General features: G+C 38.8%; 55 protein-coding genes across 59 annotated transcripts; 29 read left to right on the forward strand and 26 right to left on the reverse strand.

Moving 5' to 3' along the window:
• Positions 1 to 3,176: 3,176 nt before the first annotated feature.
• LOC134659216 (chorion class CA protein ERA.1-like) lies at positions 3,177 to 3,778 on the reverse strand. The gene is made up of 2 exons (XM_063514843.1): positions 3,670 to 3,778; positions 3,177 to 3,478 (listed from the first exon to the last, which is right to left on the reverse strand). The coding sequence occupies exons 1-2, from the start codon at positions 3,718 to 3,720 to the stop codon at positions 3,230 to 3,232; spliced, it is 300 nt and encodes a 99-aa protein (XP_063370913.1). The 5' UTR covers positions 3,721 to 3,778; the 3' UTR covers positions 3,177 to 3,229.
• Positions 3,779 to 4,017: 239 nt separating this feature from the next.
• Positions 4,018 to 5,452, forward strand: LOC134659302 (chorion class high-cysteine HCB protein 13-like). Its single transcript, XM_063514955.1, has 2 exons — positions 4,018 to 4,095; positions 5,153 to 5,452. The coding sequence occupies exons 1-2, from the start codon at positions 4,048 to 4,050 to the stop codon at positions 5,450 to 5,452; spliced, it is 348 nt and encodes a 115-aa protein (XP_063371025.1). The 5' UTR covers positions 4,018 to 4,047.
• Positions 5,453 to 12,484: 7,032 nt separating this feature from the next.
• Positions 12,485 to 13,498, forward strand: LOC134659122 (chorion class CB protein PC404-like). The gene is made up of 2 exons (XM_063514733.1): positions 12,485 to 12,560; positions 13,104 to 13,498. The coding sequence occupies exons 1-2, from the start codon at positions 12,510 to 12,512 to the stop codon at positions 13,470 to 13,472; spliced, it is 420 nt and encodes a 139-aa protein (XP_063370803.1). The 5' UTR covers positions 12,485 to 12,509; the 3' UTR covers positions 13,473 to 13,498.
• Positions 13,499 to 28,329: 14,831 nt separating this feature from the next.
• On the reverse strand, positions 28,330 to 29,505 carry LOC134659020 (chorion class CB protein M5H4-like). Its single transcript, XM_063514627.1, has 2 exons — positions 29,458 to 29,505; positions 28,330 to 28,626 (listed from the first exon to the last, which is right to left on the reverse strand). The coding sequence occupies exons 1-2, from the start codon at positions 29,503 to 29,505 to the stop codon at positions 28,330 to 28,332; spliced, it is 345 nt and encodes a 114-aa protein (XP_063370697.1).
• An 842-nt stretch (positions 29,506 to 30,347) lies between these two features.
• On the forward strand, positions 30,348 to 36,070 carry LOC134659021 (uncharacterized). Its single transcript, XM_063514628.1, has 4 exons — positions 30,348 to 30,476; positions 31,074 to 31,686; positions 31,996 to 33,758; positions 35,849 to 36,070. The coding sequence occupies exons 1-4, from the start codon at positions 30,348 to 30,350 to the stop codon at positions 36,068 to 36,070; spliced, it is 2,727 nt and encodes a 908-aa protein (XP_063370698.1).
• Positions 36,071 to 39,737: 3,667 nt separating this feature from the next.
• LOC134659209 (chorion class high-cysteine HCB protein 13-like) lies at positions 39,738 to 40,786 on the reverse strand. Its single transcript, XM_063514838.1, has 2 exons — positions 40,704 to 40,786; positions 39,738 to 40,082 (listed from the first exon to the last, which is right to left on the reverse strand). Exons 1-2 carry the CDS (start codon positions 40,749 to 40,751, stop codon positions 39,783 to 39,785), a joined length of 348 nt encoding a protein of 115 aa, XP_063370908.1. The 5' UTR covers positions 40,752 to 40,786; the 3' UTR covers positions 39,738 to 39,782.
• Positions 40,787 to 41,035: 249 nt separating this feature from the next.
• LOC134659266 (chorion class CA protein ERA.1-like) lies at positions 41,036 to 41,970 on the forward strand. Its single transcript, XM_063514914.1, has 2 exons — positions 41,036 to 41,122; positions 41,692 to 41,970. Exons 1-2 carry the CDS (start codon positions 41,072 to 41,074, stop codon positions 41,938 to 41,940), a joined length of 300 nt encoding a protein of 99 aa, XP_063370984.1. The 5' UTR covers positions 41,036 to 41,071; the 3' UTR covers positions 41,941 to 41,970.
• A 4,826-nt stretch (positions 41,971 to 46,796) lies between these two features.
• On the reverse strand, positions 46,797 to 47,676 carry LOC134659261 (chorion class high-cysteine HCB protein 13-like). Its single transcript, XM_063514908.1, has 2 exons — positions 47,601 to 47,676; positions 46,797 to 47,104 (listed from the first exon to the last, which is right to left on the reverse strand). The coding sequence occupies exons 1-2, from the start codon at positions 47,646 to 47,648 to the stop codon at positions 46,805 to 46,807; spliced, it is 348 nt and encodes a 115-aa protein (XP_063370978.1). The 5' UTR covers positions 47,649 to 47,676; the 3' UTR covers positions 46,797 to 46,804.
• A 260-nt stretch (positions 47,677 to 47,936) lies between these two features.
• LOC134659267 (chorion class CA protein ERA.1-like) lies at positions 47,937 to 48,923 on the forward strand. The gene is made up of 2 exons (XM_063514915.1): positions 47,937 to 48,030; positions 48,645 to 48,923. Exons 1-2 carry the CDS (start codon positions 47,980 to 47,982, stop codon positions 48,891 to 48,893), a joined length of 300 nt encoding a protein of 99 aa, XP_063370985.1. The 5' UTR covers positions 47,937 to 47,979; the 3' UTR covers positions 48,894 to 48,923.
• A 4,674-nt stretch (positions 48,924 to 53,597) lies between these two features.
• On the reverse strand, positions 53,598 to 54,630 carry LOC134659259 (chorion class high-cysteine HCB protein 13-like). Its single transcript, XM_063514906.1, has 2 exons — positions 54,535 to 54,630; positions 53,598 to 53,912 (listed from the first exon to the last, which is right to left on the reverse strand). The coding sequence occupies exons 1-2, from the start codon at positions 54,580 to 54,582 to the stop codon at positions 53,613 to 53,615; spliced, it is 348 nt and encodes a 115-aa protein (XP_063370976.1). The 5' UTR covers positions 54,583 to 54,630; the 3' UTR covers positions 53,598 to 53,612.
• Positions 54,631 to 54,877: 247 nt separating this feature from the next.
• LOC134659269 (chorion class CA protein ERA.1-like) lies at positions 54,878 to 55,852 on the forward strand. Its single transcript, XM_063514917.1, has 2 exons — positions 54,878 to 54,954; positions 55,594 to 55,852. Exons 1-2 carry the CDS (start codon positions 54,904 to 54,906, stop codon positions 55,840 to 55,842), a joined length of 300 nt encoding a protein of 99 aa, XP_063370987.1. The 5' UTR covers positions 54,878 to 54,903; the 3' UTR covers positions 55,843 to 55,852.
• A 4,309-nt stretch (positions 55,853 to 60,161) lies between these two features.
• LOC134659022 (chorion class high-cysteine HCB protein 13-like) lies at positions 60,162 to 61,159 on the reverse strand. Its single transcript, XM_063514629.1, has 2 exons — positions 61,083 to 61,159; positions 60,162 to 60,461 (listed from the first exon to the last, which is right to left on the reverse strand). Exons 1-2 carry the CDS (start codon positions 61,128 to 61,130, stop codon positions 60,162 to 60,164), a joined length of 348 nt encoding a protein of 115 aa, XP_063370699.1. The 5' UTR covers positions 61,131 to 61,159.
• Positions 61,160 to 61,393: 234 nt separating this feature from the next.
• LOC134659265 (chorion class CA protein ERA.1-like) lies at positions 61,394 to 62,417 on the forward strand. The gene is made up of 2 exons (XM_063514913.1): positions 61,394 to 61,502; positions 62,142 to 62,417. Exons 1-2 carry the CDS (start codon positions 61,452 to 61,454, stop codon positions 62,388 to 62,390), a joined length of 300 nt encoding a protein of 99 aa, XP_063370983.1. The 5' UTR covers positions 61,394 to 61,451; the 3' UTR covers positions 62,391 to 62,417.
• A 2,491-nt stretch (positions 62,418 to 64,908) lies between these two features.
• LOC134659260 (chorion class high-cysteine HCB protein 13-like) lies at positions 64,909 to 65,975 on the reverse strand. Its single transcript, XM_063514907.1, has 2 exons — positions 65,906 to 65,975; positions 64,909 to 65,288 (listed from the first exon to the last, which is right to left on the reverse strand). Exons 1-2 carry the CDS (start codon positions 65,951 to 65,953, stop codon positions 64,989 to 64,991), a joined length of 348 nt encoding a protein of 115 aa, XP_063370977.1. The 5' UTR covers positions 65,954 to 65,975; the 3' UTR covers positions 64,909 to 64,988.
• A 162-nt stretch (positions 65,976 to 66,137) lies between these two features.
• LOC134659264 (chorion class CA protein ERA.1-like) lies at positions 66,138 to 67,223 on the forward strand. Its single transcript, XM_063514912.1, has 2 exons — positions 66,138 to 66,325; positions 66,965 to 67,223. Exons 1-2 carry the CDS (start codon positions 66,275 to 66,277, stop codon positions 67,211 to 67,213), a joined length of 300 nt encoding a protein of 99 aa, XP_063370982.1. The 5' UTR covers positions 66,138 to 66,274; the 3' UTR covers positions 67,214 to 67,223.
• A 4,843-nt stretch (positions 67,224 to 72,066) lies between these two features.
• Positions 72,067 to 82,847, reverse strand: LOC134659258 (chorion class high-cysteine HCB protein 13-like). 3 transcript variants are annotated; one of them, XM_063514905.1, is made up of 2 exons: positions 82,777 to 82,835; positions 72,067 to 72,433 (listed from the first exon to the last, which is right to left on the reverse strand). In XM_063514905.1, the coding sequence occupies exons 1-2, from the start codon at positions 82,822 to 82,824 to the stop codon at positions 72,134 to 72,136; spliced, it is 348 nt and encodes a 115-aa protein (XP_063370975.1). In that variant the 5' UTR covers positions 82,825 to 82,835; the 3' UTR covers positions 72,067 to 72,133. The 3 variants fall into 3 exon arrangements, with proteins under 3 accessions (XP_063370975.1, XP_063370974.1, XP_063370972.1); XM_063514904.1 differs by lacking the exon at positions 82,777 to 82,835 and adding an exon at positions 73,057 to 73,145; XM_063514902.1 differs by lacking the exon at positions 72,067 to 72,433 and adding an exon at positions 81,955 to 82,258 and having other exon boundaries at positions 82,777 to 82,847.
• LOC134659268 (chorion class CA protein ERA.1-like) lies at positions 73,389 to 74,376 on the forward strand. The gene is made up of 2 exons (XM_063514916.1): positions 73,389 to 73,476; positions 74,116 to 74,376. The coding sequence occupies exons 1-2, from the start codon at positions 73,426 to 73,428 to the stop codon at positions 74,362 to 74,364; spliced, it is 300 nt and encodes a 99-aa protein (XP_063370986.1). The 5' UTR covers positions 73,389 to 73,425; the 3' UTR covers positions 74,365 to 74,376.
• A 197-nt stretch (positions 82,848 to 83,044) lies between the features above and the next one.
• LOC134659271 (chorion class high-cysteine HCA protein 12-like) lies at positions 83,045 to 84,345 on the forward strand. The gene is made up of 2 exons (XM_063514922.1): positions 83,045 to 83,200; positions 84,067 to 84,345. Exons 1-2 carry the CDS (start codon positions 83,150 to 83,152, stop codon positions 84,289 to 84,291), a joined length of 276 nt encoding a protein of 91 aa, XP_063370992.1. The 5' UTR covers positions 83,045 to 83,149; the 3' UTR covers positions 84,292 to 84,345.
• A 1,774-nt stretch (positions 84,346 to 86,119) lies between these two features.
• Positions 86,120 to 86,481, reverse strand: LOC134659023 (chorion class CB protein M5H4-like; the record flags this gene model as incomplete). Its single annotated transcript, XM_063514631.1, has 1 exon — positions 86,120 to 86,481. A coding segment is annotated over one exon (357 nt), but the record flags the coding sequence as incomplete, so codon positions are not given.
• An 873-nt stretch (positions 86,482 to 87,354) lies between these two features.
• Positions 87,355 to 89,209, forward strand: LOC134659253 (chorion class A protein Ld19-like). The gene is made up of 2 exons (XM_063514897.1): positions 87,355 to 87,459; positions 88,839 to 89,209. The coding sequence occupies exons 1-2, from the start codon at positions 87,412 to 87,414 to the stop codon at positions 89,178 to 89,180; spliced, it is 390 nt and encodes a 129-aa protein (XP_063370967.1). The 5' UTR covers positions 87,355 to 87,411; the 3' UTR covers positions 89,181 to 89,209.
• Positions 89,210 to 91,872: 2,663 nt separating this feature from the next.
• Positions 91,873 to 92,903, reverse strand: LOC134659024 (chorion class CB protein M5H4-like). Its single transcript, XM_063514632.1, has 2 exons — positions 92,853 to 92,903; positions 91,873 to 92,302 (listed from the first exon to the last, which is right to left on the reverse strand). The coding sequence occupies exons 1-2, from the start codon at positions 92,901 to 92,903 to the stop codon at positions 91,880 to 91,882; spliced, it is 474 nt and encodes a 157-aa protein (XP_063370702.1). The 3' UTR covers positions 91,873 to 91,879.
• Positions 92,904 to 93,116: 213 nt separating this feature from the next.
• LOC134659025 (paraneoplastic antigen Ma6E-like) lies at positions 93,117 to 96,564 on the forward strand. Its single transcript, XM_063514633.1, has 4 exons — positions 93,117 to 93,256; positions 93,772 to 94,099; positions 94,916 to 95,094; positions 96,265 to 96,564. Exons 1-4 carry the CDS (start codon positions 93,206 to 93,208, stop codon positions 96,514 to 96,516), a joined length of 810 nt encoding a protein of 269 aa, XP_063370703.1. The 5' UTR covers positions 93,117 to 93,205; the 3' UTR covers positions 96,517 to 96,564.
• LOC134659254 (chorion class CB protein M5H4-like) lies at positions 94,827 to 95,556 on the reverse strand. Its single transcript, XM_063514898.1, has 2 exons — positions 95,401 to 95,556; positions 94,827 to 95,220 (listed from the first exon to the last, which is right to left on the reverse strand). The coding sequence occupies exons 1-2, from the start codon at positions 95,446 to 95,448 to the stop codon at positions 94,894 to 94,896; spliced, it is 375 nt and encodes a 124-aa protein (XP_063370968.1). The 5' UTR covers positions 95,449 to 95,556; the 3' UTR covers positions 94,827 to 94,893.
• Positions 96,565 to 99,206: 2,642 nt separating the features above from the next.
• LOC134659027 (chorion class CA protein ERA.1-like) lies at positions 99,207 to 100,342 on the reverse strand. Its single transcript, XM_063514635.1, has 2 exons — positions 100,206 to 100,342; positions 99,207 to 99,506 (listed from the first exon to the last, which is right to left on the reverse strand). The coding sequence occupies exons 1-2, from the start codon at positions 100,254 to 100,256 to the stop codon at positions 99,207 to 99,209; spliced, it is 351 nt and encodes a 116-aa protein (XP_063370705.1). The 5' UTR covers positions 100,257 to 100,342.
• A 137-nt stretch (positions 100,343 to 100,479) lies between these two features.
• LOC134659115 (chorion class CB protein M5H4-like) lies at positions 100,480 to 101,517 on the forward strand. Its single transcript, XM_063514726.1, has 2 exons — positions 100,480 to 100,607; positions 101,113 to 101,517. Exons 1-2 carry the CDS (start codon positions 100,560 to 100,562, stop codon positions 101,494 to 101,496), a joined length of 432 nt encoding a protein of 143 aa, XP_063370796.1. The 5' UTR covers positions 100,480 to 100,559; the 3' UTR covers positions 101,497 to 101,517.
• Positions 101,518 to 106,693: 5,176 nt separating this feature from the next.
• LOC134659028 (chorion class CB protein M5H4-like) lies at positions 106,694 to 108,145 on the reverse strand. Its single transcript, XM_063514636.1, has 2 exons — positions 108,005 to 108,145; positions 106,694 to 107,038 (listed from the first exon to the last, which is right to left on the reverse strand). Exons 1-2 carry the CDS (start codon positions 108,050 to 108,052, stop codon positions 106,694 to 106,696), a joined length of 393 nt encoding a protein of 130 aa, XP_063370706.1. The 5' UTR covers positions 108,053 to 108,145.
• Positions 108,146 to 108,355: 210 nt separating this feature from the next.
• On the forward strand, positions 108,356 to 109,464 carry LOC134659029 (chorion class A protein Ld2/Ld41-like). Its single transcript, XM_063514637.1, has 2 exons — positions 108,356 to 108,406; positions 109,174 to 109,464. The coding sequence occupies exons 1-2, from the start codon at positions 108,356 to 108,358 to the stop codon at positions 109,462 to 109,464; spliced, it is 342 nt and encodes a 113-aa protein (XP_063370707.1).
• Positions 109,465 to 112,881: 3,417 nt separating this feature from the next.
• LOC134659031 (uncharacterized) lies at positions 112,882 to 113,750 on the forward strand. Its single transcript, XM_063514638.1, has 2 exons — positions 112,882 to 113,501; positions 113,654 to 113,750. The coding sequence occupies exons 1-2, from the start codon at positions 112,882 to 112,884 to the stop codon at positions 113,748 to 113,750; spliced, it is 717 nt and encodes a 238-aa protein (XP_063370708.1).
• A 468-nt stretch (positions 113,751 to 114,218) lies between these two features.
• On the reverse strand, positions 114,219 to 115,164 carry LOC134659222 (chorion class CB protein M5H4-like). Its single transcript, XM_063514850.1, has 2 exons — positions 115,027 to 115,164; positions 114,219 to 114,578 (listed from the first exon to the last, which is right to left on the reverse strand). Exons 1-2 carry the CDS (start codon positions 115,072 to 115,074, stop codon positions 114,219 to 114,221), a joined length of 408 nt encoding a protein of 135 aa, XP_063370920.1. The 5' UTR covers positions 115,075 to 115,164.
• A 131-nt stretch (positions 115,165 to 115,295) lies between these two features.
• LOC134659263 (chorion class CA protein ERA.1-like) lies at positions 115,296 to 116,408 on the forward strand. Its single transcript, XM_063514910.1, has 2 exons — positions 115,296 to 115,453; positions 116,068 to 116,408. Exons 1-2 carry the CDS (start codon positions 115,403 to 115,405, stop codon positions 116,335 to 116,337), a joined length of 321 nt encoding a protein of 106 aa, XP_063370980.1. The 5' UTR covers positions 115,296 to 115,402; the 3' UTR covers positions 116,338 to 116,408.
• A 1,310-nt stretch (positions 116,409 to 117,718) lies between these two features.
• LOC134659255 (chorion class CA protein ERA.1-like) lies at positions 117,719 to 131,573 on the reverse strand. Its single transcript, XM_063514899.1, has 3 exons — positions 131,563 to 131,573; positions 118,170 to 118,226; positions 117,719 to 118,044 (listed from the first exon to the last, which is right to left on the reverse strand). The coding sequence occupies exons 2-3, from the start codon at positions 118,218 to 118,220 to the stop codon at positions 117,730 to 117,732; spliced, it is 366 nt and encodes a 121-aa protein (XP_063370969.1). The 5' UTR covers positions 118,221 to 118,226; positions 131,563 to 131,573; the 3' UTR covers positions 117,719 to 117,729.
• LOC134659288 (chorion class CB protein M5H4-like) lies at positions 118,563 to 119,217 on the forward strand. The gene is made up of 2 exons (XM_063514941.1): positions 118,563 to 118,626; positions 118,849 to 119,217. The coding sequence occupies exons 1-2, from the start codon at positions 118,579 to 118,581 to the stop codon at positions 119,200 to 119,202; spliced, it is 402 nt and encodes a 133-aa protein (XP_063371011.1). The 5' UTR covers positions 118,563 to 118,578; the 3' UTR covers positions 119,203 to 119,217.
• LOC134659032 (chorion class high-cysteine HCA protein 12-like) lies at positions 119,391 to 120,704 on the reverse strand. The gene is made up of 3 exons (XM_063514639.1): positions 120,252 to 120,704; positions 119,774 to 119,820; positions 119,391 to 119,682 (listed from the first exon to the last, which is right to left on the reverse strand). The coding sequence occupies exons 1-3, from the start codon at positions 120,300 to 120,302 to the stop codon at positions 119,391 to 119,393; spliced, it is 390 nt and encodes a 129-aa protein (XP_063370709.1). The 5' UTR covers positions 120,303 to 120,704.
• Positions 120,620 to 122,031, forward strand: LOC134659033 (chorion class high-cysteine HCB protein 12-like). The gene is made up of 2 exons (XM_063514640.1): positions 120,620 to 120,667; positions 121,711 to 122,031. The coding sequence occupies exons 1-2, from the start codon at positions 120,620 to 120,622 to the stop codon at positions 122,014 to 122,016; spliced, it is 354 nt and encodes a 117-aa protein (XP_063370710.1). The 3' UTR covers positions 122,017 to 122,031.
• On the reverse strand, positions 126,796 to 127,760 carry LOC134659218 (chorion class CB protein M5H4-like). The gene is made up of 2 exons (XM_063514845.1): positions 127,698 to 127,760; positions 126,796 to 127,177 (listed from the first exon to the last, which is right to left on the reverse strand). Exons 1-2 carry the CDS (start codon positions 127,740 to 127,742, stop codon positions 126,833 to 126,835), a joined length of 390 nt encoding a protein of 129 aa, XP_063370915.1. The 5' UTR covers positions 127,743 to 127,760; the 3' UTR covers positions 126,796 to 126,832.
• Positions 128,087 to 128,833, forward strand: LOC134659256 (chorion class CA protein ERA.1-like). The gene is made up of 2 exons (XM_063514900.1): positions 128,087 to 128,183; positions 128,510 to 128,833. Exons 1-2 carry the CDS (start codon positions 128,133 to 128,135, stop codon positions 128,822 to 128,824), a joined length of 366 nt encoding a protein of 121 aa, XP_063370970.1. The 5' UTR covers positions 128,087 to 128,132; the 3' UTR covers positions 128,825 to 128,833.
• On the reverse strand, positions 130,784 to 137,782 carry LOC134659270 (chorion class high-cysteine HCA protein 12-like). 3 transcript variants are annotated; one of them, XM_063514921.1, is made up of 2 exons: positions 137,701 to 137,770; positions 130,784 to 131,062 (listed from the first exon to the last, which is right to left on the reverse strand). In XM_063514921.1, exons 1-2 carry the CDS (start codon positions 137,749 to 137,751, stop codon positions 130,820 to 130,822), a joined length of 294 nt encoding a protein of 97 aa, XP_063370991.1. In that variant the 5' UTR covers positions 137,752 to 137,770; the 3' UTR covers positions 130,784 to 130,819. The 3 variants fall into 3 exon arrangements, with proteins under 3 accessions (XP_063370991.1, XP_063370988.1, XP_063370990.1); XM_063514918.1 differs by lacking the exon at positions 137,701 to 137,770 and adding an exon at positions 131,745 to 132,143; XM_063514920.1 differs by lacking the exon at positions 130,784 to 131,062 and adding an exon at positions 136,768 to 137,048 and having other exon boundaries at positions 137,701 to 137,782.
• Positions 132,151 to 132,999, forward strand: LOC134658966 (chorion class high-cysteine HCB protein 12-like). The gene is made up of 2 exons (XM_063514572.1): positions 132,151 to 132,198; positions 132,686 to 132,999. The coding sequence occupies exons 1-2, from the start codon at positions 132,151 to 132,153 to the stop codon at positions 132,989 to 132,991; spliced, it is 354 nt and encodes a 117-aa protein (XP_063370642.1). The 3' UTR covers positions 132,992 to 132,999.
• Positions 137,783 to 138,088: 306 nt separating the features above from the next.
• Positions 138,089 to 139,114, forward strand: LOC134659303 (chorion class high-cysteine HCB protein 12-like). Its single transcript, XM_063514956.1, has 2 exons — positions 138,089 to 138,152; positions 138,801 to 139,114. The coding sequence occupies exons 1-2, from the start codon at positions 138,105 to 138,107 to the stop codon at positions 139,104 to 139,106; spliced, it is 354 nt and encodes a 117-aa protein (XP_063371026.1). The 5' UTR covers positions 138,089 to 138,104; the 3' UTR covers positions 139,107 to 139,114.
• Positions 139,115 to 141,589: 2,475 nt separating this feature from the next.
• LOC134659304 (chorion class high-cysteine HCA protein 12-like) lies at positions 141,590 to 142,574 on the reverse strand. Its single transcript, XM_063514958.1, has 2 exons — positions 142,493 to 142,574; positions 141,590 to 141,840 (listed from the first exon to the last, which is right to left on the reverse strand). Exons 1-2 carry the CDS (start codon positions 142,541 to 142,543, stop codon positions 141,598 to 141,600), a joined length of 294 nt encoding a protein of 97 aa, XP_063371028.1. The 5' UTR covers positions 142,544 to 142,574; the 3' UTR covers positions 141,590 to 141,597.
• Positions 142,575 to 142,896: 322 nt separating this feature from the next.
• On the forward strand, positions 142,897 to 143,910 carry LOC134659034 (chorion class high-cysteine HCB protein 12-like). Its single transcript, XM_063514642.1, has 2 exons — positions 142,897 to 142,944; positions 143,597 to 143,910. The coding sequence occupies exons 1-2, from the start codon at positions 142,897 to 142,899 to the stop codon at positions 143,900 to 143,902; spliced, it is 354 nt and encodes a 117-aa protein (XP_063370712.1). The 3' UTR covers positions 143,903 to 143,910.
• Positions 143,911 to 147,086: 3,176 nt separating this feature from the next.
• Positions 147,087 to 148,063, reverse strand: LOC134659035 (chorion class high-cysteine HCA protein 12-like). Its single transcript, XM_063514643.1, has 2 exons — positions 147,982 to 148,063; positions 147,087 to 147,329 (listed from the first exon to the last, which is right to left on the reverse strand). Exons 1-2 carry the CDS (start codon positions 148,030 to 148,032, stop codon positions 147,087 to 147,089), a joined length of 294 nt encoding a protein of 97 aa, XP_063370713.1. The 5' UTR covers positions 148,033 to 148,063.
• A 137-nt stretch (positions 148,064 to 148,200) lies between these two features.
• Positions 148,201 to 149,248, forward strand: LOC134659036 (chorion class high-cysteine HCB protein 12-like). The gene is made up of 3 exons (XM_063514644.1): positions 148,201 to 148,218; positions 148,335 to 148,436; positions 148,943 to 149,248. The coding sequence occupies exons 1-3, from the start codon at positions 148,201 to 148,203 to the stop codon at positions 149,246 to 149,248; spliced, it is 426 nt and encodes a 141-aa protein (XP_063370714.1).
• An 831-nt stretch (positions 149,249 to 150,079) lies between these two features.
• On the forward strand, positions 150,080 to 154,030 carry LOC134659037 (uncharacterized). Its single transcript, XM_063514645.1, has 5 exons — positions 150,080 to 150,554; positions 151,335 to 151,712; positions 152,238 to 152,447; positions 152,865 to 153,114; positions 153,832 to 154,030. Exons 1-5 carry the CDS (start codon positions 150,080 to 150,082, stop codon positions 154,028 to 154,030), a joined length of 1,512 nt encoding a protein of 503 aa, XP_063370715.1.
• A 4,583-nt stretch (positions 154,031 to 158,613) lies between these two features.
• LOC134659291 (chorion class high-cysteine HCA protein 12-like) lies at positions 158,614 to 159,287 on the reverse strand. Its single transcript, XM_063514944.1, has 2 exons — positions 159,210 to 159,287; positions 158,614 to 158,883 (listed from the first exon to the last, which is right to left on the reverse strand). The coding sequence occupies exons 1-2, from the start codon at positions 159,258 to 159,260 to the stop codon at positions 158,656 to 158,658; spliced, it is 279 nt and encodes a 92-aa protein (XP_063371014.1). The 5' UTR covers positions 159,261 to 159,287; the 3' UTR covers positions 158,614 to 158,655.
• Positions 159,288 to 170,033: 10,746 nt separating this feature from the next.
• Positions 170,034 to 188,495, forward strand: LOC134659038 (chorion class high-cysteine HCA protein 12-like). The gene is made up of 3 exons (XM_063514646.1): positions 170,034 to 170,044; positions 186,791 to 186,845; positions 188,265 to 188,495. Exons 2-3 carry the CDS (start codon positions 186,795 to 186,797, stop codon positions 188,493 to 188,495), a joined length of 282 nt encoding a protein of 93 aa, XP_063370716.1. The 5' UTR covers positions 170,034 to 170,044; positions 186,791 to 186,794.
• On the reverse strand, positions 176,640 to 177,324 carry LOC134659220 (chorion class high-cysteine HCA protein 12-like). Its single transcript, XM_063514848.1, has 2 exons — positions 177,248 to 177,324; positions 176,640 to 176,909 (listed from the first exon to the last, which is right to left on the reverse strand). The coding sequence occupies exons 1-2, from the start codon at positions 177,296 to 177,298 to the stop codon at positions 176,682 to 176,684; spliced, it is 279 nt and encodes a 92-aa protein (XP_063370918.1). The 5' UTR covers positions 177,299 to 177,324; the 3' UTR covers positions 176,640 to 176,681.
• Positions 180,086 to 180,764, reverse strand: LOC134659306 (chorion class high-cysteine HCA protein 12-like). Its single transcript, XM_063514959.1, has 2 exons — positions 180,697 to 180,764; positions 180,086 to 180,355 (listed from the first exon to the last, which is right to left on the reverse strand). The coding sequence occupies exons 1-2, from the start codon at positions 180,745 to 180,747 to the stop codon at positions 180,128 to 180,130; spliced, it is 279 nt and encodes a 92-aa protein (XP_063371029.1). The 5' UTR covers positions 180,748 to 180,764; the 3' UTR covers positions 180,086 to 180,127.
• A 1,658-nt stretch (positions 188,496 to 190,153) lies between the features above and the next one.
• Positions 190,154 to 191,059, reverse strand: LOC134659039 (chorion class high-cysteine HCB protein 13-like). Its single transcript, XM_063514647.1, has 2 exons — positions 191,012 to 191,059; positions 190,154 to 190,477 (listed from the first exon to the last, which is right to left on the reverse strand). The coding sequence occupies exons 1-2, from the start codon at positions 191,057 to 191,059 to the stop codon at positions 190,154 to 190,156; spliced, it is 372 nt and encodes a 123-aa protein (XP_063370717.1).
• A 314-nt stretch (positions 191,060 to 191,373) lies between these two features.
• On the forward strand, positions 191,374 to 191,891 carry LOC134659040 (chorion class high-cysteine HCA protein 12-like). Its single transcript, XM_063514648.1, has 2 exons — positions 191,374 to 191,440; positions 191,661 to 191,891. Exons 1-2 carry the CDS (start codon positions 191,390 to 191,392, stop codon positions 191,889 to 191,891), a joined length of 282 nt encoding a protein of 93 aa, XP_063370718.1. The 5' UTR covers positions 191,374 to 191,389.
• A 1,658-nt stretch (positions 191,892 to 193,549) lies between these two features.
• Positions 193,550 to 194,455, reverse strand: LOC134659042 (chorion class high-cysteine HCB protein 13-like). Its single transcript, XM_063514649.1, has 2 exons — positions 194,408 to 194,455; positions 193,550 to 193,873 (listed from the first exon to the last, which is right to left on the reverse strand). The coding sequence occupies exons 1-2, from the start codon at positions 194,453 to 194,455 to the stop codon at positions 193,550 to 193,552; spliced, it is 372 nt and encodes a 123-aa protein (XP_063370719.1).
• Positions 194,456 to 194,754: 299 nt separating this feature from the next.
• On the forward strand, positions 194,755 to 195,686 carry LOC134659043 (chorion class high-cysteine HCA protein 12-like). The gene is made up of 2 exons (XM_063514650.1): positions 194,755 to 194,836; positions 195,456 to 195,686. Exons 1-2 carry the CDS (start codon positions 194,786 to 194,788, stop codon positions 195,684 to 195,686), a joined length of 282 nt encoding a protein of 93 aa, XP_063370720.1. The 5' UTR covers positions 194,755 to 194,785.
• Positions 195,687 to 197,350: 1,664 nt separating this feature from the next.
• On the reverse strand, positions 197,351 to 199,693 carry LOC134659044 (chorion class high-cysteine HCB protein 13-like). Its single transcript, XM_063514651.1, has 2 exons — positions 199,646 to 199,693; positions 197,351 to 197,674 (listed from the first exon to the last, which is right to left on the reverse strand). Exons 1-2 carry the CDS (start codon positions 199,691 to 199,693, stop codon positions 197,351 to 197,353), a joined length of 372 nt encoding a protein of 123 aa, XP_063370721.1.
• A 299-nt stretch (positions 199,694 to 199,992) lies between these two features.
• On the forward strand, positions 199,993 to 200,558 carry LOC134659307 (chorion class high-cysteine HCA protein 12-like). The gene is made up of 2 exons (XM_063514960.1): positions 199,993 to 200,074; positions 200,294 to 200,558. Exons 1-2 carry the CDS (start codon positions 200,024 to 200,026, stop codon positions 200,522 to 200,524), a joined length of 282 nt encoding a protein of 93 aa, XP_063371030.1. The 5' UTR covers positions 199,993 to 200,023; the 3' UTR covers positions 200,525 to 200,558.
• Positions 200,559 to 201,673: 1,115 nt separating this feature from the next.
• Positions 201,674 to 202,513, forward strand: LOC134659045 (uncharacterized). The gene has a single exon (XM_063514653.1). The coding sequence runs from the start codon at positions 201,674 to 201,676 to the stop codon at positions 202,511 to 202,513; it is 840 nt and encodes a 279-aa protein (XP_063370723.1).
• The last annotated feature ends 17,768 nt before the right edge of the window (positions 202,514 to 220,281 follow it).

Raw genomic sequence — 220,281 nt, forward strand, 5'->3', positions numbered from 1 at the left:
TCCAGATTCGTGTTAAGGGGCCTCTTGGACCCTCAGATATCGATTTTTATCAAGACCGGGTCGAAAACAAAGAAAATCAAGATGGTGGCCGTTTCGTCCTCACTTGATATCCGCGTTAAGGGGCCTCTCGGGTCCTCAAATATCGTTTTTCTGAAACTGAAAAAAAAATTGGAATTTTTCAATTTATCATTTCTATAGATAGATAAACACAAACACATCGAGGAAGTACAAGTATCATATATTATAATCCAAAACTAGGCGTCAGTAAATATTCGAAATTGGAATGTTCTACATCGTGCTATCGAAATTTATCCTGTCGCGTATATACGAGGGGTATTCAAAATATTCTCGGTATGAGAATGAAAACAAACAAGTACGAAAAGTTTGATATTTTTATTTTTCAATATACTCCCCCCCTATGTTCATACACTTAAAAGATCGATCAATTATTTTTTTTAATCCCTCGTAAAAATATTTTTTATCTTTCGTGTAAAAATGCTCCTCCACTGCCGCCTTCAATGCTTCATCGTCAGAAAATTTATTTCCACGCAGATCCTTTTTAAGATTGGGGAGCAAAAAGAAGTCGCTGGGGGCTAAGTCCGGACTATACGGTGGGTGAGTAACAGTTTTAAACCCACGTTCAACAATAGCTGCCTTGGCAATATGAGCAGTATGGACGGGGGCGTTGTCATGCAGAAGCAGAATACCTTTGGTTAACTTTCCTCGCCTCTTTTCTTTAATTACATCCTTTAATTGACGTAGAATGTTAGCGTAGTACTGTCCTGTGATATTTACACCTTTTTCTTTATAATCGATTAGTAATACTCCTTCACAATCCCAAAATATCGTGGCCATGACCTTGCCAGCTGAAGGGATGACCTTCAATTTCTTGGGATGAGCTGAACCCTTAATGTGCCACTGCATGGACTCTTGTTTACTCTCTGGGTCATAATGATGAACCCAGGTTTCATCTCCAGTAACTATTCTTTGCAGCACCTCATCAGGATTTTCACGGCACAGGTCAATAAAATCGGAACAACAAGCTACACGCATGTCTTTTTGAAGCCGAGTCAGCATTCGCGGAACCCATCTTGCACTTACTTTTGACATATTAAGATGGTCATGTATAATATCATGTACGGTACCAATAGAGAGATTGGTTACTTGTGCTATAGATTTTACCTTCACTCGACCATCTTCCAATCCACAATCCACAATCGTTTTTCCACTTTATCAATATTTTCTTGTGAAGTAGCTACTACAGGCCGGCCAGGTCTAGGGTCATCTTCAATACTCTCCCTTCCGCGTTTAAACTCGCTTGACCACTTTTGAATGGTAGATAAAGAAGGAGCAGACTCACGGTAAACACAATCCATTTCCTCTTTTATGGTTTTTGATTTTTACCCTGTTTTGTCAAGAATTTTATCACGCATCGATGTTCTAATTTAGTTAACATTGTCAATTCGCACAGGATGTTCATGTTTGTTCAGCAATTGCAGAAAAACAAAAGACTATCTCGGTTCGAATTATACTTTTTTTTAATGTCAATGAATAAACCTTAGCGGCCAGTAACGAAAGAAATTTTAGAAGAGGTCGTAAGATATCAATACCGAGAATATTTTGAACGCCCCTCGTATACCTCCGAGTGGGTGCGTATCATAATGAATACGCACTTTTGGTATAATTTCAGTTTACAAACGTTCAAAACGTATACTAATCTTATGTATAATGCACTAAATCTATATTTTCAATTAGTATAACATAAAAATAATATAACATACAATATACATATCGCTGTTTGGTATAACATACAAATAAACGAATAACATTTAATGTAACTTTCATTACGCATAAAAATTAAAATAAAATAACATCTCATACAGTGTGTGGCCTATAACGCGGGAGAATAATTAAAACGTAGGTTCTACTACTCAAACAATAAAACTTTTGTTCGACAACTTTTTGAAATTATGTAGTCTTAAAATTGTCCCTTTTTCAAACAAACTAAATAATATTTTCAATGTACTTTAAATTCCGTCTAATTGACATCGCCCGTCAGTCTTGTCACCGTACAGGCATAATCAATTTCGTGATACATTGCGTGTTCGATTAAATTTTAAAGTGTTTTAAAATACAAACCACAAGTTATTTTTAAAAGTTGCTGAACAAACATTGTCTAGTTTGAGGAGTAGAATCTACGTTTTAATTATTCTCCCGCGTTATAGGCCACACACTGTATAAGTACCTACCTACGCTTTTTCCCCGAGGTTTTCACGGAGGTCACACTAAATCAATAGGTAGGTTAGGTTCGTTAGGTAGCTTCAGATGCCCGAAGGGCAAACAGCCCAGAAATAGGAGCCCCGCGAAGAAAGTATACGTTCTATTACTTACCCTCTTACATACAGGGCGCCTGCGGCGCTCTTCACACTTAAAGGTCGGGCGAAGCCCGACATTCAGCGCGCTTCGCGCGCTCTTACATACAGGGCGCCCGCGGCGCCCTTCACACTTAAGACACTTCACACTTACTTAAAGATGTATAAGGTCTCCAAGTGTCCAAAACTAAAATCAAATTAAACAATATAATCAAGCGAGAACATGATTGTCTCATGTGTCAATTCTACTGGACACTAGCATATTTAGTTTACAATGAAAATACATAGTTATTTTCGATACAAGTGCGAAAAAGAGGAAATTCGAAACGAGTGGCGATAAATTAAAACACGAAGGATCATTTACAGTACATATGGGGCTACTTTTCCGCATTAGTGCGTAAAATAGCACTTTTCGTACGTATGTCGAAACTTTAAAGTATGTCGAAACTCCCTTCGGTCGTGTTTTAATTTATCGCCACTCGTTTCGAACTTCCTCTTTTTCGCACTTGTATCGAAAATAACTATTACAGTGTAGTACGCCTAGCGCTTAATGTGTGACTTAAATTTGGTAAGTGTTAAATTCGCTATGTCAGTAGGGACTTTGTTATAATAACGTGTACAGTTCCCGACGAAAGACGTACTAACCTTACGGAGGCGGTGGGCGGGCACAGCAAGTTTATGTTTGTTTCTATTACTTTAAGTACCTATTACGAGTTAAGACGTGCAAATTTATTTGACTATTGAAAAATATAGTTGGAACATATAGGTATACCTACCTTTAAGCAAAACGTAAAAAGAAAATCATATTTTTTAACAAATCTTTATTTAATTAGGATTTTTTGACTAAAGTAAGCAGATCATTGGCATCCGCATCCGCACTGTCCCTTGATGGACACGGAGCCGCAGGCGGGCACGCATCCGCCGAAGTCGACGGAGCCGAGCACGGGCACGGAGCCGACCACGCAGGTGTTGCCGCACGCGTCGATGTTGCCGGACACGCCCACCTGGCCGGTGCCGGTGCCGCCGTAAGAGCCGCAGCTCTGTGAGCTCAGTCCGGACGAACCATATGAGTATTGGTTACAACCGCAAGTCTGGCTCAGAACCATCTGTGAAAAAAAAAAAAAAAACAAATAAATAAACAAAAATATTAAATAAAACCCTGCGTAAATAATCTACGTTTTGGATTAAAATATCTAAGAGCCACAAAAAGAAACCTCACGTAGGCATGTCTAAAACGATGACAATCAGAACAAATAAATGCATAGGCGGTATAATTAAAATAATTAGATTTATTTACCTGAAGCAGGCAAGCCTGGATGAAGATAGCGAGGACTACGAAGCGAGACATTTTAGAAAGAATTAATATTCTTTAAACAAAGAACTTAGAATGATGTCTCTATATTTTGAAGGCCCATTTATACTGACATTCAATTCGGAATTAAGAAATTAGGTCAGCGATAAAGCCGGACTGACTCGCTCTCTTACTAAATATACTTTATAGTTCTCAGTGTCAAAATATCGTTGCTTAAATATTTGCGATAAAATATAATTTAGTAACATATTTATTAATTTTTTTCTTAGTGAGGCAAGAAGGATAAAATTGTAGTATAAAATGAGGTTTATTTAAACTAATTATACATTCTTGGTTTGTGAACAGACTTAGAAAGAACCAAAAATGGTTTTCAAAGCTACCGTTATCTGCGCTTTCGCCTTCTTGGTACAGGTATGTATAAATTATACAACGGGACTTAATCGCGTATCTAAGTTTTAAGATTTACCTCCGACGTTTCGAGGATGGCGTTGTCCCCGTGGTCTCGGAGAAGACTGGCTTAAGTAGACATCAGCATCGTCTAACCGCGCGAGTTTTTCGAACTACCCGCACTTGGTCTTGTTTATCCGCTTGAACGTTTTGCGCACTAGGGATGTCACTCTGTCGACACACAACACTAACGATATTCGATTTATCGACTGTCGATATTCGTTTACGCTTACATTTACTAATGACTGGATTCCATGTGGATGAGATCTTGAAACCCTCGTCCCGATTGAAATTACTATGTTTTTTGATTTCAATGGCTTCCCGTACTTTCCTGCTGTAGAAATGACGATCCGTGGACAGGATTTTAGGGTTATGCAGCTCAATCCAGTGGTTTGGTCCTGACTCCAGTAAATGCTCAGCCACGGCAGACTTGTTCACCTGACGATTTTAGTAGTTCGAAAAACTCGCGCGGTTAGACGATGCTGATGTCTACTTAAGCCAGTCTTCTCCGAGACCACGGGGACAACACCGTCCTCGAAACGTCGGAGGTAAATCTTAAAACTTAGATACGCGATTAAGTCCCGTTTAATAATGTGTAAAAATCGTGAAAGTTTAAATCAGTGTTAGGTATGTATAAGTTTCGATTTAAGTAAATCTAATCCGCGTTGTATTTAGCAATTATTCGTTTTAATCCAGAAAGTTCTGGATTAAAACGAAAGAAGATATCTTTGTCAATGTATAATTGCTAGCCGTTTGAAAATATAAAAATATGTAGTTGTAGGTACTTAATTACGTACAACAATTTATGTACCTAATTAAGTTCTGACGTTCTTGGCTAAGACGAAAGAATCAAAATGCGCTTCTGAATAGCCAGGGTAACTTAACTTTTGTCAAGGTCACACAGGAAAATAAGTGTAAACCAGCAAAAAAACTACATTTCCGAGAAGTTTAATTCGCTTAGGTAATGATCACAATGAGGTATATTCTGACTTTGTACTTATACAACTCTTGTTTGTTTCAGACTATTGCTGGACAGAACTACGGTTGCAGCTGCCAATCGATCAGCATCCCAAGCAGCGGCGGTGCCCTGAACATCCAGGCTATCGGCCCCGTCGTGCCGTCCGGCATCGCCGTCGCCACGGACCTGGACCTGTCCGGGGACCTGGACCTGTCCGGCGCGCTGCCGTACCTGAGCGCGGTGGAGTTCGAGGGCAAGTTCGACACCAGCGGCTCGACGTCGGTGTGCTACGGCTGCGGGGACTGCGTCGCCATCACGCAGGAGATCGGTGGCTCCAGCGGATGCGGATGCGGCAGACGCTAACTGTCTATGGCCTTGGCGGCAGCTGCGGATATGGCAGATGCAGTCGCTAAGTTTACCGACAGAAGAATAAGTTTTTACGATTTTATACAGAATAAAAGCTAGATTTTATACATATATTTGTTTTGCCTGTTATCAAAAGGATAAGACCATCTATAACCTTTCCAAAAAATCCGACTAAGTGCGTGTCGGACCACGCAAAATGGACCGTTTTGTACGTGCTAAGTACAAGTAGTATGATGTCATGTATATAAATATGTATATCACTACATAATCTTTAATCTTTATCTTTATTCACTTAAAACCTAACACAGTACAGAAAGTCGATAGGGTAAAGGCACCAGTAGTCAGCCTTATAACGACTTTTTTAAGTTTGAACGTTCGGCATTTTTACAGGATTAGTCGGATACTTAAACAAATGACATGGTTAGATCAATTGTTTATCATAGTTTTAAAACAAAATATTTAAAAAAATAACAATCCTCTTTATAATATCTCTAATTAAGTTTAAACAAAAAGTGGCACTTTTCTCCAGTAGTCAGCCTCCAAAATCCAGTAAGCAGCCTCTGTGTACCCAGTACTCAGCCTATATAAACTACTCATAATAATTAGATCAAAATCACTAATATTTATATCAAAATCAACGATATTATAATATTTATTTTTCTTTATAATTTTTGTTATTGTTATTGTAGTTAGTTGTAGTTTTTAATTTTAGTTTATAATTTTTTGTATATATCAAAATCAACGATGTTATTGTAATATCTATTTTTATCACTATTTTAGTTATTGTAGTTAGTTGTAGTTTTTCATTTTAGTTTATATTTTTTTTGCATATACATATGTATTACTTACCTACTTGTTTACTTATTTAATAAAAATAAATCTTATAAGTACATACAATTCTTATGAAACGAAATTTGTTGGCCATAGGTACTTAATTAACTAACACTATTCTTGCAAACTAAGAATCGCAATATTTATTTTCTAATAATGAATCCGTCAAAAATTAATGAGGTAAATCAGGTAATATATAATTATGTTCCTAGTAGGTATTCGGTAAAAAATAATTAATCTAGTCTATGCAGATCTAATTACCATTAATAAACAAAGTCATATACCGACCAGGAAAAAGCAAAATGATAGTTATGTATAGTTAACGTCAAAAATACGTATACACTTTTGAACCTTATTTCAATGAGATAAGGTTTAGAAATGTGGACATATGTTTGGCGGCGACGTACCAAGCAAGGTCAATGGCCGAGTACTGGATCCGCGAATCCCAGTGCTCAGCCGCATTAAAACGTTATTTCAAATGCGGCTGACTACTGGGTTTTACTTTAAATTGACTAGGGCATGCCTAACTAAATTTGAAAATGTAAATTTAACGATCCTAACGGTCGCATTGGCTCGAAAATAATAAAATAAATGAATAACCCAAAGGTCAGCCGTGGAGGGCTGGGCACTGGATTCTTTGGAAAAAAGTGTTATCCAGTAGCCAGCCTACTCAATTTATAAGTGAAATATTGATATTTTCATTCAAATATAATGCAATTTAATAGATAAATTAATAAATAAACCAATCATTAACAAAAACAATAACTTTTAACATTAAAACATAGTTTTTCTTGCCTGTTAAGAGAACACCACGTGCAGTAAAAAATATGGCGGACATGACACTATTGCACTCGTCGACAAACAGCACCTGTATGAACGAGTATATTTCTTCCCCCCGTTCCCTCACCGCACCTATCGTGTGACGTATTAACCAATAAGGAATCAAAGCTCCTATTTGAGTACTCGCGATTTGTTTAAACGAATATACCAGATATTTATGACCAATAAACGGCTCAAAAGGCTGACCACTGGTACCTGGCTGGCCACTGGTGCCGTTACCTATTATGCTAGATACAGAAAGCTTATAATTAGGTTTGTGACAGTTTCACCAGAGTCGAGCCTTTGTCTCCCGAACTAGGTCAGAGCCTGTGACTCGGGAGTCAGCGAGACATACCGTGAGCACTTGAGTATTGTTGTTAAAAAATCTGTATAAACTTCGACGAAATGGAACGAGATAATGAGAGATATGTGTCAAATTTTATATCCATACTGCCAATAAGTAACGCCTACTATTAAATAAAGAATTATAATTGATCAATCTTAGACTAGGTACTTATTTAGTATAAACTAGCTATGGGCGCCGCGCCGGCGGCGCCGCGCCGTCAGACCGCGGCGCGCCGCCGCCGCCGCCTGACCAAAGCCCGGCGTGACGCCGTGCACTCCAGCGCCAACTAGCGGGAGTTACGGGTCGTTATCGGAGCGCATCAGACTTTAATATAATATCTAGTTACGGTAGATATGTGGACACAATTCGACAAATAGCGCATTATTAATATTTCAATTCATAAATTAGACTAGCGCGTTAAAAAACGAGTTTAACTTTGCCTCCAGGTCCTTCAAAAGAGTTGCCAAAGCATAGTCGGTGCACATTGGTAGGATTTGCGAGAAGTTACAGCACTTTCCTTCGGGAACTCGTGCGTTCGGGTCTCTTGTCAAAGCAATCCTGCACGCCATATTTTCCGTCTCTGCATTTGGGAAATGATTCATCGGTCGGACAAGCCGATATTATGGGTAAGCCCTTTGCGTCCAACTCGACACTGGATGACGGGAGAGCCGCGCCGCTAATATATCGCAATGGGAGAGCTGTATGGCGGATGTCCGGTTCAACTAATTAAAGCTCAGTGCGTAAAGCACTTCTTTACTTCGACGACATCTCGAGTGAAGTTCGGTTCCGCGGCCTTTTAGAGGGTCTGGCCAAATTAGTCTCAAAAATGCATCGGTGTGCTCAACAGATCGAGATAGTATTTCACACTGGCCCACCTCCTACAGCTTTATAAGGCCCCGTGCCTTGCCCAGTTGCCCACACATGGAATACTGTTCTCATCAGTGGGCAGGGGCACCCCAGCACCAGCTTCTCCCTCTGGGCTGCATTCAACAATGATTAACGAATTGGCAGTTGCCATCGTAATAATTCAGATGGGCTTGACTCCTTGGCGCTGCGTACAGATGTAGACTCGCTTTGCATTTTCCATAGCATGTACCTACTTGTACAACGGGGAGTGCTCCGAGGAATTTGTTTTCCTGCCGCTTCTTTCCGCAATCGCCCTTCGCGACAAGATTTCTATCTTCACCACTTAGATGGTTGGCAGTTCTTGTGCGTTTCTCCAGAAATTTCCTGCCTCACACAGCTAAACTGTGAAATGTGGATTGTGGAGTAAGCCTGCGGTATTTCCGGACTGATACGACCTTCAAGAAAAGAGCGTATTATTAAAGGCCGGCAACTCACTTACGCGCGACGGTAATCGCTTACCGTTAAAAGCGGTTTAGACTCTCGCGCGAGCCACGAGACGAGCCGCGAGCCGAGCCACGAGACGAGCCGCGAGCCGAGCCACGAGACGAGCCGCGAGCCGAGCCACGAGACGAGAGTGTAAGCGCTGGGCTCGTGGCTCGTCTCGCGGCTCGGCTCGCGCTCGCCTGGCTCGCGTGGAGGAGCGGTTTTTTGGGCACGAGCCAAAGGGGTTCGCGTGGCACGCGCGCTTGCGTTCACACTCGCGCTCGGCTTGTCATTCGGTTATAAACCTTATGCCGTGCTGTTAGTGTTTTATATATATTAGCTCGACGAGCTTACGAGCCACGGGACGAGCCACAAGCCGAGCCACGAGGCGAGAGTGTAATCAGTAGCACGACGGGCTTACGTGCTCGAGGCGAGCCACGAGACGCGCCGCGAGCCGAGCCGCGAGCCGAGAATCTAAACCGGCTATTAGGTGTTACGTCTGCCCGTGTACCTCGTATATCATAAAAAAAAACAATGACTTTAAGGAGCCATAGGTATCCAAGGTCATCAAAATCCATGGCCACGCCGCCGGCGTCACGCCGCCGCCGGCCTCTATTTGCCGGCGCGCCGCCGCCGCGAGTTTAGGGGTCGGCGCCCATCTCTAGTATAAACTGAGAAGTGTAGGCGCTTTTTTAGCGGCTAATATTTTCTCGTTTACAGAGTTAGGATTAGAAGGGTCTTTTATATGTAAGTGGGTAATCAAAAATAATAATTAATACTACTTCTACGTTGGGGTAGGTTATGCCGTAAGTTGCACTATAACTTTTTTATGCCTTATCCCGTATACGTCCCAGACAATTTGGTCTGTTATTACTTAACTATTTTATTAATTATTAATTCAGTAGCTTATTTTTGATAAGTACGAATTAGAAGACCGAAGTGATGCCATAAGGGTAACATTCCATTTCTGATCACAGCTGCACTACTGGTACTGAACGCGTCGCTGTTACTGTCAATTTCCATAGTAAAATGAACAGTAGTGCAGCTGCGGTTGGAAATAAAGGCATAATTGTGTTCCGTGAACAAAGTGTTGTACGGAACACTAAAAATATATTGCGCCGCGAGAAACATGCTACGAAAGATAAACATATTATGATTATGACCATTGCGAGGGTTTAATACCTTTTATCTCAATCAGGTACTTTGAAAATATACTTAGGTAAGTATGTTTAAAATGTTGCTCATCAGATCCCTCGACTATAAAACTAGTTACTAATATTAATACTAGAATATCTGGGAGACCGAGCTTTGCTCGGTAAACATATAAAAACTCATAAATGAGCGTTTTCCCAGAGATAAGACCTAGCTAGATCGATTTTTTGCCCCCGAAAACCCCCATATACCAAATTTCATCGAAATCGTTAGAGCCGTTTCCGAGATCGCATGAAGGGTTCCGTATTTAGGGGATTTTGACGTATTAAAAAAAAACTACTTACTAGATCTCGTTCAAACCAATTTTCGGTGAAAGTTTGCATGGTAATGTACATCATATATTTTTTTTAGTTTTATCATTCTCTTATTTTAGAAGGGGGGGGGACACATTTTACCACTTTGGAAGTGTCTCTCGCGCAAACTATTCAGTTTAGAAAAAAATGATATTAGAAACCTCAATATCATTTTTGAAGATCTAGATAGATACCCCACACGTATGGGTTTGATGAAAAAAAAATTTTTGAGTTTCTGTTCTAAGTATGGGGAACCCCCAAAATTTATTGTTTTTTTTCTATTTTTGTGTGAGAATCTTAATGCGGTTCACAGAATACATCTACTTACCAAGTTTCAACAGTATAGTTCTTGTAGTTTCGGAAAAAAGTGGCTGTGACATACAGACGCACAGACGGACAGACAGACAGATAGACATGACGAATCCATAAGGGTTCCGTTTTTTGCCATTTGGGTACGGAACCCTAAAAATTACAATAAATTAATTTAAAATAAGTCATATTTTTCGTTTTTAATCGAGAGATCTTAGACCTTTTAAGGTTTTGGTTGGAGTAAAAAGGATGACCGGGCCAGCTTCCAGAGCTTCGTTTTCTATGGAAAGCATCACGTGATCATCGGTCATCAGTCATAGAAAAGTAAGCGCCGGAAGCTCCGGGCCGGACACGGCCCGGTCTAACGTGAGTCATCCTATAGTCTCGCAAATATGGTCTAGTTTCTATGTGAATTTTCCGTTGAATGTGAAGTTGATTAAAACGTGACAAAATTTCAATATTAAAAAGCTATAATTTTACTTTAGCCCCTTCTTAAAGATCACTTGTATAGTAGTCAGTTTGCATTGCTAGCATTTACGAGTACTTAGTCAGTCTTTTTCGATGTGTGTGAAATGCAATCCCACGTTAGACACGTACGGAAGATAAGTACCTATTTATTAGAGGTTGTAATGAACTTGACATAATGAAATACATAACATTATCAGTTTTAACCTTGATATATTGTCTTCGTAACAAGTACGTACAAATATTTAAGCTAGGTATATTTAACTCGTAATTTCAAGCGCAAATTTTTTTTTCTTTAAAATAGTTTTGTAAAAAAACAAGAAAATTGTTTTTTTTATTATAATTGTTACGTGTAGGTATGTTAGTCTGTAAGGTGTGTATCTATGTGCCTTGGTTCCCTAACTACTTAATTTATTTATGAAAATTTGAATTACCATTTGTAAGATCTACCATACAAGTACAAAAAAAATGTCTGGGTCATTATTTTTGCCCTGCTTTAGGTGACTAAGCAAACAATATCTGCTTATATATTAGTACCTATTAACTTTCTGATGACACAGTTGCCTGCTTATCGTCATATTTACTCGATGTTTAAAAAAATGCGAGATACGTATAAATAATTATTACTCAAATATAAAATCTAAAATCACAATAAGGCCTATTTGTTCAAGATATTATTGCAGACAACTGTACCTACTAATGGTTACTATTTAAGTGTTGGTTTGGATGGAGGGAAAAAGACATGTTTAAATTTCAAAGATTATTTGTCAGCTTCAAAAGACAAAACAATACGCCCTATTTCTAACGATAATTAGTGTACTTACATGTACACTGTTAATATGAATAAATTTATAAATTACATTCTTAACACTATTTTCAAAATAATTATGCACTAGCGACGCGCCCTTGCTTCGCGCGGGTACTTCAGCCAATTTACACAAAACCTTTACAAATTATACACCTAAACCTTCCTCAAGAATAACTATTTAATAGGTGAAAACGGCATGAAAATCCGTTTAGTAGTTTTTGAGTTTATCGCGAACATACAGACAGACGCGTCAGGGGACTTTGTTTTATAATATGTATTGATATTTTCTAGGCACGTAAATTTCGGCCATAGTTGTGTAAACTATAGTTACCTGAATTTATTGCATCTAAATGTAGGTATGTACTATGTACTCGTACTTAATCAATGATATATACCTACTCATCATACCCTTGTTATTCAGTCAACCATTAGCAAAGAAATAATGTCCATAATTTTATTATATCTTTTTATTTTGAACATTTTATACATGATGAAACGAATGCCGTTTGGAAAATTTTATCGCATTCGGTTGCCTCAGTCGCATTGTAATTGCGATAACATTTGAGCAACGCAAACTACATATAAATGGGTTTAAATATTTAAATATTAGTCAGCATTTAGCTATAGCTGCTGAAATTTAAAATGCTCGGAAAAATCGGTCTCGTTTTGTGCCTTCAGGCTGCTTTATTGCAGGTAATTATTAAATTACTACTTTGTGCCCTTTGAATATGTAACTATTTTCTAATCAAATATCTAATCCGCTTCACAATTCAAAACATTTCTGTAAACGTTTTGGTTTTTTAAATGCAATTGATTTTTATAAAGTCTCTTGAGCCAAGATGTAACCTTCCGAATAGTCTTGTGTTGCAGTATTGACGATATCACTACATAGTATAAAACAAAGTCGCTTCCCGCTGTCTGTCTGTCTGTATGTATGCTTAGATCTTTAAAACTACGCAACGGATTTTGATGCGTTTTTTTTTAATCGATAGAGTGATTCAAGAGGAAGTTTTATGTATAATTTGTTAATCCGTGCGAAGCCGGAGCGACCCGCTAGTACTTAATAAAGTCAAATAGCCTGAAAATAATGTATAAATTCCGCGTTGAATTTACACAAAAACCTACAGTCCGTGGGGGCCTGGAGGATGTTGCGTAAGTTAAGGATGTTGCGTTGCGTTGGCCGAGCTTCGGAGCTCACGTACCAAATGTTGTTCTAATAATCTTTACCTATTCTAGTCCATCTCCGCCCAAAAGTGCGGCTGCTCCTGCGACGATTTCGACGGTTTCTCCAAAACCGCGACCTACTCCACCGGAGGGCCCGTGACCGTCACCTGCTCCGGACCTCTCTCCAGCAACGGAGTGTCTCTTCTCTCCGAACTGTCCATGGAAGGGTCTCTGGACGTGAAAGGCTCCATGCCTTTCCTGAGCGCTGTCGCATTAGAAGGCACCATCGGAACCACTGGCTGCGGAACTGTGGCTTACGGATGTGGAGACGGCAACATCGTGATCGTTCAGGAGAATGGGAACCCGAGTGGCAGCAATGCTGCCTCGAAGAACGGCTTGTCTCTGGCTAATCTTGCCCAGTGTGGATGCAGATACCGATGATTTTAAAGTTTTTTTTTATAAAGATAAACAATAAAAAAATAATAAAGATATATTTGGCACAGCTTTATAAGTATGTTTTATTGAAAATAATGCGTGCTTTAATATTTGTGCCGTTTTCAAGTTACATAACTTACTGTAGGTCACTAATGAAGCACTACTGCGATAAGGATGCAATTTGAAATCGCTCTTATCTTTTGAGCGATAATGTCACATTTATTAATTTGTGTATCAAATGCAAAGGAGCATGTTTTGAAGGATGATTTGTAAAAAAATATAAATAAGATTTTTTTTTGTCTAAATATTTTTGAGCATAGGCCTTTGTGCTGATGAAAGTCACATCCAGAAATTAGGCTCTAGTATCCGTCACGATTGTACAAAAGATGATTCACGCTAGAACGGTCCGGGTCCGGGCCGAAGGGTCCGATACTTCTTTTTAGGGTTCCGTAGCCAAATGGCAAAAAACGGAACCCTTATAGATTCGTCATGTCTGTCTGTCTGTCTGTCCGTCTGTCTGTCCGTCCGTATGTCACAGCCACTTTTCTCCGAAACTATAAGAACTATACTGTTGAAACTTGGTAAGTAGATGTATTCTGTGAACCGCATTAAGATTTGCACACAAAAATAGAAAAAAAACAATAAATTTTTGGGGTTCCCCATACTTCGAACTGAAACTCAAAAAATTTTTTTTCATCAAACCCATACGTGTGGGGTGTCTATGGATAGGTCTTCAAAAATGATATTGAGGTTTCTAATATCATTTTTTTCTAAACTGAATAGTTTGCGCGAGAGACACTTCCAAAGTGGTAAAATGTGTGTCCCCCCCCCCTGTAACTTCTAAAATAAGAGAATGATAAAACTAAAAAAAATATATGATGTACATTACCATGTAAACTTCCACCGAAAATTGGTTTGAACGAGATCTAGTAAGTAGTTTTTTTTTAATACGTCATAAATCGCCTAAATACGGAACCCTTCATGGGCGAGTCCGACTCGCACTTGGCCGCTTTTTATAGAAAGCATTAGTGCTTTGGTGTAATACTGTTAACCTGTGTGTAGTTTATAAATAAAATAAAACAAAAAATAAATTATAATACCTAATAAAATCAAAGTCTATTACGAGATCATCGATCACCCATCATAGAAAACGAAGTGTCGGAGGGCTCGGCACGGACCCGAGCCTTTCTAGGTCCTTTCCTCATCCTTTACGTCTTTAGGTAATCTGCGTATGTATAATAGCATTAAGCAAGTATTACCTGCGTAGGTACAGTCGCCATCAGATATATCGGAGCGGCCAAGGAGCTCACAGATATCTGAACACGCCTCTGTTGTAAAGGCATTACACAGTGCGTGCTCAGATATTTATGCGCCCTGGTGCTTCGTCAGCGTCACGCGTGGGCGGAAGGGCTGCTCCAATAGATTCACCCCGCCACAGTAGGGTATTTGACTATTTTTAAAATAATAGTTATTTTCGATACTAGTGCGAAAAAGAGGAAATTCGAAATGAGTGGCGATAAATTAAAACACGACCGAAGGGAGTGTTTTAAATCGACACGAGTTGCGAATTACCTATTCGCACGTGTATCGAACAACGTTTTACAGTACATATGGCCCTTTAAACTTTTGACATCGCACGAAAAGTGCTAGTTTACGCACTAGTGCGGAAAAGTAGCCCCATGTGTACTGTAAATTATTTTACAGTACATATGGCCCTATTTTCACACACTAGTGCGTAAAATAGCACTTTTCGTGCGATGTCAAAAGTTTAAAGGGCCATATGTACTGTAAAACGTTGTTCGACACACGTGCGAAAAGGTAATTCGCAACTCGTGTCGATTTAAAACACTCCCTTCGGTCGTGTTTTAATTTATCGCCACTCGTTTCGAATTTCCTCTTTTTCGCACTTGTATCGAAAATAACTATTACACCATGCATGAAATAAAGCACCAGAAGATTAATACAGAAACGAAGACATCAGTTATTTTTAGACACAATTTGTATTTTAAAACTCGTATAAAACTCTAAAGAGTAGGTAATTTGATTGTGACGTCACATGCTAGTGTTTCATATAAATTTCATAGTAGAAAAATCGTTTTGACAGCTCGAAAAAAGAAACTGATTTGACTAGTAGTCAAATACCCTGTTGCGCCCCGGCCCCCTCACCTCTCACCATACCGTCCATATTGTAAATTTTCACCCTTGAATACACCCTTTTCAACAAAGAGTTTTTTTTTAAATGGACTTGTGGTAACAAAGAGTTATTTGCGCCCATTTTGTTAATGGGCAGTAAGTTTACTGAAGGACAAAATGAAAGGGAAGTAATTAAATTATAACTAATATTTTTTTTGTTTATAAAATCAGCTGCCAGCCTATTATGGATAGCTTTATCCATCTTTATCCACGTGATAAAATAACTGTCACTGTTTAACACCGTGGGAAAGAAAGTGACGGACACCGTTTTATCACGCTGTCACGTAGACAAGAACGACCATCATATCCGTACTGATCAGCAAAGGGGGTAGGTAGGTTAGGTTGGTTAGACATTTTCTGATAAACTGATTTTTCAGCTAACCAATTTCCAGGTAGGTAAATTGTAATCCAAAATGAAATAATCCGCTTACCCGCTGATTGTGGGTGCATTACATTTTTTATAATTACTTTTTATATATTATAGTTTGATATATCGTTATTTCGAATAACGTAATGAATGGCATACTACCGTAATACCTAATTAACGTTACACATAATGTTATTATTGGTATAATGGTCATAAGGTATATTTACACTTCGTCTAATATACATTGCCATAATTAGTACATACTCTAAAGCATATTATTTATTATAACAAGTGATATCGCATAATTATTTGTGTGGCATAATAGTTGCATGACATAAATGGGTTAGGTTAGGTTGGAACTGCGACTCCACACAAACGAATAACTACCTAGCAAAAGGAGGGTTAGGTTAGGTTAGAACTTTGACCCTCCGTAGAATGAAATACCTAGCAAAAAAGTGGTTTAGGTTAGGTCTGAACTGCGGCCCCCGCAGAATCGAAAACCAAGAAAAAATTGGTTAGGTTAGGTTAGACCTGCGACCCCCTAGAATAAAGTATGTAGCAAAAGATACTAGGATAGCATAAAAGACGTAACTAGAAATTCAATATTTTATTAAAAAATAATGCAGATATGAAAAATATGTAAATTTATATGTTACTATTAAATGAAATATGACAATTTTTTTTATAAAATATATGTATTTATACTTGATAAAATTGTATAAAGTATTACGTTATACAAAATCATAATATAACAAATGTCAGTATAGGACATGTGTATATATTATTTAAAATTATATTACAATAGGCATTATATCAATGACAGTTTAGATGAAATCACAATATAACAAAGGAAATGTATAATAAAAATTACATTATAACATACAATAATATATCAAATGGCGTTATAACAAATGTATGATAGTTCTTTTATAATTATATTAATCTGTCAGCTCCCAGCGGCTCATATTTGAGCCAGAACGCTTATGGGTGACGTCATATCGTGGGAAACGACAGGTTGCATTACACACCCGCTGATTGTTTAACAAAAATTGATTAATGGTGGATCGCTTACTAAATCAATTTAGAGCAGCTCAGTATGACATTAATTGCGAACTAGTTTAGGAATACTTGCTATTGCTAAACGTAAGTTGCTGATCAAGTATACATTTTGGCTGACCAAATATATATTTTTGATCATCAAAATAAGAATATTTTGGAGATCGTTAAATGACAACCAATAATTAACACACGGTGTAGTGGGTGCTTTGAAATTGTGATGTCTACCCCAACCTTCTTCATTAGACTTCGTCGGATATTTGTACAAATCTCTGTTTTGACAACTGAAGTCCCAGTTCAGTTAGCCGCCACCACGACTAGTGAAACCTGCCCTAGTAGCACGGTCGCATTTTTATCGTTTATCACCATGCCTGTCACGTTCTAACAAGTATGTAAGTGCGAAAGTGACTGGCATAGTGATAGTCGATAAAAATGGAACCGTGCTGAGCCCGCTGTGTCGAAACGTCGGAAATAAAGGTAACAAAATGAATTCGCGATAGACCCGGTTATAAATATGATGTAATGTTGATGTGATGTATTTTTTGTACAAGTGGTAAGTATTTACTTAGTAGATTTTGACGACGTTTCTCATCAAGGCAAAGGTGAAAGATATGAAATAACAGGAAATGCCAAAAACATCCGTTCAATAAAGTGATATGTATAAGTACTACTTGATACGTAATGACCTAATTTCACATATTTATTAAAAAGCAAATGATAAATACAAAAATCCAGATTGGTACCTACCTGAACTAGATAATAAGTAGGCAAAGTGAAAGTCATATTTGCTGGCACCTAGGATTTATAACATTGGATTTCTGTGTCTTGCATAGATACCTACTGATAGGCTCTGCCACGAAAATATTGCTAAAAATTCTCATTAGGAAACCCTTTACTCGAACGTGATCGACATTCACTCGATTCTTTTTGTAAAAACTAATTGTGAAAGTAGTGATGAAAGAATTTTCGTATTATCGTGACCCATTTCCACATTTTCACCACAACTTTTACTATAAAAGTGGAGGTGAATTTATATTTCATCATAGACATTTCTTTTGTCGATAGCTTACAGTACAAGATGTCTCGCTTTTTTGTTCTCGCTCTGTGTGCGCAGGCGCTTCTGATCCAGGTAAGAAATTTACTTCATTCAGTTGTGGCGTCATAGCCATGCCATGATAGTCTAACAGATGGCGCTAGCATTTACCGCTACACCATGCTGGCAGTAAAATAAGAAATAACTTAATGAGAAAAACATTCCGGCAACGTTTTCATGCCGGCTAAACATGTTTTTTAGCCGAAACCGAAACCGAAAACGAAGGTTCGGATTAGGCTCTAGTTTCGGCTGAAACCAAAACTTTAGTAGGTCTGTTAAGATCGTTGAAAAAACCGCTTTTATACAACATACTAGCTGAGGTACCCAGCTTCGCTCAGAGAGTTGACATGTGATTGTGTGGTAGTTGTAAATAATAATATAAAATCAAATGGCCCCCAACATTCCAGCATATTCCACAACATTCGAGTTCCATAATGATCTGGGGAATATGTGGCAATTTTATTTTTCTGCCGCTTATTATAATTCCGCATGTTTAATTTTAATAAGGTTTCATTGAAATGGAATAAGATCTATCAAATGACACGAATTTCACCGAAATCGGTTAATGGACTGAAGAGTAATTACTAAATGAACACTGCAAATAGGGGTCATTTTAGCTCCTATTGCGTCGTTTCTAGCGTAGAATCAGCGCCATCTATGGCGGCACATGCAGTTCCAAGTAATGGCTACTTTCTTCTATACACTGATGTTAAACTATACATATAGGTATTATATAGTTACAGAGATATAAGCCACCGCGCCATAACACTTTTCGTTACACTTGGTTTTTGGTCCGACACCTCTACTACGGGTTTTTAAAGACGTTCACCTAACGTTTCACGTCAAAACACATTATACACATTTTTTTTAGGTAGGTATATATTTCACGATCTATTCTGAACTTTCGTCAATTAAGTTAAGGTTCAATATTCAATAACAATACGACTGCTTCTGGGTCTGGGCGAAACTTTCAGCCCTTATAATTTCAAAAGCACACGCTTCAGGTAAAAACGGGAAACTTCTTCATGGACGGGAGATAGACGGCTACCCCGCAATATAACTTCCTTGATCGTATCGGGGCTCATTTCTGAGTTTTAGCGGCACGCACATGCTTTTTGCGGATTGCAAGTCGCACGCTCTTACCGCTAGGCCACCAGCGCTTCTGCTTTTATTATATAATCTTCTTCTTCCTCGCGTTGTCCCGGCATTTTGCCACGGCTCATGGGAGCCTGGGGTCCGCTTGGCAACTAATCCCAGTAATTGGCGTGGGCACTAGTTTTTACGAAAGCGACTGCGATCTGACCTTCCAACCCAGAGGGTAAACTAGGCCCTTATTGGGATTAGTCCGGTTTCCTCACGATGTTTTCCTTCACCGAAAAGCGACTGGTAAATATCAAATGATATTTCGTACATAAGTTCCGAAAAACTCATTGATACGAGCCGGGGTTTGAACCCGCGACCTCCGGATTGCAAGTCGCACGCTCTTACCGCTAGGCCACCAGCGCTTCTGCTTTTATTATATAATATTGATTATTAATAATTATTATTAAATTGCGTCCGACCGTCCAGTGGCGCCCTCGTTAGGGGAATTGTGTTTTCATATAATAATACAGTACTTACATTAATATTGTTGTCCTACTTGTTCCTCAACTTATGGTCGTTGTCACATAGTGAAGTTTCAGTTATTCATAGTACGAAGTACCATCTTGTAAGTTTCGGCCCGGCCGAATGGTTCGGCCGTTTTTTTGGCCGAAACCGAAACTAGGGCCGAAACATGAATTTTTGGCGGAAACTGGCCGAAACCGAAACTGAAACCGAATCTTGGGTCGGACACTACCGACTGTACACACCCGTCGATCTCTTGCTGAGAGAGTGATATTCTCGGCAATAAATCGGAGAAAGGCGAGATGAGACGAGGAAGAACGAGATGAGAAAAGAGCGAGAGAGGATGGATTAGAATTCGTTCTCGGCTTTTCTCTATAGTCTCTCGGAAAATGTGTACAGACGACATTAGATTTAACGAGAGACAATTTTATACGATTTATAACAAGATTATTTATTCCAACAGACTGTGCTCAGCCAAATCTCCTACGGCAAATCCGGGGTCACTTATGAAACTGGCAAGATTGTATCCAGTGGTTCTGGCTACGCATCCGCGTCGTACGGCGGTGCGGGCACCGGGACGGTCGGCGTGTCCGGCGACATCGGCGCGAGCGGCAAGACCGCCGTCGTTGGCTCCGTGCCCGTGCTCGGCTCCGTCGACTTCGGTGGCAAGGTCGCCGCGTCCGGCTCCGTGTCCATCTCCGGACAGTGCGGATGCGGTTGCAAAGCTTAACGAGATTGTCTTATCTCGTAACTGAAGTTTGGATGTTATAAGTTTGGATGGAAAGTTGTCTCGTATATTCGAAAGAACTGCCATAGGGCAAATTTATTTCAACTGATGCAATATTTGCTTGAGTACTTATAAATATAAATATAAATCGAGCTTTACATCTTGTCTTTTATTAAATTATTTTAAAAGAATTACCTACTTTCTATGTAAAATGAGTAGGAAATCCCCATCGTATTCAACTGAAGTTACAACTCTTACAATTGTAAATAAATGAGAAGGATATATAATTACCTATAGGTACACAATACATGGAAAAACTTGATATCTTTCTGGGTAACAGCAAAAAATCCTACATTAATGTAGGTTATTTCTAATAACAATTGAAGGGATGTTTACAAAAACAACATAACTGACTACACTGGTTGACACCTGAAACGATTAACAATGTTCTTAAAAAAGTGTCAACCGCTCTAAGCAGTTATGTTGTTTTTGTAAACATCCCTTCAATTAAGTGTCATATGGACACATGTATACTCATTAGTAGCGAGTCACTACGCATAAGAACCGTAAATATCATTGGAATAGAATTAAGGTCAATGTGGCGAGATATAAAATTGATTGCAGGGAAGACCGCCGACATGGGACAAGAACGTATTTGTATGGGTACCTACGTACCACGGCGTCGTTCGGACACAATCTGAAAGGAATACTCGTAGTTTCGCTCCATCTGCCCTAAGACCGACCTTCTGTAAGTGGAGTATGTGAATACACGCAAGATATAAGGCACGAAAGAGCTTGTAGACGGTATTTGCCACATTTACCTTAACTTGGAATTGATTGATTGATTATTTATTCGTAAAACATAATATTTTACATGTCAAATAAGGTACATAAACAATTTATACACTAGATCTTAGGTAGATAAGTATTTAACACGTACATAGGTACTAATTTACTTCTGCATGCATTGCATTATTTTCTAAGTAGGTTTGACAATAAGAATTCTTTGCGTCAGAATACCGCTTACAATGATATGTATGGTGGGTTACCGTTAAGAGGGATAACTTTAGACATCTTTTTTGACTAGTTAACCTAGCTGGTTGAAAATTTTACCCTAAGACTGGTTAATCCTGATTCAAAGATTGTAAAAAGTATGCTAAGACTGTCAGTTATGTTATATAATTGGGGAATGTTACACCTCTTGTCCTCAGTTACCCCACTTGATGCTAGCATATGTGCACGTGTCGATTAAAAAAATTACAATAAAATCTGGCGCCAGGGCTGTTGTATTATATTACTCCATTTTCGACAGTTGCATCATTTAAGAGTAAAACAATATATATAATCTTGGTGTTTTTAACGCAACCATTTAATGAAGAAACGACGTGTTGACACTAAATACCATTTGAGTAATTACTTAGAGTATATTTGTGTGATATTGCTAACCTATTTTCATAACTGTGTTGGTATATAAGAGTTTCCGAAATTTACCCTAATCATTCTTAATATTTTTCGGTAGTGTTATTGAGATTATAGTACGAAACATTATAATGTTTCAGTTCGCTGTCTTAATTTTGTGCTTTCAGGCTTGTCTGATTCAGGTAAGTTCTGTAAATGTGCCCACTTTGTAAAAAAATATAGGATTAGAAAATTGCAAATCGTACAAGTACATCGACAAACGTACTACGACAAAAGTACGTACATAGAAAAAGTGTATCGGGATGACCGAAGCTAAGTACGAAAACTCACGTGACCTATTTCCGTAGGTACATTATAGTTATTACTTATATAAGATAAGTGTCTTATTGACTTCAATCTTAGGTACTTGGTATAAAACCTAATTAACGTGTATACGTATATAAATATATATATACACCTGTAGATATAGATAACTGAAATAAATACTAACAAATAACTATGTCTTTAAAAATTAAAACGATTCTATAAAGAATCCTTACATATACTTAAGTAATTTAAGAACAATGTGTTTCATTTGCATATACTACATGTTTACACTTTCTGCAACTAACATCGGAATGCGGTTTTTTGTCAAGCTACCCATGTGTACGGGTAACATTTAACTTAACTAATAAATATAAATGATGTTGTTTAATGATTGTTTACATATTGAAAACAGAGGATGGCGAATCCTGTTTCCACCGTGATACAGTTTAATACTAGTACGGGGAACAGACGTAGCTTACTTCATTCATAAAACGTTATAAGTAAATATATTATTTTTATAGTAATATTACCTAAACAGTGCAGTTAACCGACCAATTGTACACCTTATTCTAACGACTTAGGGACTGGGATTGGTCACTTAACTGTGCCGTGCCTACATGGTAACTATGACATTATTTCTTGTACTTAGTGACTAAGGTTACTAATCCAAACTATAATTATAGTTCTGAATATAAATGTAAGCAACTATGTGTCCTTTATTATTGAATAAAGATATTTGTATTTGTATTTGTATAGGTTTCAATTTGGCGTTAGACCCCCTAGACGTTATAACATTTTTTTACAGACTGCCATGAGCAAATTGTGCGGACGCAACCAGAACGGCGGTACCGGCACCGGACAGGTCGGCGTGTCCGGCAACGTCGACGCGTGCGGCACCAACTGCGTCGCCGGCTCCGTGCCCGTGCTCGGCTCCGTCTGCTTCGGCGGCTGCGTGCCCGCCAGAGGCTCCGTGTCCATCTTCGGACAATGCAGTTGCGGTGAGCTGTTTAGTAATACCTATAGTCTATATCATACACAGATTTAAGACCCATTGTCTATTTCCCAGTTCAGCTGGGTTCGGGCTTAAAGATGACTCATGCTTAGGGTTTGCACGACGCATCCAAAATGTATGGGAAGATCCGCGGATCCGGATCCAGATCCGGATAATTTCATACATTCCGGATCCGGATTGCAAACCCTACTCACGCTAGACCGGGCCGCGTCCGGGTTGAGGCGTCCGATAAGTATGTCATTTTCTATGATGGCTGATCGGTGATCACGTGGTGCTTTCCATAGAAAACGAAGCGCTGGAAGCTCCGGGCCCGGCGCGGTCTAGCGTGAGTCATCCTTTATGTTATCGTTATACTTTCTGTGTGGAAAGAGAAGAGTCGTGGAATGTATGGGATCCAATACATTCCACGACTCTTCTCTTTCCGAACACTCTATAACGGCCAAAACGCTGCTCAAATTACGCTGCCGTACCGTAACCTACGCTGCACGGTGACATGACGTAAGTCACGTTTTATAACGACGTGTGGTCGCGTCTATAAAAACGCTATATAATCACTTCTTGATATTTACACACAGCGTATTTCAAAGCAGCGTAGTTACCGATCCTAAATTGAAACTATAATTCTAAATTGTGAAATTTCTCGACAGACAGACTGCCAACTTGAGCAGATATTATCATACATTCCGTCAGGCAGCGGCATCGGCGCAGTAGCAGCAGTACAACAGGTATAACACATCAAATCAGGCCTTTATCGCCCTCTGTTGAGCATAGGCCTCTCTTCCAGTACGCTACTTGTCCCGGTCCTGAGCTAATCTCATCCAGAAGTGACCCGCAATCTTCCTAATGTCGTCCACCCAACGAGCCAGGTGCCAGGCGCTTCTTTCATCTGAAAGCAGCCACCATTCTGTTAACATTTAGTCCACCTGCCTTCACTCTGCCTAGCAACATATCCCGCCCAACTCTATTTTAGTACAGCAGGTCTAACATCTTCTAATTGCATTATTTGTAATCCACATTTCTTCTCCGCTCCACTGGATTATAACCAAATGCTATTGGTTTAAGGATGACTCACGTAAGACCGGGCCGTGTCCGGGCCGAAGTTTCCAGAGCTTTGTTTTCTATGGAAAGCATCACGTAATCACCGGTCATCTGTCATAGAAAAGTAAGCGCCGGAAGCTCCGGCCCGGTCACGGCCCGGTCTACCGTGAGTCATCCTTTATTCATCTCCGTTCATCTCTGCCTCAATGGAAAGGTAGTCCTATGGATAATGATTATTATCAGCTTCTCTCACCTTACAATGATGAATTATTATGCATATCATATCTTATCATTTATTCAGTAATAGTCAAAGATCAAAACTATTTTCTTTATATTTCTATTTTGTTTTGACAGTCTGCACCATTCAGCCAGAGTTCCAGCATCAGCAAGACTTCACCCAGTTTCAACCAAAAGGCCAGGCTCAGCCAGAGCGCACCTATCAGACAAAGCTTAAGCGCGCCCAGAGCAAGCATCAGCCAAAATACTCCAAGTAGCCCAACTACCAGTAGTGGGACTGCCAATAAGCTAAGATCCCGCTTGAGTAAGCCTAGTATCAGCTTGAACAGTGGATCGTACGGCGGTACCGGCACCGGACAGTCGGACGTGTCTGGTGACATCGACGCGTGCGGTGCTACTTCCGTGGAAGGCACCGTGCCCGTACTCGGCTCCGTGGATTTCAGTGGCTGTTCACCTATTAGTGGTACTGTTACTATTAATGGACAGTGCGAGTGTGAGTGTGATTGAGGTGCGATAGAACTAAATATGAATATATGTACATTAAAATACGTATTTTGTTTTAGTGCAAATATTTTTTCCTTGATACCTAGCTGGTACACCGAAAAAAATATAAGTAATACAAATGACAAACACCGCAAGAAGTGCATCTGTAGTTGATATCCGACCTTACCGAACGTTACGTACTTGAGGGGTAAATGCTGAACCTCATCACCAACACATGTTTAAAATTAAGATTTATTGTTGGTCAAACCAAATTTGTCTGTAAATAAGAACAAAAAACTGTACTCATCCTTTTCTTCTGGGTGCTAGTACTAGTGTAAGACAAAGATAGTATGATTCTCTCTACGTTTGAAATGAGACAGTCCTTTGACAAACTATTGTGACTCCTTTTAATTTCTGGCCCAATCAAATTAGATTTTTTTGGAAGAATTAATTCCCAGCAAGCTGGAAATCGTTTTAATAGCTTCATTTGGTCCAGCGGAGACCGGGGCAAGATGAACCTCGGGACAGGACGGGAATTTGTGTTCAGTCGAAGGCCTGTCCGTTTCTTAAGGTCAAGGTCGCCATACATTTACTATGGCGTACTTGATCTTAGCAAAACGGACGGCATTCATAATTTCTAGAATAAGAATAAGAATAAGAATAAGAAACCATTTATTGCAACACAAAAAGCATACAGGTTACAAAACATAAGGATTGAAAAAATAAGAATAATTGTGCGGCAAAAGGAACGGGCTCAGCATACGCTGCGTCAGTCATTTCATTACAAATTGCCTGCGCAGCGCTGATTTTCAGTCCGTCCCCTTCACTGAACCACATTGACATTTATGCGGGTTAAAAAAAAAAAATCTAAACAAAAAACCACTACAAAGATCTCTAGTTAAAGTAGGTAATTTCTCCATACAATCGTAGCTCACTGTACTTGGGATTCACAGACGCGCAATAAATTGCAAATCAGTAGTGAGTAGAGCGTGAAAGCGCAGATTAAAAGTATTAATTTTAATAATATAATTGAATACTTACCCAGTGCACCCCAGTGTATCATGAAATCCATTAATGGCGTGTACGGACGGATGTAGGTACCTACACTTAAGGGGATCCCCCACGCCAATGACCTTCGATCTGAATCCCTTCGTTTACTAATGTTTTTTGTAGCTTCTCATATTAAGCAACGGCATTAAGCAATATAGTTTCCCATAAGTATTTACTTCAAAGTTCATAGTCTTCCAGATATTTGGCATCAAAGTTGAACAATTTTTGGCCAAAAAACTGGTTTTCTGGTCATAACTTTTGTGTTAATTAGTTTAAAATTAAAATTATCGACACGTTTTTCGGGATGTCAAAGACGAACCCAAATATGTAGATTTCGTATATCTAAGATCCTTCACAGCAAACTAGATACGAAACAAGTGTTATTTTAACAATGTTTAAAAAAATCATAAAAAAATAAACATTAATTTCTTTCAAAATCCGGTCGACAAAAATCGAGATAAAATATTTAAGAACTGATAGCCGTTTCCGTTTGTCTTATAATTCTATCTGTGGTGCAAAAGTAGGAGATACGATTCAAAACTTGTCAAAAACCGATGAAAACCGCAGATAGCCCCTTAAGGCGGATAGAAGGTTTTTTATATTTTGCCAATAAAAATTTAAACATTAAATAAGTACCATTTATACCTGAAGTGAGAAAAAAATATTATGCAAAATGAGTACCTAATGGATACAATTTTTCATGAGAACATTTTCGATAAAGTTCCCATTCAGATTAGGGATTATTAGTATTATTACCCAATGTTTTTAACTGTCGATGACTAAGATAAGATAAGATAATTTATTGACCATGTAATATACATTACATTTAGCACGTCATACATTACAGTTTATTCAAAAATTATATTAATAATATTTCAGACACTTCTTTTTCAAAATTAATTCACTAAACTCTTTTATAGAGTACACAGGGTTTTTTTCCAATAATTTCTTTCTTGGAGTCCTTCTCTGGTAAACTAGTTATATCTGTAGGTAGCATGTTGTATAGATAAATTTTAATAGACTTTCCTTGCTTGTATAATCTCTTTGTTCTCGATTTAGGCATACATAACTGTTCTTTATTCCTCGTATTATATCTATGAATATCTTTCTTTTGTTTAAAATTACTCTTATCTTTGTGTATTTCTAGAAGACTGTTGTATATAAAAAGTGAGATAACGGTCAGTATCCGGTCTTTTGCAAAATATATTTTAGCAGATTGACGCTTACGTAAGTTATTTAATATTCTGATTGATCGCTTTTGTAATTTTAATACTTTCTCAATATCTCCTCCATTTCCCCATATACTAATCGCATAATTTATGTTTGCTTGAATATATGCGTGATATACAGATAATAATGACTGTTTATTTAGTAATGGTTTAAGTTTCAACAGTGCATAATTTCCTTTAGAAATCTTCTTGCAAATCTTGTCGATGTGGTGGACTGTTTCATTTAACATTTACGCCAAATAGCAGGAGAGTAGGCTGCGATGGTATGGCCACGTAAAGAGGAGACCACTAGGCTACGTTGGAAATTTACCACTACGACTTTCCATCCCCGGTAAAAGAGGCAGAGGTAAACCGAAAACAAGAAGGAAGGACGTAGTGCTAAAAGATATGATTGAGTGCAAAGTATCTGAAAGCGACTTCGAGAATAGGGCGAAGTGGAAGCGAATGACATGGACAGCTGACTCCATCACCATGTGGGATAAGTATATAGCTTAAAAGAGAGAGAGAGAAAACATAAAAACACATGGTGCTAATTTACCACCCTAGTGCGGTAACCAGCACTATACGTGCGTATGTCGAAAATTTAAAGGGCCATGTGTACTGTAAAATATTGTACAATACACGTGCGAAAAGTTCTTAATCGTTCGTCTTGTTTTAATTTATCGACACTCGTTGCGATAAATTGAAACACGATCGAAGGGAGCTAGTGTTTTAATCGACACGAGTACTACTTTTTGTTCCTACTTTTCACACTTGTATCGTAATGTACTATTACGACACTCATTGGCGCCTATTTAAAGTGTCATAGAAATCGAAAGTAAACTGTAATAAGGTTTACAAAAACGTGCAGAAAAAAAATGCTGAGACGTTTTATGCAACTTTGCAATTTTTTGATTATTTTTTTGCGCACGTCAAAATATTGCAGAGCAAAGCATCTACAATTACATTAGCTAAATAACGACTAGGTATTATGTTAATTAATAAAATATTTGCTAAGCAATAAGAACTTTATTACAAATTCAATGTTTAAAATGGGGTTTTAGACTTTTTAATAGCGTTTGCCGCATCCGCATCCGCTGGAGCCGCCGATCTCCTGCGTGATGGCGATGCAGTCCCCGCAGCCGTAGCACACCGGAGCCGAGCCGCTGGTGTCGAACTTGCCCTCGAACGCCACCGCGCTCAGGTACGGCAGCGCGCCGGACAGGTCCAGGTCGCCGGACAGGCCCAGGTCCGTAGCGACGGCGATGCCGGACGGCACGACGGGGCCGATAGCCTGTATGTTCAGGGCGCCGCCGCTGCTGGGGATGCTGATCGATTGGCAACCGCACTTCTGTCCAGCAATACTCTAAAACAAACAAGAGTTATACATATAAATACAAAGTTATGTACCTCATTCAGCGCAGTGCAAATAAATTGAATGCTCATAAAAAACATATTTCACTGGGTTAGCAGTTTTCATAGGGGTTATTTCAGGGTCATATTTTACAGGTCTGGCTAATCAAGAATCTAATTAATTTATCTGATATAAATAATAAGTACCTACACATTTTTTTTTATTTTTAGAAATGTATCTGTCTAAAACGCATTTAAATATTATACTTAATACAAATCAAGTCAGATTCGATTCGCTACTATACAACCCATTGAATCTATCTAGGTACAATATTAAACCAAACAAATGGCTCGGAATTATATGATTTTTCTCTACTAGAAGTAAATATTCGAATTAATTATTTATTTTATTTTTATTAAATTATACAACGGGACTTAATCGCGTATCTAAGTTTTAAGATTTACCTCCGACGTTTCGAGGACGGCGTTGTCCCCGTGGTCTCGGAGAAGACTGGCTTAAGTTGAGTTGTATAATTTAATAATGTGTAAAAATCGTGAAAGTTTAAATCAGTGTTATTTTATTTTTATTACATACGTACATGGAAAACCAACAGCTATAAACATGTTTAAGAGCTACAATAGATTTACAGAGCCTATTAAAAAACATATCAGCCAGCCTATTATGGATAGCTTTATCCATCTTTATCCACGTGATAAAATAACTGTCACTGTTTAACACCGTGGGAAAGAAAGTGACGGACACCGTTTTATCACGCTGTCACGTAGACAAGAACGACCATCATATCCGTACAGATTACGTAAGAGGAACTTAATATGGACATACCTGTACCAAAAAGGCAAAAGCGCAAATGATGACAACTTTGAAAACCATTTTTACTTCTTCCTAAGTCTGTTCACAAACCAAGAATGAATAATTAGGTTAAAGCCTCCGTATTTTATACTACAATTGTATCCTTCTTGCTTCACTAAGAAAACGATTAATTATGTTACCAAATTGTATTTTATCGCAAATATTTCAGTAACAATATTTTGACACTCAGAATCATTAAGTACCTATATTTAATAAGTAAGTCAGTTCAGTGTTATCGCTGACCTATTTCTTCATTACGCATATGAAGTCAGTATAAAAGAGGCTTCAAAATACAGGGACATCATTCTAAGTTCTTTGTTTAAAGAAGTACACTTACTGAAATGTCTCGTGTCCAAACTAGTCTTAAGTAGTTAAGTAATTATGCTATAGGTGCGAGTGCATACCTAGTTATAGATCAATATGTATACAGTCCACATCGATATTTTGTTAGTATAGAATAAATGCTCATTGAGAGAACACGTTTGAGTTTTAAATTTCCCGGCTCCTCCAATAATCAACCTTGCCGCCTGGACATATGGTCCAAATCGAGCCGGATACTTGGGTCACACCTGTGGCCGGGCGGCGGCAGCTATGAGATAAGGATGAGCCGGACGAGTGTTTACTGCAAGTTTTAAGTGCAATTATAATTACGCGTAATAACATCGAGTGTGAACATTTACAAACTTTGGTGTCTATAAGTGATTTTTGAGACTTTTTCGCTAAAGTTTATTACGCTTAACATTATGAGTGAGTTATAATATCGAACTGAGCAATATAAACCGAGTTTTTGAGACATTTTCATCTGAGTGCTAGGTTATCTACCTACTTATATCTACGAACATTTTGTGAGTTGTCGAGTCATCATGTCTACATTAAAAGAGCTTATTGAATATCAAGAGGAGTTAATCAACAATTTGAAGAAATCTGAGAAGAACTATAAGAAATCGCCTAAAGAGAGAATTAAGCAGCCGTATTTAGAAACTAGACTTGAAGTACTTGAGTTACAATTTAAGGAGTTTCAAATCGGACATAAGGCGATTATTTCCAAAGCGTCAGGAGACAGAACGGAGGAATATTTTACGCAAGAGAAGTATGAGGAGTTTGAGGAGTTGTATGTACAATACAAAACGATTTTACGTGAAGCTTTGAAAACGTTTTTGCAACCAAGTGCACAATCATTACCGCAAATTCGTGACATGGCCGTTACCAGTGAAAATGGGAATTGTGACGTAAAATTACCACGCATTATTTTGCCGACTTTTAGTGGTAAATATGAAGAATGGCAAACGTTTTATGATATGTTTTCCTCGTTAATCCACACAAATAAGAATATTACGGCGGTTCAAAAAATGCATTATTTGAAAAGCAATTTATCTGGAGAGGCGCTGAGTTTACTTAGTAATTTTTCGACTACCGATGCAAATTATGATGACGCTTGGAAACAATTAGTTCGACGTTACGATAACAAGAGATATAACTGTAATGCGGTTATGAGGAGCTTATTTTCGACCAAGAAAATACACAACGAGTCTGCTAACGCTGTGAGGCATTTATTGGACACTACATCAACATGTTTGAAGTCGTTGCAGAATATGGGCATTAGTACAAGTACGTGGGACGCAATTATCGTGTACTTGGTGATTACAAAATTGGACGCTGAGTCTGTTAAACAGTGGGAGCAGCATTTGAATATGCTAGGCGACGACTTACCTACCTGGGAGCAGTTGCGCGAGTTTTTGGAGTACAGATTCAGGGCATTGGAGATGATTGACACCAACACGTCCCGCCCAGCACCACCAACTAAGCCTGCAGCTAAGGTTAGAACATTTCACACTGCTATCGAGAATAAAGTCAAGACGAGTGACATCGAGTGTGCTATGTGCCATGAGACCCACCACGTTTATCACTGCAAGCAGTTTGGTTCTATGACGCCCAAGGAACGTCAAGATTTTGTGCAAAACAATAAACTGTGTTTTAACTGCCTGATGCCCACACACTCTGTAATGAAGTGTCGTCAGACGTCGAGTTGCCGTAAATGCGGAAGGAGACATCACACTCTCCTTCACTTCGAGAGAGATACCAACCAGGAGACGAGAGCCACGAGCGAGGTTGCTGCGTCATCGGCGTCACCGAGTGTACCACTACCAGAGAAACCGAGCACATCACGAGGTGACACAAACATTACCACAGCGTTTTCGAGAGGTGAGGCGCTTCAACCTAACCGAGTGCTACTCGCGACGGCTAGAGTTAAGGTATTTAATTCCACTGGTTGTAAAGAAACTATTAGAGCTTTAATTGATCCAGGAAGTATGATTTCCTTTATTACTGAGTCAACTGTTCAATTACTTGGTCTCAAACGTAGACCTATAAGTACTTCGGTGTCAATGCTAGAGGGGTGTAGTTTGAATACCAAACACATGGTTTCATTTCACGTGGTTTCACGCCATGACCCAACGAGTTCAGTCGAAGTCTGTGCTTACGTATTACATTCTTTAACTGCTTTGCTTCCAGCTACCAAGCTTAACGTGTCTAAGTGGAAAGAGATTGAAGACTTACCTTTAGCGGATCCTGCGTACTCAACGCCAGGTAAGGTGGAGATCCTTCTAGGTGCCGAGGTGTATGCAGAAATAATACTCGAGGGGTTAATCAAGAAGCATTCAGAGACGGGCAAAGGAACCATGATAGCTCAAAATACTATGCTCGGATGGATTGTGTCTGGCCGAGCAGTGAGAGGATCTGAGACTGAGGTGAGTGCTAGATTTACAAGTTTGCATGTTCATATACAGGAAGATGACTTATTAAAAAAGTTTTGGGAGATGGAGAACGAGCCTAATATGATTAAAAAAGACATGACTAAGTGTGAGCAACAATGTGAGGAGTTTTTTAACTCAACGACTGTGAGAGATGACGATGGCAGGCTTGTAGTAAGACTACCATTTGCAACTGAGGACCCTAAGTGTCAATATGGCAATTCTAAGGAAATTGCTATCAAGAGATTAGAGATTTTAGAGAGAAAATTACTGAGAGAACCTAAACTTAGAGAAGAGTATAACAAGGTCATGGAAGAATACCTAAGTCTTAATCACATGAGAGCAGTAAGTGAGAGAGAGCTAGACAATCCTAAGGCAGTGTATCTTCCTTTTCACGCTGTGATTAGGGAGGACAAGGAGACGACAAAATTTAGAATTGTATATAATGCTTCGAGTAAGGGAGACAACAACGTCTCCTTAAACGACGATCTCCTTGTCGGCCCTAAATTACAACAAGATTTGAGACACATTTTAATGAGAGCTAGGAGTCACAAGATCTGCCTTGTCGCAGATATCATTAAGATGTATAGGATGATTCGTGTAGCTGAGGAAGACACGGATTTCCAGAGAATCGTTTGGCGATTTAAGTCAGACGGATCAGAACCAATACAACACTACAAGCTTTTGAGATTGACATTCGGGACTGCTTGCGCGCCTTATTTGGCCGTTAAGTCATTACAAAAGCTTGCAGAGTTAGAAGAGAGTAAGTATCCATTAGCGGCGAGAATAACAAGACAAGACTTTTACATGGACGACTTAATTACTGGAGCTGAAACTGAGGATGAGGCACTAAAAATATTTGACGAGATGACTGAGTTGATGAGATCAGGTGGTTTCGAACTTCAGAAATGGAATACTAACTCTAAACCTGTACTGGAGAAAATTGTAGGTAGTAAAGAGTTATCAGATCAGACAGTGCAACTAAAACTAAATAATACAATGAAAGTTCTTGGAGTAAGTTGGAACAGAGATACAGATAATTTTGAATATACACTAAATTTATCCAAAGTTCAAGAACCTATCACTAAAAGAAAAGTGTTATCTGATGTAGCTAGGTTATATGATCCACTGGGGTGGATTGCTCCAGTCGTGGTTGTTGCCAAAATCTTCATCCAGAAGTTGTGGAAGTCGGGTTTAGAATGGGATTGCCCATTGACAGAAGAGTTGGTAAGTGAGTGGCTATCGTTCAGAGAGGCATTGGTAGATCTTAAGCAGCTGGCGATACCACGATGGCTAAACGCCACACCGAGCTCAAAGATCGAACTGCACGTTTTTGCAGACGCTTCAAAGTCAGCGTTTGCAGCAGCGGTCTACATGAGAGTGACTGATGAGATACATGGTGTACATGTACACCTGATAACTGCTAAGACAAAAGTAGCCCCGACAGAGAGAGAAATTTCCATTCCGAGACTTGAGCTGTGTGCTGCGGCCTTAGCAGCTAAACTTATATTTGAAGTTTCACAGGTAATGGACGTACCAAAAGAGAACCTACACGGTTGGACAGACAGTACAATAGTGCTTGCATGGCTCAAAGGAGGTTCAGCTCGTTGGAGTACGTTTGTGAGTAACAGAGTGTCTACGATATTGAATATACTTGAGTTTGAGCAATGGTGTCATGTACCTACTGAGTTTAATGCTGCTGACTGTGCGTCTCGCGGTTTACAACCAAGAGATTTACTAGATCATTCATTGTGGTGGAATGGTCCGCAATGGCTTGCCCAACCTGACTTTGAGATAAACGACATCATCATAGAAGACACACATGAAGAGGAAAGAGTCGCATCTTTAACTGTTGTGTCCCATGTTGATGAAGAACCCCCAATTTGGTCGAGGTTTTCTTCATTATCGAGACTGTTAAAAGTTATTTCGTATTGTAGAAGAGTATTAAATCTAAAATTGCCAAAAAATGAGAGAGTTAAATTACCTAAATATGTAACTTCTGAGGAAATGAATAAAACTTTGCTTTCGTGTATTAATCAAGTTCAAGAGAAGGAGTTTTCACATGAGATAAAACAGTTAAAGAGTCGAGGAGTTGTGCCTAAAAAGAGTTGCCTACGCACTCTTTGTCCTTTTTTGGATGAAAAGGGGACATTAAGAGTTAGCGGTAGAATAGAACAATCTGATGCAAGTTACGATACGAGACATCCGGTGATTATGCCTGGTAAAAATCAATTTACCGCGCTTCTAATTATTGATGCTCATCATCGTACTTTGCATGGCGGTCCTCAAATAATGTTAAACTTTTTAAGATCCAAATATTGGATATTGCAAGCGAAGGATCGTACTAAGAAGGTTTATAGAGAATGCGTCACGTGTTTGAGATATTCGAGCAAGAAGTCTATTCCTTTAATGGGACTTCTACCTGAAGCGAGAATGAAACCCAGTAAGCCTTTCAAATCTACGGGGGTAGATTACTGTGGTCCTATAAATATAAGGTTTTCACCAGGTAGAGGAGCTAAGTCTTTTAAAGGCTATATATGCCTGTTCGTGTGTATGGTTACCCGGGCAATACATCTCGAGGCAGTTACGGATTTGACAGCCAAGGGTTTCATTGCTGCATTCAGGCGTTTTACTGCTAGGAGAGGTTACTGTCAAGACTTGTATAGTGACAACGGCACTAATTTTATTGGTGCTGACAGAGAGATGAGAGACATGTTTAACACTGCTAAATCATCATTACCTGATGAAATAGCAGCCATACTTACCTTACAGCATACGACATGGCACTTCATCCCTCCGCACGCTCCCAATTTCGGCGGTCTTTGGGAAGCTGGGGTTCGTAGTACAAAAGGGCATTTAAGGAAGGTAATAGGGAGTAGCACACTTACCTATGAGGAATTAGCGACGGTCCTGGCGCAAGTGGAATCATGTTTGAATTCTCGGCCTTTATCAGTATTGAGCGATGATCCAAACGACCCTCTACCCTTGACACCTGGTCACTTTTTGGTAGGTGAACCATTGATAAATATAGCTGACGAATATAATCCTGAGTGTAATGTAGTTGGTTTAGATCGATGGCGCTTAACGCAAAAAATTGTATCTGATTTTTGGAAACGGTGGTATAAAGAATACTTAGTAACCCTTAGTCAAAGATATAAATGGAATTCTAATGTTACTACCGAACCTGAGCTTAATGATGTTGTTATTTTAAGAGAAGACAATGTACCTCCTGCTAAATGGATTCTAGGTAAGATTATTCAAAAACATACTGGGCCTGACAATATAACAAGAGTTGTTACTGTAAAATGTAAATCAGGAATATTGAAGCGTCCAGTTAGCAAATTATGTGTAATAACTAAGTAATGTTATACATAACTTATACTTGTACATATTAGTTTACGTGCCGACTGTGTTATGTTTAACATATTTAATGTAGTTATTGTAGAGCTTTTGCCGTGTAAATAAAGAACTATGTTCTTGGTGGGCGGGATGTCCAAACTAGTCTTAAGTAGTTAAGTAATTATGCTATAGGTGCGAGTGCATACCTAGTTATAGATCAATATGTATACAGTCCACATCGATATTTTGTTAGTATAGAATAAATGCTCATTGAGAGAACACGTTTGAGTTTTAAATTTCCCGGCTCCTCCAATAATCAACCTTGCCGCCTGGACACCGGCACCGGCCAGGTGGGCGTGTCCGGCAACATCGACGCGTGCGGCAACACCTGCGTGGTCGGCTCCGTGCCCGTGCTCGGCTCCGTCGACTTTGGCGGATGCGTGCCCGCCTGCGGCTCCGTGTCCATCTCCGGACAGTGCGGATGCGGATGCCAGTGATTTTTTCTAACTTGACTCAAGAAATTTGTAATAAAAAATATATTAAATAATTTGTTTTATTGCTATAGTTTATTAGACAAAAGAGATTAAAATAAAATATAATTATATTTCCCAATATCAAGAGGAAAATTCATTCTAAAATGATGATTCTTTGAAGTGAATTGAATTGACGACCGGTCTGGCTGGCCTAGTGGGTAGTGACCCTGCCTGCGAAGCCGATGGTCCTGGGTTCAAATCCCGGTAAGGGCATTTATTTGTGTGATGAGCACTAATATTTGTTCCGGAGTCATGGATGTTTTCTATCTATATAAGTATGTATTTATCTATATAAGTATGTATATCGTCGCGTAGCACCCATAGTACTAGCTTTGCTTAGTTTGGGGCTAGGTTGATCTGTGTAAGATGTCCCCCAATATTTATATATTCATTTATTATTTATTTTCTATGACGGCTGATCGGCGACACCTAGTGCTTTCCATAGAAAACGAAGCGCCGGAAACTCCGGCCCGGCTCCGGCCTGGTCTAGTGTGAGTCATCCTTAAATATTAACCATGTGCCAAACACGAACGCGTAATAGAAGCAAACACAATTATCTATCTACTGGAATTTCATCTTGATCATCATATCAGCATAAATATTGAATAATTTTTCCTTGTTGCCACCCCGCTGGGTAATTGTCCAATTGACGAACATACGACCCTTTTGAAAGGGGAATGCGGATAATAGAGGCAGGTTCGGAATAGAAATGTTTTCCACGTGATACACACCCTGAAACAATTGAGGGAAATTTATTACTTATAAAATTGATCACGTAAATACACGTTCAGTAAAATGTGACTAATTTGCTCCTCACTGAGTAAATAATTGAGGTTTTGCCTGTGCAATTGCAGACGAAGTTATCATGACGAATAACTACCGGAGATATATCCTGAAGGACGGTACGGTCAACATTTGTCGGGCATGCCGCCGAACCGGAGAGTCACTCAGACACTCAGTGGTTGGATCAAGGGTCAGATGCAGAAGGCGGTAATTTTGGACACGGCGGGTATAGTACGTCGGTTCCTCACTCTGCGGCCCTGACCACCGACAGCTTGGGCCCTGCCCCGCTGCCGGCGGCATTTTAGGTTAGGTTTTTTATAATGTGTGTATTTTTATATGGTTTTGTATATTTTTGCAATGTTTTGTGTTATGGTATTGTACTTTTATACTCACATTGTAAAACCCTAACCTAAGACCCAAATTAAATAAAGAGAATAATAATAAAAGCAATCACCTTTGGAAACGGACATTTTCTATAAGCATCGTCAAGTTTTTCCTTAACAAAGACGCCGAGAGCATCGTTCAATATAAAATCGCAAACATTATAATGCCCCTCCACAAAACTGCGGCGATACTCGTTGCTTAGGAACTCATAGAGATACCAGTTTACCTGTAAAATACAATTACCTACAGTATGTCAGAGGGAGACTTACAAAAATACGTATTGCATTAAAATTTTGCATGCGTGCTTTTGGCATTTAAGCCCGCCTTTTGTACGATAAGTTTAACTTTGGTGCAATAAAGATTAAATAAATAAATATGTAGTTAGGTAAGGACCTGTAATTAGCCTTCCTTTAACTATCGGAATCCTCAGAACTAGCAGTATGCAATCTACAGTATGTAGATTAGACCTTATAATCATGTTATCATTAAAAAATAAATAAAGAAAAATCTTATGCAAATTGCAAATCGGTAGCTCTTTTGATTCTCTATGGTTATAAATCATACCTATCTAAATACTTTCTTTCTTTAAATACTTTCTGATGGAAGAACAAGTTGAGAAACTTACGGTAACATTTTTTCCAAGTGGTTCTAAGATCTCAAAGTGCGCACTGAGATAATGAGTCGGGTCCCGGCGGTTCATTCGTCGCGCACTCACTTTCATGTCCGCTATATACTTGGGGTTGCAGTAAGTTAGTTCGATATGTTCAAAATCGGCAGAGTAAACCTTAAACACCATTTTTAATTATTAGTAATATTTTGGCACTGTAGTCCTGGTAACCGTAAGACTTACTATTTACGAACGGAAGTCACGGAAGTAGGCTAAAATCTCGGTTCTTTTTTGGAATATCATATTATCATGTGTATAGTTTGTAAAGCGATGTGTTTGCATGAAAAAGTTATCAAATCTTGTGAAAGGTGGCTCGTGTCCCGCTTTACGATGTACCTATACAAATTCCTTGGCAGGAATGCGCCACAACAGTGGCCTGGAATATATGGACTACCTGTCTCTTTAAATTAATACAATTAGAAAAAGATGGGTACTCAAACTCGCACATGAGATACTGTCGAGATGACTTCCTATCGTGTCTTGTGCGATAGAATAGTCTTGTGGTTTTGGCTATACGCTCAACGTTTCGCAGTAAAACATGTGAAAGCCAAGTTTTCGCGCCCTGTTTCACACCTCTTAGGTATTTCGTCGTTCTTCCATCTAATTGCCTCTACATCGCTCAAATATTTAAGCGATAGAGATGCAGATAAAGAAATTTCGCTTTTCGCAGCAGGCCCTCGTAACTCTTACCCGTTTCTTAGCAGCCAAAATGGCCGCCGCAAAGCACATCGCGAGAAGCAGGGTGGAGCCGTAACGTATCGTCCGATATGTCATGATGTTGTTTATATTTTAAAATTTCCGCGATGACTAAAAAGCAAACGCCCTTCAAGTAATAACCTATCATTGTTTAACATTACAATCTCTAAATTATTAATATAAATGCGAACCAGTAGTGCATGCTGTGATGCTAACGAAAACTTCAACTGGACAGTGCGTATTCAATCAGACATGCTAGAGGATTCCGTACAAAAAAGGTAGGTCTCAAAGCATCATAGTTTTTACAAAAAGTGCTTAAGATTTAATTTTTGGCACAAGCTTTTATCGCTGTCTGTACTTTTCTTTCAACAGGCAACATCTCTGGTGTTGCAGGCGTTCATAGGTTACGAAGGCTGCTTACCATCAGGCGGGCCGTAAGCATGTTTGCCAATGACGTAGTATATAAAAAAAATCGAATGCTAAGAAACGGACAGACAAATATGACAAATAAAAAGGCACCCCGTTTTTGCCATTTCGGCCACGGAACTCTGATCCTATGCATCCATTACCTATAATGACATAAACGGAATAAATGCATAAATATAATGTTTTTCCTACCCAGTGTTCCGTGACTAAATTTGCAAAACACACAAAACAGTCTGGCCACCCGTAATTTTAATATACCTATTTAATTAGAAAACTTATAATATAAACGGTTTCCTTGATTAAAATACATATGTGAAATAAATAAATATTTGGGGATAATCTTGCACAGACGATCGACCTTGTACTATGACTACATTCGGTTCTAAGCGATGACAGAACTAGATAGGTATTTAATTAGATAAATACATACGTAGATACTTAGAATACATTCATAAGTCAGAAACAAATATCCGTGATAAACACACAAATAAATGTTTTTACCGGGATTCGAACACGAGGTTCCAGCTTCATAGGCAAGTTTATTACCGACTGGGCTAGGTGATCGTTTATTATATTATTTTAAAATGACTTCGTGAAAAACAAAAACCTACCACCTAAATATACAGGCACGAAAGTGTGGATTAAGAACACAATTTATAAGCAACGAGAAATGCATTTTATATTTGCATGTTTATACAGTATTTTATACAATAATGAGGCTTAGCGTTTGCCGCATCCGCATCCGCTGGAGCCGCCGATCTGCTGCGTGATGGCGACGCAGTCCCCGCAGCCGTAGCACACCGGCGCCGAGCCGCTGGTGTCGAACTTGCCCTCGAACGCCACCGCGCTCAGGTACGGCAGCGCGCCGGACAGGTCCAGGTCGCCGGACAGGTCCAGGTCCGTGGCGACGGCGATGCCGGACGGCACGATGGGGCTGATAGCCTGTATGTTCAGGTCGCCGCCGCTGCTGGGGATGCTGATCGATTGGCAGCTGCAACCGCACTTCTGTCCAGCAATACTCTAAAACAAACAAGAGTTATACGTATAAGTACAAAGTCATGTACCTCATTCTGATCATAAAGTAAGCGAATTAGACTTAGAAACAGCAATACTCTGAAAATATAATGGCTTTAGTCAAATAAACATATACCATACCATTACCATACAATTGGTTTCCTTATTCTAACATATTGCAGATAAGTTGAACGCTCATGAAAATTTGAATTTACTGGTTTAGCATTTTACAGGTTTGGCTAATCAAGAGCGAATTTAGATTAATTCATCTCGTATAAATAATAGGTACCTATACAGTTTTTTATGTTTTAGAAATGTATCTGTCTATTAAAATGCACGTAAATTTATATAGATTAAGTTAGTTTCGTAACTATACAAACCTGAAACCATTGTAGGTATGTTTTTTTAAAGTGAATCTTTTATTTTATCGCCCCAATTTTTTTTGACCTTCCTATTAGCAAGTCGCATAACATAATTAGAGCATTAGTAAAATTCTACTTTATTTCTAGTGCTTAGAGTTCATAATCTTTAAAATAAGCATCAATCGGACTAAGGTATAAATATTCGAATTACACAAAAAATATAAATCAGATTATTATACGTAGGAGGAACTTGATATGTACATACCTGTACCAAAAAGGCAAAAGCGCAAATGATGGTAACTTTGAAAACCATTTTTGCTTCTTCCTAAGTCTGTTCACAAACCAAGAATGAATAATTAGGTTAAAGCCCCGTATTTAATACTACAATTTTATCCTTCTAACTTCACTAAGAAAACAATTAATTATGTTACCAAATTGTATTTTATCACAAATATTTCAGTAACGATATTTTGACACTGAGATTCATTAAGTATATTTAGTAAGCAAGTCAGTTCTGTGTTATCGCTGACCTATTTCTTCATTACGCACATGAAGTCAGTATAAAAGAGTCTTCAAAATACAGGGACATCATTCTAAGTTCTTTGTTTAAAGAATATTAGTATTTTTACTGAAATGTCTCGCTTCGTAGTCCTCGCTATCTTCGTTCAGGCGTGCCTGCTCCAGGTAAACTAATCTGTACAGTTTACATAAGTGTTATATTTTATATTATAAGGTAAACGCAATAGTGCTCGACGCGGTCCCAGTACATGTCATCTTGGAAATTAAGTCATTGTCAATAGAGGTGACACTATTGGACATTAGCATGTCGAGCACTTGTACGTTTACCTTATGTACCTGACCAATGGTTTTCCATTAAAAAAGCAACATGTGAGGTTTTGAACCTGTTTAGTGACAAGGGTGCGTAGCCCACATGCCAATCGTTTACGCTCCCTCACTAATAGGGAAGAGTGTTAGAGACACATAAAGCGTTTCGTCATCGTAGCGCAAGCGATGAATTGACCCCTTGGCTATTAGTCATCCTGGTATTTTTGAGGATCGTAAGCTTTTCATCCGATCCTTTTGTTGCATATTATAACCGTTAGAACAATTTCTATACCATCAATAAGCATTTAATAATTATTTTGACTCGGGATCGTCATTGTTTTACGTTTGCTGTTAAATATTACATTCCCAAAAATAATTTATTTACGTTAACTTAACTTCATATTAATGGCCTTGTTTATTTATCACAGATGGTTCTAAGCCAGACTTGCGGTTGCAACCAGTACTCATATGGTTCGTCCGGACTGAGCTCACAGAGCTGCGGCTCGTACGGCGGCACCGGCACCGGCCAGGTGGGCGTGTCCGGCAACATCGACGCGTACGGCAACACCTGCGTGGTCGGCTCCGTGCCCGTGCTCGGCTCCGTCGACTTCGGCGGATGCGTGCCCGCCTGCGGCTCCGTGTCCATCTCCGGACAGTGCGGATGCGGATGCCAGTGATTTTTTCTAACTTGACTCAAGAAATTTGTAATAAAAAATATATTAAATAATTTGTTTTATTGCTATAGTTTAGTTAGACAAAAGAGATTAAAATAAAATATAATTATATTTCCCAATATCAAGAGGAAAATTCATTCTAAAATGATGATTCTTTGAAGTGAATTGAATTGACGACTGGTCTGGCCTAGTGGTTAGTGACCCTGCCTGCGAAGCCGATGGTCCTGGGTTCAAATCCCGGTAAGGGCATTTATTTGTGTGATGAGCACTAATATTTGTTCCGGAGTCATGGATGTTTTGTATCTATATAAGTATGTATTTATCTATATAAGTATGTATATCGTCGCGTAGCACCCATAGCTTTGCTTAGTTTGGGGCTAGGTTGATCTGTGTAAGATGTCCCCCAATATTTATATTGTAGTATCCTGAAGGGACCAGGGAGCAGATATAGGGATATAGAATAATAGGCACCTTACTATTCGAGAGTTTATTCCGGACTGTCACGAGTACCTGGATGACACACGTCAATGGTTAACTCTATATCTACCTACATACATCACACTTCTCCGCACTTAATTAATACTAAGTATTAGGATCATAACTTGTACCATAAAAACTTAATCCTACTTAAATTACAACAAGGAAAACGTGGGTTGTAAATCAGGTAGTTGCCTTCTACAGATTACATAACCATAGGTACGTATACGAGTACACAATGTTAACGGGAGAACCCGTTAGTCTAACAATAATGAATCGTTAATTTTTAATTATGGATCTTTTGTTCAAGAAGTACGATTCATAATGGATTGATTATTCGTAGACCTAACCTTACCAATAAATGCTACGTATTATGCGAGTTCTATTCTAATTTATTAATAACAATACTTTCTATCGGAATATCACCTAAGATAACATAACTAAGTAATCTAAGTATATTTATTTAAATCACATTACTCAGCTCAATTCCGTTAAGTATATAATACTATACGTAAATGCTTTACACTTAAGCAATGGGAATCTATTACTATTAAACATTTATATTTATAACTACATTTATAAGTACCTACTCGTGCTTATACTTTATATGACGGCTTTTTCAATCTACATTGTCTAAGGGGCCGCGACCGAGCCGGTGCGAGGGGGGTCGTTGGCTGATCCACTTGCTCATCCCCACTCCCCGTATCCCTTCCGGGCGTGGAATAGCATTCTATGCCCTCTTCCTCCCCTTCCGCCATACTGAGCGCCGGCGAGGCATCGAACATCGGCGTCGAAGGTCCCGCCGTCGCGCTCCTGAGCCCACTGGTACTCGCTCGCGGCGTTGTAGGCTCAACGCCGCGATGAGCCTACAACATATGTTTGTTGTATATGTTTGTTGTTGGGGTTATTTATTATTTATTTTCTATGACGGCTGATCGGCGACACCTATGCTTTCCATAGAAAACGAAGCGCCGGAAGCTCCGGCCCGGCTCCGGCCTGGTCTAGTGTGAGTCATCCTTAAATATTAACCATGTGCCAAACACGAACGCGTAATAGAAGCAAACACAATTATCTATCTACTGGAATTTCATCTTGATCATCATATCAGCATAAATATTGAATAATTTTTCCTTGTTGCCACCCCGCTGGGTAATTGTCCAATTGACGAACATACGACCCTTTTGAAAGGGGAATGCGGATAATAGAGGCAGGTTCGGAATAGAAATATTTTCCACGTGATACACACCCTGAAACAATTGAGGGAAATTTATCACTTATAAAATTGATGACGTAAATACACGTACAGTAAAATGTGACTAATTTGCTCCTCACTGAGTAAATAATTGAGGTTTTGCCTGTGCAATTGCAGACGAAGTTATCATGACGAATAACTACCGGAGATATATCCTGAAGGACGGTACGGTCAACATTTGTCGGGCATGCCGCCGCCCCGGAGAGTCACTCAGACACTCAGTGGTTGGATCAAGGGTCAGATGCAGAAGGCGGTAATTTTGGACATGGCGGGTATAGTACGTCGGTTCCTCACTCTGCGGCCCTGACCACCGGCAGCTTGGGCCCAGCCCCGCTGCCGGCGGCATTTTAGGTTAGGTTTTTTATAATGTGTGTATTTTTATATGGTTTTGTATATTTTTGCAATGTTTTGTGTTTTGGTATTGTACTTTTATACTCACATTGTAAAACCCTAACCTAAGACCCAAATGAAATAAAGAGAATAATAATAAAAGCAATCACCTTTGGAAACGGACATTTTCTATAAGCATCGTCAAGTTTTTCCTTAACAAAGACGCCGAGAGCATCGTTCAATATAAAATCGCAAACATTATAATGCCCCTCCACAAAACTGCGGCGATACTCGTTGCTTAGGAACTCATAGAGATACCAGTTTACCTGTAAAATACAATTACCTACAGTATGTCAGAGGGAGACTTACAAAAATACGTATTGCATTAAAATTTTGCATGCGTGCTTTTGGCATTTAAGCCCGCCTTTTGTACGATAAGTTTAACTTTGGTGCAATAAAGATTAAATAAATAAATATGTAGTTAGGTAAGGACCTGTAATTAGCCTTCCTTTAACTATCGGAATCCTCAGAACTAGCAGTATGCAATCTACAGTATGTAGATTAGACCTTATAATCATGTTATCATTAAAAAATAAATAAAGAAAAATCTTATGCACATTGCAAATCGGTAGCTCTTTTGATTCTCTATGGTTATAAATCATACCTATCTAAATACTTTCTTTCTTTAAATACTTTCTGATGGAAGAACAAGTTGAGAAACTTACGGTGACATTTTTTCCAAGTGGTTCTAAGATCTCAAAGTGCGCACTGAGATAATGAGTCGGGTCCCGGCGGTTCATTCGTCGCGCACTCACTTTCATGTCCGCTATATACTTGGGGTTGCAGTAAGTTAGTTCGATATGTTCAAAATCGGCAGAGTAAACCTTAAACACCATTTTTAATTATTAGTAATATTTTGGCACTGTAGTCCTGGTAACCATAAGACTTACTATTTACGAACGGAAGTCACGGAAGTAGGCTAAAATCTCGGTTCTTTTTTGGAATATCATATTATCATGTGTATAGTTTGTAAAGCGATGTGTTAGCATGAAAAAGTTATCAAATCTTGTGAAAGGTGGCTCGTGTCCCGCTTTACGATATACTTATACAAATTCCTTGGCAGGAATGCGCCACAACAGTGGCCTGGAATATATGGACTACCTGTCTCTTTAAATTAATACAATTAGAAAAAGATGGGTACTCAAACTCGCACATGAGATACTGTCGAGATGACTTCCTATCGTGTCTTGTGAGATAGAATGGTCTTGTGGCTTTGGCTATACGCTCAACGTTTCGCAGTAAAACATGTGAAAGCCAAGTTTTCGCGCCCTGTTTCACACCTCTTAGGTATTTCGTCGTTCTTCCATCTAATTGCCTCTACATCGCTCAAATATTTAAGCGATAGAGATGCAGATAAAGAAATTTCGCTTTTCGCAGCAGGCCCTCGTAACTCTTACCCGTTTCTTAGCAGCCAAAATGGCCGCCGCAAAGCACATCGCGAGAAGCAACGTGGAGCCGTAACGTATCGTCCGATATGTCATGATGTTGTTTATATTTTAAAATTTCCGCGATGACTAAAAAGCAAACGCCCTTCAAGTAATAACCTATCAATGTTTAACATTACAATCTCTAAATTATTAATAAAAATGCGAACCAGTAGTGCATGCTGTGATGCTAACAAAAACTTCAACTGGACAGTGCGTATTGAATCACACATGATAGAAGATTCCGTACAAAAAAGGTAGGTCTCAAAGCAACATAGTTTTTACAAAAAGTGCTTAAGATTAAATTTTTGGCACAAGCTTTTATCGTTGTCTGTATTTTTCTTTCAACAGGCAACATCTCTGGTGTTGCAGGCGTTCATAGGCTACGAAGACTGCTTACCATCAGGCGAGCCGTAAGCATGTTTGCCACTGACGTAGTATATAAAAAAATCGAATGCTAAGAAACGGACAGACAAATATGACAAATAAAAAGGCACCCCGCTTTAGCCATTTCGGCCACGGAACTCTGATCCTATGCATCGATTACTTATCATGACATTCATGACATAAATGGAATAAATGCATAAACATAATGTTTATTCTACCCAGTGTTCTGTGACTAAATTTGCAAAACGCACAAAACAGTCTGGCCACCCATAGTTTTAATATACTTAATTAGCAAACATATAAACGTTATTCTTGTTAAAAAATACATGTTATCTTATACCTTTAAACGAGCAGTTCTTGTTTATTTATTTATATATATATAGATATATATATATATATATCGCGGATCTCGAAATTTGGTATATGGGGGTTTTCGGAGGCGAAAAATCGATCTACCCTAGGTCTTATCTCTGGGAAAACGCGCATTTTCGGGTTTTTATATGATTTCCGAGCAAAGCTCGGCCACCCAGATATTAATTATATAAAATAAACAAATATTTGGGGATAATCTTGCACAGATCGACCTCGTACTATGTGTACATTGGATTCTAGGCGATGATATAAACTAGATACTTAATTAGATAAATACATACCTACTTAGATACTTAGAATACATCCATGGCTCAGAAACAAATTTCCGGGATAAACATACAAACGAGATTCTAACACGAGATTCCAGCTTCATAGGCAGGTTTATTACCGACTGGGCTAGGTGATCGTTTATTATATTCTTGTAAAATTACTTCGAAAAACACAAAAACCTACCACCTAAACACACAGGCTGCGAAAGTGTGAATTAAGAATACAGTGTATAAGCAACGAGAAATGCATTTTATATGTATTTGCATGTTTATACAGTTTTATACAATAATGAGGCTTAGCGTTTGCCGCATCCGCATCCGCTGGAGCCGCCGATCTGCTGCGTGATGGCGACGCAGTCCCCGCAGCCGTAGCACACCGGCGCCGAGCCGCTGGTGTCGAACTTGCCCTCGAACGCCACCGCGCTCAGGTACGGCAGCGCGCCGGACAGGTCCAGGTCGCCGGACAGGTCCAGGTCCGTGGCGACGGCGATGCCGGACGGCACGACGGGGCCGATAGCCTGGATGTTCAGGTCGCCGCCGCTGCTGGGAATGCTGATCGATTGGCAGCTGCAACCGCACTTCTGTCCAGCAATACTCTAAAACAAACAAAGTTAAACGTATAAGTACAAAGTCATGTACCTCATTCTGATCATAAAGTAAGCGAATTAGACGTAGAAACAGCAATACTCCGAAAATATAATGGCCTTAGTCAAAGAAACATATACCATACAATTTGTTTCCCCATTTGGACATAGTGCAAATAAATTAAACGCTCATAAAAATCATATTTTACTGGGTTAGCAGTTTACAGGAATTAAGGAGGTTTATCAAGAATTAATTTATGTAGTACATATAAATAATAGGTAGGTACCTACACATTTTTTTATTTTTAGAAACGTATCTGTCTAAAACGCATTTAAATACATATACTTAATACAAATCAAATTATATATTCGAATTACTTATTTATTTTATTTTTATTACATACATGGAAAACCAACAGATATAAACATGTTTAAGAGCTACAATAGATTTACAGAGCCAATGACAAAACATATCAGATTACGTAGGAGAAACTTGATATGTACATACCTGTACCAAAAAGGCAAAAGCGCAAATGATGGCAACTTTGAAAACCATTTTTGCTCCTTTCTAAGTCTGTTCACAAACCAAGAATGAATAATTACTATAATTAGGTTAAAGCCTCCGTATTTTATAGTACAATTGTATCCTTCTTGCTTCACTAAGAAAACAATTATTTATGTTACTAAATTGTATTTTATCGCTAATATTTCAGTAACGATATTTTGACACTGAGAATCATTAAGTATATTTAATAAGTAAGTCAGTTCAGTGTTATCGCTGACCTATTTCTTCATTACGCATATGAAGTCAGTATAAAAGTGGCTTCAAAATACAGGGACATCATTCTAAGTTCTTTTGTTTAAAGAATATTAGTATTCTTATTAAAATGTCTCGCTTCGTAGTCCTCGCTATCTTCGTCCAGGCTTGCCTGCTCCAGGTAAAGAAATCTGTACATTGTACAGTACATCGGAGCGGCCGAGGTGTTCACAATATCTGAACACGCACTCTAACGCCCTGACAATAGGAGACAATTATATTTGTGAGCGCTTTAGCCGCTCCGATATATCTGATGACGACTGTATACATAAGTGTTTTATTTTATTTTATACCTGACCAATGATTTTCCATAAAAAAGTACCATGATGTTTTGAACTTGATGTTTAGTGACAAGGGCTCGTAGCCCACATGCGAATCGTTTACGCTCCCTCACTAATAGGGAAGAGTTTTAAAGAGGCAAATAAAGCGTTTCGTTATCGTAGCGCAAGCGATTAATTGTCACCTTGGCTAGGCATCCTGGTATTTTTGAGGATCGTAAGCTTTCATCTGATCCTTTTGTATACTGTAACCGTTGGAACAATTTTTATACTAATCAATAAACATTTATAATATCGTATTAATTACCTCAAGATACTAGGCCTCTAATTATTTTGACTCAGGACCGTCATTGTTTTATGTTACATTTTGCTTGCTGTAATTGCTGTTAAATATTACATTCCCAAAAATAATTTATTTACATAACTCCATATGAATGGCCTTGTTTCTTTATCACAGATGGTTCAGAGCCAGACTTGCGGTTGCAACCAGTACTCATATGGTTCGTCCGGACTGAGCTCACAGAGCTGCGGGTCGTACGGCGGCACCGGCACCGGCCAGGTGGGCGTGTCCGGCAACATCGACGCGTGCGGCAACACATGCGTGGTCGGCTCCGTGCCCGTGCTCGGCTCCGTCGACTTCGGCGGATGCGTGCCCGCCTGCGGCTCCGTGTCCATCTCCGGACAGTGCGGATGCGGATGCCAGTGATTTTTTCTAACTTGACTCAAGAAATTTGTAATAAAAAATATATTAAATAATTTGTTTTATTGCTATAGTTTAGTTAGACAAAAGAGATTAAAATAAAATATAATTATATTTCCCAATAACAAGAGGAAAATTCATTCTAAAATTATGATTCTTTGAAGTGAATTGAATTGACGACCGGTCTGGCCTAGTGGGTAGTGACCCTGCCTGCGAAGCCGATGGTCCTGGGTTCAAATCCCGGTAAGGGCATTTATTTGTGTGATGAGCACTAATATTTGTTCCGGAGTCATGGATGTTTTCTATGTATATAAGTATGTATTTATCTATATAAGTATGTATATCGTCGCGTAGCACCCATAGTACTAGCTTTGCTTAGTTTGGGGCTAGGTTGATCTGTGTAAGATGTTCCCCAATATTTATTTATTTATTTATTATTTATTTTCTATGACGGCTGATCGGCGACACCTAGTGCTTTCCATAGAAAACGAAGCGCTGGAAGCTCCGGCCCGGCTCCGGCCTGGTCTAGTGTGAGTCATCCTTAAATGTTAACCATGTGCCAAACACGAACGCGTAATAGAAGCAAACACAATTATCTATCTACTGGAATTTCATCTTGATCATCATATCAGCATAAATATTGAATAATTTTTCCTTGTTGCCACCCCGCTGGGTAATTGTCCAATTGAAGAACATACGACCCTTTTGAAAGGGGAATGTGGATAATAGAGGCAGGTTCGGAATAGAAATATTTTCCACGTGATACACACCCTGAAACAATTGTGGGAAATTTATCACTTATAAAATTGATCACGTAAATACACGTGCAGTAAAATGTGACTAATTTGCTCCTCACTGAGTAAATAATTGAGGTTTTGCCTGTGCAATTGCAGACGAAGTTATCATGACGAATAACTACCGGAGATTTATCCTGAAGGACGGTACGGGTCAACATTTGTCGGGCATGCCGCCGTCCCGGAGAGTCACTCAGACATATTATCTCCGGTTGTTCTCATCTTGCTAACGGCGAGTACTTGCACAGATATAATCTCGTAGCCAGAATTATTCACCAGCAGCTTGCTCTCCTATACGGCCTTGTGGACCGCGAAGTGCCGTACTACAAGTACTCACCTGCGCCAGTTCTCGAAAATGGTTTCTATTGGGATCGATCTATCATCACTGACAGGACTATTGTAGCCAATAAGCCTGACATCGTTCTGATAGATCGATCGCACCGCCGGGCCGTGCTCGTCGACGTGACCATCCCCCATGATGAGAATCTCGTGAAGACCGAGAGGGCCAAATCCAGCAAGTACCTAGACTTAGCTCACGACGAGATAACCGCCATGTGGGATGTTGACTCGACGATCATTGTTCCTATAATCGTATCAGCGAACGGTCTCATAGCGAAGAGTTTCGACCAACATCTAGAGAGACTCTCGTTAGGTGGTTGGATCAAGGGTCAGATGCAGAAGGCGGTAATTTTGGACACGGCGGGTATAGTACGTCGGTTCCTCACACTGCGGCCCTGACCATCGGCAGCTTGGGCCCTGCTCCGCTGCCGGCGGCATTCTAGGTTAGGTTTTTTATAATGTGTGTATTTTTACATGGTTTTGTATATTTTTGCAATGTTTTGTAAGTGTTTTGGTATTGTACTTTTATACTCACATTGTAAAACCCTAACCTAAGACCCAAATGAAATAAAGAGAATAATAATAAAAGCAATCATCTTTGGAAACGGACATTTTGTATAAGCATCGTCAAGTTTTTCCTTAACAAAGACGCCGAGAGCATCGTTCAATATAAAATCGCAAACATTATAATGCCCCTCCACAAAACTGCGGCGATACTCGTTGCTTAGGAACTCATAGAGATACCAGTTTACCTGTAAAATACAATTACCTACAGTATGTCAGAGGGAGCCTTACAAAAATACGTATTGCATTAAAATTTTGCATGCGTGCTTTTGGCATTTAAGCCCGCCTTTTGTACGATAAGTTTAATTTTGGTGCAATAAAGATTAAATAGTTAGGTAAGGACCTGTAATTAGCCTTCCTTTAACTATCGGAATCCTCAGAACTAGCAGTATGCAATCTACAGTATGTAGATTAGACCTTATAATCATGTTATCATTAAAAATTAATAAAGAAAAATCTTATGCAAATTGCAAATCGGTAGCTCTTTTGATTCTCTATGGTTATAAATCATACCTATCTAAATACTTTCTTTCTTTAAATACTTTCTGATGGAAGAACAAGTTGAGAAACTTACGGTAACATTTTTTCCAAGTGGTTCTAAGATCTCAAAGTGCGCACTGAGATAATGAGTCGGGTCCCGGCGGTTCATTCGTCGCGCACTCACTTTCATGTCCGCTATATACTTGGGGTTGCAGTAAGTTAGTTCGATATGTTCAAAATCGGCAGAGTAAACCTTAAACAACATTTTTAATTATTAGTAATATTTTGGCACTGTAGTCCTGGTAACCGTACGACTTACTATTTACGAACGGAAGTCACGGAAGTAGGCTAAAATCCCGGTTCTTTTTTGGAATATCATATTATCATGTGTATTGTGTGTAAAGCGATGTGTTAGCATGAAAAAGTTATCAAATCTTGTGAAAGGTGGCTCGTGTCCCGCTTTACGATGTACCTATACAAATTCCTTGGCAGGAATGCGCCACAACAGTGGCCTGGAATATGTCTCTTTAAATTAATACAATTATAAAAAGATGGGTACTCAAACTCGCACATGAGATACTGTCGAGATGACTTCCTATCGTGTCTTGTGCGATAGAATAGTCTTGTGGCTTTGGCTATACGCTCAACGTTTCGCAGTAAAACATGTGAAAGCCAAGTTTTCGCGCCCTGTTTCACACCTCTTAGGTATTTCGTCGTTCTTCCATCTAATTGCCTCTACATCGCTCAAATATTTAAGCGATAGAGATGCAGATAAAGAAATTTCGCTTTTCGCAGCAGGCCCTCGTAACTCTTACCCGTTTCTTAGCAGCCAAAATGGCCGCCGCAAAGCACATCGCGAGAAGCAGGGTGGAGCCGTAACGTATCGTCCGATATGTCATGATGTTGTTTATATTTTAAAATTTCCGCGATGACTAAAAAGCAAACGCCCTTCAAGTAATAACCTATCATTGTTTAACATTACAATCTCTAAATTATTAATATAAATGCGAACCAGTAGTGCATGCTGTGATGCTAACGAAAACTTCAACTGGACAGTGCGTATTCAATCAGACATGCTAGAGGATTCCGTACAAAAAAGGTAGGTCTCAAAGCATCATAGTTTTTACAAAAAGTGCTTAAGATTTAATTTTTGGCACAAGCTTTTATCGCTGTCTGTACTTTTCTTTCAACAGGCAACATCTCTGGTGTTGCAGGCATTCATAGGTTACGAAGGCTGCTTACCATCAGGCGGGCCGTAAGCATGTTTGCCACTGACGTAGTATATAAAAAAAATCGAAGGCTAAGAAACGGACAGACAAATATGACAAATAAAAAGCGGCCAAGTGCGAGTCGGACTCGCCCATGTAGGGTTCCGTATTTAGGCGATTTATGACGTATTAAAAAAAAACTACTTACTAGATCTCGTTCAAACCAATTTTCGGTGGAAGTTTACATGGTAATGTACATCATATATTTTTTTTAGTTTTATCATTCTCTTATTTTAGAAGTTACAGGGGGGGGGGGGGGACACATTTTACCACTTTGGAAGTGTCTCTCGCGCAAACTATTCAGTTTAGAAAAAAATGATATTAGAAACCTCAATATCATTTTTGAAGACCTATCCATAGATACCCCACACGTATGGGTTTGACGAAAAAAAAATTTTTGAGTTTCAGTTCGAAGTATGGGGAACCCCAAAAATTTATTGTTTTTTTTCTATTTTTGTGTGAAAATCTTAATGCGGTTCAAAGAATACATCTACTTACCAAGTTTCAACAGTATAGTTCTTATAGTTTCGGAGAAAAGTGGCTGTGACATACGGACGGACAGACAGACGGACAGACGGACAGACAGACAGACATGACGAATCTATAAGGGTTCCGTTTTTTGCCATTTGGCTACGGAACCCTAAAAAGGCCCGCTTTAGCCATTTCGGCCACTGAACTCTGATCCTATGCAACCATTACCTATAATGACATAAACGGAATAAATGCATAAATATAATGTTTTTCCTACCCAGTGTTCCGTGACTAAATTTGCAAAACACACAAAACAGTCTGGCCACCCGTAGTTTTAATATACCTATTTAATTAGAAAACTTATAATATAAACGGTTTCCTTGATTAAAATACATATGTGAAATAAATAAATATTTGGGGATAATCTTGCACAGATGATCGACCTTGTACTATGACTACATTCGGTTCTAGGCGATGATAGAACTAGATAGGTATTTAATTAGATAAATACATACGTAGATACTTAGAATACATTCATAAGTCAGAAATAAATATCCGTGATAAACACACAAATAAATGTTCTTACCGGGATTCGAACACGAGGTTCCAGCTTCATAGGCAAGTTTATTACCGACTGGGCTAGGTGATCGTTTATTATATTATTTTAAAATGACTTCGTGAAAAACAAAAACCTACCTACTACCTAAATATACAGGCACGAAAGTGTGGATTAAGAACACAATTTATAAGCAACGAGAAATGCATTTTATATTTGCATGTTTATACAGTATTTTATACAATAATGAGGTTTAGCGTTTGCCGCATCCGCATCCGCTGGAGCCGCCGATCTGCTGCGTGATGGCGACGCAGTCCCCGCAGCCGTAGCACACCGGAGCCGAGCCGCTGCTGTCGAACTTGCCCTCGAACGCCACCGCGGTCAGGTACGGCAGCGCGCCGGACAGGTCCAGGTCGCCGGACAGGTCCAGGTCCGTGGCGACGGCGATGCCGGACGGCACGATGGGGCCGATAGCCTGTATGTTCAGGTCGCCGCCGCTGCTGGGGATGCTGATCGATTGGCAGCTGCAACCGCACTTCTGTCCAGCAATACTCTAAAACAAACAAGAGTTATACGTATAAGTACAAAGTCATGTACCTCATTCTGATCATAAAGTAAGCGAATTAGACTTAGAAACAGCAATACTCTGAAAATATAATGGCTTTAGTCAAATAAACATATACCATACCATTACCACACAATTTGTTTCCTTATTCTAACATATTGCAGATAAATTGAACGCTCATGAAAATTTGAATTTACTGGTTTAGCATTTTACAGGTTTGGCTAATCAAGAGCGAATCTAGATTAATTCATCTCGTATAAATAATAGGTACCTATACAGTTTTTTATGTTTTAGAAATGTATCTGTCTATTAAAGTGCACGTAAATTTATATAGATTAAGTTAGTTTCGTAACTATACAAACCTGAAACCATTGTAGGTATGTTTTTTTTTAATTGAATCTTTTATTTTATCGCCCCAATTTTTTTTGACCTGCCTATTAGCAAGTCGCGTAACATAATTACAGCATTAGTAAAATTCTACTTTATTTCTAGTGCTTAGAGTTCATAATCTTTAAAATAAGCATCAATCGGACTAAGGTATAAATATTCGAATTACACAAAAAATATAAATCAGATTATTATACGTAGGAGGAACTTGATATGTACATACCTGTACCAAAAAGGCAAAAGCGCAAATGATGGCAACTTTGAAAACCATTTTTGCTTCTTCCTAAGTCTGTTCACAAACCAAGAATGAATAATTAGGTTAAAGCCCCCGTATTTTATACTACAATTTTATCCTTCTTACTTCACTAAGAAAACAATTAATTATGTTACCAAATTGTATTTTATCACAAATATTTCAGTAACGATATTTTGACACTGAGATTCATTAAGTATATTTAGTAAGCAAGTCAGTTCTGTGTTATCGCTGACCTATTTCTTCATTACGCACATGAAGTCAGTATAAAAGAGTCTTCAAAATACAGGGACATCATTCTAAGTTCTTTGTTTAACGAATATTAGTATTTTTACTGAAATGTCTCGCTTCGTAGTCCTCGCTATCTTCGTTCAGGCGTGCCTGCTCCAGGTAAACAAATCTGTACAGTTTACATAAGTGTTTTATTTTATATTATAAAGTAAACGTAATAGTGCTCGACGAGGTCCCAGTACATGTCATCTTGGAAATTATGTCATTGTCCATAGAGGTGACAGCAGGGTGTCAGCTATTGGACATTAGCATGTCGAGCACTTGTACGTTTACCTTAGGTACCTGACCAATGGTTTTCCATTAAAAAAGCAACATGTGAGGTTTTGAACCTGTTTAGTAACAAGGGTGCGTAGCCCACATGCCAATCGTTTACGCTCCCTCACTAATAGGGAAGAGTGTTAGAGACACATAAAGCGTTTCGTCATCGTAGCGCAAGCGATGAATTGACCCCTTGGCTATTAGGCCTCCTGGTATTTTTGAGGATCGTAAGCTTTTCATCTGATCCTTTTGTTGCATATTATAACCGTTAGAACAATTTTTATACCATCAATAAGCATTTAATAATATCGTATTAACTCAGAATAATAGCTCAAGATACTAAGCCTCTAATTATTTTGACTCGGGGCCGTCATTATTTTACGTTACATTTTGTATGTTTGCTGTTAAATATTACATTCCTAAAAATAATTTATTTACGTAACTTAATTTCATATTAATGGCCTTGTTTATTTATCACAGATGGCTCTGAGCCAAACTTGCGGTTGCAACCAGTACTCATATGGTTCGTCCGGACTGAGCTCACAGAGCTGCGGCTCGTACGGCGGCACCGGCACCGGCCAGGTGGGCGTGTCCGGCAACATCGACGCGTGCGGCAACACCTGCGTGGTCGGCTCCGTGCCCGTGCTCGGCTCCGTCGACTTCGGCGGATGCGTGCCGGCCTGCGGCTCCGTGTCCATCCAGGGACAGTGCGGATGCGGATGTCAGTGATTTTTCAAATTTGACTTAAGGAATTTGTAATAAAAAATATATTAAATAATTTGTTTTATTGCTATAGTTTAGACAAAAAAGAGTAAAATAAAATATAATTATATCTCCAAATATCAAGAGGAAAATTGATTCTAAAAGTGAATTTGAAGTGAATTTATGACAACGTTAAGTAAATGATGACTCACACTAGGCTAGCCCGGCCGGGCCCGTGCCGAAGCATCCAACATGTCATTTTCTCTGACGGCTTATCGGCGACACGTAGTGCTTTCCATTAAAAACGAATCGCCGAAAGCTCCGGCCCGGCCCCGGCCTGGTCTAGTGTGAGTCATCCTTAAAGGTTCACCGTGTGCCAAACACGAACGTGCACTAGAAGCAAACACAATTATCTATCTACTGGAATTTCATCTTGATCATCATATCTGCATGTACATTGAATAATTTTTCCTTGTTGCCACCTCGCTGGGTAATTGTATAATTGACGAACATACGACCCTTTTTAAAGGGGAACGCGGATAAAAGAAGTAGGTTCGGAATAGAAACATTTTCCACGTGATACACAGCCTGAAACAAATGAGGGAAATTTATCACTTATAGTTATAAATGTATCACTTAATTATACATGTACAAGTAATATGTAACCTACCTTGCTCCCCACTGGGTAATATTGCCAATAATTACTTATATCTACCGGGATATTTATATTTATTTTTTATTTAGAAATTTAAATCAGGCAACAAGGCCCATATTACAAATACCTTACAGACTAACATACATATGGACCGTGATTACCTTTTGTATTGTTTTCGAGCTCCCGATATTTCGAGGCAGTTACATGCATCTTTTGCACGGCAAAGTAATCACGGTTCATATCCCGGTCGATATAGTCTAGTGAAACTAACCGTGAATCGTTCAAAACTGTTATTGGCAATAATGATTTCTAATAATAAGTATAAGCACTCATCTTTGGAAACGGACATGTTCTAAAAGCAGCGTCAATTTTTTCTTTAAAAAAGGCGCCGAGAACATCATTAAATAAAAAATCGCAAAGATTATAATGCCCCTCCACAAAACTGCGGCGGTACTCGTTGCTTAGGAACTCATAGAGATACCAGTTTACCTGTAAAATACAAATACAGTCTATCAGATACTTACAAAAAAGCCCGGCCAAGTGCGAGTCGGACTCGCGTTCCAAGGGTTCCGTACATAAGTCCGACTCACGCTTGACTGCACATTTCTATAGCACAATCTATAGGTAAATAACTATTTTGTGTATTTTTTTCAAACTTTTAGACCCAGTAGCTTCGGTGATAAAGGCGGAAGGGCGGGGGGGGGAAATGGTCGGACAAACAGACAGACAGACAGACAGACGCACGAGTGATCCTATAAGGGTTCCGTTTTTTTTCCTTTTGAGGTACGGAACCCTAAAAATACGTTTTGCAAAACGTTTAACGTATGAAACCGTTTATCCTATCTGGGGCCTAACCATGATGTCTTATTGCGAATATAGCGATTCTGTTTAGGACCTAAACTGAATTGCTAAGGAACGGAGTTATGCAGCTTATGTAGCTCCATCCTTTAGCAATTCAGTTTAGGTCCAAACAGAATCGCAATAAGACATAGGCCCCTGATAGGATAAACGTATGGTTTTCATCGAATAATTACCATAGCATGGGTCACCGATTAGTTTCTTCAGGGGTGCGCTTTTTAAAATAATATGACCATCGCGATCCGTTTCTAATTGAGTTAATAAACTCAATTAATAATATTTTTTTCTTTGTTTAATAAAACAAATGAAAAAATAATGTAGGTCGGCGGTCCGGATCTAGATGTACTAGTGCTATACATGCTAACGCCCAATAGATGACACCCTGCTGTCACCTCTATTGACAATTACTTAAGTTTCAAGACGACATGTACTGGGACCGCGGCGAGCACCAGTACGTTTACCTTACTTTCTGATGGGGGAAAAAGTTGAGAAACTTACGGTAACATTATTTCCAAGAGGTTCTAAGATCTCAAAGTGCACACTGAGATAGTGTGTCGGGTCCCGGCGGTTGTGTCGTCGCGCACTCACATTCATGTCCGCTATATACTTGGGGTTGTAGTAAGTTAGTTCGATATGTTCAAAATCGGCAGAGTAAACCTTAAACATAATTTTTTATAGTTAATATATATATTGAATAGAATTGAATAATTAGTATAATATTATTAAGGCACTGTAGTGCTGGTAACCATACCTACCACTACTGTTACGAACCGGAAGTAGGCTAAAACCCCGGTTATTTTTTGGAATTTCATATTAAGATGTGTATTGTGTGTAAAGCGATGTGTTAGCATGAAAAAGTTATCAAATCTTGTGAAAGGTGGCTCGTGTCCCGCTTTACGGTGTACTTATACAAATTCCTTGGCAGGAATTCGCCACAACAATGGCCTGGAATATATGTCTACCTGTCCCTTTTACAGTTAAAAATAAATTTTTGGCAACAATTTCATTTTTGGTACAAGCTTTTATCGCTGACTGTACTTTTCGAGACAATTCTAAAAACCCCTAACACAATTAGGTTGCGTTGTTTCATCACAGAGTTCCTATGGCCACCTCCTGTCTCCATCATCAGATCTGCTCAATTGTACCATAATATTCCATTGTCACCCGACTTACATGTGTATGCAAAATTTTAGTCAATCGGAAACCGGGAAGTGGATCAAATTTAACTTGCAAGATTTGATTACAGACCGACAACGGGACAGGTGAAACTAAATAAAAGCTTGTAAAAGATGGGTACACAAACTTGCACATGAGATACTGTCGAGTTTATTTTTATATCGTGTCTTGTGCGACATAATCGTCTTATTGTTATACGCTCAACGTTTCGCACTAAAACAAGTGAAAGCCAAGTTTTCGCGCCCTGCTGCACACCTCTCAGGTATTTCGTTCGTCCAACTAATTGCCTCTACATCGCTAAAATATTTAAGCGATAGAGATGTAGATAAAGAAATTTCGCTTTTCGCAGTAGGTTCAGAGAACTATCCCGTTTCTTAGCTGCCAAAATGGCCGCCGTAAAGCACGCCGCGAGAAGCAGGGTGGAGCCGTAACGTATCGTCCGATATGTCATGATGTTGATTATATTATAAATTTTTCGCGACGACTAAAAAGCAAACGTACTTCAAGTAATAACCTGCCATTGTTGAACATTACAATCTCTAAATTAGTAATATAAATGCGAACCAGTAGTGCATGCTAACAAAAACTTCAACTGGATAGTGCGTATTGAATCACACAGAGGATTCCGTACATTAACACAGTAGAAAAAAAGGTAGGTCTCAAAGCAACATAGTTTTTACAAAAAGTGCTGTTTAAAATTAAATTTTTGGCACAAGCTTTTATCGCTGTCTGTACTTTTCTTTCAACAGGAAACATCTCTGGTGTTGCAGGCGTTCATAGGTTACGAATGCTGCTTACCATCAGGCGGGTCGTAAGCTAGTTTGCCATCGACGTAGTATAAAAAAAATCTAATGTTAAGAAACGGACGGACAAATATGACAAATAAGAAGGCGCCGCGTTTTTGCCATTTCGGCCACGGAACTCTGATCCTATGCATCCATTACATATAATGACATAAACGGAATAAATGCATAAACGTAATGTTTATTCTACCCAGTGTGCCGTGACTAAATTTTCAAAACACACAAAACAGTCTGGCCACCCGTAGTTTTAATATACTTAATTAGCAAACTTATAAACGTTATTCTTGTTTATTTATTTATTTATATATATATATCGCGAATCTCGAAATTTGGTATATGGGGGTTTTCGGAGGCGAAAAATCGATCTAGCCTTGGTCTTATCTCTGGGAAAACGCGCATTTTCGGGTTTTTATATGCTTTCCGAGCAAAGTTCGGCCACCCAGATATTAATTATATAAAATAAACAAATATTTGGGGATAATCTTGCACAGATCGACCTCGTACTATGTGTACATTGGATTCTAGGCGATGATATAAACTAGATACTTAATTAGATAAGTACATACCTACTTAGATACTCAGAATACATCCATGGCTCAGAAACAAATTTCCGCGATAAACATACAAACGAGATTCTAACACGAGATTCCAGCTACATAGGCAGGTTTATTACCGACTGGGCTAGGTGATCGTTTATTATATTCTTGTAAAATTACTTCGAAAAACACAAAAACCTACCATCTAAACACACAGGCTGCGAAAGTGTGGATTAAGAATACAATTTATAAGCAACGAGAAATGCATTTTATATGTATTTGCATGTTTATACAGTATTTTTATACTAATAATGAGGCTTAGCGTTTGCCGCGTCCGCATCCGCTGGAGCCGCCGATCTGCTGCGTGATGGCGACGCAGTCCCCGCAGCCGTAGCACACCGGCGCCGAGCCGCTGGTGTCGAACTTGCCCTCGAACGCCACCGCGGTCAGGTACGGCAGCTCGCCGGACAGGTCCAGGTCGCCGGACAAGTCCAGGTCCGTGGCGACGGCGATGCCGGACGGCACGATGGGGCCGATAGCCTGTATGTTCAGGTCGCCGCCACTGCTGGGGATGCTGATCGATTGGCAGCTGCAGCCGCACTTCTGTCCAGCAATACTCTTAAACAAACAAGAGTTATACGTATAAGTACAAAGTCATGTACCTCATTCTGATCATAAAGTAAGCGAATTAGACTTAGAAACAGCAATACATTGAAAATATAATGGCTTTAGTCAAATAAACATATACCATACCATTACCATACAATTTGTTTCCCTATTCTAACATATTTCAAATAAATTGAACGCTCATGAAAATTTGATTTTACTGGTTTAGCATTTTACAGGTTTGGCTAATCAAGAGCGAATCTAGATTAATTCATCTGGTATAAATAATAGGTACCTATACAGTTTTTTATGTTTTAGAAATGTATCTGTCTATTAAAATGCACGTAAATTTATACAGATTAAGTTAGTTTCGTAACTATACAAACCTGAAACCATTGTAGGTATGTTTTTTAAAAGTGAATCTTTTATTTTATCGCCCCAATTTTTTTTGACCTGCCTATTAGCAAGTCGCATAACATAATTACAGCATTAGTAAAATTCTACTTTATTTCTAGTGCTTAGAGTTCATAAACTTTAAAATAAGCATCAATCGGACTAAGGTATAAATATTCGAATTACATAAAAAATATAAATCAGATTATTATACGTAGGAGGAACTTGATATGTACATACCTGTACCAAAAAGGCAAAAGCGCAAATGATGGCAACTTTGAAAACCATTTTTGCTTCTTCCTAAGTCTGTTCACAAACCAAGAATGAATAATTAGGTTAAAGCCTCCGTATTTTATACTACAATGTTATCCTTCTTACTTCACTAAGAAAACTATTAATTATGTTACCAAATTATATTTTATCACAAATATTTCAGTAACGATATTTTGACACTGAGATTCATTAAGTATATTTAGTAAGCAAGCCAGTTCTGTGTTATCGCTGACCTATTTCTTCATTATGTACATGAAGTCAGTATAAAAGAGTCTTCAAAATAGAGGGACATCATTCTAAGTTCTTTGTTTAAAGAATATTAGTATTTTTACTGAAATGTCTCGCTTCGTAGTCCTCGCTATCTTCGTTCAGGCGTGCCTGCTCCAGGTAAACAAATCTGTACTGTTTACATAAGTGTTTTATTTTATATTATAAGGTAAACGTAATAGTGCTCGACGCGGTCCCAGTACATGTCATCTTGGAAATTAAGTCATTGTCAATAGAGGTGACAGCAGGGTGTCAGCTATTGGACATTAGCATGTCGAGCACTTGTACGTTTACCTTAGGTACCTGACCAATGGTTTTCCATTAAAAAAGCAACATGTGAGGTTTTAAACCTATTTAGTGACAAGGGTGCGTAGCCCACATGCCAATCGTTTACGCTCCCTCACTAATAGGGAAGAGTGTTAGAGACACATAAAGCGTTTCGTCATCGTAGCGCAAGCGATGAATTGACCCCTTGGCTATTAGGCATCCTGGTATTATTGAGGATCGTAAGCTTTTCATCTGATCCTTTTGTTGCATATTATAACCGTTAGAACAATTTTTATACCATCAATAAGCATTTAATAATATCGTATTAACTCAGAATAATAGCTCAAGATACTAAGCCTCTAATTATTTTGACTCGGGACCGTCATTATTTTACGTTACATTTTGTTTGCTGTAATTGGTGTTAAATATTACATTCCCAAAAATAATTTATTTACATAACTCCATATTAATGGCCTTGTTTCTTTATCACAGATGGTTCTGAGCCAGACTTGCGGTTGCAACCAGTACTCATACGGTTCGTCCGGACTGAGCTCACAGAGCTGTGGCTCGTACGGCGGCACCGGCACCGGCCAGGTGGGCGTGTCCGGCAACATCGACGCGTGCGGCAACACCTGCGTCGTCGGCTCCGTGCCCGTGCTCGGCTCCGTCGACTTCGGCGGATGCGTGCCCGCCTGCGGCTCCGTGTCCATCTCCGGACAGTGCGGGTGCGGATGCCAGTGATTTTTTCTAACTTGACTCAAGAAATTTGTAATAAAAAATATATTAAATAATTTGTTTTATTGCTATAGTTTAGTTAGACAAAAGAGATTAAAATAAAATATGATTATATTTCCCAATATCAAGAGGAAAATTCATTCTAAAATGATGATTCTTTGAAGTGAATTGAATTGACGATCGGTCTGGCCTAGTGGGTAGTGACCCTGCCTGCGAAGCCGATGGTCCTGGGTTCAAATCCCGGTAAGGGCATTTATTTGTGTGATGAGCACTAATATTTGTTCCGGAGTCATGGATGTTTTCTATGTATATAAGTATGTATTTATCTATATAAGTATGTATATCGTCGCGTAGCACCCATAGTACTAGCTTTGCTTAGTTTGGGGCTAGGTTGATCTGTGTAAGATGTCCCCCAATATTTATTTAATTATTTATTTTCTATGACGGCTGATCGGCGACATCTAGTGCTTTCCATAGAAAACGAAGCGCCGGAAGCTCCGGCCCGGCTCCGGCCTGGTCTAGTGTGAGTCATCCTTAAATGTTAACCATGTGCCAAACACGAACGCGTAATAGAAGCAAACACAATTATCTATCTACTGGAATTTCATCTTGATCATCATATCAGCATAAATATTGAATAATTTTTCCTTGTTGCCACCCCGCTGGGTAATTGTCCAATTGACGAACATACGACCCTTTTGAAAGGGGAATGCGGATAATAGAGGCAGGTTCGGAATAGAAATATTTTCCACGTGATACACACCCTGAAACAATTGAGGGAAATTTATCACTTATAAAATTGATCACGTAAATACACGTATAGTAAAATGTGACTAATTTGCTCCTCACTGAGTAAATAATTGAGGTTTTGCCTGTGCAATTGCAGACGAAGTTATCATGACGAATAACTACTGGAGATATATCCTGAAGGACGGTATGGTCAACATTTGTCGGGCATGCCGCCGCCCCGGAGAGTCACTCAGACACTCAGTGGTTGGATCAAGGGTCAGATGCAGAAGGCGGTAATTTTGGACACGGCGGGTATAGTACGTCGGTTTCTCACTCTGCGGCCCTGACCACCGGCAGCTTGGGCCCTGCCTCGCTGCCGGCGGCATTTTAGGTCAGGTTTTTTATAATGTGTGTATTTTTATATGGTTTTGTATATTTTTGCAATATTTTGTAAGTGTTTTGGTATTGTACTTTTATACTCACATTGTAAAACCCTAATCTAAGACGCAAATGAAGTAAAGAGAATAATAATAAAAGCAACCACCTTTGGAAACGGACATTTTCTATAAGCATCGTCAAGTTTCGAGTCAAGTCAAGGTATTTCGTCGTTCTTCCATCTAATTGCCTCTACATCGCTCAAATATTTAAGCGATAGAGATGCAGATATAGAAATTTCGCTTTCCGCAGCAGGCCCTCGTAACTCTTACCCGTTTCTTAGCAGCCAAAATGGCCGCCGCAAAGCACGCCGCGAGAAGCAGGGTGGAGCCGTAACGTATCGTCCGATATGTCATGATGTTGTTTATATTTTAAAATTTCCGCGATGACTAAAAAGCAAACGCCCTTCAAGTAATAACCTATCATTGTTTAACATTACAATCTCTAAATTATTAATATAAATGCGAACCAGTAGTGCATGCTAACAAAAACTTCAACCGGATAGTGCGTATTGAATCACACATGATAGAGGATTCCGTACATTAACACAGTAGAAAAAAAGGTAGGTCTCAAAGCAACATAGTTTTTACAAAAAGTGCTGTTTAAAATTAAATTTTTGGCATAAGCTTTTATCGCTGTCTGTACTTTTTTTTCAACAGGCAACATCTCTGGTGTTGCAGGTGTTCATAGGTTACGAAGGCTGCTTACCATCAGGCGGGCCGTAAGCTTGTTTGCCATCGACGTAGGATAAAAAAAATCTTATGTTAAGAAACGGACGGACAAATATGACAAATAAGAAGGCGCCCCGTTTTTGCCATTTCGGCCACGGAACTCTGATCCTATGCATCCATTACATATAATGACATAAACGGAATAAATGCATAAACGTAATGTTTATTCTACCCAGTGTGCCGTGACTAAATTTGCAAAACACACAAAACAGTCTGGCCACCCGTAGTTTTAATATACTTAATTAGAATAATTAGCAAACTTATAATATAAAAGTTTTACTTGTTTAAAAATACATATGTATATAAAATAAATAAATATTTGGGGATATTCTTGCACAGACGATCGACCTTGTACTATAACTACATTCGGTTCTAGGCGATGATATAACTAGATAGGTATTTAATTAGATAAATACATACTTAGATACAGAATACATTCATAACTCAGAAACAAATATACGTGTAAAGTACACAAATAAATGTTCTTGCCGGAATTCGAACACGAGGTTCCATCTTCATAGGCAGGTTTATTACCGACTGGACAAGGTGATCGTTTATTATATTCTTTTAAAATTACTTCGAGAAATACAAAAACCTACCACCTTAATATACAGGCTGCGAAAGTGTGGATTAAGAATACAATTTATAAGCAATGAGAAATGCATTTTATATTTGCATGTTTATACAGTATTTTATTCAATAATGAGGCTTAGCGTTTGCCGCATCCGCATCCGCTGGAGCCGCCGATCTGCTGCGTGATGGCGACGCAGTCCCCGCAGCCGTAGCACACCGGCGCCGAGCCGCTGGTGTCGAACTTGCCCTCGAACGCCACCGCGGTCAGGTACGGCAGCTCGCCGGACAGGTCCAGGTCGCCGGACAAGTCCAGGTCCGTGGCGACGGCGATGCCGGACGGCACGATGGGGCCGATAGCCTGTATGTTCAGGTCGCCGCCGCTGCTGGGGATGCTGATCGATTGGCAGCTGCAGCCGCACTTCTGTCCAGCAATACTCTAAAACAAACAAGAGTTATACGTATAAGTACAAAGTCATGTACCTCATTCTGATCATAAAGTAAGCGAATTAGACTTAGAAACAGCAATATATTGAAAATATAATGGCTTTAGTCAAATAAACATATACCATACCATTACCATACAATTTGTTTCCCTATTCTAACATATTGCAAATAAATTTAACGCTCATGAAAATTTGATTTTACTGGTTTAGCATTTTACAGGTTTGGCTAATCAAGAGCGAATCTAGATTAATTCATCTCGTATAAATAATAGGTACCTATACAGTTTTTTATGTTTTAGAAATGTATCTGTCTATTAAAATGCACGTAAATTTATGTAGATTAAGTTAGTTTCGTAACTATACAAACCTGAAACCATTGTAGGTATGTTTTTTTAAAGTGAATCTTTTATTTTATCGCCCCAATTTTTTTTGACCTGCCTATTAGTCGCATAACATAATTACAGCATTAGTAAAATTCTACTTTATTTCTAGTGCTTAGAGTTCATAATCTTTAAAATAAGCATCAATCGGACTGAGGTATAAATATTCGAATTAAATAAAAAATATAAATCAGATTATTATACGTAGGAGGAACTTGATATGTACATACCTGTACTAAAAAGGCAAAAGCGCAAATGATGGCAACTTTGAAAACCATTTTTGCTTCTTCCTAAGTCTGTTCACAAACCAAGAATGAATAATTAGGTTAAAGCCTCCGTATTTTATACTACAATGTTATCCTTCTTACTTCACAAAGAAAACAATTAATTATGTTACCAAATTGTATTTTATCACGAATATTTCAGTAACGATATTCTGACACTTAGATTCATTAAGTATATTTAGTAAGCAAGTCAGTTCTGTGTTATCGCTGACCTATTTCTTCATTAAGCACATGAAGTCAGTATAAAAGAGTCTTCAAAATACAGGGACATCATTCTAAGTTCTTTGTTTAAAGAATATTAGTATTTTTACTGAAATGTCTCGCTTCGTAGTCCTCGCTATCTTCGTTCAGGCGTGCCTGCTCCAGGTAAACAAATCTGTACAATTTACATAAGTGTTATATTTTATATTATAAGGTAAACGCAATAGTGCTCGACGCGGTCCCAGTACATGTCATCTTGGAAATTAAGTCATTGTCAATAGAGGTGACAGCAGGGTGTCAGCTATTGGACATTAGCATGTCGAGCACTTGTACGTTTACCTTAGGTACCTGACCAATGGTTTTCCATTAAAAAAGCAACATGTGAGGTTTTCAACCTGTTTAGTGACAAGGGTGCGTAGCCCACATGCCAATCGTTTACGCTCCCTCACTAATAGGGAAGAGTGTTAGAGACACATAAAGCGTTTCGTCATCGTAGCGCAAGCGATGAATTGACCCCTTGGCTATTAGGCCTCCTGGTATTTTTAAGGATCGTAAGCTTTTCATCTGATCCTTTTGTTGCATATTATAACCGTTAGAACAATTTTTATACCATCAATAAGCATTTCATAATATCGTATTAATTCAGAATAATAGCTCAAGATACTAAGACTCTAATTATTTTGACTCGAGACCGTCATTATTTTACGTTACATGTTGTATGTTTGCTGTTAAATATTACATTCCCAAAAATAATTTATTTACGTAACTTAACTTCATATTAATGGCCTTGTTTATTTATCACAGATGGTTCTGAGCCAGACTTGCGGTTGCAACCAGTACTCATATGGTTCGTCCGGACTGAGCTCACAGAGCTGCGGCTCGTACGGCGGCACCGGCACCGGCCAGGTGGGCGTGTCCGGCAACATCGACGCGTGCGGCAACACCTGCGTCGTCGGCTCCGTGCCCGTGCTCGGCTCCGTCGACTTCGGCGGATGCGTGCCGGCCTGCGGCTCCGTGTCCATCCAGGGACAGTGCGGATGCGGATGTCAGTGATTTTTCAAATTTGACTTAAGGAATTTGTAATAAAAAATATATGAAATAATTAGTTTTAATGCTATAGTTTAGACAAAAAAGATTAAAATAAAATATAATTATATCTCCAAATATCAAGAGAAAAATTGATTCTAAAAGTGAATTTGAAGTGAATTTATGACAACGCTAAGTAAAGGATGACTCACACTAGGCTAGCCCGGCCGGGCCCGTGCCGAAGCATCCAACATGTCATTTTCTCTGACGGCTGATCGGCGACACGTAGTGCTTTCCATTGAAAACGAAGCGCCGAAAGCTCCGGCCCGGCCCCGGCCTGGTCTAGTGTGAGTCATCCTTAAAAGTTAACCATGAGCCAAACACGAACGTGCACTAGAAGCAAACAGAATTATCTATCTACTGGTATTTCATCTTGATCATCATATCTGCATGTACATTGAATAATCTTTCCTTGATGCCACCTCGCTGGGTAATTGTATAATTGACGAACATACGACCCTTTTGAAAGGGGAACGCGGATAAAAGAGGTAGGTTCGGAATAGAAATATTTTCCAAGTGATACACAGCCTGAAACAAATGAGGGAAATTTATCACTTATAGTTATAAATTTATCACGTTATACATGTACAGTAATATGTAACCTACCTTGCTCCCCACTGGGTAATATTGCCAATAATTACTTATATCGAACGGGATATTTATTTTTATTTATTTATTTAGAAATTTAAATCAGGTCCATATTACAAATACTTACAGACTAACATACATATGAATCGTGATTACCTTTTGTATTGTTTTCTTTTGTATTGTTTGAGCTCCCGATATTTCGAAGCAGTTACATGCATGATGCATCTTGTTCACAGCAAGGTAATCACGATTCATATTCCGGTCGATATAGTCTAGTGAAACTAACCGTGAATCATTCAAAACTGTTATTGCCAATAATGATTTCTAATAATAAGTATAAGCACTCACCTTTGGAAACGGACATTTTCTATAACCATGGTCAAGTTTTTCCTTAACAAAGGCGCCGAGAACATCGTTAAGTAAAAAATCGCAAAGATTATAATGCCCCTCCACAAAACTGCGAAGATACTCGTTGCTTAGGAACTCATAGAGATACCAGTTTACCTGTAAAATACAATTACATTCTGTCAGAGGGAGACTTACAAAAATACGTTTTGCATTAAAACTTTGCATGCGTGCTTTTGGCATTTAAGCCCGCCTTTTGTACGATAAGTTTAGTTTTGGTGCAATAAAGATTAAATAAATAAATATGTATGTAGTTAAGGACTTGGTTAATTGACGCACAAGTGTGCCCCCTATATTTCCATTTCTCGGAATCCTCGGAACTCGCAGTATGCAATCTACAGTAAGTAGATTAGACTTAGTAGTCAAATTATCATTAAAAAATAAATAGAGAAAAATCTTACGCAAATTGCAAATCGGTAGCTCTTTTGATCCTTCGATGAAAACCATACGTTTATCCTATCTGATAGGAGAAAAAAATTAAATACTTTCTGATGGAAGAAAAATTTGAGAAACTTACGGTAACATTATTTCCAAGAGGTTCTAAGATCTCAAAGTGCGCACTGAGATAGTGTGTCGGGTCCCGGCGGTTGTGTCGTCGCGCACTCACATTCATGTCCGCTATAAACCTGGGGTTGTAGTAAGTTAGTTCGATATGTTCAAAATCGGCAGAGTAAACCTTAAACATAATTTTTAATATTTAATAAATATATTGAATTGAATAGAATAATTAGTATCTTAATATTATGGCACTGTAGTGCTGGTAACCATACCTACCACTTACTGTTACGAACCGGAAGTAGGCTAAAACCCCGGTTAAGATGTGTATTGTGTGTAAAGCGATGTGTTAGCATGAAAAAGTTATCAAATCTTGTGAAAAGTGGCTCGTGTCCCGCTTTACGGTGTATACAAATTCCTTGGTAGGAATTCGCCACAACAGTGGCCTGGAATATATGTCTACCTGTCCCTTTAAATCACCTAATACAGTTAGAAATAAGTTTTTGGCAACAATTTCATTTTTGGTACAAGCTTTTATCGCTGACTGTACTTTTCTTACGACGACAACTAATACTCATCGAGACAATTCTAAAAACCCCTAACACAATTAGGTTGCGTTGCGTTGTTTCATCACAGAGTTCCTATGGCCACCTCCTGTCTCCATCATCAGATCTGCTCAATTGTACCATAATATTCCATTGTCACCCGACTTACATGTGTATGCAAAATTTCAGCTCAATCGGAAACCGGGAAGTGGATCAAATTTAACTTGCAAGATTTGATTACAGACCGACAACGGGACAGGTGAAACTAAATAAAAGCTTGTAAAAGATGGGTACACAAACTTGCACATGAGATACTGCCGAGATTATTTTTATATCGTGTCTTGTGCGACAGAATCGTCTTATTGTTATACGCTCAACGTTTCGCACTAAAACAAGTGAAAGCCGAAATCGCGCCCTGCTGCACACCTCTCAGGTATTTTGTTCGTCCAACTAATTGCCTCTACATCGCTAAAATATTTAAGCGATAGAGATGTAGATAAAGAAATTTCGCTTTTCGCAGTAGGTTCAGAGAACTATCTTACCCGTTTCTTAGCAGCCAAAATGGCCGCCGTAAAGCACGCCGCGAGAAGCAGGGTGGAGCCGTAACATATCGTCCGATATGTCATGATGTTGTTTATATTATAAATTTTTCGCGACGACGAAAAAGCAAACGCCCTTCAAGTAATAACCTACCATTGTTGAACATTACAATCTCTAAATTAGTAATATAAATGCGAACCAGTAGTGCATGCTAACAAAAACTTCAACCGAATAGTGCGTATTGAATCACACATGATAGAGGATTCCGTACATTAACACAGTAGAAAAAAAGGTAGGTCTCAAAGCAACATAGTTTTTACAAAAAGTGCTGTTTAAAATTAAATTTTTGGCACAAGCTTTTATCGCTGTCTGTACTTTTCTTTCAACAGGCAACATCTCTGGTGTTGCAGGCGTTCATAGGTTACGAAGGCTGCTTACCATCAGGCGGGCCGTAAGCTTGTTTGCCATCGACGTAGGATAAAAAAAATCTTATGTTAAGAAACGGACGGACAAATATGACAAATAAGAAGGCGCCCCGTTTTTGCCATTTCGGCCACGGAACTCTGATCCTATGCATCCATTACATATAATGACATAAACGGAATAAATGCATAAACGTAATGTTTATTCTACCCAGTGTGCCGTGACTAAATTTGCAAAACACACAAAACAGTCTGGCCACCCGTAGTTTTAATATACTTAATTAGAATAATTAGCAAACTTTGTGACGGTAACTAAGATGGCGGCTTTGAAAATTAAAACATCACCATTAGCCAACACAAATTTATTTAAAAAGTCTCAAGGTCTGAGGTCTTTACGCCCGTATGGTTCGCTTCCGCGGATCGCTGGTACTCCCCTGGCCCTGGCGCTGGTGGTCGGCGCTGACGAAAGGTGGTGGAGGCCCCGGAAACCGAGCTTCACGTCTTCACAGGGGGTAGCCGGCCGGCGAGTAGGGTGTGGCACCTCGTCCTGGGCGCATGGGGGTGAGCCGTCGTGTGCTACTGGGGACGCAGGTCTTGCAACACGACGCCAAAGGTTTCAATCTAATAAACGCACCCTGTGGATAAACGACCCGCATTAGATTGGGCTCCTCCGTACTTGATTGCCGTTGATGATGAGCACCGGGGAATAAGCAAAGCAAGGGGAAACCGCATATAGTTGGTGTAGGTGCTCAAAATCAGAACGGAGTTACAGAAGAAAGAATAAAATACAATAAGAGAGAAAATGTTCCATTACAATATTCTAAAAGTGGGTAGCCGTAAGTAGCATGACGCGGCAGAAGGCTGATGCAATACCTAGCTCGCATTGCGGCACTCTAAACACGAACAAGCATTTAACACTGTAAGCTTAACACACTATTCGATATCGCTAAATACTAAAATGCCTTATAGCTAAAAGCGTTAACGTTTTAAAATGCATTCTTCAAAACTTACCCGTATATGGGGCGCGAACACACTTAATTTAATGTAAGAACATCTCAAAGACAACTAAATATGTAGTTGTGAGACAATACAAAAATCAATCTTTAAATATGGTCGGACGCGACCGGCGCGTGCGTCCCGACACGGAAATAATGTCCGTGCGGGCGCAGCGCGCGTCCGACCTCAATCGTCTCCGCAGGGGGAATGTTGAGACCCGGCGGGCGCTCTGGTTATAAACTCCTATGCAGAAAAAACTGGTCCTGTGAACCAGTCAAGACGTTAAGGCGACGCCTCGCACTAATACCGTTAAGGCGATGCATTACATTCAATATTTTATCAATGTATATTATATTTATAATTATTACCTAAGTTTTTAGTTTTTAAAGCTAAGTTAATATCGTTAATTTACTTAATTATATTGTTTATGTAACACTACGTTACAACTTATAATATAAAAGTTTTACTTGTTTAAAAATACATATGTATATAAAATAAATAAATATTTGGGGATATTCTTGCACAGACGATCGACCTTGTACTATAACTACATTCGGTTCTAGGCGATGATATAACTAGATAGGTATTTAATTAGATAAATACATACTTAGATACAGAATACATTCATAACTCAGAAACAAATATACGTGTAAAGCACACAAATAAATGTTCTTGCCGGAATTCGAACACGAGGTTCCATCTTCATAGGCAGGTTTATTACCGACTGGACAAGGTGATCGTTTATTATATTCTTTTAAAATTACTTCGAGAAATACAAAAACCTACCACCTTAATATACAGGCTGCTAAAGTGTGGATTAAGAATACAATTTATAAGCAATGAGAAATGCATTTTATATTTGCATGTTTATACAGTATTTTATACAATAATGAGGCTTAGCGTTTGCCGCATCCGCATCCGCTGGAGCCGCCGATCTGCTGCGTGATGGCGACGCAGTCCCCGCAGCCGTAGCACACCGGCGCCGAGCCGCTGGTGTCGAACTTGCCCTCGAACGCCACCGCGGTCAGGTACGGCAGCTCGCCGGACAGGTCCAGGTCGCCGGACAAGTCCAGGTCCGTGGCGACGGCGATGCCGGACGGCACGACGGGGCCGATAGCCTGTATGTTCAGGTCGCCGCCGCTGCTGGGGATGCTGATCGATTGGCAGCTGCAGCCGCACTTCTGTCCAGCAATACTCTAAAACAAACAAGAGTTATACGTATAAGTACAAAGTCATGTACCTCATTCTGATCATAAAGTAAGCGAATTAGACTTAGAAACAGCAATATATTGAAAATATAATGGCTTTAGTCAAATAAACATATACCATACCATTACCATACAATTTGTTTCCCTATTCTAACATATTGCAAATAAATTTAACGCTCATGAAAATTTGATTTTACTGGTTTAGCATTTTACAGGTTTGGCTAATCAAGAGCGAATCTAGATTAATTCATCTCGTATAAATAATAGGTACCTATACAGTTTTTTATGTTTTAGAAATGTATCTGTCTATTAAAATGCACTTAAATTTATGTAGATTAAGTTAGTTTCGTAACTATACAAACCTGAAACCATTGTAGGTATGTTTTTTTAAAGTGAATCTTTTATTTTATCGCCCCAACTTTTTTTGACCTGACCTGTATAGCAAATCGCATAACATAATTACAGCATTAGTAAAATTCTACTTTATTTCTAGTGCTTAGAGTTCATAGTCTTTAAAATAAGCATCAATCGGACTGAGGTATAAATATTCGGATTAAATAAAAAATATAAATCAGATTATTATACGTAGGAGGAACTTGATATGTACATACCTGTACTAAAAAGGCAAAAGCGCAAATGATGGCAACTTTGAAAACCATTTTTGCTTCTTCCTAAGTCTGTTCACAAACCAAGAATGAATAATTAGGTTAAAGCCTCCGTATTTTATACTACAATTGTATCCTTCTTACTTCACAAAGAAAACAATTAATTATGTTACCAAATTGTATTTTATCACGAATATTTCAGTAACGATATTTTGACACTGAGATTCATTAAGTATATTTAGTCAGCAAGTCAGTTCTGTGTTATCGCTGACCTATTTCTTCATTACGCACATGAAGTCAGTATAAAAGAGTCTTCAAAATACAGGGACATCATTCTAAGTTCTTTGTTTAAAGAATATTAGTATTTTTACTGAAATGTCTCGCTTCGTAGTCCTCGCTATCTTCGTTCAGGCGTGCCTGCTCCAGGTAAACAAATCTGTACAGTTTACATAAGTGTTATATTTTATATTATAAGGTAAACGCAATAGTGCTCGACGCGGTCCCAGTACATGTCATCTTGGAAATTAAGTCATTGTCAATAGAGGTGACAGCAGGGTGTCAGCTATTGGACATTAGCATGTCGAGCACTTGTACGTTTACCTTAGGTACCTGACCAATGGTTTTCCATTAAAAAAGCAACATGTGAGGTTTTCAACCTGTTTAGTGACAAGGGTGCGTAGCCCACATGCCAATCGTTTACGCTCCCTCACTAATAGGGAAGAGTGTTAGAGACACATAAAGCGTTTCGTCATCGTAGCGCAAGCGATGAATTGACCCCTTGGCTATTAGGCCTCCTGATATTTTTGAGGATCGTAAGCTTTTCATCTGATCCTTTTGTTGCATATTATAACCGTTAGAACAATTTTTATACCATCAATAAGCATTTAATAATATCGTATTAACTCAGAATAATAGCTCAAGATACTAAGCCTCTAATTATTTTGACTCGGGACCGTCATTATTTTACGTTACATTTTGTATGTTTGCTGTTAAATATTACATTCCTAAAAATAATTTATTTACGTAAATTAATTTCATATTAATGGCCTTGTTTATTTATCACAGATGGCTCTGAGCCAGACTTGCGGTTGCAACCAGTACTCATATGGTTCGTCCGGACTGAGCTCACAGAGCTGCGGCTCGTACGGCGGCACCGGCACCGGCCAGGTGGGCGTGTCCGGCAACATCGACGCGTGCGGCAACACCTGCGTGGTCGGCTCCGTGCCCGTGCTCGGCTCCGTCGACTTCGGCGGATGCGTGCCCGCCTGCGGCTCCGTGTCCATCCAGGGACAGTGCGGATGCGGATGTCAGTGATTTTTCTAATTTGACTTAAGGAATTTGTAATAAAAAATATATTAAATAATTTGTTTTATTGCTATAGTTTAGACAAAAAAGATTAAAATAAAATCATGGACCTAGAATATTACGGACGGACTGTCACCTAAGACAAACTGTGACACTGCAATGGCGGACGGTTTGAATGTGTGCGTGTAGACGAGTGTTACCATGTAACACAAATTCTCCCCTAATGGTGAAACAATTATTTTTAACATCGTCCTTGTTTTCAAATAAAAAAATTAGGACAGTTTTACGTTAGACAATAAAATAGGTGTGTACGTATCTGATTTTATAGGTCTTGAAAATGCGCAATATTGCACAATTACTTTGTGCAAACATTATTTTCAATACCTAATGATATTTAGCATCGTAATGAAATCAGTTCGTCATGTTTTTTTTAATTTATACATTTAACTTGAAACATATCTGGTTTTCAACAAAAAAATTATAATACATAACAAACAAACGTTAAGTATCGCTCCTTAGTATCGGGAAATTACCATACCGACCTAGTTTGAAATGCATAATCAATAATTTAACCATTTACCTAAATGATCTCTTAATACATAATGATTTAATAAGAAGGGTATCAATTACCCTACTTTCGGGAAATTACCCTATTCATGTTACTGGTCACACTCCTGTTTTGCAGTTTGATAATTTATAAACAACAAATTATAGTGATTTTACGTACTAATTGATAAACTTAAGTATGAAAAGTTATTCCGTAACTTTTTTTCTTTCGATCGGTACAATTCTAGCAGGATTTAGCTACGCATGCCGGCATATTTTATATCTTTCTTCGACATGTTTACTTCAATGACGTTTCGATTCGTCTGACGGCAAACTGGTGGATGTGGGCTGTCAATGTGTGTGTGTCACGCGTAAATACTTAGAAACTGGTGGATGTTGGAATCACAGTTGTGTTGTAAGCGAAACTCTGTCCGTAATATTATAGGTTCATGAATAAAATATAATTATATCTCCAAATATCAAGAGGAAAATTCATTCTAAAAGTGAATTTGAAGTGAATTTATGACAACGCTAAGTTAAAGTAAAGGATGACTCACACTAGGCTAGCTCGGCCGGGCCCGTGCCGAAGCATCCAACATGTCATTTTCTCTGACGGCTGATCGGCGACACGTAGTGCTTTCCATTGAAAACGAAGCGCCGAAAGCTCCGGCCCGGCCCCGGCCTGGTCTATTGTGAGACATCCTTAAAAGTTAACCGTGAGCCAAACACGAACGTGCACTAGAAGCAAACAGAATTATCTATCTACTGGAATTTCATCTTGATCATCATATCTGCATGTACATTGAATAATCTTTCCTTGATGCCACCTCGCTGGGTAATTGTATAATTGACGAACATACGACCCTTTTGAAAGGGGAACGCGGATAAAAGAGGTAGGTTCGGAATAGAAATATTTTCCAAGTGATACACAGCCTGAAACAAATGAGGGAAATTTATCACTTATAGTTATAAATTTATCACGTAATTATACATGTACTTACAGTAATATGTAACCTACCTTGCTCCCCACTGGGTAATATTGCCAATAATTACTTATATCGACCGGGATATTTATTTTTATTTATTTATTTAGAAATTTAAATCAGGTCCATATTACAAATACTTACAGACTAACATACATATGAATCGTGATTACCTTTTGTATTGTTTTCTTTTGTATTGTTTGAGCTCCCGATATTTCGAAGCAGTTACATGCATCTTGTTCACAGCAAGGTAATCACGGTTCATATTCCGGTCGATATAGTCTAGTGAAACTAACCGTGAATCATTCAAAACTGTTATTGCCAATAATGATTTCTAATAATAAGTATAAGCACTCACCTTTGGAAACGGACATTTTCTATAAGCATGGTCAAGTTTTTCCTTAACAAAGGCGCCGAGAACATCGTTAAATAAAAAATCGCAAAGATTATAATGCCCCTCCACAAAACTGCGACGATACTCGTTGCTTAGGAACTCATAGAGATACCAGTTTACCTGTAAAATACAATTACAGTCTGTCAGAGGGAGACTTACAAAAATACGTTTTGCATTAAAACTTTGCATGCGTGCTTTTGGCATTTAAGCCCGCCTTTTGTACGATAAGTTTAATTTTGGTGCAATAATGATTAAATAAATAAATATGTATGTAGTTAAGGACTTGGTTAATTGACGCACAAGTGTGCCCCCTATATTTCCATTTCTCGGAATCCTCGGAACTCGCAGTATGCAATCTACAGTAAGTAGATTAGACTTAGTAGTCAAATTATCATTAAAAAGTAAATAGAGAAAAATCTTACGCAAATTGCAAATCGGTAGCTCTTTTGATCCTTCGATGAAAACCATACGTTTATCCTATCTGATAGGAGAAAAAAATTAAATACTTTCTGATGGAAGAAAAATTTGAGAAACTTACGGTAACATTATTTCCAAGAGGTTCTAAGATCTCAAAGTGCGCACTGAGATAGTGTGTCGGGTCCCGGCGGTTGTGTCGTCGCGCACTCACATTCATGTACGCTATATACTTGGGGTTGTAGTAAGTTAGTTCGATATGTTCAAAATCGGCAGAGTAAACCTTAAACATAATTTTTAATAATTAATAAATATCTTGAATTGAATTGAATAATTAGTATAATATTATGGCACTGTAGTGCTGGTAACCATACCTACCACTTACTGTTACGAACCGGAAGTAGGCTAAAACCCCGGTTAAGATGTGTATTGTGTGTAAAGCGATGTGTTAGCATGAAAAAGTTATCAAATCTTGTGAAAAGTGGCTCGTGTCCCGCTTTACGGTGTATGGGCATTTCTATTTAAAGTTGTACCATGACTCACTTGACGAGTTGAAAATATAATTTGGGTTATTTGGTACTTTTTCATGTAATTATATGAGTAAATATATTCTAGTTTACCAAACACTAAAGAGAATCGTCATATTTTTAGGATAAATCAGTTAAAATTAATATTTAATAGGATGAGGGAGGTTTTTTGCGGTCCGTTTGGTTACAAATAGTTTTTGATGTAGTAAGTAAACGACATACTTGAAGCAAATATTTTTATGTTCAAAGCTTAGAACTGTTAATAAACAAACTAAAAACAATCATTATTGACCGATTTAGAACAAACATTTTTCATAAAAGGGAACTTTAGGTGGTTTGGTTACGAGGTGACCCCAAATCGTACCTTATTTTTAGGTTTATTAAATAGTTATTGGTATTACTGCCATGTGACGAATAACAATCATTAGAATTAACAAAACATGTGATTATTGTCAAAAAAAATAAATATTTTAGCTTTTAAACATTAAATAAACAATAAAGTCCGTCAACCAAATCTTGTCAGTAGTAAAAGGCGGCAAATTTGAAAAATCGCGGGTTAGCAACACTGTGTTCGAATAATTCCAAAATGCGTGTCATCTGTGTTTTATCTGTGGAATGTGGATCGTGAAATTCGTGAACGACAGCCGTCACCTTATTTGTTTTCATTTGGTTTTCATTCTGAATCGTTTCTGTTTCAAGAGATATTTCTGCTGTCACCATTAAATACTAATACATTAAATGAGAATAAGCAAAGCTAAGGGGCCTACAATGTACAATCATGCTCGTTGATGGTAAACATTACTAAAAATTGAGGTTATGACAAGTACATGGAAGAACTCTTTCGAACTTTTAAGATTATGTTCAGTTTTTTTGTTTTAGGGTTAAAAGGCATAAATAAAATTAAAACGTATGCCTAAATCTATCCAACAAGACCATAAATTGTGTCCTGGAAACCGTCCATAGGCCCACATGTCTAATATTTTCAGCAATCAGTTGTGACTATTTACAAAGATGCAATAGAATACTACAGAGTATTATGCTTGGTTGAAGTGACCCGGTAACATTGGTAACTTCATTATATTTTTTCAAATAATGACCTGAATTATAGTGTAAGCTAAAGTGACCCTTATCTTATTTACCTTTAAATTAAATAAACACCCAAATATCAGTTGTTTTATTTTCAATATGTAATCCTATTTTACAATATATACCAATCAAAAAAATTACACAGGTATGTCATATTCATCCAGAAGAGTACACTAATTTACATTAACAAGTGGCATATTATATTGTAATTAATTGTTTTTAATTTCTTTTAGTAATACACTGTATATATCTTGTTTGTAAATAAATGATTTTTCCATTTGATAAGTAAATAAAGTTTAATAACAAATATATGCACTATCTAATTATCTGCATTTTGATATGATTTTATTTTAGTAAACTTAGAAGACATAGATAGGGAACAAAGAGAATATAAGCACTACGATAGGGAGTTGTTTTTGATATCTTCAAATTTGTTCATCATTTTGATTAACATTGTTTTAACATCGCTTTTAATTTGTCCGTCCGTTTCAAATTTTTTCAATAAACCGCGAGTGACAATTTGAATTGGCGTACGCAGGGCGCGCTCAGCGGAAAAAAAAATTCCTTTGGTTCGACGTACATTGCTGCTTTTCTTAGCGCAATACTGCTCTTTGAGTGTTGCCCTACTTTAGTTTGCTTTACATTGCTACTGACAAGATTTGGTTGACGGACTATAATAAATACTTTTGAAAACAAGGGGACATTTCCAAATGGACACCCATGTAACTTAATGGACAAAGTAAAGACGAGATCACAATTATCAAAAATTTACACAAATACTCAGTGAATGATAAAAGGACTACAATATATGTACTAAAATCAGTAGATAGAGTTTTAAACATAATAAAACTCAATATTACTTCATAAAATATTACTTATTAATTGCACATGAATTAAATAAGTACAGACAAAGTCACGGTAAAAACTACATATACTCAATGTGCGTGCGACTTTACCGTGTCCGTTTGGTTACATTTTTCTAGTCCGGCTATATGTTACGCTTCAAATTGTTACCAAACGGACGTAACGATTTGTCTGGGCCAGAATTAAACATATTCAAAATAATACAAAACTAACCACAATATTCAACTTATTTACTTGAAAAATAACTGTATGAGACATAGTTTTATTTATTATAAACAGTATTTCAGTTACTTAAGGTTTAAGCTGCATAAACTGTTGAACAAAACGGACAAAACATTGAGTAAAATTACATGTCAACACCAGCAGGCCACGATGGTCGCGATTTTGACCGTTTAAAATCAAATTGAACGTTTAAATAAGCTTTATCTATGGTCACAGGTTTGCCAGGATAAAATAAAACCTAAAATGTTGGTAAAAAATATTTCGCTACTTGGCGAAAACTGCGTAACCAACCCGGACTATGTCCGATTCGCTGTTTTGGGAGGACAACGGTTTTATCGAATTTAGACCCTATTATTGATGTTTTTAAAGCTGTTTTTCATCAATTACACATTTTTCAACATTTAAACTATGCCAGGAATGCATTACTTGGTGTTGCCTTCATAGAAAAAATATGTGTAAAAGTCCATCAAAAGTTGAAGTCGCTGAAGGGGACAGTACTACGGGGTGATTTTATCATATCTAAAAACCTGATTTTAAGTAAGAAAAAAGTAATTTATTGAGCATTAAACTTAATAAATGATGTGTCCATATAATATATTTCAACAAAAAACATCATTTACCCAGTTAAAAAATTCGTCTTAAGAGTAAATCGCAAAAAATGTAAGGGGACATGCGAAAAAGTCGAGGGTACAACTTTAAATAGAAATGCCCGTATACAAATTCCTTGGTAGGAATTCGCCACAACAGTGGCCTGGAATATATGTCTACCTGTCCCTTTAAATCACCTAATACAGTTAGAAATAAGTTTTAGGCAACAATTTCATTTTTGGTACAAGCTTTTATCGCTGACTGTACTTTTCTTACGACGACAACTAATACTCATCGAGACAATTCTAAAAACCCCTAACACAATTAGGTTGCGTTGCGTTGTTTCATCACAGAGTTCCTATGGCCACCTCCTGTCTCCGTCATCAGATCTGCTCAATTGTACCATATTATTCCATTGTCACCCGACTTACATGTGTATGCAAAATTTCAGCTCAATCGGAAACCGGGAAGTGGATCAAATTTAACTTGCAAGATTTGATTACAGACCGACAACGGGACAGGTGAAACTAAATAAAAGCTTGTAAAAGATGGGTACTCAAACTCGCACATGAGATACTGTCGAGATGATTTTTATATCGTGTCTTGTGCGACAGAATCGACTTATTGTTATACGCTCAACGTTTCGCACCAAAACAAGTGAAAGCCAAGTTTTCGCGCCCTGCTGCACACCTCTCAGGTATTTCGTTCGTCCAACTAATTGCCTCTACATCGCTAAAATATTTAAGCGATAGAGATGTAGATAAAGAAATTTCGCTTTTCGCAGTAGGTTCAGAGAACTATCTTACCCGTTTCTTAGCAGCCAAAATGGCCGCCGTAAAGCACGCCGCGAGAAGCAGGGTGGAGCCGTAACATATCGTCCGATATGTCATGATGTTGTTTATATTATAAATTTTTCGCGACGAAAAAAGCAAACGCCCTTCAAGTAATAACCTACCATTGTTGAACATTACAATCTCTAAATTAGTAATATAAATCCGAGCCAGTAGTGCATGCTAACTAAGACTTAAACTCGACAGTGTGTGTTGAATCACGCATGATAGAGGATTCCGTACATTAATACAGTAGGAAAAAAGGTAGGTCTCAAATCAACATAGTGTTTACAAAGAGCGTTGTATCTAAAATTTCTTTTTGGGCACAAGCTTTTATCGCTGTCTGTACTTTTCTTTCAACAGGCAACACCTATGGTGTTGCAGGCGTCCATGCTACGGAGGCTGCTTACCATTAGGCGGGCCGCAAGCTTGTTTGCCACCGACATAGTAGGTATATAAATAAATAAAGTTAAGAAACGGACAAATAATATGACATAAAAAGGCTCCCCGTTTTTGCCATTTCGGCCACGGCACTCTGATCCTATACGTATGCATCCATTACCTATAATGACATAAACGGAATAAATGCATAAACGTAATGTTTATTCTACCCAGTGTGCCGTGACTAAATTTGCCAAACAGTCTGGCCACCCGTAGTTTTAATATACTTAATTAGAATAATTAGCAAACTTATAATATAAACGTTTTCCTTGTTTAAAAATACATATGTATATAAAATAAATAAATATTTGGGGATATTCTTGCACAGACGATTGACCTTGTACTATAACTACATTCGGTTCCAGGCGATGATATAACTAGATAGGTATTTAATTAAATAAATACATACTTAGATACAGAATGCATCCATAACTCAGAAACAAATATACGTGTTAAGCACACAAATAAATGTTCTTACCGGGATTCGAACACGAGGTTCCATCATCATAGGCAGGTTTATTATACCGACTGGGCAAGGTGATCGTTTATTATATTCTTTTAAAATTACTTCGAGAAAGACAAAAACCTACCACCTAAATATACAGGCTGCGAAAGTGTGGATTTAAAATACAATTTATAAGCAACGAGAAATGCATTTTATATTTGCATGTTTATAGAGTAGGTGTTTTACACAATAATGAGGCTTTAGCGTTTGCCGCATCCGCATCCGCTGGAGCCGCCGATCTGCTGCGTGATGGCGACGCAGTCCCCGCAGCCGTAGCACACCGGCGCCGAGCCGCTGGTGTCGAACTTGCCCTCGAACGCCACCGCGCTCAGGTACGGCAGCGCGCCGGACAGGTCCAGGTCGCCGGACAGGTCCAGGTCCGTGGCGACGGCGATGCCGGACGGCACGATGGGGCTGATAGCCTGTATGTTCAGGTCGCCGCCGCTGCTGGGGATGCTGATGGACTGGCATTGGCAACCACAGCTTCTCTGAGCGGCAATGCTCTACAAACAACGTACTTAGTAGTGATATAGATTGACTCGTGAAAGAGCTCAAGAGGCTTTGTAAAAAATATTAAATTTAGATTTTTTATTTTAACCCTACTAGTACCTGTATCAAAAAATTAATAAATGAAAACAATGAATTATCGGGAAAGGACATAGCATAGGATACTTTTTTCTCACCGAAATTATTGTCATATTAAGCAGACGAGATTGCGGACAAATGCTAATTGTTTATATTTTTAATAAACTTAACTTCTCATGTTAAATCTTTTACTATCTTATTCAAAAGATTGTTGAAATATTCAAGCCTTGATTAGTCTTGAGGAACAGACAATTCATAACAATAAAATTTATAAAATAATTATCTTCGTGGTTGACTGGTAGAAAATGCCTCAAGGCATTAAGTCCGCCCTTTGTACTTTTTACTTGTTCTTGTGTAATAGTTTAAAATAAATAAATATTTTCGCTATTCCTTCCAAAATGGAATAGTAAAAGTCTAATTAACAAAAAAAACATACCTGGACCAAAAAGGCAAAAGCGCAGATGACAACAACCTTAGATGCCATTTTCTAAGTTTCTGGTTTCTTTCACAAACGTAGAATGATTATTCAGGTTAAAGTTCTCATATTTTATAGTGTTCTGTTTTTTATTACTTAACTTAAAAAAACTATTAAGTATGTTACAAATTGTTTTTTATCTCACATATTTAGGTAACGATGTTATGAAACTAAGAACCAATTAAGTAATTTTGTAAGAGAGTATACAGTTATTTCCGCGTTATCGCTGACCTATTTCTACATTTCGTACTTAATGGCAGTATAAAAGGATTTTCCATTTGTAGGGAATTCATTCTAATATCTTTGTTTAAAGAATATTAGTGTTTCTTGTAAAATGTCTCGCTTCGTAGTCCTCGCTATCTTCGTCCAGGCTTGCCTGCTCCAGGTAAACATTTTTTTTTAATTTAGGTGTTATTATAACAAATATACGTATAGTTAATCAAAATAATGACAAATTTTGACGACCGGTCTGGCCTAGTGGGTAGTGACCCTGCCTGTGAAACCGATGGTCCTGGGTTCGAATCCCGGTAAGGGCATTTATTTGTGTGATGAGCACAGATATTTGTTCCTGAGTCATGGGTGTTTTCTATGTATATAAGTATGTGTTTAGACAGATATATAAGTAAGTATATCGTCGCCTAGCACCCATAGTAAGTACAAGCTTTGCTTAGTTTGGGGCTAGGTTGATCTGTGTAAGATGTCCCCTAATAAAAAATAAACTATTTTGGACGTTTAGAGCATTCCAATAGTATACTTTGAAAATCTATAAGCTGGTACTTATGCTACTAGCTATGTATAAGATTTGAGTTCAAAATAAAATTCGGGTAATTAGTGTTTTTTTTCGGGGTTTTTAACGATATTAAGCATTTGTTTAAAGTGGTTGCAATGACATAAAGTCTTCGATCTCTTAAAGTTACATTCGGATGACCCTGCAGCAGTATTACTGTTGCGGCATTGCTGCAGGTGTAAATGTAGTGGCTGTGTTTATTTTCTTGATAAAATATGTACGCTCGCTGCTGCATTACTGCCGTTTTTAGAACAAGCCGTCACTCATTTTATCAAGGAAATTGACAATGCTGAAAAAGTAATGCTGCTGCGATCCCAATGTCACCTGTATGTATGATTCCAAAGGAAGAGGATCAAATTATGACCTGTTTTATTGCAGATATGTGATTTTACGATCTAAGGTCGAAAAATACGATAAATAGCGTGAATAATTTTTAATATTTTATTAATTATTTTTTCTACCAGATGGTTCTGAGCCAGAACTGCGGCTGCAACCAAATCTCGTACGGCTGCAACCAATACGGCGGCACCGGTACCGGCCAGGTGGGCGTGTCCGGCAACATCGACGCGTGCGGCAACACATGCGTGGTCGGCTCCGTGCCCGTGCTCGGCTCCGTCGACTTCGGCGGATGCGTGCCCGCCCGCGGCTCCCTGTCCATCTGCGGACAGTGCGGATGCGGATGCAATTAAATCAGGATGCTGTTATAGTGGAATTGTCTTTTTTTATTAAACGGCTCATTACTTTTTAAATGTTTGTTTTGTAATCATTGTTCCTTGAGAAGCCAAATAGTCAAGTGACTTGAACCTGAATTTTAAAATTCTTGTCTAATACATATGTATAAGTGTATATTAATCGATACACTTATATCGTTGTCCCTTAATGTAACTATTTTTAGAGGTTACTCCAAATATATTTAACCATTTTTTTCCATCACTACCATAAACTCTAGGTCAAAAACATCTTTGTAAAAAACTATTCGCCATCAAAAACTCAAACCTTAACAAAATACCAATTAACCACCTTTAGTACAGTCAGCAGCAGAAGTTGCTTAGCGAGGGCGAGTTTTTAAAAATTACCTTGACATGCTCTTATTCTCATAACAATAAAGTTGCGTCAAGATAATTTTGAACACCTTGCCCGCTTAGCAACGACTGTACCTACGAGAAATAAAATGATATGCGTCTACATAAAACGTGCTTAGCACAGTAAACAATGTGACGTCGATGACCCAGAAACACGTAATATGTGACTTTTATACTTTAACAACGACATTGAGTCATCAAAATGTACAATTAGTGCAATTAATGATAAACAGTAAATACTATTGCAACATAGTTTACTATACTGGTTCAACCAAATCTTGTCAGTAGTAAAAGGCGGCAAATTTGAAAAATCGCGGGTTAGCAACACTGTGTTCGAATAATTCCAAAATCGCGTGTCATCTGTGTGTTATCTGTGGAATGTAGATCGTGAATGACAGCCATCATCTTATTGTTTACATTCTGAATCGTTTCTATTTCAAGAGAAATTTCTGCTGTCACCATTAAATACGAAGATTATGCATGACCTAAAGCAAAGCTAAGGTGCCTACAATGTACAATCATACTCGTTGACGGTAAACATTACTAAAATTTGAGGTTATGATAATTCACTCGAACTGACGTATGAAGGGCGGAAAAATAAACACATTTGGTTCGATGTACATTGCTGCTTTTCTTAGCGCAATTCTGCTCTTTGAGTGTTACATGGTGTTACCCTACTTTAATTTGCAGTACATTGCTACTGACAAGATTTGCTTGACGCACTATACCTTCGGCCCGTGAGTTCGGCTGCGTGAAAGCGTGATAATAATGATGATTGATATAAACTACCCATGTCCTTCCACGGGTCTCGATCTTCTCGAATATATCTTCATGCCAAACTTCATCAAAATCGGTTCGGTGGTTTAACAGTGAAGATGTAACGGACAGACAGACAGACTTACATTCGCATTTATAATAAAATAGAATTTATGTTTCTTTAAATTTTCGGGCTAACAATAATAATAAGATTTAGTCATTATGAATGGGTGCATGAACACAGGGGTTTAGTACTAGGGTCCAGGAAATAAAAATAATCCGTTTCAATTTAGGTAAGGATTTATTTAAAAAATCCGTCCATAATTTTTTTAAATAACATTTTTGAATGATTCACGCGGTTAGTTTCACTAGACTTATATGGACCGGGATACACAACTTTGTGACCCGACCGCTATCTTCAGTTACCCGTAAACAAGATGCATGTAACTACGTTGAAATATCGGGAGCTCGAAAACAATATAAAAGGTAGGTAATCACGGTTCATATCCCGGTCGATATAAAGGATAGCTCACGTTAGACCGAGTCGTGTCCAGGCCGGAGCTTCCGGCGCTTCGTTTTCTATGGCAAGGACCACGTGATCACCGATTAGCCGTCATAGAAAATGACATGTCGGACGCCTCGGCACGGTCTAGCGTGAGTCATCCTTAAGTCTCGTATATTTTTTTAGTATTTGCATCCACATCCACCAAGACTGGACAGACTGTAGGAGCCAGAGCCAACATTGCCTCCGATCTGTTCAGTGATGGCAACGCAATCGCCACAGCCGTACGCCACAGGCGCGGCGCCACTGGTGTCGAACTTGCCCTCGAACGCCACCGCGCTCAGGTACGGCACTTCGCCGGATAGCACCAAGTCTCCGGCCAGACCCAGCTCCGTGGCTACAGCGATGCCGGTGGGCGCGATCGGCCCGATGCTAGAAATAGCCAAAGACCCTCCGTTGTTGGGGATTTCAATGGACACGCAGTTGCTCGAATAGCTCTTCGGTGCAATAGCAATCGGCTTGTAAGATATCTCTTCAATTTCGCAGCTTGATGATTTCGGGAGGTAATAGGGCCCAGCTAGGGACTGTGAACAAAAAAATACTGTCAAATCATAAAATAAAATTAAAACTACGAATTCTAAAATATTTCTTCCATATTTCAGGTAAGGTAAATGTGGCTAATTCCGTCATAGGGTCTATTCCGTCCACGAGCGTAGGTATATGATTAAATCGTAGGAAAAAAGCATCTGCTTTTGATTGCTGAAACTAAAAGCAACCGCTGCTTTGTCGATGAAATTATCAATTTTGTTCGTTGTTCGAGAAAAACGCTAGTAAACGGAATAGTCCCTATGACGGGATTATCCACGTTGACCTTACCTTATAATTCATGAAAGGAAGCTTCAAAGCACTGTATTAATCCGCGATTTCCTTAGGTACATTTTAAACCACAAATAAAGACGTTTTACGGTAATTGTCAGAAAATGTAAATAAAAACTAAGACTTTTAATTTTACTCTTTCATTTTCCAGATCTCTTTGACCATCAAGATATAGGTAATATAGGTATTATTGAAAATAGAATTCACCATACCTGCTGAACCAAAACTGCAAATGCACAGAAAAAAACACCCTTGAACGCCATTTTAATGCTAGGTACTTCTTACAGTTAGAATGTAGGTACTATGACTAAGGGATTCTGGCCTCTGGTTTTATTTAACCCTTGTTTTCTATTGCTCAACTAGAAATATACATGCAAACGCTATATTTTTGTGAAAAGTTATTAGCTAATTATGTTTTGGCACATGCTTTATCACCTTTCACTGGAAGGAAAAAGCAACATGGTTGTTATCAATCAACACAATTTCTTCAAGCTAATTTCCTAATATAGTACGAAACGGTTAGTATAAATATGGTTCATATGTTGGTAGAATCATTACATTTCTTTTAACAAGGAAAAATAACGCATTACACCATGTCTCGCTTCGCCATCCTCGCCTTCGCCCAGGCTTGCCTCATTCAGGTAAAAACTCAAAAAGTCTTACATACCTACAACACTATTAACTAACGTGATGGGCACCTTTGCGCCGGGGGTAGCGCGGAGAGGCCTCTTTCAGTAGTTTTTATATTCCTTGTTTTATTTTAGATATATTTAGGGCATGGTCTAATAAAACATGGTCTTCTCTTCCCAGAGTGTCACTTGCCTACGTCACAATAACATTGCCACTTTATTTCAACATAACATGTTACATGGGTACATTATATCTATGGTTAATAAGTTAATTTATTTCTTTATAATTTAATAATTTTCATTTATATGTATTTTATCTTAAATTTTACAATAACACGTCATTTTTAATTATTTGTTAGCAATATCTTCCGATTCACGAAAGAAATTTCAGACGTTCGGGTAATTCTGTTTACACTACTGGCAACACAGGATAGCGCTGTCACATTTGACAATCCGCCATTTTGTCCCTGACCGACCGTCCTTGTCGAACGCGTGTTAATTGTTATTTCCTTCTCGCTCAGTGTCAGCAGTCGCAGTGTTTTCCAAACTTTTCACGTCGTAAGCTTCGTAATTAATGTTTTGTTACGAAAATGGTTGGCTGCTCTATTCGGAACTGTAAGAGTAGGAGTGAAAAGTGCAATATAGATTTGTTTTATTTTACTATGTTTCTACATGAATAACTTAAAATTAATGCCGTTAAAATAATTTTCACTGTTGGTTAAAATTCTCCCACATTTTAAAGTTTGAGAACCTGTAAACAGCATGATGACGTAGGCAAGTGCCAGTTAGGTCATTCGCGAATCTCGGAATAGAGTACCAGGCGGAGTATATTATTATACCATGATTTAGGGTTGTTAGTTTTAATTTAGAATTATTAACATGTTTACACAAGATTTTTGTTGTACCTTTGTGATTTCTTTTGGTTTCATAGCAGCTTAGATAAAGAAATAAGTAAAAGCTATTTTAAGGGTGATGATCTGATCATCAATAAAGGTGAAGGTACATAGGCTCGTAACACCCAGGCCAATTTTTTCGTTATTGAATTTTTGGAACTTGCTTTTATTTATGTAAGGACCACTTGCGCCATCCAGGGTTAGCCACTAACCAGGAGTTAACCGTTGACACAGGTAAGAATGTACTGGTAACTCCGGGTTTAACTGGTTAACCCTAAATGGCGCAAGTGGCCCTAAGAATTCAAAACTTAAATTGAATTTCTACTTGTACAAGTACTTGTACGCTAGGACTGCCAAGACATACAAGGCCAGATTTTCCTTGAAATAAAATTATTGATCACATTTTCTGTAAACCCACAAATAATCTCGTATTGCAACATGAGAAGTCAACCGCATACAAAATGCAACAAACAAAATAATACTTTTTCTCCTTTACAGATGGCTCTGAGCCAACAGTTTGGTTGTAATCAAATCTCTTACGGATCTCCTGACCTCATCGAACAAATAAGCTTGAGTGCACCCAGCAGTGCCAGCGTTAGCTACAGTGCACCTAGCATCAGCGTGAGCGCACCTAGCTACTCGCAAAGCTACAGCGCGTCGTACGGCGGCGCGGGCACCGGGCAAGTCGGCGTGTCCGGCGACATCGGCGCGAGCGGCCAGACCGTCGTCGTCGGCTCCGTGCCCGTGCTCGGCTCCGTCGAGTTCAGCGGTAAAGTGCCAGCGTCCGGTTCCGTGTCTATTTCCGGACAGTGTGGGTGCGGGTGCAAAGCTTATGAGTAGATCTTTATTACAATAAAAAATTGATATCAGTGACATGTTTGTTTATTCCTAGAATTATCCTCACCAAAACATCCTCTAGTCGCCCAGACATATAAACTTGCCAAGACAAATGCATTTTTCAAAATAAATATTCAAATTAGAATGGAACAGGAGAGCTTTTTATAGGCCTCTGGGCGACTAAAACATATTTATTAGTACCCAGTCATTTTGTGGCCTTTGGTTAGGAGGTACTTTTTGATGGACCAGGCCGACATTTTACTAAACTGTTTTCTTTTTCATTTTACCTATAAATATGTATTACTTTATTAATTAAACTAATAAATAAAAGTGAGGCCTAAAACCAGTAAGCAAACGATTCTCCCGAGGTCTCCGGCTTAAAAGTTTTACTTTCTAAATACATCTTTAATTTTACAGACGAATTTCGAAAAATAATGATTTAGATTTAGATTTAGATATTTATTCTCATAATATGGAATTACATTATAAATTATGCTAAACTAATCTACATGAATTTATATTATGATCGTCATTAACATTAACATGATATTATTTATTAGATACAAATTAAAAATGTCTTAAAAATAATCAATCTTCTGTGAACTATTTTATCAATTCATGTCAAAACAAAATACGGGAATAACTAAGTACGAGTATATCTTAATGATCGTCATGTTCTAAATACAATAAATACTAGGTATACATTACGTTGAATATCAATAAATGAGAACATATCAAATTTACACGATTCAATTTACAATTTCAAATGACTACCCGTTCTACCCTACTCTAACCTAAGGTTAAAAATGCACTGCGATTAATATCTTCCGGTTTTAGTCTAATTTCTTGCGATTTCAGTGTTGTAAGTTCTTACACTTATGAAGCAAGGTCACGTTACACACTTTGCGGTTCTGAAACCGAGAGAAATTAATCACAGGGCGTTCAAAGCCTTAGACGGGTAATCACTACAGACGAGAAGAATTTCATCACATAACTAATTTTGATATAATCAATTGTGTTTATATTATTCAAATATTAATATTACACCTATTAGTTGGCAACAAATTAAGGGTATTTCTATCCTCCTGAGTCCCTTCAAAATTCGATTTGAATTAAATCCTTTATAAAGGCCTCAGGGACTCAGGAGGCTATGGAAATTCACAATAACGTCTCAAACAAAATAGTATTTAAATTATTTTGCTGTATTTTTCATATTCGAAAAAATTAAAAAGAAATTGTATCAAAGCAGAACAAGAAGTAGTAACCCGTTTATCCCTACCCGCGTTGCCCTAGAGCATGTATATTAGTCAAACTTTAACAAAATTAAACAAGATCGTAAACAGCAATGCCCGCCGGCATTGCCAAGCTGACAATTGCTATCGCTTTGACAACGAAACGCTTTGTGTCTCTCTATCACTCTTCCATATTAGTGCGACAGTGACAGTTGCGTTTCGATCGCTACGGATCGAAAGCGATTGACATGTTGGTTACGCGGCCTGAAACGTTATGGTCTTTTGGGGTTTAAATAGAGTTAGACCAAGAAAAGTCTGCAGCGATTTTGATAGCCCACGCAGTGCAAGTGTTATTTACACGTCATAAATTCATAGAAGTTTGACGTTTAAAATGACACTAGCACTGCGTGGGCTAGCAAAATCGCTGCAGACTTTTCTCGGTCTGACTCTAGTACCAATATAATATCATAATTGGTAACTATTAATCAACATTAATTACCTATGGGTTTCAAATTATACTATGAAAAATTTATTTTCAGAAGCTAGTTGAAACTAAAGTTAAAATGCCAAAAGTATGGCTAACCAAGACGCAAAATTTCCGGATAATTTTACATGATGATAAGAAGATTAATTGCATTTGACTATGCTTGCAAGTTATATGTAATATTTTTTGTCATAGGTAATTGAAATTATATTAGTTGCATGCCGTGCAAATTAATTTGGTATTATGCTGTATCTGTCTAATGAGTCTGATGACAAAGCGTCTCATAAAGTAGAACTGTTATTAAATGTAATGAAGATTACTTAGGTACCTACCTAATTGTACCTATTGTAATTTTACAAACAAGTTTAAGTTGGAAATGGTAATATGATATCTACGTACAACTTGACATTCTTTAAATAAATGCAAATGGAGATAGAATTATAGTAAACCTAATAGATAATTAACTAAAAAAATTTTACAGTGTTACTGAATATGTACCTACATAACTTTCACCAAACTTTATGACAGTTTCTTGGCGAACCTGTAGCACATGACATCCTTCCTTATTATCTATTGTGTAAGGTGTAGGTGTAGGTACGGTCGAAAATTTTATTTTATTACTCATTTCGTACTTTGTCACAGGGACAATATGAAAGTCGCTAGAGATCTCATACTATTATATTGTCACTGTGACAAGGGACAAAATGGGTCCCAAATTAAAATTATGACTGTACAGTCGACGTCAAGATGTGTTCGCATTTTTCTCCTTATTACACAGGAGTAAGGTGCAAAAGTGTACCTAAACATATATTTGACATCGACTGTACAAACAGCAACAACTAGCTGACCAGTTGGTAGAATCTCAATGCAACAATGATAAGACTATAAACCTGGTGCCTTACATAGTGCTTAATATTCTAAGGAAAAATGATCACAAGAAATTCACATAAATATCAATTTATTAACACGTTCTATACAATGTTTTTTTAGTATTTGTCATAACCGCAGCTGATAATCTTGGACGAGCCAGAGTTGAGGTTAGCGTTGACGCCGCTCGGGTTGCCGAGCTCCTGCGTGATGGCGACACAGTCCCCACAGCCGTACGCCACCGGCACGGCGCCGCTGGTGTCGAAGTTGCCCTCGAACGCCACCGCGCTTAGGTACGGCAGCTCGCCGGAGAGCACCAGGTCTCCGGCGAGGCCCAGGTCCGTGGCGACGGCGATGCCGGAGGGTGCGATGGCACCGATGCTGGTAATAGCCAGGGCCCCTCCATTGTTCGGGATATCGATAGACACGCAGTTGCTTGAGTAACTTTTGATGGGCTTATAAGATATCTCTTCGATTTCATCAATATCTTTGACAATCACTTGACCACTAGATTTTGGTCGGTAATACGGCCCAGCTAGAGACTGAAACGGAATATTTTCTTTAGTAAAAGGCATGACTGTTTAAATAACTTAACAACTTTTATATCGTAACCCATTCCATAGCCCAAAGTCTTTTAAACTACTAAAACACGTAACGTGGGAAACCTTGAGTAGTTTGTCTAATTAACTAGAGTCAAACCAAGCTAACTATGAACTAACTTGGCATGACCAGTAAAAACATAACATTCTTGTAAACATGTCAAGAAGTTAATAGAAGCACTTCCACACTTGTTGCAAAAACTTAGCAAAATTAGCTTGAAAACTTAAAAAAACTCTACTGAAACTATAAACATACAATAAAGAGTTCTATTACTGTTTTTCTTGAAATGATAAAATATATTTAACTAGCCGATTGCCTGACGTCACTTCACATTAGATTGAAATACCAAAGGATGACTCACGCTAGAACGGTCCAGTACGGGTGATCATTTCATGTTTTCTATAGAAAATGTAAGTGTCGGACGCCTCGGCCCGGACCCAAACCGTTCTAGGGTGAGTCATCCTTAATGTTGTGTAGTAAATTTTATAATACCTGCTGAACCAAAACTGCAAACACGCAGAAAGCCACAGCCTTGAATGCCATTTTTAATGATACTTGTATGTACGAGTAAGTAACTATGATTTTGGGATACTGCCACCTAGTTTTATTTAACTCTTGTTATCTATTGCTTCCTTTTTTGCGCCATATTTTTGTAAAAAGTTATTAAGTAATTTCATTTTGTCACGTGCATATCAACTTTCACCGTAACATCAACAAGACTTGTTATCACTGACTACTGACCTAATTTCCTCATGTTATGTGAAATGGTTAGTATAAAAGTAAAAGAAAAGTTGGCTATAACATTACATTTCTTTTGACAAGGAAAAGTAACACAATATCACAAAATGTCTCCCTTTGCCGTCCTCGTCCTGTGTGCCCAGGCTTGTTTGATACAGGTAAAATAACTCTATAATTCATCTACAAACACAACTTGTATAAGTAAATTTTTTAACACAGTGCTTTTATTTTCGTTTATAGGTGCATAGGTACCTAATACCTAATCGGTAACTTCATTTCATTTTCTTGGCAGCGCCGTTGAGTTAAAATAACGCCTGCTATAATATTATATAAATTCGAAAGTAACTTGGTATCTCTGTCTGCCTGTTACATCTTCACGTTTAAATCGCTAAACCGATTTAGATGTTATGGAGACATGACATAAGATTTTTTTGCGGAAATCAGAATAAATCGCGGGCTCTGGCTTCTGCCAGTATAGTAGCATAATCCTACTGATATTTAAAAAAAATAGGCTAATTGCAGAAAATACTCGGGTCGGGTCGATCTAGGTCGGGGCGATTCGCGCAATCTTTCGATAGACGCCTGGGGTGCCCACACAGTACAGAATCAGGCAAAGCACTACATTCGGAGCGCTCTTAGCAATAAAGCAATAATACCTTTTCTCCTTTTACAGGCGGTTTTCAGCCAACAGTTTGGTTGTAATCAAATCTCCTATGGATCCCCCGACCTCATCGAGCTCGGTGGCAACGAGAAAATAAGCCTAAGCGGACCCATTAGCTACAGTGCACCTAGCGTCAGCCTGAGCGCTCCCGGCTACGCATCCGCGTCGTACGGCGGCGCGGGCACCGGGCAGGTCGGCGTGTCCGGCGACATCGGCGCGAGCGGCCAGACCGTCGTCGTCGGCTCCGTGCCCGTGCTCGGCTCCGTCGAGTTCAGCGGTAAAGTGCCGGCGTCCGGTTCCGTGTCTATTTCCGGACAGTGCGGATGCGGGTGCAAAGCTTAAGGTCTAATGTTTATCACAATAAAATTAATTAAAATTAATATGTTTATTTTTAGAATCTTTTCTCATTCGTTATTGTAACGAACCAGGTAACCATAAGGGTATTTAAGCTAATTTTACAGTTTAACTCGCGTATTTTATTTAAGTCACTCGCGCGACATATATCGGAGAGCTTGAGTCGCCATTTTCAAACATTATTAATAATTAGGTTTCATTTATTAGCTTAATTTTAGTATGACTCACAACATTTTATATCCGAAGAATGCACATTTTTATAGTATCTACTATGAATAACTCGTTCATGTCCTTTCCTGTAGACATCGCAAAGTTAAGGGAATCAAATTTTTTTGGGCTGCATCACCGCTTATTGAGACTCAAATAAGAAAAACGGGATATACCTATATCTACCAGAGTCGTTAACTTTTGTTGTTTTATTGTGTAGAAGTGACCTATTATATTTTTTGAACGTATTTCAATTGTGCCATTTTGCTGCTCTCTGCTTATATAGAATCTTTTGGTTCGCATTAGATAGAAAATAACACTTATGATTTACATAGTAGGAATTTAGTTCTGTAGATACCTAGAACTTTACAACAAATATTTACGTAGGTATGCAAGACTTAAGAATAATAAACAGTGAGGAGAAACAGTCGTCACATCACATATTGAACTAAATACAATGTCAACTTAGAGATACATTTTATGGTGGCTACTTTGAATCATAAGTATTTTTTATACAAAAATATTTTATTTAATATACAAAAGTTTAGTATAAGTACAAAAGTGGATTAGTAATTAACGTCCACCACAACCACAGCCATAGTAGCCAGAGCTGGAACCGCTGCTGGAGCCACCGATCTGCTGGGTGATGGCGACGCAGTCCCCGCATCCGTACGACACAGGCGCCGTACCGCTGGTGTCGAACTTGCCCTCGAACGCCACTGCGCTCAGGTACGGCAGCGCGCCGGACAGGTCCAGGTCGCCGGACAGGCCGAGGTCAGTGGCGACGGCGATGCCGGACGGCGCGATGGGACCGATGCTGGTCACGGACAGGGCTCCGCCATTGTTTGACACCTCGATGGATTGACAGCTGCAGCCGCAGCTCCTCTGAGCAGCGATGCTCTAAAAGACAAAAATAATAATTGATTATTAAATCGTTGACAGAAAGCTACTTTTACTATAACGACCTACTTATTGTAATTTTGCGAAATCAAAGAGAAAATTTTCTACTAATTGTCTGTGCACTAAACCTATTATATTATTTATACAATAATCGTAATAAAATTGTAAATAAATAGTTACCTGGACCAAGACAGCGAATGCGCATAGGACAACAGATTTGAATGCCATTTTTGATATATTCCACTGGTTTTCCAACAGAGAATGAATTATCAGCCTCAGCCGCCGTATTTTATACACCCTTCTACAACGCTTGCTTCATGATAAGAGAAACCAATATACATTTAATTATAACTTTTGAGTAAGACAATTATTGCATATTTTGACGAACGTGACGTGGCGCTAACGATATTATAAAATCAATTATGTATTTTGAAAGACACAAGAAGCGCATTGCATATCACTGACCTATTTCTAAATGCCCTTATAACTGCTACTATAAAAGTGAAACAAGATTTTTCCAATCATTCTGGTGTCTTTGCCCAAAGAATATTTATAAAATGTCTCGTATCGCAGTTCTCGTCCTCTGCATTCAGGTGGTCTTAATTCAGGTAAGATCATTCTTATTACATTTTTATGGTTTAGTAATTAACAAAGGAACCGTTACCTACAATTTTTCCTAATGATCGTAACTATTAACTCGATAGCCAATATTTTGTGATAGGAGGAGGAGGAGGATAGCAATAACTTGATGTACCTATACTTAATTACCGTTAAAATTTATTAAGGTGCTTTTGCTGTTTATTTACAAATTTTTTTTGCTCATATGGATAGAAATATATGTACCAAAAAAAATTACAAGTGTATGAAACTATGTATCTACTAGAGATAGGTTTCCCTTTAAATTGTTTCAATAGTTCTCGAGTTACAAGCGATTAATGTGTTTTTACCTACAACAAATCCTGACTAACTGTATGGCGCACGCAGTTTTGCACCAAACGTCTTACCTAAATAACTACTAACATATTTTGTATTTGATTTTTACAGACCGTTCTGAGCCAGCAGTTATGTGGTTGTAACCAATACTCATACGGTTCGTCCGGACTGAGCTCACAGAGCTGCGGCTCGTACGGCGGCACCGGCACCGGCCAGGTGGGCGTGTCCGGCAACATCGACGCGTGCGGCAACACATGCGTCGTCGGCTCCGTGCCCGTGCTCGGCTCCGTCGACTTCGGCGGCTGCGTGCCCGCCTGCGGCTCCGTGTCCATCCAGGGACAGTGCGGATGCGGTTGCAATTAATTTGGTTGTTGAATAATAAGGATATGCATTAAAATACGTTTTATTGAAGTTTGGTTCTCACTTGCCATATATGCATTTTTACTGAATAGAAAATAATAATTATCGATATGTAATAAATATACATATTGCTAAGTCAGGTTAGATATAAAAGCCAATTCCGCAGTTACAGTAGCGAGTACACACAGATGTGAGATTTTATTTATAAACACGTTCTCTGACAATACCTAAACTATTGCTATAGTTTAGGTATCGTCCTATATAACCTACGATCATGCCAACTGATGTAGAACATTAACATTTTTCGGTACGGCCAGTACGAGAATTCGCGTAAAAAAAATGTTTCTTTGTCTGTAAACATTAGATAGGATGTCTAGTCTAAACATACCGTTTTTTACATACGGGATGTTATTTTTTATTTTTTATTCTCCATTCAAAATAAAAATCGACATCTGATCAGCCAAAATATGAAACAAGTATATTTATCCGCGATTTTAGGGTTGGTCCCTATAATAAAAGTTTCTGAGTAATATTCACATCACAAAATATATATGACGGAAGATTTTTTTTAAATATGTATATCGCCGTCTAAGTAGTCTAATATCCACAACACACACACGTCTTATTATATAGGTCGATTAGTGTAGTGTAAGATTAGGGGGTCACCAATGGCGGATCGCGGTCCGCATCCGGACCGCCGACCTACTTTTTTTTTGCTTATTTACTCAAGGATAAACGGACCGCAATGGTCATTTTATTTTAAGAACCGGACCCCTGAAAAAACTAATTGGTGACCCTTTGTGTACGCAGTTGGTTTTTCTTCCCTATAACCGTGTTCCGGTCGCGGGCTCCTTGAAAGTAATACGGCGCGATTCGGAAAATGAATAAGAGATACAAAACGTACCATTGCCCCGGCTGAATATTGGAGCGGCATTAATAATAGCGTAAGCCCCAGCCGCCATAAGGTACCTTTTGCCGTGGAACGTCACATATCTTTACTATTTCATATCTAGTGTACGATACATACCGCACGATACAACCGTTCTGACATACGAAGGTTTAAATATGTGGTCATTCAAATTGAAGGACTTCTAAATTCAAGACCCTTAGCGGCTTTGCCTACAACTAATCCAAGTGAAATGCCTTATTTAAGCCCAGGCCATTTTTTGACTGGTGACTCATTGCTTTCATTCCCAGAGAGTGATTGCACTCATGTACCAACTAATCGTTTAAAATTCTGGCAACAATGCACTCAAATGGTGCAAAGCTTCTGGAAGCAATGGCACAAACAATATCTTGTACAGTTACAAAATCGTCCAAAATGGCGTACTGAAAGTAATAATATAAAAATTGGTGCGCTAGTGCTTTTCAGGGATGATAACATTGCACCCTTGAGGTGGCCGATGGCCAGGGTTGTTGATACTTTCCCTGGTCCGGATGGAAAGGTGAGAGCGCTTTCCATCAGAACCAGTAAAGGTTCTCTAATCAAAACCAGTATTCATAAGATATCTGTACTTCCAATTGAGACTGATTAAATCTATAGAATAATAAAAATTCAAATTTTAAACATGTAGTTAACAAAGGGATTATAGTCAGGCCTCGATTGTCAGTCTATAATATAGCTTAGTTTTAATGTAAAAATAGAAGTTATGCATACCTAACCATAGATAAAACCTAGAGCTTGTATAGGTGCTTAGCTCCTGCCTGTAATTGGATGTAAAGCATTTAAAAGGTTAGGGTTGTCAATAAGGGCAACAATTTATTAGTATAAGTTTTTTAATTCTTTTTAATGTAATCTTTTGCTGCGCTGGCAGTATGTACGATACATACCGTACATGTAGGTAGAGTAACAAAATTCTCAAGTTTTAGTTTAACGGTAACCGTTGGCTTTGGAAGTGGAAATATAGTCGTAATTTTAAATTTATGTTTGGCGTTTCCTTAAATGACCTGCGCCTAACATCTAGTGAGTCATTTATTCATTTCCCGAATCGCGCCGATAGTGTCGTTATACAAAATCGTCTTAAAATATATTTTTTATAATGTACCTACCTAAACACGGTAGTACTATTAGTTATTCTGTGCCTAAACGTACTGGTGCTCGACGCGGTCCCAGTATATGTCATCTTGAAACTTAAGTCATTGTCAATAGAGATAACAGCAGGGTGTCATCTATTGGGCATTAGCATGTCGAGCACTAGTACTACGTTTACCTTAAATAGGCAACGACGCTATTTAAAAGATTCTGATTTTTGTATAATGCCACTATGACTCTTAGCCATAGCGATATGTTGTAGTTATTATTATGAGATATATGTACATCGTATTGCTGTAAGTTTAGAATCAGCTGATATACATACATATTAGGTAAGGTAAACGTACTAGTGCTCGACATGCTAATGCCCAATAGATGACACCCTGCTCCCACCTCTATTGACAATGACTTAAGTTTAAAGATGACATGTACTGGTACCGCGTCGAGCACCAGTACTTTTACCTTATATTAATATTATGTGCAAGTTAAATATTCTTAAAGAAATAAAAAATGCATAACTGCTGCACAATTTTATTACAAAGAAATGCCATTTATTTACGTATCAGATGGCATACACCATGATAGAATTTATGGAATTAAAATTTTCTGTCAATTCAATCAATTATATATGTCCCTCTGCTATAATTTTCCAAGCGATGGACTAAGCTTTGCAACCGCACCCGCACTGTCCCTTGATGGACACGGAGCCGCAGGCGGGCACGCATCCGCCGAAGTCGACGGAGCCGAGCACGGGCACGGAGCCGACGACGCAGGTGGTGCCGCTCACGCCGATGTCGCCGGACACGCCGACTTGCCCGGTGCCCGAGCCGCCGTACGATGCGGTAGAGCCGTAGCTGGACTCGCTCTTGCTGGACGAGCTCGAGCTGATCCCGCTGAGAACCACTCCGGACTTGCCGTAAGAGATTTGGTTGCAACCGTACTGTTTCTGGCTAAGCACAGCCTGTCAAAGAAAAAGAAAATTAGGTAGTAAATATTTTGTTTTTTCTTGTTCTTGATGACATTCGACAATACTTAGGTTGGCCCTAGCTATGTATACATGGACATTTATTTTTATTGTGACATTGTTTTATTTATTAATTTTATTTTTTCTGTTAAGTCGAGTTAAAAAGTAAATAATATCGTCACTTTTAGTGAAAGCCTTTATTTTATCCTTTTGTGTAAAATACTGTCGGCGCGATTCGGGAAATGAAATAAACATTCACTAGATATGAAATAGTAATGGAACGTCACATATCGTTACTATTTCATATCTAGTGAATGTCTAATTCATTTTCTGAATCGTGCCGTGTGTCTTTTTCTTTAAGAAATAAATGTATCTAATCTAATTTAATCTAAGTAGTATACCTACTTAGAGAGGTTTTCATTAGATTACATTATATTTTAAATATCTGGGAGACCGAGCTTTGCTCGGAAAACATATAAAATCTCGAAAATTAGCGTTTTCCCAGAGATAAAACCTAGCTAGATCGAGTTTTCGCCCCCTATATACCAAATTTCATCGAAATCGTTAGAGCCGTTTCCGAGATCCCCGAAATATATATATATATATATATATATAAATAAATAAATATGCAAGAATTGCTCGTTTAAAGGTATTAGATTTAGTAAACAATATAATATATAGTTATTTTTTATTTACCTGGACCAGGAAAGCCATGGCGCACAACACAACGACTGCGAATCGGGACATTTTGAATGTTCTTTCTTCGGTAATGGAAGTTAGAATGATTATTCTAGTTTCATTGACACATTTATACTATTTACTATCGCAGGAGAAATGTGGAAATGGGTCAAAGATAATGAACATGGGGTTATAGTCTTGGGAAACACCTGGTACGCTCTAATCAGGGTCACGTATTTATCGGCGCAAATGGTTTTTGCTTAGTTATTTGCGTTATTATGAAGCAAGGTCTTAGGAGGGATATAAAAGCTGATGACAGGTCCTGACATTTATTCTGTTTGCTAACGAGACAGACTAACGAATACACCTAAAATGATTTCCAAGGCCGTCATCATCTGCACCCTAGCCTTCATTGGACAGGTATATACCTATGTTATTGCATTATTGTATAAATTTGAAAATTAACCTAATTTTAAGACCATTCTAGAATAAAATTTCGGTGGAATTCGTTTACATATTTTCATATAAATGTACATGCATTTTACAAAAGTACAATCTCCAAATAGAGATAAAAGGTTAAAAAGTTTACTTCAGCTAAATAAGAATGTTGTTTGAACTTATAAAACATATTGCATGTTAAAAAAAGATCACTCAAAACCTAATAATTATAACGGCCACAACTATTATAGAGTGTACTGACAAAACCATTCTAAATATTATGGAGTTATGGGAGTCATGTCTGTCATAAAAAAATCTGGCTAATGAAAGAGAGAATGGTATAACTTGGTGTTTTCGTAATTCCTATCGATGTGAATTCATCAGGTTTAAATATATTATCAAGGTAAGCAATATTTGGAAGTACGAATCATACACATACTTTTAGACAGTTAGTAAATGATTTCCCAATGTTTTTTTTTAATTACAGGCTATCAGCGGGCCGAGCTCCTACAAAGCTATCTCCCCCAAGCTAGCAAGCTCTTCTAGCTACTCTTCCGGCAGCTGCCAGTCCATCGCCATCTCCAACAGCGGTGGTGACCTGCTCATCACCGCTCTCGGCCCCATCTCGCCGTCCGGCATCGCCGTCGCCACCGAGCTGGGCCTGGCGGGAGACTTGGAGCTCTCCGGCGAGGTGCCGTACCTGACCGCGGTGGAGTTCAAGGGCCAGTTCGACACCAGCGGCTCGGCGGGAGTCTCGTACGGCTGCGGAGACTGCGTCGCCATCACCCAGGAGCTCGGCAACCCGAGCGGCGCCAACGCCAACATCAACTCTGGCTCCAAAATCGTCAGCTGCGGTTGTTCCAAGTACTAATAAAACATTTTTTTTTTTACATTTCATACGAATAAATGATTTGTATTAAAAATATATACAGACTACTTATTATCCTAATATTTAGTAGGTACAAAGCTTAATACAGCTCGACTGATGTATTTACAGATGCGATTTATATGTAGTCTTCTAAAATCAAAAATACCTTAATTTAATTAAATAAATATCAATATCATATCACTAGGTAGGAGTGAAGGAGGTGGAGGGTTGTTTAATGACATCTACCACGCACGAAGCCACGGGCAGAGGCTATAGTCAACAATAACTCGGGTTTCATTGATAATACAATTTATTTATACTTGTCTTGTTTCTATTCCGTTCCGGCGACCAAGAACGTAAAACCATTTTAGAAATATTAGATCTAAGAAATGTTAGTTTAATTACGCGATGAAGTCTCATTTCGTTTAAAGTAACATGTGATAATCGATGCTAAAATAATGGTTTTGGTAATGTTTTATTTAATTTCATCCGTATCCGCATCCGCACTGTCCGGAGATGGACACTAATGATCCGCAGGCGGGCATGCAGCCGCATACAGAGGGGCTACCGCGAAAACCGAATTTCGCAAATTGCGGGGATCTTTCTCTTTTACTCCAATGACTGCGTAATTAGAGTGACCGAAAAAAATGCCCACAATTTGCGAAATTCTATTTTCGCGGTAGCCCCTCAGGACGGGTCAACTTGGGCTAATAGTCCACTGACGACTACAATTTAATGGTCGCCAAATATTAAAAATAATGAAATTTAAAAAGGGTCTATTTGTTCACCTGAAGCAGGCAAGCCTGGATACACATAGCACTAGCTAGTACTAACTCAGAATTTTCCCCGATGGAAACACACATAACGAAAGTCGACTTTATATTGGCCAAGAGCAATAAAAACAATACATCATTCTCGTCTGACCACAGGCTAATAAGACTCACGTATTACATGAAGGCAACTACAACGAAAAGTCGATCACATATTATGGGGTCAGATATAAACATTTCACCCCGCTAGAGTCTGAAATTCTGAATCCCTTAAAAATATGATGGAAGACCAAATAAAAAATATAGAGTCGAATAATAGTTGTCAATTAACATACAAAAACACCGTCCAAGCTATAAAAAACTGCGTGGAAAATCTACCAAACAGAGAAAAGGACATCAAGACAACTTATATTACTGAAGAAATAGAGTCGCTAATAATCAAGAGAAATGAATTGAAAAATACTACTTGCAGAACCCCTGACCTGAGCAACGAAAATAACTCAAAAGTCTTTTCAAGAAAATAAAAAGGAAAATAAACCAAAATAGGTAAAATATGAAAACAGCATCTCTTGAAAAAGAACTGGAAATTAGAAGCTCTACAAAGCGCACAGAAAAATATTTGGAAATCGGAAAGAATGGATACAAACTGTTAACACGCAAGATGGAAGAGAAACAACAAACAGAATTGACATATTAAAAGCAGCTATTAACTTTTATACGAAACTATACTCTACTAATGAAATAAACCAGTTAAGCTCTATATACCCTGAAACAGAGGTGCCACCCTTATTAAACTGCGAAGTACAATATGCCATTTCAAAAATGTTAAAGATAAAAGTCCAGGTGAAGACAAGATAACAAATGACGCTATCATTGCCATGAGAGAGCCATTATCGAAACATTTAAGCCAAATATACGACCAAATCATACAACGAGGAGAAATCCCGGACGATTAGAAATGCTCTCTCATAACCCTAATACCGTAAAATGGGGTGAGTAGGGACAAAACTGACATTCAAACCTCGATAGCATTTTATTTTTACATTGCAAACTGAATTGTGTATATAATAAGTGTTCCGGACGTTTGTATTTTAGTTTTCATTTTATTTTAGGTAGTTGCATTTCATAACTTTGACGATAAACAGGAAATCCCACCTCATTCCGTAGTCCCTCGTAATTGGGGTGAGATGGAATTTCATGCAAAGGTGATTTTGGAAGATTGTTGGATCGTTTTTTTTTATTATGAGTATTACTATAGCTCCATTTTAAATTGGAATACATTATTTTTGTAGCAGTAGCCTTAAAATTCCATCTCACCCCCCTTTCATCCCTTCTTTCCCCATTCATAACCCAACTCTCCCCGCGAACCCTACTTACCCCATTTTACGGTATACAAAAAAAGGAGACCCGAAATTAATAGACCGTCCTTTTTTACCGGTCCGACACTTTTTTGGGGGTATCATGGCCATCCTAGATATCCTTCTTACGTAGATTAGCTCACTCGCAGATTTTTTTCGAAAGATAACGTGTTGTAGACGGATCACTCGTAATAGAGAGTTTCGTGCATTCGTACAATATGAAAAAGCCTACCTGATTAAAACCATACATTCAAAACGCATTTAACGACAGATTAAATAAATATAATGGGACAATCTTACACAAATCTACCTAGCCCCACAGTAAGGCTTGACATAGAAAACATCCATAACTCAGGAACTTTGAGTATATAGCCTATGGAGATGTGATAACGTAAAATCTTCGAACAAATTTTTTCGCCACTTTAAGCGGGGGGCGAGGTAAACACCTACAGCACACCACCAAAAGATAAGTAACTCAACAGACACAGATTTTGCTGTTGCGACAAACGCACACTACAAAAAAATTCAACACATCAAAAATTACACGCACACAGACAGAATTTTCACATAACTATGCAGCATACATACGAACATGATAGTGATGGGTCACATCTGAAGAATGAGTCAAATCAGTTTGATGAATGAACTGAATTGTCTTATATAATTATTTATTATAAAATTGTAAAAATGAAAATTCTGTACATTGAAGATATTAGGTAGTCAATAAAATGATTGTTTGTATGTATGGCTGTCTGTATTTATGTGTCTTTGTGTCTTAGCCAGCACGCACAGCTAAACTGTGGAATGAACTGTCGCCCGCGGGTTTTCCGGGCTGATACATAGGTAAAGATATCGTCCCATAGAAAATTTGAATTTCGCGCCTTTTTTTACTGACATTATTTGCTTGATCATCTATATTAAACAAACTGCCGTGATTGAATGAATGAATGATTCATTCAATCATTCAAATGTTGAGTCGCTTTTTTAACTTTGTCACATCCCTTAAGACCGATTCGTCCCCGTACCACTGTATTCATGTTTACATTTTTCTGTCGTTTATGTATCGCAACGGTTATTTCTTTAAATGGAGATTGTGCTTCAATATACGAGGGGTGTTCAAAATATTCTCGGTATGAGAATGAAAACAAACAAGTACGAAAAGTTTGATATTTTTATTTTTCAATATACTCCCCCCCTATGTTCATACACTTAAAAGATCGATCAATTATTTTTTTTAATCCCTCGTAAAAATATTTTTTATCTTTCGTGTAAAAATGCTCCTCCACTGCCGCCTTCAATGCTTCATCGTCAGAAAATTTATTTCCACGCAGATCCTTTTTAAGATTGGGGAGCAAAAAGAAGTCGCTGAGGGCTAAGTCCGGACTATACGGTGGGTGAGTAACAGTTTTAAACCCACATTCAACAATAGCTGCCTTGGCAATATGAGCAGTATGGACGGGGGCGTTGTCATGCAGAAGCAGAATACCTTTGGTTAACTTTCCTCGCCTTTTTTCTTTAATTACATCCTTTAATTGACGTAGAATGTTAGCGTAGTACTGTCCTGTGATATTTACACCTTTTTCTTTATAATCGATTAGTAATACTCCTTCACAATCCCAAAATATCGTGGCCATGACCTTGCCAGCTGAAGGGATGACCTTGAAATTCTTGGGATGAGCTGAACCCTTAATGTGCCACTGCATGGACTCTTGTTTACTCTCTGGGTCATAATGATGAACCCAGGTTTCATCTCCAGTAACTATTCTTTGCAGCACCTCATCAGGATTTTCACCGCACAGGTCAATAAAATCGGAACAACAAGCTACACGCATGTCTTTTTGAAGCCGAGTCAGCATTCGCGTAACCCATCTTGCACTTACTTTTGACATATTAAGATGGTCATGTATAATATCATGTACGGTACCAATAGAGAGATTGGTTACTTGTGCTATAGATTTTACCTTCACTCGACCATCTTCCAATATAAGTTTTTCCACTTTATCAATATTTTCTTGTGAAGTAGCTACTACAGGCCGGCCAGGTCTAGGGTCATCTTCAATACTCTCCCTTCCGCGTTTAAACTCGCTTGACCACTTTTGAATGGTAGATAAAGAAGGAGCAGACTCACGGTAAACACAATCCATTTCCTCTTTTATGGTTTTTTGATTTTTACCCTGTTTTGTCAAGAATTTTATCACGCATCGATGTTCTAATTTAGTTAACATTGTCAATTCACACATGATGTTCATGTTTGTTCAGCAATTGCAGAAAAACAAAAGACCATCTCGGTTCGAATTATACTTTTTTTTAATGTCAATGAATAAACCTTAGCGGCCAGTAACGAAAGAAATTTTAGAAGAGGTCGTAAGATATCAATACCGAGAATATTTTGAACGCCCCTCGTACGTTTAATAGTTAGTATAAATAATTATTTATGATAGGAAACGCGATCTTGTTGCGAATTTGAGCTATCAGATCGCCTTTTACATGATAATACTGCACAAGTCACCATTTTTTAAGAGAAACGTCTCGCGACACGGAACGATGCAAAATGGCGGTGAAGCGACTTCAAGTAGTTTTATATAACGTGTTTGAACAGTTGACCAATGTACTTTGCCGGAGGGGGTCGCCCGTGTATCACATCTCCATAGGCTATATACTCAAAGCTCAGGAACAAAGAAAATAATTGCCCTTACCAGGATTAGAACCCAGGACCACATGCTTTGTAGGCAGAATCACTATCGACAGGGTCATATTTTTCATTTACTTATAGCTGGTCAAGCAAATCCTGTCAGTAAAAAAGGCGCGATTTAAAATTTTCTATGGGACGATATCCCTTCGCGCCTTCATTTTTCAAATTTGCCGCCTTTTTCTACTGACAAGATCTGCTTGACCAGCTAGGTATATATATTTTTGTTATAGTTAAAACTTTGGTTTGGTTATGGTCAACTAAAAAAATACAGCATATCGACCACTCAATGTTAAAATAATGAAAGAATTCATTACGCGAGCAAATTTTTATTCGTATCAAATAGATGTAGAATTTTATAAAATTGATAGCCACAACCGCAGCTAATAATTTTTGAAGGACCCAGACTTGTGGTTTCCGAGCTCCTGGGTGATGGCGACGCAGTCTCCGCAGCCGTACGAGACTCCCGCCGAGCCGCTGGTGTCGAACTGGCCCTTGAACTCCACCGCGGTCAGGTACGGCACCTCGCCGGAGAGCTCCAAGTCTCCCGCCAGGCCCAGCTCGGTGGCGACGGCGATGCCGGACGGCGAGATGGGGCCGAGAGCGGTGATGAGCAGGTCACCACCGCTGTTGGAGATGGCGATGGACTTGCAGCTGCCGGAAGAGTAGGTAGAAGAGCTTACTAGCTTGGGGGAGATAGCTTTGTAGGAGCTCGGCCCGCTGATAGCCTGTAATTAAATTTGACATTGGGAAACTATTTTTGCTAATAGTTTAAACTTTAAAGTATGAGATACTAGTACCAGGCGTGTCTCACTCCGCGATTTCGTCGCTTTGATACAGGTAACTAAAAGTACATCCGTTCGGCCCCAATTTTGGGGAAAGCCATAAGCCGCGCGTGGCGCTGTCGCCACCTAGCGGCCATATCTGTGCTAATCGTAACAGACGCGTTTTGTTAGAGAGTGAGTCTTCTGTACTTAGTACTATTATTTATTCTGTGCTAGTACTTCCAAGTATCTATTAGGCACCCTGACTGTTTTCTGTAACAGGTTTTAAATTAGATAGACATTAATAATTAAAAATAGATTATAATTTGCTTGATGCTTAATTTGAATTTGTTGTAATGGAAATAATGTATTGACATGTAAAATACTTTTATTTTATCAATAAAAGTTTGATTGATTGATTGATTGATTGACAGGCACTAAGAGAATGTTTACGTCGATGGAAATAATGGGGAACCTACTTTGTACACCCTTGAGTCTTGAGTGTTCGTTTCCATTATATGAGTTATAAGTGAGAGTTTTGTGTAGATGAGAGCATCATCAATTTTTAATAAGCAGAAACATCTGCGAACGATGCTATTAAGCTTAGAATAAATTTAAAAGTGGAAAAATTAATGTTTTGGGGTGAGACTTGAACTCACGGCCTCTGGATCGATACTCCAGCGCTCTGCCATCTGAGCAACCAAGACCTCATCCATAGCCAGCAAATCTTTCCACCATATTATGGGTCAAGTCTCACCCAAGACAGTAATTTTTCCACTTTTAAATTTATTCTAAGCTTAGCATTATCATTGTTGAACATGCAACATGTTTTATTACCAACTTTTGGTGAATTAGGGTAAATTCTAATTCCAGTATGGTATTTGAAATCAGAAATAGTTAAAATTATAAATTTAAAATGTAATAACATACCTGTCCTATGAAGGCGAGAGTGCAGATGATGACGGCCTTGGAAACCATTTTAGGTGTATTCGTTAGTCTGTCTCGTTAGCAAACAGAATAAATGTCAGGACCTGTCATCAGCTTTTATATCCCTCATAAGACCTTGCTTCATAATAACGCAAATAACTAGGCAAAAACCATTTGCGCCGATAAATACGTGACCCTGATTAGAGCGTACCAGGTGTTTCCCAAGACTAGAACCCCATGTGCATTATCTTTGACCCATTTCCACATTTCTCCTGCGATAGTAAATGGTATAAATGTGTCAATGAAACTAGAATAATCATTCTAACTTCCATTACTGAAGAAAGAACATTCAAAATGTCCCGCTTCGCAGTCGTTGTGTTGTGCGCCATGGCTTTCCTGATCCAGGTAAATATAGTAACATGTAATTTCTCGTTTCCTAAAATAAACATAGTACTTGTGAACTTGGTTAATAGAAATCTGCCTCTAAGTAATTAAAAATATTGATTACTTAGAGGCATACCCTAGACTTAGACTATCCTCTTATGCTAAAATATAAGTGAATCCACGTATACAGAATGTGTAATGAAGTAACTAAGACACGATCGAGTGATCATATTTTTATGTTACCAAAAATATTTTATAAATATTATGTGTGAAAGTATGGAAATATGTTTGGAAAATTGCTCAATCGCGTAAAAACGTCGAGTTTGGTAGAAAGATAGGTAAAAGTTAGAAAGCTTATTTGTAAGCTGCCTGGCTGTCCCGCTCCAGGTTAAATAAAACTGCAGTAAAAAAATTTTGTTTACTAACTTAAAAAAATCCGTGGTATTTCATGTCAGCAAGAAAACGGTAATAGCAAATATTTTACCTACCATGCATTTACTCGTAAATGCAAATAAGCAGTCATTCATATATGTTACGTTGCGTAACTTTCGTCTTACATGTTTAAATATTTTAATTTATTTATTTGAGATTATCATGCAAAAAGATGAAAGATGTTTTTAAATCCTGGAAATTCTATAGTTATCCTCTAGCTAGAGTAGCTCTAGATGCGTGAAATGGGGGATTTAAAGTTGGCACGGGAGCTCTAAAGGGTGTAGGGTAATTTATAAGACTATTGCGCGGGTAAAAAGGAGGGAAGTATTATAATCAAGTTTTTTTTTCTTTGACAGGCTGTGCTTAGCCAGCAGCACGGCGATTGCAACCAAATTTCTTACGGCAAGTCCGGAGTGGTTCTCAGCGGGATCAGCTCAAGCAAGAGCGGGTCCAGCTACGGCTCCTCCGTGTCGTACGGCGGTACCGGCACCGGGCAGGTCGGCGTGTCCGGCGACATCGGCGCGTGCGGCACCACCTGCGTCGTCGGCTCCGTGCCCGTGCTCGGCTCCATCAAGTTCGGCGGCAAGGTACCCGCGTCCGGCGCCGTGTCCATCAAGGGACAGTGCGAGTGCGGTTGCAAAGCTTAATTCTCGCTAAAAATTACGCAGGCAAATAAAATGTAACCAAATGGCATTTTTTTTTTCATAATAAAAGCTTGAAGCAGTTATACGTTTTTCTTCCCTTTAGACCATTCTAACCTTGGCTCGTACATACCTAAGTACAAAATGCACCTAGGACACAGTATTGAAAACATGTAATGATAGAATAGACGATTATTAGGTACACATTTAAATAGACGATTGAAAGTTATAAAATTATGTAATAAAAAAGATTGCAAGGCTGTCCTTTTTACCTGATCTCAAGTTGCAAATTAGGCTAATTTTAATTATTTATGTAGGTAAATAAGACATCGTTACAATTATAAAAATCAATAATAACCTGTAGAAAAATGGCAGAGAGACAAGAGCCCAATCTGCCGTAAGGACCGATGCCACTCCGCTCTTAATGCCACATTGTACACTCTACTTCAGGAGGATGGTGAATGGTGATACATTCTCAGAGACACTGAACGAGAAAATGAAAATAACCATCACGACGTGATTCAAACCTGAAGCACGACGGATAATAAATTGCACGTCTATCGGTCGAATCTTAGACAAACACTCTAGGGAAAAATCCAAGTCTGTCCAGTGAACGAGAATACGAGGAGTATACTTACCTACATAAAATAAAAAATCAATTTTCACCTATCAGTTTCTAATGCCATTGCCATTTGAATCAATAACTATAGAGAAATAAGTAAGCATAGAGTGCTCACTGCATACATCAGTTTTGTTAGGTAGGCTACGATTTCACACTAAATATTGCCTAATGAAAAGTCTGTCAAGTGTCTCAACTGAAATAAATTTTAAGTGAAAAAAAAAGTTTAGGCATTGTTAAGTAATTAGCACGAACGGTAATTAATTCAATACAATCGGAGTCGTTACTAAAATATCATTCAAGTTTTAGATGGCAACAAACTAGCTTTTGTAGCAACAATATCCGTATTAATTTGGTCAATAAAGTCTATACGATTTTAGTAGATTTCTGTACTATAATGGATTAGGGTTCTGTCAAGTTCTGTCCAAATAAAAGCTAATCCAGTTCAGTTCGCATCTGAACCTTATCAGTATAGGCTTTGTAAATTCGCGTCCGGGGCCCGGGCCAAAGCTTCCTGCCAAACCTTCATCCGACACTTCGTTTCCTGTGCAGGGTGAGCTGGCCACGTGATGCTTTCTATAGATCTGAAGCGTCGGACGCATCGGCCCGGACCCGGACCGTTCTCCGTGATCACGGAAACAATATAATGTCGTCCTCAAACTCAAACGAATTAGATATATGTATATGCGATCCCGCATTCATCACTACATAGTCACTTTAACAGATAAAAGCATGCGATAGCATACTTTTGCAGTTAAAAGCATGCGATAGCATACTCTAGCAGATAAAACCATGCGATGGCATCCTTAAGCAGATAAAAGCATGCGATAGCACCCTTTAACAGCTGAAAATATGTAACAGCATACTTTAACTTGCGATGCGTATAGTGTGTCCAAAATCATCCAGCTAACTGCGATTCGATGCTGATAGATGTGACTTCACCCATAGTCGACATCTAGCGTCAAGTAGCGGATTTATCAGTACCGCTACTTGAAACTAGATGTCACGAGTGTCGCGACTGACAAAAAGTGTGCTCAACAATAACGTTTTTATTATTTGAGTCTAAAATTAGGCAAAAAATGTATTCCAACTGTAGCAGTGCAGCACAGAAATGTTTTTTTAGTATCTTAACTTTTGCAATGTCTACAGGAAAGACGCGATTGACTTGAGTTCTAAACGAACCAACTTTAAAAATCATAAAAAATACAACCACATTAGGAATCTAATATTAAAGTCAACCTTAGGTATACATTAGCAACAAAAAAACCGACCAAGTGCGAGTCGGACTCGCGCACGGAGGGTTCCGCACCATCAACAAAAAATAGAGCAAAACAAGCAAAAAAAGAAAACAAACAAAAAAACGGTCACCCATCCAAGTACTGACCCCGCCCGACGTTGCTTAACTTCGGTCAAAAATCACGTTTGTTGTATGGGAGCCCCACTTAAATCTTTATTTTATTCTGTTTTTAGTATTTGTTGTTATAGCGGCAACAGAAATACATCATCTGTGAAAATTTCAACTGTTTAGCTATCACGGTTCGTGAGATACAGCCGTGTGACAGACGGACGGACGGACGGATGGACGGAAGGACGGACGGACGGACGGATGGACAGCGGAGTCTTAGTAATAGGGTCCCGTTTTTACCCTTTGGGTACGGAACCCTAAAAATGTCGAATTAGAAACCACTTCCTTATTGATGATTCGGTTAAGTTGTGTTCTAATGTATGGGGAAGACAAACAAATTATAGCCAGCCTTTTACAGCCTACATTTAGTATGATACTTTTAGGTATGGTGCTTTACGCACACTAGCATCCCAACCCCTCCCCCTGCCGCAACGCCCCGTTTTAGTATGAAATATGTCCCGGATGACAGTTTATTTTTATTTTTGGGGAAAGTATATAACATTAGGCAAAAAGTGTAATTGAAAGAAATAATTCTTATTAAATTCTTGACAAAAAAGGTTATATTCATTTTTTTGATATGATGTACCATATTCATGTTATAGCTAGATGAACTTCAATAAAATTTTACCGTTGAACAAGCTGGTTCTCCGCATACGATTTCTGTCAGTACTATCACGTACTATGTTACATTGAACTTCAACAAGTTAATACATGAATATGGTGAGTCTTACTAAAAAGTGGCATACCTATAACCTTTTTTGTTTGAAATTTATTAAGGATTACGTATTTCTTACCTTCACACTTTTTTCTTAACTCTGTAGAAGTGGAAGGTAAACGTGCCTTTAAAATACTTCTATTAATAAAATTAGGAAGGAGAAAGAGCGAAAGCAAAACTAGCGGATAAAATATTTTATATTGACAGCAAGAATAACAACCATGCGTCTCTAGGGACTCAATGCGCCTGCGGGCGGCGAGTGCAATACATGGCTTGCAGCGCTGCAGCCGAGGGCCGATCGTTAGACCGTCCATACGGCGTGCAGCGCTTACAGCTGAATTTACAAAATTTGTTAGTAATAAATATGTACAATCATCATCATCACCACATCACCCCCCTCCAGAGACCGTCAAGGGCGATAGAAAAAATAAATAACTAAAAATAACTTAATAATAATATTACCTCATAGGCCCCTTGCCAGTATCTCAAGGATTTAAATATTGCCTCACAGCCGTCGATCGATATACACGTTGGCCTGAGGTGGTACCGCTTCAAGAGATCACAGCAGAAGCCGTAGCCAGAGGACTTCTACATGGCTGGATATCACGGTTCGGCTGCCCTAACGACATAGTAACTGATCGTGGCAGACAGTTCGAGAGCTGCCTCTTCAAGCATCTGTCTGAGATGGCCGGCTTCCAGCATCGTCGTACAACGGCCTACCACCCGGCCTGTAATCGCCTCGTGGAGCGCTTTCATAGACAGTTGAAAGCTGCCATTACCTGTCACGCAACTAGCAACTGGGTAGACACACTACCCTTGGTTCTACTCGGTATACGTAGTGCGTACAAGGAGGATCTCAACGCTTCGACTGCTGAGCTCGTATACGGAGAGCCGCTGAGGTTGCCGGGAGAGCTATTACTCGCCAAGCCGCCCGATGACACCATTGATGTGACTGATTATGTAGCACGCCTGCGTAAGTTTGCCCATGATCTCACTCCAGTGCCAGCGTCGCGCCATACAAGCAATAGACGAGTGTTTATATATAAGGACCTCAAAACTGCCAGTCACGTGCTGCTCAGAGATGATGCGTGTCATCCACCGCTGCAGCCAGCGTACACTGGTCCGTACGAAGTGCTCGAAAAAAGTGATAAAGTGTTTAAGTTGCGTGTGAACGGCAAAAGTGTAACAGTGTCCATAGATCGCATTAAACCTGCTTACATACTGGCCGACGAGCCGATTGTACCTGTTACTGTCCCACCCGTTCAACCTTCTCCAGAGACTGAAAACACGGTAAAAAAGACAAGGTCAGGACGTACAGTTCGTGTCCCAGAATATTATTATTAAGTTATTTTTAGTTATTTATTTTTTCTATCGCCCTTGACGGTCTCTGGAGGGGGGTGATGTGGTGATGATGATGATTGTACATATTTATTACTAACAAATTTTGTAAATTCAGCTGTAAGCGCTGCGCGCCGTATGGACGGTCTAACGATCGGCCCTCGGCTGCAGCGCTGCAAGCCATGTATTGCACTCGCCGCCCGCAGGCGCATTGAGTCCCTAGAGACGCATGGTTGTTATTCTTGCTGTCAATATAAAATATTTTATCCGCTAGTTTTGCTTTCGCTCTTTCTCCTTCCTAATTTTATTAATAGAAGTATTTTAAAGGCACGTTTACCTTCCACTTCTACACTTCTTCTATAACCTAATACTTTTCTCAACAATTAAAAAAAACCGTCAACCGGGACATGTTTCATTCTAAAAGGGGGGGTTGCGGCAGGGGTAGGGGTTGGGACTCTAGTGTGCGTAGAGCACCATACCCAAAGGTATCATACTACATTCATAAAAGGCTGGCTATAATTTGTTTTTCAAAAAACACAATTTAACCGATAATTAATAAAATGTCCTATATAAAGGTAAGGTACATGAAGTAATTTCCATAACACCTACTTAAAACAACGAAAGAAATAATTTGTTACATACAAAATCTTTATTTATAAAAAACTATGTGTACTAACTAAATCTCACTTTCTGCCACAACCGCAGACGCTGACGATTTTGTTGCCTGAGTTGATGTTGGCGTTGACGCCGCTCGGGTTGCCGAGCTCCTGGGTGATGGCGACGCAGTCTCCGCAGCCGTACGAGACCCCCGTCGAGCCGCTGGTGTCGAAGTGGCCTTGGAACTCCACCGCGGTCAGGTACGGCAGCTCGCCGGAGAGCTCCAAGTCTCCCGCCAGGCCCAGCTCGGTGGCGACGGCGATGCCGGACGGCGAGATGGGGCCGAGAGCGGTGATGAGCAGGTCACCACCGCTGTTGGAAATGACGATGGACTTGCAGTCACTAGATGAACCAAGAGCTCTGTAGCAGTTCTGGCCGCTGATAGCCTGAAATCATATTAATTTATTTAATTTTTTTCTCAAACAATTTTTTGACTTTCGAGCACTCATAATCGAAGGTGATTCGAAATTAATTGGACAAGGTTAACCACGACTTTTTTGCACGATCATAATCACATCATACTCTTTACATTATAAAGGCTGAAATTATCAGGAGTATGGAACGGATTTGCTGGTGCTTGTCGCTAAGCACGAGCCGGCAGTTCACCCTCACAACATCCTGAGGAACATCCTGAGGATGTTCTTCAGGACCACTGGCACTTTCAACCTCACTCTACGCCACGTTGTGGCGGCAAATAAATGTATTTTCTTTCTTTTTTACTATCTCTCCGACCGGGTGGTCCACGGTCCCGGACCCACGACCACTCCAACAACCACCCACACTGGCATCAGCCCGTATCCGCAACCACAGGAACTACTCTGTTCAAGTACATACCTGAATCATAAAGGCGAAAGTGCAGATGACAACAACCTTGGAAACCATTTTTGTTTTAGTAGTTCGTCCTTTTCTTGTCAGGAAATAACTATAAATATTCAGTACACCAGCATCAACTTTTATACCTTGCTTATAAGCTCTTGCTTAACAACGACTGATACGCGAATAACTAGGTGAAACCATTGAACGCGATAACTACATATACGTGACATTTTATAGGGCAAATCATTTACCTATTTAGAAAGACTAAGTAGAAACACATTTCCGTTATCTATGACCCATTTCCACATTTCCTTTGCAATATTATAAGTATAAAAGTGGTTCCTAAACTGGAATTACCATTCTGGTTTCTATTACAGAAGAAAATACATTTAAAATGTCCCGCTTTGCTGTTCTCTTATTGTGCGTTCAGGCTTTCCTGATTCAGGTGAGTACATGTACAGTGTTTTTTGTTATTTTACGTCTAATGGTCATACATCAGTTGTTATTTGAAGCTTATTACTATATGATTTTTTACTTCAAGCAGCGACTGGCCGTTTCTGTCTGTACTCGTAAACAAATAAATAAATACCTAATAACAATACTAAATTACTAAAATAGCAAATAAATAATGTAAACAAATAGATAAGTAGTAATCTGTGGACTACGCATAAACAAAATGCCGACCTACGCTAATATTGATGTGACAGTGATGTGTATTGTAATATTCAAAACTACCTATTTGCTTTTTAATTTTATTCTCAGTTCAGCATAATAGGTATGTAGGCATAGGTAGGTATCAGGTCTAAACACTGCCCTTCTAGGCATAAAAATAAACATAAGTACCTACTTATATATTTCGCAAGAATATGGTATACAACTATTCAACTAAACAGGATTTTTGTTAAATGCGACCTACTTACAGTTTGATATGCGTAGTAGGCAGAATAACTTTATAGCGATTAATCAAAAACATCCTCACCCTTTAACCCCAAAAGAAAATATAGGCGAGTGAAGTTATATTTTACAATAAATTATCTTAAACACGTTTTTTCTTTACAGGCTGCTTTTAGCCAGCAGCAGTGCGGTTGCAATCAAAACTACGGCCAGTACAGTTCCACCGTGAGCGCACCCATCAGCTACGCCACGTCCGCGTCGTACGGCGGTACCGGCACCGGGCAGGTCGGCGTGTCCGGCGACATCGGCGCGAGCGGCACCACCTGTGTCGTCGGCTCCGTGCCCGTGCTCGGCTCCGTCGACTTCGGTGGCAAGGTGGCTGCGGCCGGCTCCGTGTCCATCTCCGGACAGTGCGGGTGCGGTTGCAAGGCTTAATTATTTTTTAGCAAGGAAGAACTGATGAAGTCGCAAGGAGGTTTTTTATAATAAATAGTATGAAATAAATTTACTTCGTTTTTTAAATAATTCGATAAAACTTTTCTACCATTTAATTGTCACGCAAACTAATACATATTTATTTATTTAGGGTGACTGTTATAGTTATTGGCCACTCTATAGTGGTCACTCTTAATAATAAGACTTATTTTTATATTTACTCACATTTATAGACGGGTCTAACGCGAAATTATTTTTATATTAGTTAAGAGTGGCCAATTACATGGAAGGGTCAAAAATTATAGCAGTGACCGGTCACCCTACTTACTACCTATATAAAAATCCAAAATAACCTCGGTCACTTAATTGCCATGGCATAGGTACCTATTCGCAAGTAGGCACGCGTGTAGCCAATACTTTTAAATCCAGTAGAATCCTTTCGCATTTAAAAATAATAATGATATATTATGACCATCACTTATGGCTCCTCTACACGATGGGCCAACGCCGGCCACTCCAAGGGACGCAGCCATGCGGTAGAATGAGATAGCAATATCACTTGCTCCCTCTAACGCATAAATGCGTCCCTTGGAGTGGCCGACGTTGGTCCATCGTGTAGAGGAGCCATTACAATATAGTCTTCATGTATTATTTGTGTTTCCATATACATTTGTTCTGAGGATGTGCAATAATGAGGATTTGTATTTTATTGTATTGTATAGTATCACTTGTGGCCCTCAGTTTGAAAAAGAAAATATTACCTAATACCTACTTACATTATAATGCATCAAATGCTTTCAGGGAAAACTGCCTAGCTTAATTTTTTTTTTAAGTCAGCTTAAGGTAGGTAATCAAAGTTCACCGTTTACCATATTCCTAGCTAAATAATTCCGGAGAAGGAAGACTGCATGTCATACTTATACTTTACTAGTAACAAAGTAGGTAGATTTTTTTTTATATAAATTAGTTCAAAATTAGCTCGTTATGATTGTTTTTTTGTTAGGTCTTCGCCGTTCTGATTGTGATTGAAGATGGATGACTGATGCAGCATTACTGCTGTAGTATTTCACCAATGGGAAACGGGCGATAAACTTAAGTAAACGGGCAGTATACTTGACAAAATGAGTAGCGGTTTGAACGATTTATCGAAAATTTATATAATATAACAAATCACTTAATAACATGCCGAACGACCACCATACAACAAATTGATGCAAAGCAATTTGACCCATATTGATCTATGTTAACACACGTCAGATACTGAGTAGCTACCACCCAAATTGAGTTAGTGTTATTGTTACACGTGTGATACTAGGGCGCTGCACAGGTCAAATAAAAGACAATATTTAATATAAATACTTAAATTATAATTTATCATTAAATAACTAGGTACTACGCATTGCAACCGCATCCGCACTGTCCTGATATGGAGACAGAGCCGGACGCAGCCACGGTTCCATTGAAGTCGACGGAGCCGAGCACGGGCACGGAGCCGACGACGACGGTCTGGCCGCTCGCGTCGATGTCGCCGGACACGCCGACCTGCCCGGTGCCCACGCCGCCGTACGACGCGCACGGCGGGCTCGGGACGGGGGACGGCGCGGGCGCGCTTTGACTAATTTGACTGGCACTGTTGAGACCGCCGATTCCGCTCGATCCGGACCCGTAGGGCATTTGTGGAAATCCTAAGGACTGACTCATCACGGACTGCAATAAAAAAAAAGAAAATTAGCTTTCCACTAAGATTTCCCGGCCAAAGTAATATTTATATAACAACCTGAATAATTACGAGTAGATAATAACGAGTAGGTACCTATCTATTTATCGATTACCTGAATCAAGCAACCCTGCAGGCAAAGGGCGAATACTACGAAGGGAGACATGTTAATATATAATGTTGTTCTTCATCAACCAAACAAAGCATTTATACTTGACATGGCGATAAATATTACATAAAAACTGTGCGTGTTGAAAATATTACTTAAATATGCACAATAACTCATTAAACTCCTATCGCATTGGGAAAAACGTAGTTATCGATTATTATTAGGACAATCAAAACGAATTAAGTTACCACATATATATTTTTGCTTGTATTGCTATCTATTATTGTCGTTTATCATTATCAATGTTAACGAAATTTATCATGATTATTCAATAGGCTGGAAATTTGTATAAAAAGTAACCGAGTAAATCATAAATTAATTAATTGACTGTTGTCAACCAAGGAACTAATTTACAATGGCTTCCAAATACATCACATTCTGCGCAACTGTATATTTCATTCAGGTAATTAGATACCTACATATCTGATTTTATAATATTTATTTTTAGTTCGTAGGTACGTGCTATTACTTAAATCTTTGTAAGGTTTATCTGAGTGAGACATAATACAACGTGTAGTATTTATTATAAACTTGCTTACTTTACGATATTTTATGCCAATCAACTTAAGTAGGTAAAGTTTATAAAACGAACTCTTTTTCCTATTTTGTTTCCGCTTTTTTACAGTCTATAGCCGGACAAAGTATCTACACACCTAACTGCGACTGTCGCTCTATCACGATATCCGACAACGGTGGCTCACTGGCGATTACTAGCACCGGCCCCATCGCGCCCTCCGGCATCGCCGTTGCCACGGACTTAAGCCTCGCTGGGGACCTGGACCTGTCCGGCGCGCTGCCGTACCTGAGCGCGGTGGCGTTCGAAGGCCAGTTCAACACCAACGGCACGGCTCCGGTGTCATACGGGTGCGGGGACTGCGTCGCCATCACGCAGGAGATCGGGAACCCGAGTGCCGTAAACGCTGGCCTCTCGTCGGGATATAGCACTAGTGCTATCAATAGCTGTAGTAGACGTTCTTAAGATAAAATCCCAGTTTAATTTTAATAATAAATATTTTGAATTATAATATAGTTTTTCTTATTTGTCACATAAATTTTACAAACCCTATCCTAATCACCACAAAATAATATTACAATTTAAGAAACAAAACACAGTTTGGTCAAGCGTTTATTGTATGATTGAAGTGTAGGTCATCACGGTAGAACTATTTACTTGCATCCGCATCCGCAGCATTTTCCGCAGATGGAGACGGAGCCGCAGGCGGGCGCGCAGCCGTCGAAGCAGACGGAGCCGAGCACGGGCACGGAGCCCTCGACGCAGGTTTTGCCGCACGCGTCGATGTTGCCGGCCGCGCCCACCTGTCCGCAGCCCTCCCCGCCGTACGAGCCGCAGCTACTGCCGGAGCTGTAGGAGTTTTTACCCGAACCGCAGCACTTCTGGGTCAACACGGACTGAAAATAATAATTATTTATGTTAAAAATCTGTGATAGAATCCGAGCACTGTACTATTATTACTCGTAGGTACATTTGATATATCCGATAAGCATCATAAAGTCAGCATAAACTAAGCGTGTCGTAAAATATGTAGAACTAGAAGTATCTAATGCTGGAACCGCAGCAGCGCTGGCTCATCACTGACTGAATGGAAAAGAAACTGTTAGTCAAGGCAATAAAATATGTACAGGTTGATTCGTAAGAGCTGGCGCGAAATATGTTTAAGCTACTTATCTATAGCGCAAGTATTTAGAGTTTTATGGGACTCTTCGATATAACAAAGGTTACTAGGTCAATGTGAATGTGAACGAAAGGTAGGTATCACAAATCATGACCTGGTTAAAAAGCTGCGGTAGGTGATTATCGAGCTTTTGTACAAAATATACAAGTACCGCCAACGACCCCTTGTGGAGGAATCATCTCGGCTCCGCATTTCTTTGTAAAAAAAGTTTTTATTTCAAATTATGCGGACCGCCACCATCTTGTTGCAAAATAATGATCTTTTACCTAGGTTGCAGGCAATAGTCAGTTTAAAACTCTAAGACAGAAAAAGATAGTAAAGTAGTGGAACTTACCTGGATCAGGCAGATCTGGATGCAGAGGACCAACACGGTGTAAGGAGACATGGTTGACGTTGTTTATTCGAAGGTCGAAAAAACTATGTTAAATACTCTTGAAGATCAGCTTTTATAATAAACCAATTTAAAACAATGATAAGAAGAACAATAGCATTTCAAAATACGAAACACGTGGCCGATTTATGTTATCAAGTAAGTCTGGACTAATTTTAGAACACTTGAATATAGGTAGACAAACGTGCCTATTAAAGTTAATATATGTTATCTTATGTTAATGTCGAAAGACTCGCAAGAACTATAAAAAGTCCTACAATTCTTACTGAAAAGCATACTTTAGTAAGACGCTTACTACAGAAACCATTAAAATGGCATTCAAGGCTATCCTTCTCTGCGCTTCTCTCCTGCTGGTCCAGGTAAATAATTAGTTATTTTTCTTTGATTTTCTTAAACGCTATTCATTGATGCTAAATATACTGCAATATTCTTGTAATATTCATTGATGCTAAATACTTTGTCATGGGATTCTGTCTTTAGCAATATACCTAAAAAAATATAATACTTTTAAAAAATTATACACAAAAGACACTCCTTACTAAATCTGTTAATAATTATAATTTATTCAGCAAATTTCGTTAATATACTTTATGTACCTACCTTACTAAATGTTCTTTAAAGCGCTTGCAATTGCATTTCTAAGAAACGATATTGTGGTACATTCAACTTGAAGGAATATTAACTTTGAGATATAGCCTCGTTGTTAAACAAGCGACCTTGGTTTCACTGATACATGCTGATACTGACTGATAGCCTAATTTAACACAGGCTAAATATAAACTTTACATATAAGGTAAACTTACTAGTACTCGACATGCTAGTGCCCAATAGATGACACCCTGCTGTCACCTCTATTAAAAATGACTTAAGTTTCAAGGTGACATGCACTGTGACCGCGTCTAGCACCAGTACGTTTACCTTACTCCTTAAAAAACCTGTAACACTTTATTGTTCAAAAATCAAAACAGGAAAAATAACATTCGTCATTAGTACAAAGGCGAACTTATCCCTTACTTATCCTATTGTTGTTATTGTGTTTCATACCATCTCTGGCCAGAGATGCGGCTGCTCATGTGGCGGCTACAAGAGTTCTTTCATGACTCCTTTCATTTATTTATTTAATCATTCAATACTATTTCCTCTGTCTCCTCTGCCTCACTAAATGATGTCTATGATACCTACCTTCAATATCTAACTAATACTGCCAATACTGTCAAATACTGTCAATGAACACTCTGTGTCCAGGCGAACTTTATACATTACCTACTTTTCTGGATCCGCTTAAAATTGTTGAGTATTTAAATAATTTCCTTATTATAAGTTGCTAGCATTTCCATACTCTTAATTTAAATGCTTTTGTTTTATAGTGGAAATAGATATCTAATATTGATTTCTGTTTCAGTCTATCGCCGGCCAGAAGTGTGGCTGTTCCTGCAACTCCGTGACCATCTCCAAGAGCGGCGGCGACTTCCTCGTCAGCAGCGTCGGCCCCATCTCCCCCTCCGGCATCGCCGTCTCCTCCGATCTCGGCCTGAGCGGAGACTTGAAGGTCAATGGGGAACTGCCGTTCCTGAGCGCCGTGAAGTTCTCTGGCGAATACGACACTAAAGGGTCGGCGTGCGTGGACTACAGCTGCGGCAAATGCGGGGAAGTGGCCATCACCAGCGTGAAGGGCGGCTCCAGCTGCGGCTGCGGCTGCAAATATTAAGTACCTTCAATAACTTCTGGATACATCTAGTTTGTTTAGCTAATTGACTTCTAGTTGTACCAACGAACTAATTTATGAAAACCTGATCGAATAAACGCAATTGCTCAACAATAAATTGTTTTTGTCTGAATTAAATTGTCTGTAAAAATGCAGTTGAATAAATTTGAATAAATGCTATTTTGAATTTAAAAAAGCGGTGGTGGCCGAGTGGATATGACGTCCGACTTTCAATCCGGAGGTCGCGGGTTCAAATCCTGGCTCGTACCAATGAGTTTTTTGGAACTTATGTACGAAATATTATTTGATATTTACCACTAGCTTTTCGGCGAAGGAAAACATCGTGAGGAAACCTGCATACATCTGCGAAGAAATTCAAAGGTGTATGTGAAGTCCCCAATCCGCATTGGGCTAGCGTGGGGACTATAGCCCAAGCCCTCACGCGCATGAGAGGAGGCCTGTGCCCAGCAGTGGGACGTATATAGGCTCAAATTATTATTATTATTTTAAATGCTACAAGTGTAAAAACATATTAAACTGTAGGTACCTATATATAGTTCACATTACATCATGGTCATCGTGCGAAAGATAAATACCTACGTATTTGACTTGAATTGCTTTATATAATGGCCCTTTTGAATTATGTAATAATTTCACCTGTCCCGTTGTATGTATGTCTGTAATCAAATCTTGAAAGCTAAATTAGTAGGTTTAATTATGAGTATAGGTACCTAAAAAAAAGTACACCTAGGTAGGTACCTACAGAGTAAGTAGCATTCCTTTTTATGGCTTTGATCTTCATTCAGTTAGATTGCTCCAGATTCAAGCGAGATGACACTTCGCTGTGCCCTGCTGCTATTTTTATTGAAGTTGGACGTAGTTTAGTGACGTACCCGGACGTCCTCGGGTAAGGAAACTTAATAATAATAACATTAACTAAGTTTTTTATAATGTGTTTATATATATTTTTTATTGTTTTGTAAGTGTTTTTATATTTTACTTTTATATTCATATTATAAAAAACCAAACTTAAGACGAAAAATAAATAAAGTGAATAAACAATTAAGTACTCACCTGCGCCAGTTCTCGAAAATGGTCGTGCCACACTCTATCTATTGAAATCGATCTATCATCACTGACAGGACTATTCATATTCATATTCATATTTTATTGATAAAGTTAATTACATGTCAAGAGTACATAAAATAAAATTACATTTCACTAAATGTAAATATAATCGATCATAATTATAAACTAAAAACTAAAATAATTCCATGTTTCATTAAATAATTTTAAAAAGTTATTGTAGCCAATTAGCCTGACATCTTTCTGATCTGATGATCGATGGCAGCGCCGGGCCGGCAGAATCTCGTGAAGGCCGAGAAGGACAAGTCCAGAAAGTTCCTAGATTTAGCACACGAGATAACCGCCATGTAAGATGTTGACTCGACGATCATTATTCCTAGTTCCTACACTCGTGTCGGCGAACGGTCTCATAACGAAGAGTCTCGACCAACATCTAGAGACTCTCGCTAGGTGGTTGGATCAAGGGTCAGATGCAGAAAGCGGTAATTTTGGACACAGCGTATATAGTACGTCGGTTCCTCACTCTGCAGTCCTGACCACCGGCAGCTTGGGCCCTGCCCCGCTGCCAGCGGCACTCTAGGTTAGGTTTTTTATAATGTGTGTATTTTTATAAGGTTTTGTATATTTTTGTAATGTTTTGTAAGTGTTTTTGTATTGTAGTTTTATACTCACATTGTAAAACCCTAACCTAAGTACCATATAGTTTAGACTCAAATGAAATAAAGAAATTAATAACATTAATAACCCACCCGCCAAAACAGGAATGTCGCTACTTTGGAACTTCAACGAGTGCCATAAACAATTCCTTCTGTCAACAAAAACTTAACCACAACTGTAGTCTCCTCGTCAATATGAAATAGGCGGCCTCGACAATCGTTAGCAGATAACGAAATAAAACGCTTAGATTACCGTAAATAATGCACGAAAATGATAGCGTTTCGTTTCGTTTTCTGCAAATAATGATTGTCATCTTGGTTAGGCCTCCTGTAGTCTCCTGGTCTGGTCCTTTTTTTATTAGAAGGAAAAATGCATTCCGCATACCACACGGGTACGAGGGGTGACCCGAGTGGTTATGTGGGACTCCCGTCTAGGCTAATGAGGCCCACGGTATACCCACTAAAAACCGCCCATATGCCGCCTCGCTGCCCTATTGCTGGGGTTACGGAAACGCTTGCGTACTCATCCTAAAAGCGGCCCTTCACGAAGGCCCTTCACGTTAGGCGCGCCAGATGGTTCAACGCGCCTTCCTCCTCGGCCTCCGTTCTGCACTGGTAGCGGACCCGCCCCCTCCCCTCTCCCGAGCCCGCCACAAGGAAGCCATGGACGCCAGAAAATTTCCCGGCGCCCGGCGACAGATCAGGTCTATGGTTCTGCCGCAAAACCACAACTCGGCTACAGAGGATAGGGAGAACGGCACATCGTAACACCGACACTTCTCTTCCTCTGCAGCCCCACCAACGCCGCTACAGCGGAACGGCCCCGCAAAGTTCGCAGGGGATAGAGAGAGTGGCGTATCGTAATACCATCACGCGTCTTCCCCTGCGATCCCAACTCGGCCGCCGAAGATAGGGAGAACGGCTCACCGCAATACCGACACTCCTCTTCCTCGACGGTCCACCTCCAACGCGTCACAAGCGGTCTTAACAAGCCCATTTGGAGCGTCCTCCTCGGGCCAACCCGCACCTCAAACAGGCCGGCCCTGGTTGCCTCTTCTCTTCACCGTGGGTGACCAAGCCACGGTTACTAAGCCCCTCCACCACGACAAGGTGAGCAACCTGCGGGGGGCTCCTGGTCTGGTCCTCGTCCAAGTTCGAGTCTATCTAAAACAATATATTTATCTTCTAAGTTTGTGTATCGTAAATAACGGCGGCGGCCGAGCCTGTTGGAAGAGCCGCGCGCTTGAACGCAACTCCTTCGCCAGGCCCCCTTTACGCGCGCAATTCGAACCCGTAATCGAGTAGCGATTGAGTTAGATTTGTTTTTCTGTTCTTTGAACGAATTCACAAAGGCGACTTTATATGTTTTGTGTTACTGTCATTTGTAATAATGTACCTATGTTGTTGTTTTTTTCTCTTGTGTGTCAAATTCCATACTGTCGAATTAGGATACCTAGCCTATAACGATGGTTGTGTGTATGTAAATAAATAATAATAAAAAATAAAAAACAAAAATTAGTCAGAGCATGTCCTTCCTTACGGCCATGCACACATTCAAGGGTCAACACAAGGGTGCTGCATTCATTTTCATAACGTAGAACACTTTACAACTGGCCGGAGGAAGCAAAAAATCGGGAGTAGGACACATTACATAATAGGCTAGGAAAACTTAATAATAAAACCTAAATTAGGTAAGGTAATCGTACTGGTGCTCGACGCGGTACCAGTACATGTCATCTTGAAACTTAAGTCATTGTCAATAGAGGTGCAGCAGGGTGTCATATATTGGGCATTAGCATGTCGAGCATTAGTACGTTTACCTTACCTGCGTAATTTAGATTGATACCTCATAATGAAATTCTTTAATCAAGAGCTATCGATATCATTATTTTAAGCTGTATCGAAACGTACCTACATACCTACCTATATCTGCGTATATACCTACCTTTATTTATATCTGTTATGATGACTAAGGCCTTGGCTTTGCTTTGCTTTGGCTGTTTTGATGATGTTGATCAAGCTATTATTTTGTTGAGGTGACAAATTAAATAATAACATTCAATTACGTACTTAATTAGAATAAACGAGTATCTGCAGTGTCGTTAAAAATTACGAAATGCAAAGAAACAAACCATAAACTACAAACATTTTTTGGTTCCAATGCAATAGGGAGTATTACTGCAATGTTTTGCCGCCAGAGTGCAGCACTAGCGACTTTAGTAAACCATATAGAGTAGGTAACTTATACACATTAAACTGTTTTTTGACAAGATTTCACAGACAATTAAATATGACATTGATACATCAAGGCGGTTTGTTTACAAAGGGCCTACCGGGAACCTTGGTTACTAAAATTAAACTGTGTTTTGTTTCTTATGTTGTAATATATTTTCAGGTGATTATAATTAGCTTGGGGTTTCGTAAACTAAATGTGGCAAATACAGGGTGGCCAAATAAGAGGTACTTTATTTTTGAAATTTTATTCAATAAAACATAAAAAAATATTAAGTATTCCTTGTTAAATATAATGTGTAGGGTCAGCAATTACACATGGAAAATAATGTCAGACAAATGTCCATCTCTAGAAGCATGGCAGATGCGAACCCTTTTCATCGCGTTTATCATCACTTTTTCACACATTTCTGGCGTTATCTCAGCGACAGTGTTTCGAATATTTTGTTTTAATTGCTGAAGGTTCGTTGGCCTATTAGCATAGACACGTCCCTTTAGATAGCCCCACAGAAAAAAGTCAGGAGCTGTTAAATCAGGCGATCTTGGGGGCCAGTCAATGTCACCGTTTCTCGAAATTAATCGACCGGGAAACGTTATTTTTAATGTTTCTATTGTTTTTAATGATTAAAACACGTTGTTCCGTCGTAAAACGCTCCATAATAAATTTGCCGTATCTACACAAACTAATTTTCATGCAATAACTGTCATATTTACCGCCAAAATAAAATGGCGGCAAAAAAAAGTTGTATACCTCTAAGTTGGCCACCCTTTATAACAAATAACAAAAACTACAAAAAATATTTAATTCCTAATTATTTATTAATAAATTAAACTGGGATTTTGTCTTAAGAACGTCTGCCACAGGTGTTAATTGTACCAGTGCTATAGCCAGACGAGAGGCCAGCGTTCACGCTACTCGGGTTCCGGAGCTCCTGCGTGATGGCGACGCAGTCCCCGCAGCCGTACGACACAGGCGCCTTGCCGTTGGTGTTGAACTGGCCCTCGAATGCCACCGCGCTCAGGTACGGGAGCGCGCCGGACAGGTCCAGGTCCCCAGCGAGGCCTAAGTCTGTGGCGACGGCGATGCCGGAGGGCGCGATGGGGCCGATGCTGGTTATCGCAAGAGGGCCAACGTTTTCAGATATTGTGATAGAGCGGCAGGCGCAGCTAGGTGACTGGGCGATAATGGACTGTAACAAAATAATTTAATTTTATTATTGTTTCTCTGGGTCTGGGTGCTTTAAGATACTACTTTATTTACCATTAGCACGTTCCTCCGACTTTGTCTATGTAGAACTAGTTCTGTGTCCTCCGTTTCTACATCTTAGGATTCTAAGGGTATTGTTGCATTTTTGTTTATTTATAAACCTTACCTACTGATTAAATATACCATTAACGCTTGTATCTAAGTCATTGTAGGTACGGTATAATGTTAATTATGGAAAATAACATTCTTATCTTCTAACATTCTCCTTCTATCAAACTCCGGGATTTAAATATCTTACCTAGTGTTTTATTTCAGATGTTAGACTATCTGTATGAATAACTCTACCTGCCCATATGTCACTGTTTATTGTATAACAGTAAAATCAGTTTATTGAAATCGAATTAAGTAAGTGTCTACTTGCAGTTTTCAATTCTAAAATGTCCAATTCGAAAATAATAACGCTATAATGCATTTAACTTCATTATTAATATACTATGCATTACCTGGACTAAGAAAGCTGATGTGCAGATTATGAATTTGAAGGCCATTTTGGACTTCGTTTCAAATACGGGACGAAAAATTAAATGTATAATAAAACGGATAATGAGCCACTTTTATACTTTTAAGCATGTCGCATATAACTATTAATAAAAATAAAATGATAAGGAAATTTCATTGTATATAAATATATCACGAATTATCGATGAAAAGGCACGTTGACAAAGTTTCAATGTTTTAACTGAGACATTTAACGTTATCGAATGAGATAAGAACTCTTTTGGCAACGCTTTATTACGAGTACGTGCTTTGCTAATATTTTTCAACACTAACCTATTTGTAATACTTATCGATTTGAGTAGTAAGTATACGAGTATATAAGTAGTGCCAGGTTGTTATCTAATTATTATAGTTCAAAAACAACTCACCTACATACGAAAATGTCTCCCCTCGTAGTTTTTGCTCTCTTTGTACAGGCTTGCTTGATTCAGGTAATTTACTTTTTAGCTTATAGCTTATTTGTTAATTTTTCTCACCCGAGTGTTTGAATATTCAAAAACATCGAGATAAACTTTCTTGTTTTGTAAGAACTTTTTTACGGCGTTTTAAAACTCTCGCTTTAAAGTTAACTTGTTCCCAAACTTGTAGGTACTTACCTATACAAACTTTTATCACCGTTTGAGTCCTCTTTTGGTATGAATTTCTTAGTGGGTTTCATGACATGAAGTAAAGGGTTTCAAAATAAATAGGTATCTTGCTAATATTTATTTAATGCGATATTGTGAAAAAAATACTAACATTTGCTAATTTTATACAGTCCGTGCTAAGTCAGACCTGCGGATTCCCACAACTGCCCTACGGGTCCGGATTGAACGGTCTCGGCGGTCTCAACAGCGCCAATCAAATTAGTCAAAGCGCGCCCGCGCCTGCCCCCGTCCCGAGCCCGCCGTGCGCGTCGTACGGCGGCGTGGGCACCGGGCAGGTCGGCGTGTCCGGCGACATCGACGCGAGCGGCCAGACCGTCGTCGTCGGCTCCGTGCCCGTGCTCGGCTCCGTCGACTTCAGCGGCACCGTGCCCGCCTCCGGTTCCGTGTCCATTTCTGGACAGTGCGGATGCGGGTGCAATGCTTAATTTAATTTCTACTGTGATAAATATAGTTTAGCGATTTTACTATGGACGAGCCGTTTAATTTATTGCATTAACTATATCAATCTAGCTACATAGGTTTCAGGAACTCGAAAACCCCCTTATCTATTACACACATCAATTAGGTACACATATAATTTTATGATTTAAGACGGCAGGCTTCCCTTCTGTATGTATGCGCGCTTTGCGCGCTCTTATCATCAGGTCTCACCCAACCTTCTAGTATAAATACCCCTACTTCTAGTATAAATAGCCTACCGCGAACCACGTTCGCCGTGTTGCCTCTCTTTCGCACTTGTTTATTAGTACGTAATGTGACAGGGAGGCAACAGGTCGAACGAGGTTCGCGGTAGGCCCTCAGTATGCGAGCTCGCGCAGAGGGGGCTTGAATGTCGGGCTTTGCCCGCCCTTTCAATGTGAAGCGCCAATTACAAGACATGAGAGAGCGCGTTAAAATGAGTGTATTGTATATTGTCAGGCGTGTCTCACTCCGCGATTTCGTCGCTTTGCTACAGGTAGCTAAAAGTACATCCGTTCGGCCCCAATTTTGGGGAAAGCCATAAGCCGCGCGAGTGTGAGTCTTCTGTACTTAATACTATTATTTATTCTGTGATATTGTAACAGTTATAGTACAGTCAAGTGTAAAAATATGGGTGCACATATCATACTCAAAAATATATGTCCAGCTCTTATGTCAGCGAATTAAGAACTATGGGACATATTTTTGAGTAAGTTATTATGCACCCATATTTTTATACTTGATTTTACCTGTATCTCAAGACACAGGTAAAATCAAGTAACCCTTACGGTCGGTTGCACCAAACTGTTTGTAATCGTTAAAGAGTTCCCTAAATTTTATTGTATGGAAAGTTTGATAGTAAACAGCCGCGGCGCGCCGGGTGAAGTTGATCAGTCTGTCAAGTGCGGATGGTGCAACTGGCACTAAGTCATGTTTTTGGGTTTTTATATTATTCATTTTACCAATAATCTACTAAGTTAACTCGGAGGACAAAGACTTATAATAAAAGTATTTCACTTAAAGCCAACTGAGTTTATTTCCAGAAATAAAACGAAACCCAGTAACTTTTAAAAGTTATGTGTATCTTCAAATAGGTCAATTTTCCGATTCAATTTCCTATAAAGCAATCTTCATGTAAATGTGTAACCATACAGCAGTTGTTTAAGTTCCGAACTAGTGGCATTGCTATTATGGTTACATGATACCATGAAGTTCACTCCATACCAAAATTTAATAGGAAATTTGACTTACAGGACTCAGCATAAAGGATGACTCACGCTAGACCGGGCCGTGCTCAAGCCGAGGCGTCCGACATGTCATTTTCTATGACGACTGATCGGTGATCACGTGGTGCTCCGGCCTGGCCCCTGCCCTGTCTAGGGTGAGTCATCCATAAGTTACCAGTGATGTTGAAATTTAACATAGCATAGGTAGTCATGAAGCGGCATCCGTTAAATCTGGGGGCTACCGCGAAAAAAGTAAATATTCGTTACCTACCTCAATATCGTTCTTGCACAATCAAGCGATAGTGAGGCAGATAAAGAAATTTCGATTTTCGTTTTTCACGATAGCATCTGTTCTTCATTTGACATTGATTTGCCATTGCTCACGTTGCATCTAACTCGCAATGTTTATGCCTACGAGCGAGATACAATCCAAGAAATTTCAAATAAACAGCAAGTCAATATTAAATTTCTAAAGTAAGTAATGCTAAGTATACATGTACCAAAATACTTATTGTGTTGTTTTAATAATTTTGGCTTTCCGGCGTCATTCCCAAAACTTAATGAGGAGTTAATAGTATTCGATTGCAATTATTGTAAAAACACTGAAATATTGAGAGACTTTTCAACCAAAATCGGAGCAAAAGAGATCTGGTAAATCAATTACAAATATGGAACATCGGTGAACAGTTAATTATTCAAACTGGATTTCAATATGCGCCAAAATATTGAGTGAAATTATTTGCATCCGCATCCGCAGCATTTTCCGCAGATGGAGACGGAGCCGCAGGCGGGCGCGCAGCCGCCGAAGCAGACGGAGCCGAGCACGGGCACGGAGCCCTCGACGCAGGTTTTGCCGCACGCGTCGATGTTGCCGGCCGCGCCCACCTGTCCGCAGCCCTCCCCGCCGTACGAGCCGCAGCTACTGCCGGAGCTGTAGGAGTTTCTACCCGAACCGCAGCACTTCTGGGTCAACACGGACTGAAAATAATAATTATTTATGTTAAAAATCTGTGATAGAATCCGAGCACTGTACTATTATTACTCGTAGGTACATTTGATATATCCGATATGCATCAAAAAGTCATCGTTAACTAAGAGCGCCGTAAAATATAATGTAGGTATCTAATTGTTGTTTTGTCGCCTATTAATGATGACTAAATGAGTCAAACGTTGAGTTAGAAAATACGGCCGAAAACATCTTCTCGACCATTGAATTGCTCTTGTGTTCAGTATTTTTCAAGGCATGAATATTAGTTTAATATTTATGTAATCTTTGACAAGTATAGCATCAAATTAAAACTAGTATTTAACAAAATAGAATATAAATATTGAAAAAAATAAAACTTTACGAAAATTCACGTAAAATTCATTCACGTATTCGTTGTTCAAAACTTTATTATGATAAAAACAATACTCTAACAATTAATAGTATTATCAAACACGTCTGTCACTTAATGTTAGTATTATATGATCTGTGCTTAATGTTATGTAATAAAAACCAATTCGACCAATTAACGCATCGAGCGTGATGGGCACCTTTGCGTCGGGGGCAGCCCGGGAAGGATTTTAGTAGGTAGTTATTTTTTATATATTTACTTTGTATTTATATTTAAGTTTCTACAATACATTTTATTTAATCAATAATTATTATGATCTTTACCTGAATCAGGCAGAGCTGGAGGCAGAGCGCGAACACGGTGAAGGGAGACATGGTGCTGTTCCTTAGCTTTCAAATTTACTTGAAACTATAATTACTTATGTAGCTGGTAGGCTCTTTTATACTAAAACGGTTTCAATGGAATGTTGAAAACATTTTGATAACTCAAGCACGTGGTAGAAAATCAGTGTTTTGGCTATTAAATGGTATTTTTCTAAAACAATGAGGTCTGAACTGATAGTGACTTCAAACGTGATCAATCATAAGCTGTTGAATTAATTGTTATATTTAATTAGTCTATTGTTTTATATCAAAGGAATTTTCGACTAGTGATAAAAATCCATTTATAAACTAGGTCTGCGAAGGGAAGAATCATCCTAGTGAGAACTTCCACTACGAACAAGTCAAGATGGTGTTCAAATTTGTGATCCTCTGCGCTTTCGCTGTTCTGGTTCAGGTAATTTCAGGACTCTTTTCATTTATTTATTTATTCATTTACTTAATACTATTTCCTCTGTCTCCTCTGCCTCACTAAATGATGTCTATGATACCTAGCCTTCAATGTCTAACTAATACTGCGAATACTGTCAAATACTGTCAATGAACACTCTGTGTCCAGGCGAACTTTATACATTACCTACTTTTCTGGATCCGCTTTAAATTGTTGAGTATCTAAATAATTTCCTATTACTAGCATTTCCCTTGTCTTATTTTAAATGCTTTTGGTTTATAGTGGAAATAGGTATTAGAAGGATGACTCACGTCAGACCGGGCCGTGTCCGGGCCGGAGCTCCGGCTCTTACTTTTCTATGACAGATGACGGATGATCACGTGATACTTTCCATAGAAAACAAAGCGCCGGAAGTTCCGGCCCGGATAAGGCCCGCAATCCGCATACGGCCCGGTCTAACTTGAGTCATCCTTAATGTTGATTTCATTTTCAGTCTATCGCCGGCCAGAAGTGTGGCTGCTCCTGCAAGTCCGTGTCCATCTCCACCAGCGGCGGCGACTTCCTCGTCACCAGCGTCGGCCCCATCTCCCCCTCCGGCACCACCGTCTCCTCCGATCTTGACCTGAGCGGAGACTTGAAGGTCAACGGGGAACTGCCGTTCCTGAGCGCCGTGAAGTTCTCTGGCGAATACGACACTAAAGGGTCTGGCTGCGTGGACTACAGCTGCGGCACCTGCGGGAACGTGGCCATCACCAGCGTTAAGGGCGGCTCCGGCTGCGGCTGCGGCTGCAAATACTAAGAACACTAATTTACTACAGTCGACGGCTTGATAACTTCAAGTTATTTTTTGGCTGTCCAACTGCTAACTCGTACTTATATACAATTGTGCTGATCCATTAAAATGCATTGAAAAAATAAGAATTATTTTTGTACTATACACGTAAACCCACATAATTAAAATAATGAGTGCTAGTGACCTAGCTTTTATTCCTGCATCGAGCCAGGACTCATACTTAGGAGTGTCTTGGGACCAATGTTAAGAAAAATATACTTTGAAAAATCAGACTACTTTATCCCAACATGGACCAGTTTTTCTAAGTCACGTTTGTTGTATGGGGAAAAAATCACCTTTGTTGTATGGGAGCCCCACTTATTTAAATATTTATTAGTTACCTCGGTTCATGAGTTAGGTACATTCTGGTAACAGACAGACGGACAGACAGGCAAACGGACAGCGGAGTCTTAGTAATAGGGTGCCGTTTTTACCCTTTGGGTACAGAACCCTAAAAACGGACCTCTGTCCTTAAGAACGGAACCAAGTAGCTGCAATGTTAAGAAGGAGTAAGTACATAATTAAAACTGCAATTTCAATAAATCACTGACTTAAGTTATACTATGACTAACGTACGTGTCTGTATTATTGACCTAAATAACCTCACTGATGTAAGTAAGTAAGTAAGTAAATCTTTATTGCAAACCATGGTATTACATAGATGTTACAAATTATGTTAAGTTGCACATGGACCCCGGTGGGGTGTAGCAATTTTTCTTATAACTAGCTTACACATAATTATACAAACTAAACTTAACTACTTTCATAATGAAAGCACTAGGTAGGTACTTTTAATTTGTGAATCTATACAAATAGAGGCTACTCTGTAAAAAAAATTATTAATTGTCTTCCATAAACTCTTTAACAGTATAATAGGTTTTCTTTATCAAATGTGTCTTGAGTTTAGCTATGAATACGTTTTTGCTTTCTATGTTTTTCATATCGGAGGGTAATTTGTTGTACATTTGAATGGCTTGGTAATATGGACCTTTTTTGTATATGTCTAGGACTGGTTCCGGAGGGACAATTTTATCTTTTCTACGTGCACTTTTGCTGAATTCAAACATATCGATATTGTTTCTGACGAAGGTAGCAATTTCCAGAATGTACAAAGAAGGTAGAGTCAATATGTTTAGGGTCAAAAAGTGCGGTTTGCAGGTGTCTAACTGTGGGATGTTTACTAATATTCTAATGCATTTCTTTTGGAGGATGAATAAATCATTAGAGTCTGTACTGTAGATGTACGTACATGTAGGTACGTCTTGTACCTATATTCAATAAGCATGATATAAAATAAATGTTAAGAGAGAAAATAAGTAAATAAAAAGAGACTTCATCACAATATTTACAAATTCCTCAAAATTCACTTTAAGTTGCTTTAACCTTCAAAGACCCAGAGGCAATTGTTTTAGTTTAGAGTTAGATCAAGATAAGTCTGCAAAGATTTTGATAGCACACGCAGTGCAAGTGTTATTTTGTTTTAAACATCAAACTTCTATGAAATTATGACGTATAATAACACTTGCAGTGCGTGTGCTATCAGAATCGTTGCAGACTTTTCTTGGTCCAACTCTAGGTATTTTTGGATTTGGAATCTTTCGTTAAACGATTTAAGTTCAAATCATATTGTGGAACACGTATTTTGTACTATATTTTACAATCCTTCTTCTACACAGTGTTTCGTCTAGAACAAGCTAGGTGGACAAAATTATTTTTTTGTATTTTTGGGTAGTATTATGGTTAGTATTGTTCAATTAAATATAATTTATTAATAATTTGAAAATACCATGAAAAAAAGTAAAAAAAAAAGAAAAATTTATATTTAAATTAATTATATATTTTTTTACAAATAATTTAATAACACAAGAATAAACAAAATTTTACAGTTCATTAGATATATTATTTTTTAAATTATTTACTTAAAAATATACAAAAAAAATAAAAAAATATATAGAACATAAAAAAAACTTAACTTGTTATTAATAATAAATTAATTATTAATCTGTTAATTATTAATAACCTAATAATCTGTTCTAACTCATGTATTATATCAGAATAATAATTGTTTTCCTTGTTTTGCGTAAGTTTTTTAAAGTTCTTCTGAAGAATATAACACGCATGTACCTATTGCATTGGGCAAATAATGATATGATGAATATTTATGATGATCAGCCTTCATTCACCACTTTTTAGTCTCCTTGTAAGTTTATATTTGTCGATTTTGACTCAATATAATATGCTAATGCCGCATTAACACTTAGCTGCCTAGAATTAATTAAAGTACCTACTGTTGTCGTAAGAACAAGACTACGTTGGCTTATGTGGACTTTCTCTAATAATTTTTAACATTTTTGCCGTGTTCTATTTCCTGCCGATCACGAATCAATCGGGATTGCGGCAGCAGTTAAAACACTACGTAATTGTACCAGATCTTTAACTCAGCGTTTTTTCGTTTTGAAAGAGGAACTTTTGAAGTTTAATTTGGGTCTTTCTGCAGGATTAACATCGACGACGACGACGTTGATGCACTTAGTCTAGTTATGCACACTCGTAATTCTATATTTTGGCCATCCAGACCACTTTTAAACTTTTCCACAAATTGCTTCTTTAATCTTGACGACACTGCATACAAAGTGGAAAAGTAATGAATAACTGGTTAAAATATTTTTCAACCGTCTCTCAGACTCTTTCGTGAAATCTCGTGACTCATATTTTACCAATATAAACTGATAAAGGTGGGAATTTCCGTCATTTTTTCCCTTATTTGGCCATTCTTAAAAAACCCCTTCCTTGAAATAGAGAAAACGAGTTCTGCAAAAAAAAGGAAAAAAAAAATGTTGTGAAAATTTGTGAAAAATTAAATATACACCAACATAAATAAGGATGATGGAAGTACATAATATGTAAAATCTAGACTGTTGTCAAGTGTTGTCAAGTGTTTGCCAGTCTATAAAATTTCGAAAACTAATAAAAAATTCAACATTTTTAAAGTACATATTTAATGCTCTATATATTGCACTATTACGACAGATATGAATAAGTTTAAATAAAAAATATAAAGTGCTTACCATCAGCTATAAGATCCATCACTACAACTTTCCACAATATAATGTTTTACTTGAAAGAAATGTTGTTGAACGCATCACAGAATTGTAACTGATTTAACTGTGCGATTGCACTTACCTCGTTAGCTGACTTCGGCGCCCTATAACTCATAAAATTAGAAAGTTAGGCATGATCTATTAATGGGTTTGGGGGTTTAAGAATGTTATTTATCTAATCTAATTACTCATTAGTGGAAATTTGATAATGAATTTTGTCCACGTAGCTTGTTCTAGACGGAACACTGTGTTCTAGCTGGACCTTGTCCTATCTACTTCGAGTCGGCTTTGCGTGCCTTTTTTCCAATCTGCACGATTGAATGCCATCTTTGAATCTAAATTTAAAAATGTCAGTTCTCTTTGGACCGTCGTCTTACTCCACATCTGGGCAGCGTCCGGGATAAATCTAGTCCAACTTGGATTGTCAGCGCCACTTGCACCATCCCACTAACCCTGAGCTAACTGGTTAAACCGTTATCCCAGTGTCAAATTGTACTGGTATTCATGGTAATTCAAGGTTTAACCGGTCAACCCTGGATTAGTGGGAAGGTGCAAGTGGCGTTAAAAGGTTATTAGTTCAAAATTCAAAAATTCTATTAAGTATTCAGATTTGGTTTATTTCAAGACATAGGTTGAAGTGAATCAGAAATTCATTCAGAGCGAGATCTTGGGTGGGTAATTTATTTGCATCCGCATCCGCAGCATTTTCCGCAGATGGAGACGGAGCCGCAGGCGGGCGCGCAGCCGCCGAAGCAGACGGAGCCGAGCACGGGCACGGAGCCCTCGACGCAGGTTTTACCGCACGCGTCGATGTTGCCGGCCGCGCCCACCTGTCCGCAGCCCTCCCCGCCGTACGAGCCGCAGCTACTGCCGGAGCTGTAGGAGTTTTTACCCGAACCGCAGCACTTCTGGGTCAACACGGACTGAAAATAATAATTATTTATGTTAAAAATCTGTGATAGAATCCAAGCACTGTACTATTATTACTCGTAGGTACATTTGATGTATCTGATATGCATCAAAAAGTCAGCGTTAACTAAGCGTGTCGTAAAATATAATGTCGGTATCTAATTGTTGCTTTATCGCCTATTAATGATGACTAAATGAGTCAAACTTTGAGCCAGAAAATACGGCCGAAAACATCTTCTCGACCATTGAATTGCTCTTGTGTTCAGTATTTTTCAAGGCATGAATATTATTTTAATATTTATGTAATCTTTGACAAGTATAGCATCAAATTAAATCTAGTATTTAACAAAATAGATTATAAATATATAAAAAATACAACTTTACGAAAATTCACGTAAAATTCATTCACGTTTTCGTTATTTAAGACTTTATTATGATAAAAACATTACTCTAACAATTAATAGTATTATCAAACATGTCTGTCACTTAATGTTATGTAATAAAAACCAATTTAACCAATTAACGCATCGAACGTGAAAACGTGATGGGCACGTTTGCGTCGGGGGCAGCCCGGGATGGATTTTAGTAGGTAGTTATTTTTTTACATATTTAGTTTGTATATTTAAATTTCTACAATACACTTTATTTAACCAATATGATATTTACCTGAATCAGGCAGAGCTGGAGGCAGAGCACGAACACGGTGAAGGGAGACATGGTGCTGTTCCTTAGCTTTCAAATTTACTTGAAACTATAATTACTTATGTAGCAGGTAGGCTCTTTTATACTAAAGCGGTTTCAATTGAATGTTGAAAACATTTTGATAACTCGAGCACGTGGTAGAAAATCAGAGTTTTGGCTATTAAATGATATTTTCCTAAAACAATGAGGTCTGAACTGATAGTGACTTCAAACGTGATCAATCATAAGCTTGAATTAATTGTTATATTTAATTAGTCTATTGTTTTATATCAAAGGAATTTTCGAATAGTGATAAAAATCCATTTATAAACTAGGTCTGGGAAGGGAAGAATCATCCTAGTGAGAACTTCCACTACGAACAAGTCAAGATGGTGTTCAAATTTGTGATCCTCTGCGCTTTCGCTGTTCTGGTCCAGGTAATTTCAGGACTCTTTTCATTTATTTATTTATTCATTTACTTAATACTATTTCCTCTGTCTCCTCTGCCTCACTAAATGATGTCTATGATACCTAAGTACCTTCAATATCTAACTAATATTGCCAATACTGTCAATGAATACTCTGTGTCCAGGCGAACTTTACACATTACCTACTTTTCTGGATCCGCTTAAAATTGTTGAGTATCTAAATAAATTCGTTATTAAATTACTAAGCATTTCCCTTCTCAATGCTTTTGGTTTATAGTGGAAATAGGTATCTAAAGCACCGGGTCGGCAACCTTTTAGCAGGCAAGGGCCACATAGTAGGTAACGAAGTTGACGCGGGCCTAACTTTGATAATATTTATGATTAGACTAGACGTTGTCGTTTGTCATTGATATTACATACCAAATAGACAGGGAGGCTCGCGGGCCGCAAGTGACAGGTTCACGGGCCGCATGCGGCCCGCGGGCCGCGGGTTGCCGACCGCTGATCTAAAGGATGACTTACGTCAGACCGGGCCGTGTCCGGGCCGGAGCGTGATGCTTTCCATAGAAAACAAAGCGCCGGAAGCTCCGGCCCGGATATGGCCCGGACACGGCCCGGTCTAACGAGAGTCATCCTTAATGTTGATTTAATTTTCAGTCTATCGCCGGCCAGAAGTGTGGCTGCTCCTGCAAGTCCGTGTCCATCTCCACCAGCGGCGGCGACTTCCTCGTCACCAGCGTCGGCCCCATCTCCCCCTCCGGCATCGAAGTCTCCTCCCAACTTGACTTGAACGGAGACTTGAAAGTCAACGGTGAACTGCCGTTCCTGAGCGCCGTGAAGTTCTCTGGCGAATACGACACTAAAGGGTCTGGCTGCGTGGACTACAGCTGCGGCACCTGCGGGAACGTGGCCATCACCAGCGTGAAGGGCGGCTCCGGCTGCGGCTGCGGCTGCAAATACTAAGAAGACTATCTAACTACAGTCGACGGCATGATAACTTCAAGTTATTTCTTGGCTGTCCAACTGCAAACTCGTACCTATGTACAATTATGCTGATCCATTAAAATGCATTAAAAAATAAGAATTGTTTTTGTATAATACACGTACACCCACGTAATTAAAATAATGAGTACTGGTGACCTAGCGGTAAGGCTTTTATTCCTGCATCGAGCCAAGACTCTTACCTACTTAGGAGTGTCTTGGGACCAATGTTAAGAAAAACATAATTTGAGAAATCAGACTACTTTATCCCAACATGAACAAGTTTTCCTAAGTCACAACAGTCGCTTTCTTTCAACAGGGACTAATTTGTAAACAAATGCGAGTTGGAATCGCGCACAAAGGGTTCCGTACCATTACGCAATAAACGGCAAAAAAAACACGTTTGTTGTATGGGAGCCCCACTTATTTAAAGATTTATTAGTTATCACGGTTCATGAGTTACAGCCTGGTGACAGTCAGACGGACAGACAGACAGATGGACAGCGGAGTCTTAGTAATAGGGTGCCGTTTTTACCCTTTGGGTACAGAACCCTAAAAACGGACCTCTGGCCTTAAGGCTCCGTTAACGATTTTAGAGCCAAAATGTAAAATTGATAGATTTAGTTGTTGAAATTGTACTCCTTTTGTTACGTAATATCTAAATAACAAGTATTGGTTTCTATTAACACGTCTTCTCATCTTGCCTTTTAATAATAAGGTCCCGAGCGTGCGTCACCGGCAATATGTGACGAGAAGGGGCAGTTTTTAAAAATTCATCATAAAATTATAGTTATAAATTATAAAAAATTATGTATAAGAACAGTTTCAGGAAATGTTGTAGATTGTTTAAGTATCAATATTACGTTGAAATTAAGTCGATTTTTACGAAAAATGGTCACTTGTTTTGAAGTAATTTCAGGTGAAAATTGATTTCGTATAACATTCATTTACTCTCGTTCAGTATCATATAACAAAAATGTAGTCTATGCAAGTTGGATTATAGGATATGTGTAATACAAAATTACCATTTTTAGCAGTCCAAACTTTACGAAATTTACAAATAAGATCGACTAAATCAGTACTTTACGCGCGTTTACCTAAACGTCCATCAGAAAAAAAATCATTACTAATTTAGTGAGACAGTTTTCAAAAAAATGATCTGTACAAATGCAAGATAAGAAGACGTGCTAATAGATACCAGTACTTGTTATTTCTATTACGTAACAAAAGGTGTACAATTTCATCGACTAAATCTATCAATTTTACATTTTTGCGACTAAAATCGATACCGGCCTCTTAAGAGCGGAACCAAGTAGCTGCTATATTAAGAAGGAGTAAGTACATAATTAAAACTGCAATTTCAATATATCACTGACTGAAGTTATACTATGACTAACGTACGTGTCTGTATTATTGACCTAAATAACCTCGCTGATGTAGGTACGTCTTGTACCTATATTCAATATGCATGATATAAAATAAATGTTAAGAGAGAAAATAAGTAAATAAAAAGAGATTTAATCACAATATTTACAAATTCCTCAAAATTCACTTTAAGTTGCTTTAACCTTCAAAGACCCAGAGGCAATTGTGTTAGTTTAGAGTTAGATCAAGATAAGTCTGCAAAGATTTTGATAGCACACGCAGTGCAAGTGTTATTTTGTTTTCAGCTTATCAGCTTATCACAATACTTACAACGTCCTCAAAATTTACTTTAAGTTGTTTTAACCTTCTAAGACCCAGTTTAGAGACCCAGAGACAATAGTTTTAGAGTTAGACCAAGATAAGTCTGCAACGATTTTGACAGTACCTACATGCAGAGAAAGTGTTATTTTAAACGTCAAACTTCTATGAAATTATGACGTATAATAACACTTGCAGTGCGTGTGCTATTAGAATCGTTGCAGACTTATCTTGGTCCAACTCTAGGTATTTTTGGATTTGGAACCTTTCGTTAAACGATTAAAGTTCAAATCATATTGTGGAACACGCATTTTGTACTATACTTATTTTATAATCCTTCTTCTAGCTGATGGACCTTGTCCTATCATCTACTTCGAGTCGGCTTTCCGTGCCTTTTTTCCAATCTGCACGATTTAAATGGCATTAATGCCATCTTTGAATCTAAATTTAAAAATATCAGGTCTCTTTGGACCGTCGTCTACCAGGTGGTGCGGGATAGGTACTCCACATCTGGGCAACGTCCGGGATAAATCTAGTCCAACTTGGATTGTCAGCGCCACTTGCACCATTCCACTAACCCTGAGCTAACTGGTTAAACCGTTAACCCAGTGTCACATTGTACTGGTATTCATGGTAATTCCAGGTTTAACCGGTCAACACTGCAAGTGGCGTTAAAAAGTTATTAGTTAAAAATTAAAAAATTGTATTAAGTATTCAGATTTGGTTTATTTCAAGACATAGGTTCAATTGAATCAGAAGTTCATTCAGAGCGAGATCTTGGGTGGGTAATTTATTTGCATCCGCATCCGCAGCATTTTCCGCAGATGGAGACGGAGCCGCAGGCGGGCGCGCAGCCGCCGAAGCAGACGGAGCCGAGCACGGGCACGGAGCCCTCGACGCAGGTTTTGCCGCACGCGTCGATGTTGCCGGCCGCGCCCACCTGTCCGCAGCCCTCCCCGCCGTACGAGCCGCAGCTACTGCCGGAGCTGTAGGAGTTTTTACCCGAACCGCAGCACTTCTGGGTCAACACGGACTGAAAATAATAATTATTTATGTTAAAAATCTGTGATAGAATCCAAGCACTGTACTATTATTACTCGTAGGTACATTTGATGTATCTGATATGCATCAAAAAGTCAGCGTTAACTAAGCGTGTCGTAAAATATAATGTCGGTATCTAATTGTTGCTTTATCGCCTATTAATGATGACTAAATGAGTCAAACTTTGAGCCAGAAAATACGGCCGAAAACATCTTCTCGACCATTGAATTGCTCTTGTGTTCAGTATTTTTCAAGGTATGAATATTATTTTAATATTTATGTAATCTTTGACAAGTATAGCATCAAATTAAATCTAGTATTTAACAAAATAGATTATAAATATATAAAAAATACAACTTTACGAAAATTCACGTAAAATTCATTCACGTTTTCGTTATTTAAGACTTTATTATGATAAAAACATTACTCTAACAATTAATAGTATTATCAAACATGTCTGTCACTTAATGTTATGTAATAAAAACCAATTTAACCAATTAACGCATCGAACGTGAAAACGTGATGGGCACGTTTGCGTCGGGGGCAGCCCGGGATGGATTTTAGTAGGTAGTTATTTTTTTACATATTTAGTTTGTATATTTAAATTTCTACAATACACTTTATTTAACCAATATGATATTTACCTGAATCAGGCAGAGCTGGAGGCAGAGCACGAACACGGTGAAGGGAGACATGGTGCTGTTCCTTAACTTTCAAATTTACTTGAAACTATAATTACTTATGTAGCAGGTAGGCTCTTTTATACTAAAGCGGTTTCAATTGAATGTTGAAAACATTTTGATAACTCGAGCACGTGGTAGAAAATCAGAGTTTTGGCTATTAAATGATATTTTCCTAAAACAATGAGGTCTGAACTGATAGGGACTTCAAACGTGATCAATCATAAGCTTGAATTAATTGTTATATTTAATTAGTCTATTGTTTTATATCAAAGGAATTTTCGAATAGTGATAAAAATCCATTTATAAACTAGGTCTGCGAAGGGAAGAATCATCTTAGTGAGAACTTCCACTACGAACAAGTCAAGATGGTGTTCAAATTTGTGATCCTCTGCGCTTTCGCTGTTCTGGTCCAGGTAATTTCAGGACTCTTTTCATTTATTTATTTATTCATTTACTTAATACTATTTCCTCTGTCTCCTCTGCCTCACTAAATGATGTCTATGATACCTAGCCTTCAATGTCTAACTAATACGCTAATACTGCCAATACTGTCAAATACTGTCAATGAACACTCTGTGTCCAGGCGAACTTTACACATTACCTACTTTTCTGGATCCGCTTAAAATTGTTGAGTATCTAAATAAATTCGTTATTAAATTACTAAGCATTTCCCTTCTCAATGCTTTTGGTTTATAGTGGAAATAGGTATCTAAAGCACCGGGTCGGCAACCTTTTAGCAGGCAAGGGCCACATAGTAAGTAACGAAGTTGACGCGGGCCTAACTTTGATAATATTTATGATTAGACTAGACGTTGTCGTTTGTCATTGATATTACATACCAAATAGACAGGGAGGCTCGCGGGCCGCAAGTGACAGGTTTGCGGCCCGCGGGCCGCGGGTTGCCGACCGCTGATCTAAAGGATGACTTACGTCAGACCGGGCCGTGTCCGGGCCGGAGCGTGATGCTTTCCATAGAAAACAAAGCGCCGGAAGCTCCGGCCCGGATATGGCCCGGACACGGCCCGGTCTAACGAGAGTCATCCTTAATGTTGATTTCATTTTCAGTCTATCGCCGGCCAGAAGTGTGGCTGCTCCTGCAAGTCCGTGTCCATCTCCACCAGCGGCGGCGACTTCCTCGTCACCAGCGTCGGCCCCATCTCCCCCTCCGGCATCACCGTCTCCTCCGATCTTGACCTGAGCGGAGACTTGAAGGTCAACGGGGAACTGCCGTTCCTGAGCGCCGTGAAGTTCTCTGGCGAATACGACACTAAAGGGTCTGGCTGCGTGGACTACAGCTGCGGCACCTGCGGGAACGTGGCCATCACCAGCGTGAAGAGCGGCTCCGGCTGCGGCTGCGGCTGCAAATACTAAGAACACTAATTTACTACAGTCGACGGCTTGATAACTTCAAGTTATTTTTTGGCTGTCCAACTGCTAACTCGTACTTATATACATACAATTGTGCTGATCCATTAAAATGCATTGAAAAAATAAAAATTATTTTTGTACTACACACGTAAACCCACATAATTAAAATAATGAGTGCTAGTGACCTAGCTTTTATTCCTGCATCGAGCCAGGACTCATACTTAGGAGTGTCTTGGGACCAATGTTAAGAAAAATATACTTTGAAAAATCAGACTACTTTATCCCAACATGGACCAGTTTTTCTAAGTCACGTTTGTTGTATGGGGAAAAAATCACCTTTGTTGTATGGGAGCCCCACTTATTTAAATATTTATTAGTTACCTCGGTTCATGAGTTAGGTACATTCTGGTAACAGACAGACGGACAGACAGGCAAACGGACAGCGGAGTCTTAGTAATAGGGTGCCGTTTTTACCCTTTGGGTACAGAACCCTAAAAACGGACCTCTGGCCTTAAGAACGGAACCAAGTAGCTGCAATGTTAAGAAGGAGTAAGTACATAATTAAAACTGCAATTTCAATAAATCACTGACTTAAGTTATACTATGACTAACGTACGTGTCTGTATTATTGACCTAAATAACCTCACTGATCTACATCACGACGTACCGGACGACGCGACGTACGTAGGTAAGACGTACCTACGTACGTCTTGTACCTATATTCAATATGCATGATATAAAATAAATGTTAAGAGAGAAAATAAGTAAATAAAAAGAGACTTCATCACAATATTTACAAATTCCTCAAAATTCACTTTAAGTTGCTTTAACCTTCAAAGACCCAGAGGCAATTGTTTTAGTTTAGAGTTAGATCAAGATAAGTCTGCAAAGATTTTGATAGCACACGCAGTGCAAGTGTTATTTTGTTTTAAACATCAAACTTCTATGAAATTATGACGTATAATAACACTTGCAGTGCGTGTGCTATCAGAATCGTTGCAGACTTTTCTTGGTCCAACTCTAGGTATTTCTGGATTTGGAATCTTTCGTTAAACGATTTAAGTTCAAATCATATTGTGGAACACGTATTTTGTACTATATTTTACAATCCTTCTTCTACACAGTATTTCGTCTAGAACAAGCTAGGTGGACAAAATTATTTTTTTGTGTTTTTGGGTAGTATTATGGTTAGTATTGTTCAATTAAATATAATTTATTAATAATTTGAAAATACCATGAAAAAAGTAAAAAAAATAAAATAAAATTTATATTTAAATTAATTATATATTTTTTTACAAATAATTTAATAACACAAGAATAAACAAAATTTTACAGTTCATTAGATATATTATTTACTTAAAAATATACGAAAAAAATAAAAAAAATATATAGAACATAAAAAAACTTAACTTGTTATTAATAATAAATTAATTATTAATCTGTTAATTATTAATAACCTAATAATCTGTTCTAACTCATGTATTATATCAGAATAATAATTGTTTTCCTTGTTTTGCGTAAGTTTTTTAAAGTTCTTCTGAAGGATATAACACGCATGTACCTATTGCATTGGGCAAATAATGATATGATGAATATTTATGATGATCAGCCTTCATTCACCACTTTTTAGTCTCCTTGTAAGTTTATATTTGTCGATTTTGACTCAATATAATATGCTAATGCCGCATTAACACTTAGCTGCCTAGAATTAATTAAAGTACCTACTGTTGTCGTAAGAACAAGACTACGTTGGCTTATGTGGACTTTCTCTAATAATTTTTAACATTTTTGCCGTGTTCTATTTCCTGCCGATCACGAATCAATCGGGATTGCGGCAGCAGTTAAAACACTACGTAATTGTACCAGATCTTTAACTCAGCGTTTTTTCGTTTTGAAAGAGGAACTTTTGAAGTTTAATTTGGGTCTTCCTGCAGGATTAACATCGACGACGACGACGTTGATGCACTTAGTCTACTTTTAAACTTTTCCACAAATTGCTTCTTTAATCTTGACGATACTGCATACAAAGTGGAAAAGTAATGAATAACTGGTTAAAATATTTTTCAACCGTCTCTCAGACTCTTCCGTGAAATCTCGTGACTCATATTTTACCAATATAAACTGATAAAGGTGGGAATTTCCGTCATTTTTTCCCTTATTTGGCCATTCTTAAAAAACCCCTTCCTTGAAATAGAGAAAACGAGTTCTGCAAAAAAAAGGAAAAAAAATGTTGTGAAAATTTGTGAAAAATTAAATATACACCAACATAAATAAGGATGATGGAAGTACATAATATGTAAAATCTAGACATAAAATCTAGACTGTTGTCAAGTGTTGTCAAGTGTTTGCCAGTCTATCAAATTTCGAAAACTAAGAAAAAATTCAACATTTTTAAAGTACATATTTAATGCTCTATATATTGCACTATTACGACAGATATGAATAAGTTTAAATAAAAAATATAAAGTGCTTACCGTCAGCTATAAGATCCATTACTACAACTTTCCACAATATAATGTTTTACTTGAAAGAAATGTCGTTGAACGCATCACAGAATTGTAACTGATTTAACTGTGCGATTGCACTTACCTCGTTAGCTGACTTCGGCGCCCTATAACTCATAAAATTAGAAAGTTAGGCATGATCTATTAATGGGTTTGGGGGTTTAAGAATGTTATTTATCTAATCTAATTACTCATTAGTGGAAATTTGATAATGAATTTTGTCCACGTAGCTTGTTCTAGACGGAACACTGTGTTCTAGCTGGACCTTGTCCTATCTACTTCGAGTCTGCTTTCCGTGCCTTTTTTCCAATCTGCACGATTGAATGCCATCTTTGAATCTAAATTTAAAAATGTCAGTTCTCTTTGGACCGTCGTCTTACTCCACATCTGGGCAGCGTCCGGGATAAATCTAGTCCAACTTGGATTGTCAGCGCCACTTGCACCATCCCACTAACCCTGAGCTAACTGGTTAAACCGTTAACCCAGTGTCAAATTGTACTGGTATTCATGGTAATTCCAGGTTTAACCGGTCAACCCTGGATTAGTGGGAAGGTGCAAGTGGCGTTAAAAGGTTATTAGTTCAAAATTCAAAAATTCTATTAAGTATTCAGATTTGGTTTATTTCAAGACATAGGTTGAAGTGAATCAGAAATTCATTCAGAGCGAGATTTTGGGTGGGTAATTTATTTGCATCCGCATCCGCAGCATTTTCCGCAGATGGAGACGGAGCCGCAGGCGGGCGCGCAGCCGCCGAAGCAGACGGAGCCGAGCACGGGCACGGAGCCCTCGACGCAGGTTTTACCGCACGCGTCGATGTTGCCGGCCGCGCCCACCTGTCCGCAGCCCTCCCCGCCGTACGAGCCGCAGCTACTGCCGGAGCTGTAGGAGTTTTTACCCGAACCGCAGCACTTCTGGGTCAACACGGACTGAAAATAATAATTATTTATGTTAAAAATCTGTGATAGAATCCAAGCACTGTACTATTATTACTCGTAGGTACATTTGATGTATCTGATATGCATCAAAAAGTCAGCGTTAAATAAGCGTGTCGTAAAATATAATGTAGGTATCTAATTGTTGCTTTATCGCCTATTAATGATGACTAAATGAGTCAAACTTTGAGCCAGAAAATACGGCCGAAAACATCTTCTCGACCATTGAATTGCTCTTGTGTTCAGTATTTTTCAAGGCATGAATATTATTTTAATATTTATGTAATCTTTGACAAGTATAGCATCAAACTAAATCTAGTATTTAACAAAATAGATTATAAATATATAAAAAATACAACTTTACGAAAATTCACGTAAAATTCATTCACGTTTTCGTTATTTAAGACTTTATTAAGATAAAAACATTACTCTAACAATTAATAGTATTATCAAACATGTCTGTCACTTAATGTTATGTAATAAAAACCAATTTAACCAATTAACGCATCGAACGTGAAAACGTGATGGGCACGTTTGCGTCGGGGGCAGCCCGGGATGGATTTTAGTAGGTAGTTATTTTTTTACATATTTAGTTTGTATATTTAAATTTCTACAATACACTTTATTTAACCAATATGATATTTACCTGAATCAGGCAGAGCTGGAGGCAGAGCACGAACACGGTGAAGGGAGACATGGTGCTGTTCCTTAGCTTTCAAATTTACTTGAAACTATAATTACTTATGTAGCAGGTAGGCTCTTTTATACTAAAGCGGTTTCAATTGAATGTTGAAAACATTTTGATAACTCGAGCACGTGGTAGAAAATCAGAGTTTTGGCTATTAAATGATATTTTCCTAAAACAATGAGGTCTGAACTGATAGTGACTTCAAACGTGATCAATCATAAGCTTGAATTAATTGTTATATTTAATTAGTCTATTGTTTTATATCAAAGGAATTTTCGAATAGTGATAATAAAAATCCATTTATAAACTAGGTCTGCGAAGGGAAGAATCATCCTAGTGAGAACTTCCACTACGAACAAGTCAAGATGGTGTTCAAATTTGTGATCCTCTGCGCTTTCGCTGTTCTGGTCCAGGTAATTTCAGGACTCTTTTCATTTATTTATTTATTCATTTACTTAATACTATTTCCTCTGTCTCCTCTGCCTCACTAAATGATGTCTATGATACCTAGCCTTCAATGTCTAACTAATACGCTAATACTGCCAATACTGTCAAATACTGTCAATGAACACTCTGTGTCCAGGCGAACTTTATACATTACCTACTTTTCTGGATCCGCTTTAAATTGTTGAGTATGTAAATAATTTCCTATTACTAGCATTTCCCTTTTCTTATTTTAAATGCTTTTGGTTTATAGTGGAAATAGGTATTAGAAGGATGACTCACGTCAGACCGGGCCGTGTCCGGGCCGGAGCTCCGGCTCTTACTTTTCTATGACAGATGACGATCACGTGATGCTTTCCATAGAAAACAAAGCGGCGGAAGTTCCGGCCCGGAGAAGGCCCGAATACGGCCCGGATACGGCCCGGATACGGCCCGGTCTAACTTGAGTCATCCTTAATGTTGATTTCTGTTTCAGTCTATCGCCGGCCAGAAGTGTGGCTGCTCCTGCAAGTCCGTGTCCATCTCCACCAGCGGCGGCGACTTCCTCGTCACCAGCGTCGGCCCCATCTCCCCCTCCGGCATCGCCGTCTCCTCCGATCTTGACCAGAGCGGAGACTTGAAGGTCAACGGGGAACTGCCGTTCCTGAGCGCCGTGAAGTTCTCTGGCGAATACGACACTAAAGGGTCTGGCTGCGTGGACTACAGCTGCGGCACCTGCGGGAACGTGGCCATCACCAGCGTGAAGAGCGGCTCCGGCTGCGGCTGCGGCTGCAAATACTAAGAACACTATCTAACTACAGTCGACGGTATGATAACTTCAAGTTATTTCTTGGCTGACCAACTGCAAACTCGTACCTATGTACAATTATGCTGATCCATTAAAATGCATTAAAAAATAAGAATTGTTTTTGTATAACACACGTACACCCACGTAATTAAAATAATGAGTACTGGTGACCTAGCGGTAAGGCTTTTATTCCTGCATCGAGCCAAGACTCGTACCTACTTAGGAGTGTCTTGGGACCAATGTTAAGAAAAACATAATTTGAGAAATCAGACTACTTTATCCCAACATGGACAAGTTTTTCTAAGTCACAACAGTCGCTTTCTTTCAACAGGGACTAATTTGTTAACAAATGCGAGTTGGAATCGCGCAGGGTTCCATACCATTACGCAATAAACGGCAAAAAAAACCACGTTTGTTGTATGGGAGCCCCACTTATTTAAATATTTATTAGTTATCACGGTTCATGAGTTACAGCCTGGTGACAGTCAGACGGACAGACAGACAGACGGACAGCGGAGTCTTAGTAATAGGGTGCCGTTTTTACCCTTTGGGTACAGAACCCTAAAAACGGACCTCTGGCCTTAAGAGCGGAACCAAGTAGCTGCTATGTTAAGAAGGAGTAAGTACATAATTATGAAGAAATAAAGTTCGAAATTTATTTTATATCATGCATATTGAATATAGGTACAAGACGTACCTACATCAGCGAGGTTATTGAGGTCAATAATACAGTACACACGTGTTGTGGGTAGTTATTATTTGTACATGGTACCCGCATTCATGTCAAATAAACAGTTGCTGTTTTACATTGACGTGTTTTATTACATGGTGGCAGCGGTGGGATGGAAACAGCAATTCCTACTTTTTGTGAAGGCCTCCGGCGTGAGCAGCGAGTCCGCCGAAGTACAAGCCAGCCTGCTTGTTAATCTGATCGGTTCAGAAGGTTTCGATGTGTTTCAAACATTTACATTTGCCGCCGACACGGAGAAAGACGACGTGCAAGCCATTATTAAAAAGTTTGACGCGTATTTCGGCGCCAAAGTAAACACAACGTTATTGAGGTACAAATTTTTTACACGTAACCAGGAGGAAGGCGAATCGATTCAGGCATATGTGACAGCGCTGAGGCTGTTAAGTAAGAACTGCGAGTTCAGCACTCTAGAGGACGATTTGCTTAAGGATCGCATAGTGTGTGGCGTTCGGAACGTCACCGTGAGAGACAGGCTTCTTCGCTGTGAAGACTTGGATTTAGACAAAGCTATCAAGATGTGTCAAGCCGAGGAAGCTTCCAAGGAAAGCGGTAAACAATTAAGTGTCGCGAGCGATGGGTCCACTAGTGCACAGGTACATGTAGTGGAGCGGCGACGGGCGCGCGGCGGCGCTCGGGTCGCTCGTCGCGGCGGCGGCGGCGGCGGCGGCGCGGTCGGCGAGCGGCGCGCGCGCGGCGGCGGCGGGCGCGCGGTGCCCGGCCCGGCGGCGGCGCAGCGCCAGTGCGCCGGCTGCGGCGGGACGCGCTGCGCCAACCAAGAATGTCCGGCACAGTATGTAACATGTTTTTCTTGTGGTCACCGAGGGCATTTTGCTCGTATGTGCAGATCTAGGTTCGTAAACGATGACAATGCGGTGAAACGAGTGTATGAAATAGAAAAAAATGAGTCCGTGACTAGCGATTCCGATGAACTTGAACCATTTTATATAGACATGGTGTCGTCTTCGAGTGGCAGGGGGCGATGGACGGAAACTCTGTTTTGTGAACACGGGTCTGAACAATTTAAGCTCGACTCGGGAGCAGATTTTAATGTTATGTCTTTTGATAGATTTATATCACTAGGTTTCGACGTAAATATGTTAAAAATACCGAAAATAAATCTTGAATCGTTCACTAAACACGAAATTCCTATAAAAGGTGTGTGTAACTTAATATGGTGGTATAAAAATAAAAGTTATGACTTGGAGTTTGCGATTGCCGATATGAAAGTTGCAAGCGTATTGGGACGAGACACATGTGAAGATATGGGCTTAGTAAAAAGAATTAATACCATAAAACTAGATGATTATTCTGATCTATTCACGGGTTTAGGGTGCCTGCCAGGTAAATACCATATAGTTGTAGATAAATCGGTGCCGCCGGTCATAAGCGCTACTAGGAAAATTCCATTAGGCCTGAGAGATCGCCTGCATGATGAGCTCAAAAACATGGAAAAGATGGGGGTAATCAGGAGAGTAACGCATCCTACTCAATGGGTGCACCCCCTAGTTTTAGTTGCAAAAAAGAACGGCGGCATACGCATATGTCTTGATCCGCGCGAGCTAAACGTGGCGGTGCGGCGCGCGCACTACCAGCTGCCCTCGCTCACCGAGCTGGCCACGCGCCTGCGCGGCGCCACCTGCTTCTCGGTGCTGGATGCCAACTCGGGCTTCTGGGTCGTACAGCTGGACGACGAGAGCGCCGACCTGTGTACGTTTGCCACGCCATTCGGTAGATGGCAGTTTTTGCGCTTACCTTTTGGTATTAATTGTGCTAGTGAGGTGTTTCATGGTAAGATGCGGCAACTTTTGGAAGATTTAGAGGGAGTAGACAGCTTTATCGATGACATTATCGTGTGGGGAAAGACTAGGCGCGAGCATGACGAGAGACTAGGCGCGCTTCTGAATAGAGCAAAAGAGATTAATCTTAAATTTAATAAACAAAAATGCAAAATAGGTGTACAGTCAGTAACATATTTAGGGCATATTTTCGACGCAAGCGGAATGCGGCCTGACGATAATAAGGTTAGGGCAATAAAAGAGATGCCGACGCCACACGACAGGAAAAGTTTGGAAAGGTTTTTGGGGGCAGTCAATTACCTATCTAAATTTATACCAAACCATTCGCAACGTGCGGCACCGTTGACCAATTTACTAAAAAAAGATAATGACTGGCGATGGGAGCAGAGCGAGCAAAAAGCATTCGAAGACTTAAAAGAAGTCGTGTGTGGGGCAGGGGTATTGGCTTTGTACGATGTAGAAGCTTCGGTGCTGCTATCGGTCGATGCGTCGCGCGACGCCCTGGGCGCTGTGATCATGCAGGGCGGGCGGCCAGTGGAGTTTGCTTCGCGTACCCTGACCGACGCGCAGCGCCGTTACGCACAGGTGGAGAAGGAACTGTTGGCGATAGTGTTTGCATGCGAGCGCTTTCACCAGTACATTTTCGGTAAGGAAAGGATACTCGTAGAGTCAGACCATAAACCCCTGGAGAGTATTTTTAAAAAGCCGCTAATGTCTGTCCCAGCACGCTTGCAGCGCATGTTGCTGCGATTACAACACTATGACTTGCATGTCACTTATAAACCAGGAAAATACATGTATATTCCAGATACCTTGTCTCGTGCCTCGCTACCGGATCTATACAGTGACGATGTGCATAAAAACAATATATGTCAAGTAAAATTACTCGTGGGTAATTTACCAATGTCTAATAACAAACTTTCACAAATTAAAAAAGAAACCAAACGCGACTCTGATTTTATAAAATTGAGCGAATATATAAATAAAGGTTGGCCAGATCACAAATCTGAGATTCTGAGCGAATTAAAATTGTACTGGTCATTTAGAGAAGATCTATTTATAGTGGACGGAGTAATATTTAAAAACAACTTAGTATTAGTACCGCGAGCGCTAAGAGCAGACATGCTCGAAACTATTCACGAAGGGCACATGGGTATTGACCGGTGCAAGCGGCGCGCGAGACAGGTCGTGTTCTGGCCTGGCATCACGCAGGATATCGAGGCATTTGTGAAGCGCTGCCGCACCTGTCAGGAGAGTCTAAACGCTCCCGCGAGAGAACCACTGATTCCAGTTGAGATTCCTGAGCTGCCATGGCAAAAAATCGGATCCGATATATTTGAGTTAAAGAAGAAATATTATTTAATCATTGTAGACTACTACTCTAACTATATAGAAGTATGTAATTTGCCAAATATAACATCTAACGTAGTAATACAAAGCATGAAAGAAGTGTTCTCGCGCCATGGCATCCCAGAAACCCTGATTAGTGACAATGGAACTCAGTATAGCAGTCGAGAGTTCAAAATGTTTGCTAGGCAATGGGGGTTTAATCATGTTACGTCATCGCCGAACTATGCACAGTCGAACGGTAAGAGCGAACGCGCAGTACAGACAGTAAAATCTCTTCTTAAGAAAGCGATTGATACAAACGGGGATTTTAATTTAGCCTTATTAAACTATCGTAATACTCCTAGGGACGGTTTAAGCTCTCCTGCACAGCTTCTGATGGGTCGTCAACTTAAATGTAAACTCCCGGTGCATCCTAGGCTATTGACCCCGCGGCCAATTGACCCATCAGAACATTCCACAATGTTGCGTAATCAAATAAAAGTAAAAGAATATTACGATAAACATACAAGAACACTTCCTTCGCTCAAGGCAGGCGATGAAGTTGTATGTATAGACGGAAAGACGAGAACTCGAGCTACCGTTGTAGGTAACGCCGAGACGCCTCGCTCATACATAATAGAAAATAAATTAGGTGGCAGGTTTAGGCGCAATCGACGCCATTTAATTAAGTGCGAAACTAGTACTAACGCACCGTCCTCGGATTCGATGCAGCCAGCGTCAGCTGATGCCCACGACGAGTTCAAGGACGCGTGCGAGGAAGTAGGTCAAACAAGCGAATGTAAAACTGAACCTAATGCTGTCGACAATAAGGCTGATAGTGGCAGTAGGCCTACTGTTATAATGACTCGTAGTCGAGCCAAACTTATTAATCAAAAATAAACATACAGCTAGACTAAGTAAAAATATATATAATATACCTATATAAATATATATATAGCAAGTACATATTTATAAATATAGAGAAAAGTTTATTTAATGAAAACAAATAAAGTACAAGATATAACTAAGTTCTAATTAATGTGTCTCGATCGCATACACATACCTAAGTCTGTAATACCGTACTGAAAGTCTGTAATACCTGATGATTTTTTTTTGTGTACAATATCTACGAGTACCTATTATTTAAATTAAAGTATGTAAAGGTGTGTTAGGTACGAGTATGTCATAACTTTGGGTAACAACAAAGATCTAACATGCTAATAAAATGTCCCTTATTCAATGGTCTGTGAATCTTATTGCTATGAAATAAGGTCTCATTATGATCGTTTAAGAGTGTTCTCATATGTAAATAGGAAATAGTGTAAAATAGAAGGAAAAGTATTAAACATAAATATGATTATGTATCGAAACTTTAAGGGGAAGGATAGGATGGTAGTCAAGTTGTAAAATATAATAATTGTATTTATGTTTATGCCTATGTTTATAAAATGTAATAACTAAATAGGTACTTGTAATTGTAATGTATAACTTTGGTGTTGGGTTTTATTCCTTTTGGGGGAGATGTTGTGGGTAGTTATTATTTGTACATGGTACCCGCATTCATGTCAAATAAACAGTTGCTGTTTTACATTGACGTGTTTTATTACAACACGTATGTTAGTCATAGTATAACTTAAGTCAGTGATATATTGAAATTGTAGCGGCCCCTAAAACTAGTGCGATAAGGACAAGGCGAAAAATCCTGCGTAAAAATCTTAAAAATCGAGGTTTCGTACTCGACTGTTTCCTCCTCCAAAAGTTAAACAATCGTAACCAAATTTGGAAATCTAAATGATTATGACATTATCTGTGTCGGACCGTTTTGCTTTTTTGGCTAATTGATATAAGATTTGAATAGCGCGCCTCTCATTGCGGCATAGTCAATTAGGCCATTTTGGCCATTTTTGAAGGGCTCTAGCGCCTTAAAAAACAAAAATATCAAAAAAAGCAAAACGGTCCGACACAGATATTGACAATATTAATCTGTGTTGAAAAAATAATTGCTCTAGCTTCAAAACCCACGGAGAAAACAGTCGAGTACGTTTGTATGGAGAAATGACCACTCCTGTTGGCTCTTAAACGATTAAAGTTCAAATCATATTGTGGAATACGTATTTTGTACTATATTTTTTTAATACAGTTGCTCAACGCTCAACTTGGTAGGTACTTTACGTAGCTGTTTAGCGTTCGCAATGTTGGTTTTTGCGAACTAGTGCTTTTTACTTTTCGAGCTTGTTTAAATTTAATTCTGACTGTGAGCGATAAGTCCACACCAAAGAGTTTGGATGATCAAAAACTTTATATATTTTTATTTTACCATTAGACATATATTAGGTACAAAAAGTATTCTTATACGATATAAAGTAAATATTTATTTGTTATTATACAAATAAAACGTTATTATATAATACGATATTTCACTAAAAAAACTTTTTTATAATTTGGCTGAATGGAAAACTATCATTGCCACGTTGGCTGTCGCTAACAGAAAAAAATAAAAATTAAAAATTAAAACTGGAGCCATACCCGGGCCGCTATTTTCACTTAAAATTTAGTTGTATCAAAATAATTCATTTAAATGGCAACTGTAAGAGTGCTTTTGTATGAAATGAGTTAATGTGATTAGTTTTTGCAATATAAATCAACGCTGAACGTAGTATATAGAGCTGAATAATTTATAATTTACAAATAATTCCAGTTCAAGCGAAAATTCGTAACCGTAAGTGTAACCAATATTTGTTTAATTGTGATTTTTTTTGCAAATTTATTAAATACGTCGTTCAATGTACGTGTGAAAATGTTATTATTTACTTGCCCCGTGTCTTTTATTCGCCTACGGCCAGCCTACGGCTCATAAAACTCATCTCGGGACTCGTAAATAATAACACACTTTCCACACTTGCATTGAAATGTACTATTACAATCCTTCTTCTGGCTGGACCTTGTCCTATCTACTTCGAGACGGCTTTCCTTACCTTTTTTCCAATCTGCACGATTTAATGCCATCTTTGAATCTAAATTTAAAAATGTCAGGCCCCTATTTCACCACGGCGACAGGTGCGATAATTTGACAAATGTCACTGTTGCTGACGTCACAGGCATCCATAGGCAACGGTTACCGCTTACCATCGGGCGGGCCGTATTCCTGTTTGCCACCATCATTGTATTATTAAAAAAAACTTTATTACATCGGCAAAAAACAGCGGTTTCTCCTTCGAAGTTTATGATGATGATGATGATGACAATTGTCACACGATTTAATAGAACTTTCGGTAATTCTTGACAGAAAATGAGTTCTGTGTCGGAATTTCGTGACAATTGTCGTGTTTCTTGTGACAATTGTCATTAGCTTCGAAAATAAGTATAGGTACTTATTTATTGGCGAGATTAATGAAGTTTTGTTCAAATTAATATGTAGGTGGCAAACAAGCACACCGCCCGTCCGATGGTAAGCGGTTACCGTAGTCTATGAAGGCCTGTGACGTCAGTAACAGTGATGTCGACAATTGTCGCACCTGTCTGTCACCGTGGTGAAATAGAGGCCAGGGGGTGAGGGATAGGTATTCCACATCTGCGCAATGTCCGGGATAAATCTAGTCCAACTTGGATAGACAGCGCCACTTGCACCATCCCACTAACCCGGAGTTAACTGGTTAAACCGTTGACCCAGTGTCAAATTGTACTAAAATACTTTTGAATAATGAATGCTTAGAGATGGTAGATAAAGCTCTGTTTCTTGGTTTAACATTGGACAAAAATCTACAATGGAGTCCTCATATCGGAACACTAGCTAACAAATTAAGTTCGGCCGCTTACGCCGTGAGGAGAATTAGACAATTGACTAATGTTGAAACAGCTCGCCTTGTTTATTATAGTTATTTTCATAGTGTAATGTCACATGGTATTCTGGTTTGGGGCAAAGTAGCTGACATACAGACTATATTTGTCTTACAAAAGAGAGCCATTCGTTCTATATATAACTTAAGAGCGCGTGAATCATTAAGAGAACTTTTCAAAGAAATTAATATTTTAACTGTAGCTTCCCAATACATATATGATAGTATTATTTATGTTATTAAGAATCTAGACTCCTTCACTAAGAATTCTGATGTCCATAACTTTAACACTAGAAATAAAAATAAGCTTGCTATCAGAAAGTTTCGTGTCCGTAAGGTACAAAAGTCATTCGTTGGGCAATGCATTCATTTTTATAACAAGTTACCTGAGGATGCTTTAAGATTACCCTTTCCAGCTCTTAAGAATTACTTAAAAAAAGTCATTGATGTTAAAAGCTTATTACAGAGTCGAGGACTACTTGACAGACAAACATGCATGGTCCAAACCAGAAACTAATAAAACGTAGTAGCAATTAAAAACATTGTATTATGTATAGAGTTATAGGTGACACAGCTCAGGTAAGCAGGAAAGCACAACAAATATTATATGTTGGTAATTCATAATAATCAATCAGATTTATATAATATGTTTTCCCATTTCTTTTAATAACTTTTTCTACTCCAGCACTTAAATGTGTCAATTAAATGACTGACAGTGATATCTAAAGCAATGTCATTTGAATGATTTGTCTATAGGCTCATAAGATGACTGCTAGCAGTCATCTTATGAGTATAATACAACTGCTTTATTTTTTTTAAAGATACAAGTTCCGATCGTCTTGATTGAAAGAGGTATGTTTTCATTTACAATAATAACTCTTTTTTTTTTAAATAATAACTCAATTTTTTTTTAAATAATAACTCTTTTTTTTTAATAATAACTCTTTTTTTTTGCTGCAGCTGTCATAGAAAAAGTAATGTATGCAACAGCTCATAATTGGTTCTTAAAATTCTCGGGTCTTTTTTTACAAAACTCGACTACGTCTCGTTTTGTAACTTCGACCCTTGAATTTTAAGAACCCTTATTATATCACTGTTGCATAAACTACTATTATTTTCTTTTCCTTTTGTAAGAATTTGATATGTTTTCTGAAAGAGCTACGAATTTGTATGATTCCATGTACATATGTATATTTTCTAAATCAAATTTCTATTACACCTTATGTGTATAATTGCATGAATTCTATAGTGATTTAAATTGTATTTTTTTTTCCTTATTTTCTCGTAATGCATGTTAATTATAAGATGTAATTATTTTTGAAAAGATGTGTCCCGCCGAGTTTGTTGCCGGTCCCATAATGGGATACCCTCCTCCAATTGAGGGGGGATTTAAATCTTCTCGGGGCAGAGGTGTAGGGTTGGAGCCGGTCTACCTAGCTTTATTTGACGTTCATAAGCGCATTGTAATTATGCCTACTTGAATAAACTATCTTTTATCTTATCTTACTGGTATCCATGGTAACTCCAGGTTTAACCGGTCAACCCTGGGTTAGTGGGATGGTGCAAGTGGCGCTAAAATATTATTGGTTAAATATTCAGAAATTGTATTAAGTATTCAGATTTGCTTTATTTCAAGACAGGTTCAAGTGAATCAGAAATTCATTCAGAGCGACATTTTCGGTGGGTAATTTACTTGCATCCGCATTTGCACTGTCCGCAGATGGAGACGGAGCCGCAGGCGGGCGCGCAGCCGTCGAAGCAGACGGAGCCGAGCACGGGAACGGAGCCGTCGACGCAGGTTTTGCCGCACGCTTCGATGGTGCCGGCCGCGCCCACCTGTCCGCAGCCCTCCCCGCCGTACGAGCCGCAGCTACTGCCGGAGCTGTAGCTGCTTTTGATTGAACCGCTCAGCACGGACTGAAAAGTATTTGGCATTGAAACATACATTTTAAACAACAAAATCCTAAATAGTACCAACTGGTGTGCTACTCATAAAACAATAATACACCTATTCGTGCGCACAAACATAAATAAACAGCCTTTCACCATAAACTTAATATACTTACTTACTTATTTTAGTCGTAAGTCGTAAATAATAAATGCTTAACTAACACAAAGAAATACAAAATCAGGCATGTAGTTAACTGTGTAGTTAGGTAATAAAAATATAAAGTAATCATAAACCTAAAATTTTAGATAATAGTTAATATAAATTAAAAATAAATCAAATATTAAATAATTACCTGAATCAGGCAGAGCTGGAGGCAGAGGGCGAACACGGTGAAGGGAGACATGGTGATGTTCCTTAGTTTTCAAACTTACTTGAAACTATAGTTGCTTATGTAGCTTGTTTAGCTTATATACAGAACAATTACAAAGGAATGTTAGGCAACACTGATAACTCGAACACATGGTTATAATATCAAGTTTTTGCCTATTAGAGCTTCGCCAGGACAATGGGTCCTGATAATGGTTCAAACGTGTTTAATCGTGAATGTCATTTTTTAATTGTTCTTTTGTTTAAAATTATATCAAAGGCAAATTAGTGATAAGAAAGCATATAAAACTAGGTTTGTATATCGAATAAGCATTCTAGTGAAAACTTCCACTAAGAACAAGTCAAAATGGCATTCAAAGTAGTGATCCTCTGCGTGTTTGCTGTCCTTGTCCAGGTGAGTATCTTTATTAATTTACTTTTTACTAAAGTTCCGAATGTTGTTTGAGGGCTTCCTCTAAAATCGTGTAATAATAGTACTAGATCTAAGATCCCGTTTTCTAAGGGGACCTTGCATTTTGGAGACAAAGCAAACCGCTTGGAACAGGTGTTCCTGGGGGTGATCTGAGCTAATTTCGCCCGGTTGCCGAGAGGTCCCCCCCAGCAGGTGGGCAGGGGAGGGGGGGAAAAATGCCTCCGGCGCGCCTCACTCTAAATTTTATATCTGCATACATCTAGCAACTATATCAAGTTTGGTGTCTTTTTCGTATAATTTGAGGATGGAGAATTCATTTCTGTGACTAAACTTTCACTCACCCATACAAAAAAATCGAGAAATTCAAAATTCAAAAAAAATCTTTACACTTTTTTTTTTGAAAATCCTCTACATAATTAAAACTATGAGGATCTGCTCTAAAAAAAAAATACATGTGAATAGCCCAGTTATTCTACTATATAGAATAATAAACTTATCAACCATTTTTAACTAATAATTGTATTTAAAAAAATGTTTTGTGTCGCACGGCGGACCGTGCTGAAGTAGGTATACCTACACGCATTTAGTTTAGACACGCATTTACTTCAAAACATTATTCAGCATAACGCAAGTAGGTACAGAAAGTAAATATTTAAAACAATAAAGGAATTTACAATAAGTACGATATAACTGAATATTGGATTATCCTATGCAGAATGAGGTTGTCTACCTACTGGATAGTTTCACGACAGATCAATTTTTTATTTAGTTATTGTGACCTTTTATCTTCTACGTCTTTTGAGATACTTATCTATGTATACATAAAAATTATACTAAATTTGCGTGTAGTGTAGGTATCTAAACGGAGGTGAATGCGGTGCAGTGCAGCGGCGCTCGCGCTCAGGGACCGTTGGTATTAGTTCCCAACATCTTTATTTAACTTCCGTTAACTTGAATTGTAGTATTTGGAGTTTAGTGAAACGCAGGTTTTGAGGAACACTTATGTTTTTATTATAATATTAATTAAGTTACTTTTACAGCAAGTACTGATAGTTAGGGAAGCTTCTAGGAAAGAGGGTGTGGTCACCTATTTGACAATACATCTCAATGTTTTAAAAGTACGTTCGGAAATGTTCTATACTGAAACGTTTGTTTCGGATACTAGTACCACAGATATTACATCTTCCCCTTTCTTTTTTTAAAAATTATACATTCTCTTTCCCCTTTTTTTTTAAGTAACTCTGCATTATAAATGAAAATACATACAAAGTCTAAGTTTTAACTAAATACTATACTACAAATTTGGTTTTAGATTTACACATAGTTGTATTTTTAAAAAATCAGTATGCAACTGTACTTACATACTACCTTATGACTAATAATGTATCTATGATAAGTACCATACACACTATAAGGATCTATGTAGCCCCACACTCAACCAGTAGCAGAGCACCGGAAGACTACCAATCACCCAGGTCGAACATGATAAGAAGTCCTAGTGTACCTAACATTACTATTATTATCTATAATATCATAGGACCTCAGTCCCTTGTTTTCAACAATTTGGCCTTGTAGCCACTTATTACTATTACAGTCTTTCTTAAACCAGACTTTCTGGCCAACAACAAAATTATTTTTACTTTTGGTATTAGCATTATAGTTATTTACATTTCTAGATACAGTCTTATGAAACTCACTTCTAATATTAATATTCAGTCTTGGTCTTAAATATGTAGATGTTACAGGTAATTTAGTTTTTATTTTTCTATTCATTAACAACTCAGCTGGTGAAAACTTAGTGCCACAAACAGGAGAAGATCTATATTGTAAAAGCGCTACCCTGTAGTCTGTGTTGTCCACCTGGCATTTAATAAGTATTTTTTTAGCAATTTGTACAGCTCTTTCCGCCATACCATTCGACTGTGGGTACCTAGGGCTGGTATAGGTAAATTTAAATCCCCATATATTAGCAAAATTTTTACATTCTCGTGAGTCAAAGGGAATATGATCACAGACTATCTCACTTGGTACACCAAATATACAGAAAATATCTATAAGACTACTTATGACAGTCTTGGCACTTTTATTACTTATTGGTTTTACTTCTAGCCATTTAGAAAAATAGTCATATATCACTAGATAGCTTTTATTTTTATATTCCATTATGTCTGTTCCTAGCTTTGAGAAAGGTAAGTCTGGGATGTTATGACATAATAGTGGCTCTTTTGTGTTGTTATTTTGGTAAGTTTGACAAACAAAACACTGTCTTACAAAATTATCTAGATGTTCATCAATTTTGGGCCAATAATACAGACTTCTAGCTAGATTTTTCATTTTAGTCATACCAAGATGGCCTTCATGCAATTTTTCCATTATGTGTGTCCGTAAAGATTTAGGTATTAATAATCTATGATTCATAAATAACAAATTATCATCAACAGTAATATCGTTTTTGAATTTAAAATAATATTGCATGTTATCAGGAATATGTTTTTTATCTGGCCATCCATTTTTAGTAAATTCTTTAAGACATGACAATTCTGTATCTTTATTAGTTTCAGAAATTAATTCTTTTTTAAATTCATTAGTGCACTGCAAGTTATTTGCTAGGCCGACACAGTGAATGACATCATACATGTATGGTTCATCAGTTTCATTACCGGTCATGAACGCACGTGACAGCAGGTCAGCAATATACATAAATTTACCTTTAAGGTACTGAAATTCAATGTCATATTTGAGTAATTTTAATTTTAATCTTTGAAGTCTGGGCGATGGAACCTCATGTATGGATTTTTTAAGTAAGGTTTCCAGTGGCTTGTGATCATTAAGAACAATGCACTTTTGCCCATAAATATAGTAATGGAATTTCCTGGTTGACCAGAGTACACTTAAAAGCTCTTTTTCTATTTGTGAGAAATTCCTCTCTGATGCTGTTAAACTCCTCGATGCAAAACAAACAGGTTTTCCATTTTGAAGTAAACAACAGCCAAGGCCATCCTTTGAGGCATCACATTGTATAACCACCGGTTGTTTTACATCAAAGTTCTGCAGAACAGGTGCCTCGGTGACATGCAATTTTATTTTATTAAACGAATTTTCATGTACATCTGTCCATAACCAATCTACATTTTTCTTAAGAAGTAATTGGAGTGGTGATGCAATTTTAGCCAGGTTAGGAACGAATTTTCTTAGGTAATTTACCATTCCTAGAAACACTTGTAACTCTTTTTTATTACTGGGACTTTTAATACTGTTAATGGCTTTTATTCTGTCGGGGTCAATTTTCATACCTTCATGAGAAAAGATGTGACCAAAATACTTGACTTCATTCATTTTATATTGAAATTTATTTTTATTGAATCTCACATTATGTTTTTTAGCTCTTTCAAACACTTTTGTTAAAATTGCATCATGCTCCGCTTCACTGTCAGCACATATTAATAAATCATCACAATAAATTATTACTCCAGGAATGTCCCCAAATGCCCTTTCATTATATTTCTGAAAAATTTCAGGTGCTACAGACAACCCAAAGGGCAATCGATTAAATTTGTAGCAGCCAAACGGGCTATTAAAAGTACAAAGATCACTGGATTTTTCATCTAATTTTATGTTATAAAATCCTTCCGATAGATCAAGCACTGAAAAATATTTTTTATTTGACAGTCTGGGGACAATCTCCTCAAGAGTAGGTATTAAATAGTATTCCCTGACTAGCACACTATTAAGATCCTTAGGATCTAGACATATTCTCAATGATTTGTCTTTCTTTTCGATAATCACAAGATTACTCACAAAATTCTTAGGATGTTCGACCCTGGTGATTATCTGTCGTTCTTCCAACGATCTTAATTTCTCCGCAAGCCGGGGTTTGATTGCGTTAGGCACCCGACGCGGCGGCCGCACCACAGGTTCTGCATCCGGTTGAGTGTGGAGCACCAGAGGTTCCTTAAACTCTCCAACACCCTGAAACAGTTTACCATATTTTTTAAAAATCGAATTTTTATCCCATTGAGACTTATCAATTGTGTTTATATTTTTATTTGGAATGAAGTTTAGCTTGAACAGGGAACACAGGCCTAAAATGGCTTTTACATTTTGTTTTACTATTATAAACTGTGTACTATACTGAACATCATTAAGTGTCAGTGTTAATGTTATTTTTCCTTCAGGAACAATGCGTGATCCTCCAAAAGCCACTAAAATACTTCTTGTCTCAGACAGTTTTATATTATTTTCATCATCGACAACTTTTTTAAGATCTTCTAATGACAAAATATTTGCCTGTGCCCCTGTGTCACACTTAAAATTAATTACAGACTTGTTATTGACTTTTAAAGACTCTGTCCACTCACAATTGCATTCGCTACTTGAGTGACACACCCGAACTAGTCAGATCATTTCCTCATTTTCCTGCTCAAAACACTCAATCTGATTGATTAATTTGCACCCAACTTTAAAATGATTGAACCTGTTACAATTTTCACAACGCTGGCCATAGGCCGGGCACGCCCGAGGGCCATGCTCTGTGTTACATTTTTTACATTTATATTTTTTATTATTAAGCGAGCTTAGGTTATACTTAGCTTGAGTATTTGGTGGTGACTGAGATGGCTTAGAGTGCTGCGCTGGTGAACGCCTCTGTACTGCATCCACCTCCGCTGTGGTCTGCTTTGCCAAGACCCGCGCGTGTTCCCGGGAAAGCTCCGCCGATCTGCAGACATCAACTGCTCTTTCAAGTGTTAGATCTTTTATTTCCAACAGTTTTTGTTGAACTCGCTGCTCTCTGATGCCCACTACGATTCTGTCCCTTAACATCCGGTCCAGTTGTTTGTCGAAATTGCAATTTTTAGCAATTCTTCGAAGCTCTGTGTAATAGGAATCAAAGCTTTCTCCTTCTTCTTGTATTCTTTTGTTGAACTGCCATGTGTTCATTACCTCACTTGACTTCGGTTTAAAATATTCTTCAAAAAGTGTTATTACCTCTTCTAATTTTGCGGTATCTTCTGTATCTTCTTTCTTTAAAGTATTAAAATACAGTTCTTGCGCCGGTTGACCGATACAGTTAAGTAGAACTGATGCTTTTCTGGCCTCCGTGATTTTTTCCAAACCAGCCGCTGAGACGAATATTCTAAACGCCTGCTTAAATCTAAGCCATTGTGGATAAAGGTCTTCGATTACTTCAAGATTTAGTGGTGCCGGCATGCGGTACTCGACGCCCGACATCTTGACTCAATTTCTTCTTTGTCTTTATTATATTCTTATTATTTTATTTTAACTGGAGCTTTGCTCTTGTACGACTGCGCCATGTAGTATTTGGAGTTTAGTGAAACGCAGGTTTTGAGGAACACTTATGTTTTTATTATAATATTAATTAAGTTACTTTTACAGCAAGTACTGATAGTTAGGGAAGCTTCTAGGAAAGAGGGTGTGGTCACCTATTTGACAATACATCTCAATGTTTTAAAAGTACGTTCGGAAATGTTCTATACTGAAACGTTTGTTTCGGATACTAGTACCACAGATATTACATGAATCTTTTCCGCCGTCTCACTATCTGAAGGTTGTCTGGAAGAGATCGCTATTTAGCGATAAGTCCGCCTGTTGTTACCGACATTTTTGTACCTGTTCATACTTTTGTAACATTTCTTTTGTAGTGTGCAATAAAGCATTTTATTATTATTCACTTTATTTATCTTTCATCTTAAGTTAGGTTTTTTATAATATGAATATAAAAGTAAAATATAAAAACACTTACAAAACAATAAAAAATACATATAAACACATTATAAAAAACCTAACCTAGGGTGCCGCCAGCAGCGGGGCAAGGCCCAAGCTGCCGGTGGTCAGGGCCGCAGAGAGAGGAACTGGCGGACTATCCGCGCCGTTTCCAAGATCACCGCCTTCTGCATCTGGCGCCTTCTGGCCCTTGATCCAACCACCTAGCGAGGGTCTCTCAAGATGTTGGTCGAGACTCTTCGCTATTAGACCGTTCACTGAAACGACTATCGGGACAATGATCGTCGAATCAACATCCCACATGGCGGTTATCTCATGAGCCAAGTACTTACTGGACTTGTCCTTCTCGGCCTTCACGAGATTCTCATCATGGGGGATGGTGATGTCAACGAGCACGGCCCGACATTGCGATCGATCTATTATCACAATGTCAGGCTTATTGGCTACAATAGTCCTGTCAGTGATGATAGATCGATCCCAATAGAGCGTGGCACGACCATTCTCGACAACAGGCGCAGGTAAATACTTGTAGTACGGTACTTCGCGGTCCACAAGACCATATAGAAGAGCAAGTTGCTGGTGAATAATCCTGGCTACGAGCTTGCACAGATTATGTCTGTGCAAGTACTCGCCGTTAGCAAGATGAGAACAACCGGAAATGATATGCCTGAGTGACTCTCCGGGACGGCGGCATGCCCCACAAATGTCGACCGTACCGTCCTTCAGGATATATTTCCGATAGTTGTTCGTCATCATTACTTCGTCCGCAATTGCACAGGCAAAACCCTCGGTTTCTCCGAAGAGGTCCGCGAATCGTAACCAGTTCACCGACCCGAGCAGGTCCACATCGGGTCCCGTGAGGGCCTTGTAGAACCGCCCGTGTAGCACCTTACTCTCCCATGCCGCCTTGCGATCCGCAGTACTTAGTACCACAGGTTTGCGCCAGTTCTCGTTTGCCAAGGAGAGCGGCGTGAGGTTCCTGTCTACTGCCACCACAACACGATGCATCCCACACTCGTTGTTAAGGAAATAATTCCTGAGATTGTACACCTGGCGGTTGTGGAGATCCTTGGCGTTTAGGAAGCCTCGGCCTCCACACTTCCGTGGGATGTACAATCTCATAACTGACGAGCGTGGGTGTAGCATGCGATGCATGGTGAGCAGTGATCGGACCCTCCGATCTAGGGCGTCCAGTTCGGTCTGAGTCCACCTTAGTATGCCAAAGGAGTATGTGAGTAGGGGCATTACCCAGGCGTTGAAGGCACGCACTTTGTTGCCTCCTGACAAAAGACTGTTAAGGACTTTTGTGAGCCGACTGAAAAAGCGCTCCTTTACCAACCGTCTAATACCCTCCTCCTCAATACCCAGAAACTGTGACATACCAAGGTATTTATAGGTTTCTGATTCAGAGATAGATCTGAAAGCCATTGTCTCAGAGAGTTGTAAATTTGTTGAATTTACAACCCTCCCCCGCTCTACATGTATAACCACACATTTATCGACACCAAACTCCATGTTGATGGCACTACTGAAGACTTCGGTAGTTTTCAGTAGGTCCAACAAGTCTTGGCTATTTTGTGCAAATAATTTGAGGTCATCCATGTACAAAAGGTGAGAAATGACTTCACCCTCTCTCCGAAGCCGGCAACCTAGTCCCAAATCTTTCAGCAGGGTGAGGTTCATGAGGAGATTCAGAGCTAGGCAGAACCACAGGGGACTCAGACTATCACCCTGAAAGATTCCTCGCTCAATCCTTATAAAATCCTGCGGGCCAGAGCGGTCATCCCCGCCTCCTGGTTGACGAAGGACTGTGGTCCACTGCCTCATACACGCGCTTAGGAAGGCTCTCAAAGCTGCATCAACTTTATATAGCTCTAAGTCCCTCCCCAGCCATGAATGAGGCACCGAATCATAGGCCTTCTTATAGTCAATCCAAGAAGCTGAGAGGGCCCCCTTGTTCCGCCGGATTTGTTGGCATATGGTCATGTCTATGAGGAGGAGCTCTTTAGTACCACGGGACCCAACCCTACATCCATTTTGAGCGGAAGCCAAAATATTGTTTGCGACAATGTGCGCATTGATTTTTGCTCTCTAAATGGATGTAAGGAGCTTGTAGAGTGTAGGCAAGCATGTGGTGGGTCTGTAGTTTTTTGCTTCCGTGGTACTACCGGACTTGAAGAGCAGGAAGGTGACACCAGTTGTTAAGGAAGCTGGGAGAGAACCAAGCTCGAGGGCTTGTTGGAATTGTGCTGCCACTTATTATTATTATTTATATATTTCATTTATATTTGCATATATATCACGTCCAGAAGTAATATATTAATGTAATCTACAAAAAGAAGCATAATAACTTATAAGAAACCATCAATACATACTTAAAAATCCTAAAAGCTGCATACTGCTCTTACAATGCAGGTACTCCGCGCGACATAAAATTTTTTTTTACAGAGTTATAAAAGAAAAATGATTGAGAAGTTTACTATTCTATATATAAGGATAACTAGGCTATTGACAGGTATTTTTTTTGTAGAGCAAATCCTCGTAGTTTTAATTTTGTAGAGGATTTAAAAAAAAAAAAGTGTAATGATTTTTTTTGAATTTTTAATTTCTCGATATTTTTGTATGGGTGAGTGAAAGTTTAGTCACAGAAATGAATTCTCCATCCTCGAATTATACGAGAAAGACACCAAACTTGATATAGTTGCTAGAGGTATGCAGATATAAAATTTAGAGTGATGCGCGCCGGAGGCACTTTTGCCCCCCCTCCCCTGCCCACCTGCTGGGGGGGACCTCTCGGCAACCGGGGTAAATCAGCTCAGATCACCCCCAGGAACACCTGTTCCAAGCGGTTTGCTTTGTCTCCAAAATGCAAGGTGGTGGACCTTAGATCTCTTGCTATAAATCCTTTCTTTGTTTATCCACCTTCTTAGTTTTATTATTTTTATGCATTCGCTCAATGTGCCTGCATGCCTGCAACATTACTGCTGTTTTTGCAAATCCTGAAATTACCATGGCTTTCAACACAGGATACAAACTGATTCAAGCATGGAATGTAGATACTGCCTAAAGCTAATATTTGAGTTCTGCTACGTGCTATTTAACTATCATAAAGTCATTTTCTTTTAAATATCTATCCTGAACATACCTATTGGATTTGGCAACTTTTGTGTCGTCAATGTCGACACATTTACTATTGAAATGTCAGGACTGCACTATTACTTCAGTACATACTTATACATTCCGATCACTTCAATCTCAGTTTTGAAACACTTTTTAATACTTTATTCCGTTAAACGTCAGATTAATAACATATGTTGATTTGTATTGCAGACCATCTCCGGTCAGAAGTGTTGCTCATACGGCGGCTCTGGCAGCTCCATCGGCTCCAAGTCTATCTCCATCTCCACCAGCGGCGGCGACTTCCCCGTCAGCAGCGTCGGCCCCATCTCCCCCTCCGGCATCGAAGTCTCCTCCCAACTTGACTTGAATGGAGACTTGAAAGTCAACGGTGAACTGCCGTACCTGAGCGCCGTGAAGTTCTCTGGCGAATACGACACTAAAGGGTCCGGCTGCGTCGACTACAGCTGCGGCACCTGCGGGAACGTGGCCATCACCAGCGTGAAGGGTAGCTCCGGCTGCGGCTGCAAATACTAAGGACACTTAACAAGAGTCGACGGCTTGAAGTTATTTTTTGGCTGTCCAACTGCAAACTCGTACCTATATACAATTGTGCTGATCCATTAAAATACATTGAAAAAATAAGAATTGTTTTTGTATAATACACGTACACCCACTTAATTAAAATAAGTAATGAGTGCTAGTGACCTAGCGGTATGGCTTTATTCCTGCATCGAGCCAGGTCTCATACTTAGGAGTATCTTGCGACCAATTTTAAGAAAAACATATGAGTGCTAGTGACCTAGCGGTATGGCTTTATTCCTGCATCGAGCCAGGTCTCGTACTTAGGAGTATCTTGCGACCAATTTTAAGAAAAACATAATTTGAGAAATCAGACTACCTACTTTATCCCAACATGGACAAGTTTTTCTAAGTCACAACTTCAGTTTTCTTATACTGCCTAGGCCATGTTAGGGACTTATTTGCTTAAGAACGGCACCAAGTAACCTCTATGTTAAGAAGGACACACAATTGAAACACACACACACACACACACACACACACACACACACATAATTAAAACACATGTGCACATAATTAAAAATGCAATTTTACTAAATCTGATGCACCTAACTTATAATATGAGTTACGTACGTGCTTGTAACTTGTATTATTGACTTAAATAACTGATAAACCTAGCTGATGTATGTCTTATTTGTACCTAATATCTGGGTGACCGAGCTTCGCTCGGAAAACATATAATAACTCTGAAATGCGCGTTTTCCTAAAGATAAGACCTAGCTAGATCGATTTTTCGCCCCCGAAAACCCCCTATATACCAAATTTCATCGAAATCGTTAGAGCCGTTTCCGAGATCCCCGAAATATATATATATATATATATATATATATATATATATATATATATATATATATATAAATAAATAAATAAACAAGAATTGCTCGTTTAAAGGTATTAGATATTCAATAAGCATGATATAGAATAAATATTAAGAAAGAAAGAAGTAAGTAAATAATATCAAGAGACCTCATCACAATATTTACAAATTCCTCAAAACTCACTTATGTTGCTTTAACCTTCTGAGACCCAGAGGCAATTGTTTTAGATTTAGACCAAGATATGTTTGCAAAGATTTTGATAGCACACGCAGTGCAGATGTTATTTATACGTCATAATTTCACATTTCGTTGCAGACTTTTCTTGGTACTCTAGGTATTTTTGGATTGGAAACCTTTCGTTAAACGATTAAAGTTCTAACCAGATTGTGGAATATGTATTTTGTACCTACAGTCTTCAGCAATACTATAGCACGTTTGCATACAAAATTCTATGAAAGGGGGCTATCTTTTCTCTGCAGCTGACTGTACCAGGGGTCTCAGCCAGGCTAGCACATGATTGGCGCGACAGTATCTCGCCCGCAACTACCCGTCCATCTTTAATTAATAAAGTTAGAAACACACGGGTAGTCTATCTCGCGAGATATCGGCGAGATACTGTCGCGCTAATCATCTGCTAGGCCTGCAGGACGTTAAGTGATATCGTGAAATTGTAACTATATTTTACAATTCTTCTTCTGGCTGTACCTTGTCCTATCTACTTCGAGTCGGCTTTGTTCCTTTTTTCAATCTGCACGATTTAATGCCATCTTTGGATCTAAATTTAAAAATGTCAGTTCTCTTTGAACCGTCGTCAACCAGGTGGTGCGGGATAGGTACTCCACATCTGGGCGACGTCCGGGATAAATCTAGTCCAACTTGGACTGTCAGCGGAGATAACTGGTTAAACCGTTAACCCAGAGTCATATTGTACTGGTAACTCCAGGTTTAACTGGTCAACCCTGGGTTAGTGGGATGGTACAAGTGGCGGTAAAATGTTTTTGGTTAAAATTCAAAAATTGTATTAAGTATTCAGATTTGCTTTATTTCAAGACAGGTTCAAGTGAATCAGAAATTCATTCAGAGCGACATTTTCGGTGGGTAATTTACTTGCATCCGCATTTGCACTGTCCGCAGATGGAGACGGAGCCGCAGGCGGGCGCGCAGCCGTCGAAGCAGACGGAGCCGAGCACGGGAACGGAGCCGTCGACGCAGGTTTTGCCGCACGCTTCGATGTTTCCGGCCGCGCCCACGTGTCCGCAGCCCTCCCCGCCGTACGAGCTGCAGCTACTGCCGGAGCTGTAGCTGCTTTTGATTGAACCGCTCAGCACGGACTGGAAAATATTTGGCATTGAAACATACATTTTCAACAACAAAATCCTAATAGCACCAGCCTGTTGTGCTACTCGTAAAACAATAATACATCTATTCGTGTGCACAAGCATAAATAAACAGCCTTTCACCATAAACTTAATATTTAAACATTTTAGTCGTAAGTCGTAAACAATAAATGACTTAAGTAACACAAATAAACACAAAATCGATCATATAGTTAGGTAAATGTGTAGTTAGGTAATACAACTATAAATTAAACAATCTATTATAAAACAAAAATGTTAGATAGTCGTTAATAGGCATATATGCTTGGTCAACCAGATCTTGACAGTAGAAAAAGGCGGCAAATTTGAAAAATCTAAGCGCGAAGGGATATCGTCCCATAGAACATTTGAATTTCGCGCCTTTTTTTACTAACAAGATTTGGTTGACCAGCTATAAATAAAAATTCTATCAAATATATTTACCTGAATCAGGCAGAGCTGGAGGCAGAGGGCGAACACGGTGAAGGGAGACATGGTGCTGTTCCTTAGCTTTCAAACTTACTTGAAACTATACTTGCTTATGTAGCTTGTTTAGCTTATATACAGAACAGTTACAAAGAAATGTTAGGCAACACTGATAACTCGAACACATGGTTATAATATCAAGTTGTTGTTTATTCAAGCTACGCTAGGACAATAGGTCCTGATAATGCTTCAAACGTGTTTAATTGTGCATATTATTTTTTAATTGTTCTTTTGTTTAAAATTATATCAAAGGCAAATTAGTGATAAGAAAGCATTTAAAAACTAGGTTTTTGTATCGAATAAGCATTCTAGTGAAAACTTCCACTAAGAACAAGTCAAAATGGCATTCAAAGTTGTGATCTTCTGCGTGTTTGCTGTCCTTGTCCAGGTGAGTAACTTTATTAATTTACTTTTTATTAAAGTTCCGAATATAGTTTGAGGGTTTCCTCTTTAATCGTGTGATAAATACTTTCTGTATATATCCACCTTCTTAGTTTTATTATTTTTATGCATTCGCTCAATGTGACTGTATACCTGCAACATCACAGCTGTTGTTGCAAATCCTGAAATTACCATGGCTTTCAAGACAGGATACAAACTGATTCAAGTATGGAATGTAGGCAATTCCATACTGCCTAAAGCTAAATATGAGTACTACTACGTGTTATCTAAGTATCATAAAGTCATTTTCTTGTAAATATCTATCCTGAACGTACCTATTGGATTTGGCTACTTATGGGTCATCATTGTCGTCAGTTAACTCACGCTTACTATTAAATTGTCGGGACGGCACTAGTACTTCAGTACTTACTTTTATACATTCCGATCACTTCAATATCAGTTTTCAAACACTTTTTAATACTTTTTTTCCGTTCAACGTCAGATTAATAACATATGTTGATTTGTATTGCAGACCATCTCCGGTCAGAAGTGTTGCTCATACGGCGGCTCTGGCAGCTCCATCGGCTCCAAGTCTATCTCCATCTCCACCAGCGGCGGCGACTTCCCCGTCAGCAGCGTCGGCCCCATCTCCCCCTCCGGCATCTCCGTCTCCTCGGACCTCAGCCTGAACGGAGACTTGGACGTTAAAGGGGAACTGCCGTTCCTGAGCGCCGTGAAGTTCTCGGGCGAATACGACACTAAAGGGTCTGGCTGCGTGGACTACAGCTGCGGCAAATGCGGGGACGTGGCCATCACCAGCGTGAAGGGCGGCTCCGGCTGCGGCTGCAAATACTAAGGACACTTAACAAGAGTCGACGGCTTGAAGTAATTTTTTGGCTGTCCAACTGCAAACTCCTACCTAACTGTACCTATTTGTGCTGATCCATTAAAATGCATTGAAAAAATAAGAATAGTTTTGGATAAAACACGTACACCCACGTAATTAAAATAATGAGTGCTAGTGACCTAGGGTATGGCTTTATTCCTGCATTGAGCCAGGTCTCGTACTTAGGAGTATCCTGCGACCAATTTTAAGAAAAACATAATTTGAGAAATCAGACTACCTACTTTATCCCAACATGGACAAGTTTTTCTAAGTCACAACTTCAGTTTCCTTTTACTGCCTAGGCCATGTTAGGGACTTATTTGCTTAAGAACGGCACCAAGTAACCGCTATGTTAAGAAGGACACACAATTGAAACACACACACACACACACACACACACACACACACACATAATTAAAACACACGTGCACATAATTAAAAATGCAATTTTACTAAATCTGATGCACCTAAATTATAATATGAGTTACGTACGTGCTTGTAACTTGTATTATTGACTTAAATAACTGATAAACCTAGCTGATGTATGTCTTATTTGTACCTATATTCAATAAGCATGATATAGAATAAATATTAAAAAAGAAAAGAAGTAAGTACCTAAATAATATAAAGAGTAGTGTCCGACCGAAGGTTCGGTTTCGGTTTCGGTTTCGGCCAGTTTCGGCCAAAAAATCATGTTTCGGCCGTAGTTTCGGTTTCGGCCAAAAAACGGCCGAACCATTCGGCCGGGCCGAAACATACGCAATGGTACTTCGTTCTATGAAACTAAACTATGTGACAAAGACCAAAAGTTGTGGAACAAGTAGGACAACAATATTAATACATATACTGATTTATGTATACAGAAATTAATCGGTTTATTATTAAACACAATTCCACTAATGATGGGGCCACTGAACGGTCGACGCAGTCTTAAGAGGCTGTCAATACCTAAAAGGCGCACACTGTCTAATTGTATCGTAGTAAATGAGATAGCACTGTAGCATGTTACTGGGCCTGGGCAATGGAATAATAAGAAAACTCATCATCTTCCTCGCGTTATCCCAGCATTTTGGCCACGGCTCATGGGAGCATGGGGTTCACTTGACAACTAAGCCCAAGAATTGGCGTCGGCACTATTTTTTACAAAAGCGACTGCCATCAGACTGACCTTCCAATCCAGAGGGTAAACTAGACTTTATCGGGCTAGTACGGCTTCCTCAATGGTAAATATCAAATGATATTTCGTACATAAGTTCAGAAAAACTCATTGGTACGAGCCGGGGTTTGTAGTGTTTGTACCTGCAACCTTTGGATTGAAAGTCGCACGCTCTTACTCACCGCTAGGCCACCAGCGCTCAATGTGGATTATTTGTGTAATATTACTCGTTAGCGGTTTAGGTATAAGTAAATGTTTTGACAAATTGATTTTAATTTCAGACACATAAGTCAAGAAATAAAGGCATTAGAACTGTTTAATGGTGATTTTAAGACCAATCTTTGCAATTATTTTCTATCGAGTCGATGTCGTTCAATCGTGTATCGAGTGCGGCCACGGTCTTAAAATATAATAGATATTAACATAGGTATAAATATATTTTTCGCTTTACTAAATCAAATAGTTTTTCTTAAAAGGGGCTACCTGCGGTTTTCATAGATTTTTGACAGGTTTTGAATCGTACTTATCTCCTACTTTTGCACTACAGATAGATTTTTATAAGACAATCGGTTCTTAAATCTTTATCTCCATTATTGTCTACCGGATTTTGAAAGAAATGGATACTATTTTATGATTTTTTTAAACATTGTCTAAAAGAACACTTTTTTCGTATCTAGATTGCTGTGAAGGATATTACTTATACGAAATCTACATATTTGGGTTCGTCTTTGACGTGACGGTTTTAATTTTGAACGAATTAACACAAAAGTTATGGCCAGAAAACCAGTTTATATTGCTTAAAGCCGTTGCTGTTAATATGATAAGCTACAAAAAACATAAGAAAACTAAGGGATTCAGATCGAAGGTCATTGGCGTGGCGGAACCCCTTAATAAGTAACATCGATTTCAAGGACATTGGGTGTTGACAGCCCCTTAATATGAGTTTAAAAGCGGTTTTATGACATTTTTTCAACTATTTTAACAAATCTTCAAAAGTTTCGGTTTCGGTTTCGGTTTCGGCCGAAACTAGAGCCAAAGCCGAACATTCGGTTTCGGTTTCGGTTTCGGCAAAAAAACATGTTTCGGTCGGACACTAATAAAGAGACCTCATCACAATATTTACAAATTCCTCAAAACTCACTTATGTTGCTTTAACCTTCTGAGACCCAGCGGCAATTGTTTTAGATTTAGACCAAGATATGTTTGCAAAGATTTTGATAGCACACGCAGTGGAGATGTTATTTATACGTCATAATTTCACATTTCGTTGCAGACTTTTCTAGGTACTCTAGGTATTTTTGGATTGGAAACCTTTCGTTAAACGATTATAGTTCTAACCAGATTGTGGAATATGTATTTTGTACCTACAGTCTTCAGCAATACTATAGCACGTTTGCATACAAAATTCTATGAAGGGGGGCTATCTTTTCTCTGCAGCTGACTGTACCAGGGGTCTCAGCCAGGCTAGCACATGATTGGCGCGACAGTATCTCGCCCGCAACTACCCGTCCATCTTTAATTAATAAAGTTAGAAACAGACGGGTAGTCTATCTCGCGAGATATCGGCGAGATACTGCCACGCTAATCATCTGCTAGGCCTGCAGGACGTTAAGTGATATCGTGAAATTGTAACTATATTTTACAATTCTTCTTCTGATTTAAACTTTCACGATTTTTACACATTATTAAATTATACAACGGGACTTAATCGCGTATCTAAGTTTTAAGATTTACCTCCGACGTTTCGAGGACGGCGTTGTCCCCGTGGTCTCGGAGAAGACTGGCTTAAGTTGACATCAGCATCGTCTAACCGCGCGAGGTTTTCGAACTACCCGCACTTGGTCTTGTTTATCCGCTTGAACGTTTTGCGCACTAGGGATGTCACTCTGTCGACACACAACACTAACGATATTCGATTTATCGACTGTTGATATTCGTTTACGCTTACATCGCGCGGTTAGACGATGCTGATGTCAACTTAAGCCAGTCTTCTTCGAGACCACGGGGACAACGCCGTCCTCGAAACGTCGGAGGTAAATCTTAAAACTTAGATACGCGATTAAGTCCCGTTGTATAATTTAATAATTCTTCTTCTGGCCGTACCTTGTTTTATCTACTTCGTGTCGGCTTTCTTGCCTTTTTTCAATCTGCACGATTTAATGCCATCTTTGGATCTAAATTTACAAATGTCAGGTCGCTTTGGACCGTCGTCAACCAGGTGGTGCGGGATAGGTACTCCACATCTGGGCGACGTCCGGGATAAATCTAGTCCAACTTGGACTGACAGCGGAGACAACTGGTTAAACCGTTAACCCAGAGTCAAATTGTACTGGTATCTCCAGGTTTAACTGGTCAACCCTGGGTTAGTCGGATGGTACAAGTGGCGGTAAAATGTTTTTGGTTAAAATTCAAAAATTGTATTAAGTATTCAGATTTGCTTTATTTCAAGACAGGTTCAAGTGAATCAGAAATTCATTCAGAGCGACATTTTCGGTGGGTAATTTACTTGCATCCGCATTTGCACTGTCCGCAGATGGAGACGGAGCCGCAGGCGGGCGCGCAGCCGTCGAAGCAGACGGAGCCGAGCACGGGCACGGAGCCGTCGACGCAGGTTTTGCCGCACGCTTCGATGGTGCCGGCCGCGCCCACGTGTCCGCAGCCCTCCCCGCCGTACGAGCCGCAGCCACTGCCGGAGCTGTAGCTGCTTTTGATTGAACCGCTCAGCACGGACTGAAAAATATTTGGCATTGAAACATACATTTTCAACAACAAAATCCTAATAGCACCAGCCTGGTGTACTACTCATAAAACAATAATACATCTATTCGTGTGCACAAGCATAAATAAACAGCCTTTCACCATAAACTTAATATTTAAACATTTTAGTCGTAAGTCGTAAACAATAAATGTCTTAAGTAACACAAATAAACACAAAATCGATCATATAGTTAAGTAACTGTGTAGTTAGGTAATACAACTATAAATTAAACAATCTATTATAAAACAAAAATGTTAGATAAGTAGTCGTTAATAGGCATATAAATAAAAATTCTATCAAATATATTTACCTGAATCAGGCAGAGCTGGAGGCAGAGGGCGAACACGGTGAAGGGAGACATGGTGCTGTTCCTTAGCTTTCAAACTTTGAAACTATACTTGCTTATGTAGCTTGTTTAGCTTATATACAGAACAGTTACAAAGAAATGTTAGGCAACACTGATAACTCGAACACATGGTTATAATATCAAGTTGTTATTTATTCAAGCTACGCCAGGACAATAGGTCCTGATAATGCTTCAAACGTGTTTAATCGTGCATATTATTTTTTAATTGTTCTTTTGTTTAAAATTATATCAAAGGCAAATTAGTTATAAGAAAGCATTTAAAAACTGGGTTTGTATATCGAATAAGCATTCTAGTGAAAACTTCCACTAAGAACAAGTCAAAATGGCATTCAAAGTTGTGATCCTCTGCGTCTTTGCTGTCCTTGTCCAGGTGAGTAACTTTATTAATTTATTTTTACTGAAATTCCGAATATTGTTTGAGGGTTTCCTCTTTAGTCGTGTGATAAATCCTTTCTGTGTTTATCCACCTTCTTAGTTTTATTATTTTTATGCATTCGCTCAATGTGCCTGCATGCCTGCAACATTACTGCTGTTTTTGCAAATCCTGAAATTACCATGGCTTTCAACGCAGGATACAAACTGATTCAAGCATGGAATGTAGATAAGTCCATACTACCTAAAGCTAATATTTGAGTTCTACTACGTGTTATTTAACTATCATAAAGTGATTTTCTTGTAAATATCTATCCTGAACATACCTATTGGATTTAGCAACTTTTGTGTCGTCAATGTCGTCAAATTTACTATTGAAATGTCAGGACGGCACTATTACTTCAGTACTTACTTATTATTATTACATTGTGATCACTTCAATCTCAGTTTTCAAACACTTTTTAATACTTTATTTCCGATAAACGTCAGATTAATAACATATGTTGATTTGTATTGCAGACCATCTCCGGTCAGAAGTGTTGCTCATACGGCGGCTCTGGCAGCTCCATCGGCTCCAAGTCTATCTCCATCTCCACCAGCGGCGGCGACTTCCCCGTCAGCAGCGTCGGCCCCATCTCACCCTCCGGCATCGAAGTCTCCTCCCAACTTGACTTGAACGGAGACTTGAAAGTCAACGGTGAACTGCCGTTCCTGAGCGCCGTGAAGTTCTCTGGCGAATACGACACTAAAGGGTCCGGCTGCGTCGACTACAGCTGCGGCACCTGCGGGAACGTGGCTATCACCAGTGTGAAGGGTAGCTCCGGCTGCGGCTGCAAATACTAAGGACACTTAACAAGAGTCGACGGCTTGAAGTTATTTTTTGGCTGTCCAACTGCAAACTCGTACCTATATACAATTGTGCTGATCCATTAAAATGCATTGAAAAAATAAGAATTGTTTGTGTATAATACAAGTACACCCACGTACTTAATTAACATAATGAGTGCTAGTGACCTAGCGGTATGGCTTTATTCCTGCATCGAGCCAGGTCTCGTACTTAGGAGTATCTTGCGACCAATTTTAAGAAAAACATAATTTGAGAAATCAGACTACCTACTTTATCCCAACATGGACAAGTTTTTCTAAGTCACAACTTCAGTTTTCTTTTACTGCCTAGGCCATGTTAGGGACTTATTTGCTTAAGAACGGCACCAAGTAACCGCCATGTTAAGAAGGACACACAATTGAAACACACACACACACACACACATAATTAAAACACACGTGCACATAATTAAAAATGCAATTTTACTAAATCTGATGCACCTAAATTATAATATGAGTTACGTACGTGCTTGTAACTTGTATTATTGACTTAAATAACTGATAAACCTAGCTGATGTATGTCTTATTTTTACCTATATTCAATAAGCATGATATAGAATAAATATTAAGAAAGAAAAGAAGTAAGTACCTAAATAATATAAAGAGACCTCATCACAATATTTACAAATTCCTCAAAACTCACTTATGTTGCTTTAACCTTCTGAGACCCAGAGGCAATTGTTTTAGATTTAGACCAAGATATGTTTGCAAAGATTTTGATAGCACACGCAGTGGAGATGTTATTTATACGTCATAATTTCACATTTCGTTGCAGACTTTTCTTGGTACTCAAGGTATTTTTGGATTGGAAACCTTTCGTTAAACGATTAAAGTTCTAACCAGATTGTGGAATATGTATTTTGTACCTACAGTCTTCAGCAATACTATAGCACGTTTGCATACAAAATGCTATGAAGGGGGGCTATCTTTTCTCTGCAGCTGACTGTACCAGGGGTCTCAGCCAGGCTAGCACATGATTGGCGAGACAGTATCTCTCCCGCAACTACCCGTCCATCTTTAATTAATAAAGTTAGAAACAGACGGGTAGTCTATCTCGCGAGATATCGGCGAGATACTGTCGCGCTAATCATCTGCTAGGCCTGCAGGACGTTAAGTGATATCGTGAAATTGTAACTATATTTTACAATTCTTCTTCTGGCTGTACCTTGTCCTATCTACTTCGAGTCAGCTTTCTTGCCTTTTTCAATCTGCACGATTTAATGCCATCTTTGGATCTAAATTTAAAAATGTCAGGTCTCTTTGGACCGTCGTCAACCAGGTGGTGCGGGATAGGTACTCCACATCTGGGCGACGTCCGGGATAAATCTAGTCCAACTTGGACTGTCAGCGGAGATAACTGGTTAAACCGTTAACCCAGAGTCATATTGTACTGGTAACTCCAGGTTTATCTGGTCAACCCTGGGTTAGTGGGATGGTACAAGCAGCGGTAAAATGTTTTTGGTTAAAATTCAAAAATTGTATTATTAAGTATTCAGATTTGTTTTATTTCAAGACAGGTTCAAGTGAATCAGAAATTCATTCAGAGCGACATTTTCGGTGCGTAATTTACTTGCATCCGCATTTGCACTGTCCGCAGATGGAGACGGAGCCGCAGGCGGGCGCGCAGCCGTCGAAGCAGACGGAGCCGAGCACGGGAACGGAGCCGTCGACGCAGGTTTTGCCGCACGCTTCGATGTTGCCGGCCGCGCCCACCTGTCCGCAGCCCTCCCCGCCGTACGAGCTGCAACTACTGCCGGAGCTGTAGCTGCTTTTGATTGAACCGCTCAGCACGGACTGAAAAATATTTGGCATTGAAACATACATTTTCAACAACAAAATCCTAATAGCACCAGCCGGGTGTGCTACTCATAAAACAATAATACATCTATTCGTGTGCACAAGCATAAATAAACAGCCTTTCACCATAAACTTAATATTTAAACATTTTAGTCGTAAGTCGTAAACAATAAATGTCTTAAAAAGTAACACAAATAAACACAAAATCGATCATATATATAGTTAAGTAACTGTATAGTTAGGTAATACAACTATAAATTAAACAATCTATTATAAAACAAAAATGTTAGATAGTCGTTAATAGGCATATAAATAAAAATTCTATCAAATATATTTACCTGAATCAGGCAGAGCTGGAGGCAGAGGGCGAACACGGTGAAGGGAGACATGGTGCTGTTCCTTAGCTTTCAAACTTTGAAACTATACTTGCTTATGTAGCTTGTTTAGCTTATATACAGAACAGTTACGAAGAAATGTTAGGCAACACTGATAACTCGAACACATGGTTATAATATCAAGTTGTTGTTTATTCAAGCTACGCCAGGATAATAGGTCCTGATAATGCTTCAAACGTGTTTAATCGTGCATGTAATTTTTTAATTGTTCTTTTGTTTAAAATTATATCAAAGGCAAATAAGTGATAAGAAAGCATATAAAACTAGGTTTGTATATCGAATAAGCATTCTAGTGAAAACTTCCACTAAGAACAAGTCAAAATGGCATTCAAAGTTGTGATCCTCTGCGTGTTTGCTGTCCTTGTCCAGGTGAGTAACTTTATTAATTTACTTTTTACTAAAGTTCCGAATATTCTTTGAGGGTTTCCACTTTAATCGTGTGATCCTTTCTGTGTTTATCCACCTTCTTAGTTTTATTATTTTTATGCATTCGCTCAATGTGCCTGCATATTTACCTGCAACATCACAGCTGTTGTTGCAAATCCTGAAATTACGATGGCTTTCAAGACAGGATACAAACTGATTCAAGTATGGAATGTAGGCAATTCCATACTGCCTAAAGCTAAAATATGAGTTCCACTACGTGTTATATAAGTATCATCATAAAGTCATTTTCTTTTAAATATATATCCTGAACGTACCTATTGGATTTGGATACTTATGCGTCATCAATGTTGTCAGTTAACTCACGCTTACTATTAAAATGTCGGGACGGCACTATTACTTCAGTACTTACTTTTATACATTCCGATCACTTCACTATCAGTTTTTAATACTTTTTTTCCGTTCAACGTCAGATTAATAACATATGTTGATTTCTATTGCAGACCATCTCCGGTCAGAAGTGTTGCTCCAAGTCTATCTCCATCTCCACCAGCGGCGGCGACTTCCCCGTCAGCAGCGTCGGCCCCATCTCCCCCTCCGGCATCTCCGTCTCCTCGGACCTCAGCCTGAATGGAGACTTGGACGTTAAAGGGGAACTGCCGTTCCTGAGCGCCGTGAAGTTCTCGGGCGAATACGACACTAAAGGGTCTGGCTGCGTGGACTACAGCTGCGGCAAATGCGGGAACGTGGCCATCACCAGCGTGAAGGGCGGCTCCAGCTGCGGCTGCGGCTGCAAATACTAATAGCACACATACCGTCCAATATTTTGCATCAAATAATTTATTGGATGTAAAATCCAAACGCTGTGTCGTAATAAAACATATGATCATTCCTAAATTTCGTTTTGTTATATGTATTAAATTAGTGCATCTCTTCTGGCACTCTTACTCACCATTAGGTAATTACGCAACTCTACCTAATGATAAATCTATATATATAAAATGCAGGTGTCCAGACTGACTCATGAACGCAGAGCCGAAACTACAAAAGCTAGAAAAATTAAATTTGTTCACCAGGTTGTAATTTATAGTGTGTACAAGAAGTAAGAAGCAATTTTGAGAAATTCGACCCCTCAGGGGGTTAAAAAGGGGATGAAAATTTGTATTGGGTTCAAGTTTTATTTTAAGCTAGGAATTTTAAACTTCGTTAAAAGATATATTATTAAAATCCAAGAAATTAATTTCAGCGTTTTTGAAAATTCATCCCCTAAAGTGGCGAAAAAGGGGTTGAAATTTTATGTGAAGGTCAAACATTTTTTTGAGTGCGGGACTTGAATCTTTGTATAAAGGCATATTATTAGAATACAATAATGTTCTAAGCTAATGTAGAATATATAACCACCATCATACAAATCCACGCGTACGAAGTCGCGGGCAACAGCTAGTACCTCATATACTAGTATCTCGGTAGTACAGCTAGTATCTCGGCTCGTCTTCGTAGTTTTCGATATGTGTGTCCTACCGTGAAACTCAAATTTTTTAATACAAAGTGTATGTCACACTATGAAACTAAACGGTTTTGATTTAATTTCACAGCTTCTCACCAGTAAATACAGATTAACAAAAACAATTGGTGGTTAGCACTACCTATCGCACTAAGGCAGAGTAACGAATTATGAACTCGTATTAACTAAAGAAGATTCAAAAGAAATAAAGAAAAAACACAGCAATTATAAATAAAAAACCGGCCAAGTGCGAGTCGGACTCGCGCACTAAATGTTCCGTATCAATATTATCTATTGTTTTTAGTTTTTTTGTTGTTATAGCGGCAACAGAAATACACATCATCTTTGAACATTTCAACTGTCTATAATAGCTATCACGGTTCATGAGATACAGCCTGGTGACAGACAGACAGCCAGGCGGACAGACGTACAGTGGAGTATTAGGTCCCGTTTTTACCCTTTGGGTACTTATACAGGGTGTTTCCTGTAACAGAAGCAATAAATTAAACTGTAGGCTGCACTCCTCAAACTGATGAACATTTGTTCAGCAACTTTTGAAAATAACTCATGTTTTGATTTTTATTACACTTTATTAAGTTGATTCTAAGATGCAATGTATTGCAAATTTTGTTATGTTTAAAGCGTGACAAGCAACGTCAAACACACTGATGTCAGCGTACATTGAATGCAATATTTATTTTGTATGAAAAAGAGGAAGTCTAAAGGATTCATAATTTTTAAAAGTTGCTGAACAAATGTTGGTCAGTTTGAGGAGTACAGCCTTTAGTTTAATTTATTGCTCCTGTTACAGGAAGCACCCTGTATGATCATATAAAGTGACAAGTGACGACACCTTGATTCTACGAGAGCGACAGTGTGCACATTTTTATGAACTCGTGTGTTGAGAGAACTAGAACAATATAAGTATGTGAAATATTATGTTAATAGAAATAACACAAATACCTACATTATTTAAAGAGAATAATCTGAATCAACAAAAAAAATGTTACAATTACAAACCCACCATATGCACCGATAAACGCAACAAAGAGTTCCAACTTTATTTAATAATTATTTGTTACATGACTACCATTAAGTATTAAGTATTTTTTATCAAAAATGGCAACTTTACGAATTATAAGAAACAAAGTCAAATATCGCTCTATTGGCGCATTGCCCTAATTAAGAATCACTGTAATATCTATCGGTTTTAAATATTATATATATAAAAATTGTTCTTTCAATAAAAACATTTGAGTGTGTGATTACAAAGCGCGATGTAGGCAAATGAGCAAAAATGCCACCTGCTCGTACTTGTATATTAATAGAGCATTTTTGCATTTCATTGTATTTTACATACAAAGTAAACTAAATGTGCTGAGGTGATGATGGCGAACATCAAGAATAAAAGTGACATTCGGATGTCAACTGCGCCTGTTGCGACATTACTGCCGCGACGTTGATGCAGAGAGTACCTAGTATAATATTGCATTGATGTTTCTGCTGTATCTCTCTATAGCTTGTGTTGCAGTCTCTGTTCCATCCAATGTAAAAAAATATATATCTACAAAGGAAGGCGCTTGCGAGAATTTATTTATAGAAAATTTGAGTTTCGCGCCCTTTTCTACTGGAAAAGTGCGTGTGTTTGAGTATAACTGGATAGGATAAGCCTTTCGGACATCCGGACACTATCTATAGGTGTCATAGTTGTCTCTCACAAAATAAATCTTTATGAGCCCGTACTATGAGTCACTGACAGTGTCAAAACTCATATTTAAGCTATCGAGAAAGTAATGTACTTTCTATACATCTCGTTTGCACTAGTATGCGAGTACGAGCGAGATGTATAGAAAATAAATTATGTTCTCGACGGCATTTATGTCAGTGAAAACTGGCTACCAGCCGTAAAGTTCGGTAATCGGCAGTTTAAACGTGAAGAGGAAACAGACAGAGTTAATTACGACTTGGTTTCACATTACATCTCAAAACTTTTTTGTAGTAGAAGCGTTGCGCGACTTGCACCTTTTTACATGTAATATTATTGATGGGATATCTTGTACGGCTACCATCAGTTTGGCACTGACATAAACGCCGTCGAGAACGTAATTTACTTTCTATACATCTCGCTCGTACTCGCATATTAGTGCCAACGAGATGTATAGAAAGTAAATTACATTCTCGATAGCGTAAATGTCAGTTTTGACACTGTCAGTGACTGATGGTACGGACTTTGGTTTAAATCTAAAACAATTGCCTCTGGGTCTCAGAAGGTTAAAGCAACATAAGTAAGTGAATTTTGAGGAATTTCTAAATATTGTGATGAGGTCTCTTTTATTATTTACTTCTTTTCTTTCTTAATATTTATTCTATATCATGCTTATTGAGTATAGGTACAAGACATACATCAGCTGGGTTTATCAGTTATTTAGGTCAATAATACAAGTTACAAGCACGTACGTAACTCATATTATAACTTAGGTGCATCAGATATAGTAAAATTTTTAATTATGTGCACGTGTGTTTTAATTATGTGTCCTTCTTAACATAGCGGTTACTTGGTGCCGTTCTTAAGCAAATAAGTCAGGCAGTATAAGAAAACTGAACTTGTGACTTAGAAAAACTTGTCCATGTTGGGATAAAGTAGGTAGTCTGATTTCTCAAATTATGTTTGTCTAAAAATTGGTCGCAAGACACTCCTAAGTATGAGACCTGGCTCGATGCAGGAATAAAAGCCTTACCGCTAGGTCACTAGCACTCATTATTTTAATTACGTGGGTGTTCAATTCAACAAAACAATTCATATTTTTTTAATGCATTTTAATGGATCAGCACAATTGTATATAGGTACGAGTTTGCAGTTGGACAGCCAAGAAATAACTAGAAGTTATCATGCCGTCGACTGCAGTAAATTAGTGTTCTTAGTATTTGCAGCCGCAGCCGCAGCCGGAGCCGCTCTTCACGCTGGTGATGGCCACGTTCCCGCAGGTGCCGCAGCTGTAGTCCACGCAGCCAGACCCTTTAGTGTCGTATTCGCCAGAGAACTTCACGGCGCTCAGGTACGGCAGTTCACCGTTGACTTTCAAGTCTCCATTCAAGTCAAGTTGGGAGGAGACTTCGATGCCGGAGGGGGAGATGGGGCCGACGCTGATGACGGGGAAGTCGCCGCCGCTGGTGGAGATGGAGATAGACTTGGAGCCGATGGAGCTGCCAGAGCCGCCGTATGAGCAACACTTCTGACCGGAGATGGTCTGCAATACAAATCAACATATGTTATTAATCTGACGTTTAACGGAAATAAAGTATTAAAAAGTGTGTGAAAATTGAGATTTAAATGATCGGCATATATAAATACCTAAGTACTGCAGTTATAGTGCCATCCCGACATTCCAATAGTAAGCGTGAGTTGACTGACAGCATTGACGACGCATAAGTAGCCAAATCCAATAGGTACGTTCAGGATAGATATTTACAAGAAAATGACTTTATGATACTTAGATAACACGTAGTAGAACTCATATTTAGCTTTAGGCAGTATGGAATTGTCTACATTCTATACTTGAATCAGTTTGTATCCTGTCTTGAAAGCCATGGTAATTTCAGGATTGGCCAAAACAGCAGTGATGTTGCAGGCATGCAGACACATTGAGCGAATTAATGAAAATAATAAAACTAAGAAGGTGGATAAACACAGAAAGGATTTATCACACGATTTAAGAGGAAACCCTCAAACAACATTCGGAACTTTAGTAAAAAGTAAATTAATAAAGTGACTCACCTGGACAAGGACAGCAAAAGCGCAGAGGATCACAACTTTGAACACCATTTTGACTTGTTCTTAGTGGAAATTTTCACTAGAATGCTTATTCGATATACAAACCTAGTTTTTAAATGCTTTCTTATCACTTATTTGCCTTTGATATAATTTTAAACAAAAGAACAATTAAAAAATAACATGCACGATTAAACACGTTTGAAGCATTATCAGGACCTATTGTCCTGGCGAAGCTCTTTTAGACAACAACTAGATATTATAACCATGTGTTCGAGTTATCAGTGTTGCCTAACATTCCTTTGTAATTGTTCTGTATATAAGCTAAACAAGCTACATAAGCAAGTATAGTTTCAAGTAAGTTTGAAAACTAGGAACAGCACCATGTCTCCCTTCACCGTGTTCGCCCTCTGCCTCCAGCTCTGCCTGATTCAGGTAAATATATTTGATTGAATTTTTATTTACATGTATTAACTACTATCTAACATTTTTGTTTTATAATTGATTGTTTACTTTATAGTTGTATTATTATATGTGTAGTATACACAGTTACCTAACTATATGCTCGGTTTGTGTTTATTTGTGTTAGTTAAGACATTTATTATTTACGACTTACGACTAAAATGTTTAAGTATATTAAGTTTATGGTGAAAGGCTGTTTATTTATATGTTTGTGCACATGAATAGATGTAACGTCACTGCGGGCAAGACCGTCTACAAGGCAAGTCCGTCTACACGTTATAACTTTTGAATTAAGAGGCGTATGCCGCTTTGGAGTCTAGTCGATTAATCAGTTTTGTGCGTTAGTTCCCTCACTCTAAAACAGATGGCGCTGTGACAACTAATTTCAGAGCAATCCGCCTAAATAAGTCATTTCGTGTTTTGAACTCGAAGTCATAGTTCGACAGCCGTTCGAAAAAAAATTGTTAAAAATAGTTTTTGAAAAGATTGTGCTTCAGAAAGTACCTATGTAAGTAGCATAAGAACCAGTTATCTTTATTCTGTGTTTAAAATATCAGAAATTGGCTTAGTTTTGTAATTATACGTTCCACCATTTATCACATTAAAATTTGACTAAGTTTGAAAGTCCGTCTATTACGTACAAGGCAAGACCGTCATATGCCGGACTTTCGTTAAATCAGAGATGACCAACTGTTTTTGCGACTTTAATATTATAACGATTTGATAAGGTATCGACAAATCCTCCTGACATTGCGCATGATGTTAGTTTCCTAAATTTTCATCTCAGTAAATTAAAAGAAACTAATAAAGTACATTTTAAAATTTCTATTGGTCTTTTATTTCGGAAATCCAAAAAATAATTACGTGTAATTATTAGCCATAAAAGGTTTACCACCCCATTTTCGTAGTATATGCCGGACTTGCCTTTATATTAGAAAAATGGCGTTTATTTCGAATCTGAGCCCTATATTAACAAGTTGAAAGTACACTTTTCATTGTCTTGATTCATTCTTTTTAGGAATTCGACTACGAACATATACGCACCCATAGATTGGCTGATATCATTACTAGACGGACTTCCCTTAAACTACAAGGGAAGTCCGTCTACTCGCCGTCTTTTTAAAAATACTAATGTTTTTGCTTAATTTATGATTAAAATGATCTGTCACTATGGCTAAACTATTAATTATTAAATTCTTCATCGTATGCGATTACAAACGGTAACGTAGGTGAATAATTAACGCAACTAGATCACTCCAAAGTTAAAAAAAAATAAAGTATGCCGGTCTTGCCCGCAGTGACCTTATTATTGTTTTATGAGTAGCACACCAGTTGGTACTATTTAGGATTTTGTTGTTTAAAATGTATGTTTCAATGCCAAATATTTTTCAGTCCGTGCTGAGCGGTTCAATCAAAAGCAGCTACAGCTCCGGCAGTAGCTGCGGCTCGTACGGCGGGGAGGGCTGCGGACAGGTGGGCGCGGCCGGCAACATCGACGCGTGCGGCAAAACCTGCGTCGAGGGCTCCGTGCCCGTGCTCGGCTCCGTCTGCTTCGGCGGCTGCGCGCCCGCCTGCGGCTCCGTCTCCATCTGCGGAAAATGCTGCGGATGCGGATGCAAGTAAATTACCCACCGAAGATCTCGCCCTGAATGAATTTCTGATCAATTGAACCTATGTCTTGAAATAAAGCTAATCTGAATACTTAATACAATTTCTGAATTTTGAACCAATAACCTTTTAGCGCCACTTGCACCATTCCACTAACCCAGGGTTGACCGATTATACCTGGAGCTACCATAGATACCAGTACAATTTGACACTGGGTTAACGGTTTAACCAGTTATCTCCAGGTTAGTGGGATGGTGCTGACAATCCAAGTTGGACTAGATTAAATTTATTTATTTGTTTATTTATTTATATATATTTAATTCAGATAACAAGATCCATACATTACAATAAATTAAATTAAACTAAAACTATTTCTTAAATAACTAAATTTATCCCGGACGTCTCCCAGATGTGGAGTACCTATCCCGCACCACCTGGTTGACGACGGGACATTTTTAAATTTAGATTCAAAGATGGCATTAATTCGTGCAGATTGGAAAAAAGGCAAGGAAAGCCGACTCGAAGTAGATAGGACAAGGTCCAGCCAGAAGAAGGATTGTAAAATATACCTCGTACAAAATACGTATTCCACAATATGATTTGAACTTAAATCGTTTAACGAAAGGTTCCAAATCCAAGAATACCTATAGTTAGACCAAGAAAAGTCTGCAACGATTTTGATAGCACACGCAGTGCAAGTATTTATACGTCATAATTTCATAGGAGTTTGATGTTTAAAACAAAATAACACTTGCACTGCGTGTGCTATCAAAATCTTTGCAACCTTATTTTGATCTAACTCTAAACTAAAACAATTGCCTCTGGGTCTCTGAAGGTTAAAGTAACTTAAAGTGAATTTTGAGGAATTTGTAAATATTGCGATTGAGTCTCTTTTTATTTACTTCTTTTCTCTCTTAACATTAATTTTATATCATGCTTATTGAATATAGGTACAAGACGTACATCAGTGAGGTTATTTAGGTCAATAATACAGACACGTACGTAACTTTCTCCTTCTTAACATGCAGCTACATTTACTTGGTTCCGTTCTTAAGGCCAGAAGTCCGTTTTTAGGGTTCCATACACAAAGGGTAAAAACGGGACCCTATTACTAAGACTCCGCTGTCCGTCTGTCTGTCACCAGGCTGTAACTCACGAACCGTGATAGCTAGACAGTTGACATTTTCACAGAAGATATATGTATTTATGTTGCTGCTATCACAATAAATACTAAAAACAAAACAAAATAAATATTTAAGTGGGGCTTCCAAATAACAAACGTGATTTTTTTGCCGTTTATTGCGTAATGGTACGGAACCTTTCGTGCGCGAGTCCAACTCGCATTTGTCCCGGTTGAAAGAAAGCGACTGTTGTGACTTAGAAAAACTTGTCCATGTTGGGATAAAGTAGTCTGATTTCTCAAATTATATTTTTCTTAACATTGGTCCCAAGATACTCCTAAGTATGAGTCCTGGCTCGATGCAGGAATAAAAGCCTTACCGCTAGGTCACTAGCACTCATTATTTTAATTACGTGGGTGTACGTGTATAATACAAAAAGAATTCTTATTTTTTCAATGCATTTTAATGGATCAGCACAATTACAAGTATATGTACGAGTTTGCAGTTGGACAGCCAAAAAATAACTTGAAGTTATCAAGCCGTCGACTGTAGTTAGTATTTGCAGCCGCAGCCGGAGCCACCCTTCACGCTGGTGATGGCCACGTTCCCGCAGGTGCCGCAGCTGTAGTCCACGCAGCCAGACCCTTTAGTGTCGTATTCGCCAGAGAACTTTACGGCGCTCAGGAACGGCAATTCACCGTTGACTTTCAAGTCTCCGTTCAGGCTGAGGTCGGAGGAGACGGCGATGCCGGAGGGGGAGATGGGGCCGACGCTGCTGACGGGGAAGTCGCCGCCGCTGGTGGAGATGGAGATAGACTTGGAGCCGATGGAGCTGCCAGAGCCGCCGTATGAGCAACACTTCTGACCGGAGATGGTCTGCAATACAAATCAACATATGTTATTAATCTGACGTTTAACGGAAATAAAGTATTAAAAAGTGTTTGAAAACTGATATTGAAGTGATCGGAATTTATAAAAGTAAGTACTGAAGTACTAGTGCCGTCCCGACATTTTAATAGTAAGCGTGAGTTAACTGACGACATTGATGACGCATAAGTAGCCAAATCCAATAGGTACGTTCAGGATAGATATTTACAAGAAAATGACTTTATGATACTTATATAACACGTAGTGGAACTCATATTTTAGCTTTAGGCAGTATGGAATTGTCTACATCCTATACTTGAATCAGTTTGTATCCTGTCTTGAAAGCCATGATGGTAATTTCAGGATTGGCCAAAACAGCAGTGATGTTGCAGGCATGCAGACACATTGAGTTAATTAATGAAAATAATAAAAACTAAGAAGGTGGATAAACACAGAAAGGATTTACATATCACACGATTTAAAAGGAAACCCTCAAACAACATTCGGAACTTTAGTAAAAAGTAATTAAATAAAGTTACTCACCTGGAAAAGGACAGCAAAAGCGCAGAGGATCACAACTTTGAACACCATTTTGACTTGTTCTTAGTGGAAGTTTTCACTAGAATGCTTATTCGATATACAAACCTAGTTTTTAAATGCTTTCTTATCACTTATTTGCCTTTGATATAATTTTAAACAAAAGAACAATTAAAAAATAACATGCACGATTAAACACGTTCGAATCATTTTCAGGACCTATTGTACTGGCGAAGCTCTTTTAGACAACAACTTGATATTATAACCATGTGTTCGAGTTATCAGTGTTGCCTAACATTCCTTTGTAATTGTTCTGTATATAAGCTAAACAAGCTACATAAGCAAGTATAGTTTCAAGTAAGTTTGAAAACTAGGAACAGCACCATGTCTCCCTTCACCGTGTTCGCCCTCTGCCTCCAGCTCTGCCTGATTCAGGTAAATATGTTTGATTTAATTTTTATTTATATGTATTAACGACTATCTAACATGTTTGTTTTATAATAGATTGTTTACTTTATAGTTGTATTACCTAACTACACAGTTACCTAACTATATGCTCGATTTTATGTTTATTTGTGTTAGTTAAGTAAGACATTTATTATTTACGACTATTTTGTCGTTGAAAATGTATGTTTCAATGCCAAATATTTTTCAGTCCGTGCTGAGTGGTTCAATCAAAAGCAGCTACAGCTCCGGCAGTAGCTGCGGCTCGTACGGCGGGGAGGGCTGCGGACAGGTGGGCGCGGCCGGCAACATCGACGCGTGCGGCAAAACCTGCGTCGAGGGCTCCGTGCCCGTGCTCGGCTCCGTCTGCTTCGACGGCTGCGCGCCCGCCTGCGGCTCCGTCTCCATCTGCGGAAAATGCTGCGGATGCGGATGCAAGTAAATTACCCACCGAAGATCTCGCCCTGAATGAATTTCTGATCAATTGAACCTATGTCTTGAAATAAAGCTAATCTGAATACCTAATACAATTTCTGAATTTTGAACCAATAACCTTTTAGCGCCACTTGCACCATTCCACTAACCCAGGGTTGACCGATTATACCTGGAGCTACCATAGATACCAGTACAATTTGACACTGGGTTAACGGTTTAACCAGTTATCTCCAGGTTAGTGGGATGGTGCTGACAATCCAAGTTGGACTAGATTAAATTTATTTATTTGTTTATTTATTTATATATATTTAATTCAGATAACAAGATCCATACATTACAATAAATTAAATTAAACTAAAACTATTTCTTAAATAACTAAATTTATCCCGGACGTCTCCCAGATGTGGAGTACCTATCCCGCACCACCTGGTTGACGACGGGACATTTTTAAATTTAGATTCAAAGATGGCATTAATTCGTGCAGATTGGAAAAAAGGCAAGGAAAGCCGACTCGAAGTAGATAGGACAAGGTCCAGCCAGAAGAAGGATTGTAAAATATACCTCGTACAAAATACGTATTCCACAATATGATTTGAACTTAAATCGTTTAACGAAAGGTTCCAAATCCAAGAATACCTATAGTTAGACCAAGAAAAGTCTGCAACGATTTTGATAGCACACGCAGTGCAAGTATTTATACGTCATAATTTCATAGGAGTTTGATGTTTAAAACAAAATAACACTTGCACTGCGTGTGCTATCAAAATCTTTGCAACCTTATTTTGATCTAACTCTAAACTAAAACAATTGCCTCTGGGTCTCTGAAGGTTAAAGTAACTTAAAGTGAATTTTGAGGAATTTGTAAATATTGCGATTGAGTCTCTTTTTATTTACTTCTTTTCTCTCTTAACATTAATTTTATATCATGCTTATTGAATATAGGTACAAGACGTACATCAGTGAGGTTATTTAGGTCAATAATACAGACACGTACGTAACTTTCTCCTTCTTAACATGCAGCTACATTTACTTGGTTCCGTTCTTAAGGCCAGAAGTCCGTTTTTAGGGTTCCATACACAAAGGGTAAAAACGGGACCCTATTACTAAGACTCCGCTGTCCGTCTGTCTGTCACCAGGCTGTAACTCACGAACCGTGATAGCTAGACAGTTGACATTTTCACAGAAGATATATGTATTTATGTTGCTGCTATCACAATAAATACTAAAAACAAAACAAAATAAATATTTAAGTGGGGCTTCCAAATAACAAACGTGATTTTTTTGCCGTTTATTGCGTAATGGTACGGAACCTTTCGTGCGCGAGTCCAACTCGCATTTGTCCCGGTTGAAAGAAAGCGACTGTTGTGACTTAGAAAAACTTGTCCATGTTGGGATAAAGTAGTCTGATTTCTCAAATTATATTTTTCTTAACATTGGTCCCAAGATACTCCTAAGTATGAGTCCTGGCTCGATGCAGGAATAAAAGCCTTACCGCTAGGTCACTAGCACTCATTATTTTAATTACGTGGGTGTACGTGTATAATACAAAAAGAATTCTTATTTTTTCAATGCATTTTAATGGATCAGCACAATTACAAGTATATGTACGAGTTTGCAGTTGGACAGCCAAAAAATAACTTGAAGTTATCAAGCCGTCGACTGTAGTTAGTATTTGCAGCCGCAGCCGGAGCCACCCTTCACGCTGGTGATGGCCACGTTCCCGCAGGTGCCGCAGCTGTAGTCCACGCAGCCAGACCCTTTAGTGTCGTATTCGCCAGAGAACTTTACGGCGCTCAGGAACGGCAATTCACCGTTGACTTTCAAGTCTCCGTTCAGGCTGAGGTCGGAGGAGACGGCGATGCCGGAGGGGGAAATGGGGCCGACGCTGCTGACGGGGAAGTCGCCGCCGCTGGTGGAGATGGAGATAGACTTGGAGCCGATAGAGCTGCCAGAGCCGCCGTATGAGCAACACTTCTGACCGGAGATGGTCTGCAATACAAATCAACATATGTTATTAATCTGACGTTTAACGGAAATAAAGTATTAAAAAGTGTTTGAAAACTGATATTGAAGTGATCGGAATTTATAAAAGTAAGTACTGAAGTACTAGTGCCGTCCCGACATTTTAATAGTAAGCGTGAGTTAACTGACGACATTGATGACGCATAAGTAGCCAAATCCAATAGGTACGTTCAGGATAGATATTTACAAGAAAATGACTTTATGATACTTATATAACACGTAGTGAAACTCATATTTTAGCTTTAGGCAGTATGGAATTGTCTACATCCTATACTTGAATCAGTTTGTATCCTGTCTTGAAAGCCATGATGGTAATTTCAGGATTGGCCAAAACAGCAGTGATGTTGCAGGCATGCAGACACATTGAGTTAATTAATGAAAATAATAAAAACTAAGAAGGTGGATAAACACAGAAAGGATTTACATATCACACGATTTAAAAGGAAACCCTCAAACAACATTCGGAACTTTAGTAAAAAGTAATTAAATAAAGTTACTCACCTGGACAAGGACAGCAAAAGCGCAGAGGATCACAACTTTGAACACCATTTTGACTTGTTCTTAGTGGAAGTTTTCACTAGAATGCTTATTCGATATACAAACCTAGTTTTTAAATGCTTTCTTATCACTTATTTGCCTTTGATATAATTTTAAACAAAAGAACAATTAAAAAATAACATGCACGATTAAACACGTTCGAATCATTTTCAGGACCTATTGTCCTGGCGAAGCTCTTTTAGACAACAACTAGATATTATAACCATGTGTTTGAGTTATCAGTGTTGCCTAACATTCCTTTGTAATTGTTCTGTATATAAGCTAAACAAGCTACATAAGCAAGTATAGTTTCAAGTAAGTTTGAAAACTAGGAACAGCACCATGTCTCCCTTCACCGTGTTCGCCCTCTGCCTCCAGCTCTGCCTGATTCAGGTAAATATATTTAGGGTTGCCAGATCGAAAGGCGCTATTATCGGGAAAAAAATATTAATTTTTCGGGATTTTGGGACTTAAGTCGGGAAAAAAAAACCATCGCTCCCTCACCGCACAATCTCTAGCCACGCATGCCCCGCGCGTTCGCTCGACGATAGTTCGGAACTTGAAATCATTGTTTTATAACGTGAACCTGTTTTCCGGGACAATTTGCACTTGGTCGGGAATCGGGAACACATACTAAAAATCGGGAGAATCCCGCCAAATCCCGACCATCTGGCAACCCTAAATATATTTGATTGAATTTTTATTTACATGTATTAACTACTATCTAACATTTTTGTTTTATAATTGATTGTTTACTTTATAGTTGTATATATTATATGTGTAGTATACACAGTTACCTAACTATATGCTCGGTTTGTGTTAGTTAAGACATTTATTATTTACGACTTACGACTAAAATGTTTAAGTATATTAAGTTTATGGTGAAAGGCTGTTTATTTATATGTTTGTGCACACGAATAGATGTATTATTGTTTTATGAGTAGCACACCAGTTGGTACTATTTAGGATTTTGTTGTTTAAAATGTATGTTTCAATGCCAAATATTTTTCAGTCCGTGCTGAGCGGTTCAATCAAAAGCAGCTACAGCTCCGGCAGTAGCTGCGGTTCGTACGGCGGGGAGGGCTGCGGACAGGTGGGCGCGGCCGGCAACATCGACGCGTGCGGCAAAACCTGCGTCGAGGGCTCCGTGCCCGTGCTCGGCTCCGTCTGCTTCGACGGCTGCGCGCCCGCCTGCGGCTCCGTCTCCATCTGCGGAAAATGCTGCGGATGCGGATGCAAGTAAATTACCCACCGAAGATCTCGCCCTGAATGAATTTCTGATCAATTGAACCTATGTCTTGAAATAAAGCTAATCTGAATACTTAATACAATTTCTGAATTTTGAACCAATAACCTTTTAGCGCCACTTGCACCATTCCACTAACCCAGGGTTGACCGATTATACCTGGAGTTACCATAGATACCAGTAGAATTTGACACTGGGTTAACGGTTTAACCAGTTATCTCCAGGTTAGTGGGATGGTGCAAGTGGCGCTGACAATCCAAGTTGGACTAGATTAAATTTATTTATTTGTTTATTTATTTATATATATTTAATTCAGATAACAAGATCCATACATTACAATAAATTAAATTAAACTAAAACTATTTCTTAAATAACTAAATTTATCCCGGACGTCTCCCAGATGTGGAGTACCTATCCCGCACCACCTGGTTGACGACGGGACATTTTTAAATTTAGATTCAAAGATGGCATTAATTCGTGCAGATTGGAAAAAAGGCAAGGAAAGCCGACTCGAAGTAGATAGGACAAGGTCCAGCCAGAAGAAGGATTGTAAAATATACCTAGTACAAAATACGTATTCCACAATATGATTTGAACTTAAATCGTTTAACGAAAGGTTCCAAATCCAAGAATACCTATAGTTAGACCAAGAAAAGTCTGCAACGATTTTGATAGCACACGCAGTGCAATTTATACGTCATAATTTCATAGGAGTTTGATGTTTAAAACAAAATAACACTTGCACTGCGTGTGCTATCAAAATCTTTGCAGACTTATTTTGATCTAACTCTAAACTAAAACAATTGCCTCTGGGTCTCTGAAGGTTAAAGTAACTTAAAGTGAATTTTGAGGAATTTGTAAATATTGCGATTGAGTCTCTTTTTATTTACTTCTTTTCTCTCTTAACATTAATTTTATATCATGCTTATTGAATATAGGTACAAGACGTACATCAGTGAGGTTATTTAGGTCAATAATACAGACACGTACGTAACTTCCTCCTTCTTAACATGCAGCTACATTTACTTGGTTCCGTTCTTAAGGCCAGAAGTCCGTTTTTAGGGTTCCATACACAAAGGGTAAAAACGGGACCCTATTACTAAGACTCCGCTGTCCGTCTGTCTGTCACCAGGCTGTAACTCACGAACCGTGATAGCTAGACAGTTGAAATTTTCACAGAAGATATATGTATTTATGTTGCTGCTATCACAATAAATACTAAAAACAAAACAAAATAAATATTTAAGTGGGGCTTCCAAATAACAAACGTGATTTTTTTGCCGTTTATTGCGTAATGGTACGGAACCCTTCGTGCGCGAGTCCAACTCGCATTTGTCCCGGTTGAAAGAAAGCGACTGTTGTGACTTAGAAAAACTTGTCCATGTTGGGATAAAGTAGTCTGATTTCTCAAATTATATTTTTCTTAACATTGGTCCCAAGATACTCCTAAGTATGAGTCCTGGCTCGATGCAGGAATAAAAGCCTTACCGCTAGGTCACTAGCACTCATTATTTTAATTACGTGGGTGTACGTGTATAATACAAAAAGAATTCTTATTTTTTCAATGCATTTTAATGGATCAGCAAAATTACAAGTATATGTACGAGTTTGCAGTTGGACAGCCAATAAATAACTTGAAGTTATCAAGCCGTCGACTGTAGTTAGTATTTGCAGCCGCAGCCGGAGCCACCCTTCACGCTGGTGATGGCCACGTTCCCGCAGGTGCCGCAGCTGTAGTCCACGCAGCCAGACCCTTTAGTGTCGTATTCGCCAGAGAACTTTACGGCGCTCAGGAACGGCAATTCACCGTTGACTTTCAAGTCTCCGTTCAGGCTGAGGTCGGAGGAGACGGCGATGCCGGAGGGGGAGATGGGGCCGACGCTGCTGACGGGGAAGTCGCCGCCGCTGGTGGAGATGGAGATAGACTTGGAGCCGATGGAGCTGCCAGAGCCGCCGTATGAGCAACACTTCTGACCGGAGATGGTCTGCAATACAAATCAACATATGTTATTAATCTGACGTTTAACGGAAATAAAGTATTAAAAAGTGTTTGAAAACTGATATTGAAGTGATCGGAATTTATAAAAGTAAGTACTGAAGTACTAGTGCCGTCGCGACATTTTAATAGTAAGCGTGAGTTAACTGACGACATTGATGACGCATAAGTAGCCAAATCCAATAGGTACGTTCAGGATAGATATTTACAAGAAAATGACTTTATGATACTTATATAACACGTAGTGGAACTCATATTTTAGCTTTAGGCAGTATGGAATTGTCTACATCCTATATTTGAATCAATTTGTATCCTGTCTTGAAAGCCATGATGGTAATTTCAGGATTGGCCAAAACAGCAGTGATGTTGCAGGCATGCAGACACATTGAGTTAATTAATGAAAATAATAAAAACTAAGAAGGTGGATAAACACAGAAAGGATTTACATATCACACGATTTAAAAGGTTCGGCCCTTTTTGTGTGACGCGCAGCATGGCTTTCGGCCTAGTCGTTCGGTAAACACGAATCTGTTGATACTAACTGACAACCTTGCTCAGCATCTTGACGTGGGTACTCAAGTAGATGTCATCTATTTCGATTTCTCGAAGGCTTTCGATCGCGTGGATAACGATGTGCTGCTTAGGAAACTTGATGAAATTGGTTTCTCTCCCAAGTTACTAATCTTTTTTGCCAACTATCTGCGCGATCGGCAGCAATTCGTCCGACATGGTTGTTTTGTCTCAACTCCTTACCACACCCGGTCTGGCGTCAGTCAAGGCTCCATCTTGGGGCCCTTGCTTTTCGGATTTATGATTAACGATCTCAAATCGGTTCTTCGGGCGGCTCAATGTCTCTTGTGTGCTGATGATCTGAAGCTGGTATACAGGATAGAGCAAAGAACTGACTGTGAGACGTTACAAGAGGACATCGACTTGGTGTTTCGGTGGAGTATTCAGAACAAACTTCATTTTAACCCAGTCAAATGTTGTGTGTGTACTTTTGGTCGCTCTCGTTCCCCTATATATGAGCATTATATACTGGGATCAGAGCCGATAACTCGTGTCTTTTCTGTCAAGGACCTTGGCGTAGTGTTCGATGCGCGGCTAACTTTCCACGAACATATTTTTTCTCTTGCCAAGAGTTCCTTTCAAAGGCTGGGCTTTGTTATCCGAAACCTTCGCGATTTTCATGACCCGGGGGCCATAAAAATGGTTTACAATGGCTTAGTAAGGAGTAAGCTGGAAACTTCGTCGATTATATGGAACCCCTACGAATCGACGTACGCTTTACTACTTGAGAAGGTTCAGAAAGCGTTTTTAAGGTTACTTTATAAAAAAATATTCGGATTCTATCCTTATCTGTACCCGACAAAGTATCTTCTCGGATCCCTCGGGTACAATTCCTTGGAGGTCAGGCGGAACTACCAACTCCTAGTCACGGCATGCCGAGCCTTGCGTGGTGAGTCGGACTGTCCCGAAGTTGTCTCTGGTCTCGTGCGTCTGTTTGTTCCGGATGTCCCGAGAATGGCCCTCAGACCGCGACAACGCGACCTATTGGCCGTGCCGCCGGCGCGCACCGTATCGCGCAGAAACTCGGCGCTTCCCCGTGCCCTTTCACTGCTCAATGCGCTCCTGGCACTGACACCTGAGTGCGACCTATTTGCGTGGAGATGGACGGAAGTGTATACTGAATGCTTGAGATTCTGTGAGGCGATGGATGCTAGGTGCTCAACTGTTCCAATGTAATTTGTCTACACTAGTGTAATGTGCTATTATTGTTGTTATAAGTATTATTGCTGTTAGTCTAAGTTTCGTGACGCATTGGTTTAGCTGTAAAGTCATGTAAACATGTTTATCAATAAAATAAAATAAAATAAAATAAAATAAAATAAAATAAAAAAGGAAACCCTCAAACAACATTCGGAACTTTAGTAAAAAGTAATTAAATAAAGTTACTCACCTGGACAAGGACAGCAAAAGCGCAGAGGATCACAACTTTGAACACCATTTTGACTTGTTCTTAGTGGAAGTTTTCACTAGAATGCTTATTCGATATACAAACCTAGTTTTTAAATGCTTTCTTATCACTTATTTGCTTTTGATATAATTTTAAACAAAAGAACAATTAAAAAATAACATGCACGATTAAACACGTTCGAATCATTTTCAGGACCTATTGTCCTGGCGAAGCTCTTTTAGACAACAACTTGATATTATAACCATGTGTTCGAGTTATCAGTGTTGCCTAACATTCCTTTGTAATTGTTCTGTATATAAGCTAAACAAGCTACATAAGCAAGTATAGTTTCAAGTAAGTTTGAAAACTAGGAACAGCACCATGTCTCCCTTCACCGTGTTCGCCCTCTGCCTCCAGCTCTGCCTGATTCAGGTAAATAATTTGATTTAATTTTTATTTATATGTATTAACGACTATCTAACATGTTTGTTTTATAATAGATTGTTTACTTTATAGTTGTATTACCTAACTACACAGTTACCTAACTATATGCTCGATTTTATGTTTATTTGTGTTAGTTAAGTAAGACATTTATTATTTACGACTATTTTGTCGTTGAAAATGTATGTTTCAATGCCAAATATTTTTCAGTCCGTGCTGAGCGGTTCAATCAAAAGCAGCTACAGCTCCGGCAGTAGCTGCGGCTCGTACGGCGGGGAGGGCTGCGGACAGGTGGGCGCGGCCGGCAACATCGACGCGTGCGGCAAAACCTGCGTCGAGGGCTCCGTGCCCGTGCTCGGCTCCGTCTGCTTCGGCGGCTGCGCGCCCGCCTGCGGCTCCGTCTCCATCTGCGGAAAATGCTGCGGATGCGGATGCAAGTGACCTTTTTCCCGACGATCTAAAACTTATTCTAAAATAAATTACCCCCCTAAGAAAGGAAGAGATATAAATTGTTTGGAAATAAAGAGCAAATTTTATATACAATGACGCTTTATTTTATATTTTTATTATCATATTACAATGACAAATTAAAATGAATATATTAATCAAGATTACAAAAATACATGCCTAGGTGTACAAACAATATAGGTACATACTTACTAAATGATAAGTTGGCAACTAGATAGGATTAATCAGACTTCCTAGCTAAGTACCTATACATATTTCATATTGTCATACCATATCAATAACAAGTTAAATTGAGATTCTAGAATGTAAACGCCGCTTCGAGAACTTATTAAGTGTTTAATTTACGATACATTACTTAAAATGTTTGATTTAGTCCTGTAGTAACAATGGTTAGGTACTTAATTAAAAGGAGTTTGGACTCCAAACAATTTATGTTAAATATACGGACTTATCTGATAAATCAGGTTACCTATTTTTAAAGAATTCAATAATTAAAATAATTTTTATGCATTTTCTCAACGTTATTGAAAAAAATGTTAGTTACGTATACATTGTTAGTCATATACTTAGGTACCGATAAAAAAAATAGTTGAAAAAATTTAGGTCATCGGTACAGTATGTACAGTACAGTCAGCGAAAAGTACCTGTACTAAGGTGCATACATATTTATATGCAAGCAAAGGATGCTAATCTAATAGTTTTCCTGGTGGTTGGTAGGTACATCTGGTTATTTACAATATTAGGAGTCCATTGATTACCAGTCCGCCGGACGAAATCGGCCTAACAGTTCAACGCACAAGGTGACAGTTCCGAACAACTGACAGGCTGATATCGTCCGGCGGACTGATAATCTGTGGGCCCCATAGATGGTAGTATTTCTGTGGCGGACTGGCCTTTTTGGCCACACGTCTGCGATTCAACGAGTTTTTAGCTGAAGCATGACATTCAGAAACAATCGCTGATTTTTCCGTGTCATTTGAATGTTATTGTATTTACTGATTAATTATAGGAGATTTATTATATCTGGAAGTTTAATTCAACTACACCGGTAGGTCTCCTATATTGGTGACCCCGACGTGATACAGTATTGCATTATAAATTTACAAGCCATCATCATTAAAAATGACGGATGAAACCAAGACTGATACCAAAGCCGCTGAAGCCCCGTGTGTGGTATGTAAAGTCACTGTACGCACTCCGCCGTTTTGGCCAGAGGAACCCGCATTATGGTTCTCGCAAATGGAAGCCCAGTTCGCCATCGCCGGCATATCGAGTGACACAACCAAATTTAACCACGTCATTGGCCAGTTGGAGCATAAGTACGCCGTAGAGGTAAAGGATATTATTAGCAACCCACCAGCTGACAATAAATATGAAAAGATAAAATCGCAGCTCATATCGAGGATCTCCGTGTCTAAAGAACAAAAGTTTCTACAGTTGATGAAACACGAAGAGCTAGGTGACAGAAAGCCGTCACGATTCCTACGACACTTACGCGCGTTGGCAGGTGAGGGCATTCCGGAAGATTTCCTGAAAACCGTATGGATAAGCCGTTTACCCGGCAACCTGCAGGCGCTTATTACGTCCCAAGCCAAAGCTACGTTAGAAGAGTTAGCTGAATCCGCGGACAAGGTACACGACGTCGCCCTTCAGACTATGCAGGTCCATGCATTAGGCACTACCTCTCATGGCACGGAGATGTCCGAAATTGCAAGACAAATGTCTGAACTCACAAGAGAAGTTGCTGCTTTAAAGGCTGGATATTCACCACACACATCAAGATCCGGTTTCCGTGGCAGTCGAGCGCCGTTTAGGTCTAGCCGCCGTCAGGATCGTTCCGCATCGAGACCCAGAGATCAATCCATATGCTTTTACCATAACCGATTCGGTGATAGAGCTACCCGCTGTACTAGGCCTTGCAGTTACCCAGGAGCGGAAAACTTCAGCGGCAGCCGAATTTAGCGCCCAACGTCTGCCATATAAACCCGGGCCGTCTTTTTATATTGGACCATACCTCTAAAGCCCTTTTCCTAGTAGATACAGGGTCAGACGTGTGCGTATATCCGCGCACATTAATTAGAGGACCTCGTGCAAAATCTAATTATGAACTTTTTGCTGCTAACAGTTCAATAATACACACATACGGCTCGATACACTTACAACTGGATCTGGGGCTCCGTCGGATCTACAACTGGAATTTTGTGGTCGCCGACGTATCCAAGCCCATCATTGGCGTTGATTTTCTATCGTTCTACAGTTTAGTAGTTGATTGCAGAAACCAGCGGTTGGTAGATAATTTAACAACATCGTGCATCACGGCCCCACCTCAACCGTCAGCAAAATCCATCGCATCAGTGAAAGTAATGTCAGGGGAGTCGAGCTACCATAACATTTTGTGTCAGTACCCTGATATTACACGGCCAGCCGGCATGCATACCACTCCCAAGCATAATACCATACACCATATTCGCACTACACCCGGACCGCCAGTTACAAGCAGGCCGCGACGTCTTCCACCGGATCGCCTAAAAATAGCTCAAAAAGAATTTGAAGCCATGCTCGAAATTGGCACAGCTTGCAGATCCGAGAGCTCATGGTCGTCTCCCTTGCACCTTGTTCCTAAAAAGGATGCCGGCTGGCGCCCATGCGGTGACTATAGAGCCCTTAATGCGCGTACCATTCCAGACAAGTACCCAATACGACACATTCAGGATTTTACACAGCAGCTAACAGGAAGCAAGATGTGGCCTACCGCGTGCCCCCGTAAGGGATAGACATAGATGACGTCACAAACCCGGGGATACCATATAGGTAAAAATTACCCCAATATTATCAAATATTGGGGTAATTTTAATCACGTTCGCGAGTTCGCCTACGTAAGACGCAGCGATAAATAAAATATCAATGGGCCAATTTTTTTTTTTTTATTTATTTAGAAAACAAACAGCCTTTTACAAATAAGTCTTACAAAAATGACTAAAAATAGGCCTAAAGTTTCATACGTTACTAAGTTGACTATTATAATGAAAAGTAAATAGGTTACTTAATTATAAATTACCCGTAGGTATAGTTGTGAGTACAACACGCAAATAAAGTAAGAAAACAATGCAAAATATTTACTTGAAACAATTTTTCAATTACTAGTAAACAAAATATGCCGAACTTTGTTCTTGAAAACGGACAAACTATGAACAAAAATGTCTATATCATTAAGCGATTCATTATACATATTACAAATACGCCTAAAGAAAGAATTTTTAGCATCCTACTGTGTGCCACAGGAAGAAATAGAAAAGGTAGGTTTTCGTAATATGCTTTGAGCATATCCGGCAGTTTTGCGTCGGTGCCCAGTTTCTCCTTGCGGTTGCTAAAATCCATTTAGCACGCGTGCCTGCATCTTGTGGAAATCTGGAGGTAATAAACGAAATATTCATTTTGTAATCTGTCACTCTTATTGCAAAATTAAGAATTAGTGCCTGCAGCATATCATAGAATTAGATTCTCTGAGTCGTGGCAAAACCCCCTATAATGTTAGAAAGAATCCGTAATGCTTAAATAAATATAATTTACATTCTAATTTAAACACAGTTCAATTTTATTGTTCGTATATGTCCAGTTTTACAGCAAAATTATTTATAAAAATGTTATTAAAATACAAAATACCCGAATTTTGGGGTAATTGTATGCATCACAGGCTGGTATCCCTCGAATAATAGCAATGCGACTAAATTGAATACACGTTATTAAAAGGGTGACGGCTTACTGTCAATATGCGTACGTAATTTGGGCGGTTAATTTATCAGGAAATATTTATAGGTTAATTTTTTTACCCGAGTTATTATTTACTGTAAATGCTTTTTCTACTCAGATTCTAATTGATATAGATTGTAGGATGCTGTTACTAAGCATGATAATGCGACCGAAGTATAAAATACTGTATTTACCTGTAAAATGTTACGTTGTCCTGTTTTTGCCGGCAGTCACTTGTACATCGCAAAACTGAGCAATTCACCATATTTGTTGAATTGTTAAGTACTACTACATGCACACGAAACACTGATTTCAATATTTTTCCTGATAATCTTTGCACTGTTCATATGTTTCACACCAATTTGACGTTTACGCATTTTTTGTATCCCACCATAAACTACGGTGGGGAATAAAAAAATATGAGACTGTGACAAAGACAAACAGTAATAGCGCTTTCTCTGCTACTCCTAGTGAAAGATACATAAGACTATCCCGTTCTGTCAGTTATCCCCACCACTCATGCCATGCCCTCGGTGGGCCCCTTTAGGATTTAGTTCTCAAAAATGGCTTAGACTTCCTTGATAAATTAAGACGATGTCAAAATTTTACTTCATTTTGAAATTGTCTTATTCATCGTTTTCTCCACACACGAGAGAAGTTATGGAATCCGTATACCCTTGGGTACGTAAAGACTCAACCACTTGCCGGTTTAAGTCCGCGTCAGGCCGGTAATGGTCCGAACACGCAATCATTTTCTCAACAACACCGTTCTTGACGACTATTTCTCCTGCACCAGACACAGGGCTCCCGGCGAGGAGGCTCGACGTATATAGTAGTTCATTTTTATGCGAATTCGATACGAATATTCGACCATCTGGCCCCATCGCAAAGATGGCGGCCTTTCCTGACCTCCCTTCATCAGCTTCGGTTGTGTCCACGAGAGAACCGAACGCGTTGTACAATCTGCCATTTTTCACATGGATCTCCAACAGAGATCTCTGCTGCTCATTATAGTATGTGACAGTAGGGGGGCACATGTCATCGCTCTGCCAGGTACAGGTCAAATCTTCATTCTTTAAACGGCTCTGTAGATGATATGTCCGGTATGCAAAGGCTATACCGCGGGTGTATTTAAAATTTCCGAAACTAGAACAGTCAGTGTTATTCGCCCATTTGCACGTGTAAATACCATTATCATGTGTCGCTATATAAAATACGCCATTGAACGAAGCTATGTCTCCAGGTTGCCATTTTAAGGGCACAGAATCGCAATAATCAGGCACATCGTTGGTTTTTAGCGAACAGTTCCACAAACGACCATCCAAAGTCACGGTAGAAATCTTATTTCCAGTTTTGGCAATGCCCATAACATATGAGTACATGTCCTGCGTTTTGGTGCAGTTCTCAGTTCTTAAAGAACAGCGCATTAAATCGCCCCTACCCAGACCAGTGTAGAGATATTCATTGACTTGAGTCAAAGAATAGACTACGGATCCGAATGTATCAAAAGGCCGGCAGCTTTGTAGTTCATGTTGACAGCGTAGGATGGTACCATTTCCAAGACCCGCATAGAAATAACGTCCAGCAGCCGCCAAAGAATATACAGATGATCTGATTGTTAGAAAATCCTTGCAAGACTCTTTTTGATTCGGGTCGCATCTTAGAAGCCGACCTGAATATAGACCGACGTAGAGATACTTCTCAGTAACGAGCAAAGAATAAATAGAAGAGTTGCTGCTAAACATGACTTCACACTCGTCAGGGTTTTCATAAAGACAACGGAGCAACTTGTCTCCCGTACCGACGAACACCACTACAGGTGTCGAGTATATAACGTCACGTATGTCATTTGTTTTAATTACTTGCAGAAAGGGAGAATCGTTAAAATTGATAACCGTTGTGGCACTGTCTTCGCGTCTTGAACCCTGGTTATCGGCGAGAGGTGATGCGGACACCGACGCAGCCAGCAGCAGGCACGTGAGCTCGAACAGCTCCATGGTGCGATGTGAATCCAACGCGAGGTCAATTTTTAGACTGGATCAGCCTCTGAGTATAGCGATTAAATATACCTACTTACCGAGTTTATTGAAAGATGATAAGGGTAATGTGATCACGTATAAAACCGACGTGGAGATAACCTTTGACCCGCAGTAGATAAACAATCGTTAGCTATGTTTACATATCAAATATATTAGGTACTCAGTGCGGCAAAAAAATATTGAAAGATGATAAGGGTAATGGGATCACGTATAAAACTGACGTGGAGATATAGTCCCTGGTGTACACTTAATTATACGGCAAATGATGATGATGGAATTTCCTTTTGCAGAGTTGCTCTTTTTGACTCACCGATTAATTTATGAAGGGGAGCCAATCGAATTTTCGATGCAAAATTTTGACTAAATGGGGAGTGCCCCCCAAAATGCTATCTGGTCAAGTTTGGTATCATTTTCGTATAACTCAAGGATTCTAAATTCATTTCTGATATTTAATTTATATGGTTTCATATAAATAATATGAAAAAAATGAAAAATCTAAATTTGCTATTGTATTCTTTTCCGAATTAATGCCAAATTTTTTCTAATTTTAATATATACACAAAAAATAAAAATTTCATGAAAAAGCCCTACTATTCCTCGTTATAAAAAGTATACACATGGCATATTTATTTCTACAAAATGTGAAGAAAAAAAATGTAGACCTACTTTCGACCACAAGCTCACCGATTAGTAATACAACGATGTGAGTTACAGCTATGAGAATTACGGCGTTTGATGATGATGAGATCCCTTTTTATATAGGGGGTCCTTAGAACCCTTAGATTATTTTAGGAAGGAGAGCCATCTTGATTTTTGGTACGGTCGGGATGAAAGGGTTTGGGCGATTTGTCCCATACAATCATAAATTTATGCAAATACCTGTTCAGGTTTCTGAAATAAGTTTGGTGACATTCTCGGGTAAATCAAAAGGAAGAAATTATTTAGGTAGGTAATTAAATATTCAAAATACAAAATAAGTAATGTAAATATTTACTAATATTAACATTATTTTCTAATATTTACATTATTTTCCTCCGTATAGCTACGTCCCTTAAATCTGATTACGTTGTAGTTGGGGAGCCGACTATGCTAAATGTGTACTTACTCGAGCATTGTACAGACCTATTGGAATCGAAATATTAGATGATTAGAAGAAAAAAAAGTTATATACAGTTTTTTTTTCAGCGAGCGTCTACAATTTTTCTTAAATTTCGGGAGGTTGGTGGAGGGTTAAAAAATCGTTAAGCAGTTTGTGGGTTTGGTCGTTTTTGTCCACGTTAATGCTATATTTTTTCTATAACTTAATATAACATTTATTTGTAGGCATTTTCTTAATCTGACGAACACAAGTTTGACGCCTAATTTTTACATTGTAACCGTGAGATTAAAGAAATGCGTGCAAATAACTATCAGATTTAGTAATAGCACAATTATAGCGTTAAGCTGGACTAATATGACCAAATCCACAATCTGCTTAACAATTTGTTGAACCCCCCCACCAACCTCCCACCAAACAAGGGCTAAAAGGGGTAGACTACACGGGGTAGCAAGATATCACTCATATTAATCTGACGCGCTCGAGTAAACACAAAAATCCCCTCTTGGGATCCCCTACCATTGTGCACCGAGCATAAGCAATGTTAATGAGTCGTAACAAATAAATAGGTAGTAAAATCTTTAAAATACGAAATAATGTAATTATTAGTCCATTTCCCTTTTTTTCTTTTCATTTTCTCGATAATGACACCTAACTTAATGCAGAAACCTAAACAGGTGCTTTCTTAAATTTATGATTGTATGGGACAAATCACACCCTACCCTTTCATCCATAGTATCCATACCGCACCAAAAATCAAGGTGGCTCTCCTTCCTAAAATGATCTAAAGGTTCTAAGGACTAATTTTGCTAAAGGGTATCTCATCACCTGTAATTAAACACCGTAATTCTAAAAGCTGTAACTCACATTGTTATATACTAATCGGTGAGCTTGTGGTCGAAAGTAGGTCTACATTTTTTTTTCTTCACATTTTTTAGAAATAAATATGCCATGTGTATACTTTTTATAACGAGGAATAGCAGGGCTTTTTTATGAAATTTTTATTTTTTGTGTATATATTAAAATAAGAAAAAATTTGGCATTTATTCCGAAATAAATAAAATAGCAAATTTATAATTTTCATTTTTTTCAAATTATTTATATGAAACCATATAAATTAAATATCAGAAATGAATTTCGCATCCTTGAGTTATACGAAAATGATACCAAGCTCGACCACATAGCAAAACTTTATTTTTTAGAAATTTCGGGGGGCACCCCCCATTGAGTCAAAATTTTGCATCAAAAATTCGATTGGCTTCCCTTCCTAAATCAATCAGTGAGTCAAAAGGAGCAACTCTGCAAAAGGAAATTCCATCATCATCATTTGCCGTAAATCGCACTTTTTTGTCGTGTGCACTAGGGACTATATAACCCTTGACCCGCAGTAGATAAATAATCGTTAAGTAACTATGTTTACATATCTAATATATTAGTGAAGACAACTGTTTTTAAACTGATTATGAGCCTTGTAGCTTGAAATAAATGAATTTTATTTTATTTTTAGGGTTCCGTACCTCAAAAGGAAAAAATGGAACCCTAATAGGATCAGTCGTGCGTCTGTCTGTGTGTCCGTCCGTCTGTCACAGCCTATTTTCTCCGAAACTACTGGACCAATTAAGTTGAAATTTGGCACACATATGTAAGTTTGTGACCCAAACATGGACGTGTAACGTAAATAAATGAATTTTAAATAGGGTTAATGAGAAAGTTAAAAAACCGGCCAAGTGCGAGTCGGACTCGCGCACGGAGGGTTCCGCACATCAACAAAAAATAGAGCAAAAAAAATCGTGTTTGTTGTATGGGAACCCCCCTTAAATATTTATTTTATTTTATTTTTAGTACTTATTTGTTGTTATAGCTACAACAGAGATACTTAAGTACATCATTTGTGAAAATTTCAACTGTCTATAGCTATCGCGGTTCATGAGATACAGCCTGGTGACAGACGGACGGACGGACGGACAGCGAAGTCTTAGTAATAGGGTCCCGTTTTTTACCCTTTGGGTACGGAACCCTAAAAATAAAGTCGCGCGGCATTGTATTTACATCGGAGCATCGTTAATAATGGCGTAAGCGCCATCGACAATAAGGTCCCTTTTCATAGATAACCTCACAAATATGTTATAACATTATCGTTTTTTTTTTTAATTTGGAACAGCAGTCAAAACTCAAGTGGGTCTCTATTCTAGTATTCATAGATCCTCGTGTGACCCTATTAAGAAACTTACTTCGTTCGTTTCTTAAACCCACACTCGTATTTTAATGCCTTTCATTATGTAGCAGTCACATATACAAGTGTGAAAATTAGGTTTTTCCCAACTCGTGTCCGTTTAAAACACGAACGAAGTGAAACTCACCGTCACTTGTTGGGAAAGACCTACTTTCCACACTTGTATCATAAATAACTATTTCTCAAACATGCAATGAAATGTCGTCGCTCCGGGCGTTATATCAGGCTTCGAAGTATCACGTTTAGGGCGGAGCAACTCCAGAGAACTGTAAAGGAATTTCATACGAAATTGAAGGCCTAGGCCGGGAAGTAATTTTTTTTTAATTCTAATGTAAACATGGGGTCTGTGTCCATGAACAGGCTAGCCGAATTATATTTTTTATTTTTAGTGAATGAATGGTTATCGAACCAAAATATCCGTGTTAACGCCTGTTATACACGAACGTACTGATGATATTAAGAATACGAATCTGTATGATTCAATGTGTTGATGAATAAATTTAAAATCTTGTCTATACGTATGTCACCAGAGACCATAGACAATATTTAAAATCCTCTGCATTTATTTTATTTATTGAAATTGAGATTCTTATTATCAGGTTGTGTATAATGGCCCTAATAGGGTCTATTCGAACACTACACACGCGAAATACGGACGACTTCCGTAAAAAAAAAGTCATTATGGCAGGATTGGAAGGAAAATTAAAAAACTTTTGTCGTGTAGCTATTTGTGGTTGATATTTATAATTTGTTTTTTTGAGTGGTGATTTTTTTTTTATTTCATTGCATATGTTTGAGAAAAGCACTATACATGCCTAGCCGTGAAAAGGTCTTGCCGACTTCGTATCACTATCCGGCCTCCCTACGGTCGGCCGTCTATACCTACTCACCCGGCAAGCCCTTCTTTCCCGGCGTCTGCAGTAATGTACTATTTATTGTTGGAAAAACCAAATCTATTCTATTGTTTAATAGGTACTATTGTTTCAAATTAAAATGCCAATTTTTCGTGTAATGGTGGGCGGATAGCGGATAAGTGAGTTTTCTAAAAGGTACTATTGCACATAAAGAATGGTTTTATGGAAGCCTTAAATATTAACATTTTTGAAGTGAAAACTTCTTTAGCGGCGCTGGGCACTTTTTGAGGTGGGAAAAAAATGATAAAGTCGAGAGCGTAAGGCGATCACGTGACCGTAAGGGGCGTAAGGCGATCACGTGACCGTAAGCCCCGTAAGATAATTTAAATGGTATTTAAATCAATAAAGAAAAACTCAATATGTTATTTGACATTTATGTTGCGGACTCCTTTTCAAGACTCTTGTCCTATGTTCAAATAATTTGGCAGTATGTAAATAAACATGTCAATGAAAAAGTGTGATCTTATTTGAGAATGATAATAATATATAATAAATAAATATAATACCTCCGCTAAACGTATGTATCGTGTTACCGGGCCAGTGGCGTAGCTAGAGGATATGGCGCCCGGGGCAGGCACCAAATTTGCGCCCCCCCCCCTCCCCCCCAAACGAAATGAACTAACGAAAGGGTTACTTTTTACTTATTAAAGTTTACTTTTGATTTAGACAAATAAGTGTTTAGTCCATCGGTGGCTAACAAGCTTACGACTCACCTGATGGTAAGCGGTCACCGCATCCTATGGACGTCTACACTCCAGGGGCGTTACATGCGCGTTGCCGACCATTTTAAAACTTATACACTTCTTTTTTGGGGTTGGTCTCGGACTGTCTAGAACACAAAATGGCTAGTGTAATATTTTGCCTATATCCCTTTTAGTCTACATCTCAAACGGTCTAGAACACAAAATGTCTACTATTATGTAGACCCTTTATTTATCTACATTTCGCTGTTTTATCGATGTCGGCGGAGCCCCGCGGTAGCTATTTCTGTGCGGTTTGGCCTTCGGCCATTAAATAATTAAAATATAGAATAAATAACGAACCTAACCTACCTATGAGTGGTCATTTTGTGTTCTAGACCGTTTGAGATGTAGACTAAAAGGGATATAGGCAAAATATTACACTAGTCATTTTGTGTTCTAGACAGTCCGAGACCAACCGCTTTTTTGGAGATCTCCTTAGACTTGAAGATTCAATATCGCTTGTAAGTTTGGGATCGTAGACTATTCATAGCGCGCCTTTGGACTGATTTGAAGGGACCAAGGTGGCATCTAGGTACTCCTGCCCAAAGGTGACAGCAGTGCTCATTATATGGGATCGGTTCACGGTCGCAGCATTTTTTAAGGGGTGGGGCAGAAGTAGGGGAGGCTGGGGACGTTGTAACAGGGTACGGTTGAAACAGAGATTCTTAGCTTATGGTCAGAGACCAGGGTGGGACAACTGCCCCACCGTGGGTACGCCTATGGATCTGTCTGCCCCAGAGTAAAGTATCGCCTCCCTTTATTGAGCACACCGAGTTTTTTGGATACGAGCGCAGCCTAACCCAGCAAGGTGGCTACGAAATTATTGGACGTCACTGATGGAGATGTCAACACCGAGGCTCCCAATACTCCCTGACATGGGAAGGGTTGTGGCTTGAAAAATGAGGTTTTCTTAGCGGTAAACGCGCAAAATTGAGCCTTGGTGGGATTGAATTGGACTAAATTCTTTCGATCCCACACCGAAACTCTGGATAGAATGCTCTCAATACCTGACACAGGTTTTTCACGGCATTCTAGTATCACAGAACCAGCGATGTTGGCACGGCATGTGTTATACAGGTTGGTCCAAACCTTGTCGTCCAAAATTTTTTTTTAGATTCCTCACGCTGTGGACTATCAGAATATGTATGTAAGCCGACTTTTCGTAGTTTTCGAATTATGATTTTTATTTTTATTACTTTTAACTTTTGTTGAGAAATTCCGGGGTGCAACAATTATTTGTTAAAAAAACCATTGAACTTATTTGAATATTTCTTTTTGTAACATAATCCTTCACAAACGGCGCAGTTGCTAAAAAAAAATCAGCATCCTCACTTGGCTGAGTTGGGAAAAAAATACAAAGTTTTACGTTCAAGCATGTCAAGCTTAGATGTTGCCCTTACATAAATAAATAAATAAACAATACAAGCGATTTCAAGGACTTTTGGTTATTTTAGAAACTGCTAGACCCTACGTTTTTTTAAACGGTCAAAAAAGTGATACTTAATAGTCATAATTTGTCAGAGTCGCCGGTCAAAGGAACTGAGGTGGAAAGCTTCCAAATTAGTAATTCATTACAAAAATCCTCTTTTGTTATTTCTACTATTATTTTATGAGGTCACTTCCCCATCGCTATTTCATGTTATCAGTGCAAATACCACGAACAATTATTAGAAGGCATAAAAGCAACGCAAAGCTTCACCCCGGAATTTCTTAACAAAAGTTAAACTCGAAAACTACGAAAAATCGGCTAACATACATGGGGTATATTCTGATAACCAACGACGAGGATTCTAAAAATTTTTTGGACGTCAAGGTTTGGACCACGATACAGGGTGGCTAAAAAATAACTGCATTTCCGTTGCCAGGGAGGTTTTGAAATTATACTGAGCAATTTTTACTATGAGACCAAACCCTAAGTCGCGAAAAAAAAATTTGACTGTTTCCTACATTTTGGCTGGTCCATTTTCTATGGGAGGTCTTTTGCCCATTTTGGCGCCCCCCCTTGGACGGCGCCCGGGGCACGTGCCCCCCCCAGCCCCCCCCTAGTTACGCCACTGTACCGGGCGTCGGTAACATTAGTGAGGTGAGTTTTCACTTCTCGCACTCCCGGAGTGCAACCGTTGTTGCTTGTTTTTTACAGTTGGTGACATGGAAGATGATGCTGCTGAGGAGTATAACCCAACCACAGTGACTTCTAAAACCCAACCGGATCAGGAGCATTCCATCGTTACGTAAGGCACATTCGGACCCATTTCGACTTTCCGAGCCTGGTTATTTTATGGCTTGCCTTTAGAGTGTAATATTGGTAGGTATAAAGATTATAGCTGTTTGTTTTCTTAATACCTAAACTGTTTAATTTACTTCTTAATACTATAATACGCAAGTTGACAAATGCTAGCTAGTACTAGCACCCAAAAGAAAAGGATGAGTGTAGTTTTTTTTTTTGGCTTATTATTAACCGGGCAACTAAAATATTAAACAGGAACTTTCATTGGGGATATAATAATATAATTTGGCTGTGCATTAATATTTTGGCGCCAAAAAAAATATTTTAGCCTAAAAAATTATAGGGAACTTAGTGACAGGTTGGCGTCTAAAATAATAAATTGGCAACTAATATTGTAAAGCGATCATAAAATTTAGTTGTCATCTAGTTGTTCACACCTACGAGGGGTGTTCAAAATATTCTCGGTATGAGAATGAAAACAAACAAGTACGAAAAGTTTGATATTTTTATTTTTCAATATACTCCCCCCCTATGTTCATACACTTAAAAGATCGATCAATTATTTTTTTTAATCCCTCGTAAAAATATTTTTTATCTTTCGTGTAAAAATGCTCCTCCACTGCCGCCTTCAATGCTTCATCGTCAGAAAATTTATTTCCACGCAGATCCTTTTTAAGATTGGGGAGCAAAAAGAAGTCGCTGGGGGCTAAGTCCGGACTATACGGTGGGTGAGTAAAAGTTTTAAACCCACATTCAACAATAGCTGCCTTGGCAATATGAGCAGTATGGACGGGGGCGTTGTCATGCAGAAGCAGAATACCTTTGGTTAACTTTCCTCGCCTCTTTTCTTTAATTACATCCTTTAATTGACGTAGAATGTTAGCGTAGTACTGTCCTGTGATATTTACACCTTTTTCTTTATAATCGATTAGTAATACTCCTTCACAATCCCAAAATATCGTGGCCATGACCTTGCCAGCTGAAGGGATGACCTTGAACTTCTTGGGATGAGCTGAACCCTTAATGTGCCACTGCATGGACTCTTGTTTACTCTCTGGGTCATAATGATGAACCCAGGTTTCATCTCCAGTAACTATTCTTTGCAGCACCTCATCAGGATTTTCACCGCACAGGTCAATAAAATCGGAACAACAAGCTACACGCATGTCTTTTTGAAGCCGAGTCAGCATTCGCGGAACCCATCTTGCACTTACTTTTGACATATTAAGATGGTCATGTATAATATCATGTACGGTACCAATAGAGAGATTGGTTACTTGTGCTATAGATTTTACCTTCACTCGACCATCTTCCAATATAAGTTTTTCCACTTTATCAATATTTTCTTGTGAAGTAGCTACTACAGGCCGGCCAGGTCTAGGGTCATCTTCAATACTCTCCCTTCCGCGTTTAAACTCGCTTGACCACTTTTGAATGGTAGATAAAGAAGGAGCAGACTCACGGTAAACACAATCCATTTCCTCTTTTATGGTTTTTTGATTTTTACCCTGTTTTGTCAGAGTTTTATCACGCATCGATGTTCTAATTTAGTTAACATTGTCAATTCGCACATGATGTTCATGTTTGTTCAGCAATTGCAGAAAAACAAAAGACCATCTCGGTTCGAATTATACTTTTTTTTTAATGTCAATGAATAAACCTTAGCGGCCAGTAACGAAAGAAATTTTAGAAGAGGTCGTAAGATATCAATACCGAGAATATTTTGAACGCCCCTCGTAAGTAATCAACTAATCATAACTGAGCATATCGTATTCAGCTAGGTAGTATTTTAACACGAAAGCAGTTAAATTTAATGAATATTGGTCACTTTTTACACAAAACACCTCAAATTACCTAATTTACCAATACGCAATGGTCAGTATACTTCACTGACAATCCAACCTCTAGACTGAGCTTAGGCCAATTCTTTCATGAAACCGATGCTGCCAAAAATACGGGGGTGCGGGGGGACGAGATGAGCGAATCCCGTGCCGTGATTGGTCCGTTCAAAGACACGGACCAATCACGGCACAGGATTGACTCGAAGATGAGTAACGCTACCGTATGTGTGGCAGAGGGGGTAGCTCAACTATGCTATGTCTAGAGGTTGGATTGTCTGTGGTATACTTATAGTCGAAATTTCTAATCATGAAACGCCTAATGGCCATTATACCATTAGATCTTTAAATTTTTAATTACTAATTTCAATAGTTACCACTGTGTTCTGCTAGAGTCAACAGATAGGTGCGACGACGAGCGAAGCGAGGAGGAGCGTGTTAGGTTGACAGTGTAATGACCAAACAAAGTATTTTAAAAGAACTTCATTTTTAGGGTTCCGTAGCCAAATGGCAAAAAACGGAACCCTTATAGATTCGTCATGTCTGTCTGTCTGTCCGTCTGTCCGTCTGTCTGTCCGTCCGTATGTCACAGCCACTTTTCTCCGAAACTATAAGAACTATACTGTTGAAACTTGGTAAGTAGATGTATTCTGTGAACCGCATTAAGATTTTCACACAAAAATAGAAAAAAAAACAATAAATTTTTGGGGTTCCCCATACTTCGAACTGAAACACAATTTTTTTTTTTCATCAAACCCATACGTGTGGGGTATCTATGGATAGGTCTTCAAAAATGATATTGAGGTTTCTAATATAATTTTTTTCTAAACTGAATAGTTTGCGCGAGAGACACTTCCAAAGTGGTAAAATGTGTGTCCCCCCCCCCCCCTGTAACTTCTAAAATAAGAGAATGATAAAACTAAAAAAAATATATGATGTACATTACCATGCAAACTTCCACCGAAAATTGGTTTGAACGAGATCTAGTAAGTAGTTTTTTTTATACGTCATAAATCGCCTAAATACGGAACCCTTCATGGGCGAGTCCGACTCGCACTTGGCCGCTTTTTGAATTAATAGATAGCCGTTTGTTTTTAAAATGTGCTTCATAAATAGTCTCCAATATATTAATTCAGTTGCCAAATAAATACTTGGTACCTGCCTAAAAATATTCAAACGCTGTAACGGCTTTAAAATACAGCTCATATTAATATATTTTAAGACTCCGTTTTTGTTGCCAAACTATTAATTTTAGTAGCCATTTCTATTTTTTTAAACTACCCAAAATCGATTAATTAGTTGACCGGTTAAATACGTGCCTTTTTTTTTGTTCTTATTTACTGGCAAATTAGTTTGACCAACTACTTATAGCAGGACTGCCAGTACATAAATCTTGATTATACGATCCAGTGCCCGCAATTATACGAAATTCGATTGCATTATACGAGTACAAAATTAAAAAAAAAACGATTAATTTTAAATCGATTTTATAAAACTGGCGAAAATCTGATTTCGCGGTAAGCCCCAAATTGCGGGGATCATGCTCTTTTACTCCAATGAAGGCGTAATAAGAGTGACAGAGAACGATGCCCGCAATTTGCGAACTTAAAATTTCGCTGTTATAGCTCACGTTGACATGTATTTAAGTAGATGCCGTTCCATTAAATCGTATAAACAGTATTGGCACACTGTTTTTTAAAGCATGTCAGTAGTTTGACATCGGTGTTTTTTTTCGTATCCAATTACACCGATTGACCAACTATACGTAAAGGATACGAAAAAAATTCGATTATACGAAATTCCTAGCCAATTCTACGATCTGGCAGCCCTGACTTATAGGTACAGAGAGCCTTTCCGGGCGGTGTGGTATAAAAACAAATTTCCAAATGACGGAGTTCTGAGGTAACACACATACAAAACAAAATACAACCGAATTGACAACCTCCTCCTTTTTGGAAGTCGGTTAAAAACACAAATAAGTAGGTCAGTTTTGAGTAAAACAAATTAAGAAATAGCTCATTTACTATATATATTAATCAACATTTATTAGCCAATTTCTAATTAGGTGCACTTGGTCACGTTCTACAGCCAATATCAGAACATTTAGAACGCTAAACCACGTGCTAGGTACTATTTACAACGCTATCAACGACTCATTTCATTACACTTAAGTTTTCAAACATGTATATTTATAAATGGTATAGTCTTCACGTTAAAAGTAGTTTTTACACGTCCGCCAGACCAATCTGACGTCCATCAAAACAAGTGGTTTAAATATAATATATCTCCCATCAAGGACACTGACATCATCAGATCATCTGGTTTGAAGATGTGTCCCATCAGTATATTCGCTCTCTGCATCGCTTGCCTAATACAGGTAAACATAATGATTAGTACTTAAAAATTATGTGGCCGTTGTACCACAGCGCCGCGCGCACTCAAATGCCGGGCGCAATCGGGAGCAGCCCGAAGTAAATAAGAGCGCGCTGGCCGCGCTCCAATGCCGCCTTTGGCGCCCCTATACTCAACGTGTGTAACACGGCGTTTCGTGAACTAAGATTCCCTTTGGCAGGATTGGTCCTTAGGAAGTGGAGCGACCATGATAGAAAGCGACGACAGACGACTGCTGAGGCCTAGTGGGTAGTGACCCTGCCTGTGAAGCCGCGGTCCTGGGTTCGAATCCCGGTAAGGGCATTTATTTGTGTGATGAGCACAGATATTTGTTCCTGAGTCATGGTTGTTTTCTATGTATTTAAGTATTTGTATATTATATACCTATATCGTTGTCTGAGTACCCACAACACAAGCTTTCTTGAGCTTACCTTGGGGCTTAGTCAATTTGTGTAATAATTTCCTATAATATTTATTTATTTTATTTATTTATATAAAAAAAAGCAATTTTATGTCGCTTACACGCGACTTAAACACCAACTTTACGACCATGAGAAATGAAGTTATTTAAAATGGCCTTCTTACCCACAGGTCAATTATTGTGCAGCCCGGAGAACCTACACCGTGATCAACGGACCTGCTGTTTATGCGAGCAACTTGGCCTACATACCGGTACCTACTTTTGAGTTTACCTTTTTTAACGTGAAACGTTAGGTGAACGTCTTTAAAAACCCGTAGGAGAGGTGTCGGACCAAAAACAAGGTGTAACGAAAAGTGTTATGGCGCGGTGTGGCTTTCATCTCTGGAACTATACCTATGCATAGTTTTGACATCAGTGTATAGAGAAAAATATGTGCCGCAATTCTCGCTTAAGTGATCCCCATTACCGCTTTCTACCCTATACCGCAAACTTTACGAAATTATGACGTACAAATAACATTTGCACTGCGAGTGCTATCATAATCGTGTAGTAACACTTATTGAAACTGTAAAGTGTAATGTAGAGGCCCAACGGAGCCGACATGTCTCACTGATAAAGGTTTCTTTGCCGGAGAGCTAGCCACGGCAATAGGTATGCAATTTATAGAGCAACGAAATCCCTCTAGTTAGTATGCCATACTATCATTATTAATTAATCCGGGCGCCTGGCAGCTGTCTAGCGGTGGGTGTGGGAGTGGATGGGCAACAAAGTGGTTGTAAAATCAATTGAAGGTGTGCAATTTATAGAGCTCTGTGTTTGGTGTGATATAATAGCTAATTATGTATTTAATTCAAATATAACAATGCCAGGCGTTTTATTTGGGGGAAAAGTAGTGAACGTCTTTAAAAACCCGTAGGAGAGGTGTCGGACCAAAAACAAGGTGTAACGAAAAGTGTCATGGCGCGGTGTGGCTTTCATCTCTGGAACTATACCTATGTATAGTTTTGACATCAGTGTATAGAGAAAAATATGTGCCGCAATTCTCGCTTAAGTGATCCCCATTACCGCTTTCTACCCTATACCGCAAACTTTACGAAATTATGACGTACAAATAACATTTGCACTGCGAGTGCTATCATAATCGTGTAGTAACACTTATTGAAACTGTAAAGTGTAATGTAGAGGCCCAACGGAGCCGACATGTCTCACTGATAAAGGTTTCTTTGCCGGAGAGCTAGCCACGGCAATAGGTATGCAATTTATAGAGCAACGAAATCCCTCTAGTTAGTATGGCATACTATCATTATTAATTAATCCGGGCGCCTGGCAGCTGTCTAGCGGTGGGTGTGGGAGTGGATGGGCAACAAAGTGGTTGTAAAATTAATTGAAGGTGTGCAATTTATAGAGCTCTGTGTTTGGTGTGATATAATAGCTAATTATGTATTTAATTCAAATATAACAATGCCAGGCGTTTTATTTGGGGGAAAAGTAGTGCCAAGTGATAAACATCGATAAAAATACACAATTATTTGTTCGCCTGTAGGAAGATGACGAGCAAATTGCACCTGACTCACAATCTATGCGTAAAGCAATTGTGAGTACTTCCTGCAGGCGGACAAAGTGATTGTGTATTTTCATCACCTGGCACTACTTTTCCCCCAAATAAAACGCCTGGCATTGTTATATTTGTATTAAATACATAATCAGAGTGCAGTGCGATGCGCGCTTGGAATCGGACGCGCTTCACTGCATAATATCGAATAATATATTTATTCGCGATCGGCGTGACTTAGGTCGCTGCCCCGTATTTTTTCGCGATGGGTTCACAACAACTCATAGCGAATGAGTTACTGGCGTTTGTACAGAATGCCATAGACACCATGGACGAAGTCAGCATCAGGCAGATCTGCAAATCGAGTTTCAATGAAGACGACATTTGCAGTGGCAAGGCGCTGCTCTTCCAGACGCTCGGCAAAACTGACCAGATGCCATCCCGTCGGAGGGATGGGGGTGTGAAGAGTCTCCAGGACATAATCAAACTGTTCAAGGAGACCGATCCAGACGACGTGCCTGCCTTC

This window comes from Cydia amplana, chromosome 24, assembly GCF_948474715.1.
Source record: "Cydia amplana chromosome 24, ilCydAmpl1.1, whole genome shotgun sequence".
NCBI classification, from domain to species: Eukaryota; Metazoa; Arthropoda; class Insecta; order Lepidoptera; family Tortricidae; genus Cydia; species Cydia amplana.

Excerpts from the sequence above, each read along its gene's own strand:
- LOC134659216 (XM_063514843.1), bottom strand. The coding sequence starts at position 3,720 with ATGTCTCGCTTCGTAGTCCTCGCTATCTTCATCCAGGCTTGCCTGCTT. Across the intron at positions 3,479-3,669 it reads TCCAGGCTTGCCTGCTTCAG|ATGGTTCTGAGCCAGACTTG; the intron begins GTAAATAAATCT and ends TTTTTTTCACAG.
- LOC134659302 (XM_063514955.1), top strand. The coding sequence starts at position 4,048 with ATGGTTTTCAAAGCTACCGTTATCTGCGCTTTCGCCTTCTTGGTACAG. Across the intron at positions 4,096-5,152 it reads CTTTCGCCTTCTTGGTACAG|ACTATTGCTGGACAGAACTA; the intron begins GTATGTATAAAT and ends TGTTTGTTTCAG.
- LOC134659122 (XM_063514733.1), top strand. The coding sequence starts at position 12,510 with ATGCTCGGAAAAATCGGTCTCGTTTTGTGCCTTCAGGCTGCTTTATTG. Across the intron at positions 12,561-13,103 it reads TTCAGGCTGCTTTATTGCAG|TCCATCTCCGCCCAAAAGTG; the intron begins GTAATTATTAAA and ends TACCTATTCTAG.
- LOC134659020 (XM_063514627.1), bottom strand. The coding sequence starts at position 29,505 with ATGGTTTTCAAAGTTGTCATCATTTGCGCTTTTGCCTTTTTGGTACAG. Across the intron at positions 28,627-29,457 it reads CTTTTGCCTTTTTGGTACAG|AGTATTGCTGGACAGAAGTG; the intron begins GTATGTCCATAT and ends TGTTTGTTTTAG.
- LOC134659021 (XM_063514628.1), top strand. The coding sequence starts at position 30,348 with ATGTCTACATTAAAAGAGCTTATTGAATATCAAGAGGAGTTAATCAAC. Across the intron at positions 30,477-31,073 it reads ATTTAGAAACTAGACTTGAA|AATATGGGCATTAGTACAAG; the intron begins GTACTTGAGTTA and ends AAGTCGTTGCAG. Across the intron at positions 33,759-35,848 it reads TTATATTTGAAGTTTCACAG|AGAACACGTTTGAGTTTTAA; the intron begins GTAATGGACGTA and ends ATGCTCATTGAG.
- LOC134659209 (XM_063514838.1), bottom strand. The coding sequence starts at position 40,751 with ATGGTTTTCAAAGTTACCATCATTTGCGCTTTTGCCTTTTTGGTACAG. Across the intron at positions 40,083-40,703 it reads CTTTTGCCTTTTTGGTACAG|AGTATTGCTGGACAGAAGTG; the intron begins GTATGTACATAT and ends TGTTTGTTTTAG.
- LOC134659266 (XM_063514914.1), top strand. The coding sequence starts at position 41,072 with ATGTCTCGCTTCGTAGTCCTCGCTATCTTCGTTCAGGCGTGCCTGCTC. Across the intron at positions 41,123-41,691 it reads TTCAGGCGTGCCTGCTCCAG|ATGGTTCTAAGCCAGACTTG; the intron begins GTAAACTAATCT and ends TATTTATCACAG.
- LOC134659261 (XM_063514908.1), bottom strand. The coding sequence starts at position 47,648 with ATGGTTTTCAAAGTTGCCATCATTTGCGCTTTTGCCTTTTTGGTACAG. Across the intron at positions 47,105-47,600 it reads CTTTTGCCTTTTTGGTACAG|AGTATTGCTGGACAGAAGTG; the intron begins GTATGTACATAT and ends TGTTTGTTTTAG.
- LOC134659267 (XM_063514915.1), top strand. The coding sequence starts at position 47,980 with ATGTCTCGCTTCGTAGTCCTCGCTATCTTCGTCCAGGCTTGCCTGCTC. Across the intron at positions 48,031-48,644 it reads TCCAGGCTTGCCTGCTCCAG|ATGGTTCAGAGCCAGACTTG; the intron begins GTAAAGAAATCT and ends TCTTTATCACAG.
- LOC134659259 (XM_063514906.1), bottom strand. The coding sequence starts at position 54,582 with ATGGTTTTCAAAGTTGCCATCATTTGCGCTTTTGCCTTTTTGGTACAG. Across the intron at positions 53,913-54,534 it reads CTTTTGCCTTTTTGGTACAG|AGTATTGCTGGACAGAAGTG; the intron begins GTATGTACATAT and ends TGTTTGTTTTAG.
- LOC134659269 (XM_063514917.1), top strand. The coding sequence starts at position 54,904 with ATGTCTCGCTTCGTAGTCCTCGCTATCTTCGTTCAGGCGTGCCTGCTC. Across the intron at positions 54,955-55,593 it reads TTCAGGCGTGCCTGCTCCAG|ATGGCTCTGAGCCAAACTTG; the intron begins GTAAACAAATCT and ends TATTTATCACAG.
- LOC134659022 (XM_063514629.1), bottom strand. The coding sequence starts at position 61,130 with ATGGTTTTCAAAGTTGCCATCATTTGCGCTTTTGCCTTTTTGGTACAG. Across the intron at positions 60,462-61,082 it reads CTTTTGCCTTTTTGGTACAG|AGTATTGCTGGACAGAAGTG; the intron begins GTATGTACATAT and ends TGTTTGTTTAAG.
- LOC134659265 (XM_063514913.1), top strand. The coding sequence starts at position 61,452 with ATGTCTCGCTTCGTAGTCCTCGCTATCTTCGTTCAGGCGTGCCTGCTC. Across the intron at positions 61,503-62,141 it reads TTCAGGCGTGCCTGCTCCAG|ATGGTTCTGAGCCAGACTTG; the intron begins GTAAACAAATCT and ends TCTTTATCACAG.
- LOC134659260 (XM_063514907.1), bottom strand. The coding sequence starts at position 65,953 with ATGGTTTTCAAAGTTGCCATCATTTGCGCTTTTGCCTTTTTAGTACAG. Across the intron at positions 65,289-65,905 it reads CTTTTGCCTTTTTAGTACAG|AGTATTGCTGGACAGAAGTG; the intron begins GTATGTACATAT and ends TGTTTGTTTTAG.
- LOC134659264 (XM_063514912.1), top strand. The coding sequence starts at position 66,275 with ATGTCTCGCTTCGTAGTCCTCGCTATCTTCGTTCAGGCGTGCCTGCTC. Across the intron at positions 66,326-66,964 it reads TTCAGGCGTGCCTGCTCCAG|ATGGTTCTGAGCCAGACTTG; the intron begins GTAAACAAATCT and ends TATTTATCACAG.
- LOC134659268 (XM_063514916.1), top strand. The coding sequence starts at position 73,426 with ATGTCTCGCTTCGTAGTCCTCGCTATCTTCGTTCAGGCGTGCCTGCTC. Across the intron at positions 73,477-74,115 it reads TTCAGGCGTGCCTGCTCCAG|ATGGCTCTGAGCCAGACTTG; the intron begins GTAAACAAATCT and ends TATTTATCACAG.
- LOC134659258 (XM_063514902.1), bottom strand. The coding sequence starts at position 82,824 with ATGGCATCTAAGGTTGTTGTCATCTGCGCTTTTGCCTTTTTGGTCCAG. Across the intron at positions 82,259-82,776 it reads CTTTTGCCTTTTTGGTCCAG|AGCATTGCCGCTCAGAGAAG; the intron begins GTATGTTTTTTT and ends CGTTGTTTGTAG.
- LOC134659271 (XM_063514922.1), top strand. The coding sequence starts at position 83,150 with ATGTCTCGCTTCGTAGTCCTCGCTATCTTCGTCCAGGCTTGCCTGCTC. Across the intron at positions 83,201-84,066 it reads TCCAGGCTTGCCTGCTCCAG|ATGGTTCTGAGCCAGAACTG; the intron begins GTAAACATTTTT and ends TTTTTCTACCAG.
- LOC134659253 (XM_063514897.1), top strand. The coding sequence starts at position 87,412 with ATGTCTCGCTTCGCCATCCTCGCCTTCGCCCAGGCTTGCCTCATTCAG. Across the intron at positions 87,460-88,838 it reads CCCAGGCTTGCCTCATTCAG|ATGGCTCTGAGCCAACAGTT; the intron begins GTAAAAACTCAA and ends TCTCCTTTACAG.
- LOC134659024 (XM_063514632.1), bottom strand. The coding sequence starts at position 92,903 with ATGGCATTCAAGGCTGTGGCTTTCTGCGTGTTTGCAGTTTTGGTTCAG. Across the intron at positions 92,303-92,852 it reads TTGCAGTTTTGGTTCAGCAG|TCTCTAGCTGGGCCGTATTA; the intron begins GTATTATAAAAT and ends ATTCCGTTTCAG.
- LOC134659025 (XM_063514633.1), top strand. The coding sequence starts at position 93,206 with ATGTCTCCCTTTGCCGTCCTCGTCCTGTGTGCCCAGGCTTGTTTGATA. Across the intron at positions 93,257-93,771 it reads CCCAGGCTTGTTTGATACAG|GCGGTTTTCAGCCAACAGTT; the intron begins GTAAAATAACTC and ends CTCCTTTTACAG. Across the intron at positions 94,100-94,915 it reads CGGATGCGGGTGCAAAGCTT|CCATAGTAGCCAGAGCTGGA; the intron begins AAGGTCTAATGT and ends CCACAACCACAG.
- LOC134659254 (XM_063514898.1), bottom strand. The coding sequence starts at position 95,448 with ATGGCATTCAAATCTGTTGTCCTATGCGCATTCGCTGTCTTGGTCCAG. Across the intron at positions 95,221-95,400 it reads CATTCGCTGTCTTGGTCCAG|AGCATCGCTGCTCAGAGGAG; the intron begins GTAACTATTTAT and ends TTTGTCTTTTAG.
- LOC134659027 (XM_063514635.1), bottom strand. The coding sequence starts at position 100,256 with ATGTCCCGATTCGCAGTCGTTGTGTTGTGCGCCATGGCTTTCCTGGTC. Across the intron at positions 99,507-100,205 it reads CCATGGCTTTCCTGGTCCAG|GCTGTGCTTAGCCAGAAACA; the intron begins GTAAATAAAAAA and ends TTTCTTTGACAG.
- LOC134659115 (XM_063514726.1), top strand. The coding sequence starts at position 100,560 with ATGATTTCCAAGGCCGTCATCATCTGCACCCTAGCCTTCATTGGACAG. Across the intron at positions 100,608-101,112 it reads CCCTAGCCTTCATTGGACAG|GCTATCAGCGGGCCGAGCTC; the intron begins GTATATACCTAT and ends TTTTAATTACAG.
- LOC134659028 (XM_063514636.1), bottom strand. The coding sequence starts at position 108,052 with ATGGTTTCCAAGGCCGTCATCATCTGCACTCTCGCCTTCATAGGACAG. Across the intron at positions 107,039-108,004 it reads CTCTCGCCTTCATAGGACAG|GCTATCAGCGGGCCGAGCTC; the intron begins GTATGTTATTAC and ends ATTTAATTACAG.
- LOC134659029 (XM_063514637.1), top strand. The coding sequence starts at position 108,356 with ATGTCCCGCTTCGCAGTCGTTGTGTTGTGCGCCATGGCTTTCCTGATC. Across the intron at positions 108,407-109,173 it reads CCATGGCTTTCCTGATCCAG|GCTGTGCTTAGCCAGCAGCA; the intron begins GTAAATATAGTA and ends TTTCTTTGACAG.
- LOC134659031 (XM_063514638.1), top strand. The coding sequence starts at position 112,882 with ATGGCCGGCTTCCAGCATCGTCGTACAACGGCCTACCACCCGGCCTGT. Across the intron at positions 113,502-113,653 it reads AACACGGTAAAAAAGACAAG|CTGTAAGCGCTGCGCGCCGT; the intron begins GTCAGGACGTAC and ends TTGTAAATTCAG.
- LOC134659222 (XM_063514850.1), bottom strand. The coding sequence starts at position 115,074 with ATGGTTTCCAAGGTTGTTGTCATCTGCACTTTCGCCTTTATGATTCAG. Across the intron at positions 114,579-115,026 it reads CTTTCGCCTTTATGATTCAG|GCTATCAGCGGCCAGAACTG; the intron begins GTATGTACTTGA and ends ATATGATTTCAG.
- LOC134659263 (XM_063514910.1), top strand. The coding sequence starts at position 115,403 with ATGTCCCGCTTTGCTGTTCTCTTATTGTGCGTTCAGGCTTTCCTGATT. Across the intron at positions 115,454-116,067 it reads TTCAGGCTTTCCTGATTCAG|GCTGCTTTTAGCCAGCAGCA; the intron begins GTGAGTACATGT and ends TTTTCTTTACAG.
- LOC134659255 (XM_063514899.1), bottom strand. The coding sequence starts at position 118,220 with ATGTCTCCCTTCGTAGTATTCGCCCTTTGCCTGCAGGGTTGCTTGATT. Across the intron at positions 118,045-118,169 it reads TGCAGGGTTGCTTGATTCAG|TCCGTGATGAGTCAGTCCTT; the intron begins GTAATCGATAAA and ends TTTTTATTGCAG.
- LOC134659288 (XM_063514941.1), top strand. The coding sequence starts at position 118,579 with ATGGCTTCCAAATACATCACATTCTGCGCAACTGTATATTTCATTCAG. Across the intron at positions 118,627-118,848 it reads CAACTGTATATTTCATTCAG|TCTATAGCCGGACAAAGTAT; the intron begins GTAATTAGATAC and ends GCTTTTTTACAG.
- LOC134659032 (XM_063514639.1), bottom strand. The coding sequence starts at position 120,302 with ATGTCTCCTTACACCGTGTTGGTCCTCTGCATCCAGATCTGCCTGATC. Across the intron at positions 119,821-120,251 it reads TCCAGATCTGCCTGATCCAG|TCAGTGATGAGCCAGCGCTG; the intron begins GTAAGTTCCACT and ends TTTTCCATTCAG. Across the intron at positions 119,683-119,773 it reads TCCAGCATTAGATACTTCTA|TGCTCGGATTCTATCACAGA; the intron begins GTTCTACATATT and ends ATAATAGTACAG.
- LOC134659033 (XM_063514640.1), top strand. The coding sequence starts at position 120,620 with ATGGCATTCAAGGCTATCCTTCTCTGCGCTTCTCTCCTGCTGGTCCAG. Across the intron at positions 120,668-121,710 it reads CTTCTCTCCTGCTGGTCCAG|TCTATCGCCGGCCAGAAGTG; the intron begins GTAAATAATTAG and ends TTTCTGTTTCAG.
- LOC134659218 (XM_063514845.1), bottom strand. The coding sequence starts at position 127,742 with ATGGCCTTCAAATTCATAATCTGCACATCAGCTTTCTTAGTCCAG. Across the intron at positions 127,178-127,697 it reads CATCAGCTTTCTTAGTCCAG|TCCATTATCGCCCAGTCACC; the intron begins GTAATGCATAGT and ends ATTTTGTTACAG.
- LOC134659256 (XM_063514900.1), top strand. The coding sequence starts at position 128,133 with ATGTCTCCCCTCGTAGTTTTTGCTCTCTTTGTACAGGCTTGCTTGATT. Across the intron at positions 128,184-128,509 it reads TACAGGCTTGCTTGATTCAG|TCCGTGCTAAGTCAGACCTG; the intron begins GTAATTTACTTT and ends AATTTTATACAG.
- LOC134658966 (XM_063514572.1), top strand. The coding sequence starts at position 132,151 with ATGGTGTTCAAATTTGTGATCCTCTGCGCTTTCGCTGTTCTGGTTCAG. Across the intron at positions 132,199-132,685 it reads CTTTCGCTGTTCTGGTTCAG|TCTATCGCCGGCCAGAAGTG; the intron begins GTAATTTCAGGA and ends TTTCATTTTCAG.
- LOC134659270 (XM_063514921.1), bottom strand. The coding sequence starts at position 137,751 with ATGTCTCCCTTCACCGTGTTCGTGCTCTGCCTCCAGCTCTGCCTGATT. Across the intron at positions 131,063-137,700 it reads TCCAGCTCTGCCTGATTCAG|TCCGTGTTGACCCAGAAGTG; the intron begins GTAAATATCATA and ends TATTATTTTCAG.
- LOC134659303 (XM_063514956.1), top strand. The coding sequence starts at position 138,105 with ATGGTGTTCAAATTTGTGATCCTCTGCGCTTTCGCTGTTCTGGTCCAG. Across the intron at positions 138,153-138,800 it reads CTTTCGCTGTTCTGGTCCAG|TCTATCGCCGGCCAGAAGTG; the intron begins GTAATTTCAGGA and ends TTTAATTTTCAG.
- LOC134659304 (XM_063514958.1), bottom strand. The coding sequence starts at position 142,543 with ATGTCTCCCTTCACCGTGTTCGTGCTCTGCCTCCAGCTCTGCCTGATT. Across the intron at positions 141,841-142,492 it reads TCCAGCTCTGCCTGATTCAG|TCCGTGTTGACCCAGAAGTG; the intron begins GTAAATATCATA and ends TATTATTTTCAG.
- LOC134659034 (XM_063514642.1), top strand. The coding sequence starts at position 142,897 with ATGGTGTTCAAATTTGTGATCCTCTGCGCTTTCGCTGTTCTGGTCCAG. Across the intron at positions 142,945-143,596 it reads CTTTCGCTGTTCTGGTCCAG|TCTATCGCCGGCCAGAAGTG; the intron begins GTAATTTCAGGA and ends TTTCATTTTCAG.
- LOC134659035 (XM_063514643.1), bottom strand. The coding sequence starts at position 148,032 with ATGTCTCCCTTCACCGTGTTCGTGCTCTGCCTCCAGCTCTGCCTGATT. Across the intron at positions 147,330-147,981 it reads TCCAGCTCTGCCTGATTCAG|TCCGTGTTGACCCAGAAGTG; the intron begins GTAAATATCATA and ends TATTATTTTCAG.
- LOC134659036 (XM_063514644.1), top strand. Across the intron at positions 148,437-148,942 it reads CTTTCGCTGTTCTGGTCCAG|TCTATCGCCGGCCAGAAGTG; the intron begins GTAATTTCAGGA and ends TTTCTGTTTCAG.
- LOC134659037 (XM_063514645.1), top strand. The coding sequence starts at position 150,080 with ATGGTGGCAGCGGTGGGATGGAAACAGCAATTCCTACTTTTTGTGAAG. Across the intron at positions 150,555-151,334 it reads GGAAGCTTCCAAGGAAAGCG|GGTGCCTGCCAGGTAAATAC; the intron begins GTAAACAATTAA and ends TCACGGGTTTAG. Across the intron at positions 151,713-152,237 it reads CGACGAGAGCGCCGACCTGT|GGGTATTGGCTTTGTACGAT; the intron begins GTACGTTTGCCA and ends TGTGTGGGGCAG.
- LOC134659291 (XM_063514944.1), bottom strand. The coding sequence starts at position 159,260 with ATGTCTCCCTTCACCGTGTTCGCCCTCTGCCTCCAGCTCTGCCTGATT. Across the intron at positions 158,884-159,209 it reads TCCAGCTCTGCCTGATTCAG|TCCGTGCTGAGCGGTTCAAT; the intron begins GTAATTATTTAA and ends AATACTTTTCAG.
- LOC134659220 (XM_063514848.1), bottom strand. The coding sequence starts at position 177,298 with ATGTCTCCCTTCACCGTGTTCGCCCTCTGCCTCCAGCTCTGCCTGATT. Across the intron at positions 176,910-177,247 it reads TCCAGCTCTGCCTGATTCAG|TCCGTGCTGAGCGGTTCAAT; the intron begins GTAAATATATTT and ends AATATTTTTCAG.
- LOC134659306 (XM_063514959.1), bottom strand. The coding sequence starts at position 180,747 with ATGTCTCCCTTCACCGTGTTCGCCCTCTGCCTCCAGCTCTGCCTGATT. Across the intron at positions 180,356-180,696 it reads TCCAGCTCTGCCTGATTCAG|TCCGTGCTGAGCGGTTCAAT; the intron begins GTAAATATATTT and ends AATATTTTTCAG.
- LOC134659038 (XM_063514646.1), top strand. The coding sequence starts at position 186,795 with ATGTCTCCCTTCACCGTGTTCGCCCTCTGCCTCCAGCTCTGCCTGATT. Across the intron at positions 186,846-188,264 it reads TCCAGCTCTGCCTGATTCAG|TCCGTGCTGAGCGGTTCAAT; the intron begins GTAAATATATTT and ends AATATTTTTCAG.
- LOC134659039 (XM_063514647.1), bottom strand. The coding sequence starts at position 191,059 with ATGGTGTTCAAAGTTGTGATCCTCTGCGCTTTTGCTGTCCTTTTCCAG. Across the intron at positions 190,478-191,011 it reads CTTTTGCTGTCCTTTTCCAG|ACCATCTCCGGTCAGAAGTG; the intron begins GTGAGTAACTTT and ends TTTGTATTGCAG.
- LOC134659040 (XM_063514648.1), top strand. The coding sequence starts at position 191,390 with ATGTCTCCCTTCACCGTGTTCGCCCTCTGCCTCCAGCTCTGCCTGATT. Across the intron at positions 191,441-191,660 it reads TCCAGCTCTGCCTGATTCAG|TCCGTGCTGAGTGGTTCAAT; the intron begins GTAAATATGTTT and ends AATATTTTTCAG.
- LOC134659042 (XM_063514649.1), bottom strand. The coding sequence starts at position 194,455 with ATGGTGTTCAAAGTTGTGATCCTCTGCGCTTTTGCTGTCCTTGTCCAG. Across the intron at positions 193,874-194,407 it reads CTTTTGCTGTCCTTGTCCAG|ACCATCTCCGGTCAGAAGTG; the intron begins GTGAGTAACTTT and ends TTTGTATTGCAG.
- LOC134659043 (XM_063514650.1), top strand. The coding sequence starts at position 194,786 with ATGTCTCCCTTCACCGTGTTCGCCCTCTGCCTCCAGCTCTGCCTGATT. Across the intron at positions 194,837-195,455 it reads TCCAGCTCTGCCTGATTCAG|TCCGTGCTGAGCGGTTCAAT; the intron begins GTAAATATATTT and ends AATATTTTTCAG.
- LOC134659044 (XM_063514651.1), bottom strand. The coding sequence starts at position 199,693 with ATGGTGTTCAAAGTTGTGATCCTCTGCGCTTTTGCTGTCCTTGTCCAG. Across the intron at positions 197,675-199,645 it reads CTTTTGCTGTCCTTGTCCAG|ACCATCTCCGGTCAGAAGTG; the intron begins GTGAGTAACTTT and ends TTTGTATTGCAG.
- LOC134659307 (XM_063514960.1), top strand. The coding sequence starts at position 200,024 with ATGTCTCCCTTCACCGTGTTCGCCCTCTGCCTCCAGCTCTGCCTGATT. Across the intron at positions 200,075-200,293 it reads TCCAGCTCTGCCTGATTCAG|TCCGTGCTGAGCGGTTCAAT; the intron begins GTAAATAATTTG and ends AATATTTTTCAG.
- LOC134659045 (XM_063514653.1), top strand. The coding sequence starts at position 201,674 with ATGACGGATGAAACCAAGACTGATACCAAAGCCGCTGAAGCCCCGTGT.